The following is a 288,358-nucleotide window of genomic DNA, read 5'->3' as shown; positions in this document are numbered from 1 at the left end:
TCTAATGTCTTGATGTTGCAAATACTTCTGTACATGTGGTTCCTTACTTCACTTTCATGAATACGTTTATGCAGCTTTGGGTGCTGAAGTTAAAAACTGACTGAAATAGGAGTCTGAATAATACTTGGACTTACACATGTAGGAAGCATCTTCCAGGAAATCTTAATTCACTGTCCTGTAGAAATCCAAAGGCTTTAGTGCCAATAAACTCTATCCTCAAAATAAAATCAAACTTAAAAAATTTCTTAGTCATACAATATGCTTGCTTTCTTCAGTATATAAGAAATTCTATATATTAATATCTTGCAACCTTTTCCTTACAGAAAAGAAGTTATTTAATCTAGAAAAAATGTTAATTGTTTCTACAATACAAGTTGCTGTGTTTTAATTATTCTACTAGATGAGACAAATGTGTTCGACACATGTGCTAAGCAAAGCTTTGGATAGTGCATTCATGCATAGAAAATGAACATATCCCTTGAGAACAAATGCATCATTCTGCCCCATTCCTGTTACAAGGAAAAGGAATAGATTTTTGCTGTGGCCTAATTAACAGAAACAGCAGCAGCAGTTACAGCATTTTAACATTTCAGCACCTGCTAAGCTGGGAGAAACTGGTTAGAAAGAGTACATTGCTTCTTAAGATTTAAGGAGTAGACACAGACAACAAAAAGATGAAGAACCCGATACAAAGTCTGAATGACCACTGAATTCATCAGGTTTAGATCAGGCATAAGGAGAAGTGCATCAGCAGCGTTAAATCTGTAAGTGATGTTTGCTGGCACACCACGCGGAAATGCACACTTTGCTTCAGATATTCAGAAAAACATTTCAGTATCACATTACACTCTACTTTTCTTCTCACAACTGTAATAAACAAATTATTCAATTTAATGAGTACGAGTTAGGGTGAAAATATCTGCCTATTTGTTTTGACTGGAAATGTTTCCAGAATAAATTAATGCCACATGATATTATCAGTGTAGAGCATTAAAAACATCTTTTAAGAATTGCATTTGCAAGCTCATGTTTGCATACAAGTTAGAATGGAAAAGTGCTCATGCAAAGGCAGACTTTGTAACAATGTTCAAACACTTTTGAAATCCTATATTTAGGAGTTAGATACAACATGCAGAAAGGAAACTGTCGATTACAGCTTGGGTATCTTTAGTAAATGTAATCTTTCTGATTTCTCCTGTAGCAGAACAGCTCCCAGGTGAAGTGTAACTCACATTTTCATGCGGAATTTTAATACTGACCTTATGAAAAATTTCAGAAAAACAGAAGAGATACACAGAGTATAAAATTAGGCAGCTATTAATAATTAATTATTAATAGTTATTAAGCAGGGCTTCCAAGACCACATTTTAGAGTTTGGCATTTGAACCAGCCTCTTGCCTTTATAATATACAGTTTATGGTTTATAGCAGATTCCTGTATTCATTTCTGCATCTAAGAAAAACAGCTTTATCTTAAAAGATGTTTCACAATGTCTGTTTTCTTCCCCTAAAATAAACAGGTTCTTTCTTCATAAGTTCTTAGTCTTTAATCATCTATAAGTGCTAATGAAATATTTTACAGACTAACACTTGTGGAACTGTTTAACTTGCAAACAAAACTTCTGTATATTTTTCAAAGTGCTAATAGTGCTTATATATTTTGCAAATAAAATATTTTTGAAAAGAAAACAAAATACTGCAGGAAGTTAGGCTATGTGTGTTAAGACTGCATACAATGCACTTCTGGAGAATCAACCTGAGGTTCATCTTTGAGTGACAGAAATCAATTATTCTTTCCTATGTTCTTCTTTTGCTTGAGACCCTTTAACTGCAGGAAAGTAAACAAAAAGATACACATGTCATACTCTGTAACCACCATGGCCACAGAAATAAGTGCATATATATTTCCTGGCAGAGTTCAAGGCCAGGCTGAATGTGGCCTTGTACAACCTTGTCTAGTGGGAGGTGTCATTGCCCTCAGTGGGCATGGAACTGGATGATGTTAAGGTCCATTCCAACCCAAACCATTCTATGATGATTCTATGATTCATAGCTCAGAAAAAGCCATAAGTATGTTTGCAATGACCAGACACTGGAAGAATATATGACTGTCTCAGCCACAGCTAGATTTAAGATCCCTCCACTGTAGTCTTAGACGCAATATAAGCAAAACCCAAGTGCTAGTTCTGTTTCTGTGTAAACTTTTCGCAAACCTAAATTCCATCAATATGAGACGCACTGCAATATCCCCCTATTTCACTAAACCTTAAATTCCCCAGGAGTTCCACCAGGACTGAAATAACATTGCCATTTAAACTAGCTTTATTAAAGGACTATGAAAACTTCCAGAATGAAATGTGCACATTTTGGGTGGCTGCTCAACTCAATATGCAACTTTTAACCAACTCAAACATCTGAAAAGGGTATTTCAGAAGTTCTGCTCATAAAAAAATTTAGCGGAGGGTAGGCAGGTAACCACAGGCGTGTGCATGTTCACTTCTGCACTTTTATGGGCCTTAAGAAAATAAACCAAAACTGCATTGTAGGTTTTTCCAGCTGCTCAGATTTCATAGCTCTCTCCATAGCAGAGCAGGCATTTACAAGAACTCTCTGGAGGAACCGCTGTTCACAGTATCACAGTATGTTAGAGATTGGAAGGGACCTCAAAAGGTCATCTAGTCCAATCCCCCTGCCGGAGCAGGAACACCTAGATAAGGTTACACAGGAACGTGTCCAGGCGGGTTTTGAACGTTTCCAGAGAAGGAGACTCCACAACCTCCATGAGCAGCCTGTTCCAGTGTTCTGTCACCCTCACTGAGAAGAAGTTTCTTCTCAAGTTTAAGTGGAACTCTTGTGTTCCAGTTTGTACCCATTGCCCTTGTCCTATCATTGTTTGCCACTGAGAAGAGCCTGGCTCCATCCTCGTGACACTCCCCCTTTATATATTTATATACACTAATAAGGTCACCCCTCAATCTCCTCTTCTCCAAACTATAGAGACCCAGCTCCCTCAGTCTTTCCTCATAAGGGAGATGCTCCACTCCCTTAATCATCTTAGTTGCCCTGCGCTGGACTCTCTCCAGCAGGTCCCTGTCCTTCTTAAACTGAGGGGCCCAGAACTGGACACAATATTCCAGATGAGGTCTCACCAGGGCAGAGTAGAGGGGAAGGAGGACCTCTCTCGACCTACTAACCACCCCCCTTCTAATACACCCCAGGATGCCATTGGCCTTCTTGGCCACAAGGGCACAGTGTCGGCTCATGGTCACCCTGTCGTCCACCAGGACCCCCAGGTCCCTCTCCCCTACACTGCTCTCTAACAGGTCGTTCCCCAATCTATACTGGAACCTGGGGTTGTTCCTGCCCAGATGCAGGACTCTACACTTTCCCTTGTTATATTTCATCAAGTTATTCCCCGCCCAACTCTCCAGCCTGTCCAGGTCTCACTGGATGGCAGCACAGCCTTCTGGCGTGTCGGCCACTCCTCCCAGCTTAGTGTCATCAGCAAACTTGCTGATAGTACACTCAATTCCCTCATCTAAATCATTGATGAATATATTAAATAATACTGGTCCCAGTACCGACCCTTGAGGCACTCCACTAGATACAGGCCTCCAACTAGACTCCGCCCCATAGACTACAACTCTCTGGCTTCTCTCCTTCAGCCAGTTCACAGTCCACCTCACTACCCGATCATCCAGACCACACTTCCTCAATTTAGCTGCAAGGATGCTGTGGGAGACCGTGTCAAACGCTTTGCTGAAGTCAAGGTAGACCACATCCACCGCTCTACCATCATCCATCCACCGTGTTATTTCCTCATAAAAGGCTACGAGATTGGTCAAGCATGACTTCCCCTTGGTGAAGCCATGTTGACTGCCCCTCATAACCCTCTTATCCTTGATATGCCTTAAGATGGCACCAAGGATAAGGTGTTCCATCACTTTCCCAGGAATGGAGGTGAGGCTAACCGGTCTATAGTTACCCGGGTCCTCCTTCTTGCCCTTTTTGAAGACAGGAGTGACATTTGCTTTCCTCCAGTCCTCAGGCACCTCTCCCATTTCCCAAGACTTGGTAAAGATGATGGAGAGCGGTCTAGCAATGACCTCCGCCAGTTCCCTCAGCACCCGCGGGTGCATCCCATCTGGACCCATGGATTTATGGATGTCCAGATTGCTCAACTGGTCTTTAACCCATTCCTCATCGACTAAGGCAGACCGCTCCGTTGACCTGTCTTCATCTGAGGTCTCAGCGGTACAGGGCTCTTCAGGACTGCCTCCGGCAGAGTAGACAGAGACAAAGAAGGCATTCAGTAACTCTGCCATCTCTGTATCTTCTGTCACCAGGGCACCCGTCCCGTTCATCAGCGGGCCTACATTGCCTCTGGTGTTAGTTTTATCTGCCATGTATTTGAAAAAGCTCTTTCTGCTGTCCTTGACCCCTCTCGCCAGCTTTAATTCCAAGGAGGCCTTAGTCATCCTAGCTGCTTTCCTACATCCTCTAGCAGCAGCCTTATATTCTTCCCAAGTGGCCAGCCCTTCCTTCCATGACCTGTAAACTCTTCTCTTCCACTTCAGCATACCCAGCAATTCCCTATTTCTAATTTATAGCCACAGAATTCTGCTTTGGTTCTCATGTCCTGTAAAACACTAGAAGAGCTAGAACACATGCAGGTGAAGAAAACTGAACTCTTTTCTTCCAGGATAACTTCCATATTTTATATGAAGAGCTCATTACTTAAAAATAGATAGATAGACAGATAGATAGATAGATAGATAGATAGATAATAAGTAAGTTAGGGAATACACCTTTACTTGTCAGATTGACTCTCTCAGGGAACACTACCATCACTTCCCTAGATTTTGGATCCTAATTCTGCAGCTGATCTGCTCAGACTGGAAGAGTTCTGGTAACGGATCCTAGTCACATGCTCACTTTTGGTCACATCCTGCAAGACACCATGGGTCACCCTGCCAGTGTGCCTTTTGCTAAAGAAAGAAACTCAATGGAGACTGAAGACATTCAGTGGCTTGGGCAAGAGTGTTTAATTTGCACATTTTTATGCAGCAGAACCAGCTGGGAATGTCACCTTATGTCTGTACAGACAGTACTTCCCTACATCCAAGAGCAGTGACACCCAGTCTTTCTGGAGCTATTTGTTGTTTTCTCTCTGTGTGTTGCACCCTGAGAGCATTGTAATCTTTCCAGTGGCCTCCTGTGAGGAGAGGCTGGGACTGACACGGGAGTGCAAGCACATCCCTATTCAACTCTAGAGAAGTAAATCCCAAGGCAGAGCTACAGAGGCACAGCCCACACCTGGGCTGCCTAATTAATCAGTTCCATCACAACGAACCTTGGCTATGCATCACTCCCACTGATAGATTACTCCTGCATTAAACAGTTCACCCACCAGGTGCCTCCATTTAGTATTTCAATGAGCCGGAAACATGAAGCTCCCAAGCCGTGTTTTCTTTGACTTAATGGAAGGTATCATGAGCAAAATATGAACTGGTTGCTCTTGAATGTTGCAGGACTTGAAAGCAAGCTCTCAGACAGGTCACAAATACACATTAGGCAGAGCATACTGCATCCACACAACAAATATAGATAGTAACACAGTTCCCTCTGAAAATACGCTTCAGGATCATTCTGTATTGACAGTTCAACTGGAGTAATTTCATTTGCTTGCTGGAAAGATTGAGGTAGAGATACACTCAGGTGATAAAACGAAGCAAATTTCTAAGGAAACTGTAACAAGAACTTGTTTGTTCTTCTTCCCTTTCCTGTTAATGGATGCCTTCTCTCATTGTATGTATCATTGTGCTGATATATTCTTTTCATATACTTCCAAATTCCCTGAATCCATTCTAAGCAAAAGGCACTGGAACTAAGTTTGTCAAAGCAAAGCTCCCCCTTGGAGCCAGCGAAGCTTTGACATTATTCTAGGATGTGCCAAGTGCACTCATGTACTCAGAGCTCATTCTTGGATACTCTTCTCTCTAGGGAACAACTATACATCAAACAAATGCTTTGTAAAAAGCTTTACTCATGGTTCCATGGCAGATTTCATTTTTAATATCTGTAAGGCACAACTTCTAAAGTAAGATTTCATGTACCAATAGATTTTACTAATTTCTAGAAGCATTGTTATGGTCTTGAATGATTTCTTAACCAGAAATGAGTGCACAAAATCACCAACAGAAAAACATGCTGTTACACATGAATTCACCTTTGCCCTCTGAGAGGGTTTTGTTGGTGTAGTCCAACCTGCCATGCTATGGGAGTCTCAGTGAAAAATGTCAGATGGAATAGAAACAGAATAACAATTCTAGAACTATTTTTAAGTCAGAGGCTGCCTCTTTTACTTGCATCAGAATAAAGCCCCTGTAAAGCTATTCAAGCTAATGAACATTTCAGTGTGATACCAGAGTACAATCAGAGTATTAGCAAATATCTGTATAAATTCTTACATTTGAAGGTAAAAATTAAATTTAAAAAGATAATTTTTTCAGGAAATCCTTTTACTGATTTTACTAAAGAAAATGTCAATATATACACAGGGTTCCACTTGTTTCGCCTTTTCTAAGTAAAATCTGAACTACCTGTGTCCAGATACGGAGTTTTTCTCTAAAGTACTTACCACATCTTAAACCTGAACTGAGCATTGCAGTTGCTTGTTAATGAAGGTAATATAAAACAACTACGCAGTGTGGCAAAACTAAGCAACAATGTAAAAACTAGAATATCCCCACTAACCTCTCCAAACTGTTTGGATTTATATATAATGTATATCAGTATTAAGCAAGTAACAGCCACAGGCCCCAAGTAGTTTGGAGATCTCACCATGCTGATTATTGTATGAACATAAGCAGAAAATATCCATTGCCTCAAAACTACTACAGTCAAGAAAATAGCAATGCAGGAAACCTGTAGAAGAAGGATGCTGAACCTGAGGGCAACTAATTGGAACACAAGATTGTCAAAGCCATTGTCTGAGAACCAGCTAGAAGCAATAAAGATCTAGGGGGTTTTATTCCATTAAACAAGTGGACAACAGATACAAGTGAATCACTTGCAGGCTGCCTACTTAAGCACTCTTACTAAGCATGGATATCATAGTAAAGATGGATCTTGAGACAGAAACAAAAGGAGGCTAGGATAATGGTTGTATCTAATGACTTAGTTGTAAAGGCACAAAACCTAATAAAGCACAAGTTAATAAGCTCTCGCTATTAGACATCTTAACATAACAGAAAGGAATGATGCTGACAGGATTTCTATAACCAGACTGTATAAATAACATTGGTTGGGAGGGAGAGCTGTGGACACAACTGTGCATTAAATATTAAGTGCTTGCATCACCTGAGCTAAAGGAACCATCGCAGCAATAAGAAAATTGCTGCATACCCTTAGTGTCCATGGTTAGGCTATTAGAAGGGGAAAGAAAAAGCAATAAACAAGGAATTCAGTTCAAAAATACCTAAAGTGTCTGTGCTCTGTGGCCATTCCTATGATGCTCAGGTTCTGCATATCTTTCCCAGCATATCAGGGGTTCTGAGCAGAGGCTACCACTCCTGAATCATCCTTTCTGACAGGTAAGAGTTGTGTGAGAGGAAATATACTTACCATTACAAAGACAATGACCTGAATTTTCCCAAGACTTCTGTTTTTACAGAATATGGTAATGAAAATCTTTGTCTAACTAGTCACACTTCACTATCTTTTCTGTAACATGAGTGAGTAGCCAACAATGGAAAATTGCTTTGGGGGGATAGTTGCAGTCTTTCTCCAATGCAAATTTTTTTTCTAGGAGAAGGAGACTGTTTTACTGTTTAAAAAAAAAAGGAGAAAAAAGGTTGCTGGCAAAAGCAGAGCTTTATAGTGTATGTTTAAGCAAGACACTGGTCTGATATCAGGGTTTTTGCATAGTAATTAATAAGAGCGCTTGCTGTATTATTTTAACTTCTGCATTCGATGATACATTTTATGTTCCTGAGATTCAAAATATTGTGTGAGTCACCTTCATAAATATACAGGATAATGCCTAATGACTTTTATCACATTGCAAAGAACTTTTTTTCCTCTCTCTCCAGAGGCAAGCTTTAATAAGTCACAAGAGGTTATGAGTCACTCAAGTTTGAGTTAGGACACTGATTTAAGCCTAGCCCAGAAGACATCTTAAGTGCAGATCCTAGTCCCAGTGAGGTAATATATGTATACGCATATATATAAACAAAACAAAACAATGAAAAACAAAACAAACAAGACAAGGAGGAGAAGAAAAGAAGTAGAAGAAAAAGAAAAGGATGAAGAAAAAACACTTTGGGAAATTTCTCATTTCAAAACTGTTCTTAAGACAATTACTATGGCTTAGAAAATAAACTGGCAAAAAAATGTTTGCATAGCCACATAGCCACCATTGCTGGAGAATTAGAAAAATAGGAAACAACACTTGTTAAAAGCAAGCTGATTTCCAGGGAAGGACAAAATTCTCCACCACATCTTGTCACTAGGAGCTCTTCACTGACATCTCCCCATCCAGAACTTCCTCTCTCCCTCCTGACCTTCTTCCTCTCCCCCTCCTCATCTCCTCTTCCTTGCTCCTCACCCGCCAGTGATGGCAGATGGCTGATAGGAGCTGGGATAGGCTTCAAGGATTAGGTGTATTATGGAGGAAAGGTACTCCAGGATGAGCTGCTGGAGTCAGGGAGATTATCCAAGGTTTCTGTCATTGCTGGGCAGCAGTACGGCTACCACAGCTACCCTCGCGCCTCCTGGGATCCTTGATGGGAAACGCTCACGAAAGCATCTCACTGCAAACGAGCCTGATGAAGACAGAAAACAGAGTAAACATAGCAGCAAGAAGTGATCACTCCATCTTTCCTCATCATGCATCTCAAAGATTCACATATACCTGGTGTGACAGTTGCCTGCACCTTGCAGAGCCCCACAGCCAAGAGGAAGGGGGAGGGAGGACAAAGAGGAATAAATAATGATATATCCACTATAACAAGGCAGTGGTGTGGTAATCTGTCAAGAAATATATAATCCTGATAATAGGGAGAAAACAAGGCCTGATCTTATTTAGTACAAGGTTGGAGTTAACACATTCTGCTACGTGGGAAATAAGCCAGCTCCTTTCTGCATGAGCAGAGGTGTCCCTCCATCTGCATAATAGCTGTGCACAGCTTGGGAGCACTTGATCTTCCAGACCCCCCTCTTCTCCTCAGCTGGGTTGCTATCATCCTCTGTTATTATCTTCATATTTCCCTTGGTTATGATCAGCATGTTACCTTTGCCTTTATGTCGACAATCTACCTGGCAATTTTCTCCTCTCCAGCTGGCTTCCCTGCTTTCTGAGTAAGAAAACTAATGTTCTTTGCTCCAAAGTGAATGTCCTATTCATTATTCTCAACATACTGTGACACAGCAATACTGAATATCAAAAGACTCCAGTAAATTCTCATCTATTTCTCAGTCATATAGAAGAATTAATTAAACAGCACAAATAGCAACCTATCTTTTATGAGCCCTACTGAATTTAAGTTTTAATATGCTTATATTTCACAATTGCCCAAACCGCCAATGTGGATGAACATGTGAGTAAACACAGTTTAATACTGCATATTATGATCTGCCAGAGAGTGCTTCCACTGTACCATGTTCTTGATGGTAACCAGCTTAAATCACTTTTCATAGACAAACAGGATGGAGTAAAATGCATTTAGTGAAAGGAATTACTGGAAAGAAGCTCCTTACTGGTATGGCTATCAGCTCTCGCATAGAATCATAGAATGGTTTGGGTTGGAAAGGACCTTAAAGATCATCTAGTTCCCACTCCCCTGCCACTAGACCAGGTTGACTCCAAGCACCATCCAATCTGGACTTGAAGACTGCCAGGGATGGGGCAGCCACAGCTTCTCTGGGCACCCTGTGCCACTGCTAAACACCCTGACAGGGAAGAATTTCTTTCTGTTACCTGATCTAAATTTACCCTCTTTCGGTTTAAAGCCATTCCCATTGTCCTGTCACTAGCCCCTGTACACAGCCCTTGTAAAAAGCCCATCTCCACACTTCTTGTAGACTCCCTTTAAGCACTGCAAGCTGCTCTAAGGTCTCCCCAGAGCCTTCTCTTCTCTAGGCTGAACAAGCCCAGCTCTCTCAGCCTCTCTTCATAGGAGAGGTGCTCCAATCCTCTAATCATCTTTGTGGCTCTCTTCTGGACTTGCTCTAACAGGTCCACATCTGTCCATATGGAAAAACATTTATATCCATATGACTCACAAACTATTAGGGAAACGAACTCTTACTATGGGCTTTTCACTGACCCATCCTATACCCTGTGAGTTAGAGCTGCTTTGATGTCACAGTCTGAATACCCTCTTTTCCCCAGAGTGGCTCTGGAAACTGTAGTCAGCAGCATCTCAAAATGCTTAAGAGAAGCAACAAAAATAATAGGCCTGGTCCAGAAGAAGTTACCAAGTACATCATGATGACCATCATGCTGAGATACACACTAATAAGCTGGTCTTCTGGTCTTTCAGCTAAGTAAAGATTAAATATCCTCTTGATCTTTAAAATTTACCATCACCACAGTCTTTCATCTTTCTTTATAAATCTGTAGACCTCAGCAAAGACACAGAAACAGTAGCCAGCATTTCTTGTGATTAGAAATGTAAAGTTCTGAAAACTTTAGCTAAGAGGACATCATGCTACCCTGAAGTGAGAACCTGTGAAAATCAAGCTACAAAAAACTTGGATCAAAATCCAAATATGAAATATCCACTTAAAACTACTAAGTAAATCTCACAAGGAAACTGGTTATTAAGCCAGTGTTACTTAGGTTGTTTCTTCATTTAAAAAATACAAAAATGATAACAATTTAAATGAAAATGTTGTCAATTTCCATTTGAAAAGACTATATAAGGAGGGCTTAATGGCTTTGGTTTGTTAAAGTCATTTTGTACTCATGATTAATTAAATGCACAAGGACTTCCACTGAGATTCAGGATGTTCTAAATAATATAATCATAACTTGTATAAGCAATTACTGTAAAATAAAACTGGATTATCCAATATGTCCTTTCTGGCTTTGGTATTCATAATTTTAAATCCCATTTAATTAAATCCTCAGAGTACTATATTCAACATAAAGCCAACCATGACCTTCTTTATAAATGTAGTAGCCATAGTGAGTTAGGAATGAATTTTGGTTCCACAACTGGGTGAGTCATTCATCAGGAATTTTTCTGGGCTGTCATCATATTTAAACAATATTATGAGCCAGTTCCTCAGCTGGTGTAAACAGGCTATTGCAAATCGACTGTAATGGCACTAGAGCTTAATACCACTGCTCTTTATTTCTAAGCAACAGAAAGCAGAAGAAAGTGCACACGCATTTTTTTAGCTCACTAATGAGGATGAGGTTTATTCTAAGAAAGAGGTAACACATCTTCCCCCACCTCCTTTTGTTTTTTCTTCTACTGATTCTGAGGAGAATTAACTTCATTGTGGGTTTGGGGTTTGGATTTTTTGTTGTTGTTGCTAATTAGTGTTGTGCTTTCCAGAACAGCATCAAGTCCAAGTGAGAACTTGTTATCTAAAGGGCAAGACAATAAACATATCAAACTGGGGAGTGATTTTTTTCTATGATGTTAGCTATCTACCCACACATGCTATAATAGTCTTTCCCTTTTTCTGACTTTTTCTGCCTATTTTTAACCAAGCTGAACTATCTTTTCTGAACAGTGAAGACCTGCAAGTATGTTGTTTTCTTAATGTTTGACTTTGTGCACTTATATGTAGTTTTCACACCTATAAAACACAGATTTTCTCAAAAAATAAGTAGTCAGGTCTTAAGTGCAAACACATATACGCACACATGCTTAATACCCAGTCAGACACAGTCTCCATCTCAAGCTCCCAAGACTCGATATCACATTACATGAGTTGCACCATTTGTGAATAAATATACTGAGGGTTGGATCAACCTGGTAACGTGCAATTTCAGTAAAGAGACAGATGTGTCTATCATACAACTCATAGGCCAGATCACCGTGGGCGTGAATTTAATCACATTTTTCCAAGTGACACTGATGGACTTTCAAAGGTGTCTAAAATACACTGCATTTAGTATAGGGTATTGCATATCTAGTCATATATTCATCTAGTATTGCACACTAGATAAATAGATTGAACTTAACCTATGGTACACTAACCTGAATCAAAAAAAAAAAATGTAGGCAGTACCAAGTAATGATGGGAGCATGTCAAAAGTCTGATTATGGATATCTCATTACATATTTTTCTTTGCCATTGCCCCTTAAAAGATGCATACAGAAGTTTAAATAATAACTTAAGGCCCTGACACAAAAAAAACCATGGCAGAATTCCATGAAAAGTTATTAATATTTTTTATGCATGTGCAGTTTTCATGTGAGGGTAAAGTATGTAATGGAATCACTGTTAAGGACAGGTCAGAGAGTCCTGACCTCAGCACTGAGCAGGTAAACAAAGTATTTATTACCATGCAGCTGACATTGCATTCAGAGTTTCCACCTATTTATGGACAGGATCTTCAAATAGAATTTTTGCTAACCAAAAACTATCAACTATTTAAGATTTAAGACATTTTTATTCACAAGGCTACTTGTTTCTTTCTTTCTGTACAACGGTCTCATTAAATACCCTTAGTCTTTATCATCCTATTAGGAAATTTTATTGTCTAAAGAATATGATCCCAGAATACATTCTGCCACATATTGCTTCTGTTACATCAGCAAATAAGAATACCTTTTCCTGCTTGTTTTAAAAAACTAACCCACAAAAATCTCATTCTTTACTCTCTTTTGGGAGTGGAATAATAGACCTAGGGAAAATTGAAGCAAATTCTTATCTACCTCATTGGACTCAGTGGAAATGCACGTTGTAACTATGAAATTTCAAATACAAGACAGAAATCCACAAGGAGGAAAAAAAAAAACAAACAACATCATACTAAAAAATATAAGATTCTGTAACAGATGTGGTTTTATTATTTTCATATTCAGACCTTTATGTTAATTTAAGTACTCTGCACGCACATCATGTGATCAGCTCATAGGGTCAGCTGTTTGTTTCATTAAATTAGATCCTATTTTCATGCTCAGCACATTGATGAGGAGATGAACAAAGCACATATCACTGATTTCTAATTCTTGATTTCCTGTGGGGAGTTGTCCAGAAGTATTAAATCAAGAGCCACTGAACCAGCTTATTTCTAATTGTTATTCTTAAATAGACTTTGTCACTTTCCTTCTCACTTTCTCAGGCTTTCTTAGTTCTCCTTCTCCATCAACACCATTTCCATGTTCATTAGCAAACAAATCTGTGTATACAAACATATAAATATATGTATTAATTTTTTTTTTTAGAGTGACACCAGGGAGCTTTGGATGATGTCCTAAATATATCAATGTAGTATATATGTGTGTGTGTTTTGCACTCTAAATTTTCTTTCTTATGTTTACACATTGACAGTATGGACATTACAAATGATCTGTTTGACTACCAAGAAGAGGATGCTATAGATTTTGCAGGACATGAGATTTTTTCTCGTCTTTTTCCTATGTCTCCATTAAGCCTTCCCTGAGTAATAATTTCCTCTTCTTGGAAAAACAAAGCTAAGCAAACCAAAACAAATATGGACCAAACCTCAAGAACCCTACTTTACCATTTGAAGGTCATAAAATATCACAGATACATAGACACCTGATCACATAAGTCCTTGATGTACCAGTAATTTAAGTGGAATCTTCTTTCTTTACATTAGTGTTTGATTCACTGGCTATTTTTCAAAATAAATTAGAAGGGAAAAACTTTTCTATCATCCTGATGTGTTTTAGCTACTGTAAGCATCAGCTGCGTAACTCTCTTCAAACAGAATATCTCCGATCCTTCTTCAGGGATAGCCTTAGATAGATACTTGAACACAGCTCTCATAAAACACTTTAATGGTAAGTCAGTGGGATTTTCTTTTTCAACATGCCCCTTCTCCTGGTTGCTTCTAAGTGAATCACTAGATAAAATGTTTGTTCATTTTATGTACTTATTATTCTTAAAATAACCCCTTTATGTGGATAGTGCACTTTGTCTCAAATAAATCTACTAGCAGGATGTAGCTCCATGCACAAAAATATTACAGTGATGACATTCCAAAATTTTAGCTGCAAATTGCTATCCCTATTGTCGTCCATAGTTTTAGTCTTTCAGCTGACAATATCTGGGTAAATTATGAGGGGAAAATATATATCATTCATCAAGAAATTTGTTGCAAATATATCCTTCCCCTGAAGATTTTCCAACTACTCTAGGAATAAATAAATAAATGGATAGACAAATAAATAAATAAATAGACAAACAAATAAAAATAGCTATAATTTCTTCCATTGCTTTGACTTAGGAAACAAAACAAATCTCCTAACTACGATGTCAGTAGTAAAGCTAGCAATAGATTCCCTTCTACCTGTGTCTCAACCCCCATTCTTTTAACTTCAAGACTATTCTTGAAGTCTTTAATAATTAATGTTGCAATAATTCACTTGTATAAATTCACACTGTAGCTCTTACCACAAGCTACCATGTATGTGTAAAGAACATAGACACATAAGCACTTTTTAGGAAGGACAGGGGACCAGAGATTAATAATAACCTCTGATAAACAAATATAAATATTAACAATATTATGAATCAGGCACGTTTTCCACAATAGCATTTAGGTTAGATAATGTAATTTATTTTAAGATGGCCATGCATATGCCAGTCTGTCAAAAGTACATGCCCACTATGGTAAATCTGACAAAGACAGAACAAGGAACAAAATAAGATTACAATGTTCATGTTTTCAGATACTTGTACATTTATAAAGATATTCTAGGCCATGTATATTCAGAGGTTTTTATTTCTAGTTGGTTGATTGTAGTGATGAGAAAAAGGAGTCTAAATATGCAAAACTCAAAAAAAAAAAATAGTTGCAATGAACTTTCACATTCGTGATCTCACAGCTCATAATAACTGCCTACGTACAGTCACAAGTGCTCAGGGTTTACCAGGAGCCAAACAGGCAGATGGATAATTCTTTGTATATGTGTCTACACAGTTCTACTCTTGCTGCATACCACTGATCATCCCCTCTCCATCTGCAGACTGTCTTTTCAACTGCACGTGTATCCTTTTTTAAGTCCATAGCAAGCTTTTATAAACACAAGAACAGAAGCTTAGGATGAAATAAAAAGATGATCTGTATCTCTGTATGCTCTTGACCCAGCTTCAATGGGCATGAACTGGATATATATATATGTTGTCATATTAGATAATTCATTAATTCATGCTTAAGTCCCAGCTCCTACACCCACCCCAGTGCCTACGTTTTGGCATGCATTGAAATTTATCTTTGGAATGTGACAATTGGTATCCTGATAAGGAAACTCAGTTGAAAGGGAACATATGAATGTAAGAATATCCTTATTAGGTCAGACCAACTGGGGTCTGTCTACTCAGTAACCTGATTCTAACAATGGGCACACATCTAGAGGATATGATAAAAATGAAAAGGGTAACAATATATACGTTTCATTATCATTCTGGATCCTCCAGCTATTTTAATTTCAGAGATTTGCTGAGCCAGATGAAGAGCTGTTGTGTTCAGTAAACCTTGATAGATTTCTCCTGAATAAACTTGTCCAGTGTCCCCCTGAGCACATGGAAATTTTTAGCATCCAAAATAGTCTTCATCAAGAACTTGCTCATGTATCCTGTCCTGTAAATCAGCTATCATCTCTCCCTTGTCTTAAAAAAAAACCCAACAGGTGGGTTTGGTGAGCTTCATTTGATTCTTTCTTGTCCTTCAACTGGAAAAGACTGCAAACACTTTAATCTCCACACCCTGTCTTCATATCACTCACTTTTCTTTTAAATTTCTAGCACATCCTTCCCCCATGTCATCATTTTTCCAAACAGAAGACTCCTAGCTTACACAGGCTTACTTGTATGAAACCTGTTACAGAACTTCGATCACTCTTGCCACCTGTCATTGGACTTTCTCCAGTTCTGCTTCATGCATTAGAGATGAGAGGCTCAGATCTGCATAGAATATTCTAGGTTATGGCTGAACCCATGACTTTACATTGTGGAAAAGTGATCTCTGTTTTGCTCTCTATTGCTCTTAATAATTCCTAATGTTTGCTTTATGATGGCAACTGAGCACCAGCTGACATTTCAGTGGAAATCTCTTTCTCAAGAAAAATCTTGCTCCGGAGTGGCAACTGTTATCTCAGTGCACTTCATTTGTATATAAACGTAGGATTGTCTTTTCTTCTCGTCATTTTTCATTTAGTTTTCTATGCTGAATTTCATCTGCCTTTTTTTGTTTTGTCTTTTCACTTGTCTCATACAAACCTCCTGCAATTTTTGGGGGTCAGATCTCATGCTACCTGAATAATTTAATATCACCTAACATTTTTACACCACTGCTCACTCTGTTATGCAGGTTACTGATAACCATATTAAGCAGAACAATCACCTACACATATCCCTGTGGAATTCTATTGCTGACCTCCCTTCACCTGGAAAATTGACTATTTACTCCCACTCTCTGTTGCTTGTCTTATAACCAATTATTTATCCAAGTTATGAACTTTTTATCTCTTACACATGGTTGCTTAATATCTAAATCCAAATAGATTATATCAGTCAGATCAGCTTTATCCATATGCCTGCTGACCCATTCGAAGATCTCCAATACATTTTCAAGACAGTAGTTCCCTTTGGAAAAGGCATGCTGACTTTTCCAAGGTAAAGTACATCTATACACACGCACACCAATTCCATTCTTTATAACAGTTTCTCCTAATTTGCTCACTGTAGACTCCAAGTTTACAGGTCAGCAACTCTGCAAATGTTTTGTTTTTTTAACTGGTGCTATGTTTACCATCACCCACCCTTCAGTAAAGCAGTTTTAAAATTAAAGTTTAGATATCAGTGTTAGCAATTCAGCTACTTCATCTCTGGGTTACTTTGGAAACTCTAAATCATAGAATCATAGAACAGTTAGGGTTGGAAAAGACCTTAAGATCAAGTTCCAACCCCCCTGCCATGGGCAGGGACACCTCGCTCTAAACCATATTACCCAAGGCCTCGTCCAACCTGGCCTTGAACACTGCCAGGGATGGAGCATTCACAACCTCCCTGGACAACCTATTCCAGTGCCTCACCACCCTAACAGGAAAGAATTTCCTCCTTATATCCAATCTAAACTTCCCCTGTTTAAGTTTTAACCCATTACCCCTTGTCCTATCACTACAGTCCTAAATGAAGAGTCCACCCCCAGCATCCCTATATGTCCCCTTCAGATACTGGAAGGCTGCTATGAGGTCTCCACGCAGCATTCTCTTCTCCAGGCTGAACAGCCCCAACGTTCTCAGCCTGTCTTTACACAGGAGGTGGTCCAGTCCCCTGATCATTCTTGAGGCCCTCCTCTGGACGTGTTCCAACAGTTCCATGTCCTTTTTATGTTGAGGACACCAGAACTGCACACAATACTCCAGGTGAGGTCTCACGAGAGCAGAATAAAGGGGCAGGATCACCTCCTTTGACCTGCTGGTCACACTCCTTTTGATGCAGCCCAGTATACGGTTGGCTTTCTGGGCTGCAAGTGCACACTGCTGGCTCATGTTCATTATCTCATCGACCAGCACCCCCAAATCCTTCTCCGCAGGGCTGCTCTGAATCTCTTTTCTGCCCAGCCTGTAGCTGTGTCTGGGATTGCTCCGACATAGGTGTAGGACCTTGCACTTGGCATGGTTAAACCCATCAGCCCACCTCACAAGCGTGTCAAGGTCCCTCTGGATGGCATTCCTTCCCTCCAGTGTATCAACCGAACCACACAGCTTGGTGTCTTTGGCAAACTTGCTGAGGGTGCACTCAATCCCACTGTCCATGTCAGCGATGTAGATGTTAAACAAGACTGGTCCCAACACCGATCCCTGAGGGACACCACTCGTTACTGGTCTCCAGCCACACACTGAGCCATTGACCACAACTCTTTGTGTGCGGCCATCCAGCCAGTTCTTTATCCACTGAGTGGTCCATTCATCAAATTGATGTCTCTCCAATTTAGAGACAAGAATGTCGTGTGGGACAGTGTAGAACGCTTTACACAAGTCCAGGTAGATGACATCAACTGCTTTACCGCTATCCATCAGTTCTGTAGCCCCACCATAGAAGGCCACCAAATTGGCCGGGCAGGATTTCCCCTTAGTGAAGCCATGCTGGCTGTCACCAAGCACCTTGTTGATTTTCATGTTTCTTAGCATGCCTTCCAGGAGAATCTGTTCCAAGGTTTTGCCAGGCACAGAAGTGATACTGACTGGTCTGTAATTCCCCGGGTCATCCATTTTCCCCTTCTTGAAAATGGGGGTTATATTTCCCTTTTTCCAGTTGTCGGGAACTTCACCTGACTGCCACGATTTTTCAAATATGATGGCCAGTGGCTTAGCAACTTCATTCGCCAACTCCTTCAGGACCCGCAGATGGGTTTCATCAGGACCCATGGACTTGTGCACGTTCAGGTTTTTAAGATGGTCTCGAACCAATTCCTCTCCTACAGTGGGCGCAAAGTGTTCATTCTCACAGTCCGTGCGTCTGCCTTCCAAGACATGGGTGGTGCGGTCAGAGCCTTTGCTAGAGAAGACCGAGGTAAAGAAGTCATTCAGAACCTCAGCCTTCTCCAAATCCTGTGTAGCTAGTTCACCCGAGAGCTTCCTAAGGGGGCCTACGTTCTCCCTAATCTGTCTTTTATTTGCTACGTACCTGTAGAATCCCTTCCTGTTATCCTTAATATCCCTAGCCAAGTTTAATTCTAACTGAGCCTTAGCTTTCCTAATCTGGTCTCTAGCTTCTCGGTCAATAACCCCGTACTCTTCCCAGGCTGCCTGTCCTTGCTTCCACTTTCTATAAAACTCTTTTTTCATTTGAATTTTCCTCAGGAGCTCCTTATCCATCTAAGGAGGTCTCCTGGCCCTCCTGCTGCACTTCCTTCTAGTTGGGATGCAACACTCTGAGCTTGTAGCCGGTGATCCTTGAAGACCAACCAAGAGTCTTGAGCCCCCCTGCCCTCTAGGGCTATATCCCATGGAACCTCACTAATGAGGTTCCTGAAGAGGCCAAAGTCTGCTCTTTTGAAGTCTAGGGCAGTGAGCTTGCTGCACGCTCTTCTCACTGTCCTGAGGATCTCAAATTCAACCATCTCATGATCGCTGCATCCAAGGCTGCCCTGCAGTGCCACATTTCCAACGAGCCCTTCCTGTTGCTGAGCACAAGGTCAAGCATGGCACCTCTCCTTGTGGGTTCCTCTATTACTTGCAGAAGGAAGTTGTCTTCCACACAATCGAGGAACCTCCTGGATTGCTTGTGCCGGGCCGTACCGTCCCTCCAACAGATGTCAGGGTGGTTGAAGTCATCCATGAGAACGAGGGCCTGCGAGCATGAGGCTTTTCCTATCTGCCTATGGAGTGCTTCATCCGCAGATTCCTCTTGATCAGGTGGTCTATAACGGATCCCCACAGTAATGTCTCCCATCACTGTTTTCCCTTTAACCCTGACCCACAAACTCTCTGTTATCTGCTCACCTGTCCCCAGACAGAGTTCCATACTCTCCAGCCTATCCCTAACATAAAGGGCAACCTCCCTCCTTGCCTGCCAGGCCTGTCTTTTCTAAAGAGTCTGTAACCTTCCATTCCAACACTCCAGTCATAGGAGCCATCCCACCATGTTTCTGTGATGCCTATAATGTCATACCCCCGTAGACGAGCACACATCTCTAATTCCTCTTGTTTGTTCCCCATGCTACGAGCATTTGCATAGAGGCATCTGAGCCAAGCTCCAAATGAAGCCGGCTCATTGCCTGGAGCAGCCAGAATATCTCTGCATTGGTCCCAGCATTTATTATAGGTGCTGGCAACTGACTGGGAGTGTTGGGATGGAATGATGCCCCCCTCCCCCAACACATCTAGTTTAAAGCCTCCTTAACCAGTCTGGCAAGCCTCCTAGTGAAACTGCCCTTCCCCTTCTTTACCGGACCAGCTCCACCAGCCCCAACTAGACCTGGCCTACAAACTTGGGTCCCATGTTCAAGAAACCCAAACCCCTGACTGTGACACCACCCTTTTAACCATTTATTAACCTGGCTAATCCTCCTGGGTTTTTTTTAATTCCTCCCCTGTATCCTGTAGAATAGATGAGAAGACAATCTGAGCTCCAGAGCCCCTAACCACCTCTCCCAGGGCTCTGTAGTCCTTCTTTATGTTCCCCAGGCTACTCCTATCTATGTCCCTAGCACCCACATGTATCACCAGAAGTGGGTAATAGTCTGTGCGGCTTACTAGAGCCAGCAGCCTCTCTGCCACACCCCTGATCCGTGCCCCTGGTAGGGAACACACCTCCCTTGAGACCGGGTCAGGCCGACAGACGAGTGCTTCTGTCCCTTTCAAAGTAGAATCCCCTACTACTACGACCCGCCGCTTTTTCCTGGCGGCACCAGTAGAAATCTTCTTTACCAGTGCATCAGCCGGCTGTTTCTGGCAGAAGTGTGTTTCCTCATGAGCCCCCTGCAGGACAGCAAAGTGGCTCTGCGTGAGGGCAACAGGTTCAGGAGGAAGTCCTTTGCTTTTAATTGTCCTTTTCCTCCTTTTTTTGTTGTTTTTTTTCTTGTCACCAATTCCCAGCTTTGAGAGCTAACAACCTCCTTCTTTCCTCCATGAGCTGAGCTACAGGGGAAGCTTGAGGACTCTGCACAGTTTGGTCAGGGAGCGAGCATTCCTGTTTTCTCTCAGGTACCCTGACATCTTGTAGTCTGATAATAGCTTCCCGCAGCTCAGCCCCTGCTGCAGGAGAGCCTCCACCAAGGAGCACCCAGTGCAGCCCTGCCCATTGCGCACCTTTCCCTCACCAGAGCAGTGCAGGCACTCTACACCCCGAGCTCTGCACTGCAGCCTCCCCTCTCAACGGCTCTGAGTGCCTACGGTGGCCACCGCTGGGGCAGCCAGAGCAGAGCTCCCAGAGTGGGTCCTGGTCATACGGCAAGTGCTCACCATCCCGCTCGCCTGCCCGCACAAACTGCCTCGCAGCGCTCCTGGTCGCTCGCGCTCCCTGGGGCAGGTTTTTAACCAATCAGGGCTGGCGCCGTTCCTCCTGGCTCCGCCCCCTGTGAGTCCCTGCTCAAATCAGCGGAGCTGCCGGCTCCTGGGCGAGTCCTGTCGAGGACTTGAGGCTCCCTCGGTGGCTCCTGTCGCTCTGAGTTGAGGCTCCTGGATGCTGATCTCCCCACCTCCGGTGTTCAAGGCATCCTCTCTCGAGCTGCTCACCTCAGCAACTGACCCAAAAAAATGGGTCAATGTGTCAATAAATCAACATTCCTTGCTCCTAGCAGGCTGTTGCTCTTCATTTTGACAGTTAATTCCATAACCTCTGCTACAATCACTCATGTCTTAATTATACCCTCTGGAAAGTCCTCTGCAAAGAGTAGAGAGAATGGAGAATTTTGCATGCCAATATAAAAGTCAGAGAAATTGATTCCATCTGAGAAGATGGAGATATTACAATTCAGTAGTCTTCTAAAAGGCCAAAAACTCAAGGGTGCTTAATTTCCCTTTTTAGGTAGAAAGCTGTTTGGTTTTGCTTTCAGTTCAGATACTTTCTGGTGATATAACAATCTCTCTATCCAATTAAGATATCTACATATGATTAGCCTAGTGTGGCTAACATATTTTCCATTAGAGATTTTTTTGGCATTTCAAGCCTAAGAGATGATCTTTTTGCTCGTCTTCACCTTGTGTAGTTACCAGATATATAAGCAGTTATGTCTAGAATAGAAACATTCCTTTTTTTGTGCCATACGATACTTAGAGCTTGCATTTAACATTCCCTCAGCCTTTAAAATAGGTTATCTTAAAATATTGCTGCTAAATTCTGCTTGTTACCCTTACATGCAGTGGGACATAGTACATCCTTATGCAAGCAACAAGTAACTCTGGAAAATGAAACATATCAGGAAAATAATAAATAAATGATGACTTTGTGATATATGCCAACACTGAAAATATGGAGAGATAACTGTATGCACATGCAGCCTACAGAAGTAACTTTTAACCTTTCTGTAGCATCTACTTGTACATTCTGACATGAAAGGGTGTTATCCAATGTTACATTTGCAGTGGGCTAAGTGCTCAGCCAGTCAGCTATTACACCTCAGCTGAATATCTTTAGTCCCCCAGTTGCAGTAACCCAATTATATTTATATCCTTTGAAATAGGAAAAGTGCTGTTTTGATGAGAATATCGTTCATATATAACTGTTTCTACTCCAAGCTCTAATATATAGAAAATGAGCAAAGTCTTGTTCTCCTACAGCCAGACTGCTTTGTCAGCAGATGTTCTGGGAAGTGGAATATGGACAATGTATGGCACAAGCCTATGTGTTGTTATAGCAGTCATTATCTTTCTTGTTACTGCATAGTTTTATGCGTTCTGCATTCTCCTCTCATTATAATATTTATCCTATTCAACTACAAACTCATTAGGCTCTGTCAATATGACAAGCTGTCTATTTTGCATATCTTAGCTATCTGGATATTTGCTAATAATCATCTTTTCCTATTTCACATCCGTAAGTCAGCAGAAGTAATATATGACTTCAGCCATCTTGTATGCCACAGTAATTTGGCCATTGGCAATGTGTGACAGTCTGCATTTTGATCATCTGGATGAATAAATATTTTTCTATATGCTGGTATTCTATTTTCAGTTAAACCACATCAAATTAAAACTGTGTCTCATTTTTAATAACAAACTCATAAATTCTTGTTCCTTATATTTTAATGAATTTCACAAAATTGAATTGCAAGTCGCAGATCTGTTCTCATAAGTTATTATAGGCTTACCTCCTCTACTATAATAACTAGATGTTAGAAGAAATGATGTGGATGCTTTTCTTGTAAGAGAACTTCAAAGGATTTCTTTGGCTTGTCACAGTGTACACACAAATTATAAATACCCAATATATTATTCTTCAGTATTTTCTATCTTGCTGAGAAACACGTTTGACCTTTTATTTTGAGATGTGATAATATGGCTGCATACCTTGGTCTGTGACTGCATCTTTAGGAGCCACTGCAGCGAAGAAGGGTTATAGAAGAAATGTTCCCCAATTTCAACAGATTCATTAAAGTACAAACCAAAATATATTTTGTAGAAGATATCTGAAATTACCACCTATAGATTTTAATAGAAAACAAATAACGTTGGATATTTATTGGGGATTGTCTCCTATAAACCTTGCACCTCAGTTCATGAAAATAGGGAAATAGCTGCTGGGTTAAAGCAAAACTATGAAAAAAAGGATCGTAATTGGTCCTAAACTGCAATTTAGTTATTAAATAAGAGTACAGCTTCAGTAATAGAATTAAAAACATTTAGGTAAAATGCCTAATTAACTTGAGAAAAGTCATTTAGTTTGGTTTATAATCAAATGACAATCATTCTTTTCAGCACTTAAAGATTATTTTTAGTTTAAATTATTTTGCTTAAGCACCATTCCAATTACTGAGTCTAAATTGTTAATTAGCTAATTTAACCTTGGTTACATTGCTGTATTGTTCTTTTTTTATTAAATATGAGCAATGTCTTATGGTTGGTGATAGTTACAACTGATTTATTACTGTATTTGTTCAGAGGTTTTCATACAAATATAAAACAGTGAGAGGATTTCATGTATGTCAGTAACTTTTCAGTGATGTAAATGGATCAAGAAAGTTTTGTAACCTGTAGAGGTGGGTTGGTCTTTGGGTCTTCTATATCAGACAAGAGATTTTTAAGTTTACTTTTAGGAAATAATTTGCTTATTTTATGTTATAATGTCTCAAGAAGATATTTTATGGGAATTTTTACTGAAGCAGCCACAGGGTCTAGATATTAATTATAGAACTAGGAATATTTTGTGATGTTTTGCTAGAAATTAATGATGTCCAAAGTAACCCTAGCAAGAATGTTGCATTTCCTGCTTTAGGAGCACTTGATTACTGAGATATGACAGCGCAACTCACTAAGACCCACCACTGCCCAAAAAAATGATGATTACCAAACTTAATGAGAGAGCTTGATACTCAAGTTTGTTCTTCCCTAAGGTCTGAACGTGCTGCCAAGAGCCCCGAAGTGTACAGGAATCCAATTTATACTCCCAAATTAGTACAGAAGATCTCTGAACAACTGTAACTGTCTTCTGTGTTTTTCCCTGATAACTTGGGTCATTCAATTTAGGAACAGCAATGACTAAACAGTCTGGCATGTTCACCTGGTAAGGTTTTCTTGGAGATACCAAGCTGAGCTCATGTGCAACAACAGAAGAGATATGTTTGTCTTCAAAGAGCAATTCAGGGGGTCTGAAATCTTGAATCTCTTTCTTCCATGAAGGTTACATGGAAACTGGACACATCTAGCAGGTCAGTTGATAATTTCTCTTTCCAGAAAAATTTCTGGAGCTACATATCAACAGGCATTGACTATCCTAACTGTCTGTGGACCTTAGAAAGCTGAATTCCAGTGGGACTTTGACATATATGCCACATTTGTGGCTGCAGATTAATCACTTCTGCTCATCAAATATTCCAGACAGTGAGTCTTTACATAAGGACTGGTTCACCAGGATGTTTATGATGGTTTTGGTTATTTTGGCCACAGTGGTGATGCTGTCCATGATCTACATAGCAGTGTCACAAGAATGAAAAATCCAGCAACAAAACAGCTAATTCAGTAATCTCCTTAACTTTATGATGGTCAGATTCCTATAACATTTCAGGAAATGTGACAGTTACTGTTAGAAACCCTTATGATGACTTCTGCTCTGATTCTGCACTGTAACCAGAATACAACTCTTTTTGCCTGTTTGGACCCATACAGCTAGCCAGCAACCTGGGTTGTCATAGACAGGTTCAGGATCCTCAGTCAGATTAGGATTCAGATTCATCCTTAACATGTCACCCAACCACATCAACAAAAGACATGGTTACGTTTGTTTCAGCCAAGAAAACACATTATTTTTTTCCCTTAATAATGTTGTCAAACCATGGTACTTCAGTAGGGTGATGCCTATGCAGAAACTAGAGATACAAAGATTTACTTTCTATTTTGTAAATATAATAAAAACCAAGGCCAGAATGAAAAAGACATTTAGCATGCAACATGAAACATTTTAGCAGCTCTTCAGCCAGTCAATATTCCTACCCTACATGTTTTCTTTTATATCCTGTGTGTACTAATGACAGATTAACAAGCCACATAGGTAGAAGTGGGAGTTTGAAAGCCAATTAGATGCTGTGAATTTTCCCAAATGTGTCAAAATAAGAGAAGTGACTGTGCTAAGTAACTCAGTGCTGATATACTGGAGAAAATGAGTGATTAATAAAATCCAGTGCTTTTCTTTGCCTCTTTGAGGCATGGTGATGTGGCTGCTCCATGCTGTGAAACACAGAAGTATGTGTACAACACAGGCAAGACTACATATATCTTCCAAATCAGTATTTTATTTTACTCAGAGAACCCAGTTCTCTGAGTAACAATGAATATTGGTTCATATATCATTCTAATATGAGTGCCAGAGTTTGTTCTCATTAGCTTCTGCTAGAACAATGCTTTGAAGACACAGATGGAACCTGGATGGATGGCTTTTCTCAATAATTATCATTTGTCTGTATAAAACCGTAGAAAATTGAGAATAAGTGTCCAAGTAGGATACTTCCTGCTGAGCATCACAAGTCCCTGATTCTCTAGTAACCAGTCCTGGAGGGAAACTATGTGAATCAAATGCTTTGGCTTTATGTTTGACCTACAGCCTTCCTGTCTTACTGACAGTAATACTGAGGAGGTAGAAAAGGAAAGATGTGGAGGCAAATACTATTTGCCAGCCCATTTCAAAGCTAATGTCAATTTTAGTTTTGGCCTGAATTGTGAAACTGAAACTGCCAAGAACTTTGGAGAGAAGATACAGGAAAATAAGACTTTCCTTAAATTTTGCAGAACGGTATTTTTAGGACTGCCTTTAAAACCAACCAACCAAACATCTTTCTTCAAGCCAAATAATTTTGTACAAGTGTTATACTGATCTTTATTGTTATATCTGTGCAGTACAGGTGGGTGTCTTTGTCAGTGTTTCTGTGACTTGGATGGGGAGTGGTTTCCATTCAGTGATAACAGTGCTGTAGAGAACCTGTTACAGTTCACTTCTCCAAAACTAACACAGAAGTGAAAATTTCCTATTGATCTCTATAGTACTGGAAGCTCCCACGACACTGTCTTTCTAAAAGACAGACAAAAAGGGACTTGAAAGACAGAAAAGTCAGACCACTCACTTTCCATATAAAGGTGACTGAATAACCCATTATCCAGACAGTACAAATATGTGTTCTATTTAGCCATGGTTCATGCTTTAAAGCAGCTCAAATGCTTGTAGATTCAGAAAGCATTTAGCAAGTTTGGGGAACTATGTAAACAGCAACGCGAACTTCGCTTCAGTCTTAACACATCAGGGGGTGGAAATGTTCCAAAGGTAGCCTTGAACCTCAGCAGGGTGGATTGGAGGAGGAGTGAAGAGCTCCCACACTGCAATTTTAATTAGTATGAAATCAAAGTTGTACATCAGACATGGGATTTTTCTCTCTAAATCAAAAGGACAGCAGCAAAGCAGTCAGCTTTGCACTAGACAAGGAAAGGACCTTCCCTGAGGAACACATGAACTAAGAATGCATTTCAAAAATAACCATGACAGCAGCAGAAGAAAACCCATCTGTGAGCTTGCAGCTTTCTCCTGTATTGCCTTTGTGAAAGCTGAAAAGGAAACATACAGAATATATCCAACGTTGTGTCAATACAGTTTGCATGTTGGTACCATTGTCATTGGATGCAATGCTGAGAGTTTGCTGACCTGCCATAAGGAGAAAAAAGGGACTTTTTTATAATGACTATTAACTTTTTAACCAGAGGAAGTGTCCTCACTTATGATCTCATTTAACTGAGACACTGTGTTAAAGTTCTTAGATCAGAAACTTGACTTTGCCACTATTTGGAAAAATCAAAAATATAGATCTGCCCTTATGGAGACAAATCCTAATAAAGCAAGCAATAGATTTATGTGCCATGGCTAATATGTCTTTATGTTAGGAAGCACAGAGGAATATAAAGATCCTAAAAAACAACAGTAATTATGAGCTTAAAACTAATAAAAGGAATTATAAGTGGAGCCAACTGCTGCAGATGCCACAGACATTTATCTACAAAGCTTTGCTGGCCATCATTCACTTTCTGAACCTTACAAAACAAACAAAAAGGAGTATTCTTGATTGTCAGTGGTCCCAATGATGAAGAAATTTCACTTATTGACAGGAAATCATAATTCCATTCATATGGACCCCTCCCTGATAAACTTATTTTTGAATGCAAATTTTGTTGTTTTCACTTTGACTTTTTTTTCCAACTTACACCAATCGCATTGACATTTCTGTGATCAATTCAGTGATGTCTGCTGTTGGCTTTACCATTGGGAAAATGGTGCAATCTCTCGTGAGAAACCTTCAAACAGGTAGGGATTGAAAAAAGAAAAAAAGCAATGTTTTCAGTTTGAAAGACATTACATAGGTGTTTTCTGTAGACTGGAAAACTCTTTAGCCAGAGTGCCCAGCTTAGATGCTGTCATACCCCGCACACAAAGAGTTGTCGTCAATGGCTCAATGTCCATCTGGAGACCAGTAACGAGTGGTGTCCCTTAGGGATCTGTGTGGGGACCGGTCATGTTCAACATCTTTGTCGCTGACATGGACAGTGGGATTGAGTGCACCCTCAGCAAGTTTGCCGATGACACCAAGCTGTGTGGTTCGGTTGATACGCTGGAGGGAAGGAATGCCATCCAGAGGGATCTTGACACGCTTGTGAAGTGGGCTCATGTCAACCTCATGAAGTTTAACCCTGCCAAGTGCAAGGTCCTACACCTGAGTTGGAGCAATCCCAGACACAGCTACAGGTTGGGCAGAGAAGAGATTCAGAGCAGCCCTGTGGAGAAGGACTTGGGGGTGCTGGTCGATGAGAAAATGAACATGAGCCAGCTTCAGTACGCGCTCGCAGCCCAGAAAGCCAACAGATCCTGGGCTGCATCCAGAGGAGCGTGACCAGCAGGTCAAAGGAGGTGATCCTGCCCCTCTACTCTGCTCTTGTGAGACCTCACCTGGAGTATTGTGTGCAGTTCTGGTGTCCTCAACATAAAAAGGACATGGAACTGTTGGAACACGTCCAGAGGAGGGCCTCAAGAATGATCAGGGGACTGAAGCACCTCCCATATGAAGATTGGCTGAGAAAGTTGGGGCTGTTCAGCCTGGAGAAGAGAAGGCTGCATGGAGACCTCATAGCAGCCTTCTAGTGTCTGAAGGGGGCCTATAGGGATGCTGGGGAGGGACTCTTCATTAGGGACTGTAGTGATAGGACAAGGGGTAATGGGTTAAAACTTAAACAGGGGAAGTTTAGATTGGATATAAGGAGGAAATTCTTTCCTGTTAGGGTGGTGAGGCACTGGAATAGGTTGCCCAGGGAGGTTGTAAATGCTCCATCCCTGGCAGTGTTCAAGGCCAGGTTGGAAGAGGCCTTGGGTGATATGGTTTAGTGTGAGGTGTCCCTGCCCATGGCAGGGGGGTTGGAACTTGATGATCTTAAAGTCCTTTCCAACCCTAACTGTTCTATGATTCTATGAAGGAGCATTTCCAGTAATAGCAGAAGCGCTATACTGGTAGGACAGGTATGCCATTATGCTTTTACGGACACCTGTCCTTACATAAATGTCTGACAAGATGATTAAAGCATGGCTGCCCAGAAGGAAGCATCGTAAATCTTACTTACTCAGAAGTGTACAAAGTAATTGCCATCCAGTAATGACTATAAAATTTAGAAAATATGTTACGTTTTTGAGCCTCAGGCTGAGTTTACTTATTCATTGTCTGAGAGTGAATCTGAAGAAGTCTCCAACATTGATACAGACACTTTAAATATTTTGCTAGAGGCTAATTTTTAAATAACTGGCTGCTAATCACTAGCATCAAAGTGTGGAGCTCTGCATCACCTTTGGTATTTACTTACTGCCATAAATAAAACCTATCATACGATGTGACAGTATCTTCAGTGCTGAGTAGCTCTTGACTGCTTTTTGAGTGAAGGCAAAGGACAGTTTTTAAATCTGATTAGAAATTCTGTGTGAAAGGACAGTAGCAAATGTTGTATGCAGACTGCCCAAGTCCCAGTGGTTAACGGTTGTCTTCTCTCACTCTGCTGAACATGCTAAAAGGTTATCCCTCTCCGGCCTGAGCCCTTCGCAACATGTGGCATTTCTCTTAAGGAAAAAAGAGGTGTATATACTATTTCTGGCACCATCCTCCCTACTCCAAATGCCTCTTCCCTTCTCTTATCACTTCATCTCACTTCCTCTCTAGGATTTTTTTATTCACCCTGCTTCTGTTTCACTTTACTTTTGTTGTAAGCTACTTTCGCTTGGAAGACTGTGTTTGACTTCTCTGCTCTGTCAACTGTTTCTGGTAAAGCAAAAATAAATCAATGAGAAGTTAGGGTCAAACAAAACAAAACAAACAATCCATAGGCAGTCCTTCAGCATGTCTGAGAAACAGGAATGACTCCACAGTTTCAATAACCAACAAGCTGTTAGATCTGCAGTATTCCTGGGATAGGTAGCCAGTGTAACAGGGAATTTCCATTCCTGATCTTGGTCATTCAACCCCTTTTGTGTCCTTCCTACCTGGGGCAGTGGAAAGCTCAACCTAGGTAAGGTTGTGAGGCAAACCACACTTGGCGTTCTTTTTAACTTTTCTTCTTTCGGCAATTCAGAATTCTGTCTACCAGACTTTGACTCTACATCTTTAGTTCACTCAATTCTGCCTTGCAGCACGGGGATGCAAAGAAGCGTGTCACCCAGTTGACTCCTACCCCACATTAGCATATCATCTCCTAGTTGCAAGTAAATAGTATTATTTTAGTAAACCTAAAAAAAATAAACCCAAACACCACACTAGTCAGACTGTAGTAGTTGGAATAAAGCCCAAGCCTGGACTGTAAAAGCTAGGGTACCCTGGCAAAAAAATAAATTGTTGGCAGATGTTTGAAGTTCAGGCCCTCAAAACACCACCACTGATTTATTCATCAGCAAAATGCAAGACAAGAATGCAATTAGATATCTTCATTGCATCACAGAGCCAGACTAAACCCTCCATGGGAAGGGGTTTAAGACTTCCTATATTTTATTTTGAATTCAAGCAATGTATCAGATTAATATAATCAATTAACTAAATATTCCAAGGATTTCCAACACCTTTATTTACTTGCTATATGGATATCTCATAATCTTAAACGTATTTTCCAACCAGTACCACTGTGACATAGCAAGGTATTATTAATTCCATTTCACAGATGGGAAAGTGAGGCTCAGACTGCTGAGATGGTGCTTGGCTGTGCACTGACATTCACCCATGGCAAGATCCATGGATAATTAGTACACATGGCCTATAAAAGTGTCATGAAACTTCCAAGGTTCAAAATCACATCTCTGCCAGACTCAGAACACCAGCTCAGACAGAGCTAACCTAGCACTTCTGTGGGGAATTGCTTTGTATGGGTTTAGTGGCATTGCACAAATTGCACAAAAATAGAAAACTGACCTTGGGCTCTGGAAATGAGGGAGCCAATATCCTCAGTGTGGACCATCCTTCCTTTTTAGGTGTTAAATAATGTCAAGGGCATGTAACAAAAGGCAGGCACTCTGGAGCTGATATTTGGTCTCATCAATACTAAGGACTAACAGGAATGATACAGCACGAGTATGTTAGAGAAATACTATTTCCTTTATAGGAATACCATAAAAAATTAAATAGAATTTCTCAGCTGACCCTTGCTCTAAGCAATCCCAAGTCATTTATACTAGTGAGAATGAAAAAATCCAGAGCATAATAAGAGCATTTTATATCCACTTTACACAAGCATAACTAACGACACAAGTCATGAGAAGGCAAATTAGAACCCCTCTGTGTGTTACATTATTTTCTATATTTGAATGCTAATGGCTTTCACATTTAGTCAGTTCACAATGAGCCGGCACATATAATACCCCGAAATGTAGTTTGCCCTACATAGTCACTTATATTCCAAGTAAAATGGGCTGTAGATTTTTGTCAGTGAAATTTGGGCCACATTATTTTATTGATTTTCCAGCAGACAGTCTAGTGAAATCGATGGGCAACTCTGCTTAGTAATCAATGAGACTATCTGGCCATTAGCTGGTATTAGAAGAGAGATGCAAACATCTGATAAGGCATAGCTAATAGCATGCACATCTCGTTACAGCTGTGCAGATCAAACCACAAAAGTGATGGCAACCTTACCATTTCATGGAAACTCTGCTAACAGAAAGTATGGCCAGAAAAAATGTTGCTATCATATCATCTCTCAAACAAGACAAACCTTTAGAAAGCAATTTGCCCATGTTTTCTGTAAAGAGTAAGGGTCATTAAACAGTCACACCTAAACATGCAACATTTGAGATTAGCAGTTGCTGTTGAAAATATTGCCTGTTTCTGTCAGCAACTGTGGGTGAAACCTTGAACCTTTTAAGCCCCAGTTCTCGGCAACTTAATTTTGTGCACTTTCTGCTTTCAATTAATACTAGAAATATAGCTAAGAAAGTTCAGTAACCTTAAGAACAGACTTAAGGTGATTCACCAAATGGACTTTGAAGTCACACCTTGCAGAGTCAAAAGTATGTGTTTTCAGGACTTGTGATATTTTTAGCCATGCTGCTTCCCTTGATCTGGGCTTAGTGTTGAAATGTTCAGACATTGTTTGATCAAGCTAAGGAAAAAGTGCACATGTGCGCTTCAGTGACTTCAAGTAGAATTCAACTTGGAGGACAGAGAATTCCTGCACATTTCAGACATAATACTTCATAAGGCAAGACTCTACAAGCAGCAGACATAATGCTTCATAAGGCAAGACTCTACAAGGAGCTGTCTAAAGCATTTAGACACCTGCTGGAACTGAAGTAAGATGTTTAAAACTATCTCAGCTGTCATTATTTTATATTGCACTAATTTCTGCATGGTTATGGTTGGGCATCACTATGACACTGGTATAAAAATAGCTGTTGTTTTTGACAGAATTTTAGTTAATGCTTTTGAGTTTTCTTGATTTGTTAATGCTATTTAATTACAGTGCTAACAGCTTTGGATGACTGTAGTCTCACCAGAACATTAAAATCGTGGGCCCAGCCCAATGAAGCCAAATGATGAGCTAATTCCAGGACTTTACAGGGTGGGAAAGCTTTAGGACCTACCATTTCTACCCCCCAAAATTCAGTAGTATATTTAACAAAACTGAAAACCCTGCTGATATCTTTATTTTTGTCCTTGGCCATGACTGACCCATTATCAAATACTGGCAGCTCCAAGAACTATTTTGAAACCTCAGGTAGAATTCACAAATGAAATCCATCCTAGTCAGCACACCGCAAGAAACATCAGTGACTCAAATCCCATCTTGTACAAGAGAACAAAATGACAACAACATGACTTTTGTACTCAGAAAAGAAGCAGTTTGAGCAAGCCAGGCCTTTCAGGGAGCACAGGAAAAAATCCTGGGTTTATCTGACTTCCATCCTCTTGAAGAGTGCCACGAGCAGCGGTACTGAGGTGTGCTGCTCTGAATTTTGCTTTTTACCCATAAATATGTACTCACCGGAAGAGGGGTTCCAATCTGGGCCTCCAAGGTAACAGCCCTCACATCCTCATTCTCTGTCCCAATGAATAATTATTTTCCTAATAAAGATTATATTATGCAAAATGGAAAAGCTTCTCTGAAATGAAGAATTTGATCTCCATTTGATCTAAAGTGAAAAACATAAAAAGTGTAATAGAGGTTTGTGTCCCAGAAGCTGCAGAGGGGTTGTGAACACCAGGGGCCAGGGATCTGGGGCCAGGTGCGTAGACTGGGTGCCTAAGGTCATTTCCTGAGGAATCCTTGTCGTCTTCATATATATATATATATATACACATATATATATATATATATATATATATATATATATATAAAATTCCATCCTGATCAGCAGAAGAGAAGGACCAGCATCAAACCATCCATGATAGTCATGTTTGGGGGGGGTGCTGGTAAGGTAGTGTGTGCAGCATGTGAGCATGTCCATTGGGAATAAAAGCTCAGCCTCTCTGCTGACTGGAACAAGACACATTGAGCCATAGCAACCTCCTGTACCATCAGAGTACAAGGTTCACATACGTATGACAATCTGATTTCTTGTTTGCTCTCCATCTTGCCTTGAAAGCCTGAATAGTTTCCCCTAACCCCTCCTCCTCCTTTTCCCAGGCTATAAAGCTTTACATTCCTTTCAATCTCTGTTCTTCTGCAATGTACACCAGTTGTGTCTCTAGAAGTGAGGATCCAAAAGATCCACTTCATGGATATACCACAGGCTACAGTGTGCTGGTATTATTGGATTATCTTTATTGAGATCATCATACTCCTGGCTGAGCCCTTCAACAGCCCTTTCTGGAAGTGACGCAACTGCAAATAAGCTGCTGTAAAGCCACAAAACCAGGTACCATACCCTTTAAAACAATTTATGTTTCCAGGTTTGTCACAGTGACCACAAAATATGATGCAACTCTAGGCTACTAATCATGAATCTGTATAGCACATCTGATTTATTTGAATCTATGGTGTAAAATAAGCACAGCATAACTGCAAATTAGGTGAAAAAACAGAGACAATATCTTAGCTGGTAGAATTTAATTTAATTCCATATATATAGCCATGGTAATTTACAGCATCTCAGATCTGACCCACCGACAACTTTGTATTTACAACTGCATTTGTCACAATCAACTCATGATCTGTTAGTTGTACAGTGTCACTCACCAGGCTATTTAGCATTTGCTTGAAAAAGAAGAGGGCTGAAAGCAACATTATGCTCATGCAGTTTGCCATTCTGCACAGTAACAGGAAGCAGTATGACTTTTCCTCAAAATTTGGTTTACTGAATTTGAACTTAATCGCATATCTTTAAGACTTACTTAGACTTTATTTGAAAAACAAAAGAAGTCAAGCACTGAAGAATTTATGAAATTATGATGAGTTTATGAAATAGACAATTTCTGTCAAAGTTTAACTTTCACCTCCATTAAAAATACATAACTTTTTATGGTCATATAACTATGTTTAACATGTATCCTTTTCCCCAAATGAGTAAACATCACTTGATATAGCTGAATAAATGGCATATATGTTCTGCTCATTAACTGTATTGTGCATGTTAGAGACCAGCTAATGAATTTGTCTGAGAACTGTGTCTGTTCAAGAAAATATCCCATCAATTCTCTGCATAAAAGACCAATGGAGGAGTTTCATTAGTCTCTTTAACTGCTTTTTAATTAGCAATCACAGTGCTTTCCTATGATTTTTCAAAAGCTAATACACAAATGCAACAAAATGTTTTTAAAAGAGAATAACAGTGCTTTAGATAGAATATCCCTTGTGCTATGAATCAGATCCTGAGAAATAATAGCCAACTGGCTTTTTTATGCTTGTTTTCTACAGGAGAGATGACGACTGTGGTAGTCAATCCAAGGAGACCGAACCAGTACAGAACTCTGTTGGGTCTTTCTCTCGGTCTCCTTTTTCATGCTGGTCCTTTTTTTTACATCCTTTTTGAGTCTCTGTCAGACTACCACAGACAACGATTAATGTATATTATGTGCTTTTTCACTAAGGAGGCTTAAAATGCCTGTTACAGAATTGCAAAGCCAATCTGCTGTACAGGAAGGGTAAGGGAATATAACTTTAACAGTGACTCAGTTAGCCCTTCTTTGAATTAGTGTGCTCATGAGAGCTGAAAATTAACACAGACACATGTGCAGAGCCTTCTTTGAACATCTGAGCAAGCTTGGCAACTGATAATTGTAGCCTCTGAAACACAGGGTAGATGCCCTTTACATAACTGTCCTCAAGACAGACAGAACAAAATGTAGCTTGAGGGTTTTCCTCTGGGAATGAAGAAAACATCTCAACACTTCTTTCTTGGGAGGAAAAAGAAAAAAAAAAATCAAACCAAAACAAAAAACAGGCAAGTCCAGCCTAAATCTTTTCTAATTCAGTTTTATGAAAGGTTAGAGAAGTTTGGAAATTAATAATACAAAGAAAAAAATTGCCACACTACTGAATTTCAGGGATATTTTCCCTTATTTCAGTTAAGAGTTTTGAACAATCTGGTGCTTTATTTTCCCTCTACCCAAAAAACATTCATGGTTTCTTAGCAAACAATGTATTAATCATTTTCAAACAAGAACAGATAATTCATCTACTGCTAAACTGGAGTTACCACGAGAATACAGTTTTAGGAAATCTAGGAAATCTAGTGGTCAAGATGTCCCTGCCTGTGACAGGGTGTTAGAACTAGATGATCTTTAAAGTCCCTTCCTACCCAAACCATTTTGTGATTCTGTGACTCCGTGAATGTATTTGTCCACAGGCCAGACACGAAGGCTTTAAGTACATAAATAAAACCATCACACTTTAACCATCTTAATCCAAAATTCACATTTAGAAAAACAAAATAGCTGGTACTCCTTGTCTTCATGATATAGAAGGAGACTAAACTGACAGCTTTAATTTTACTCTATTATTTCCTTAGTGCCTTCATGTTTATCTTCAGTACATGACCAGGGCTGTACTGTGAACACCCAGAGAAGAAGGTTCCATTCAGACCTACCTAGTTAAAATCTAGGTGAAACAACAACATCAGACCTAGTAAGCTGCTTTGGATGACCATCACATGCACTAAATCGGACATCTTTATTATTAAAGCAACAGTAGCAGGCCATGAGAATGCAATGAGCCACAGTATTTAACAGCCAAAAATACACACCGTTGAGGAGAAGTGCAGTCAATGGCATAACCTGGAATAACAAGTAGCATGGATGAAATTGCTGTGGTCCAGGAGGGGAAGACAGTGTTGCCATTTGGACACAGGTCATATTTTGTTACTTTTCAACAGGTTGACAGGACAGGGTCTGGCCTGTTTAGTTTATTACAATTGTTGTAAGTAAAATACTAAAGGAAATACAATTATAACAGCCAGAGCTACCTTCACTCAAATCTTAACAAGGTAAATCAGTGGTACCAACAATCTGTATTAGGTATTGGACATAAGTGACTATAGAATACTATCTATCTTCAGTTTAAGTGCATATAATGCATATAATTTGCATTCTTCAAGAAGCCTTAACTACCATATGGCTTCAGTGTGACACCTTCCATCCCTCCTGCTGGAATGCAACCTACAGACTAACAAAAAACTAAAATCCATAGGAACAGAATGGAAACAAGGAAATTAAAAAAAAAGAAAGAAAGAAAAACCCCAACTCTGTACAGATGGTATAATGTAGTCTTTAGGTCAACTGGAGAGTCCTGAACTCTGCTAACCTATCCCATCACTGTTTATACATTTTATATTAGGCAGTCATTGGATGAAAGTAAAAATAATTCTGAGAGCAGGATTCTGGAATTCAGGCTTCCTGTCACCTTCTTGATGAATATCTTAGCAACTAGGCTGGTTTATTTTTAAAATGACTCCAATCCCTAACTTAGCTGGAGTAGAATACTTTGCGTACAATGCACTCCTGAAATGTTCTCTTGGCCAAACAACAGAAATCAGTCTTTAGTCATTAATGAAATTACTCATGTCATATCATGAGGTATTAATTACGTCAATTCATTTATCAGTCTCTCTCTCAGGAAAGTAAGTAAAATCTAGGTTTCTCTTGTGGTCTTACACATTCTTTAGATCACAGATGCTATAATAAGTAGGGTACCAAACTGTTCTAATGATGGGGATTGTTGTAACAAGTTGCTGAAGTGAAAGGCTGCTAGCCAGTTTAGTTGTGGAAGAAGGAGAAAAAAATACCATTACGGAAAAATAAAAAAGATTCAAAACATTGCCAATTTTATGCTGAAGAAAAACTTGCCTGTTCATTGTGTGCCCATTAAGATGATGGCATCAGCTACATGCATTTTTGTGTACGCTTTTCATCCTGTTTAAGTATGCTCCTCGGTAAGTCCTTACATTCAAGCTAAGATGAAAAGGTTTTACAGCCTCTACCTGCCAAATGACAATTGCAAAAGATGTTCTGATACAGAGTGGCCTCTTTCACCTACCCCTTCTCTGCAGTTCACTTAAGAAATTATTTTCTCCCTTCTCCTCCCCACAATGCCCTTCTTTTAATATCTTTCCTTTTATTTTCTGTAATGTTCCTCCTTTGTTCATCTGCAGTGGTTCTGAATGCTAATGAGTTCACTTCTGATTTATCATTTTGTGAGGTCAGTTTGTGGGGAGACTGGAGCAGACATTGTGTTTTGAATCTCAGATTAATTAAAGAAGTCTTGAACAAGGACTCAAGGTCAGCTATTGGGGTAATAGGAAAAAAGAAAATTCAGATTAAAAAAATTTTAACAAGCAAATGCCATTAGGATGAAGATTGTGTTGAAAATGCTGCAGACAGTTCAGAGAACCTATAACTTTGGGAGAATAATTTCAGTGTTAATTAGTGCTTGCAAGGTACACATAGATCGGGGTTATAGGGGAGTCATGCAAGTACATACGAGAAAATGCTTCCACAGATACTGCCTAAATGCAGTATCACAAGGACAATCAATTCTCTGAATGAAATATTTTACTTTTTTCTTTATTTAAAAATAATAAAAGATATTTTCAATTGATGGATATATCCTTTAGTAATACAGCTTCTCCTTTTCTTTAATTTGGATTTTAACAGTCTGACCTTCTCTTCTATACAAATATCGTACTTTGAATTTTGTCCCAGACTCTTTCAGTCTCAGTATTGATCATGTATCTTCAATGTATTCACTTAGCATGAAAAATAAACTAAAATTATTTTCAGGACTGCTTTTAGGGTATGTAAATGCTTTATATATGTTGAAAATGATGAGCTAAACTCTAACTACTTACTCCAGAAAAAAATCATTTCTTCTGACCCAAAAGAGGCTTATTTTCTTATATTCATGGTCATATCACCATGACCTGATAAAAAGTTAGCTTTCATCACAGTCAATTAATAATAGCCTATGAACTCATAATCATATGAAGTATAGGTGTTAAGGCTGCATGGAGACCTCATAGCAGCCTTCCGGTACCTGAAGGGGGTCTGTAAGGATGCTGGGGAGGGACTCTTCATTAGGGACTGTAGTGACAGGACAAGGGGTAAAGGGTTAAAACTTAAACGGGGGAAGTTAAAATTGGATATAAGGAGGAAGTTCTTTACTGTTAGGGTGGTGAGGGTGGTGAGGCACTGGAATGGGTTGCCCAAAGAAGCTGTGAATGCTCCATCCCTGGTGGTGATCAAGGCCAGGTTGGACAGAGCCTTGGGTGACATGGTCTACTGTGAGGTGTCCTTGACCATGGCAGGGGGGGTTGGAACTAGATGATCTTAAGGTCCTTTCCAATCTTAACTATTCTATGATTCTATGATTCTATAATGCCTAAAGAATCCTAAGCTTTAGCATAGAAATAGTATTTCCATAGAAATAGTATTAGCCTAAGAGTTGCTTATGTGTAAATGTGGACCTTTCTGCATGCACAGGGGAATCTCTGTGCCTAGGCCAATCTGGCTGGCAAGAAAAGAAAGCACCTGCTTTTGTTCCCTTCTTAGTTCTGGGGTTTATGCTTACTTAACACACAAATGTTCCTGATTCACATGTTCCTTTATGTAGAACATAACATTACAGGACAAACCTGTTCATGGTTTCCTCCCATCACATTCTCACAAGATGGAATGCCCCCCAGATTATATTTTTGCTAAATATTTTGCTATATTTAAAATAGTGATATTTACTAGTTCCTGCTGCATGGTAATTTTGTTATACACTTTGTTTTATTAGGACAGGAAATAACTTCAGAAGTACATCAGAAGACACCAATGTAGCTGCTATCTAATACTGACTTTTCAGTTCTCATACATAAATTTAGGTCCTTAGTCCTTGTCATGGTTTAAGCCCAGCCATAAATCAGAACCATGCAGTCTCACTCTCACTCCCGGGGGGGGGCCCCCCCCAAGCTCCTGGAGGGATAGGGAGGAGAATCAAAAGAATGTAACTCCCATGGACTGAGATAAGAACAGTCCAGTAACTAAGGTATAACACAAACCCCTGCTGCTACCACCAATAGTAATAGTGATAAGGGAAATAACAAGGGAAGAGAATACAACTGCTCACCAACAGCCAACCAATACTCCACCTGACCAAGCAGTGCTCTAGCCCTTCCGGGTAACTCCCCCCCAGTTTTACATCCTAGGCATGACGTGCTGTAGTATGGAATACCCCTTTGGCTAGTTTGGGTCAGCTGTCCTGTCTCTGCTTCCTCCTGGCTTCTCCTCCTCCCTGGCAGAGCATGAAACTCACAAAGTCCTTGGTCAGACTAAACATTACTTAGCAACAACTAAAAACATCAGCGTTATCAGTGCTGTTCCCAGGCTGAAAGTCAAAACCACAGCACTGCACCAGCTACTAAGGAGAAAAAATGACTGCTACTGCTGAACCCAGGACAGTCCCAAACTCTTAAATATTTATCTTCTCAGTAAAGACAAAGAACAGAAATAGGTGTCTTCTGAGGCCTCCAGAGGGAGATCCTATTCATGTAAGTCAGACACCTTGCGTATTCTAGATCCATCACTGGAAGTATTTGTACCTTAACTCCTAAATATCTTTTTAAATGTTCTATTTCTGTATTAACTACTTATTTGAAAGAGTGCTCCATTAGAGACATAAAATGTAGGCACAAATTAAATGTCCAGTTTTGATGGATTTGTGTCCCTGTATCTGCATGAATAATCTGAAAGCCAAAGTGCCCACAGATGTTCTGTTAGCATAACCAGAGTGATTCCAGAACTTTCAGGTTAATCAAATATTGATGTGTAATTAGCAAGCACACTGATTTGGATGTTAATTTCAGAAATGGCATCAATCAGCAAATCCAACCATCTAATCAATATGCATTTTTCTGAAACCCTGCTCATTTGTACTTTATCCTCAAATTCTAATAGAGTGATAACAAATCTTTTGCGGATATAAAGCCTATAAATACATTTAATCTGAAGGTTATACCAGAATATGTTGAATTTTTATTGTCTTTCAGAGTGAAAATATTTCCCTGTGCAGAATGCCAGTTTACTCTTGAATTGGTTAGAAATGCCTTGGCATTACTGCCAGTAACACCAGCTTTATGATGACAATAGAGCAGTTTTAAGCCTCCCTTCTTGATAAAGCTTTTCATATTCAGGGTGAGGTTTAGAGGTTTTTTTAATATTACATTTTATTAATGCTTTATAGCACACAGTATTATATCACCAACAAAAGGAATAGAAAGTCAACATGGGATACATGGCGTGTACAATGTAAGCAATATAGCACAGGGGTTGTGCTATAGTGTACATATCCAGAAGTAGCTTTAAGAAATCCTGTAGCTAAAAAAGGCAGTCTTCAAGTTACACAGTTGCCTCTTTTGGCCTTATTCACATCTATTTTGTGTGTTTAAGTTGGGTGTGAAGTGTGTAGGAAATTTTAGGCATTTAATGAAGTAGTATGCACCCACCTTCTTCTGCAGCCAGTGGAGAAAGGTTTTAGATACATATTGCCATTAGATCAACTCAATCTTTCCCTAGGATTACTCAAAAATGAGGAAACTCATGTTTCTATTTTGCCTTTATAGAGATTGATCTCTTCAGAGAAAGAGTTATGCTGGTGGATATTGGTATTTATGTTGAATAGTTCCCCCTTGGTCCTAATCCTATGGCAAATTTAGGACTCGAATCTTTTTAATGTATCTGGGAATGAATGAAGAGAATATAAAGAACCTTCCTAAACCATATCTGATAGCATGGAGTCCATGGAGAATCAGAGCAGCTACAAGTCCTCCTCCTTTTCCTTTCTTCAAAGAGAAGACAGGGTTGGCATTCTGTGCCAGGCAGGGGGATATGATTCCCCCAAAGCAGAACTAGGTGTCCAGCCATGAAGCAATAAATCCAGTAATCAACAAATCCATTTATCAAGCAGAGATCATACTGAGCACAAGTGCAGCTGTTTCACAATCTGTGTGTATGCAACCCTCTTGCCTACAATCAAGGAAACCAAAGTACCAAACACAAGACACACAAAGCACCATTACATAGTGAAGAGAAAACCAGGTAATTTCAAATATTCAAATAAAAATAAAACAAAGAATGGCTCCAACTGAACAGCCAAGTCTTATGAATAGGAATTTGTGATTTCTGCATGCAGCAGCCAATGGCTTCACAACACCCTTATTTCTGAGTCGCAACAGCAGTCATTTCAAATTTGCTCCTGCCAGCTGAAATTGCTCACACTACTGGGGATTGCTGCAGTCTTTCACTTGATTTTATTGAATCTTATTGTTACTTCAAATTTGCAAGTCTTCACCACGTTCTCTCAGACTGTGAGATACAAACCCGGTCTTGGGAAACAGATAATCAGACACCTCACTTGGCTCCAAATCTCATTGGACTAAGAGAAAAGTGAAGAATTTAAGTTCAGTCCGACCTGAAAGTTGGGAGGGATGGAGAGGAATAAAGAGCAATCTTCTCAAAAGAAACAAACAAATTGAAAACCACAATTTTATCGTTACACATTTCCTTTGGATTTAAAAAGTTTTGCTATGACTTTAAAAAAAAAAAAAAAAAAAAAGAAATAAAAGAGATGGCCAGGAATCATCCTATTTTATTGAAAAGGACAGTAAAGAAATTCACTGCAGAATTGCAGGTTCAGTTCCTTTGAATGAGATTGAAATCCACTGCCTCTGTAACTGCGCAAGTATTCAGAGCAGAGTGGGAAGCTCCAGCTGCAGCAATATCAATTGGCAAAGGGAATGGAACCCCAAAAAGTCTTTTTCTCATGTTTGTAGTAAAAGACAAAGTCATTGGGTCATTACCTTTTGCTCGTTGTCAGTGAGTATTTTTTATTTTTATACTAAGGAGTACTTCAGAGAGACCTGTTTTGCTCTGCTGCACAGCCTGATGAAGGGAGGATTCTGTCTCAGAATTTCATAGGGATTTTCTATCATCTACTTTGCTCAAACCAAGTTTTCCAAGTGCAGGAACAGTGCTCTAACTACCAGGCAAGAGGTAGAGCTGTCACATCTCTTTAATGAGTATTCAAAATGTTGTGTTCAGCGCTTCCAGACAAATAAACGGTCATGGAATGTCATTATAATAATGTCATGAATGTATTTACATGTCAATGCATATATTCAGATGGTGTCTATCCTATGGAAAAAAAGGCACTAACCCACAGTTGCTGCCACTTGGCTGTAAGGACTTTTGCATTAACTGTTACCTTTTTTCTCATCGATATGCTAATCACCTAGTTTAGAGCACTGAGCATCGCGCCGAGCAGTGAAAGGAATACGATTCTGCTAGGTGGCATGTTTTTAGCCTTATCTATCAGCTTAATAAAGCCCCTCTTTGTGTATAGCTATGATGACTGAAAAATATTAAAAGTCTCTGTCTGGATCCTGGCATTTCATTCTTCTGATTACTATGGGGAGTTGGGGGGGGGGCAGCTTAACATGAATGATAGGTAAATACAATTGAGTAGCTGCTAAAACTTGTACCAAATGCTTCTTCACAAGTACAGAATGTTCCCAAGCAAAACCAAGAAGGAAGCTGCTCATACACTGCGCTAGTAGGATACACAACAGGATAACAAGTCGCAACTCAGCTCAGTTCCCTTCATTGCTGTTTTCCAGCATCAACCATACAATATAACTAAGAAAAAAAGCCCTTTCTGGCATGTCTGCATGTCATGCTTTGGGGGGTTCTTAGCAACCCAAAGACCTCAGTTCACAGCTGCTGCTTTTGTTTTTTTTTCAGTTTTCATTTTTATTCATTTCCAGGGCTTTACAAGACTCATACATTTTTTTTTTCAGCAGCTGAACTACTGTAAATGTTATGAAGAGTTTAATAACAGAGGCTGCTAGGAAAATATAAAGCATTCTCTCAGAAAATACCAAGTGTCATATATTACAGACTGCCAGTGTTATCATCTTTAACATAGATCAAGTGCTAAGGATGACAAAAGCTGGACTCATTGGACCTTCCTGAATATGCTGCACTGTGATAGAATGACAGATTATTCTCTGACATTAAATAGCAAGAAAGAAATCAAAAATATCTCACATGAGGTCATATTCTGAATTTTCTTTTTTTGGTGTGTGTGATTTTGCTCTATCAAATTCACAACTATAGTTTGAAAGAAGGAAGAGAAGAAATAAGAATTAAGAAAGGAAGCTTGAACAGTGATATCTGAGGTTTCGATTTCTTTTTAAGTAACCCATTTTCTCCAAAGATCAAAATGAGAGTGTTCACTTATTTCTCCCTTTCTAGATGCAGTACTCTAAGCAGACCGCTGATGCTGAGGGCATATCAATAGTTTATGGTAAATAGCACTGAAGTATCAAGGAACTTAGGCTCAAACCTTTGACTCCTGAATCACTTGCACTTCTGTTTATACTTTCTTTCATATTTCATTCTTTAAAACATTCATTTCCCCCATCCTGATTTTAAAGACATTCAGTGCTGTTTCCTTGAGTTCTTTTGGAGATCCAATTATCCTGAGATGCACGTAAATTGCACTAAAATCAGTGGACCTCTCCACTGTCTTTGAACTGTAAGCTTTTATACTTGTGGATGGTGAAACATAATTGTTAACTAATAGCCCATAGTTATGTTTTGGGTTTATCAGCTGTTTAGCACTGTCATTAAGGAAGCTTGTTCTTTTAGGAAATAGTCCCAGTAGAGGACCATTAAGCCTCTTTCCCTAAGCAGAGTATCAGTAGTTTATTGCATTTCACATCTGTCATGGTTTAAACCCAGCCAGCCACACAGTTTCTACTCTCCCCGCCACTTTCTTCCCTCCCCCACCCCCTCCCTACTCCCAGAGGGATGGGGAGGAGAATCAAAAGAATGTAATTCCCCCAGGTTGAGATAAGAACAGTCCAGTAACTAAGGTATAACACAAACCAATGCTTCTACCACCAATAATAATAATGACAAGGGAAATAACAAGGGAAGAGGCTATGATACCACCCACCGAAACAAGCCCAATCCAGAAGAGCGGGAGTGCCCTTCTGGATAACTCCCAGTTACCTCCCCGGGCATGACGTGCTGTGGTATGGAATACCTCTTTGGCTAGTTTGGGTCAGGTGTCCTGTCTCTGCTTCCTCCCCAGCTTCCCCTCCTCCCTGGCAGAGCATGAAACTCACAAAGTCCTTGGTCAGAATAAACATTACTTAGCAACAACTAAAAACATCAGTGTAATCAGCTCTGTTTCCAGGCTGAAAGTCAAAACACAACGCTGCCCCAGCTACTAAGAAGGAGAAAAAATTGACTGCTACTGCTAAGCAAAGGACAACATCCTATATGCATAGATTCATACCAACAAAATTGTTTATGCAGCTACTGCACTGAGTTCATTGAACACTGACCATAAAGATATTTTCCAGGGAATCCAGCAGAAAGTTACACACTATCAACGTTTTGGCTGGGCTGAAAAAGAAATAAGAAAAAAGAAATAAAGGCTTCAATCTGAAGAAGAAAACCTAAGAACTCCAGGGTTTTGGTGCAAAAGTGCATTCTGATGCATTGACCTTTTAAAACTCTGCTGCTTTACACAATCCTATATCCACTTCATCTTAAAAACCACTGTTCAAATTGAAAAAGTATTGGAAATTACAGCTGAGAGGGTGAAGAAGGAGGCATTCAGCATTTTTAAACATACATATTAATCATAAGTCAAGAAAAGGTCTGAGAATTGGTGGCTGCTCAAGGAAGATGATGAGACAGGGAGTAGTGTCTGTTTTCTAAATATCTGCTTCATGAAAGCTCAGAAGAACTACTCATACTGCAAATGTACAGCTGGCATGTGGAAAAAAGAAGATAAATGGGTATTTTTCTACACTAACACTGAGTAAGCCCACTCATTCTTCTGACACAGTGGGAGAGTGAGAAACACTCAGAAGCAGGGTGGACGCGTAAATTTGAACTTGTATTAAAACAGAAGTAATCATTAAATTTTCCTTATGTTGCCTAATTAACACAATATAAAAGCAAAAAAAAAAAAAAATCAAATGGACCTGACAATGCTTTGAAGTATCTTATTATTCACAGTGATTAGTTTATGGCTATTTATTTCTCGTGTACTAATTTAGACTAGGGATGCACTGATGAGGCTGCTTTATTTCTTCATTTTCCATATATTAGTGTTGAAGGGGCAATGCTACAGCTGTGTGCGATTCTGAGCAGCTTAGTTGGATGAATAAAGTTGGTCATGTTGAAAGGCAAACCCAGTTCTGCATCTCTTCCTTAACGTGCATATCTCATTAGTCAGAAAGAATTATTCAGAATCAATTAATTGGTGGAATTTTCCTTATATGGACTGTTTATGCTAATTTATCACAATACACAGATGCTATAATTCAGACAACAAAGGACTGGTTCCAGGCCAAGGAATGTATGTAGCATACAGGTGAGAACACGGCAAAAGATTTAGTTATAATATAGTTATTAAATACAAGATTTATTATTTATTAAACATAAGTAATAACTATTATTTCTTAAACATAAATAATAATTATTATTTCTTATTCTTTCAGTAAAGAAAGGGTTTCTTAAGTGTAAAAATTACTTCTGAATAAATTAGAGAGACAGATTTGAAGTATTTACAAATTGAGGAGCTTGCACAAAGCTGGGAGCAGGAAAAATATATCCTTTATAATTCTAAGAGCAAAAAGATTGTTTCTGGTGGTTTTATCTACAGATTTCAATCACCTTTTCCCTAGGATTCCTAGGATTTTTTCAGGCATTCAACATGGTGCAGGAGAATCAAAAGCTGAGGACTTATACTTGGCTTTGCTGACTGTCCCTGAGCACATCTCTTCACTCTCCCGCCCTGCTTCCCACCATGCTTTTCTTGCCAAGGCTGTAAGCTGTCTGGGAGAACAGCAAACTCATGACCTCTCCACAGTGTCTAGCACGTTCACATTGGGGTACTTGTACACAACTAGAATACAAATAATAATGTAACTTTCTCCTCAGCCAGGAGGTTCTTATCATGAGGCATTATATTAAAAAACACTGAAAGCCTTCGCCAGAAGTTCCTTCACATCATTTTTTCTTATTCCTGAATTAAACCAGATGTGAGTAATAGATTTCATTTTAAGTTATTAAATAGAAATGTTATTTGTGCAGTATTTCATGAGCATGTATTACCAGTAAGTGAAATAGTGAAGCTAAATATGTAGGGAGAAGGGGTGTTTATAGAAGAAATACAACTGTACTGGTTGTCCAGCTGCAGTAGGAAATGAAATTTCGTCTATCATCTGCACAAAAGGAGGCAAAACCTACCTACCACTATATTCCCCTGAAAGCATGAGTCACAGACCTATTCAGATCAAAATATGGATGTCAGATGGTTAGCCCTCAGGCTGTCTGGCAATCTGCTTGCTGCTCAGAAAGAGGTAACAGCTGCTTTGTATAAGACTAATAAGTATGATAGAAAAGCCCACACTGCCATGCACAGCTGCACACCTGAAGAAAATAAGCAGGGCAGGATGTATCTGAACCTCAGGAAACAAGTAAATCCTGGTAGTGGGCCTAGAAGCAAGGAAGCCGGGTATCCTCATTTATGGAGAATTCAAGGAAGATTCAGTTCTTTTGTTCATTTTAGTAAGGCTAGGTTTTTTATTTATTTAGATTTAAACCCTTTTGAAAATGTAATTCTTTAATACTGTTTTACACTGTCTGCATTATATTTATGTTGTTATATGGGGGGTTTAAAAATGAGTTAATGGGATTCAGTTGCTGTCTTTGATAATCTCACTCTGTTCTGTAGGCAGCTGGTTCTGGGGCACTGTGTAAAGAGGGCCATGGAGCAGAAATCCACCAAGATACTGCAGGAACATCAGCATCAAAAACCTTCAGCTACTGGAAGTGAAAGGTCAGAAGATGGACCAAAAGTTCCTTATTACTCTAGAAAGCAGACTTCATGGTTTTGTTTTGAAGTACTGAAAATGAAAGGGTTTGGTGCAGTTTTCTTCCTTGAAAAACAAAAGGCGGAGGGAGGTGAGAGGGGGTGCAGATAATTGCAGTTACTAAATCAATCCCAAACAGTATCTGTGGATGTACAGATGAGTGGACCAGGAGTAAACACAACCTGTGGTATATATGTTGGATTGTTTTCAAAGAAAACCACAACTGTGGGATCACTAAGAAGGTTTCAAAACTGTGCACTGATCTTACAAAACTTTTAACTGCATTAAAACATGATTGAAAGAAAAAAACAAGTAGATCTGAGATTGGAAATAAACAAAAGCAAGCTTTGATTTATTTTTGAATTCAAAAAGCTTTTCATTATGACACTTTTATAACAGGAGAAGGTTTAAAACCAAAATGTTTCACTCCCTGACAAATGTAATGTTTCATTTAAGCTAAAGTGGCTTTTTTTTTTTTTAGAAAACTCTTGATTCCCCAAGAAGCTAAAGTGAGTCTTGGCTTGGCCTCAAAAGGTGCTTTGTTTTTACAATGTTCAAAACTTTCAGGGAAAAAAGAATCCTTTATTCACACAGTTGTAGTGAGACAGAGGGGGAGAAGTGGGTAGCTGATGAGAGGAAATGTACTGAAGTCTTTCCCAAGAGATGGTGCAGCTGATGTTCTTCAAGGTCTATTATGCTGTAGCTGTTTCCTTTGTCCTTCCTTGCAAAACAAAGAAGTATCCTCCTTTCACTTCTTTTTGCTCACCCTGCACACAACCTAAACATGAAGAAGTGATAACAGACCCTTGTAAACTAAGCGCTAGATATCTTAGGCCAACCTTGACAGAAGCCTTCAGATGTATCTAGCTAACAGCTTTAACAAGATACTCATGATTGTAGGAAGTTTGTAATTCAACAGTCTGAAGTAAAATGAAGAAATATCAGACCCTCATTAAAAAGGTTAGTTATTTCTCACTCATTTAGAAACCCAGATATAAAGAGTGCATCTGGCACAACAGTACCTCTGCTTAGGTGCTAGTAAGACACCCAAAGAAGCTTTCTTGATTTGAGGAAAACTTTGTGAATAGAGATCAGGTCCAAAATATAAGACTCAAGGCCAGATGCAAAGATTTAACTTGTCATTTTATTTTCCATAACTTTACTTGATTTCTATAATTGGTGTCAGCTCTCTCAGTAAAATTTCAATCAGCATGAAGAGTGGTTTCACACCTGGGATGACATATCTAGAAATAAAAGTTTTAACATTCAAGTAGTCTACTGCAGGCTTCCCCTTTGACCTCTGGGGAGTTGAAACTCTCCCTTCAGCTTCTAGCCTTTAAGGCAGACACAGTATTGTATTTTCCACCTTGCCTGCCTGGGTTTGGAAGTTGCTTGTAGCAGACAGTATTACAGAAAGTTTCACATCATCTGCTCCAGAGGGTTCCTCAACTGCCCCTAAAAAATTTAACAGCGAATGCCTTGTTCAGGCCCAAACCAGGGCTTAAGCAACTTGAAAACGTGTAGGTCTGAGTGTTTAAATAAAAGCAAACCTTTAAATCTTGACAGTTCACCCACATCTGACAGAATATATAGAAATGTTTAAAACAATTTTCCAGATTCAGGTTATAAAAAGATATTCAGTGTAATTGTGTCAAAATCTCATAGAAATAAGGGAGTGTCTTAAATGTCAAAAAGTATTTAAATGCTAATGAATGTCTGATTCATATATAAATGAACAAGATAATTTAGGAAATAAAAATGACCTCCTTCCTCCATGACCTATTGATTATATGCCTGTAACACCTCAGAGAATAGGATACCACCCACTTCTTCAATGAGGCTTTTTCCTTAGTATGGATATTCCGAGATATCTTTCAACTGTCAACACATGTGTTTCAAATATGCAAGAGCTATGATGGCTGAAGTGCAAGCTTGTTATCTATTCAGGTAATGAACAGAGATGTAACTGCAGTCATTATATTAAATTCTGGAAGAAATTCAGCATTAGCATCCAAGTGATATGACACATGCTTCTTTTATAAAAAGCTTTCAACACCCATCTAAATTAGTTAATGAGGAAGAGAAAAAAAAAATCTGACAAATGATAGCAACAGTATAAAAGTAAAAAACATGTCATCCTGGATTTAAAATACATGTAAAATATTATTTGCATTAATACTTCTTTTAGGAACTTTCATGTTTATAAGTATCCTGGTTATCATTCCTAAGTAAAGGTCTTTTCCACCCAATTCCCTGTCTGGGAGAACAAGAAGAATGGGGAACTCTCCTGTAGGTTTTATGGCAGAAATTTCTGCTGGTGTTTTATGGAAGATTAATCCAGACGTTTTTTCCAAAAGCATTAACAAAAATAATGCTACAAATACTACAAGTTCCAGTCTCCAAAATACCATCTATTTGTGAAAATTCCTTTCCTTTGAATCATGAGAAAAGCTTGAGTATACATATTTTTCAATGATAAAGGTATTTTCTCAAGGCAAATTTAGTGTGTGCAGGCTTTTCAGTTGTTGTTGTTTAAGCCCAGCCGGTAACTCAGAACCATGCAGTCACTCGCTCACTCCTCCCCTTCTTCCTTCACCCACTCCTAGAGGGATGGGGAGAAGAATCAAAAGAATGTAACTCCCATGGGTCGAGATAAGAGCAGTCCAGTAACTAAGGTATAACACAAACCACTGCTGCTACCACCAATAATAATAATGATAAGGGAAATAACAAGGGAAGAGAATACAATTGCTCACCACCCACCGACCAATACCCAGACAGACCCAAGCAGCGACCTAGCCCTTCTGGGTATCTGCCCCCAGTTTATATACTGGGCATGATGTGCTGTGGTATGGAATTCCCCTTTGGCTAGTTTGGGTCAGGTGTCCTGTCTCTGCTTCCTCCCAGCTTCCCCTCCTCCCTGGCAGAGCACGAGACTCTGAAAGTCCTTGGTCAGAGTAAGCATTACTGAGCAACAACTAAAAACATCGGTGTTATCAAAGCTGTTCCCAGGCTAAAGTAAAAAACACAGCACTGCACCAGCTACTAAAAAGGAGAAAAACAACCACTACAGCTGATCCCAGAACACCAGTCCAACTTTATCTGGCTCCCAGACCACACTACTTGTGACTTGCTTTGGAGGGACAAAGCACTGCTCTGCAGAGCCTCCAGTTTTCCAACAGTTTGGTTTTACTGATGAAGACCTGAGGCCCAGATCCACACTGGAGCATTACCATCTTGCAAGCTCGCAGACATGTGTTTCTGTGCAGTAGAATGTGCAGCACAAATAGCATTTTCTCAGATACTGTTGAGAAATGCTCTTCTGACAAGAGCTGGGGGGAGGTTGCTGTCAGTGATCTCAGTAGCACAGACATCGATGGCTTCCCCCTTCTCTTCCAGAGATATGTACTGTCTGGGCTCTGAAGTTACATTCTTTCATCTCACAGAAAAGCCAGCATTTCCCACTCTTGCAAGTAGATAACCTAAACATTATAAAATCAGAAAGGTTAAACACACTGATTCTAACAACTTAAACATTTGAATAACCACTTACATAGGAGTAGTTATATTATGCTCAGAAGTTTACCGAGTCACGCTTACAGTCAGCTATAATGATAAGGTAAATGCACAAAGCACAGGATCACAGGCCATGACTGAAAGAATGGGTTCCCATCTTTTTTTATTTGAGGATTATAAAGCTATCCGATCTTTTATTCCCCTAAAATATTTATGTTGGTTATTGCCACATTTTTTGAGGTATCAAAGCTTCCAGTCCATATGAAATTTATGCTAAAGAGGATCTGAATAATAATAATAAAAAAAGAATATATAACTCTCAAGTATTACAGCTTCAGATAGGTCAAACAGATATCTGCACTGAACTTATAAACATCTTCAGACATTACATGCACATTAAAAATTCTAATTTTTCAATATCTTCTTTTCAACACGTGCAAAATTAAACCATTTGAAACAGGGTTCCCTTTCCAAGCTTAATTGCATGCTGTGAAATAAAAATAAAGCTGAAATTTTACTATTTTATTGCTGGGGTTTGAAATGTTTCATTTACAGTCATTTTTGGTAATAAAAATATTTTTATTTAAGTTGGGTGAAATCAAAATATTTCCCCATGTTTTTCAGCTCAGCTGGTGGATCAAAACTAAATTATCTAAACCACTTCATGATTAAATATGGGATTTGCCTGGTAAACTTTTCTATGCAGACAAAACAGAGGCAGGTGTTGCAGTTGCTCAATTAATCCTCGAAGCTTTGATTCCTCTCTGTTCTGAGGGTACAGTTTTCAACATCAAGGTATGAATATATACATTCTGACGAAGCCTGCAGTCTGGTGTACAAAAAGGCAGCTTGTTTAATGCTAGGTCAGTGAAGGAAAGCGACTCATCAAGAATACTGCAGTTCTGATGGCTACTGCAGAGCATTCAGAATTCCCAGGTAACATAATAAAGAGCCAAATTTATCAATACAAATCAAATTCTTCAGAAATATGCGACCAGGCAAAACCACATGTCCTCACCCTTCCCACAGGAACATCAGGAAATAAATGGCTTTCTATGGCTTTCATCTCTGATGTGTTGTTCTGCTAAAGGGTAGGATTTATGGGATTATGAAAACAAACATTGGCCAAATGCTTTCCTGTGTCCCCCAGAAGTGAATTAATGAATTAAGAGCATCCTTTTCTCTAGAGCCAAGATCTTGATTTTCAGCATTCTATTCTGCAAACTGGAGTGAAAGCAAAATACAAAAGAGAAGTGAAGATCATCAGTTATGAATTTCCATCCCACAAAAACACATTTTGACCATTGGATCAGACAGCTGGCTTACGATTCCTAATGTATTAGAATGACATAGTACATCATATACAGGAAGTACAGCAGCAGATATCAGTGAGAAGTTGCTTTTCAACATCAAGTATAATACAGATCTGCTTAGATGTTTTCTTCCTGTCACATATTCTGCAATCTATCTATTCAAATAACCTCTGAAATTATACAGCAGTTACATTTAGCAGTCAGAACTAGGAGAGAAAAGTTTTAGAAATGGGGACTGTTTGACAGATTAGTTTTTTTCACCCTCCTTATTTCCTCTGTCGTTCTGTGGTATTTTAAAAGATTGATCCTCTAAAACAAAAGCCTCTCCTTGTGCAAAAGAAGCTGTATTTACGAATGATAAGAAATACAAAGAAATTGCCTTCTTATTGCTGAAAAACAAACATCTGAATCTTCAGCAATAATTAATCCATGGAAGTGCATAGACCACAAAAGATCATTATCATCAAATCTAAAGTGAGTGAACATATGGTGGTAGGATAAATCAACACCGAAGTAGTATAAATAACAACAGCAAGTCATTAGGTAAATAGGGAGGAAAGGAAGATAACATTGCATGAAATAACTCGTGACAGAATAGCATTTGTGAAGAGAGTTTAATGATGTTTCTCTTTTCTGTGGGGCAACTGAGGGTAACATATGATGCCAGTGATGCGGATGTAATTTGGGCGCATTTTTCTCACTAAGTAAAATGACCTTCAAAGGTGAGGAGATCACAAAAGTCAAATGCTGTCCTTTAGAATTAGACTAGAGTTATAGTGCTGCGCATGAAGTTCAGGACTATCTAAGGCATGGAGAAGGTTAATGTGCCCCCTCTACATTTTCATCCCATCACCCTCCCCTCCCTGTATTCAAGCAAATGGCCCACAGGACTGCAGAGAAGGAGGCGGCTTGTTAAACCACTGCTGCATTCACTCAGGACATCTAAGACTATAAAGTCATAATAGCATGCTGTAGACTGATTATAATTGACAGATCTGCCCTAACACAAGTGCAATGTTTCAGGATTCTGAAGACATCGAATTCAGGGGAATTCAGGAGCTGGTCAATACATTGCTGAAGTATAGGATGACATTACAGTGGAAGGAACCTGAAGTATTAGAATATATCAAACACTTCGCATAGTAACTCTCCTGAATTTTAATTTGGCACATGGTCAACTATGACTGCCAGCTCTGAGAGGGAGGAGGGGAAGGGATTGGTATCAGTAGAAAGGGTGCTGCATAGAACTGTTTCTTTGGAGACAGAAATAGCATGAAGCTGATGGAAGCAGCTCCAGGGAGAAATGACATTCCTCAGTAAAATCTAACAGAAATAGCCTGTACAGTACTTTCACCATGTCACAGAGTGAATGGTGACAGTGCACAGAGGGTATTTCTATGCAGAAAATTACTGAGAAGCAGTAGAATCAAGAGACAGGTTACAAGATCAACCTGACAAAGTGAGCAATTATGCATTCATGAAACAGAGGACAGAATTTTTCTGCACCCTGTCATCAGCTCTCATGGCTAAGGGTGATGGATATGACCTTACACAGGCTGATCACAACAGGCCATGCTGGGTCAGGACCTATTGTGTTTCTTCCTTCAGTGCAGGTGATGGAGTTCATTCCAAATGTAGCTGAGGCATTAAACAAATACAACATAGTATGTGTTAAAATGACATTATTAAGGTACAAAGGTTACGGAGTCAAGCACTGAAAAGCTACCTCTGCAACCTTACTTCAGTCCCCATTGTGTGTTTTCTCCATCTTCCCAGGACTCTCCCTCATACTTCTACACCAAATATGTGCCTCATAGAAAATTATGTTCATGTCACTATGACAGTGACACAAGAGCTTGTAGACAATATTGCATATGCAGTATGGAAGATCTCACATAGAAACTATCTGTTCACCATGTACTTTACCTTCATGGTTTAATCTGTGGTCCTAGGATGTATTTGCTGGACAATATGTGAACTGTTCAGACTTAATCCCTGTCTTTTTGACTCAGACTACTGTAACATCAATGTAGATGTCTCAGTGAGGCACCCATATCTGGAGTATATGCTCTCTCTGGAGATATTAACTCTTGCTGTATGGAGACAGAAGTAGTGACTTGCTATTGGCCTCTGAACCCGGAGGGTCTCTTCTGTAAAGAGATAAATAAACACATAGGGAAAGAAATGTCTAAATTCCAGTTAAAATAATCTGAAATCCACTAAGAGGGTAAGTCATTCTACTAGCAAGAACCAACTGAAATGATTACAGGTATCCCACCTTCTCTGTCAAACTTTTGTTGTTTTTTTCCCCTGGACTAGCACCAGTATAAAAGTTGCCATATATTTGCTGATGTCAAGAAACTCCACTAAAAGCCAGTAAACAAGACAGAAGTTACTCTAGTGATAACTTAATTGCATCCTCTGGGAAAGACACTGTTATCAGGTCAGGTTTTCTCCAGTTACAGCACTAAAAAATTTCTGTTATTAAACCTTTCCTAACACCATCAGTGTTTCAACAGGAAATCTGTTAACAAAACCTACAGGTACTGATGAAAATTCACACAATCAGCATTGTTGCAGCATTTGGCTGGCTTTATATCTAGAGTTTTATACCAGTTGCATTTATCGGACATTCTTGGGCCAAGTGTCTTGCCTGGAAACAATTTCCCAAGGGTGACCTGTGGCCAGCTGGACCTGCTCAGCTCTAACATCAGGGCACATTTTGTGTTTGGTAACCAAAACAGCCTTGTTTAGCCCACGAATCCCCATAAACCTTGGCTGAGAATAACCTACAGCAGAAATATTTAATTAGAATAATTTTGTAACAAACCCAAAACCTAGTATCACAGCAAAACTCAAAAGCCGAAAGAGGTGACATGTTAATAGCTATGTATCAAAACTTCTTTGTTAACAGATCTTACTGAGCATCTACTTAAATGACCTTTTCTTCTGATTTTTACCAGTAAGATATCATCAGGCTGGAAAAGCAGAGCTTAGAAACTTTGACCCTAGGACCTTAACCTTCATTCAGACGGGCTTTTGACTTCCTCCAGTGTAACTAAAGTCTCCAGGAATTAGGCATGTATATTTTAGGACCATGAAAACAAATAAATAACATTTTTAAGCCCACAAAGTTCAACAAGGCCAAATGAAAGGTCCTGCATTTGGGTCAGGGCAATCCCAAGAGTAATACATGCTGGGGGGATGACTGGATCAAGAGCAGAACTGAAGAGAAGGACCTCGGGATACTGTTGGATGAAAAATTGGGCATGACCTGGCAATATGCACTTGCAGCCCAGAAACACAACTGTACGCTGGGCTGCATCACAAGAAGCATCACCAGCAGGTCAAGGGAGGTGATTTTTCCCCTCTACTCCACTCTTGTGAGACCCCACTTGGAATACTGCATTCAGCCCTGGGGTTGCCTTGGAGCAAGTCCAGAGGAGAGCCACAGAAATCATCAGAAGAATGGAGCACCTCTTCTATGAAAACAGGCTGAGAGAGCTGGGATTTTTTGGCCTGAAGAAGAGAAAACCCTGGGAAAACCCTATTGCAAACTTCCAATAAATAAAGCAGGTTTCTAAGAAAGACAGCAAAAAAATTTACCAGGGCCTGTAATGATGGCTTTAAACTGAAAGAGGGTAGATTTAGATTGGACATAAAGAAGAAATTCCATACTGCAATGAGGGTGGTAAGACATTGGAACAGGTTGCTCAGAGAAGCTGTGGATGCCCCACCCTTGCAAGTGTTCAAGGTCAGATTGGACAGGGCTTTAGGCAACCTCAACCTGATCTAGTGAAAGATGCCCCTGCCTCAGGAGGGGAGGTTAGACTAAATAAGCTTTAAATGTCCCTTCCAACCCAAATTTTTCCATGATTCTTAACAATATATTTCTCAGAACACAGAAATTCTACCTCTGTAAATATAGGTTTCTGTGGCGTTCATAATGACTTTTTCCTTACAGCTATCGACCTTTGTCTATTCTACTGTACTTAGAAACATCTGTTATTTATTCCAGTTTTTATTATGATTCACTATTTATGGGCTAGCACCTATCAGCTTTACATGGTGACCATTAGGGTGAGCGTTGCAAAAACATGAACAAATGCAAAACAGCCAGCTTTAACATTTTATATATTATATCTAAGTAGAAGAAATAGGAAAGAGTTCCAATGCATTTTTAATGAAACAAATAGCATTTAATAACTAAATTTTTTCACAGAGTCCCTGTGAAATAATACAAAAGGATTTTGCTGTCATTGCATTGTATTATCCTACGATTGCTAGGCATCATAAAAAACTACAATAAAAAATAACATTTCAAATACAAGAGAATTTTTTTTTCTATTCTAAAGTTAAGATATAACAGCATACAAAAGAAGCTCCAAAGCTGATGAATTTTGTATAGGATTTCCACAAAATAAAATGCCTTTTGTTTGTGAGACAGTGCATATCCATGATTATTTCTCTCCAATTTTTACCTTATATTATTCTTTATTTTTGCCTTAGGTAAGTGACTTCACCTGTCAAAAAGGAAAAAAAATTCAACACAGAAGCACATAAGTAGGAAAAAAAAAGAAAAGAGAAAGTACTGGGGAAAACAAAGCATTAGCCACCCATCTGCCTTTGTGGCAGTGCAGCTGCGTGCAATAGCTTTAAACAGAAGGAGTAGATTTAGATTAGATATTAGAAAGAAATTCTTTACTGTGAGGGTGGCAAGATGCTGAAACAGATTGTCCACAGAAGATGGGGCTGCCCCATCCCTGGCAGTGCTCAAGGCCACACTGGATGGAGATTGAACCAGTATGCTCTAGTGGAAGGTGTCCCTGCCTGTGGGTTGGAACTGGATGATTCTGAAGGTCCTCTCCAACCCAAACCATTCCCTGATTTGGCAGAATTATGGATTATATTGAAAGGCACAGAGGCACCCACCTATCAGCCTGACCCGGTCTCAAGGGAGGTGCGCTGCCTACAAGGGGCTCAGATCAGGAATGTTGCAGAGGGGCTGCCTGCTCTAGTAAGTTCCACTGACTATTACCCACTTCTAGTGATTCATGTGGGGGCTAGTGATATAGACAGCAGTAGCCCAGAGAACATAAGGACTACAGAGCCCTGGAAGAGGTGGTTAGGGGCTCTGGAGCTCAGACTGTCTTTTCATCAGTCCTCCAGGATAAAAGGGAGGACCTTAAAGAGGCTAGGAGGATTGGCCAGGTTAAGAAATGTTTAGAAGGGTAGTGCGATAGTCAGGGGGTTCAGGATCTAGAATATGTGACTGAATTTAGGAAGCCAGGTCTATGGGGGGCTGGTGGAGCTGTCTTTGGGAAGAAGCTTGCCAGGTTATTCAAGAAAGCTTTAAACTAGATGTGCTGGGGGATGGGGGCATTACTCCATCCCAACACTCCCAGTTAGTTCCCAACACCTATAATAAATGCTTGGAGCAATGCAGAGCTATCTCAGCCACTCCAGCCAATGAGCCAGCTTCATCTGGAGCTCTGTTCAGATGCCTCTATACAAAAAAGTATGCAGAACAAAAAAGAGGAATTAAAGATGTGTGCATGTCTACAGGGGTATGACATAATAGGTATCACAGAAACAAGTTGGGATGGCTCCTATGACTGGAGTGTTGGAATGGAAGGTTACAGGCTCTTTAGAAAAGACAGGCCCGGCAGACAGGGAGGGGGAGTTGCTGTTTATTTCAATGATTGGCTGGAAAGTATGGAACTCTGTCTGGGGACAGGTGAGCAGATAACAGAGAGCTTGTGGGTCGGGGTTAAAGGGAGAACAGCGATGGGAGACATTACTGTTGGGATCTGTTACAGACCACCTGATCAAGAGGAACGTGAGGATGAAGCACTCTACAGACAGATAGGAAAAGCCTCACCCTCCCAGGCCCCTGTTCTCATGGGGGACTTCAACCACCCTGTTATCTGTTGGCGGGACAATACAGCCCGGCACAAGCAATCCAGGAGGTTCCTCGATTGTGTGGAAGGCAACTTCCTTCTGGAAGTAATAGAGGAGCCGACAAGGAGAAGTGCCATGCTTGACCTCGTGCTCACCAACAGGGAGGGACTTCTTTGCCTCAGTCTTCACTGGCAAAGGCTCTGACTGCACCACCCAAGACTTGGAAGGCAGACACAGGGACTGTGAGAATGAAGACCTTGGGCCCACTGTAGGAGAGGATCTGATTTGAGACCGTCTTAAGAACCTGAACATACACAAGTCTATGGGACCTGATGAAATCCATCTGCAGGTCCCGAAGGAGCCGGCGAATGAAGTTGCTAAGCCACTGTTCATCATATTTGAAAAATCATGGCAACGACTGGAAAAAGGGAAATATAACCCCCATTTTCAAGAAGGGGAAAATGGATGACCCAGGGAATTACAGACCAGTCAGTTTCACCTCTGTGCCTGGCAAAATCTTGGAACAGATTCTCCTGGAAGGCATGCTAAGGCACATTAAAAACAACACAAGGTGCTTGGTGACAGCCAGCATGGCTTCACTAAGGGGAAATCACAGAATCATAGCATAGTTAGGGTTGGAAAGGACCTTAAGATCACCAAGTTTGCCGATGACACCAAGCTGTGTGGTTCGGTTGATACGCTGGAGGGAAGGAATGCCATCCAGAGGGACCTTGACATGCTTGTGAGGTGGGCTGATGCCAGCCTTATGAAGTTGAACCATACCAAGTGCAAGGTCCTACACCTGGGTCGGAGCAATCCCAGGCACAGCTACAGGCTGGGCAGAGAAGAGATTCAGAGCAGCCCTGCGCAGAAGGACTTGGGGCTGTTGGTCGATGAGAAACATGAGCCGGCTTCCGTGCGTGCTCGCAGCCCAGAAAGCCAACCATATCCTGGGCTGCATCAAAAGCAGCGTGACCAGCAGGTCGAAGGAGGTGATCCTGCCTTGTACTCTGCTCTCGTGAGACCTCACTTAAGTATTGTGTGCAGTTCTGGTGTTCTCAACATAAAAAGGACATGGATCTGTTGGAACAAGTCCAGAGGAGGGCCATGAGGATGATCAGGGGACTGGAACACCTCCCATATGAAGATCGGCTGACAAAGTTGAGGCTGTTCAGCCTGGAGAAGAGAAGGCTGCGTGGAGACCTCATAGCAGCCTTCCAGTATCTGAAGGGGGCTTGTAAGGATGCTGGGGAGGGCCTCTTCATTAGGGACTGTAGTGACAGGTCAAGGGTTAATGAGTTGAAACTTAAATAGGGGAAGTTTATATTGGTCATAAGGAGGAAGTTCTTTACTGTGAGGGTGGTGAGGAACTGGAATGGGCTGCCCAGGGAAGTTGTGAATGCTCCATCCCTGGCAGTGTTCAAGGCCAGTGTGGACAGAGCCCTGGATGACATGGCTTAGTGTGAGGTGTCCCTGCCCATGGCAGGGGGGTGGAAGTAGATGATCTTAAGGTCCTTTCCAACCCTAACTGTTCTATGATTCTATGATATATTTCAATAGTTCTTGGTCTACTTTCTTCCTTTGGCCTTGAATTTGGCAAGTAATGTACTTATAATTCCTAAATTTCTCCTTGATTCCTTCAAAATGAGCAAATGGCTACATTCTGGAGGATGGGATGTGCAATGCAGGAACACAGGTATGTTGATGTGCAGTGCAGCATTTGAAGTCCTTTTCCACTCACCCAGTGATGACCTTTCTGCGACCTTCTGCGACCCTGCCAACAGCTGTAGCATGGCCAATGTACAGATTTCACCCAGTTTTATAGTGCCCTGCCCTGAAGACTTTCTATGATATGAATGTTACAGCCTGAACAATAACACACCTCTTATTGGGGTGAAAACCTGTATTAACAGTTTTCTGAAAGCATGATGGTAATTTGAAGTTAATTCTGTATTTTGTTTTTTTTTGGGGGTTGGTTTTGTTTTTTGGTTTGGTTTGGTTTGGTTTGGTTGTTTCAGGGGGGGTTTTGTTTCCTTTTTCTGTTCATTTTTTTTATTTCTGTTGACTTCAAGATCTTGAGTTTATTGGGTTTGTTCTTCCACTTAATGAAGGCTAAAAGTAGCCTCATTTCTAATTCTACCATACATCACCATGAATCAGGGAAAGAGCTGAGTGAATAATGAATTTAGGAGATTCACTGACTGACAGAGAAACAATTAGATGAGGCCAAATTGAAAAATGCCCAAGCTATGTGGTCAAATTAAAATGGTTTTTTTGTTCCATATAAATAAAAATATTTCATTTAATTTTGTACTTACATAAGTTTTGTGCTAAATTGTTTGAATTTTATTTCAGCTGTTGTAAAAATAGAGCATGGTGTGGAGTATTGAAATTAGATGTTACACATATTGAGAAATATTTTTTTTCCAGCAAAAAATTCCAAAGCACTTAGCAAATTCAATCCAATTGTGATAACTGCTTCAGTACTGCATTTGCATTTTTTTTATCAGTGTTAACATTTTAGGTGTAAAATCAAACTGCTGTTAGCTGGCTCCAACTTACCACTTCATTGATGCAGAACATTTTGAAGGACTGGGATGTCATGCTTACCTGGAACAAAACCAGATATGAAAACTGTTTCTGAAGGAAAATGTCTAAATCTCTGTTGCTCTCCTGAGGACCTTGCTCTGACAACAGCTAAACTATAAACAGTTTATAACTCATGATGATGTGTTCACAGTAAGCATGCAATTCCTCTCTGACCATCTAATCCCTCTGAAGCAAAGATAATTGGTCATCCTTATCTGGACTTGCATGCATTCACATATTAGCTTTAAAATGAGCTAGAGATTGGATATGATATTTCTAAGTTTAACATTGACTTCAAGCTGAAAGAATGCTTGTTTATAGCTGAATCTTAGAAACCTCTGCTTACATAGCCAGGAGCTGACTTAGTATTCAAGTACACCAAACAACTGTCTTGTCCCAAAATAGTATTAATGGTAATTTTTCTATTTGAAAGTCAAATGTTTTAAATGGTTTGCTAAAAGAAATCAGGATAGAAGAACTAAACAACTAACGTATTTTGTGCTGTGCATGGAATGTCCTGTCAAGAGTTAGTAAAAAACTTCCTCAAAAGTAAGCAGCCCTATTTCCCTGGTTTTTCTCCACTCCTGAAAAATGTATTTATTTGGGAAAGTGATACGCAAAAGCAAAAAAGCACAGAAAATACTGAGAGCAAACGAGTTTAGTTGTTCTGTGCTTGATCTAAAGGGGGCAGAGGACTTCTGGGTTTTGTTCAGTGCTTATTGGCTGACAAACTTAAAGCCAAGATGACTAATGATAGTATTAGATGGAATAAGTCTCTAATCTAATAATTAAGACAATTGTCTAACCAACATTTTACCTCAACATTTCACTTTTTATCTTTTACATCTACTCTTTAGCCAATTTAAAATTCTATTTTAAAATAGTTATGTCATCTTTTTCCTTAACCTAATTGCATAATGCCTCTGCTTCTTTCCTTTATGAAAGAAGTGAAACTTCTGATTCTTGTTTTAATTTCAGGTTATTTTTTGGCAATTCTTATTTTATTCTAAAGCTTTTTGTCCTCAGGAACACAGCATTTTCTGAGCATGTTTTCCTACCTCCTAGCATCCTCATTTCATACAGCAGTATCAGCAAGAAATTAATTCTATTATCTCCAGTTAGCGGGAACCTTCAAGCCACAGGATGACCTGGTGTTAATTTTTTTCATCTTCACTCACTCAGAGAGATATAAACAGAAGAAAACTTTGGTGCTTGGGAAGGTGGACCATTGGACACTTAGTGTACACAAGGCTTCAACTGTATTTCTAGATCTGTTCTCCTCTCTGCATTGTAATTTCCACAGAATATGGTGTAAATTTAAAGCCTTCGTTCCCCATATCCAGGACATCCCTTGCATAATTCAGCTCAAACATACTTAAAGACCAATTAAATACCTGGAATGAAGGCCAAGGGCTGCAAGTTCATTTCTTAGACACAGCAACATGCTTACTAGAATTATGAGGGAAAGATACCACCTCATATCTCCTCACGCAAATTCTTCTTTCCCAAACTTCCACAAAAGTCCACTTTCTTCCTATCAGTCCTGTCTCCCAAATTTGGCCTCTCTTTAATTATCCCACTCTTCTTGCCACATACTTTCCATTTACTTTACCTTGTTTAAACTCTTGCAAGGTCTTTCATCCGCTAAGAAGCCACTTTGCTTCCACATCAAAATTTCATGTTGCCTGAAGCACTGAAAAGCCTGAGGCTGGGCCATTCTCCTCACCTTCTGACCACAGAGTAAGATGTGCTTGCCTTTCTAGTGCAGAATTAAATGGATTTAAAAAAAAGGATTGAAAAAAAAAAGAAGAAAAATTAATTGTTAGATAAAGCAAAGACCTTAATACCCAATGTTTTCAGACAGAAGGTTCAATGTCTGAAATAATGAGCTAGCATTTGTGTTTTAAATGCACTTAATATTTTGCTATCACCAATTTACTGCTGTTGGTTGCTTCCATAGTTTTGTCGCCAACATGTGCCAGGATTCACTTTGCAAAGTTATAGTAATGTGCCTTTACCCATCTTCCAGTACTCTGCTCATCAATGCTAATACCATATTCTAGCTGATTTTGATTTGTGAGCTAAAATGATCTATAACAAGGGATATTAACCTGTAAAGCTGCTTTACTGGAAGTAGCCTTCAACTGAATAAACTTACAATAACTTTAATTTCTCTTGAACTTCTTTAATAGTAGAGTTATAAAAAAAATTGTTTTAAAAGTACTTCTATTTTTTTTTTCCTGCTAAGCATCTTTCACCAAATGAATTTATATTAGAAAACCAGAAAAAAACCCCACAGCATGGACAGATGATACTGTTACAATTGTAGGGTATTGTTATTGTAGTCTTGAATTTTTCACTGTTCCTATTATAGCTTTGGTATTTGGGGGTCACAGTTGAGTTACTATAGATTGTATTGGAATGAAACTATAATTCAAAAATTTCTGGGTGTGCAAGAGTTTTAAAAAGCAATTTTTGAAGTGCTAGGGAAAGAAAATTGTTGGGTTTCTTTGACTGATTGTACATATTCTTCTTCCATTCTTTTTGCTTGCATTGAAAAAGAAACAGAGTTTTTCCAAAATGCAAAATGTTCTTTGTGAAGATGTCTACATTTCTGGGTATTTTGTGGGTATTTTGTTTGAGGCACTGGAGATTTTTCCAGTTTGAGGAAAAAAATAGCTACCAAGCAGATGCACTAGCTATTTCAAAATACTCTTTCTCTCGCTACATCAACAGAAAACTGTACTGTTGATTGCCACTGCTTAATATTGTCTCCCACACACTTAGAAAGCCATGATTTCTAGAGTGAAATATCCAAGACAGTTCACTGAAATGAGGCTTGGCATCCAGATTGCTAGCCTGGCTGCAATCACCCCTTGAGTTATAGAGCTAGTAAATCACATATCAAAACACAGGAACACATCAATTAATGTTCTACTGGAAACAAATCAAGGACTAAGCCTACAGTGTGACATTCTGCCAGTTTTATTTTTAATAGATGTGGGGGAAAAGCTGAAATGTTTGGTCACAGCCTTTATTTACCCAATCTGTCTTAAATACTATTGCATAATGCTATCACAATATTAATATGCAAATTGCCAGTCAAATAAAAGACATGCTTTCCTCATTGATTTTCAGCAAAGCTTCTGTTACAAAGAAAAATACTTAGTACTTATATTCTCTTTTCATCTTCAAAACTCTGTTAGTATGCTTTAAGTAATCCTTTTCCTTTCATTTTTCTCACTCTGCATGAGATTTTATGTCTACTTTACCGTGTACTCTCAAGGTTATGTCCTTCTCTCAGTGTTTACCTAAGACTATTCCTGCTTTCAGAAGTGATCTCCCTCTCATCTCTTTTTACACCTAGAAAGCAGACCTTGGGAGACTGGACAGAAGGAAAGTCTAGACAATGGCATGAATAAGCTTCCAAGGTCAAAAAGAAACAAAGGAACTCTATTTCCAGGGAACAATGAACAGTGGTCCCACCTACCACTGCTGCTGCTTTTCCTTCGCAGGTGCCTTGGTCTAGTTTAGCAGTCTCTGGGAAGCTGGTGACTTCTCTACAGTGCATCATCATCAAGACATGGTTTAGCTGCCTCAAGGGTAGAGTGCATGCGCACCCAATCCAAGGTAGCAGATGAGAAAATAACAGTAGCCTCTCCTGGAGAGCAGCATTTTCTCCTCAAAGAGGATGTTTGCTGCGAAGTGTTGTGTAGGAGGCAGAACATGCTTAGGTCCTACAGGAATTTCCCAGCTTACTGGGAAAACATTTATCTGTTATAAAAGGAAAACTCTTGGTTCAGATTTATCTTCTTAATAGAGCCCCCTTTTTTTTAACAGATTCTATTTTTATAGTCTAACTATATTAATATACCCTGGATTATTATTACTTACCCTGTGTTAGGTAGGTGTCTTGATGGCAATTTCAAGTACCAGACTATTAATACATACAACCAGTTGAGGTGCTGTATACCCTTCTGAAGATCAGCCACAAACTGGGCACCACTTATGACCTACTTAGACTCTGAAACCAGGATCTCAGCAGTGCACAGGACAAATGCTGAGGGGTGACAGTTTTAAACTAAAAGAGGGGAGATTCAGGCTGGACGTGAGGAAAAAATTCTTTACAATGAGGGTGGTAAAACACTGGAACAGGTTGCCCAGTTGGTGGGCAACCTGTTCCCACCCAGAGAGGTGGCAGATGCACCTTCCTTGGAGACATTCAAGACCAGGCTGGATGTATTTCTGGGCAACCTGATCTGGTTGAAGATGTCCCCACTCATTGCAGGGGAGTTGGATTAGATGACCATTGAAGGTCCCTTCCAACCCAAACTATTCTTTGATTCTATGTTTCTAAATATTAAACTATCCATATCTCCAGTTACCAGGATGTTCTACCTAGATGTTTCCAGAATGCTTCTTAACCAACAGCAAGTGTCTAAGAGAGAATTTAGTCTGAAGACAGAATTTAGACATGACTCAAAGGTAATAACAGGTACCCAGTGAGTTAGGTGACACACTGCGCTCTTGCTCTTAAAAATGTGCAGGGTAGTGGATGTAAAAAGCTGTATTTCAGTTTGAGGAGACATACCATGTGGTTAATTTTTAATTCACATGAGATATTAAATTTATGATTAAATCTTCATTTTTTCAAGCAATAGAGATTTATGTTTTTTAACCTTTAAGTTCTAAACCAGCACCGCTGGCAGTGCATTTATATCTAGTAGACCTGTGATGTTGGAGACACACACGGCTCCATGTTTACTTTTCCTGCATGCACTCTGACTCCAGTGATCTTTCCAGATTGTACCGAAAAGTTCAAACTAGAACTAAATTTAAAAGGATCAAGTGAGAGCAGATTGTTACTTTAACTGACTGTTTAAGTAGCTTCCCATCTTCTGAAAATGTTAATGTTCCTGTGTGTCAGTACTTGGCGTGCATCTTGCGCTGCTTAAGGTTTGAGGATTTATTTATTTATTCCCAGATTGCCTTTGTCTTCCTTTTAGAAAAAAACCCAAACCAAACAACACACAAAAAATCCCAAACAAAACAACTACTCAACTGACATCCCCTCACACCTTCTTTAAATTCTCATAGTTGCCATGGAAACAGCTATTAAACTGGGAGTGGTGGTAATTAATAACATCTGCAAGTGCAATATGAAGTCTACAACATAATTAATCCCTGCATTTGGAGTGGATTGTACAGAGCTGCCCTTTTTGCTTTGCATGCAACTGCAGACTGTGCAGAGCAGATAATAACAAGGGGGTTTAACATTACCATACCGATATGTTACGGCTTGTGAAACAGTTGGATGATAGCAGGGTATTAACCCATATGAACAAATGACATCAATATTACATAGTTCAATGGACTATGATTCTGGAAAGAATTAGACAGATATTATGGGCAAATGCAAAAACTGTACTTAACACTTTCAAACAACATGGAAATACTCGCTGCTAAAATGATAGCAGAAGCTTAAAATGTAACTTTTAAATCCATTTCTTCATTTGAATTTTAGAGACAAGGGCTGATCAGATACGCAATTTTACCTATAGCTGCTTTTATCTTTTGACTTTTCAGTTTAAAAGCTGAACTGGAATTTTTTAAGAAGTGCCAATTAAAGATTTTTAATAAATCATGAAAGATATGAGAGAACCTATTTTTCCTTAGGCTTTATCAGAGGAGGAATATTATAAATATTTATTTGTTATTTTATTATTTCTTAAGGGCACTTCGCATAAAACTTTCCACTAGCTTCTCTCATTAGAAACGATGGGTATACAAAAGATTCTAATTTACCTTAAACCGTTTTTGCAGTTGGTGTAAAATGTGTAGCAGACACTGTATCACCAGATTGAGGTATATTGCATTACATAGGAGAGAGTTTTGCCTTCACTCTGAGCACAAGCAGTGGGGTTTATGTTTCTAAACCAGAATCTACATGATCTCCATTATCTGAGCTAATGATCTCTGCTTAGGGGCAAGGCATATTAGATGGGCACAATCCCAGATATTGGGGCTTCTGATACACCACAGCATGGTCACTGCAAAGCCATGCCACTCTGCAGTGTGACATAACTTGCTGCAAATGCCTCTTCTTTTCACTATTACAAGTCTTAATTTGCCGTGTTTTAAAACTAAGTGTGCATGTGCACATCTGTATGTGTAGATCAAACCTCTGTTAGTGTTCTCCTTCCCCTTTTTCCTGTTAACCTTCCTACTTACCTTCATCTCTTCCTTTTCAACAGTTTTGCTTCCCCTTACTATCTCATCTTGCTATTTTTTCCTCCACATTTTCCTGTTTTCTTGTTTCCTATTACTTTTCCCCACTTAACCCTTTCCTTTTTAAAATTTTATCTTCCTTTTGTGAGACATAAATTGAATGTTTTATTTTCACATGCATACCCTTCCTTCGTGATTTGTACTTTCCTTTTCTTGACACTAACTTTTATTAACTTTCATTCTTACCTTTTTTTCATCTCCTCCCTGTCCCGTATTCCTTCTAATTTATTTTTCCATTCACTAATAGTAAAGCAGATCAAACAGGATACTGATACCATTTCAACCACTTATTTTAGGATGGGGTGCATCCTTCTGTGGAGGCGCTGATATATGCCCATCCACTACAAATGGAGGCAGCATCACTAGCTTTCCCTAGCTCTTAAACCTAAAAGCATCAGGAGGTTGATGATCCAATACTGAATGCAAATGCCACTTCGTAAAAGGTGTTTGGAGGTAATTCTCTGACAAATACCCTGTCTCACGCATGCACAATACCTCCTCTGAAGACAGCAATGCTCATGTACTTTTAGGCTATCATTCTCAGCTGGGAGCACAGGTCACTTAAACAACAGTCACTTAATTAAAAGCACAGTACTTGTTATTGGATAAGACAAAAGAAACCTTTTTTCCTTGTATGTAGTCCTTATGTATCTCACCAAGTGCAGAATGGGAACAGTAATAACCATGTTCCCAAAAGAAAGGAGTCGGACACAACTTGCCTAGGAACCCTTAGCTCACCCTGGTGAACTTCCAAAAAGCAGCATCTGTGGCTGGCCAGCATGGCCGCACCCATTCTTTTGCAGAAGTATTGCTAGTTAAAATCTCAGCAATAACTCCTGGGTGCAGCTTTATTACCACCTGGTTAATTAGGTTAGGTGGGTTAAGCAAGTATGAGATATTGAGGTGGCTTCATTCTGTTTGGCTGAAAGTGGCTTGCTGGGATTATTCTGATTGCCATCTGAGAAACCAGCTGTCCTCTCCTTCCAGTGGGACGATGTACCCTTCTTTACTCCTATGAAGCTGAAAATACCACATTTCAGGAGAGTAATATTCTTACATTTAGAAAAGCTTCTGTGTGAGGATGAGTCTCACAGGGTGAAAATGTGGGGGACAAATGTCTGATTTAGGAGGTGAAAGAAGAAATACACATATATTTTTGGTTTCAGCAAGAGCTGTATCTGCCTGTCCATGGAAGGGATGGAACAAACTAATTTAAAACAGATTAGGGGCTGGGTGGAAGATAAACAAGGTTGTACTAAAGAATTGTATCACTTAATCACACCCTTACAGAAAACATGTATGTTATTTGTAGAAGACTGTTTTTAGAAGTTGTATTTTTTTTACAAGATCAGAATATATCATGCTTTAACATTTATAATTGAGGGTTTCCTCCAGCAAGATTACTGACATTTATGGTTTTCTGTAAATAGTGTCACAACATCAATATGAGATTTAAAACAAGCACTTCTACATTACACTGCGAAACACAGCACAGTGTTTCTTGAAGGAAAAAAAACAACTTCATTCTCCTGTGAAACTCAGAACTGAAATAATAATATTAGAATGAACATAGAGCCCTTCAGAACGAAACTACTATCTCCGCATAGGGCTAGACCCTGCACAGATGTACCAGTATCGGTGATAATTGACTAAACTTTGCATTATGTTTCCTCCTTAAATGGGTGTTATGGTTTAACCCCAGCTGTCAACGAAAGCCTCATACATCTGCTTCCTTGCCCCCACCTGGTGGGATGGGGGAGAGAATCAGAAGATTAAAAGTGAGAAAACTCGTGGGTTGAGGCAAAGGCAGTTTAATAGATAAAGCAAAAGCCATGCACACAAGCAAAGCAAAACAAGGAATTGATTCACTACTTCCCATTGGCAGGCAGGTATTCAGCCATCTCCGGGAAAGCAGGACTCCATCGCACGTTAGTGGCTACAAGGGAAGACAAATGCTATCACTTTGAATGTCCCCCACTTCCTTCTTCTTCCCTGTCTTTATATGCTGAGCATGACATCCTATGGTGTGGAATATCTCTTGGGTCAGTTGGGGTCAGCTGTCCCAGCTGTGTCTCCTCCTAACTCCTTGAGCACCTGCAGCCTGCTTGCTGGTGGGATGATGTGAGAAGCAGAAAAGACATTGACTCTGTGTAAGCACTGCTCATAGTTAGCACAAATTCAAAATGCAGCCCCATCCTAGCTACTGAGAAGAAAATAAACTCTACCCCAGCCTAAACCAGCACAATGGATGCAGTTTCATGTTTTCTTTTAAGGCATTTTTCTTTGGTATTCACAGAGAGAATACTTACTGTGCTGGGCTTCAAGTTTCAATGTTAAACTATCCTAAAATTATTGTTGGTTTAACAGCAGCATAAAAAAAATAACTAAACAGAAAAAAATGTCAGTATGAAAATGCATACACCTCTGCTCTCGTGACTAGAATTAGGATGAATGTTTTCCTCAAATCTTACAATTACAAGAAAACAAAACCCCACAACAATTATATCAGGGAAAGTTTTGCTACTAGATTCAACATGGCTTCTCAAATGTAAATAAAAACAAGGGTGAGAACAAAACTGTGTTGACTACCTTGCTGCTGGATGTAGCTGACAAAGTTTTTACAATATAAAAAGATATCTGATTCAAATATGTAAACCAGTTCAGCTCACTTGCAATGGGATGGATCCTGCATTTCCATCTGGTGCAGACTTCAAGAGGTTGGGTTTTTTTTCCCTGAAATTAGAAATTGAGATCAGGCTGCCTGCACTCTCTAGTCAGTCTTGCACAAGCAAACAGAATGAGAATTACTCAGTCAGATTGCTCCTTCCTGCCCTGTGTAACATACAGACATAAAGCAGTTACCACATGCCAGGAAGAAAATGGTATTTTGGGATTCCTGTAGCATTGATTATCATAGAATTACAGAGTCATTTAGGTTGGAAAAGACTTTTAAGATCATCGGATCCAACCACTAACCCAGCACTGAAAAGTCCAGCACTAAATCATGCTCCCAAGCACCACATCTACACGTCTTTTAAACACCTCCAGGGATGGTGACTCAACCGCTTCCCTGGGCAGCCTGTTCCAGTGATTGACAACCCTCGCGGTGAAGAAATTTTTCCTACTATACAACCTAAACCCCCACTGATACAACTTGAGACTGTTTTCCCTTGTCCTGTCGCTTGTTAGCTGGGAGAAGAAGCCAGCCCCCACATTACTACAACCTCCTTTCAGGTAGCTGTATAGAGCCATAAGGTCTCCCCTCAGCCTCCTTTTTTCCAGGCTGAACAACCCCAGTTACCACAGCTGCTCCTCATAAGACCTGTGTTTCAGATCCTTTACCATCTTCATTGCTCTTCTCTGGACATGCAATAAGACCCTGCCATACTTTTTACAGGATTTCAGCAAGCACATTTTGGCTGAACCAAAGGATATCTCAGATTCCATCTAGCAAACAACTTCACACCCCCAGGACAAAGGTGAAGCATACCCAGCACAGGGCAGATTAGGGTCAGTGAGAATCACAGCCACTACAGATTTACTGATTATAACCCAAAAAACCAAGACCTTTAAAACATTCAGTCATTGTATGCTATCTCTTCACAGAAGTGCTGCAATCACTGTATACATTAAATTTAAAGCTGCTACTGTTTTCTTTTAATGCTGATTGCTGAAGAATGAATTTGTATACAAGCATAAAATCAGACCAATAAAACTTTTAATCTGGTTCTAACCTAATATATTTGGAGTTTTTAAAAAATGGTTACGGCAGAAGGCCCCACTTTTTTGTCTCTTATGCTGGATTTGCAACAGGGCAAATAATTTATAAAAAAATGTAAATAATATATCCATAAACTGAAATTAAAGAGAAAAGCTTGATCATTAATTAATACTTGTTACTGATGTACTGAAATGAAAAGAAGCCTTTGATGCAAAATATATTTCTGCAACAGGAATTTTTATTTCTGATGTATGGACCACCATGGTCAATTGAAAGATTACCAGTAATTTCAGTAGAATCGCAAAATGGAATGGAATGGAATAGAATAGAATCATTTAGGTTTGAAAAGACCTTTAAGATCACCTAGTCCAATCGTAAGCCTAACTTTGCCGAGCCCACCAAGTAGTTGCAAAGCAAACTTTTTGTAAAGCCCCTCTCATTATACCAGTCACTGCCATTCCTGTGCTCCTTCACAGAAAGGTCTCGGTCAGATAGGACAGGCAGTAAGTTTAGAATGAGGTGAAGTAAGAATGAAGAAAGATTTACCTTCGTGGTTTGTCATTCGAGTCTATATTATAAGGTGCTTAAAAAAGACTTGTCAGCTGTAATAGATCTTTAGGAACCTTAACACAGATAAATTATAAGATTATCTGCAGTGCAACATTACTGTGAAGTACACACCATGTATTTAACACACTGTCTGCAATATGACTCCATAGGGAAAGAGTATGATCATCAAATGCAAAGGAATTGACATCGCTTAGGAGATTTTAATGCCTTTTTAAAATTTCATGAAGAAACTACATTTGTGGGGTTGGGTAGTTTGTTTTTTTTTCCCTGGTTTAGGGGGAATGAAGAAATATCAAGAAACTGAATTCTGTTACTATCATGTTTTAAGTCAATCAAACACTTAAAGCTAGTGGGAGCTCATTTGAGCATAATTACTCATATTGATACAGGTTTGTACATGAGGTCAACATTTCTAAGCATTCTGCATCTTTACTAAATACCTGGCATTAAAATGCATTTTTAAGCCATACACAATTAGGTGAAACATAAGTGCGAGTAATTAGTAAATAACACATGACTCCCGGAGTAACTCCTGTATTGTTTTCTTCCCTGTGCTTCAGGTTTCCTAAGTTTCAGATTCAAAAAAAGGCAAAAATTCAAAACCCAGCTTCAAGCCTCACTTAATTTTGAAGGAAAACTGTTATTTGAGTACAGCTTTTTTCAAAACTGGGCTCCAGTCCAAGTTTGCTTGTAAATCTTGTAAAGCTTGCAGGCTGAACGTGAGTTGTGTATCACAGATCTGAGTCTTCTGATGAGTGCCACATAGGGGAGCCCCTGCTGAGCTCCATTTTCAAGCCTTGGCTGGTCCTTAAGACCTCAACCAGCTTGTTTGGAGCTAACCTGTGTATTTCTTCTCCATGCTGGAGTCACACATAGAGAACTTTTTTTTCCTTAATCCCTGAGTTTCAGTGAGCTTCACAGGCATTCAGTTGCATTCACTAAGTAGCATTCACTACATGGTAGTACAGGACTACTTTGCAGATAGTTTCTTTATACAATTGTAAACAGCACGATAGATTTGATACTTCAAATATTGCCCTATTAAAACTGAGACAAAGGGAAAACAGCATTATTTTCTCTAGCATACTTTTCATATTTCAGCTGTTGTTACAGTGTATTAGTACTGATACAACAGTCACAGTCTGGACCTTACAGTACTAGGTGGGGTGCCAATCCACCCTGGCATTGCATCGTTGCATCGCTAGCCATGTGTTATTGCTGTTGCAATCATTAGTAGTAAAAATTATTGCCCTTAGGAGCAATATAAAGGATGGATGCAGCATCAGAAATGTAGGCTTACAGAAGAGTACACTAATGATGAAAGAAACATCACTGTATAACACTATATTTTTCTATTTGTTAGTTTATGTTATGTTTTGATCTCTTTGTTTTCTGGATGTTATACTGAAACAGTACGTCTGGGGAAGAGTGGTTTTGATTGTTCCCACCTACTGAAGCTGTTTTCCATTGGGTTTTGCACAGTCATTTGAACATTTTCTTGTGCATCCTTTTCTGCCTGCCCACTTCCACAGGAGAGCACCTTTTCCTAAGCCCACAGTTTGGTGAGCAATGTCTGGGCTCTAGAAGAAGCACAGCTGGGAACTGAACACTACCACCTCCCTGCTGAGCAGAGATGACTTGGGTGAATGCTGGATTCTTCAGGTAAGGAAGCAGCCAGACAAAGTATTTCCACCCTTCATTCTGAGAGGATATTGTCAGACTGTTAATCCATCCCTGGGCTGTAGGTGTTTTGGGGCACAACTAACAGAACATCTAGTCTGTGGAATTTATCAGAGTTCAGGCATGAACTTCTGCTGATCTTCAGAGTCCTAGCAAGGACCAAAACCAGTGGGGTTTGTTTTTGAATATTCATGTTCATAATCAAATTGATACTGGACAGTGATACCCTTAAACATTATGGGTCCCCAAGAGCAAGTACATGCCTTAAATTACACTTTAAGAAGTAAATCTCTCATGGCCTTGTACAACCTGAATGACTCCATATTTCCAGCCTCTTTGTGCATTTCTCCAGACATTTACTCCACTCCCTAGTGTTTTCTCTCCACCCTATATCTCTTTGCTATACATCATGTGTGAAGCAGGACTTCTGTCTCCCATAACCCATGACTATCCAGTTACCCACTGTACCCTCTCCTCCCCCTCTATTCTGCCTTGGTTAGGCTGCATCTGGAATATTGCATCCAGTTCTGGGCCCCTCAGTTCAAGGACAGGGAACTGCTTGAAAGAGTCCAGCGCAGAGCCACAAAGATGATTAAGGGAGTGGAACACCTCCCTTATAAGGAGAGGCTGAAGGAGTTGGGTCTCTTCAGCTTGGAGGAGACTGAGGGGTGACCTCATCAGTGTTTGCAAATATGTAACGGGTGGGTGTCAGGATGATGGAGCTAGGCTTTTTTCAGTGATATCCAGTGATAGGACAAGGGGCAATGGGTGTAAACTGGAGCATAGAAGGTTCCACGTTAACATCAGGAAGAACTTCTTTACTGTGAGAGTGACAGAGCACTGGAACAGGTTGCCCGGGGGGGGGTTGTGGAGTCTCCCACATTGGAGATATTCAAGGCCCGCCTGGACAAGTTCCTGTGTGATGTACTCCAGGTTACCCTGCTCTTGCAGGGGGGTTGGACCAGATGATCTCTTGAGGTCCCTTCCAACCCTTGGGATTCTGTGATTCTGTGAAAGCAGAGGTGGTCAGAGGAGCAGTTGTAGAAACATAGAATAGAATCATAGAGTAGTCTGGGTTGGAAGGGACCTTCAATGGCCATCCAGTCCAACCCCCCTGCAGTAAGCCGGGATATCGTTAACTAGATCAGGTTGCCCAGAATCACATCCAGGCTGCCGTTGTTTGTCTCCAGGGATGCTGCATCCACCACCTCTCTGGGCAACTTGTGCTGGTGTTACCACCCTCACTGTAAAGAATTTCTTCCTCATACCCAACCTGAATCTCCCCTATTTTAGTTTAAAACAATTACCCCTTGTCTTATCACAACAGGTCCTGATAAAATGTCTCTCCCATCTCTCTTACAGGTCCCTTTGAAAAGCTGCAATAAGGTCTCCACAGAGTCTTCTCACTTACAGGCTGTACAATGCCAGCTCTCAGCCCTTCCTCATAGGAGAGGAACTCCATCCCCCCTCTGATAATTCTTGTGGCCCTCCTCTGGCCCGTCTCCAACAGGTCCATGTCTTCCCTGTGCTGAGGACCCCAGAGCTGGATGCAGTACTCCAGGTGGGTCTCATGAGAGCAGAGTAGAGGGGGAGAATCACCTTCTTGGAGGTGCTGGCGATGCTCCTTTGGATGCAGCCCAAGATATGGTTGTCTTAGTACCTGAAGTGTTGCACTTGCTGTGGCCAAACCATAAAGCCTATGAAGACCTACAAAAGCGGGGCTGTGGATAGCCTTCAGCCTGTTTGATTTTGCAGGCAGCAGTATCATTTTAGAAATTGCTATTTTGGACTTGCATTCAAACCCTTAATCCTACATACCTATAGGTAGGTGGATAGGTGAAGACAACTGGGAGCTCTTCCCACTAGCTCCAAACTGCCAGCTCCAATCCAGAAACAATGTAGATGAGTGACTGCATGCTGTACAGATTGCAACTGAAATATCACGCTGGCTTTGAGCCGGAGCAATGTGAACACTCCATTGTTCATTTGTGGATATCAGCTTTGGTCCTTTTGCCACCTTTAAAATAGAGATGAGCACTTTTTTGGTTTATAGAAATTGTTGCGAGTTAATGTATTCAAGATGATGTGATCCTTAAATACAAAGGATGTGAAAAACCAGGAATACTGGGTCAGCTTTTTCATTTTCACCTGTTGGACTAATTAAATATATTAGAATATCATTATAATTACATAATTATATGTAATTAAATAAATAAAAATGTACAAGCATATGAAAAGAAAGCAAGCCAAACGAAAATAGCAACCCATTTATACTATATCTAAGAAACACAGAATTGTCACTGAACTTTTGACTGCTTTAGTGAATAAGCTAAGAGATCTTTCCCGGGATTACTTTCCCCATTATAGTTGCCACAGAGACTGGTGAACACGGGTAAAGTAACGGACGAGACGGAATTTGTCCTCTCAGGGGAACCTGAAATTACTGTCTATGTTAAGAGGAGCGGCTGGGCCGGGGTGAAGCCTGCGGACTCCCCGCCGTGGCCGCAGGGACCCGCTTACCACGAGCGGCGCCGGGAACGGGACGCGGCGAAGGACAGCTCTGGTCCGCGGGGCGGCTCCGCGCCGGGCTCGCCCCTGCGCGCTGGGGAGCGCTGCTACAGTCAGCGGCGAACGAGCTATATCTATCTATGCATGTGTTTGAAAGCGCAGCCCCGGCTGGTGGCACACGGGCTGTGTGAGGCTGTGCTTAAATGGGAGGAGGAGGAGGGAGGGCGAAGAATTAAAACAAGGCACGAAGCGGGTTTAAAAATAGCGTCCGGGCGGCGGGAGGTGAGGCACGCAGCCCGCGGCGGGCGGAGCAGGGCGGGCGCGGCTCCCGCGGGGGCCCTGCCCGGCCCGGGAGTTCCTCGGCTGCCTTGTAAGGAGCGCGGCAGCGACAGCGCCCGGCGCCCTCCCCTGCTCCCCGCCCCGACGCTCCGCAGCTGCCGGCAGGGAAAGAAGGACCCGGGAGCAGATCTGCCCGTCTCCAACTCTCTCCTTCTTTCCTCTTCTTTCAGGAGCCCCCACCCCGCTTTGCCTCTCTCTCCTCCTCCTCCTGCTCTGCAATCAGGGGAATAAATCAGGGAAGGACACACATGCACACAGAGTGAGCGGGGATCTGTTACAAAAGTAGCGCTGATGGCGGCGGATTAGATGAAGCTGGAGCTGCTGCTGGAGTAGCAGAGAGTAGAGTATCTCTCCGTCTCTCTCTTCTTCCCCTCTCCACCCACAGATCTCCATCGTTTCTCCTCCTCCTTCCCACCCTCGGCCGTGATCCCGCTTCTCCACACATCTCTGGGCTGCGCCTCCTGCGAAGGGGGCGGGTGGGGGGAGCGGAGGAGGCTTTAAAAAACAACAGCCCCCCCCCCACCCGCCACCACCACACCACACACGATAATTGAATTTATTCTTATTGCCGTCTCGCCGACTTTGGGGAAGGGGGATCGATCTTCGATCAGGAAGATGGCTGCTGGCTGGCTGCTGGTTTTTAGCCTGACACTTTTCCAGTCCTTGGTGATGAACCACTCTTCGGAGGGACCTTTCCCCTCTGCCACCACGTAAGTCCCAAGGGGTGCAGGACGGGGGTACTGGCGGGAGGCAGGGCCGGGGCTGCGCCGAGAGGAGCGCGGCCCCGGCCACAATACAAAGGGAAATAAATAAAGTCAGTCTGGGCGGTGAGGCAGAACTGCAGGATTTCGGCTGTTTTCAGTCGGGGAAGAGTCACGGTAGTTGGGGGTGCCGGGAGGAGGGGAGCGTGCCCCGGTCACAGCCGACGGTGGGACTTGTGACATGAAGGCTTCGCCTTGGAGCCCCGAACCCGAGCACATCCCGGTGCTAAATACAGCCGGCAGCTCTGCCGCGCTGAGAGGAAAGTTTCGAGTTACACAGAGCCCGCCCCCTCCTCCCACAACGGTTATTTCAGCCTGGCTGGAGTTCTGGCACTATTGAAAAAATATTTAAAATCTGAAACTTTCAAGATTATATGAAAATCCGCTCAAAAAGCAGGTTTTCTGGCTTGTGAATCAGGCAGAGGTGAAGGCTCGGAGTTGAGAGCCGGTGCCTCGGCTCCCCCATGCCTGGCCGCGGTCCAGCGCACCCGGGAGGGTGTTGGCAGCCGCGGGGTATGTTTTGTGCCCGGGGCTGTGGGGGGTGCGGGATGGTGCCCACGCCTGTGCCACACCGAAGAGGTTCAGCATCCTTAAAGCAACACGGCAGAAGAACCGCTTTCCTGAGGGCTGGCCTTGCAAATCGTTACTTCTCAAAACCCGCCGTTACGGGAGCTGAGGGATGCTTTCGGTGCGAGCTGCTTTGTGTTTTGCATGGCCGTGAGATAGAGATCTTTAAACCACTGCATGCTTAGCAGAATGGAAGTGCTTTCCAGATCACATAATGAAAGCGTGCAAAAAGAGAAAGTCAGGAAAAAGCTTCCATCATACTGGAGATTCGCCTACAGATCGGGGGGAAAAAAGATCCACAGCAAAACACTGTGGATAGGGTTTCCTTCCCTTTTCTTTTTTACCTTATTATTTTTATATTATTTTTTGTTGTTTGGAAGCACTTACCTTAGTCCCTGAATCCGGGTTAAAGCCACCACTAGGTAACTTTTAAGTGGGTGTCTCACTTTAATGCATTTTACATAAGAAAAACAGTGCTAATGGTAGCCTTCCCTATTGTTTAACGCTGGGTAGAATTTATTGCCCTCGTTCACGCGGTGCAGAAGGATGAGTTTACAGCAATTACCAGCAATGCATTTTCACCAATTAGTACTGCTGGTAGGTTGTTATAATTGGATTCAGTTCTGAGTATCGGTGCCATTATGAGAGACTCAAAGGGATACTCGCACTGTTAGGTGAAAGAAAGGAATACAAAGATTAGTATAAAATAACCACTTAATGTCTTCTAAGTTAAATAAATATAGCCTTTCATTGGAGGGAAAACTGTCTTTTAAAATACTCTATAAAGATGTGTCACATAGAACCAAGAGTGGCAAAATGTGTAAGTCAGTGCTCTTCTTGTGTTCGAGCTCCTCTATTTACTGTTTCTTAATGAGCTGATAAGTTATCGTACACAAGTAATTAAAAATTATCTTCTAAATAGATTTTTCTAGTTTTGAAGGAGAAAGACATAGGGAACCTAGTGAGATTAAAAGAATACTGTATAAAAAGGGTATTGTATCATTTCAGATAGAAATCTAGATCACTTTTTAACATAACATTATGTGATATTTCTTTAAAATTGTTTTTGTCCTCCTCTCTATGTTTGCTGATTTCGTTCAGAATTTACCTTCACTGCCAGTCATGATAACAGAAATTGTCAACAGGGAAATATATAACTTTAATTATAACTATACCTATGATTAAGTAATTCAGAATATGATATTAGTCCGCAGCATTTCCATGTTCTACACAATTCACTTGCTGTTGGCTTTCTTTTTTCTCATTATCCCATTGAAACACTGTAGAAACAATCTATAGCACCTGTGCATCCTTCACAGTAATGTTTCCCCTTTGAAATTAAATCAAAGAGCAAAGATGCTTTAGTTCATTTAGAAGACAGCACAACAGGTTGATGCAGGGAGAGCTGCTCTGCAAACAGTAGTGATGTAACAGGTGAAAGGGAAAACATTTTGGGTTTCTTTATTAAGACTTGACAGCGGTGTTTTTCCCACTGTAGATTACAAATGGGGAAGAACAAGAAGTGACGCAAATGCCATTAATATGAAAGATTTAATATTTTATGGATATTAAAAATAGGAAAAAACACAGGAGAAGAATATAAAGGAAAAAAGGGACATTAATAATTAAAAAACCAAAGGTTTGCTGTTATTATGTTCATAGCTACCTGCTCTCTCTCCATTATTTTCAGTCTCCTTTCCTATTAGCTAAAAAGTTGGTCTGAGGAAGCAGCATTTCCCAGCTGTTGTCTGAACAATGTGCGTAATCTGGACTGTATAGTTCATGATTTCATTAACAGCTCATTATTATACAGTCTCTTTCCCTTCAGTCATCTGTTCCTTCTGCATCCATATATAGTTTAACATGTGCTTTTACTAAAGCATTCAGAAGTCCTGATCATCAGTAGTATGCAAGTATGAAACATTCTTAGCAGAAAAAAAATGATGAAAGTTTAAGCAATGCCTGTTTGATAGAATCCCAGTCACTTGATTAATTTTCCTTCTCTGACAAGGCAAAAAGGCTCTGATATATTTACCCAGGAACCCAAGAGAATTTAAAGGGAAGGGTTGTGCTGGATGAAATGGGAGCCTTAATTTTTCATTGTGAATCTGAGCAGGTGGCATAATTGCATTTGTTGCTTCCTGTGTTGGAGTATTTCACTGCAAATATTGAAGGCTTTTTTTTTTTTTTAAATGAACTATTAAGTATAGCAGTAATTATGTTTTGATCTTTAGCTATGAGGCTTAGCTACCAGTTGGTACATATTTGGTTTCATTAAAGCATATCATTTTCATTGTATCATGTATTAGGGACGTATTATATGTTGGTACAGGATATCATGCTCTTACTTTTAATGTAGCAACTCCAAGGACTTCAATTATATATGCAGCACAGTAGATATTTTGCACTTATATGAGAATATTGTATATAGTACTCCTGTCACTATAACCACACTACTGCTAACACAGTACACTAAGCGCTTCCTTCTCTGTAGCCATATATGTCTTTATTATTTACATCTACACAGGCTTGAGGAAAAAAGATACTATTCAGTAAATGCAGTTTGTTTTGTGATAAAGGTTGCACGGAACTCACTTTATTTCTATTCTTTTATCTATACTGCATCAAACAGGTAGTCTTGAGTTTAAAAATATGTTGTAATTCTAAAGTATGATTTTGACACAGTATGTCTTGCTAGTTATGATTTTTACTGATAGCAATATATGATATAAAGATACATCTGCTGCTTTCTGATGATAAACATGTGTGTGCTGATGAAAAAAGAAGCAGCAAACAACAAAGCAAAGCACATATTTTAATTTGGATAAACCTACAGATGAAGCCTTTCAATACCAGTGGGACTGTTGCTGTAATTGCATCATTCTGGATATAGCTTAATGTCTTTTTTTCTTTTCTCTAATTTCCCTCCCCCACTCTTCTATCCTTTTGTCCTTTTTTTTTCCCCCTCAGTCACCTGTTCTGTATGTAAATATTAAACTATACATTATATTCAAGCCAGATCTGTTACTAAAATAAATGGTGTAAAATGTCTGCAGATAAAAATAATATACAAAAGATAAAAATAATATACATATAAAAACATATATATATATGTATGCAGGCAGGAAATTTTTAGAGGAGACGCTGTGTATTCTCATTTTTCATTTGCATGAATCATTCTTACTGTTTTGGTGTCATTAGGACAGCTCAGGGAAGTCTGTATGAGTCATGTGAATTAGAGCTTGCACAACTGGGACATTCGTATTTTTGGTTTCCGCACATGGAATGAACAAGTGTAGATCTTGCTGAGAAGTAGCTGGGTTTGGTACACAATATCACTCTATATAGATTCAGTGACCAAATATAGATGGGGGATACGTATGATGTGTTCTGTTCATCTATTTCTATTGTTAGACTTGGGGATTTTGACACATGTACATGCAATCTCATTTTTAGCACAAAGTCTGTGAAAGAAAAATGCCAATTTTAGTGTGGATGTTCATTAGAAAATGATGTTAATTTGAAAATTGTATTTAAATTAAATAAATATATTTAGAAATCAGTATTAGGAAAAAAAAATAATATCAGAAGTCTATCATCTCCATATGAATTGGAAAGAAAGCCAAAGATGTAATTTACTTAGAATCAGGGAAGTGCAGTATCACCTCTTAGTGTTTTCTCAGCAGCACATGTCTGGATGCTGAGCTTTATGCAAGATCAGTAAACCCACCGGTATTTTAAAAAGCATCTCTCCAATCCATTCTTCTAGTAGAAACATACTTAAAGATAAGTGTGAAGCAGCTTGTTGATTGGTGTTGGTTTCTTTTCGTGTCTCTGTACGTGTGGTGGTGATAAACTCAAATTTGTGGTTCCACAAAGCATTTTTCTGTTTCGCATAGTTTATCATGTAAATTGTGAATGTGATATTTTTTTCTTATTTCCTTCTCAGAAATTTATGCCGGGGCTTCAAAATTAGCAAAACCTATAGATTTACATTTTATTAAGTGTGAAAATTCAGCTTAGAATTTCAAAGTAGATACTGATCATAAGAGATGAAATTTCACTGAAATAAATAAGCATTGTAGAGGTTCTTGCCATCTTTCATTTTGCAGTGATGCTATTTTCAGAACTGCATTGCTCATACCCTGCAAAATGATTTTATCCAAGAATTCAGCTGCTAGAAAGAGAGCTGGAGCTTGGCAGCACATTAGTCTGAAATGTATTCATTGTTAAATAGAAGGCCTGTTGTACAGATCTTAAAAATATTTATCTAGCAGAGCATTTTAAATTGATGGAAGCATGGTCAAATTATTATTACTTTAATCTTTAGTAACAAAGAAACAAATCAGACTGCAGTCGCCTGCTGATAATTGTGATCTGACATGCTCATGCCTTTATTCTTTCTTCTGTGAGAACCCTTTACCCAAGGTAGTGTAATCTTCTGGACCAATGTTTGACTTAAGCCCCCGCGAGATAGGGGTTACGGTTTAGGATTGTTTTAGTAGTTTAAGAAAGAAATTATTTATTCACATTATTGTTGACCATATTTGAAACAGAATTGAGCCTCATACTGTTTTGTACTTCTTTGCAGTGCATGCAGTATATGAGCTTTTGATCCCTGTATGCTTGGGATGCATGTTGTTTAGAGCACTTACCAAGACCTTAGTGACAACAATGGACACTATGGACAGCAGAAAATGTTGTTTTCTAGTGCCTTGTTAAAATATCTTCTTTAACAGAAGAAAAGATTTGCCAGAACACAACACTGGAATCAAACTTTTGGACCATAGCTGTGATTTGGGAAAACCAGATGCCGTACTTTATCATGTCTTCTACAAATGCCTAATCAGACTACTTGATAGAAAGAATGACAGCTTAGTGTCCTTGGTGTCCTGGTAAAACATATTTAGCGCCTTGAAAGTACACAGAACTTAAGAAGTACAAACTAATAACTGCATTTCTGCACCCTCTTTTGGACAGCACCTTTGTGTTGTGTCTTAGATCACTCTTAGCTCATTCTTGCATCAGCGTTTTCATACCATCTGCAGCTGCTGCAAGACAGGTATCAATGAATAGTTACATGATTTGAATTTGAAATTGCAGCTCTGCTTTATTTCTCTTCTTGCATCTATTAAATAGCCTGATCCCACTTAATTTTTCTCAAACATGTATTGGGCAGTGCTTTGTTCTGCAGCATCGGACCAAGAGCTGGATTTTGTATCATTTATGTCAATCAGTCCTTACTACATCAAATTTGTCATTGCTACTACAAAGTGTTGTGATTCTTCTTTCCCTCCTGATTCCCAATAATAAAAGAGAACTGGAATCACTATTATTTGTAGAATGTGATTTCTGTGTCAAGCAGTAAGTATTGTGTAATGCATACAGTAGCAATGCAGGAGTGGCTCACGCTTAGGGTGCAAATCACTCTCAAATGCATTTATACTTCAATAATGGGTTGGATATTTGCAATTTAGGGCCAGGCTGTGCTGCTTCTACCCTGAAATTAAAAAGTCCTGTTCATGTTCTCTGAAAAAGAATATTCAGGAAAGGGTGAAGATTTTAAAAATATGCCTCAGCACTTTTTAATAGCTAAAAATTAATGGCATATGCCTGAAGCTGCTCAGCTCAAGAGGGATTTGTCTTTTCCTCCTCTAGTACTTTCCAAACTCTTTTTTGACCTACTCTACTTCTAAGCAAACTCAAGTGTTTCACACCTTCCTTCCTCCCAGACTTAATAAGTTTTCAGGGTGAAATGTAAAATAGACTCCCTCTTTCACAAGCACACTGTGATGAGAATATGGCTCCCCATTTGGTAATGTTACACTACTGATGTTAGGGAAAGGACCGTGGGTTTTTGCTTCTGTCCCTCCTTACAACACTTTTATCTGTGCACCAGCAGCAAATCGATGACAAAGAGCTGAATTTCTATTCCTTGTATAATCTTTGCTATTTATTTACTAAGATTCTAACAAGTTTCCGAAAAAGATTGACATTATTTTGCATCAACAAATCAGCAAGCTTTTGCAGTTAATTACAGTAATTCAAAATCAGACTTTTTTTAATCTGAAGTAGGCCTGAAATACCCATGGAATCGGAATGTGAAGTATGATTCTATGATTCTATGATAATATTGTTGACTGTTATAAAATAATGTTTTATTGGATTTTCACCCTCTTTTTAAATTATATTCTCGCTCCCTCTCTTTTCAGAGTCAGTCAGGACAAGAACTGTAGTCTGACTTTGTAGCAGATCTTCTATGTAGTGACTTAAGCATTTTTCATTTTTGAAATCTCCTGTTTCTCTAGAGCCTTGAATCTTAAGCCAGGGATGCAGAGAGAAGGGAATTTCTTTAAAGAGCATGTCTTGTAGATCATATGGGCTGAGAATAATTTTTGGTACAGCAATTATCTTTAACATAGACATATATATTGGAGCAGTGGTCCTTTTTTCAGCCCTCAGTTGAAGTCTACGAGCAAAGACTTTGAAATTTATCCATTATAGTAAGTTCTGATTCACTTCTGGTCTGATTTGCAAAGTAAATGAGAAAGCAAAGGAGTTGCTGAGTGCACAGTCTAGTTTTTGTAACAGTTGGATAACAAATTGCATTACTTTTATTTAAAGGAGAAAAATTAAACTCAGTTCATCAAAACAATTTTCTAGCCCAAGTGCTCCTGCTTCCCTTCTGCAGCTCCCCACTAGACTGGTCCAAAACCTTAAAATGTTTCCCTGCAAGATAATCTCTCTCTCCCATATCTTTACCAGGATTTTTATTGTATTTTGCTAAGCACAGACTAAACCTTTTAAGTAGGCATAAAGATAGAGCTATTCAAGTTCTCTGGGTAAGGGTGTCAGGACTAAAGCCTACATTAAGGCATGGTATTTTTCTCAATCGTCCCTTTAAATACTGTGCTGCTTTTTTTTTTTTTTTGTGCACTAAGGTTGTCTTAAACAAACCAGTGAAAAGGAAATTTTCTTTGCTCCTGCATAGAGTAGAAATTTGTCACACCATTCTTGATGGGAGGAAACTGATTCACAGCAAAATGTTTTGAGTCTGAGCTAGAAGAATTGTATTTGTCAGTACTGCAGGAAGGAGGAGAGTAATGAAAAACAGATGACTAGATGTATGAATTACAAAGTTAGGGGTTTTTACTATTCCTTCCCCTGTTCTTATGGATGAATATTTTGGTCCTGCATATGTATATCCAATATCCCATTAGACTAATCAACATGCAGAGAGATAAGTTCACCAGTCAATTAAGAGGGAGGTTTTGATTTGATACTCTGATGTGGACTGGTAGGAAAAATGGTTCGTTTTGCATATTGCTGAAAGAACTCTCCTGGTTCCCCAGTGTGAATTTGAATATCTGGTACAGATCTTGTGGATCCTAAATATAGCCCTACACTTGGAGGGAATACACTTTACTTGGGGAGTGCTCTACCCTATGAGATATGTTGATATCCTGTTTTGTCAGTTTAATCCAGAAGTATGGTGGCTTCTCACACAGACATTAATGCATATGTTGCCTTTTTGGAGTATATGGCTGATTTCTTTTAGTATGTTGAATTAGAATAAAATGTAATACATAGTATACTATTCTTCAGTAAGTATTTAGAATAATTCCTGCAGAGGTTATTGAATGTCCATATTTCCCGTTAGCTTCATATGCAATTTTATTCTTTTTATATATGGATGTAATAAGTTTACTAGATTTTATTTCAAAGACAGGTTAAAGTGGAGGGACACACTTGTAGGTGAGAGAAGATGGAAATTGAGTGGAGTGAGCAATGAGCTTTCTTGCAGCATCATCTTCTGTGTAAAGTTACCCTTAGGATGGTTAGCTCTGTGTGTATTTCCTAATGCAGCTAAGTATTTCTTGACCTGAGACTTTTCTCATAAGTTAATTCAGTGGCACTTGAAAGAAAGAAAGAAAGAAAAAAGAAAAAGAATACAAATAAAATAAATAATGGGCTTTTTTAAATTTACTTTTATTTAATCAGAAATATTCTGATTTTGTTTAGTATGATGTCCCTTGTGAATTGTGTGTATCTTGTCTGAGTTCATTATTGTTATATGTCTTTCTATTATTATCTGCTTCCCTTTATCTGCCTTACGTTATTTCTTAAGTTTGGAACCTTACATTTCCACACTATTTTCTGTCAGTAAAGTAGGAAACTGCAGTATTTTACCATTTAGTCAGGCAAGGGTTTATTGTCAAGATTAATTTGTTAGCTAATGCCTCTAAAGCCGTCTGTAGTTGATAAGTGTTGTTAAGCTGTTAATCCTTGTTTATTAAGATGTGCCTTTGCTTTATTCCCCCTTTACCTCAGAAACTTGCATGACCAAACCTTTCCTGGATGGGTAATGTGTCTGGTTTACCTGGTTCTCAAAGGTTTGGGTTTTTTTCAGTAGAATCTCTGTAGAAAAGGTGCCATCATATCTGCTTCTTTTGGTAACTTGAGATCTGGGGAGCTAGAAGTTAATCCCCACGAGCTGTACTTCTTGGATGTACACAGATTGAAAAACATAAGCTTGACAACATTTTTAGAAACTAACAGGAGTCAGCAAAAATCTGCAGACAGTATTACGAACAGAAGCCAGCGTATCTGACTCATGCCAATGCTGCACACCAGTTGCACGCCTTCACCACACTGCAAATGGTTGTTCTCAATGACTGGAATCAGTTGGAGCTGTAGATGCCCAATTTATCTGAAATTTGTACTGTATTTGTACTTTTTAATTAAAACGGAGACAATAGGTGGGTACAATACTAGTCAAGGGTTTATGTCACTTGAGTGGTTTTCATTAACCTGACCTATTCGCTTTTTTCGCAACCCTGGCTACAGCTCATTTTGTTCCTTCTGTTCCCATTGACACCCCAATTGTCATCTTGCTTCAATAAATGTGTTGTATATTGTAAGGTGTCCTGTTTCCGTAAGAAAAATGATCATAGAAGTACATAATTAATGCTATTTAGGTGGTTTGGCATCAACTTATTTCCAGTTTTGGACTAGTAGCATGCTTAAGATGATTAGTAGCAATCACTGATTACCTGAGAGTCACTGAGATTTTAAGCAGAAGTAACATAGTTTTCCTTGCAATTATTTTGACTTGCCACAGACAGTAACAATGAAGCATAGCCCTTACAGTTTGGGTTTTTTTGTTATTTAGCAAGGTACTTTTCTTGCCTTAGCATCTTCTTGGGTTAGATTTTTATTTGTTGTGAATTATTTAGATTATGTGGGTAGAGATATAACCTGGAAGAGGATCACTAATATGTACAGGACCATGTCTTAAGGAGATCTGCTGTACTGCACACGTGGGGAATAGCTATGTTGTAACTGAAAGCAGAACCTGGTTTTTATAGTCACTTTTTGACTGTTTAGAAATACACAAAGGATTAATTGGTTTGTTGCATGACTATGTCTCAGGATGTACGCTAAATGTCTTTGGAAATGATTAGGTACCCAATTTCATCCTTCTTTGCACCAGTGTCATTTCAGCAAAATGAGTATCGGTCCTGTATCATTTAAATCCTGAGTGCAAGGATGAATCCACATGAAATAATTTCTGATTAAACACAAGCAGGTTCTATCATAATGGAATGAGTCATCACTGCCAAGGCCTGATTGTAAAAATTATATAAAATAAAATGGAAGACATGATTGTATTAGGCTGTACAAAGGGGAATAGTAAGATATCACAAAGAAACCATGCATGATACCAGATGTCTTCCCTTTAAATGATAAGCTCTAATGCCACTTCATTGTCTGTGTCCCACTGAGCAAGTACCCATGTAAAAAAGAACCACTTAATGTGCAGGAAGGCACTGAAAAATGAGGAACAAACCCAATTTTCTACAGGTATGGGATTGTAGGGAAGAAACAGTTTTCTTTTCAAAATACTGCAACATTTGATAATGCACAAGATAACTGTAACTGGCTTTTGCAGATTTACTTTTTTGTGTTTTCTTTTCTCTTTCTTTTTTTTTTTTTTTTCCTTAAATAATTAGTTGTAGAGTTCAATGCTACAATTTGGAATTGTAGGAATGATAAAGTCATTTATTTCAACCCCTCATTACGCACAACCGAATAATTCATTCATCTGGTATGGAATCTTGATTTTTCAGGTAATTAAGTTTAAAACCAGCAAGAAATTTGCAGACAAACTTTATTATTATTATTTTTTTTCCCTTTCCAATGAAGCTGGGTTTACTCTAAACATTATGTTAGTTCGCTATGTGGACATGAGGTGACATTCTGATAAGATAGCTGCTTTGGTATCAGAGAAGTACTCAGCCAGTATCTTTAATCATCTGTGATGTAAATGTTCCTAGTATTCTTCCACTCTACAAAATTAGGATTAAAGCACCCATCACTTCCTTGTGTGAATGGTGAGAGGTAAGATTAACAAATGGATGTAAAGAATATTGTAGGGGATGCGTAGAACAACACTTTGCTTGCAGATATTTTGCTGATAGTGATTTTTCCTTTCATAAATCCATTTACTTATAGAATAAAACACTTCTTTGGCCTGCTAGGTAGTTTTGAGTTATTTTTGTAGATATTCTTGCTTCTACAAACACTTTATGTATTCAGTAGTGATGCTTTCAGTTTCGCAAGCACAACGTTCTTGTCACAAATATTTGTGATAACATAGTTTGTTCCACATGTCTACTTACCTGGGGCTTTATTTCTTTTTAGTGAATAGTATCTTACAATTGTCCCATTACTCTTCACGGGAATAATCTCTTTATGGAATAAAGTACTGATCAGTCTTTAAAACAACCCTAAGTTAAAAGTAAGTTATCCAATTGTAAAGCTAAACAATTGAAAACTAGAAAATGCAAGATATTAAAATTGCCTTATGGCCTTAAATTATTTTCCTTATCCATCTTCATTGTGATCTTGTCTTCAGTTACAAAAATCAGCCATTATTTTTTTCTCCTGGAAATGTGTTTCATTGAAGAGACAAAATAGATACACAAGGCCAGAATTATGCTTACTTGTACTTACATATTAAAATGTAGGTGAATTCTTGTTTTGGTTATTTGGCTTTACAGCTTTTATGATTTTGACTTAATAAGAGGGGTTTTCTATAATTACTCAAAATGTAAGACTAACATGACAGGTGGAGATTGTAGATAACTTTGGTAAAACTGCAAAGGACGTACCTTGTCTCTGGCAATGAAAACTTACTAATAACTTCCACTACATGGGGAGATTGCAGAAGCATCTGACTCTAGGAATCATAAGTAAGGTATTAGCTAAAAGTTACTCTTTGAACCCAAAAGCTATGGCAAAGATACCTTCCGAAAGTACATGTTTTTGAGATATGTTTGGATGTTTCCTATTGCTTGGATATCGTTTCACTGCGGAAAGAGAAATCGCTGGCTGATCTTTTGGTTTTTGTGATGTATGACTTTAGTAAATGGTGCAGCCCTTCACTGTGCAGGGGTTATTTCCTAGCTGGGATTTTTCATTAAAATTATCAAACAGGAAGTGTAAGTGGTATACCACAGAAAAACCGACATTCTAGTTAGCTATATAACTAGGAACTCATGCTTCTTGTGTGTCTAGGTCTTTATTTAATCATGTGATTTTAGGAGCAGTCATATTCTAATGGGAAAGATTTTACCAATACCTGAAATTTTACATTACTGGTGTATCAGATCCAAATGTCATATAGTGACACTTAATGACATGTATTTGGATAGAACTTATTCAAGACTTTTTAATAGCCTAATAGATAACCTGCAAACTGGGGATCATCTGCAAGATGACTCATTCAAAAGCTGCTTAAAATAAAGTAGTTCTTCATGACTTAAGGAAACATCCCTAAAAATCTGCAAAGTAATAAAATAAACCTTTTTTTTCTTTTTAATTTTCAGTACCGTGAGGGTATTCAAGGTCCTTAAGCAAATACATGATAGGCAAACATAGACTGTGTGAGATGCACAGCTTTGTGAAATTCTTGTTCTAATTCAACAGTAATACAGATTGATTCCAGTTTGTGGTTTGTTACTATATGATTTAACAGGGACACACACCCTCCATGCAACATTTCTTTCACGTGGGAAAATTGGATAATGAGCTAATGAAGGTTTTCTTGGCTGCTAATGCTGTCCATTTTCAGAGTGGAGCAATTACACAATCTTTTTCACACTCGGTGTCTATCTAAATAAAATCAATGCAAAAATAAGGGCTATTTACAGTGAAGTATTGTTATTTTACATTGTATGTGTAGTTCTCTGAGAGTCTGAAATGATGCTGAAATGACACAGTAAAAAAGAATCTCAGAAGCTTTAAAACCAGTAGTTTAATGCCCACCTGATTTTTCTCTAAACTGAAGTAATTCACCACTATTTGTCTGCCTCCATACAAATGTAATACCTTATCACTGCTATGCTTAGTTTTTAGGAGAAATGCTCATCCTATGCATCTCAAAACTAGACATGGTCTGAATTCGCATGGTTTCAGTTTTAAGTTAGGGCTTGATTAAAGATTTCAAGCTATTTATTTACAAAAATAAAAGAGGATTTTGAAGGTCTGGTTTTGTCTGCTCTTACCCAGTTTTCTCTTTGATCTGTGAATTCTTCTAAAGGCCATAGAGAATTGCTTGGACAGTGCTTTCAAAATGTAATACTTTGTGTCAGTGCTGATTTTTGCTATCTGCTCTTCTGCTTTTTTTTTTTTTTTTTTTGCTTTCTGTTATTCCTGCTTTTATTCTGCTATCCAAGCAGAGTAAAAGTCTGAATACAAATTGCAATTAGAATTATGGTAAAGATGAATGCCTGTTTAGGCTATCAGCTGCTTCACAGACTTTAACCTACAAATTAAGGTAAGGAAAATTCAGATTAAATATGCACAATGCCTTGATAGTCCAATCAAGCAGCTTGTGGATTCATCCTCAAAAATGTTTTGTGGTGCTTATGAACTGTTAAACTTCTGAATTTGTGTTGAAGAGAAATCTGAAGGAGCAAAAGCTGTCTCCTCTGTTATTTGGGAGCTGGATAGTACTTTTCCCATCGCTTATTTTCTTTCCGGCTCTTACATTATTAAAAAAGAAAAAAACCAACCCAAATCAAAACCCAAAACATAAAAGCTTTCAATTTCTGAGTTAACGTAAAAGGTAGAAGTACGGAATGGTGTCATAATGATTCTCAGTATAACACTTCTGCTTTCGACTTTGACTTCCAGATTTTGCGATCAAGTACTGCATTAGCTAGTTCATCTGAAGGAATTATCTCTAAATGGCTCTGATACAACATGTTCCCTGGAAACATTCAAGGTCAGGTTGTACCGAGCTCTGAGCAACCTGATCTAGTTGAAGATGTCCCTGCTCAATGCAGAGGGGTCAGACAAGATGACCTTTAAAGCTTCCTTCCAACTCCAGCTACACTGTGATTATAAGATTCTCTATTTCTTACTTGATTTTTGAAAACTTCTTTCAGTAGAAGTTTTGTGGGTACTTTTAAAGGCTTCTCTATATGACATCTTTGCCAACCCATTCCAAAAATGTACTGTGATGATGAGTTATGTCCACTTTTGTCTTAGGTCACATATTTTAATGAAATTAAGCTTAGCCTTTGTATGTATCATGGGACAAAATAATGCTAAAACTGCATGGAAACAATCTGTTGTCCCCAATTTTTGTGTGGTGATAGAAGAATTTTAAAGTCTTATGAAATCATGTACGGAAAGGAATCAATCACATCATTTGTTATCTCTGATACATTCCTGCATATAATTTCTAATATGGCTGAATTTATTGTATACAATTAAATTTAACATGTGAATGATGCCGTCTCTCAGACCAGGTCACTGAGTGTTTCTCTTTAAGCACCTCAAACATCAGCTGTACATGCATTGTATATGTGTGTTTCTATTCTTACTAGCACAGTACTTAGGAGCTGCAGTCAAGAAACAAACCCTGTGTTATTATGGATTCTGTATAACAGAAGCTTATGAGGCAGAGGTATTTACACAGAAAGTTTGGTGTGGAAACAGCATCCCTACTAATAATAAAGCAATATAGTTTATGTCTCCCAGGGGATTTCTCTGGTAATACCTGTAGGGGAACAAATAATGTATACTAATGTGTGTACACCTCTAACATGATGCAAGGCAGCCAGATCACTTTCTATATTTTTCTTCTCCCGTATGTTCATTGCTTTTATCAATGTAAACAGACATACCTGCAATGCAGGCAGACAACAAATGGTTTTATGGTTCAGTACCCAAGAGAATGGCATAACCTCTGCCATAGGTGACACTGTTAGTGATAGATACGACAGAAAAACAGTTTTCTCAATACTTATTAAAAGGTTCTTAGTCTTTTGTAAATGGATATTGCTACCCTCTATGACTGCATGAAACCTCATAGATCTCTTTTAACATTCTTATCCTCCAGCTGCTTTTGCATGTGAGTATTTCTGGACATTCCAGTTTAGTACAAATAGCAAACAAAATATTTATAGGACTGGGCACAGATAGTTTATTATAGGAATTGTGGCATTAATGTATTTACGATACATCTAGTATGGTCCCTTTCTGTCCTCAGACTCTGATCATTTGAAGAGACTTAAATTTCTGTACCTGAGCTTCAGTGAGTTTTTAACAGATGTTCAGGCTGTCATCTTTGTATGAATATACTGGAGTTGCATTGGTTTTGATGGGAGTAGCCTGTGATATGTTTGAACTGTTGGTACACGCTTTGCCTTATTTCTGTGTGCTAGCATTGTTATTGATACTATACAGCGGCATTGTACTCCCTCATTACCATGGGGTATGGTAATAACCAGTAGGATATTCTGTAACTGCAGAATTACAAATGACTGAATATTAATCTACACAGCATCCAAAGAAAAAAGCACTAAGCTCTTCAAAAATATAAACTATACTTCAAAAGTAAATTCATAAACTGCTAGTAACTGTGTGACGTTAGGCGTATTGCATGGTGATCTTTGCCTTAGCTAGCCAGTTTGAACTGTGGAAATCATAGTGTCTTGCTCTGGATCTGATTTCCATCAAATATTGAATCATTTAATCCTTTGTCATTTAATCTATGGAGGAAATGCATAGATTTAGGTTTCAAAATTTATGCTGACATCAGTAAAACTCTACAGTATTCTTAGAGGGTAAAAGTTATTTCTGTGACATGAAGATACGCAGAACTACTGTATGCATGTGTTGATCATATATGGATTTCCTCTGTGTGCCTTTAGTTCTTTATTGAGCTGAATGTAAATTCATTATCTTCCATATTCATTCGCCTCTTCTCTCTGTATAATTGAAGTTAATTTCGACATAAGCTTTAGTTATATAAACTCAGCAGATGAGCTAAGTATAACTACTTACTAGTGGTTAAAACTAGTAGTGGTAGGCAAATAGGGTTACTTTTAAGAAGATTCAGAGGTCTTTGTGAAGTTGCTGTCTGTGCTGTGTGCTGTCCAAATGAAAGCATCTGATATTTATAAGTATTTAACATCTTTCATCAGGACATTTTTTCTCATCTGAACATTTTCTCTCACCCAAACATGGACATCATTAATTTTTAACAAATAAGTATGCATTTCATCTGCTATTGATTGGGGAAAAAATGACCTTTTTTGTTTGCTTTCTGAGAAACTAATAGTTACTGAAACTTAAATAAAGATTGGCCAGTAATAGGTATCTTTTGTGGAACGCTGGGGAATATTTAAAGGCCATTTGGTTTCCTTTTCTGAAGAAGAATGCAGGGAATCTGGTGGTGAATCAGATATTGTTTAAAGGTTACTTGGATTGTTATGATATGAGTCAGGGAAGGCGGATTGAAATTCATCTTCTTTGTTTAGGAATTGCCATGTGGCATTTAGAAAGGGGTATGTGTGTAAATTTAAATAGCATAATGTTCCCTACTTCCCCAGCAGAGCTATTTCTTTATCCCTTATCTGTATAAACCCCAACATTTCTGCTTACTGGGAGATCAGAATTTGAAAGGAGTGGTGCACCTCAGGTGAAGGAAGGCAGCATCCGTGTACTGGAAGCAAGCTCCTGTTACAGCTGGGTGCCCTTCCATTTGAAACACAGTGTTGTTATGCTATATAAAACAAAGAAGGGAATCTGAAGCCTTTACAATAGGATTGTTTTATTAATTGCTTGCACAGTGTTATTTAAAGAAACCTACATGATTTTCCTTTTGTTATGTTCACATATGTATCTACAAATCATCCGCACAGAAAGAAGTGCTGTCAGATTAGCAAACGGAGAGCAGCCTGCATTCAGGCAGGTGCCAATCAAAGCCAGAAAACCCACTTCCAGTGACATTGTTGAGCACAGGGATGAATATTCACTGGACTTCACTTTAGAATGAAAATGCTGCCTCAAAGGCCTTGTGCTTTCAGCCGAGGAGCGGCAGGGAAAGGGATCCACCTGAGGAGCACAGGTTTGACACAGTTGGACCAGATCCAGCTTTGAATATCGCTGAGGCTTCCTGCGGGAAGCCAGAGTCGCTGATAACTAATGAGGTCCATACCGTGTTTGGAGTGCTCGCTGACAGCATGTCACAAAGCAGAGGGATAATATAAATAATAAGATTTTTGCTCTGTTTTCTTTATCGTTCTTTGTGACTTTTATTTTTAGCTCCTTGCTACAAGAGATGGGTCTCTGGATCGCTTGCTCTAGTGCACACACTTTCTTTTTTACTGCCTGTCTCTCTCTGTCTCTTGACAGGTGTAAAGGAGGATCCTAAATATAGAAGCCACCCATCATTTGGTTCCAGCAATCAGCAAGCACTGATTTAGCATTTCTGTTAACCAGCTAAGCTCCAGAAGGGTGTTTCTTTGTTGAATTACAACCGTTCTTTAAAATTATTAGCAAATCAGGTTATCTGTAGCTTGCAGAATACCGTAAGCAAGAATGTCTCCGGAATGACAGTTGTCAGGAATGGCTTTTGTAGTGGAAAGGAGAGAAAAATGCTTTTTAAAGAGCTCCCATATTTTAGCAGTTTAGTTAACGCTGCAATACCTCATTGGGGAAAACACTGACACTAGGTATATGTACAGTCTCTGTTTTTTAGATGCAGGAACACACTTTCAGACATAAATAACTGTACACTTCCCTATGACTTTTTCCTCAAGAGAAAAGGCTTAACTGCAAGTGTACTGATTAGCTAGGGTTTGCCTTGCTACACACAGAAATTAGGCATGTGGTGAGAAATGGAGTTGTCCTGGTACTGCTTGTTTGTAGTGCTCAATAAAAGTAATTTTAACAGAGAGCAGTTTATCTCATTATGTACCTTTATTTACGCTTCTGTGGAGGTCAGGACAGGACTTATTCTTAAACATTAATTGGCCAAATATAATGTAGTACTATTGCAAAAAGTGCTAGTTGGAATATTTGGAAAAAAACAAGAGCTGTATCACTACATTAAAGACAGCTTACACATTTTCTGTTAAGCTGTAGGCGGGCGTCTCAAATTCTTTCTCTTCCTTGTTGTCAGTTGCCATTAATATTCATGGAAATTTTTTACAGTCTACAGAAAAGAGCAGGAGATCCTAAAATACAGTATTAAGTTATGAGAAGTGAGTTGCTTGTGATGAAGAACCTGTTTGATACTGGTTTGCTTTGATTTTTATGTTTTATGATTGTAATACACTTCTAGGATATTAAACACTGTGTTAAACAGAAGAACACAAGTGGAGTTGGTGCCTTTATGTGGCTTAGAAAGGCAGTAGTACTTTTCTCATGGTAGTTGTAGTGGTTACATGTGGTCTGTCTGGTTGTGAAAATTTCTGTAGCAAAATATAGCATGGGTTTGTTATGCTTATGTAAGGGTTTATTTCTGGTAACTTGTTGTCCCTATACTAAGCCATGAGAAACAACCTGTTCCCCTATTTCTTTTTTCACTGCTTTATAAATTGGTGTCATCTATTGCAAGCTGCTGCCCAAGGTCTGGGATGTCTGCTTTGGAGGTTGATGGAGGGTGATCCAGACCCTCAGAAAGAAGTCAGGGGGCTGCTAGGTAACATAGTAGGACTAGCCTTGAGAAAAGTAAAAGGTTTACGGCAGACCTTTCCAAGAAAAGGCTGTTTTCTCAGGTTTGGGACAAGAAATACTGGGCTAGATCTAACTTTTTTGACACAGGTGGCCTCAGACTTTTTATGTGAAAATCCAGAATACATCTATTGCACCTTCTAGGTGGAAGCTACTTTACATTTCACATATCAGAACTTAAACCCACTGAAGCCCAGCAGTTCTGATTAAGGGCTTGAGGTTTTGGTCTGAAGAGAAACTGAGTATTTATTCTTCAGTGTGAACTTGTGATCTGATGGTGAATTATGAAGGGAGCAAACCAAAATTGCTATAAGCTCATAGTGAGCTGCTTGAGCATAGCTTTAGCTGCAACCAATGGCTACTATGGTAGGTAAACATATTTTTTCTGAGGTAGGAGACACCAGGTTGGAAGGCATAACTGCTTGTTTAAAAATGCTTGTGTATTTAGTAATTAATCTATTACCTTCTCAGCTCTCCAAACTTATTTTTTGCTGTAGCACTGTTTTTTTTCTAGCTGGCTAGAGACCTGACTAGATTCTGTCTGCCTTTGGCATATCATTTGCTGAATACAGGGGGAAGAGCATTTCTGCTGAATTTATTTCACCAGCTGTATGTTAGACAGAAGAGGTGGCAGTCTCCTCTCAGGAGCATTGTCCTTTAGTCACAACATATGGGAAGGATGCTGTCTATGTGCTTCTTGTTCTGCCTTTGTCCAAGACAGAATCCATGTACTCTGCTTTCACGTTTGTATTTTCATAGTCTAGATTCTAAATAGAATAAAATCTTGGGTCAGATGATTTTTCCGTCAACTTCCACAGATGCTAAATGAGGCCCATGTCAGGATTATATGAAAATATTTCAAATTTTATATCTTAAATCATAAAGTTACATGAAGCCAAAAATTGTGTTTGTTCAGGAAAATTCACACTAAAGTTCATAGTAAAACTGCTCTTAGCAAAAGATAAGAAAAAATGCATTTGGATTGTGAGGGTCAGGAAACTTCATTCTTAATAAAAACCTTTTCTTGTCTATATGCCTAACTGTCGATCTTTTGATCCATCTATCTATGTATTTACTGGGATGAAGTTGGGGATAAGAAATAGTGCGTGTAACTGGATTAAGGATGTAAGAAGGTTACTAAAAGGATGTAAGGGTGCCTTGTAAGCAGAATGACTAAGATTGTTACTAAAAATAGACCCACTGGTCATGTTACGTGCTTGGTAGCATTGTGCTTGAAGTCCAAATATATGGAACAAAAAGAATTATTAGGAATCTGTGGTATTAGATAAGAGTGGTTTGCAGTGCTGCTGGTGATACAAATTTATGTTTGTACAAATAAAGGGAGTAGGAACTCTAGAAACAGAGTTCATAATCTCTTATGCTGAAGTAGTTTGTGAAGTGGTCCTTCTGTGTGCACACGTTTTGGGTACAAGGTAGATATACTCTCCCCTCTCTGTGATAGTCATTAGAGCAAGAGCAGTCAGGTTGGATGAAGCACTCAGGCACTTTCAGCCAGCAGTTACAGGGAGGAGGTACAAATCTTGGAAAAAGCAGTCAGTTATGATTTTCCCACAGAGAGAAGGAGCCCTTCACTGTTTTCAAAACAGACTTGTGACTAACAGCTAGCTGTATAAATAGTGTAGATCTTGTATCTTACGGGATATAACAGAAGTATCTTCTCAAGTAGCACAGTAGTCCCTTAAGCAAACAAAATGTTTACTTTTTAAAGGGCTGGGTAGTTTTTAAAATGTTTTCTTCACTTTCGTTTAACAGCACTTATATTACCAGAATTTGCATTTAAGCTATTTCAAACCTTGTGGGGGACATAAAGTATCTTATTTCTTACAGTGAAAATAATATATGTCCTCATTTTTTAAATTCTAGTCCCTGCCTTTAAAGGTAATGGTGAACAAAATCCTCTTAGAATCATAGAACCTTAGAATAGTTAGGGTGGGAAAGGACCTTAAGATCATCAAGTTCCAACCCCCCTGCCATGGGCAGGGACACCTTGCTCTAAACCATATCACCCAAGGCCTCGTCCAGCCTGGCCTTGAACACTGCCAGGGATGGAGCATTCACAACCTCCTTGGGCAACCCATTGCAGTGCCTCACCACCCTAACAGGAAAGAATTTCCTCCTTATGACCAATATAAACTTCCCCTGTTTAAGTTTTAACTCATTACCCCTTGTCCTATCACTACAGTCCCTAATGAAGAGTCCATCCCCAGCATCCCTATATGACCCCTTCAGATACTGGAAGGCTGCTATGAGGTCTCCACGCAGCCTCCTCTTCTCCAGGCTGAACAGCCCCAACTTTCTCAGCCGATTTTCGTATGGGAGGTGCTTCAGTCCCCTGATCATCCTTGTGGCCTCCTATGGACTTGTTCCAACAGATCCACGTCCTTTTTATGTTGAGGACACCAGAACTGCACACAATACTCCAAGTGAGGTCTCATGAGAGCAGAGTAGAGGGGCAGGATCACTTCCTTCGACCTGCTGGTCAAGGTCCTTTTGATGCTGCCCAGGATACAGTTGGCTTTCTGGGCTGCAAGCGCACACTGAAGCTCATGTTCATTTTCTCATTGATCAGCACCCCCAAGTCCTTCTCCGCAGGACTGCTCTGAATCTCTTCTCTGCCCAACCTGTAGCTGTGCCTGGGATTGCTCTGACTCAGGTGTAAGACCTTCCACTTGGCATGGTTAAACTTCATGAGGTTGGCATGAGCCCACCTCACAAGTGTATCAAGGTCCCTCTGGATGGCATTCCTTCCCTCCAGCATATCAACCGAACCACACAGCTTGGTGTCATCGGCAGACTTGCTGAGGGCTCACTCAATCCCACTGTCCATGTCAGCGACGAAGATGTTAAACAAGACCGGTCCCAACACCGATCCCCGAGGGACACCACTCGTTACTGGTCTCCAGCTGGACATTGAGCCATTGACCACAACTCTTCGTGTGCGGCCATCCAGCCAGTTCTTTATGCACCGAGTGGTCCATTCATCAAATTGATGTCTCTCCAATTTAGAGACAAGAGTGTCGTGTGGGACAGTGTTGAATGCTTTGCACAAGTCCAGGTAGATGACATCAACTGCTTTACTGCTGTCCATCAGTTCTGTAGCCCCATCATAAAAGGCCACCAAATGGGTCAAGCAGGATTTCCCCTTAGTGAAGCCATGCTGGCTGTCACCAAGCACCTTGTTGATTTTCATGTGCCTTAGCATGCCTTCCAGGAGAATCTGCTCCAAGATTTTGCCAGGCACAGAGGTGAGACTGACTGGTCTGTAATTGCCCGGGTCATCCATTTTCCCCTTCTTGAAAATGGGGGTTATATTTCCCTTTTTCCAGTCATCGGGAACTTCACCTGACTGCCATGATTTTTCAAATATGATGGCCAGCGGCTTAGCAACTTCATTCGCCAGCTCCTTCAGGACCTGCGGATGGATTTCATCAGGACCCATGGACTTGTGCACGTTCAGATTTTTAAGATGGTCTCGAACCAATTCCTCTCCTACAGTGGGCCCAAGGTCTTCATTCTCACAGTCCCTGCGTCTGCCTTCCAAGACTTGGGTGGTGCGGTCAGAGCCTTTGCTAGAGAAGACCGAGGCAAAGAAGTCATTCAGAACCTCAGCCTTCTCCAAATCCTGTGTAGCTAGTTCACCTGAGAGCTTCCTGAGGGGGCCTACATTCTCCCTAATCTGTTTTTTATTTGCTGTGTACCTGTAGAATCCCTTCCTGTTATCCTTAATATCCCTAGCCGAGTTTAATTCTAACTGGGCCTTAGGTTTCCTAACCTTGTCCCTAGCTTCCCCGACAACATTCTTGTACTCTTCCCAGGCCACCTGTCCTTGCTTCCACTTTCTATAAAACTCTTTTTTTCATTTGAATTTTCCTCAGCAGCTCCTTATCCATCCAAAGAGGTCTCCTGGCCCTCCTGCCGCACTTCCTTCTAGTTGGGATGCAACACTCTGAGCTTGTAGCCGGTGATCCTTGAAGACCAGCCAAGAGTCTTGAGCCCCCCTGCCCTCTAGGGCTATATCCCATGGAACCTTACTAAGCAGGCTCCTGAAGAGGCCAGAGTCTGCGCTTCTGAAGTCTAGGGCAGTGAGCTTGCTGCACGCTCTTCTCACTGTCCTGAGGATCTCAAATTCAACCATCTCATGATCGCTGCATCCAAGGCTGCCCTGTAGTGCCACATTTCCACCAAGCCCTTCCTGTTGGTGAGCACAAGGTCAAGCATGGCACCTCTCCTTGTCGGCTCCTCTATTGCTTGCAGAAGGAAGTTGTCTTCCACACAATCAAGGAACCTCCTGGATTGCTTGTGCCAGGCTATACCATCATTCCAACAGATGTCAGGGTGGTTGAAGTCACCCATGAGAATGAGGGCCTGTGAGCGTGAGGCTTTTCCTATCTGCCTATGGAGTGCTTCATCCGCAGATTCCTCTTGATCAGGTGGTCTATTACAGATCCCCACAGTAATGTCTCCCATCACTGTTTTCCCTTTAACCCTGACCCACAAACTCTCTGTTATCTGCTCACCTGTCCCCAGACAGAGTTCCATACTCTCCAGCCTATCCCTAACATAAAGGGCAACCTCCCTCCTCACCTGCCAGGCCTGTCTTTTCTAAAGAGTCTATAACCTTCCATTCCAACACTCCAGTCATAGGAGCCATCCCACCATGTTTCTGTGATGCCTATAATGTCATACCCCCGTAGATGAGCACACATCTCTAATTACTCGTTTGTTCTCCATGCTACGGGCATTTGTATAGAGGCATCTGAGCCGAGCTCCAAATGAAGCCGGCTCATTGGCTGGAGCAGCTGGAATATCTCTGCATTGCTCCAAGCATTTATTATAGGTGCTGGCAACTGACTGAGCGTGTTGGGATGGAATGATGCCCCCCTCCCCCAACACATCTAGTTTAAAGCCTCCTTGACCAGTCTGGCAAGCCTTCTACCAAAACTGCTGCTCTTCGGACCAGCTCCACCAGCCCCCGCTAGATCTGGCCTACAAACTTGGGTCCCATGACTGTGACACCTCTTATGAGGCAGCATTCCCATACTCTTAGTGCAGTGTGGTTTGGGTTTGCATCCTGTGAAATGGGATTCTTCATGGCAAGAGTTAAATGGAAGAGGCCAAATCCAGTGCTGTCAAAGTAAAAGGTTTAGAAAACAGATGGGCAGGATGGCAGCTTTTAGAAGCAAGGAAGAGCTGTGATCCTCATGTCTGAGTGCAAACCTACGCCATGGCAATTACGTAGTATCATCTTTTCTGTCATTTCTGGCTTAGGATTTACAGGATCTCAGAACCTGTAGGTCGGACATATGCCTGCCACTTTTCTTTTTCCTTTTCCCTTTCCCTTTCCTCCCTATCTCCAAGTTTAGTTAGAACATTCAGCTTAATCCCATGACAATGATGTATGCTTGCACAGGATTTTTCAATGGTCACACCATGGTCAGAGGGCAGGATCTACCCAAGTGTCAGTTGTTGTGGCAAAGAGTGGCTCCAGCTATGCCATCCTGTCCCCGGGTGTTGGATTGTAGGTACAGATTTAACAGCTATACAGGACAGAAGATGGCAGTGGTATGGAAGGTATTGGTTGCAAAAGGCTTAGCAGGTCTGGTTAGAGGTTCATAGCTTGCTCCCATGAGCCTATATTTATATAGGCCATGAATCTCGAATGTAAGCTATGCTCTTCCTAGCAAAACCTTTCAAGAAAGGAAGGTTCGTTTGTCACTAGTAATGTAGGCATGAGTTGTAATTGACACCTGCTTGCTCCTGTCCTGAGGAGGCTCATGCGCATAGTATATGATGCTAGGAAAATTACTGATGTAGAGGGATTTAGATTAGGTATTAGGAAGAAATCCTTTATGGTGAGGGTGGTGAGGCACTGGCACAGGTTGCTCAGAGAAGCTGTGGCTGGCCTATCCCTGGCAAGTGTTCAAGGCAAGGTTGGACGGTGCTTTAAACCATTAAACCATTGATAGCTTTTGTGTTTATTGCTTGGCCTGCAAACTTCCCTGACCACAGTCATCCCATTTCTAGTTCAAGAATTAATCCGTTGGTGGCCAAAGCACAAGAGTAGCAAACCTTCAAGCAGCATGATCTTCTTAAGGGAAAAGTACATGTGCCAGAGCTGTGGCTCTGCTAAGTTCTTAGTGGGGCACTTCACAGAGAGGTTCCCACCTGTGTTTTGTCCAAAAACTTATGTTTTGTTTGCATGCCTTATAGCTGTAGGGATGGGATGGGGTGAATTAAAAGGATGCTTGCTTGAGGAGTGTGGCTACCTGGCAGTATAATTGCAAAACCCCGTTTTGCAGTTAGTCTGTGTAATTAGAGGTCTGTAAGATCTTAGGAATTAACTGCGTGCAAATTGATCTTGGATTATTTAGTTAAAGAATCTAATCTACATTTGTGAAATCGCTAAGAACCTAATGGTAGAAATATAAGCAACTTCCTTTTTTCACTATATATATGCTTTTTTCACATTAAGAAGTCAGATTCCTAACATTAATCACACAGCAGCATAAATGCTGCTTCTTATGTATGTCATTTGTGGAAGATGTGTTCATGTGTATGTCCTTACGTTGCAGCAGTTTCAGTATTCCTCCCAGTCTTACAGCTCGTATAAGGACTGCCTGGAACAGCAGCCCTTGCAATCCAGAGTGGTGCAGCTCTCAAAGGACAGCTGAAAAAGGGTGGCAAGACAGCACAGCTTTGTGTTAACTGCACTTCATGTGTTAGCTTTTGGTGTTGCACATTCAGCTTTTTAAAGAGGTGTCAGAGATTTTCCTATTCCTGGTTCCAGCAAGAGCCCCAGAGAGGATGTCTTCTGGAGCTGTGTTGATACCGGGTGGCTTAGGGTGACGTGCCAAAACATAGCACTTTATATAAACAGTCACCACGTTTTTAATGGTTTTCATCAGGAGACATTTACTGCTTGTCAGAGCGTCAGCCTGATGACTGGAAGTACTGAAACACGTTGGAGAACAGCAGTGTGGGCAGGACTTGTGCTAACTTCTTCAGTTAGCAGTTTCCATCCATGTTTTCTAGCATTGGTAAGAGTAGGAAGTATTAATTTCAGGGTTACAGCCCTACTGCAGTTCTTGAGTCTTTCAAGAACAATGTGTCAGTCCTGGACATGATGCAAGTGTTAGTAGTGTTGCTGGAGATCAACCCCTCTGCAGCTGTAAGAAGCATCTGCAGACATGGCTACCTTTAAGGGATGGCTGGAGGCATTCCAGTGTACTTGCTGTATGTCACTAGCTGTCTTTCCCTTTCTTTGCCTTCTTTTTAATGTGCTCTGTCACCTCTTATAGATGCGATCTAACTCCATCCATCCAGACGGTGATTCTGCTGCTGCAGTAGGCTGCCTTCTCCTGCACAAGGGGTGTAAACTGGTGGAGGCGTGAGATGGGACAAACCTTGGCTGTGTCCTCAGTGCATTTGCTGTTCAACTTAGCCAGTAAAGGAAGCTGGCAGATACGATTCATGCCTGAACTAGCATGTGATGTACGAACTTGAATTTCTCAGCTACTGCTCTCACCCAGTTCTGACATCGGGCATCATGACAAAAAGCCAATGTGGTTCTTTGTGCTGTCAGAATATATTTCTTCCCTCTTATTGGAAGGAAAGGGTAATGGCAACAGCCTAAGTCTGCAGAGATCAAAGAACCGAGTGCTTCCTCTGGAACCTTAGACTGGCACTTGGTTTCCTTGAGTCTTTCTTCTGAAATGCAAGGAGTTGTCACCTTTGATGACACAGAGATGCTAAATTAATTTCAGATCACAATGCACTGAGATTTTAAAGTAGTAGGCACTGTTTAAATATGTTTCATAGACTACTCTCTGTATATGTAAGATATTCTCTCCAATTCCATTATAACCGACATTTAAAGAGTTCACTGCAATGTATATATGACACATGCTTTCCTTTGTAATCAGGAAAATCAGTTGCTCTAGCAGAAACAGTGTATTTCAGGTGTTACTGAACACAGAGATTCTCATACAAGCTGCCACATTTGCTCTGAAACCTCTCTTTGTCTTGCAGCAACTGAAAAGATAAAACATCTTTTCTCCACCGATAAATACAAGCGAGAAGCAGCACTCTGCTCCATTTACACTGGGAGACAGTTGATCATAAAACTAGTGTTCTGGTACCTGGTTCTGGATTTATTCACTCTCATCTTGTCATCTTCTTCAGGCATGGAGTGGTCCTGGCAATTATTCTTGGACTGTGCTACTGCTTGCTTAAAGCATGACAGTCTTTTATGGATCAAGACTGATAGGTGCCTATGAAGTCCATCTGACGCAATGTGGAGGCTAAACTTTTACAAAATCTATTAAATATAATGAGATCAGTGGCAAACTAAGAGAGCAGCTCATCTGATCTGCTTGCAGTTTGAGCCTGGATCTAGTAATTAATTTACATATAAAAAGATTTCTTTTGAAAGTAAAATCCCATGCAAAAGAGGAACTTTAGCAGGCTAAAATCCTACCTCACTGTGAGGCAGCTCAATAGACTAAATGAAGACTTAATGTATGATTCTATGATTAACCATTATACAGTAGCATTCAGGGTTTTTTTCATATAGAAGAGTTTCTGGTTTTTTTTTTATATGAATGTGTTGCTATGGTAGGGATTTTTATAAAAATCATGTTTCTTGAATGATTGAACCATAAATGCAACTCAATTTTGGTTTTGTTTTATGCGCACTTTGTTTTTCTGGATTTGTAAATTTATCCTAAGGGGCACATCATCACACCAATTTTAATACTCAGTAAGACTATAAAAATGGTTGAGATTACAGTTGCACATATCTGAGACCTGAGTATCTCAAAAAACTATACAGAAAAAATTAGAAGTAACAGGAAAAAGGGAAGAAGTAGGGAAAGGGGATAAGCAGTACATTGTCACCACAGTGGAGGCCTACAAAATGATTCAGATTGGAAAATGTCAAACTAATGGGAAAGGAGGATAAAAAAAAAAACAAGAGTATAGGGCCTACAACAGCAAAACTTAGAAAAGACTTGTTCAACAGCATTCTGCAGAACTAAATGCAAATTCCAACACTTTTGATTTTACTGTTGTAAGGTATATCTTTAAGACTATGGGTTAATGGAAAACATGACTATTTAGTTTTCAAAAGCCAAAATCCATGTCCCCAGTCTCAGAACATTTGAACTTCATTATCCCGTAGAAGTTGTTGAACTGTCACCTTTGCATATCCCCAAGGAAGCATAACTAAGCATTAGTCAGTCAGACTTAACACAGTCTATAAATGTGCAGGTCCAGACAGTGTATATTTTAGAGCTCTAAAGGGATAGCCCCTGAATCTGTGAAAAATATTGTCATGGTTTAACCCCAGCTGGCAGCTCAGCCTCACACATCTTCTGGGATGGGGGAGAGAAGCAGAAGTGTAAAACTGAGAAAATTCATGGGTTGAGATGGAGACTGTGTAACAGGTGAAGCAAAAGCCATGCAGAGCAAAGCAAAACAAGGAATTTGTTGACCACTTCCCATAGTCAGGCAGGAGTTCAGCCATCCCCAGGACAGCAGGGCTTCATCGCTTGTAACAGTTTCTTGGAAGACAAAAGCCATCACTCTGAATGTCTCCCCCCCTTTCTTCTTCTTCACCAGCTTTATATGCTGAGCATGACTTCCTATGGTGTGGAATATCTCTGTGATCAGTTGGGGTCAGCTGTCCCGCCTGTGTCCTCTCCCAGCTCCTTGTGTACTCCTAGCCTACTCACTGGTGGGATGAGGAGCAGAAAAGGCCTTGGCTTTGTGTAGGCACTGCTCAGCAGTAGCTAAAACATCCCCGTGTTATCAATGTTTCCAGTCCAAATTTGAAACACAACCCCCTACCAGCTACTATGAAGAAAATTAACTCTACCTCAGCTTAAATGAGCTCAATTATGTATTATAAATCCTGTGTGTCAGAAGAAATATTTGGTGTTTGAAGGGAAGGGAAAAAAGAAAAAAAGAAGAAAAAATGTAGAGTTGAGACTGACCTAGGGAAATACCAAGCAATTACTCTGTTCTGGAAAGATATGTACACAGTGTCAGGAGTTATTACAGGATAAGTATTACAGGATATTTTAAATGGCATTATGGAATTAACCAGAAATACTGTTAAACAAATATTTGTCATTAAATCTAGTAATTTTTAGCAAAAGAAAGTTGTAGAGGGAATTGATATGAAGATGCATAATAGAAGTCTAAAATCATCCATTTAAATGGCATTAAGATGCTGAGAAGATTCAGAAAATAGCAAGTGAACAGACCTGACCTTGCTGCACAGTGTCTTGGAAAGTCTAGGAAAAGATTTGTGCAATGTTTTCATTGTTAATTCGTTTAAAAAGTCATTTTGAGGGCAGAAGATAAAAGAGTGTATAAAAATGTTTTGAGAGGAGAGCTATTTAGAAACTGTTGGGAGGCAAAAGAAGGGCAGAAGAGTAGCCATGTTACAGGAAACAACACTCAGAAAGAAAAAAGTGTCATATGTGTAGGTAGTTGGGGTCTGGCGGTTGGAAGATGTCGCGCTGTACGGAAAGATAAGACCCCCCTCTGAGTAGCCAATAGGGCCTAGCCTAGGTCGTAAGCAGACGGACGTGACGTTGTAAACCCAGGCTATATAACACCGTGTTACTCGCCAATAAACGCCATTTGCCATCCACCACATTGGTGTCCGTGAGCTGATGGACCGAGCGGCCTGGGATTGGTCACTGTGCCGTTCCTGAACCAGGTCGCCATGCCAACAAAGGCAACACGTATGGAAAGAAATATGTATATGAGCACCTGCACATTTTCAAAAGTGGCTCTATGATTGTATATTTGAGGTTAGATTTTCCTAACTGTTCAGCAAGTTTGGAAAATCTACTTTGCCTGTTACAAATATGCAAGGGATTGGTCAATTTGAACAGACTTAAAATGAGTTAATAAATAGAATGTATCCAAAGCATGGGCTTTTGAACTGGCCTGTGATCAATTATGCTGTTTAAGTGATGCCAGGCATAGCCCTGGTGCAAGGTAGCTCCCGCACAGTGCCCAAGCTTACTTCTGAGCTCAGTAAACTGAAGTAAACTTCTGCTCTCTATGAGCATGCTGGAAGTAGTCATCGCATTTGGAAGTGGTCCGTGCTTGGGGAAGAGCAAGAGAGCTGAGGTACATGGATGCAGTCTGTGTTAACAGTTCTGTCTGAGCCAGACCATGATCCCTTGCCTGTTTTGTTTAGGAGTAGAGCTGTATCCCTACTCCTTGCTCTCAGAAGATAGTTTAGACCCTTAGGCTGTTAGGAAGCATCACTGTTTCATAGCTGTAGGGGTGTCGTTGCGGTTTAATAACAAACACCCGCAAATATAGATTTTTCTTCTCTGGCCACAGCAGTCTGCAGAGGGCAAAATGCTGGGGGTTTGACTCTACTTTTATTTGAACTGTGCTCAGGGAAAACTTGAATTCAAAAGAGTATTTGCAGAAGGGAGGAAAAACTAAAATGTGAAACTCTGTTACTTTATCTGTATTGAAACAAAACATTACAGCTGGCCTTTGCACCTCTACTAGTTTGTTCTGCTGGAAAGAGTTTCTATTTCTCTTTAGTCCATGATGATAACTGCTGTCATGCACATTTTAAAGTTTCCGCTTGTTTTCTCCGTTGCTGTGTATTTTATTGACAGAGGGTCTCTCTGTAAACATTTTAATGGCCAGTGTTCCTTTTTCCTCTTTAGGTTTGTTTTTAACCTTCTCATTTGCTCTAATTCATCAGCAAAGGTGGCAGCAATTAGTCTGGTGATATGCTGAGAGGTTTGCCTGGTACGTGGAGCAATACTACTCTGCTGTTTTCTTAAAGTGTCTTATTCACCTGTATTATCTTTGTGTTTGTATTTTGTAAGTGATTTGTGAAATGGGACACTGGCCACAATACAGAGATGGCATAGCTGCATGCAAAGGATAGCAGCATGGCTTATGGTCCATGAGTGTGACTTTGTCACAAACCAACAATAAAGATAACAGTAACACACTTAGTGTGCAGAGGACTGTTTTCTCCTTGGGACATGTTTTCCATGTGAGTTTAGCAGGATCAGAATAGGTGAAGATTTGTGCTGCATATATTTCATAACTGAGACTATACTATCATCACAACTACCCTGTAATGGGATGAAATTCATTTGTGATGTATTTATGGTGTGATGGTGAAATGTGGTGAAGTAGACTCTTTGCAGGATATATATGCCCTGGAGTTCCTAATCATATGACCTTACTTTTCTCCTTTCCTGGAAAAATGATAACTTAAAACACAAGTACCAGCAGGCTATTAAGACCTGTGTCAGGTAGACCATAGATTACATGATCACCTATTTTGACCTTCTGGTTAATGGACACCTCACACAGTAATTTCTGCAGTCAGCACAAGACCTCTCCTCCAGCTCTGGGATTACATATCATTAGAGAATTTCCTGACAAGTTGAAGGACATTATTCAGTAAAGACTCAGACTCAAAGGATGCAGAGAGTGGTGATTAGCTACATGGAGCAGGCATTCAGTTTCCATTCATTCTTTCATTCTCTTTAAATAAGAACAGTTTTAAGGCCAGCCTAGCCTTGAAGAGGCTAAAAGAGGCCAATGATCTTTCCTGATTGCTCTTCAGGCTGTCCTGAGCCTGAGCACCACAATGCCGCTATTTATCCCCTCTTTTATTTCTGTCTATATTTCATTAGCAGGTTTCCTTTTGTCTATTGCTCAGTTTTACAGAAGCTTCTTGTGTATCTCATACTTCCTTTTCAGAAAGATTATACAAGTTTGCAGTGTCCTGGGATTCAGAAATGCCTGGCTTGTGTGTCTTAACTTTGACCATAGGATTCTATAGAAGGGATGCATTAAATCTGTAAACCACAAAGTTTTATGTGTTTTCCCTAAGAAATAAAAGTGGCGGTGTTCAAGGCCAGGTTGGACAGAACCTTGGGTGGTATGGTTTAGTGTGAGGTGTCCCTGCCCATGGCAGGGGGGGTTGGAACTAGATAATCTTAAGGTGCTTTCTAACCCTAACTATTCTATAATTCTATGATTCTGTGATTAGAGGTCATAGTAAAGAATGAAACCTTTCCCACCAGAAAGAGAATAACATCCATGACATGATGTGGAATTATAGAGTGTCTATAAGGAGAAGCAATATGTCTTTTATTTTCTGGTAATTAAATCACCATTTTTGTGGCAGTGAGCACAATAGTTAAACTGTTGTGTAATGATATATTGAGAAATATGTTTTGTTGTTCAGAGAATTTGGGTAAGAATTTAGTTATCTGTCTAGAACTTACCAACCATCCCTCCCAATTCAGTTTCCAGCTTTCTTTCCATAGTGAAGAAAAAAAGGAAAAAAATAAACCGTCTGAGTCCAAGCTGACATTCAAGGGTGAATAGATACCTATTTAAAATGATAAATAGGAAAAGTCCACTTTTATCAAACTTCTCAAAAATATTAAAATGCTCTTAAAATGGATGTGTTTTACTTCACATTGTGTATAGTAGACCATAACTGGAGTAAGACTGTAAAGGAATGAACAGAAACTTTTAAAACAAAGTCTAAGATTTGAAAAATTATTTTTTTTTAATGTTAATTAAAGCTAAGACATTTTATTTTTCATAATTCTTCATGAACTTTAATGAATATTATTTGTACATGGAATAAATTTTTAAACCAAACTTACTGTCAAAAATGTCTGTATGCAAAGGTTTTAAAGAAATTAGTGTCCAGCTGTTGCATGAAAACAGAGAAGTTTACGACTCCCTATATGCAGTAGACAGCACATTTCTCTTCTGAATGTGATGAGGATAGAAGATTTCACTGTGTCATATGGCTTGGAGGTATATTCTTCCTGGGAAACACAACCCATAGTCCTTGTGCTTGATTCCACCCAGCAGTAGTGACAACTGGGAGGTATGTGTTTACTCCATCAGTCCCACACCAGAATGGATGTCACTGACCTTGGGGTGCATAGCATAATTTTGTCAATAGACTAAGGAGTGGACAGTGTTGTAATATGAATGTTCCTTTGCCTCTAGAAATAATTTCTCGGGCCACATGTTGCGGGCAATATTAGACAGACACTATGTCACTCTTCACCCATGAAAAAGCTGCTTGTTTCTGAGCTGGTAGAACTACAAACCTTGGAATTGATGCCAGAAAGCTAAAACTAAACTAGTAGAGGGTGATGTTCACACTTACACTCCCATGCCATGTGAAAGATTGACCCAGGTTCTGGAGAGAAAAGAAAAATCACAATATTCTTCCAAGTTTTCTCATTCCTTCCCAGTAATATTTCAGTCTTGGGGCTCTGTATTGCCGAGAGAGTTGACCACATGACATGAAGTCAGCATATGTACCAGGCAATTTGCTTGAAGTTCAGCTTCTTAAATGCAATCTTTAAAGAAGTTTCACACCTCTGCCTCAGCATCAAGATTCTCTAAATGTTCTCTGCTGCTCTCTGTAGCTTAAATATCAGCAGGTACAGTGTAAGCAGCACATGGTGAGATTCCACTGGAGTAATTCGTTAGCAGAGTGGTTCTCTTGCTTTGAGGTGCAGGTTTCTGGCAGGATACTTGCCTTTTTCCTTTTTTTTTTAGTTCTTTTTGTACTCCAACATCAGGAATGGATAAAATACCTCACTAAACCAGGCATTACCTTTCAAGATTGCTAATGCTCATCAGAATTAACAAAGTGGTAATCCTGAAGGCCAAACTGTTCTCAGCTAACCTTTTGCAAGCATTAGCACTTGGGTTTTGATTGTGTTTGTTTTCTTTTTGTTCCTGATTGCTTCACATCTGCCTCTTCACTGATGTTCTGTAAGTTTGATTCTTTTTGTCTTGTTAGATGTCCAAAATCTTAGGCTGAGTGGCTGAAATGATGTGAGATGATTGTATTGCAAGAGCCATATAGGTATTCACCTGTAAGGATATGGTCTGTCAGCATGGATTGCAGCTCACATGCTTGACACGTGGCAATTCTGTTTTGCACCCGACGTGTGAAAAGCTGATGGAAATGTGAGAGTTTTGCATATAATTGTGGTGTTCCTTAAGCTGTGCCTATACATGCGAACAAATTCAAGCTCACTCTGCTTGACTGATGAACTATCTGGCAGAATGCACCTGGCCATGTCAGAAGCAGTGGTGTGCTGGCTAATAGGCTTTGTGTAATAGGCTAATAGGCTGTAACAGCCTGCCTATAAGGCAGTGCTAACACAGGTTTTAGGGTGGCAGTGGCTCTTCTTCACCCAGCTGGAAGCAGGAGCAAAACACAGAATTTCCCAAGAATATTCACACTTTTACTGATGGTTTGTTGCTGCAGAGATGAACTTTGTGTTCCCTGTTTTTGTAACCGGACAGTGTGGTCCATCGGTTCCCATGTGTTATTGTACAAGAAATAATTTACAACAGAATTCAGCACTTGGTGCTGTAGTACGTTGCACAACACGAGAACAGCATCCTTCCAACTCAACAGGCTGCTTTTCACTACCAGTGTGTCCCATGTTCATACAAGCCTCCTTCCTAAGCTTGCCTCCCATTTATTTCTTCTGTTTATCTTGAAATTGTGTACTACTCAGGCCTCTTTCATATAAGTAGCCAAGCTTCCTATGCCACACCTTCTCTGCTTCATTATCTGAACTGGATAAACTTGGAAGATGTCAGTCTTTTTATTAGTACTTTGCTGACATTGAGGTTAAGTTCTTCATGCTCTCAAGAGCTTCACATGAAAATGTGCTGTCGGGGTCTCCTTGCTACTAGAGGTGGGAGATGCTGATAATATTTAAAGCCCCTGCACTGATTTAAAGGATCCTTCTGGCTATGGAATGCAGTTTTTATTTTCAGGAGGCAAATTATGAAAATCATAATAAATTAAAGATTTTAGGTTCTTTCCTATCCATTAGCTATAATACTAATGGAACCTATTCTGGCTTTTTGGAGCTCATTTTAATTTCTGATATAGATACAAATTTTATAATAGCATGTTAGAGATTGCCTTTGTGCTATTTTTTTTATGGCACAGGTAATTTTGTGTTTGCTTCAACATCTTTTTGTGGCTAGTTCTTTTTAAAGTGTATTAGAGTTCTTCCCTTTTCCCCATTAAGCTGGTGTATCACAGCTTAAAGCATGCTCCAGGATGACATTGTGCTAATCAAAATGCTCTGTATTCATATAAGAAAACACAGACTGAAACAGTAGCAAAAATCTATTCTTTTATCTGCATTGAAGCTCTCTAATGCTTGTTGCATACTTTCTCTTTGCACTGGATTCCTAATTGTGTATGGGATGACTAAGAAGTACACAGTGGTAAACTGATGAGTAAATACACTCAGTGTACACAAGAGGAGTAGAAATGTGGCCATTTTTAATAGCTTATGCAGGGAAGCTGGTGCTGTCGTACTTGCTCTTCTTTGCTCTATTAACTGTAGGCTGAATCAGTAGGTCTGTAATCAGTTCCATATGGGATAGTGCAAGATAATTTTTCTTGTCACCAGTTATGATTTTCATTAAGGTGCAGAAGATTTTTTATGAAGAAGAGTTTGTGGGATTAAGGGCTAAATTAAGGACAGGGAAATATTAAAATTTATTTTGAATATTGCAATAAAAAATCAGATCTTTATTCTCTAGTAAAGTGATATATCAGAAGTTATGTATTCCTTCCTTCCTCACGTCCTTGTTCATGCAGGCTTGTTTACAGCAGTGGTTAGACGCCCATTACAAAGAAATAAAGACATCAATTTGCTAAATACCTTTTAATATGAGAGTAAAGAAAAACCTCTCTATTAAAAGTAGTTAAGAAAGTGAGAAATAGTGCAGCTATAGCCATTAACTACTCATATTTATTTCTAAGCAATTTCCAGAATAGCTATGATTTTTAACTGTATAAATGTTACATTTTTTTCTGTTACTGCTAAAATGCATTTGGAATTAATTGAGATATTCATGAATCATTGCAAAATACTTCTGTTTAAAGTTATATTTGTGTGTACATACAGATTATTTACATATACACACATAGGCACATGCGTACACATTTAAAGAACTAGGTGAACTGCTTAAAACTGCTGGGACTTTGTTGTAGAGGTGGCTGGGATTCAGTTGTTCACCTTGGCTAAAGTCAGTTCTTTGACTCGGATCAGTCTGTGGTCTCGTTTGTGCAGGAATTCCTGGCCCACACAAGGAATTAATGGCCCACGTGCTCTGTGTATGCACACAGGCACAGCCCTGGTGTAAATGTACATCAGAACTCTGGGAACTGGCTTGAAACTCACCCCGTATCTCATTCATACCACAAGCCCTATTGCTCTTGCAGGGCTTCTCAGCAGTGGTGAGGCTGCAATTGGATTGCAACACCTATTTTAGGCCGCTCAGTTCAAGGAGGATGTTGAGAATGGAATCTAAGGATAACATTTTCCATGCATACAGTCCAGTAATTTATCTGTCTATATAGAAACCTCCATAAATGAGCTTTTCCTTTTAGATTGATAATGAAAATTATGAGTTGTAAAATAGTTTCTATAGTGCTTGATGTATTGACAAAATAGACAATGCACCCTCACCCTCAGCTATCATCACTGCACAGCAATTCTGACACTTGAGACAAACCTTTCTAATCTTTCATGTTCTTACCAGTAGTTGAATACATTTTGATTTACTTATGATCTGATGAAATGATTGCAGTGAAGACTGTGAGAAAGGGAATAGAAATATTACCACAAAAGCTACTAAGTTTATCTGTAGATTCTGCTGTGTTCAGCATTTTAGGAGCGTACACATTAGATTCATGCTGCAGAGTGATCTTGGTGCACGCAGATTTTATTCCAGGCAAAAATTAATTGGAGGTTGCTTCAAGAGGACAGCTAACACTGTCTAACTGCTTACAGGCGTTCAGTCTACAGGACCAAGCTATAATGGAGTCCCAAGTAAAATGCCCCAGGCACACCTTGTTTGGGCATTTGGTCATCAGCATGACTGCTTTGCTTCCTAGATTTGTTCCTGATGTGCCACAGTGTTTGCTAATATGAACATAGCTTCAGTTTCAGTAATGTTATTCAGGACATTTTATAACTCCACCGTTTTTCTTTGGAAATTCCTGACATTACTGATATCAGTGAGCATTTTGAAAGTGATGAAAACCCCCTTTCATAGCCTTTCCTTCCTCCATCCATCTACTTTGTATTTCTTTGAAATTGTTATGATTTGAAGAGATTTATGGTTTTATAGCAGACACTTGCTGTTTGTAGACAAGCAGGCCCACAATAAAGAAGGAAAAAAGCAAGTCCCCTGAAGTCTTTTCTTTCATTACTTCATTATTCCATTCCCCTGTCCATTCTTAAAGTATCAATTTTTCATTGTGGTACTGAAACTGGAGCTCATCAAATTCCCCCAAAGAATTTCAAGTAGAAGCTGCAATTACTGTTGTTCAGGTGTTTCCAGCCTGCCATGCTTCATGTTTACGAATGCCATTACTTTGTGCTGTAAAGTGTTCATTTTGGTACAAGGAATTCTGGCTGTTTAGTGCTGACATCCAAAAAGCATGGCAAACTCTTTAGGTATGTGCTGTAATTTTCCTCAAGCTGCTTCCTTATTAAGTGATGCAATTTTAATGTGTTTGTGTCATGAGGCAGAGTGGCTTTTTACTTAAAGTAATTGATTATATGGAGTCATGGAAGTAATCATGATCGTGAAGATGGTAGCTAACCAATAAAAGTAGACAGACAAATCAAATATTACAGAATATTTTATAGCTGCTCAGCTTCTTTTGAAACAGCTATGTAAAAAAAAATACAGTACAGACAACACAGAACAACTTCTTGAAATACCTACTGGTAACTCCTTTTTTTCCTGTTCAGCTGAGCTACACTGAATTCAGTGAAAAGAATCTTATTATTGAAGCCCTTAAACAGTGAAATTATCTGCAGTAAGAGTTTTATGGGATTGATAGAATTTGACTGAAAGGTGCCTGTCATAGCTTTGGTTGTTTTTTTTTTCTTTGCTTAAGGCTAAAGGAACACAAGTCTGAAAATTACGAAGTCTACTATATGCATGTCTCTGAAGTGGTGGGAGCTGCAGTGTATGGCTGATAAAGCAGTTAAACGATCAAGTAGGCTGTGCATAGTCACAGAAATGACTGTCAAAGGACTGACAGAAGTCTGCACAAAAACCGTCTGTAGCAGAAGACGTGCAAACCAAGAACCATTCAAATAGGCATTTTAATGCATTGCGCACATAGAACATGTAACTGGATTTTGAGAGTGTGTTTAGCATATGGCTAAAACAATGAGCTAAGTGGTATGTATATGATAGAAGATGAGAAACACTGGAAGAATGCATCAGCTAATGCATGAGGAACTTACTAAAGGTGTATTAAGAGCCATGCTTTAGATTCTTTGGATTAAAACTACAAGGCACCTGAGCTCAGCACTTTGCCAATTGTTAAGCTTGCTGGCATGTTGCCTAAAAATAGCTGTGTGTGAGAAATACGGTGCTTAATTTTATGGCTTTGCAAGGTGAGTAATATTTCTCTAGAGGAGGTGTGAGTAGACACAGTTCTGGAGGAATCAGTTGTTACCAGTGCAGGAGACCTTTAGGTCTGGATTGCCTAAATATGAGATGACACCTGGGGAAACTGGAAAGCTTGTTGTCCCTGGCTGGTTGTCCACTGCTTTTAGGAGATGCAAGCTGGGAAAGGAGCAAGTAGCATCTCAATCCATTATCGAGTAGCTTTAGAAAGAAATAGTAGCTTATCATTTAACTGTAGATGCATGCAAAGCTGTTCATTCACTTTTCTTCTGAATGTTTAAATGCCTTGTTTAACACCAGTTTTTCACAACGGAAAAGTTGTAGGACTTGGTTTCTGTGTTGCCATGTCACTCTTACTCTGTAAACTGCTAAAACCAATTGTCTTACACCAGCATAAAAGTAGCACAAAGTAATGTAGAATGAAATACCTAATTTACTGCATCGAGTGCTGGGGATTTGAGTGGATGTGGAGAGGTACAACTGCACTGCATGTTTTTGCTTGCTGCTTGTCTCTGAAGGGGGTTAGATGTTTGCAGGACAAGGCTATTTGTGCCTACATTTTCCTCCTAAGAATTCTAGCGAACCCATGACAAAGATGATGATTATTTCCATGGTTGTGCCATGATTTGCTTTATGATTTGTCAGGTCCCTTGTAATTCGTTTAGGTTTTCAGGAAATTTCAATTTGGAGCATGTAGCATTGACAAAAGGCCAATAACCATAACAAAGAGGGTGGTCCCTATACTTGTCCAGATGACTGATAACAAAGAAAAGGTCAGCTTCACATTTCATAGTTCACTTACTTTTCTTCTTGTGGGAACAAAATCAAGCTGCCCACTTTCCCTCCCCAAGATGACTATCAATGGACTGTGTGAAAGATGATGTGATTCTTGTGCTGACACACTTTTTGGATTGGCATTTGAAAGAAAATGGTGAAAGTTGAAAGCAGAAATTCAAAAGTCAATGCAGTAAATGTGCTCTTGCTAAGGGATATATGATTCTGGGTGGAGTAAGAGACAATTTCAGAGTATCCTCTCAGAAGTGCAGAAGAGAGGACACTGCAATCTTATCATGACAGTGAATAGCAACAGTTTACTAGTCCAGAACAGGCTACTTGATTATTTTGCATGTAGCTGTTGTCAAAGTATGGTAATCGAGCTGCCAATGCCCTGCTTGTGTAGGAAAGCTGATAGCTATCAGATGCTTTTACACTGCATTTTGATGCACTTTTTCAATATCTTGTTATGCTGTATACTATAAAAACAGAGTGTGTATGAGTGAAACCTGTGTATCGTGATATTAAATTTTATATACATAGATCTTTAATATCAGCTAACAGTACATAGTTAGGATGTAGACATCCAAATCTGAAACCATTTTTCACAATTTCATTGCTTCTGTGAGTAAATCTATTACTCTCTTTTTCTTTTGCTTTTTCATGGCATGACACTTCATTGTTTTGCTTCCGTTTTTGTTTTATCTTACCTGTATTGTGCATGCATTAATGTCTGATACTAGTGCTGGTATTGTACTGGAAATGAGAATCTAGTGTTTCATGATTATTACTTATCATAAACCACGGTTTAGAACTGTCTGATTTTCTGTTTGCAATACGAAAGTAATTTATTCAGGGACACAGGAGATTGTGTATAAGAGTTTTATACACAATTAGGTGTTTAACTGGAGATGTCAGCATTTTTCTCCCCAAATGCTCTTCTGTGAAAGTACTCTCCTCTTTCTCTTGGAGGATATATAGTAGCTTACATAAATCAAAGTATTAAATTGATTAAATATTAAACACAAATTCTACACTTCCATTAAAGTGATCTGTTACCTTTGTAAGACCAAAAGCTATCTCATCCTTATCTAAAATATCATCAGTTGTACTGCAGGCAGCAGATCTCACATACCGCTGCTCTCTCTTGTTTTAAATTAAAAGAGATTATGTTTCAACAACATGCTTATTGGGCATATATGGATCAAATTTTGATTGTCCTACTTTGTTGTGTGCTACAGACCTTTTAAACATCAGTTTATCTCAGAATGCTTTCCAGATATCCTTCAGCAGTCATGATTGCTAGTAGAAAAAAGGACATGCTAATTGTGCAAATGGGGATGTTCAGATGTCTTTTTCTTTCTTTATTTACCTTCTTCTATACCCACACAGATCAGGTGTTTGTAGATGTAGTACTCTACAGCATGGGTACAAGTTTTAACTTTCAAGCATAGCCACACAATGTTTTCAATAACGAGTCACGCATTTATTTGATCAGTATATGTTCTTTATGAAGGACAACATGGGATATACTGTTTTCTTACCCTCCAAAAGAAAATTCTTTCAGATTGTAATTTAAAAACACTCTACAATTAAAGGTAGATAAAAATGTAAGAGATGAATGCTGAAAATGGTTTCTTTTAACTTTCCTCGGTCCATTTAGCTTCTGCAGTATCTTCCCATGTAATTCAAACATGGAACAAAATCAGCACTTTTATGCTTCCAGTCAGCTTATACTCAGATACACCTTCATTTCCCTGCTCTTAAATGAAAGATTTATCCTAACTTAGTTACATGGTTATAAAGGAACAGTTGCCGAACCTATGACTTAAACCACTTTCAGTCAGTGTGATCATTTCTCATCTAGGCACAAGTCCCCTCAAGTATATAAGTATTAAATTTATACCTATAGGGATAGCTATTAAAATATAATATACTTAATATATAAGTAATATTAATATACTAAACATTAAATATATTATTAAAATATAATATGCTTTAATATTAAATATTAAACACATTAATATATTAAACCTTTCAGCAAATGCTTAAATATCTTTCAAGGTTACTAAATTTTGTAAGAACTGTTCTTTTAGGATGAAATCCTCACTCTACTGAAGTTGATGTGAGGATTTCCACTGTCTCCATTGAGATTTCACTCCTGCTGCCTCAAGCCCTATTTGTGTGAGATCATAAAATTCATAACCAGATATATTCTTCTAGATTCAGTGATCCTTAACAGACATGCACTGTTTTGGCCATTCCTTCTCTTCAACACCTCCTGTCATGTCTATGTCACATATTGGACAATGCATCACCTTTATCTTCTAGGCATGTCAGTGCATTTCTGGGCATAACTGTGATTATTAAATAATCTAACCTGGTTCAGGTGTAGAATTAACATCTTCAGTAAGGGAGTCGGTTCACATTTCTGCACCATAAGATCTTAAAAATGGACTTACATGTGAAAAAATACTATATTTTCATCTGAAAACCTGCAGCTTAAAAATTGTTCATATTGTCAGAGCTACAGAAGTAATAACTTTTCACAACCACTGTGAAGTAAATAATGTTAATGGTATTTAAACGTATAATGGAAAGTAAAGCAGAAAGGTGAAATTATTTAACCAAAGTCACATAAAACATTAGTGTCAGGTGCTAGTAGCACCTAAGTCCGTGAGATTTCGCCTCTGGCTGAATACATCATATTTTCCTTTAAGCTATTTTCCTCCTTTTTATAATTCTATATATGACCTATAGCTATGCTTAAAATGTATTTGACTGACTGTCTTAGTGAGTATGTATTTAAATCAACATTCAAATAATAATTTCCTTCCAATTATATAAAAATAAAGATAAAAAAAGAAGATATTTTTTCTAGTGTAACCCTGGCAGGTGACACATTTGAGAAGAACTAGAAGTGGTTTGGGCTTATCAATGATGACTTCTTCCAAAAGGTGCTTAATTAGGATGTCTCACACTTTTCTGAGTATGAAAATCTAATTGCCACCTTCTAGCTCAAAGAACACAATCAAGAAGCATTATCCCGTCTCAAAACTGCCTCTTAATCATGTCACTTCCATATGTGGTGTCACTTCATTATTTTTTTTTCAGTCTTGTATGCTTTTTTTCGCTAAAGGAAATATATTGAACCTAACAGCAAATTTAGCACCATCCTAAAAGTGTGTTTTCTTTTATTGCAGCTAGGGCTACTTACTGAAAACCAGAATCAAATGCTGAATAGCAAAAGGACATACAAAAAGGCTAAAACTTAATTATAAAAAAGAGCAAGTAAATGGACATGTCAAAAGTGTCACAATACAAATAGAGCTTGAAGTGAAACATGGCAGTACTTTGCTGGACCAGGTATTTGATGCAGCTACGGGGCAGTTGACCGGAGCTGACCTGAGTTGCACTTAAAACCTCACAGATCCTGCTTGCAGGAAGAATATCTCACATAGACCTCTTCAATGGCATGTTAAGTGGCAGAGATGATTTTCAGAAATCAGTCTGAATCTTAAATTAAGAGACCTGAGCTAAAACCAGAAGGGCTCTGTCAGATTCTTAAAGGTTTAGAACATTTTTGAACTCTACGGAATGTTCCTGTAGGGTATGATGGAATTGTGTTTGGGCTTTATGCTTAAGGAATACTGGAAAACAGATTCTTCTGGCCTCTTCCCTGTCACATAAAACACGAAGAGATGAGAAGTCAGACACTTTGTGCTCTCTCGTCAATAGCATTGAAATGTTGAACCTCTACTACCAGAGCTAGAAAGTGACTCTTAGTGCTAAAAACATCTTTCTTCTGGACTGAAATAGTTCTTTCTGGATTGAAAATACACCTTCATCTTCCTGTTGCATCCCACAGTGACATTTGATTCATCATACGTTAATATTCCCCTAACTTACAATAACACTTATTGCCTTGAATAGAAGCTTCAGGCAAGTAAGCCCCAATCTTAAAGCCTGATTAAGTTAAGTTACAGCTAAGTTTAATCCTATAGTGAACTCTTCACCTGTGTCCTGTGGTTGGGTTGCTTTAGCAAACGTGCACCTAGGGTGTAGGAATTGAGAACTGAGAAAACCGCCTACAGTGCACCAACGTGAAGACCCAGAAAAGAAGCAACAGCAGGGATCCCTTCCCCCATGGTAACTTATGATAATCTCATTATTTGGAGGTCTGGTGCGTGAAACCAGACAGCTTGACATTCCTTGACAGCTGAACAGTTCAATCATTCAGTTGTGTTAGGTTCAGGAGGAGATGAGGCATAAGGAAAATTAACTTTATTTAATAAATTAAAATTGTAAGCTTCATTTTCAAGTTGTTTTTTTTTTTTTTTAATTATTATTAGTCACTTGCAAGGCCAGGCTTTTATGACGAGTTTTCCAATAACTTCCTCTAAACTTTAGATCTTGGATTTAGGTGTGTTGTTCTTATCTGTTTCATCTCATCTTCATCTTCCCCAGAAAAACAAAACAAACCAAAGCAAACTTCAGATGTATAACCCAGGCAATATCCTGTGGGGAAAAATAAAACCCAAACTAGCAAAACCACAAAACTTGGAACTTATTAAAATCTCAAGTTTATCAAGATCATACCGTAATTTTGAGGGATCTGGCTTTTTCTTAAATAAAAAATAATTTTCTCTGGATCTGGAAATATTAGCAGGCACAGCCAGATGTATGATGATGGCATAAATCATCACACAAATTATACACCAAAAAGAAAACCATGCTTATCCAAGCTGATTGTCTCCTATCCTGGAACAACTGGCCGGAGAGATGAGGGGACAGTAGTGGGTGGATGTTGTCTACTCAAACTTCAGCAAGGCTTTCAGTGCTGTCTCCCATGACATCCTCATAGGCAATCTCAGGGAGTGTTGGCTGGACGAATGGACAGTGAGGTGGACTGAGAACTGGCTGGATTCAGAGGGTTGTGCTCAGTGACAGAGTCTAGCTCTATAACTTTAAGCAGCACTTCCCGAGGGGTCAGTCCTGTTGCCAGTGTGGTTCAACTTACTCATCAGTGACTTCAATGAAGGGACAGAGTGCCTCTTCAGCAAATTTGCTAATGGTACAGAATGGGAAAGAGTGGCTGGTACCCCAGAGTGCTGTGGTCATTCAGAATGATCTAGGCAGAGAGGAACCTCATGAAGTTAAAGGCAAATGCAGGGTCCTGTCTCTGGGGAGGAATAACCCCTAAACCAGGACAGGCTGAAGACTGACCTGCTGGAAAGTAGCTCTGCAGAGAATGACCTGAGGGTCAATAAGTTGTCCATGAGCCAGCAGTGTGTCCCTGTGGCCAAGAAGGCCAATGGTATCCTGTGGTGCATTAGGAAGAGCATCGCCAGCAGGTCAAAGGAGGTGATCCTTCTTCTCTACTCAGCCCTGGTGAGGCCTCCCCTGGAGAACTGTGTCCAGTTCTGGGGTCCCCAGGACAAGAGATCCATGGAGCTCCTGCATCAAGGCCATTGAAAGGCTACTAAAGGTTAAAGATCTGGAGCATCTCTCATATGAAGAAAAGCTGAGGGAGCTGTGTCTGTTCAGCCTAGAGAAGAGAAGGCTCTGGGGTGGTCTGGTCAATGTGAATCTGAAGGGATGGTGTCAAGAGGATAGGACCTCTTTGTTTCTGGTACCAGGCAGTATGACAAAAGTATGGCAAAACCTAAAACACAGGAAGTTCCACTTGAACATGAGGAAGAACTTTACTGTGAGGGTGACTGGGCAGTGGAACAGGTTTCCCAGAGATGTTGTGGAATCTCCTGCCCTGGAGATATTCAAGAGCAATCTGGACACAATCCTGTGTAATGTGCTCTAGGTGTCAAAAATAAAAAGAAAAATATCAAAATATGCTTATGAAGAAGAAAATTGTACAGATTGGGACTTAGTGAATGACTGGCAAAGGTATGGCTCTGCTGTTCCAGAGCTCCCTTTATGGTGAACATAAGAACACAGTTGTACTAAGGTTTTCGCCTTCCCTCCCATCTGGGAAATGTTGCATATTCAGAGCTGTTGAGACATTTAGTGTATCCTTGGAATCTGGTATGTTGTCACAGCAAAATTGTATTACAGTCATGACAATGAAGAGAAATGCAGAAACTGCACCTAGTTTAAAAGGCTCCTTCATCTTCCTCTAATGGTATCGACAGCCGTTTCACCGAGCAGTTTGGAAACTGCCTGGGGTAGCGTTTTATAAATAGAATAATTTTTTTTAAAAAAGATTAAATGCTGTCATTCACAGATTTATCAAAATTAAACAATCTTTTAGTTTGTGCTTTTGCAGTATAAGAGTTGTCCCTTCATTCCCACATTCCCTTCTGGCCAGCTATTCCTGTCTTCTACATGCTGACACCCATCCAGTCCTAAATAAATAAATGAATGACCCTACAGAGTTGACATTTTCTCTGCTTGTAAGGCTCTTCCCTATTTCCCTCTTCTCTGTTTCCTGAATGCTTCATATCTGTGCCTTTGAAATAACCTTTACTTACTTCTGATAGCCCAGGTTGGAACAAAGACATCTCTTTACTTGTTTCAGTGCAGATCATAGCATAGGGAGAGGCAGCCTGAGGTGGAGAGTGGTTTGTGTGTTCTTTGTGTGATCATATCCAAATTACTGTTGTTTCTATTTGAAAAACCTTTTATTTTTATTTAAAAAGGAAATCAGTCCTTTCCTAGATCAATATCAGTGAACCTGTGATTATTCATTAAACTGTTGGTAGTGCACTGTCTTCAGAACAGCTATCACCACTGCTCTAGGTTAACACTTTTCTTAATTAAATATAATTTATGACTCTGTAACTTAAAACCCCAGTACTTTATAGTGGGAAATGGAAACCGAGAACAAGGTGCTGAAGAAGGCACTCTTGTGCTTTATCTATTTTGCATAACAGAGAAGGGCATTACTTTAGTAATTGACTTTTTTATTTTGCTCACTGTAATGACTGCTAGAGATACTGGTTTAATCAACTAGCCATGCAAGTGCAATGATTGTGAATCAGATCTTTGTGAAGCAAACAAATGCTCCATAGTAAATTGCCGAGGGATATCGGCTACCCTGCTCTGTTTTTACTCAAATAGATTGTCTTTTATGCAGCTGCCTCATAAAAAGCCTTCATTATGTATGGACCTTTAATCAAAATGTCACTAGATCCTGTGTTCTGGTATGCTTCATTTGAAACACATCTAATGCTTTTATTTATTAAATTGTCTGGTGTTGACTCCAGCCACCATTAACCCTAGTAAGCAAAGATGGATGAGAGAGTGACAAAAGGCTTGTGTCAGAGCTGAGATCATTTGTGCGTGTGTGATGTCTTGATATATTTGTACATCTCTCTTGGGGACCATAAGGCAATTAAGTTCACCCATTTCTAACACGGCCCTTTCTGTGCACTCTGATTTGATAGGAGAATGGGTAATTCCTGGTAATGACTACAACAACAATTACAGTGCATTGTATTGATGCTTAATTAGAGAATGTATTGAAATTGGGGAAGGGGGCAAGTGAAAGAAAGGATGATTTGCTCCCAAGTAAATGTCAGGACTCTTCCTTAATACCCTGTCTTTTTAATGTGCATTGAATGCACTGACAAACACTGTGGCCTCCCGACCTTAGAGCATTTACCCCAGCCTGAGAAAGGAGAGTGAAGCCTCTTTGAGAAGACATTGTTTTAAAGCTGAATTACATTTAATGTGATTCCTGTTCAGCTTTACTGTGAACTGACCCTTACAGGCCTTTGGCCCTGTGTGCGCAGTTGGAAACCATTTCTGTGCCTGAGCTTTCTGAATCAAACACTTGCAGTCTCATCAGACTGGCTTTCAGAAGTGAAGCCCAAATGTCATGAGCACATACTCTTATTTTTCTAAGGTTTATGTAAGTAGTTTATGAGCTATCTATAAGACTTATTTTTCTTTTAGCGAATGAGACTGAGACTTTGGTATCACTCCAATAATGACATTTAGCACTATCCTTCAATCTCCAATTTCAGCAGGTTTAAGAAAAATACTATATATCACTATTGGAGGATTACAGCAGACCTGCATAAAACCTGCACAGCTATTCATGGCTGAACTGGCCTGTGAAGCCTGACACTAGCCATTTCAAAGAGTTAATTTTGTAAAGTGGAAGACTGCAATATGGTTTTAGTTGCTGCTGGTTCTTTATAGGGTAATTGCATTCATGTTTTTTCTGGTAGTTTACAGTATGGTAGCACTTCTGATGCACAACTGGTCTGTCTAACATCTTGAAGAAACTTAGTCATGATTTTAATATATCTAAGGTCCACCTACACCAACCTGTGTAGACACTCTCCTGACCCTGTGATCTCATGTCCCAACCTTCCTTAGGCTAGCTCATGGACTCAGACCTCATGGAGTAACGGATAGTTTTCAAAGCTGTTTTCAAGACAGCACAGTGTGTGTGGCATCAGACTGATAACTTCTTGAACAGGAAGAAAAGAATGCATTGTTTATTTTCTCATATACTATTATCCTTTTCAAATAGCATTAATACGAGTTTGCATCCCAGGAACCACCACGGGCCAGCTGCACCTTTAGCAAAAACTCAGTGCAATTCAGTGTGACTTTGTGAAATGGAAAGAACTTAAAGGCAGCATGCCTTTGCTAATTTTGATGTTAATTTCTGTAGAAACTTAATGTTCTGTGCCAGTCTTTTGTTTGTATGATAATCTCTGCTTTGCATCTTCTGCGTCTTTTCGCATGCTATTTTATGTTTTTTTTTAAATGGCAGCACTGAATGCAGATAGTGCCGAGCTTTCAGAAGATGAAATCTATTTAGGTCTTTCAAAAAAAAAGTCTCTTCATTGCTATAAATCTATTACTCTACATGCCGCTGCAGTGGCACGTTAGGGAGGTGACAGCTTTGCACATTGGAAGTCAGGTTTTGAATGGAAGTATATATTTGCAAGTGAAGCAGCTGATTAATTTGGATGTGCATCTTTCAAGTAATAGTGTTTGGAGTACACTGTATGACAGAAACTTTTAAAGTAAGTAATAATTTGAAAAACTACGAGAACAAGAGTAGCATTACATTGATGGAGTATTGTTTGAGTCAGGGTTTTTTTTCCTTAGACTACGGAGCTTTATCAGAAGGTGGCATTCTGCTTGCTGGTATAATTGGTGATTTATTTATGAATCCTTGTCATTATTAAACAAGAAGGAGCAACATCACAGAAAACTGCAGTTGAAAGGAGGGTATGGAATTTGAAACTTGGGACTGAACAAACAGCTCACAGTTGTGTTAAAAATCCCTACACTTTTTTGCCAATCCTTATTGCTGTTTTTAGTCTTAAATGATCATAGAATATTTTCAAAATTAGTTTATATTAAATGACCATTATAAATAACATACATTATTATTATTATTATTACCATTTTATATGGAGATATAGGGGAGATTCTCCCTATACGATCATGCCCTATCTTCCAAGCATGCATAAACACCTGCTGATCTTGAAGCATCCCTCTATTTTTACATCCAGTTTTACACTTAGGCAAGTGACAAACCCAGAAAAGGTAGACCTGCTGTACAGGATCAGAGTGCAGACTCCCTGTTCAGCTATGTACTTAAATTATCTGACTAGTGCCACTTGCATAACTGAAATTACTCACCTGCTCATGTACCTTGCTGCAGCAAAGCTTCTGGCACAGGGTACTTCTATGGCTTGCTGGTGTTAGTGTCAGTCCTGTGTGATGGAATTCTGCTGCTACAGCCAAAACCCACATCAGACAATCAGATAAATATAGAGAAGTGAGCAGCTCAGCTCCCTGCTGATGCAATGTCGTTGCCTCAGTTGCACTTACCTAATATATTCTATGAGAGTTGAAGTACCTTAATACTCGTTATTCTCACTAAAAAAAAATAGTAAGATAAAAGCCCCTCTGATTTTTAATACAGGTGCTGCTTTAGACCCCAAAAGGCAGTGAGATGCACTGATTTAGGAACTTCTGCCTGTGTTGCTAAACTTGAGGGAAGTTTTTCTGAAAGCTTATCTTGGCATTTCTGTTAAATATATACATTCAGTGCTACATAACATAAACCAAAAAAGGTTACTCTGTACGTGTTAAATGTTAGATAAAGTAAAAAAAAAAAAAGAAAACCTATGTTTATCTATGTATTTTATATTTATATACTTTATATATTTCATATTACTTTTGTAATATTTTTCTTTTCAGTCTAAGGTCTGATCCTGTATTTCTTTGTCAGGCTGAAGCAGGCTTTGAATTCAGTGTGATCATACCATCTCATGGTACAGACATATTATGCTGCTTTGTTGTGTAGACATTAGGTAGTCTCCATTTTCACACAGTTACACCTAGATATTGTGGTTCCTTTATGTATATTATGAAAGAAGGTAAGTGACTTAATGCAAGAGGAGATCAAACTAATTTCATGTTTTAAGGACAAAAATGTATGTTTCTTACCGTGGTGGCCTGTAGAGTTTATTCAGTATGGAAAGTACACAAGTGCAGTCCATATACATAGCTCCTGAATTCTAGATGCATGAAAATAGGATACTGCAGTGGTAATAGCATAAAGATCATATGAAATGAAATTTCCAGAGCTGAATTGGTGCACATGGATGTGGATGAATATGCATGAATTTTTTTTTTTCTTTAATCTCTTCTTTACTGGTATTCAATACGTCATTATTTTAATTTCCTAATAGGGTTTTTCTTTTTTTTTTTCCTCAGGATAAAATATAATGCTTATTACTTTGGAAAAAAAGTAATTTGAATATAAATTCTCACTAAAGTGTGAGTGTGATATCTTAAACACAACTGATAAAATCAATTTGTGCCTGAAATGCCTTTGCAAAATTGTGCAGTTAAGCACTTGGTAAAGTTCCATTACACTGAGATTTATTTCTCAATTATTTTTTTAAGACATGCTTTTTTATCCTCTAAAGGCATTATACCATTAACAGGCTTATTATATAATACAAAACCATCAAAAAATAACAGCATTTACATATTACTTTCACAGGGACCATCTAATCCAGGTTCTGTTGCCACAGTACTGGAATAACTGCAGTGATATATGTGAGATTCAGTTTCAATCTCTTTTTCACCAAACACTGTATGATTTTAGTGAAGCATCTGTGTTTGTACTAGAGTAATGAACTTAGTCCAGATTGCATTTGAATACTAGTTAACCAGAGGTAAAGCAAAGAGAAGGTGAGATGCATCTTAGTTGCTATTAGGGGGAACTACAGGGAGGGCAAATACACTCAGGTCTCTCCGGTGGCTGCTTCTCCATGAGATCCGTATGTTAGACCACTACAATTTAAACCAAAATGATTGTGTTCCATCTAGTACAGATTAGAAACAAATTAAGGATTCTTCATTTTGAATTTATATTTCTCAGCCACAGAAATTGTAACTAGACTTACAGTGTTTGATTGTTTTTCCAATGCCAAGCAATAAATGGTGCTAGATGTATATCTGATTGTAAGAGCCTTTAATTGAATGCATCTGAGGACTACAGACAGTCATTTGCGCTGAAAACTTGTCTTCTCTGTTAAACTGTTTTAGTACTAGAATCTTTAAAAATTAAAGCATAATATTTTTTAAGGAGTTCTTTTTGTGCCTTGTAATTTTGCAGCTGATTCTGTGTCAGGCTTACATTAAAAATTGAGCTTAAATTATTAAATGATATTTTGTGCAACAGTAATTTCCATTAGAGGCTATTTTTCATGTTATTTGCTATGAAGCTTTAAACTCTAAAAGAATACTTTTGGCACAGTGAAGGGAAATATTTGTGTAGCAGGAGCTGTAATTATGAACATGTGTGGCTAAGCACCTGTCAGCCGCTTGCTTTATACTGAACAAGCTTGCAAAATAGCATGTCCATGCCCTCATCCTAGCTATTTAAAGTGAACACCATATTTGAGGAATTACTTGGTCTGGATGCTTCAGAGAATCTACCACCCATCTGTTACAGTGGAAAGTGCAGTTACAGCTGGAGAAGTGAACTGAACAGAACCATGAGGAGAGGGCATTTCAATGGGAGTGAGCAGCAGTGAGTGGGTCCAGTCTCTGAGTCAGAGGGTGCTGTTCCCAGATCAATCCTTGAAGCCTTCTGACGGAGCAATTTAGTCAAGATTTTGTTGGAAGGTGAGAGCATAGCAGCCATTCGGGCTGTGCTCAAAGGTCGCATAAAAGATAGTTAGTTGGGCCTAGAAGTTCCTGGGTGAAGATGGAGAAAAGTTTCCCCAAACACTGAGCAGCTCATAGTGCCATCCACAGTTGCCTATTTCCACCCTTGAACCTGCCACTAGGACTTGGTATTAAGTAGAAAATGTTAGAACATAGGCGGTCATTGGGGTGTGATAGTTCTGCCCTTCGTCATGAGACATTGACTTGCCACTGACTTTGTCCTGGAAGTTAGCGGTGGAACTTAAATCTCCTGAGCTGCTGATGGAATGAGGCAATTTCTCCTCCTTCTGTCTGTCCTAGTGCTGCATCACTGCGTTCCTAGTTCCCATTTATGTGTGGTACACAGGGATTCCTTGAAAGAAGAGTTGGCAGAGCAGTCTAATGAGTGCTCGTATGTGCTTGTTGTGTGAAGGCTACGACAGAGAAGCCACATGTTTATACAGAGAGAGTTTGGAAAAAAATTGAGACATTGTAATAGGTTCTGTGACTACAGAGAAGCCACATGTTTATACAGAGAGAGTGTGGAAAAAAATTGAGACATTGTAAATAGGTTCTGTGACTGGATGGCTTAAACAGGTGAAATAAGAACTTAAAAATCCCAACTCTAAATGTTAAAGTGTCTGCTACTAAAAACTAGGTGTGTCCTGAAGAGTTTTTAATCTACATTAAGCCTTTCTACAGAATGACAGACATGACGCAGAAATTGTCTTACTCCACAAATGTTTCAGTTTGACTGTAACTATTCCAAGCAAGGATTTTGCAGTTTGAAAAGAGGAAAGAGCAAGAGGGTCCATCTGTCCTTGGCTACTGGGGCTGTCTTACATCTGGAAAGTCCTTGACCAGCAGCTGGTCACATTTGAGCAGATAGGACGGTCAAAGAGGGCAAACAAATGAAGTTCTGTTTTACCTTCTTGCCACAGAGGAAAAAATCTTTGCCTAAGGTGCAAATGATGCATTTTGTACATTCATTTGCACGCACAGGGATAGCATAACTGCCCTATTTTCCTCTCTCAGAGCAACAGCTAAATGTCATGAGTTCATCTGTGCTTTGCTTTTATTACACAAAAGTTATTCCAAACATTTATGCAAAATTATGTGATATATTTTTCAACAGCTGGCGGTGGGTATACAAGCATGTATCATTTTGCATTGGAATAAAGTGGGATCTCCCAACACTTGCAGCACACAGCTCTTTTCACTTTAATTTCTGAATCCTTAACTTCCTTGCAAATTGCTGTTTACTATATGTAGTATTTGTGCTATAGCTGTAAGCTGTAATACCTTCACAGAGTCCATTAGCTAATTTTCAGACAAAAGAACTGAAGGGCTGTACACCGCCTTGAGGTGTTCTTTAACTGCAGAAGTTAAAGAATAGAGTGAGCATGTCTCTAAATGATGAATTTATGTCATCTCCTCCACTCTGTGGACTGTAATTGGGCTGTTAGAAGCCCTATAGTAAGACCTGGAAAATTCACAAATTCTTATATGGACTACTTTACCTTAATTTGGTATCACATCTTAATTGTATATTTGATATATATTTTTTTTGCTATGAAGTGAGATTTGATAACCCTGAGATTTTAATAATCCTTGCATCAGTGTCCCAATATCCAACACTTTTATTTCCCTGAACTAGAATCAGTGGGAATTTAGCACACTGTGACAATTTGTTCAGCATTGCACAAAAGCTGCCTTTATTACTTATTCCAAAATCTAGTTCATTATATATCCATCCATGCACATAACTGAAACAAGGGTATTGTCAGATAAATAGGTCATCAACATATACAGTGCTATTAAAATTCAGTAGTTTTGCAGTAGGACGTATAAATGCAGGAACATGGGTAATTTCTGTGTAGAAGGTTAGCAATTCCACTGTAACATAACTTCTTCTTTCATATGTCTTCTATAAATTACAATACCACTTTCTGTTTGCCCTTTAGTGTTGCATAAGAAAGGTAAAGAATGGTTGAGAATCCTGCTTTTATGATGATTTTGTAGCCTTTCCCCCTCCTTCACAGGGAGCAAATCTACTAAAAATCATCTGATCTTGAAAGTGACGGTTTTCCTGAGCAAGAAAGCAGAGTGAGATTAGCTTGAAAAAACATAGCAAGGGTTGCTTTCTCTCCATTTCTGCATCTAATCTCATTTATCTTAATTTTTCAGACACCGCTTTTCTACTGAATTAGGAGTGGTCTAAAAAGCTATGGCATACACTTACATGAACCTACTTTCCTTGAAGTTAGCAGAAAAATATTGCATCAGTTTCAGGCAGGCTGTCCAGTATCTGGGTTTCGTGGCTTCTTTCACCCATGTAATTGAGCAGTGGTCTGTCTGGTCTGCCAGTATAATTTGGTATACATATTTAACATAAAAACAGGTTTTAATGAAGTTAAAACAAAGATTTCTTAGTCTAGCACATGCTATATCAAGTTCTACGTGGAGTGTGACTAAGGATGTACCTGTGAAAATCCTCTGATATTAGGTGATATAATTGTCTTACTTAAAAGAGAAAAAAACGGGGAAAAAGAAAACTAATAAAAGTAACTAATTAAATAAAATTGCTTTCTATGCTGTCAAAATTGCTATTGTGCTGAGTTGGCAAATACTCTAATGTGGATGGATGGCTTTGTAGTGTTCTGGCTGTTTCTTCATCAGTCTCATCACAACCCAGCCAACAGCAGCAGGGTTGTAACTTCTAATTCCCCAGTAAATGACCCATGTCTCTCTGTCTTTAATCAGACAGTCCCCCTTCATCATTCACATCACTTAGATGTTGCAAGTGCACACCCCTTTTGTTTAGTCATTGCTTGATATGGGGAAAACCTGTGTGTGAGATAACAGGTTTAAAACCAATTGTACTGCAAAATGTAATCACCTTTCAGTGGAACATCCATTGCAACATTCATGCCTAACTAAAATACAAAGAAACTCTGCTTTTGTACAGGCTTTCTGTTGGTGCCCTTTACAGGAAGAAATGACTGCTGCTTCTTTAAGTCATGGGAGCTCACGTTTGCAGTGACAGCTTTCCAATCGTTAAATAAACTCTGACCATGAGCAGCTGTCAGGCAGATATTGCACTTCAGGCTTCAGCTAAAAGGAGCACCAGACAAGCATTTCAGTGCCTAAAGGCTCTTGTTTCATTTTTCTGAAGACACAGGGTATTTTTTAAAAATACAAGGAAATAGTATGATTACTTTGCATTGGACAATCTGTCACATTTTCCCATGAAAGTTATAGGACGTGATTGTGTCCATTTTTGAAAAAGATTGTCTATGAGGAGCATGAAATATGCCAAATGTATGCTTTTGTGTGGTGAAATCTGGGATGCAGGAATACTGATAATACTTAAAAAATGTCAGTGATGTTATTTAAGTTCTTGTAGGGAAGGTTAGAGCAATTATACTGAACTGCCTCAGTTCTAGAATACCATTTTTTATCCTTTGTACTTTGGATAGTAATCTAGAAAAGCCCTTCCAAAGTTACCGCTTTTTGTTATGTTGGACCCTGCTGTACTAGGTATTGTAGAGGCAAGTAAAAAAAGGACAGTTTCACCTAGAGGTGTAATAGGCTAAGATGGATACACAGCAAAAATATCTTTTAAGGTAAATATAGAGTCAGTACTGGAAGAAGTTTCATTATTTGATTTCAAGTTACAACTGGGGAGGGAATTGCCATTAAATTAGATTGAAGATAGATTTCTCCATCTCTCCTGTGAAGATAGGCTGAGAGTTGGGGCTGTTCAGGCTTGAAGAGAAGGCTCTGGGGAAAATTTCCAGTGCCTGAAGGGTGACTACAGGAAGGCTGAAGAGGGACTTTTTATGAGGTCTTGTAGTGACAGGACAAGGGGAAATTGATTTAAACTGAAGAGGGTAGATTTAGATTAGATATAACAGAGAAATTCTGTACTGTGAGGGTGGTGAAGCACTGTCACAAGTTGTCCTGAGAAGCTGTGGCTGCCCCATCCCTGGCAGTGTTCAAGGCCAGATTGGACAGAGCTTTGAGCAATCTGGTCTAATGGAAGGTATCTCTGCCTGTGGCAGGGGGATGAAACTGGATGAGATTTAATATCCTTTCCAACCCAAACTATAAACTGGATTCTACGATTCCAGTTTAGAAACTGATATCATCTACTCTGACTTGCCTAAAAGTCAGCCCAGCTATGCTGGAAAACCTGGACTGGGAATCAAAGTTTTTCTGGAAGCAATGTAGGAGGGAGGTGGTTCAGCTCACCTGGCTGAGGACAGAATGGGTCAGATGCTTCCATGGGCAGCAGAAGCCTAGCTCATTTGCAAATTAATACATAAAAAGAAAACAAAAAGAAAACAAAAACAAATCTAGGTGACTAACTTCAAAAGGCAAGGTGTGGGCTAATTGTGTGGAGGCAGGAATCCTAGAAAATGTACAAGAAAGATTTGTTGAAAAATCAAGAATATTTTTGCACATTAAAAAGGAAAATGATCTATATTTCATTTATATGTGATATTAGGAATAAGTAATTCAAAATTTAATGGTAACTTCTTCTGCAGTTTCGAGTTTAACTAACTAATACATGTTCTCACCATTCCAGTTTCGTTCTAGGACAGAGATTAATACATCCAGCAAAAACACAAAGCAGTTGGAAATGGAAAAAGTCAATTTAAAAATCAATCCTCCCTGATTTTTTCTATTGACTCCTCTTAGAAATAACACTCAGAATTTTTATGACTGAAATGGATCATTTAAAAATCTCCATGTGTTCAATTATTTATTTTATGCTTTTGAAAACACTTTTGGATAATGGGTTTCACTTTTTCACCTTTCATATATCTCTTTCTTTCATGCAGAAAAATAGAAACCAATGAAAAATGGAAGATGATAGCAGTTTGCTTTTTTTCATACCTGTGCTTATGAGTTGGTACTGTTCTCATAGATACACATGACGGTTTTATAGCGGAAGTAAACATAATGCACCATAAGAGGCAATTTTTAACAGACTGATTTCTGTACAGAACTAAACACTTGTATAACAAGAGGGCTTTGTGGAGATTTAAGCAAGGAAGTTGGGGTATTTTTTTCATCAGATTTTGGAAACCAAAGTATAGTAGTGAAGGTTTTGGAGCATTAAAACTATGATGGAATCAACTGTAATAGTAAATGAAATTGTAATTGGTCCCTAAATCCCAACGTACATCGCTTTCATGTGGCCATGTTAGAGATGTAGGATGTGAATGAGCAAAGAAATAGGTGGTAAGAGTACTCTTGGTGATACTGTGCAAAAGGAGAAAGGAAATATAGACCATGGCTCTTGATCTGTTGCACTTACTAGGCTCTGTTGAACCTCTGTGGAAAAGCATGACCACTAACCTGAAAGGGGCCTACTTGCTATTTGGCATGGAGATAGGTATCAAAGTGACTCTAATGGTGTGGCAAGCATTCACCAAAGAATGGCAAAATAGCATGAAGACTGGTCAAATAACACAAAAGGTAAGACGTGTTAAAAAATTCAGGAAAGGGCTGCTCAGTTATAGTGGATAAAAGGAGCCTTTAGACACCTATTCAAATACTGTGCCTGTCTGGAGGTCTTTCTGTTATGCTTTGTTTTGTAAGCATGTTAAGCTCTGACGCAGGGAGTTCTAGTGGGGCATTGGAGGACAAAGTCATGAAGTCTCCAGTCTTTTTGCTCATTCTGCTACCACTGTTGACTCTCAGGATTTGTCAAGAGAGTGGGGGATATATTCAGTTCAGTGGTAGATCCATTCTAAGGTAAACCCTCTTTTCATGCCATGATATGGGGTGGGGGGAGGGAGGGGGAGGGTACCTGGATGGCATATCAGTATGATTTCCATTGAAAACACTTGATTGAACCCTTCTTCTGATACACACTCATATATTTTCCCATTAAAAGGCTATGTTGCTAGTGAAGAGGTTTACTCTTACTAATATTTTAGCATTTTATTAGTAATCAGATATGAGATGATTGAATTCTTAACAACTGTTGCAGTAGCCATCTGTCCTTGTTAGTTGCCAAAGGGTTTGTCTCAATAAGCATTTTTTTACATTCCATGCTACATGTTTGGGTTTTTTTTCTACAACTTTGCAATTTTCTGCACACCCTTTTTCCTCATGGAGAATCTGGGGAATATTTTATACAGTGGAACTCCTCCTGTCTAGACTTAAGAGCTGTATTGTTTAGAAGCTTTGATTTTACAGTCTTTTAAAAGAGTTTTTCAAAGCTTAGACCAAATTAGAAAAAAAGCAAAAGCTCTGCAAGCTAAAGAAAAGGGTTCATGGAAATCTAGATAGTCACAAAAGACGTGATGAGGTCTCCTTTTGCATTATTGATTTGGCATACGTGGTTGTTGAGTCAATATAGGGCTTCTTTCCAAAATTTTGAAATCATAACTTAGCATTCTGCCATCTGGACTAGCAGTCAGTCTTGACTGAGTGTACTGAGAATAACACTCAATGAACTAGAACTTGAACTAGAACTAGATTAATTACAATTGCTCAGTGATGAGTGAGAGCAGTGAAATGACTTCAGTTTAAAACTTTTTCATTACTTTTCTAAATTCATGTTTTTTTAACATGTAATTTTTGTATGTCTGAAACACCTGGAATCTAGTGAGGAAATAATGGAAGTGCTGCAGGGACATCTCATTATCGAAAGATTTTGAAGGAAAAAATAATGATACAGTAGAAAATAAAGGATATAATATAATAGATGAGAGTGACAAGCCAGGCCACGGCTGGAGGGAGGCTGAAAACAGTAGTATTACGGGCACAAGCTATGGTTAATGAGAGGGCATGGTTACGATTTGCTAGTTCAATTTCTGCTGCAGAGTTTTTTTGAAGGCTTCAGACACTTTGAGCTAAACTTTGAAAAAGTTCCTCTTTACTGTGTCAGAGTATTCTGCTTGTGGGAAATAGGACTCAAACAGGAATCATGAGAGACAGCATATTTATTGGGGAGAGACCCCTTATCAATCGAGAAAAGGGATTTGTTTTGAATCTAGCACTTTTGTAAAACTCAGTACCTTCCTGTCTAGGTATTTGCCATTCTAATCTGTGAAGATGTTAGTTTGGGCTGTCAGAAGGTTCTTCATATTAGATGTCACAGGCCTAAATCTTTTGTGTTGGGCAGTGTAATCACTTTCTTCTAAAATGTAGTCTATGGGGCGGAGTCTAGTTGGAGGCCTGTATCTAGTGGAGTGCCTCAAGGGTCGGTACTGGGACCAGTATTATTTAATATATTCATTAACGATTTAGATGAGGGAATTGAGTGTACTATCAGCAAGTTTGCTGATGACACTAAGCTGGGAGGGGTGGCCGACACGCCAGAAGGCTGTGCTGCCATCCAGAGGGACCTGGACAGGCTGGAGAGCTGGGCGGGGAATAACTTGATGAAATATAACAAGGGAAAGTGTAGAGTCCTGCATCTGGGCAGGAACAACCCCAGGTTCCAGTATAGGCTGGGGAACGACCTGTTAGAGAGCAGTGTAGGGGAGAGGGACCTGGGGGTCCTGGTGGACGACAGGGTGACCATGAGCCGACACTGTGCCCTTGTGGCCAAGAAGGCCAATGGCATCCTGGGGTGTATTAGAAGGGGGGTGGTTAGTAGGTCGAGAGAGGTCCTCCTTCCCCTCTACTCTGCCCTGGTGAGACCTCATCTGGAATATTGTGTCCAGTTCTGGGGCCCTCAGTTTAAAAAGGACAGGGACCTGCTGGAGAGAGTCCAGCGCAGGGCAACTAAGATGATTAAGGGAGTGGAGCATCTCCCTTATGAGGAAAGACTGAGGGAGCTGGGTCTCTACAGTTTGGAGAAGAGGAGATTGAGGGGTGACCTTATTAGTGTATATAAATATATAAAGGGGGAGTGTCACGAGGATGGAGCCAGGCTCTTCTCAGTGGCAAACAATGGAAGGACAAGGGGTAATGGATACAAATTGGAGCACAAGAGGTTCCACTTAAACCTGAGAAGAAACTTCTTCTCAGTGAGGGTGACGGAACACTGGAACAGGCTGCCCAGGGAGGTTGTGGAATCTCCTTCTTTGGAGACATTCAAGACCCGCCTGGACACGTTCCTGTGTAACCTTATCTAGGTGTTCCTGCTCCGGCAGGGGGATTGGACTAGATGATCTTTTGAGGTCCCTTCCAATCTCTAACCTACTGTGATACTGTGATACTGTGATACTGTGAAAATACGAGGAAGGATCCTTTAATGAAGTCTCTTTTTCCTGTCTTTCCTACTTTCATGATTAGTTTAAGCAGTCATTCCTTGCTTATCAGATTAAGGCAAGGATATACAAGGTTATAAGAAATGGCAAGGATAAACATATGTATTCGCACTAGGTTTCAAATCAGAGAGCTGCGATAATGACGGGTGATGCGATAAATGCGCTAGAGACCAGATGTTCTGGCTAGGCAAGAGACACAACCTTCTTCTGAGAATGGACTGCACTAGAATAAACTCATGCCATGGTTCCTTTCTTGCTACAGAATGTGACATGGCACAAAAACATGAAACCTGTATTGGATCCAACCCTTTTCCAAAGAGTCAGGTTTACTGGGCACAGCAGCAAATCACTGCCTGTTCTCTGGTGAAAAACAGTAACCACAAACATGTGCGTTGCCAAAACACCTCGTGCCATGTATGCTGGCTGCTACCTGTGCCCTCCACTCCTTCCTTGAAGGGTCTGGAGAGGGGCTATAAACCAGAAGATTTATTCTGATGTACCAGCCTGTTCCCAGTTGCTGTTTTTCTCTATACTATCTGTTGGGAGGGGCACTGCAGGTCGTTTAGGAAAGGCATTGTTGGGAGTGAGCTGCAAGTCAGGCATGTTACCCTGGCAGGAAACAAACGAGCTCTGTCCAGTGATCCTTGCTACAGCTACTAATAGGTACAATGATATGTTTGATTTACAGCTGGCTTAGTGTGGTGGCCACCACAGAATATTGTACGGAATAATCAGGTCATCAAGGCTGGATAGGGGCTGTATTAAAAAAAGAAATAAGGTACATTAGGCTCCATCACATTTGGAAGCAGACCTTGGTACTTGTCAACAAGAGGCAGCTACATTGTAATACTTGATGGTTAAGACAATGTCTGGCCTGGAGAGCACCAGGCAAGCTCCAGCTGATGAGAAGTAAAATAAACAAAAAAGGGAGGGGCTTAGATTTGAGTGAGCTAAACAGAACATCACCCAGGTGTAGCTTGAATATTTTGATTAATTCCAAGCTTATTCTTTGTTAACAAAGTCAAGCCCTGTCCATTCTGTATTCAATTTTATCAACATATTCTGATTTTTTACCTTTTTCTTGTGCTATAATCATATGCAAGTTCCATTTGCCAGTGATCTGATTGGATGTCTTTCTTTTCTTTTTGGATTCTATAGGATAAAATCATGGGTAGATAAGATGCAAGAAGATCTCGTAACATTAGCACGAACTGCAAGCGGAGTGGACCAGCTTGCTGCGGTAAGAAGATGCCTCTTCAGCTGCAATAACTAGGATGTGAAGTGAATGTTATCCATCATCTAGACACTACAATAATTTCATCCAATGTAGTAAAATGATTTTGGGGAGTCAAACTGCAGTGTTTACTGAGAGAGAGATGAATAACACTGACATCTCTCAATTCACTCAATGTTGCAGGATTTGCTCATTGCTAATATTTAACCAGCTTACCATTGTTGCTACCCTTCCACCTGAAGCAAGTGCTTTTATGTGATATATTTGTCAAATACGGTATCCAGGAAGCAACCATTCACTCCAGTGGAAAATTCTTCTCTCTGTTAACAAGGGAGACTATTTTTCTGACACATATTTCCTGAAATGAGGCACTTGTTGTTTAAAAGGGATGTAAATGAGAATGAAAACTACTTTTATTCAGCTGTTCAAATTTAAACCGAAGTGTGTTTTAGGGAAGATTTTACAGTACTTCTGTCATTAAAAAACCCTTTTATGCTATATTCCATTCATAGAAGGTAAAAACACACCTGCATGTATATGAGGAACATAGAGCATAATACTGCTGAGGTTTTCTCATGTAATCTTTTACTGTTACTCCTCCCCTTACAGTCCTTTTTATCTCTGTATTCTTTTCCTGCTATTTTCCAGTCTGTTATTTCTTGCTTATATATCCCAATCTCTTGCCCTTTATTCTTCATTCAGTTTTCATCTCCTTTTTCCCCCACTGCTTAGACCGTAAGGGTGAGAGATCACAGCAAGCCTGAGCTTCAGCTGCAGAGGAGGTGTGACATTCTCTAGGAGTGATGTTGCTGGTTTGGAATACTCCTGTGTGTGGATTTAGCTGATAAGATCTCTGCAGTGGCCTGCTGGTACTTTTCAGGCTAAAATTCACTAAACACAATGGGATTAAAAGTGTATCTTTAAATACATGTATTGAATTTTGATCGACAGTGCAGGGGCGAATAGGTTATTTCAAAGGGAGACGAGTTGGTATTTCTAACTCTAGCAAAACAGTGAGTTAATGTCTCAGCCATTTTGCCTGGCATTTCCGTGCAAACACCACACAGTAAAATAGATAAAGAAAAGCCAAGATATTGATGCTGTCACTTTTTTTTTTTTTCCCTCAGGAAAATGGTAGTTTATGTAGTTAATGTTCAGCAAATTTACAAGCAGCTAACAGAGTCTTAGAATGAGAACTGCTGGGCAAACATAATAATATGTAGTGCTACCAGCATTACTTAAAGTATGCCACAGTGACATTTTACAGTGAAAAGAAATCCCATTAGTCTGGAAATACTGTATGTGTGTTTCTTTTTGAAAGCCAAAATTTACAACACACTCAGAAGATATGTTATCTTGGAGGGTATCCACGCTGTGGTCAATATGGGCTTGTAATCCTAGGATTAAAAGAACAAAAGGGAATGTTTCCGTGTAAAATATCACTTTATATCAAAGCCATTTATTTGACCTAAATTGTATGATGTCTTTTCTCTAGCCACAAGGTTTTAATTAGCTCTCTTGGCTGCAAGGAGAATGCAAAGCCCTGCAAGGTGTGAGTCATGCAGTCTCTCCTTCTCTCCTCTTGTTTACAAGCTATTGTCACTTCCTCATTTTTAAATTGCATGCCACCTTTTCTGCTTGCTGCTTATTGGTCTGATCTCTTCTGAAACAAAATGCAATCTTGGAAAATTGGAGACTACAAGACATTAAAAACAGCATGCCTTCATGCTTGTCACTTTTATTCACAGAACTTGCTTCCAGTTGCTCGAGCTTTAAAAAGACTCAATTATCAGCTTTTCTTTCTGACTTGCTACTAATTCGAACTTTTTGGACCAGGTCTGTAGTCTTCATGTTTTTGGAAAACTTAAAAGAATAAATATATTTGTTTGTTTTTTTCTGACTCTTATCCTTCCAAAAGTAGAATTATTAATACAAAAAGGAGCAGAGTGATCCTATTATAAAATAGTAGACGTGATTGGAACTAGATGATCTTAACATCCTTTCCAACCCTAACTATTCTACGATTCTATAATTCTGTGATTTTCTGTGAACAGCTGTAGTACACAAAAACGTAGGGTTGGAAAGCTGTACTTTGGTCAGACAGATATTTGATAGGAGTAATGTCTTTCCTCTAGGGAAAATCAATTTTAATTTGGCCAAGTGATGAGGTTAAAGCTCATATCAAGGACATGCAACAGATTATAACCATTTCGCAGCCTGGTCACCCTCTCCCTGGACTCAGGGAAGGAAGTCTGAATCAGTTCTGAATCAATGGGGCTTGAATTACAATCTGTGTGTGCTTCATACAATTGAGTCTTCTGTGAGGACATCTAAAGTGACCAAGATGGCTCTCAAAGTAGCACAATTACTGTGTTGTCAGCTGGAGAGAATTAGTATGCACACTAACTAAGTGCGAGTGCACACTGAAGCCGGCTCATGTTAAGTTTCCCATCCACCAGCACCCCCAAGTCCTTCTCTGCACGGCTTTGCCCAACCTGTAGCTGTGCCTGGGATTGCTCTGTCCCAGGTGTAGGACCTTGCACTTGGCATGGTTCAACTTCGCAAAGTTGGCATCAGCCCACCTCAAAGGCGTGTCAAGGTCCCTCTGGATGGCATTCCTTCCATCCAGCGTATCAACCGAACCACACAGCTTGGTGTCATTGGCAAACTTGCTGAGGGCGCACTCAATCCCACTGTCCATGTCACTGACAAAGATGTTGAACAAGACCGGTCCCAACACCGATCCCTGAGGGACACCACTTGTTACTGTTCTTCAGCTGGACATTGAGCCATTGATCACAACTCTTTGAGTGAGGCCATCCAGCCAGTTCCTTATCCACCGAGTTCATCAAATTGATATCTCTCCAATTTAGAGACACTGTGCAGGACAGTGTTGAATGCTTTGCACAAGTCCAGGTAGATGACATCAACTGCTTTACCGCTGTCCATCAGTTCTGTAGCCCCATCATAGAAGGCCACCAAATTGGTCAGGCAGGATTTCCCCTTAGTGAAGCCATGCTGGCTGTCACCAAGCACCTTGTTGTTTTTCATGTGCCTTAGCATGCCTTCCAGGAGAATCTGCTCTTAAGTGTTAAGAGACACTTCACCCACCTTTTCTCTTATTAGCAATTATGACAGCAATGTAATGCCTGTAGTAAACAAGATTGAGAAAGAAAGCTTGGATCCCGTTAAATTAGGAGTTCTACATTGAGGCTACACTTATCCAGGGCCTTAATTAAGCAAACTAGTATAACTGCAGTGGAAAGAACAGACAAAATGGCTGAGTGTAGGAGATGGATAGGCAGGAGAGAGCTGAGGTTTATTATGGTGCACAGAGGAAACATGATCTTTGATTTATAGTTGTGCATACAGAGAGAATCATGATCCAACCAAGAACTGAGCTCAGCTTTTCATTTTTTTCCATTCAGAGCTTTAAATCCAGATCATTATTCTTCTGAATTTTTTATGGTAAATTGCTACTTTGATGGTATGATTCAACATGAATACTAGTAACATCTAAATGTAAGTTCTGTTATCAGTAAGATCAATTGCATTTAGAGTGTAGTTCTTCCTTGTGTTCTTCAAGCCTAATTTAAGCTATCTGGGAACGGTCTCAAAGTAGTCTTCCAAAAATAGTATTAAAGTTAATTTTTAAATACTGCTTTTTTTGGGACATTGTTAGGAGTTTAGGCGAGATCTGGGAGAACACCAACTTGGATTTAATACCAATGTAATATCCTCATTACAGTAATGCAAAGATTGCTTCAACAAGGCAGGATGTCAGGATTCGAGATGCCAAAATACTCAGCTGGTTGAAAACTGGGAAAGCTCCACTGGCTTCGCTGGATTACATTGATTTACATTTGCTAAGAAAAATGCCTAACAACATTTAATTAGCAATTCAAGCAGGTTAAAAGTACTTTGAAACCACTCCCTGCCCCATTTTTATGCAAGAAACAAGAGCCTTGAACTTATCGCTGCTGTAGTTGCCCAGCTGAAAAAGTTACTGTTTGATAATATAATTTAACAGATTTCTTTTTTCCCCTAGAAGAGCAAAGGGAGTGTTTATAAGAAGGTGGTGTATATACAACAACTTGAGACTTGAAAGCAGGAAAAGAGGATAAACAGGAAAATCTTTGTTAAATAGATACCACAGGTCCAATGTTCTCCTTTAAATGTCTCTCGATAAAGACATGGATTAGTATATGCCCTTTAATTTTATGAGTACCATAGTTTAAAATAAAATCGCCCACAAAACTGTCATGTAATTGTCCTTTCAACTTAAAAAGGTTCATACAGCTTTACCTGAACTCTCTGTGCAGTCAGGCATTATGAAGCTGCTTTGTCATAAATGATACGTGATTTCTATCTAGCAAATACACTTTTAGAATAATACAAAAAATAGAAAGCAGCTTAATAGATGTTTAAAATCCATGTAGTAAAATAAATATTGAAGACTTATCTGATCTCACCACCTTCATTTATCAGTTGGCATTTTGTCTTAGCAAGGGCAAGAAAGTGTACAAAGTTCAAAGTCGCATTCTCTACCTACAGTTACCTCAGCATGCAGAAAAAAATAGGTGAAGAGCTAACTGAACTACAGAGGTAAGTAAATATATAGTCCCATTTTGACAGAAGTATGTTCAGCTTCCATTTTTACATAGACCTTTCGTAGCAGAGACCCATGTCTACGTTAATTGACAGCTCTTTTAATCTAATAAACTACAGCAACCCTGCTTCTGATTTCCAGCTCCTAAAATACCTCTAGGGACAGGAGAGAGGAGGGAGGGATCCCTGTCGTACCCAGAAATGAAAACCTCAGAGTAGGACGCATGCCTTACAGCAGTGCTTGTCTGTTCCAAACTGACTGAAGAGACTACTCTTTTACATAAACACTGTATTAAAAACGTGGGTCTGTGTTAAGAGCTTTGACATGACAAACACACTGGAGCTTCACTATGACTGTTACGGGAAAAAGATGCCATCTTGTACAGTATAACCTTTTCAAGCAATAGCATAATTGACCGAAACAGCAGATAGAGGCAGTTCTAAGGGAATCTAGTCTCTGAATCTGTTTGCTTTCTGATATATTGCTGCAAAGGCAATCCATGCATGATGTTCATAAGGCATGCTGTTATGACAGTCCCAGGAGCTGCAGAGTGAGCCCTTGTAGACTGACTTGCCCTTTAAATGATATTCATACTGAGATAAAAATACTTCTTCTTCCTCCAAAATGAGAGCTACATTCAGATATTTGATCTGTGGTGATGAGTTCCATTCACAGAATGAATCCACCAGCAACTGTTTGAAGTTTGTTATTTATTTTGTCTCTTGAATGGTGTTTTATAATAATGAGCTTTTCCTTGCTGAATGCCCAGCCGAGGCTCTGCCTGAGCACATTTCATCCATTGCTCAGGGTGAGGTCTGTGTGAATGATGCACAGATGGTGCGAGTCTGCTGAAGCACTCAGACTGGCAGCAGATTCCTAGTCCATGCTTTTAGCTTTTCAGGTCTTGGATCAGTCCCTAGAGTTTAACTGAGGTGAGTGACTTGTAAGAGACACTGGTCTCTGATTTCAACTGCCCTGGAGCAGGGATGTTCAGGAAAGTTTCCTTCTGCCATAGGAATTATACACTATGATGATTTTCTGTTGGACTCATTAGAGGTTTTAGCTAGTTAGTGTTATGTTCTAAAGGCTCTACAGATAGAGACATACTGCTAACTTATTACCCATAGAAGATGAAACATGCAGCTTGCCTTGTGCTCTTCCTTAACAGTAATAAAGGTCGGTGCAAGGGGAGGCTTCAGTAGCATACTTAAACATGTACAGTTTGTATCTGGGTGAGTCTTCCCCACTATCATAAGTCATCTGAATTTCCTGTTTCCGAAAGCAGTTTGACAGACAAGTTAAAAAGTACACATTTTCATTATTACTGTTTTCTATGATTGGCTTATTTATGTGTATCTTTCTTTAAAGTCATAAAGTTAATGGGATAAATTAGCAAAGGCTTTATATAAATTTGGAATTATTACAGAAAAGAAGCTGATCCATAGAATTGCAACTTTTATTTATTTTTACCAGCTTTTTATATATATACCTATATATACTATATTTATCATCTTGGATTCAGCTTGAATATTATTCAGCTTGAATATGCTTCAGCCAAAGGCAAAGAGTTTTGTACCTCGTGCAGTTCTCTCATGAACTACCAGATGGACCTGAGGGATATATGGCCACATTCCAGAATATACTACATACACCCTGGTTAAGGCTGAAGTAATTGAGAGTTTTATGAGTAAGAAAAATATAATGAAGAAATAAGAGAATTTCATTTTTTTCTTATTTTCAAGATGGCTTTATTTTAATAGTAACAACCCAACTAGGTATTTTTGGTTTACACTTCTTTGGAGGTCTTGTCTATGGACTACATAAATCTGAGTTTCATTTGAATGTTCTGATTGATAGAGATTCTGATCAGCTTGTCACTGTTTTGACCCTGAGTTTTAAGACACTTCTGACTTCTGGCCTATGAAATGTTAATATATTCCTGTGCAGTCTCCATCCTTTTTCACCCCAGAAAATGGGAAACACAGCTAATACCACAACACTTAGATGACTGCAAAGCTGTTCAATGTGTGCCCTGGTTGTACTTTCCAGTGCTCTGAGAAAGGAAAACAAGTACTTAAATGACTCAAATATGGGAATTAAGGAAACTTTTGTGTTCAGTCAATAAATTGTGCCGCCCAGTGAGGTTCACTATGACTGATCTCAAAAGTCAGAAAAAATTCATATCCTTTCTTTTCTCCTTTTGTCTCTTTTTGTTGTTCTCAATGGAACAGAAGACTATCCGCTTTTTAAAAAACATAGAATCAGAGAATAGTTAGGGTTGGAAAGGACCTTAAGATCATCAAGTTCCAACCCCCCTGCCATGGGCAGGGACACCTTGCTCTAAACCATATCACCCAAGGCCTTGTCCAACTTGGCCTTGAACACTGCCAGGGATGGAGCATTCACAACCTCCCTTGGCAACCCACCCCAGTGCCTCACCACCCTAACGGTAAAGAACTTCCTGCTTATATCCAATCAAAACTTCCCCTGTTTAAGTTTTAACCCATTACCCCTTGTCCTATCACTACAGCCCCTACTGAAGAGTCCATCCCCAGCATCCGTATATGCCCCCTTCAGATACTGGAAGGCTGCTATGAGGTCTCCACGCAGCCTTCTCTTCTCCAGGCTGAACAGCCCCAACTTTCTCAGCCTATCTTCGTATGGGAGGTGCTCCAGTCCCCTGATCATTCTTGTGGCCCTCGTCTGTACTTGTTCCAACAGATCCATGTCCTTTTTATGTTGAGGACACCAGAACTGCACACAATACTCCAAGTGAGGTCTCACGAGAGCAGAGTAGAGGGGCAGGATCACCTCCTTTGACCTGCTGGTCACACTCCTTTTGATGCAGCCCAGGATACTGTTGCCTTTCTGGGCTGCAAGCGCACACTGCCGGCTCATGTTCATTTTCTCATAAAATACAAATTATTTTTTTACCTCTCTAAAACAAAATCCTAAATTTTTTAAATGCCCTCCGTAATGTGCAATAAAATAGTTTATCATAAAGTCTGGCCGAATAGGCTGTATATGAAACCAGTGATCTGAAACACTTGGATTTTTTCTAAGATTAACTTGACGCTGTTTACACTAGTGTCTGCCTCATCCCTAAGGCAAGGACACTAGTTTGCTGTCTCAGTTGGGTGTGGCAAAGGGAATTGAGGTCAAGATTACCTTTAAAATGGAACTATGAAGGGTTGGTACAGGAAAACACAGACATTTCAAGTGTTCATTGAGAGGCTGGAGTCCGTTTACCAGAATTTAAATAATGGATGAGGTAGGTTATACTGGTTAGAAATTCCCAGAATACAGTAGCCATCTTATAATAATGCAGTATTTATAAAGGTATGTGCCATTTGGGATATGCCACTGCCAGTGTTATGTTCTGTGTGCAACCGAACACCCAAGCTGCAGGCATTTAAAGTAGAATCCTCCAAACTGAATTCTTTTGAGTTTTCACATTCTAACCAATGCTTAGATGTCAGGAAAATGAATGAAATAACTTTTAAAAATGAAGAGTGGAAAATTTGAAGACATATCTGCAAGTTCTGTTTGTAATCCAAATGGAAATTAAGAGACTGTCAGACACAAGCAGCCTCATTTATTGTTTGCAGATGCTACCCTCCCTCTGCTCCCTTAGCAATAAACTGGCATTTTGAAGAGCTCCTTCTTCCAGAAAGCGAAATCTGCTCTAAATGACAAAGAATAGGTGGCTGCATTAACAAAGCTTGCTAAGTCTCAAGGGAAGGGATGGCCTAATATTACCATAGTTTTAATTACTATTTGATGATGTGGATAATCTTTAAACAAGGCACTGTGTTTCATTCATTTATAACTGTCCATTGGCTTTAACACTAATAAAGTCTGTCCTATGGGTGCTTAAGTTGAGATGGTTTTCGTCAAAGCTGAGAGCACCAAAACAAAACCTGAACATTATAGCTAATAGGTTTCGAAGTCCTGTGGTTAGTGAAACAACCAAAAAGACTCTGCTAGTTCCCTGCAACTTAAATTACCTTTGGGGAGAGTCAGTAGGTGTTAAATTGCATTAAGAGCAGCTGAAGCAGGACAACATTTCCTATGAATAAGTGGGTTTGAAAAATTACATAAGTGCCCATCTCAAAATATGCCAGAAATGCATAAGAAATGTGAAACTTTTTCTTCTATTGTTCTTCTGTTACAAGAAAGATTCACTTGTACATTCTGTACTCATCATGTGTTGAGATTTTCAGATTCTCATCTCTCAGCCAAAAGCCTGAGCTAAAACTGCTCTGTAAGCAAGAAATGATGTAGTCTTGTTCAGTACTATATTGCTATCATTATGAAACAAAATTGAATGCTTTAAAATACAATTTTCTTACCATAGGGGGTTTTTAGATCTGGTTTTGATGTTTACACCATATCAGAGGTACAAAGCTGATTTCATTTTTTTTTCAGGTTTCAATACAAAGTGACAATTAGAAAAATTGCTTCTTAATTTTAAAGTCCTCTGGACTACTTTGTTAATTATCACCAGTCAAAAGTGTCTGATGGTTCCACCCCACAAAGTATCCCTGATTATCTGCTTTACTTTGAGTAGTCACCTGAGTGAGCCAAATTTCTGGCGGTACTTATGTTAACTGAGGTATAAGTGTTCCCAGCATCTTGCAGAATTCAGCCTGAATCATAGAATCAACTAGATTGGAAGAGACCTTTAAGAATCAAGTCCAACCATTACCCCAAGACAGCCAAGTCCACCACTAAACCGTGTCACTGAGGGCCTCATCTACTCAGTTTTTGAGCACTCCCATTCCACACTTCCCTGGGCAGCATGTTCCAATGTCTGACAACTCTCTCTTTGAAGAAATTTTCCCTAATATCCAGTCTAAACATCCCCTGTCACAGCTTGAGGCTGTTGCCTCTTGTTATTTGGGAGAAGAGACTGACCCCCACCTCACTGCAACCTCCTTTCAGGTAGCTGTAGAGAGCAATAAGGTCCCCCTTGAGCCTCCCCTTCTCCAGACTAAACAACCTCAGTTCCCGCAGCTGCTCCTCACAAGAGGTCTTTTTACCAGCTCCGTTGCCCTTCTCTGTCTCCTCTCAGCACCTCAATGGCTTTCTTGTAGTGGTGGGCCCAGAACTGAACACAGGATTCAAGCTGTAGCCTCAGCAGTCCCCAGTCCAGGGGGATGATCACTACCTTGGTCCTGCTGGCCACACTATTGCTGATACAGGCCACAATGTCATTGGCCCTTTTGGCTGCCTGGGCCTGAGTATGTTACTTGAGAATGAGCTAGCTCTGATAATTTTTTCCTAATGTGCACATTACTACTATGACATGTCATGGTTTTCGACATATCAGCTGCCCTGTCACTTGTCATCCCAGACCTTTACAGCAGTCGGTGATCAGATGAGTGATTCTGAAAAACAACAGCTACAGTAAACTACTGGGGTGTTTTTTTCCTTTGTGTTGTTGCTATGAATTTCAAGAATGAAGGCATCTGTGAGTTGCAAGGGAGCAGCTGTAATCTTATTTATACATTATATGTAACAGAGAGCAAGACATATTTAAAATACTCAGACTGAGTTCTTTGAAGAGACAGAATGCTCCTTGGGAAGGAGCATTTTTCAATGTTTTCCACAATAGATGGCTTGTGATTCAAAGAAAAGAAATGTCTTGTGAGGAAAGAGAAATCTATGGCATGTATTAGAAATAGAAAGAACTAGTATAATTTTGGAAATAAGATATGGTAGAAAGAAGATAAAATTAGCTGCCTCTGGGCAGATTATATATTTTTCTATGACTACTAAAAATTTGAGTTCAAGGAAAATATCTACAGTAATAAAGAAGTTAACAATGATAATCACTCACATGGATTGGAGTGATTATTTCTGTTTTCTGACTTTTCCTGCTCCCAAGATCTCTTCATATATTTGGCTGTCTGTCAGATGGCTCCCCTTTTCTTACATCAGTGAGATCCAACATCCATCCAAGAAGCAGGACTGGAGAAAAGATTTAGCATACATCTGAGCGGTTCATCCAGGAGATAGGCTAGCTATGGCATAGAGTCAAGGTTGATTGAAGGTGTAGGGCTGAAGACAGGCATACATATTCCATAGCCAAGGACTGGACTGAAATGGAGCCTATGAGCAACAGTGCAGGTGAAGGTTCCCACTGAGGCAGGTTGTGGTCATTGAGACCTATTAATGCCCTGTGGTGGTAGAAAGCAAGAGACTTTTTGGAAGGACTAGGTGAAATTTGCCATGGGAAGCCACAGATCCAAAGCACAGATGATCTATTACTTTCAGGAACTTTTTCTGAGTGTAATAAGGACCATTTAAATAACATTTTACTGTTACAGGGGGCCTCAATCCCAATGATGGCCACAGTGTAGCAAGAGCCATATAACAAAGGTGCATCTTCCGTTCTTTCCCAATTTGTACAGAAGTGTTTGATTTTCCCTCACGAGTCTTATATAAAACAAGAGAATGTCTCTTTGTGAGAGATTTATAAACATGTCCTTGAAGACTGAATGGAGAGGGCCATGTTCTGCTGAGGAACTGTCAGATTTTCTAATCTTCACCACAGTCAACTATTGTCCTTCTTGTGTTGTTTCACCCTAATGCGACTCTCTATCATATTCTCTCCCCTAACACCTTGCAGTTCTTTATACCGGAATACATATTCAGCATTGAGAAAGCAATTTTATTACATTCCTCCCTGAATCAAGCAGTACAAGGCTATTGACTTCAGAGAAAAATTGAAGTGTTTTTTTTTCTTTGACCTTACAGATTTTAGTTAGTCATGTAATGAGGCTTTATTCTGTGAGAAACTCTATGGTTTTGCTGACAACTGGGAGGGCTTTTCACAAAACATGTGTGATTAAAGTACTAAAAAATATTGTAGCTGTAAAAGCCAACAGAGCTTGTATTCACTTGGTCAAAGCAATTTAATAAAATGCACTAAAATTAGCTCTTCTTAACAAGCCACAGAGCCTGCCAAATTGCATTTTGAAAGACGAATGAGCACACCTTTGCTGATAAGACCCTTTGTGTCTGTTTGAGATGAGCTTCTGCTAATTGTGTTTGACTTCTAGGTGGGAGGCTTGGAGAAGTAAAAGTTTGTCACAGGGTGCCAAATCCTGAGGCGTGTATCATTTCCCCATGTGGAGCTGTGCTGAAGTGCTGCAGTGCTACAGCTGAATGGAAGGGAAGCAGGCAACAACTAAATCATGTACACACCTCTTCAATAAATAGTGAATAATTCTTAAGCTATTCCTTGGTAGTTGAGGCAGGTCTCACACTTCAGGAAAGTAAAGAATTGTTGCAATTCTGAATTATTTCTGATGTCTTTTGTTTAGGAGCTTGTGGGATAAATCTGTCACCAGCAGCAGAAGCAGGGGAGGTAGGTGCTCTGAGCCCTGCCACGGAGTAAAGCAAGGAGGAGGAGAAAAAGAGTCACTAACTCAAATCTAGATGGGATCTTGTGCACAGCAGGACCAACAGTGCCTGTTAGAAAGATCTTAAGTATTAATAGAACTCCTTTCTCTTGTGGTGGTGATCTCCTTGTTGAATGATTCAGGTTTTTGAACTATTCTGATAACTTGTGCTGGAGAAGAAAAATTGAAATGTGTGTTTTTTTCTTACAAATACACCCACTAGACCATGCTCTGGTAGTCTGCAGCTTTCAAACCATTCAAGCTTGTAGGTATGGGACCAACGTCCTTATAGGAATGGGGTATGTGAAAAGGTTGAGTGTTTTTAGATTGGGGTTTAGGGGTTCATGTGTTTGCTATAAGGATGGGTTAGATAAGGATGAAAGTACAAACTTTCTGTTCAGGTTCTTAGTTCCTTACCAGCATTGCTTACTCTTAACTGTTCTGTAGTGAAACATTAAGTCCAATAAATTATTTGTACTGGGTTTCTGGTTGGTCGGGTGGAAAATCACGGTTGTGTGGATACAGTGTGCCATCACCTTAACTTCTGGTGAGGCAGTGAGGTAACAGCCTGTTAGAAATCTTACTTAACTAAGTGCTTAAACATTTCTAAATATCTACAGCACTTGTCCTTATGTAGCTGGCCAGTGCAATCTCCATGTCATCCCTTTCACCCATCGCTTCAAACCTTCATGAGCACATACTTGACTGTGCCCCTACTGTATATTTTCTTAGCTTGTGGCTTTCTAAGTGTTTATTACTAGAGTAAACAATTTAATTACAATGAAATGGATTTTTTTCTCCAAATTTTAACATGTTTTTCCTTAGTTAAAACTTTCAAAGGAAACATGTTTGTATTGACATTTTCATTGCTTTCACCATTGAGTAGCAATTGAAAAGCAACTGCATGAATAGATCTGCAAAAACGAAACCAGAAAAACATTGAACAAAGGAAATATTTTCAGAAATAAAATAAAAGTATGCTTTAAAGTTCTTATTAAAAGCATTCTTCTTAAAGCATAAACTTAATAATAAGAATAAACTTGTTATTTAAAAACTTTTGTGAAAGTTATTTTACATTCTTCTAACCTATTTATAGAATCTTGTGACCATTCTTCTATAAACCTAATAACTTTTGATGCAGGTGCACTTCACACAGTCACAAATGAAGTTTAAAGAATTTGGTACTCACTTCTCTTCAAATTATAAGACGCAAACACCTTGTAACACCCACATTCCAGTGTCTGTTCCTTATGTGATCAGGGTGAATATTTGCTTTTGACGGGATAACCTGAGAGTTTTGCTAGTTTTGAGGCTCCTCTGAAATTTCCATTCTTGATTCAAGAAACCATGGACCTATAAAACTGATTTCTATTCTTGCTCTGCCTGTAGGACTGTAAGGCTTTTCTGGTAGCTGCAGTCGATTATACCAAATTATACTCCAAATTATACTGAAGATAAACATTTTATGGAGCAATTTTGAAAATAGAGCACCTAAAAAATATCCAAACTGTAACCTGAGTAGTGGTTTTCTGCTCATGATGAACTGATTTTTTTTAAGTAATTGCTGCTATATAAAATATTTATTCCAATTACTCAGTTACTGATGGGAAGGAAAGATGGTACTTCTGAAGGAAAAAATCCAAACCCCAGCATCATCGTTGTGAAATTCAAAAGTGCTGAAATCCTATGACAGCATATGAGATGTGCCCAATAAAAATTTCCAGCTATGACTGTAGTTGTCAGAAACTTGACTGTGATAAATACCCATCAGCTACAAGCACTGGAAGCATATTTTGGTGAGTTTCTTTAAGGTCTCCACAGTTTTAAGCCAAGAAACCTGGCAAGGCTGGTAAACTCTGTCTGGTCTGTAGTTTCTTGGTTCTTGTGTTGGATGGCAGCCAGTGCATTAGTGCTGGACCCGTTCCTGCTTGTGCCTGGAATTACTCCCCAGGAGACAACATGGCCCCCATCAGGCAGCGCTGTGGAGAGGCAAAGTACTTGAGTAAACTCAGGCCATCTATTGGTTGCATTGGTTAGTTTTCCCCATTTACCTATCAAGCCATAAGTTTTTTTTCTTTCCCTGCCCCCTCCCCAGAAAGTGTGGTTTTGCGTTATCCAGTTCTAGTGATAGGCAAGTGGATTTCTTGCTACTTTTTTCTTCATTACTTCTTGTGGTTGTGTGCATTTCATTGTAGTGGCTTTGTTTAATAAATCAAATTATATCCCTTATATACATGTTCCACTTTGGAAACAGTTAATCTTATCTTACCAGACATAACCTTTACTCATGATAGAGGAGTAACATGATTATAGTTCTTTTCCCCCTTCTTTCACCCCATCTTTTCCCCTCCTTTGACTTCCCTATTTCCCCTTTTTTCTTCTTTCGCCTTTTTGTCTCCTTTCTTGGTTTTGTCTTTTTCTTCTTCTTCTTCACTATCATGTGAAATAATAAATAAGGTTCTAAACTCGTTACATTAGGATAACTTAAATGATTTACTTCGAACTTTTTTTTGTTGTTGTTCAACATTCAATGAAGAATTCAATCCAGCAGTAACTATTTGATTTCAGTCATTTCAGAGGATCTCCATTTTACTTTTCTCTCAGCATGATATGGGAATCAGATTCGTTGAGCATCTAGCAGCTGAACTATCCATCACTAGACACAGTCAGTTTTGAAGATGTATTAAATGATTTTTAGTGGCACCTCCTACCTCTCAAACAAAAAGGTGAAGTATTTCTTTAATCCAAGACACCTTTCTGAAGCTCGGCAGTAAAAACAGAGGACATCATGATGCCTGTCCTGTCAAGTCACTTTGCTGATTTTGAATGTCTGTTGCCATTTTGATTTATTTCCATTTTTCCCTCTTGCAGATTTATCTGAAAAACAGAGATTTGTATACTGTGGAAGCCAACAACCCTCGTCAGCTTGTGGAACTTGCAGCCAGAGACATTGAAAAGCTTCTGAGCAACAGATCTAAAGCCTTGGTGGTGAGTACTAATGGACTGAATTTTCTATTTAGCATTTTAAAAAAATCATTATTTATTATTGAAACATGAGTTTATTGTTATTTTTGCTGCCTACACACTTACGGGCAATGTCAGCCTGATGTGTATAGGATATGACATGTAGAAAGATGGCTTGTGACTTCATGGTAGAAAATGAACTCATTAGTTCATTGGCATAGGGCAGATGCTCATAATACTGATGGGTAGATTAGGAACCACAGCCAAGTAACAAATCAAGTTATAAATAGATTGGAAAATATTCCTCTAAGTGACGCACATTAATGTTTATGACTTGAAGATCACTGTACTCTACAGTCAGCAGTGATGTTGGGGAAACAAGAAGTAGAGCTTTTTAAAATGTGATGTAAAAATAATGGTATCTTTGAAGTCATGATTGTTCCTTTTGGTACTATTCTATATAGTGTGTATGTACACTAACTATATTTGTTGATATTTGGTCTGTGTTATTCAGTCTTTCCTGATGGCAGCAACTTACCCTTCTTCAACAAATGTAACCATATGTGAATCAGATTAATTTCCATACCTATTCTGTGTCTGACTTGCTAATTTTATTTGTGTTTCAATCATGTTTCATATCAGCAAATTTAATCTTGAACTATTAGTGGGAAGACCGTGCTGCATTGTAACCTCACAATTCTTCATGCTTTAAATAAGAAGTCGCTATTTCTTGAAAGTGCTTTTGCCAGCAGTCCCTTTCTCTTCTATCCTGTAAGACACCAAACCTGGGTAACAGATTTTTATGATTCCTACTCACATCACTCTGGCTCGTATAAGAGTTTAGAGTGCTTTCCAGAAGATGCTGAACAAACATGCATAGGGGGTTGTGGATGAATTCATAAACATGCTTTTTACAGACTAAAACTACTAGACATAGGTTTAAAGGGTGGAACAGCAAACTGGGATTCCCTGAGCAATACATATCCACATAGACTTGCAGATGAGTTTGGATGTGTCATTTAAAGTTAAAGAGAGAAGAAAGAGGGATTAATTCACCTAACTGTAGACATCTACTCAGCTGGTAGTCCTAAGCTCCTTTTTTGTGCAGTGGAATAAAACAGACATTTCTCAGTCAGGATTGACCTGACATGATCTGAATAAGACTTTAAAATGAAATGAACTCCAGCCCAGAAGTACTCACTTCTCGCTTTCTCTTTTAGAGGAGCCTCAGTGTAAATGTCTGGTATAAAGTTGGAGATGAGTCCCACCCAAGCAGTCCTCTTACCAGTACAGTTTCATGCAGCTGAAAAAGCAGTCTGAGAGTGAAACTGCTGTTTGCAAGCTGTCTTCAGGACTAGCCTTCTTGTAGGCAGTGGGATTTTGTTTTGCCTGCTATGAATGAATAGGTACCACAGGACGTACCCATTCTCCTGCCTTTTTATTCTTAAGAGGAGTTCACTTTTTCAGTTCCCATAGCTTCCCTAACATGAAGTGTACATCAGGGTTACCTAGGCCAAAGCTTCTCTGCTTCACTCAAGTGCAAAATAGGTATGATTTTTTGTTTTCCTGTTTTAATGCAGTGGGCATCTGTTTATGTAATACTCTGTGGACTTGGTATTATTATTGCAAAATATTATAAGTCATTTGCAGAGCTTTGTGAATGTACCAATTTTTCCACTATTTTCACATCAAGCCATGTAAGTCTGATGTTTTTAAATTACCACAGCCAAACCTTATACTTTCTTGTGACTCAAGATTAATGTAAGGGTTTGTGTGTGTCTGTGGTGGTTTGATCTTAAAGCTGCAAGAAAATTAAGTATCTCATGCTTTAGAAGAGATTCCAGAACAGTTTTTCTGTCAGTATGGAAGAAGAGTCCCTGCCTCCCTTCAGGCAAGCCCACAGTCTTCTGTTGAAAACAGTAATACGATGCAGTTCCCTGATGTAAAAGAAGATTCAGTTGGGGGAAGGGTGTTCCATAAGTCCAGTTGCTTCTAATGGCTCAGATATTTATACTGGCTTTTCTATTTGTAGTTATCCTGGATTTATATCAGAGTTTTCAGTGACTTCTGATTTTAAACTTTCCTCTGGATTATTTTTATACACAGTAGACATTCACTTATTATGTCCTGCATCTGAACTGTTACTTTCTTCTAGAAGAACTTCTTCACCTTCCATATGTATTTCTCTTTCTTCTGTTTTTTAAAGACTATCCTTATGCTGGCATTTTGTAAACTTTATGTAGTGAAGCTGAATTATTTCTCTAAAGTTTAAATCTTCTTAAATCTGCTAGGTCACATTTTCTTTGAAATTAAGAGTGGAGTTGAGTGGAACTGCTACTAATGATTACACAAAAGATTTTACTGTTGGGGCCAGTATGACTCAAAGTGTTAATTAAGACCTGACCTGAAAAGAATATGATGCAAGAGGATGATACATCCTCCAGTGATGCCACGAGGAAGGTGCCTGTGAATGACTTCAACAGTGTCATTGTTCAGAGACTAGCATACCCGAGGCATGCCGTGATTTTCTGTAGGCTTGCTTCACAAATAATCTTTGGGGAAGGTTATGATAAGCAAATATTAGTGATGAGTTTTCTAATAATAAGCGGTCTTCCCTTGAGCTGCAAGAGCACCTTTGAGAGAGAAATAACTCTTGCATTCCAAATTATTTGTGTTTTCAGGCAACTTTGTGCTATAAAACTCTCTAGCTGTGACTTAAAGGTAAAATTAATTAATGGAAACATGGGAAAGTTTTGTGGTTTCATTTCTAGTTTATATGAGAAAAGTTTATAGCAAAAATCTGGACAAAGATGACTTATCCTGCTCCAAGGAAAAAAGTATTTTTATTTTTGTCATGTGTATGAATTTATGTTTGGGAGTAGCTTAAAAATGGTGGTTGAAATGGGTACCTACCTGGGGAAGGAGAAAAGGCAAAGGCATAATCTGAACTTTCCTAGATAGCTGTTACTTGAAAATGTTAGCAAGAGGAGAAAAAAATTAAGACAAAAAGAAAATGGAGAATTTTCCAACAAAGCGTAATGGAGGAAGAGAATGGTATGAGTAGTAAGGAGGAAGACAGACAATAGCCTTATAGTTAAGGATGTCAAAGGCTATCTTGCAGTACAGCCTAATGGTCAAATAGTAAACATTTCTTTAGTGGTTTACTGTTGTTTATCATTGCCTATCTGCCTGGCCTAACCCTATGGAACACTATTTTGATATTATAGAATTTCCATATGCATATGGTATGCATGTTGTCCTTTGATTTGATGATCTTTCTGGGTCCCTTCCAACTTGAGATGTTCTATGATTCTACGGTATTATAGGCAAGTTAATATTCTGTCTCTGTGTATCTATCTTGTTAAAAGGTAGTGCACAGACTAGCTGTGCTACCATTGCAACCTGCATTTCCAAGCGTGTAAATGGAAAATGGGTGGAGATTTCATTGAAAATTTATCTTGTAATAACTACAGGCAAAACTCACGAAGATTCTTGGATATTTTTCATGTACACAATCTTTCCAAGGATACCAACGAATATATGCCTAGCCCATTAAGCAGTCTTGCAGCTAAATTGTTAATTTTCACTAGAGTTATCCTCTATTTTAAAATCCCTATCCCATTCATCAGTGCAATAACTTTCTGGGGCAATGTAGATCATGCTAATAGATCATAATCTTTCAGTTCAGATGGAAACTAAAGAATAAACCCACACATACTTTTCTTTATACAAAAGACAAGAATACTTGTATCTGGGGGTTACTAATATTATTTCATGAGTATCATCAGAAATACTAAACAGAGTACCTAGCCTTCCAATATATTTATAAAATATGGTTCGAGGAGTTGCAAATATTTTCTCATTGGCTAGATAAAAATAAATTCTTTTAAACATATTAATATGTGAGATGGACTCATATTTTATTACACATGTAAAATACTGTATTAAGATTTGCACAGATCATAATTTTTGTTGCCACACTATAAAATTTAAAATTGTGAATTCTGTTTTTAGGAAGGCATATTTTAAAAATTCAGTGCTTTGCAAAGTGCTTTTCTGGGGTTTTGTTTTCTGTTCATGCATTGTGTTGTGAGGTAAATGAAGTATGACATCTGAAGCAATATTCTATCCAGTGCTGACCACCAAATCTAAGGTGCAGCTTCACTCTTGTGTGATCTCGGGGGTGCAGCCCTTGGCTTTCCTCTGCCCATCTGAGCAGCCCATTATTTGTTAAGTATAGGGGAGCATCCTGAATCTTCTATGGCAGGAAAATCTGCTGGTACATTTGAATTGAAGAGAGTAAGGAAGTGTGGATCTCTTAGGTAACAGGGAATTAAAATTAAGAGAAAAAATGAATAAACACCTACTAACAGTCTTTGCAAACACAGACAGCAGAAAATGTTAGAAACAGGATTAAAACATCATATTTCTTGCTCAGATAAGATTCCTTTCTGCATTTGTAACTTATTTAACTGTTGGCAACATGTTTGTGTAATAATTTGAGATGAATCCTACTTGTCCTCATATTCAAAATTAAGATGCATGCATATTCCTCTGCAAATCTTCTTTTCCACTGTGAAATAACTCTTTCTGGAAAGCCTCAGTGTCAGTATCTTCTTGTCAACACTATGGTGTACGCTAACAGTTCATTTATTAATAAACTCTTCTTCCATTACTGCCCATATTCTAATGCAACAGAACAATAATTTGTGTAAAGCAAAGTCTACTAAACTATATTTCACTAGAGAATGGGAGGCATTCATATTTGCACTGACAAATTCCTGCTTAATATTGCTTTATTTTGCTGTGGGATCATTTGTTTTCTCTTTTACTGGTTAAACTCTTATGTTAAGGTCATTCAATGGAAGGTACTAGTCAATAAACTTGTCTTCTTGGGCTGCATGTAGACAAAGATGAGTTCCATATGGATTTGCACCTTATTGTCTAGATTTCTTCAGCCTTGTCAGCCAAAGGCATCATATCTTCAGTCTTTATACCTTGGTTTCTTCTGAAAACTGAGGAAACTGAGTTTCCATGGAAACTGAGGCACAGATTGTGTGCTAGGAGACAGGTTCCCTCTCCATGCTGTTGGGTAATGTCCAATATGCACAACTGTGTCTGTGACTGTGGAGCTTAGAATGTTTATCTGCTGGTTTAGATGCAATTTCAACACAGCTGTGCAAGTGTGTCCAGATCTCTTAGTATTTCCCTGCTTGCCTTCAGTGTCTCACAATATAACTAGGAAGATTAAAAAAGCATGTGATATAATGTATTTTGAGACTCCTGACCTGAGACACTGTAAACTTTAAATAGGGTTGGGAACTCTTCTGCAGCCTGAAAGATCTACAAAACTAAAATAACTTTTGTAAGTGTGCTTCATACTCTTGCTTTTTGGAAGGGATCCAGAACTCTAGCTTGAATTTTGTTTGAATGTCTAAAAGTAACTGAACATCCTCAAATACAATCTGGGACACCCACCTTCTGGTCTGCTAATCGTAAATTGCCAATACTAGTATGGTACTGTAAAACTTGGAGCTGATCACTCTGTGAGGACTTGGGCCAGGTCTGTGAGGTGAAAATACCTGTGTATATATACGGAAAAGCATCTAGATCCAGATACACTTGCACAGGTGTGTTGAAATTGCATCTAAACTATGTTCCAGTGTGTAGACTGGAAGTGTGTATTTTTCAAGTTATCTTCTAATCTAAAAACTAAATAGACAAAACGTCTGACCAGGGAGAAGTATGTGCAACTCCGTTATTTTCCTTCCGATTTAAATCCTCTGACCATAGGGCTAAAGTCCTCCAATCCATACTATAATCTGTGCAAAAGTCATAGAATCATAGAATAGTTAGGGTTGGAAAGGACCTTAAGATCATCTAGTTCCAAATCCCCTGCCATGGGCAGGGACACCTCACACTAAACCATGCCACCCAAGGCTCAGTCAAACCCAGCCTTGAACATCGCTAGGGATGGAGCATTCACAACTTCCTTGGGCAACCCATTCCACTGCCACCACCCTTATGGTAAAGAACTTCCTCCTTATATCCTATTTAAACTTCCCCCGTTTACATTTTAACCCATTACCCCTTGTCCTGTGACTACAGTCCCTAATGAAGAGTCCCTCCACAGCATCCTTACAGGCCCCTTTCAGATACTGGAAGGCTGCTATGAGGTCTCCACACAGCCTTCTCTTCTCCAGGCTGAACAGCCCCAACTTTCTCAGCCTGTCTTCATACAGGAGGTGCTTCAGTCCCCTGATCATCCTCGTGGCCCTCCTCTGGACTTCTTCCAACAGTTCCATGTCCTTCTTATGTTGAGGACACCTGAACTGCACACAGTACTCCAAGTGAGGTCTCACGAGAGCAGAGCAGAGGGGCAGGATCACCTCCTTTGACCAGATGGTTACGCTCCCTTTGATGCAGCCCAGGATATGTTTGGCTTTCTGGGCTGTCAGTGCACACTGAAGCTGGCTCGTGTTCATTTTCTCATCGAGCAGCACCCCCAGGGCTGCTCTGAATCTCTTCTCTGCCCAGCCTGTAGCTGTGCCTGGGATTGCTCCAACCCAGGTGTAGGACCTTGCACTTGGCATGGTTAAACTTAGCACGGTTAAAGCCCACCTCACAAGCGTGTCGAGGTCCCTCTGGATGGCATTCCTTCCCTCCAGTGTATCAACCGAACCACACGGCTTGGTGTCATCAGCAAACTTGCTGAGGGCGCACTCGATCCCACTGTCCATGTCCCTGACAAAAATGTTGAAGAAGACTCGTCCCAACACTGATCCCTGAGGGACACCACTCGTTACTGGTCTCCAGATGAACACTGAGCCAATGACCACAACTCTTTGAGTGCGGCCATCCAGCCAGTTCTTTATCCACCGAGGGGTCCATCCATCAAATTGATGTCTCTCCAATTTAAAGACAAGGATGTCGTTTGGGAGAGTGTCAAAAGCTTTACACAAGTCCAGGTAGATGACATCAACTGCTTTACTGCTGTCCATCAGTTCTGTAGCCCCATGATAAAAGGCCACCAAATTGGTCAGGCAGGATTTCCCCTTAGTGAAGCCATGCTGGCTGTCACCAAGCACCTTGCTGTTTTTCGTGTGCCTTAGCATGCCTTCCAGGAGAATCTGTTCCAAGATTTTGCCAGGCACAGAGGTGAGACTGACTGGTCTGTAATTGCCTGGATCATCCATTTTCCCCTTCTTGAAAATGGGGGTTATATTTTCCTTTTTCCAGTCGTTGGGAACTTCACCTGACTGCTATGATTTTTCAAATATGATGGCCAGCAGCTTAGCAACTTCATTCGCCAGCTCCTTCAGGACCCGTGGATGGATTTCATCAGGTCCCATGGACTTGTGCACGTTCAGGTTTTTAAGATGATCTCGAACCAGATCCTCTCCTAGAGTGGGCCCAGGGTCTTCATTCTCACAGTCCCTGCGTCTGCCTTCCAAGACTTGGGTGGTGCGGTCACAGCCTTTGCCAGTGAAGACTGAGGCAAAGAAGTCATTCAGAACCTCAGCCTTCTTCAAATCCAGGGTAGCCAGTTCTCCTAATAGCTTTCAGAGAGGGCCCTTGTTGTCCCTAGTCTGTCTGTTATTTGCAATGTAACTGTGAATCCCTTCCTGTTATCTTTCACATCCCTAGCCAAGTTTAATTTTAACTGGGCCTTAGCTTTCCTAACCTGGTCCCTAGCTTCACGGACAATATCCCTGTATTCACCCTTGGCTTCGTGCCCTTGCTTCCACCAGTCACATAGTAACAGTTGCCCTCCACCTTCATTATCATCCCTTCAAATATGTTAAATCCATTTATTCTCATTCTCAGGCTGTGAGAGCCAAAGTCCTTGTCTGAAAATTAGGCCATTTTCCAGAGCTGTAATTTAGATCCTCTTTAAGTTGAGGGAGATCTGTGACTCTGACTTCCCTTATTATTTTAATGATGACAGAGTAAACTCTGTGACTTTGTTATTAGAAGCCACTGATGAACTAGGCCTTGAGTTGGTGGAGTCACCTGATGTTTCCTATTACTTTCTTATGCACAGCTGTGATATCTCACAGAATAAAGAGAGAAAGGGAGAGGTCTCATTTTAATACTGAGTTGTGGTGGTGTCAGAAGGTTGATCAAGATAAAATGTCTTCCCCTTGCTCTCTTTCCTACCAGTGGACTTTTTGTGCTGGGTTGTTCACCAGAATAATTTCATGTCTGGTTTCTAAGAAGTTACAAGGTGGGGAAGAGCAAATTAGCTTGAGTAAATTACTTATAAAACAGGTGAAGTGACATTTTGTCTGTGGTTGTTTCTGTACCACGTACACGGGTTTTATGTTATTTTTCACTCTAACATGTTATTTATACCCTTGGAATTGCTACGCTGTGGATGCTTCTTCTCTTTATTGTTTCAGTGTATTTTATTCTTTTATTTTAACTTTTCACTTAAAACTGGAGGTGGCTTTTCGGCTGTAGGAAAAGATATTTAATGAAAAGATCACACAAAGTGTGTACCAGCATCACAAACCAATCAGCTTTAGTTGTGCCAATATCCTACTAGAAAAAATATTGAAAATATAGAAAAATTACAAATAAAATGAACTTTTCTCTGTATAAGGACTGTAAGATCATGCATACCATATGTTTTACATGACATTGGTTCTTTAAGTCTTTCCCATTATTTATGTGGTAGAATTTTACAGACTTAGGGCACTAGGGCTATTTATATGTTTACTTTTTATATCCCCATCAATTCTCCACATACTGAGTAACTCACTGGGGTGGAAAATTCCTAAATTTTATTACTGGATGCTTTCTGTGAGTATTCAGAATAGACACTGTCAGCTACTTTCAGCAGTGTTAGGTTTAGATTTCAGTCCACAACTAGGGCTGGTCCAAATAGCAGAAATAGCTACTTCAGATATGGCAGGAACTTTGCAGGTGAGTTTAAGACTGATAATGCACTCAGTGCTTTTAAAACTACCTTCACTGGAAATTTGCACACTAGCACTAGTTTTAGATATGCTTTTTTAGACTATAATACTGAGCCAATTAGCAACTGTGAACTTTCCTTAAGTCTCCAGATGCAAATGTAGCCTGTTTTTAAAGTTGTAGCTGCTGAAGCAAGTGTGTTTTGGAATGACAGCTAGCAAGATGTGACACTTGTGAAGACAAACTTTAGTCAACTAGTCCATTTCAGAGGTTTGAATCTGGTTTTATTTGTTTTTCCTAGAGTCTTATTTTATTAACTGAAAGCTAGGTTGTATAGATGCAACATTATGCATCAGAGGATGGAGTCACCTAACTCACATACCTTGCAAGGCATCATAGAAGTATGAAAAATAAATCGGAGTGCTTGCAATGAAAGCTCTTACAAATATTGACTGTTCCATGTTTTAACAGTTTCTTTGATTTGCCTTCTGCAGATGTGGTATTAGTGTTGACAGATAAAAAGAGGTTCATCCTTCCCACTTACCATACCCTTACAGGTAGCCGTGTGTCATCATTTTGATTTTTGTGGACCTGAACTGTATGTGGTGCTGAAACAGCATTTAGTACGCTAGCTTAGAGAGACACCTGCTGAATCTCTGTCCTGCTAGCACAGCCTATTGCAGTTAGAGCTTGTCAGTGTGCCTGGGATGATGAAAGCGAAAAAGACCTTGTGGCAAATAATGCTATTGGATGATCAGCTTCACAATTTAACTATTTTATCTCCTTACACAGTAGGTTGTCGCTGATAGCTTTCTTGCGTTCCCATTTGATATGGAGAAAAATAAGGAGCAGTGATAGCTGCAGCAGTTCGTTCCCCTTCAGTCCCCTGTATATATTCATTTGAGCAAATTCCATTACAAAATAAACCACCGTGGCTAATTTCCCAGAGGTTGTGTTGTTGTTTTTTAAGCTCTCTGGGGGAATTCTTCATGTGCTTGTTACAAGCAAGTTTCTTTGTCTAGGTTTATGGATACTGAAATCTCCTTTGTGAATTATGTTCTTCAGGTGCAAAGCCTCATTAAAGCATTACCAAGCTGGAGGGGCAGGGGTGATGTACCAGGTGTGGAAAGTGAAATCTTGTTCTAGATAACTCTTTTGGTTTCTTTTGGTTATAAAGTTACTTTCTTTGCAGCTTCAGAAGCTCAGATTTAAAAAGAAAACAATGCAACTCAAACTGCTGCTTTTGCTTTTCTTGGATTCTTCCCAGTTTTTGTCTTCAGGGCTTTGCTGCCCTTCTTAGCTGAGGCTTACCCTCAGGCAGCTTCTTCTCCTGCAGATATTTTTGTATCTGTTTCTGCCTGATAGGCAAAGAGAACCATTTTGTTACTTATTTCTTGGACTGATGACTTCAGATCATCTGCCCAAGAAGCGCATTGATGAATTTACTGCTTTACAACTCTTTTCCACTGTGGCTAGTCAGAAATTTTGTAGAAGATTGGTCTTTCAGTGACAAAAAATATGACTTTTTCAAAATAACAGTATTTTGTCCTAGGAGTTGAATTTGCTCCAATTTATTTCTTTAATGGAAGTTTGCCTGTCTAAACAGACTGAAGAAAAATACACGAGTTCTTGAGGATTGCCGATGTTGGCTTCTATACTCTACTGCTGTTTGGCCAACCCTCCCAAGACTCCTGACCTTTCCTTCAGTTCCTAAGTTTGCTTTTTCAACCACAACAAAATTGTATTTTAAAACTTTTAAATTCTCTGTGAAATGAAAACTTCACCTGTTTGCTGAAAGCTCTATTAAATATTACTGAGAAGAACCAAATGTAAATCGTGATCTCAGTGGTCCGAACTCGCACACACAAGTTATACAAAAACTGTTTCATAGTAGCTGTGTATTAATTTTGGGACTCTTTCAAGCATCTTATTTTGTCTTCCAGTACCTTTTTTTTTAAAAGCATTGTTACCTGACTATATGCATGATACCAGTATTTGTCTTAGTGGAATGCTTTGTACCCTTTGTTTCTCTTTTTCTGCATTCCCCCTATTCAATTTCAATTTAGACTGTCGCTACAGCATCACAGTAACTCATCTTAAATTGTTCACCCTTTTCACCTTTATAAATACTGTTTAAGCTGCCTGTGTCCAAGACACAGTCACTGTTTTATGTAAATGCTATGAAATCTCTAAATTCCTGGTCCTATTTCAAATGATAAAATATCTGATGATAACAATTCTTTTGAATTACATTTCCTGCAAGAATTTTAGAGAGTTTTAATAAGTTCTCAAAACATTTGAGTTGTAATTTAGTTCAATTTGCGTTTTCGAAGGCAGAATTAAAGCACAAGTGCAGTGAAAGATAGGTAATAACAGAACTGTTCCTAGTTGTCAAGGACTTTTGGGTCTCCAGGCTTACCATTTCACTGCTTTGTGCTTATGCAGTGTTCCCTTTCATAACTGGTGTGTGATGCTGGAAATAGAGCTTCTGGGGCAAGGCAGAGATTTTATGAGGGACCTACCATGTCTTGGGTGCCTGCATCATGTTCCATCTCTTCTTTTAGAAAATGACTGGGGATAGGATAGGGTAGGATATGGTAGGATGGAGAACATTCATCTTTCAGCACATGATTTCCCTCTTCTCTGACTTCAGACATAATTCTTTGGCAGGCCTAAGATCAGAAGATCATGACAGAGTGCTCGGGTGCTGCAACTATGTGTGTAGTGGTAGGTATTCAGATATGTAATTCTTAACAAGAAAAATCAACAGTAAATCATTAGCAGCCAGACAAAATACAGTAAATAAAAAAATAAAATAACTTCAGATTAAATAAATGTTATCCAAATCCAAAAGGTTTTAATTACTTTTGGTGAATGTTTTATGTTGGAAGATAAATGTAGTTAAATCTCTTCTTCCCTAATGAGAAATTAAAATACTTTGCTACAGTGAAACTGTTCATTTTTTCCACGTGTTTGTTCTACCCTTTTTTTTTTTGGTCACATTTTCAGTAAGATTAAGCTAAAGGCAATAATTGTTACTGTGGAGCCAGAAGAAGATTAAATTTAAAGATGCCGGTTTGGACTGATGAAATACATACATGCATCAGACTTTCAGCTTCAGTAGAACTCTTGCTGCAATAAGGACCTGTTGAATTGCAGATTAGACATCACAATCTGATTTTTAAACCCCTTTTAGAGTCGTGTTCTATGATCAAGTAAAAGACAAAACCCTACATTTGGGTTGGTTGCTGGTCATGTAATTTGCTAAATTAAAACTCAGCAATGAGTAGTTGAATGGTCTTTTATATTAGTCAGTCTTCCTAATTTTTTTTTCTGTTTCTGGAAAGGATTCTGTAAAGGTAGCCATCTACCACATGTCCATAATGCTTATTATGTAGCTGCAGTATCCTTAGATGCACTGTAGCACTTGATAACAGTATGGGTTCAGTCGTGTAACAAATTGTTTCCTGGAATAGTTGAGTTTTTCCTCCAGCATTTTGGTAGCTCAGTTTGAGCCAGTATTTCAGGCATGCAGCTAATTGGGACCCTCGGGAAAGAACACAGGTAAATCTGGGGTTCTTCCAAGTAAGCTTTAAAGGAATCGGATCAGCAGGGTTTGAGTCCCTGGAAACAGCTTGCTGCAGAGCTAGTTAAGAAGAAATACTGAATTTCTGTCTTCATGAATGTATGAAGCAGATTCACGTGTTGTGTTCACCTGGCAGTTTTCTTTTGTAGGTTTTTCTCCCTTACCAGTTTAAGGTGTCCACCTGCCACCTTTATCGCATCTTTTGGGCTTTCCAGTGGAATTTCCATATTAAAACATGCCTTAAGAGAGCTCCTGTCAGCTTTCTTTGCAACACTGACTTTGATGTACTTGTTAGTACAAAAGGCAAAATTCCCCAGGAGCCCATCAATTTCCTTGTGCCATTAGTCTCTGTGGAAAAGTTTCGAAAGCAGGATATGCTGAAGGAAAGCAGTGGGATAAACTGTTTTGTGCTGTTTCCTGAAGGTCTAAATTGCAATTTCTAACTTTCTGTGATCCAACTGTAAAATTGCTGATAAACAAATGTAAGCTTCACCTTCAAAAAAGCTCTATTAATCAGTAGAGGCTAAGGTACTTCACATGTTTTTATGTTAATCCTTTTGCTTGAATAAAAAGATTCTCTTTGATGGGAAAGCTTCAAGAAGTAAGGGGATGACACATTTTATGATGTGTCAATGTGATGAAGATATGGTTTCTTCAAAGTCCCAAGGTCAGTCCAGGAACATTTTTCGTTCCCTTTTATACAGCTGATTAGCAGATAGAAATTGATGCTCTTCAAATAAAGTCCTAAAGGGCTCACATTTGTTATGCATTTGAATTTGATTTATAAACTCACGTGGAGGTGGAAGTTGTCCTCAGTGGTCTGTCTACAAACATGTTTGCATGTTTGTTCCCGGTGTTCAGAGGGGTTTTTGATGATCTAGCTCCAAACACTGAAGTCTCCAAAGTATGCCTGATTTTAACATCAGGACTTGACTGTCGTGGTGGAATCAGAAACACGGAGTCACCTGGGTCCATACTGCACCTATGCATACAGACATGAGACAAGCACAGCTGGAAGACAGATATGGATGTGCTAAGACCAGGCTGTCTTACACAGATACAACTGAAGCCATTTGGGTAAATGTTGCAAGATGACACCTTAAGTTCTTCAGGATCAGACTGAAATCTTCTACTTAGGACTGCGCTACAGAGATGCTGTGGTTGAGGTTTTACTTCTTTTTGTGTGTTTGATTTAGGGTTTTTTTTGGTAAGTTTTCATTTCTAATATGTTTGGAAGAAGATTCTGCAACTCAAATGGCTGTCTAGGAAATTAGGGATTTGAGATCAAATTTATCTTCAAAGAAAGTTTGTGTTTATCTCTCACCCTCCAAAGGAGTGTTCTGATCACTTAATTACAAGCTAGACTGAACAGAAATACACCAATTCTTCCTTGGTTATTCCTCCATCATATCAGTGCTGAGCCATTGTGTGAGGAACAAAGGATTCACAGAACCAGGCGGGCGGATGAAACAGAAGGGCTTGCATTTTGAGTTTTTATAGTATTTATCTAGAGGAGAATAAGCTCTTTTCCCGTTGTATTTGTCTCAATTTAAACATCATTGTAACCTTCTTTATATTGCAAGACATCTCAAAAATATATGGCAGTTAGAATGTGTGCTAGGCACTGCACCTCTGAATTAAGCACTGTAGATGAGTATTTAGAGCATAAGTAGATGCTGTTGCGATTCTGCTAATGCCCCAAAGTCAGCCATAGGGGAAGCCTTTGCTCTGTTTCTCTGAATCTTTGATGCCATCAAAGTTAGTCAATAAGGTTTTTTCTAATTAGTGTTTTTTTTTTTTTTTCTACATTCTCCTTAGTCTTGTTCTAGGCTCTTAATTTTTACTTTTTAAAAAATACTATTTCATTTTTGGCCTTCATAAGTTATATTTTTGGTACCATTCAGGCTTTATTTACAGAATTCTCCTAATATTTCCCAGAAACAAAACCAGTTGGTTTGTTCTTTCAGGCTGATGGACGTGATATTTGTCAAACAGAATCAGTTGAAGGTGTAGAGCACCAGTTCCTAAGGGAGGGGATGAATCCACAAATATGTTTCAACAGTATTCATTGAATTGTGACTGCCAGAGAAGTTCACTTTTATTTAATATTAACTTTCTAAATAGTTAAACCCCATTATTATGGATTTGGAAGTGGTCCACAAATACAAATTGTTTAGAAGCCACTGTTACAGAGGAGTACAGAATCTAACACATTCAGAGTGTGGTGATACTTTGTTTAGCCATGAAAAAATACAGCTTTTGTATAACAGTAGTTTACTGGACTGTGCCTCCCCCAAAAAAAACCCCACTTTGAATTCCTAGTGGGCTTTGGGGTGTTCTGGTTGGTTTGTTTGGCTTCTATTTGGTTTAGTTTGTTTTTTTATTACTCATTTCTTGCAAGCTGAAAGAACTGCATTGTGTGAGCTCTTAACACCTTCCCTGTGCTTAGTTAACAGTAACATCATGAATCTATTTCAAGTTTTTCATCTTTTAATAGCAAGAGAAGTTCTGTCAGTCTTAAGGTTCAAGACACTCTGGGACAAAGATTGGCTTTTTTATATAGAATTGTTTGGGGACTTAATGTATTTTCAGTTCACTATTTCTTATTAAAACCTCAATCACCCACCACTTGATTGTAATTAAAACTGCCCTGAGGCAATAAATTTTGTTCTATGCAAATATGACAGGTATAATTATGGAAAATCTGATTGTTCGTATATTGCTGCTTTTCATGTGGTGTTAAAATAAATGATGAAATAAAAAAAAATAATTAAGAATTCTTTTTCCCTTTTAAATAGAACAATCCAGAACAACAGAAGTTTGTACTTTTTCTTGAACCCAGGTCTGTAATGCACTCTCCTGACTCCATGAATCCTGTAATTGTCTCCAGACCAAAGACAGGAAGGTTTTTGAATTGCATCCTATTGAATTAGTACAGGGGGAAATATTCCTTTGTGGTGGTGGACTTAGGGGAGGCAACAAAAAGAAGAATGAATGGAGGTGAGTTCCATCCTAGAGTAACATTGTCAGTACAGTATTCAGTGGGCCATGGGAGGATGGGACATTTCTTCCATTAGTGTCTTAATTACATCTAGGTCTGACTTTACTAAGGAGCATATGTATTTCTCTATATGTTGCTAAAAACCTTGAAACTCATTGGTGGTTATGTTTCAAGACCTTCCTCAAATGTTTCTGTGGTGTGACCTGTTACAGATCTCAGCATGTTGCACCTTGATTGAGAAGGGTCTTTAATCCCCCCCACCAAGAAGCTAGCAGGGAACACTTGCAAAAACCCAAAAGGTCACAAAGATGCTTTAGTTCTTGCCCTCTTGTACAGAACAACCTTACAAAATCCCTCAGTTTCAGTTTTTTGCTTGCATGCTGGCTATAGCTGGATTTTCTCTCCTTTGCTTTTTATGTTGTCTCCAAGTTGGTTTATGTTACAGCAGCAGTGACTCACTGATGCTCAGCACAGTGTAAGGTATTAAACAGACAGCCTCTGCTGCTGTATTCAGTGGCTATTCCCTAAGTACCTTGTCTGAGTCAGAGCAGAGTGGAGCAGTGATTTTGTTTTTGCTGGATGTGTTTGGGTGGATAGTGCAGGGGTGGGCAGCTGCAATGCTCCTGTTGCTGAGCAGGCAGTGAGCAATCCCCTTGACGTTTGCTCTGGGTTTTCTTCTTGTTTTTTCCCTCTCTCTATTGTACTTTTTTTAAGGGTTTACATGTATTCTGGAGTTGTCAGGATGTGTTTATGTTTAACCATGTCTTTAAAAAAATGAATGGGAATGAACAGTAAATGCTAGAAGATCATGTTTACGTGTTCCCAAGGTGATAAAAACAGATTGAGTCGAAATCCTAGGGGTGAGTATTTCCAGGTAGGTTTCAAACAGAATCAACCTTTAGTGACACAGAAGATCCTGATGTGCGTAAACCTCGCAGGCCCACCAGGCACTTCCTCAGTGTTTCCAAACCATGTTATCTTCCACAGCATTAATGACATGCCAAACTTCACACCGTTTTATCTGAGGAGGCCACCCCTCCTGGCCCCCCAGCTATCCTCTTTTTAGCTTTTTTCCCTCAAATCTGTTATACATTGCAATAGCTATATGCCAGGAGAAGTAATAACTGAAGAGCACCTTAAGGACATTCCTTTAATGAGCAATGGAGGGGAATGGAAGTCAAAGAACTAGTCCATGGCATTTTGCAACTCTAGGGAGAGTATTTCATCTCATGACACGTTTCATGGGCTTCAACTCCCTGTAAAAAAATGGTAGCATATTTAAATGCGGTTCTGTCTTCTTATGTGTACTAAAATGTCTAAAACATTATGTATAAATGTGTGTGTGTAATGAAAATACATTGTAGTAACTTCAAATTTATGGCTATAATCTGAAAATGTTTTCATTAAGAATATATTTCTATTCTTTCTCTCCACAAGTAGACATCCCACGGTGTAATTTTACCTTCATTTATTTTTTTTCCATGCCTTCAGATTTTTCTGTGTATTATTTTCTCTGTGCCCTGTGTATTACAACCTCAACTCCTAATCTTCAATATACATCTTATTTTCAGATCATAATTTTGTAAATCCAGGTCTTGCTACTCATCTTTGCATTTGCTAAGAATATGCTAAAGAGGTGACTACAGAGGATGAAAATGAGGAAAAATTAATGTTGCAAAGTACTAACTGTTGAGGTAACATAACTACAGTCATACGCAATTGTAGTTGGGAGAATGGAGCATAGGTTCTGCTTTAAGGTGCTTTAACTTTCTGATTTCATGGTTTTAACCTTCCAGTGAATCATGTTACGCTTTTAAGTTTTCTAATACTTCGTAAAAGAGTTTTCTGTGTATGCAATAGATTCACATAAGATACATATTTGCATAGATAATCATTGCTGTATTGTAGGCAAAGCCTATAGCTTCAGGCTTGGTCCTGATTTTGTGCAGAATTAAGCATGGATTTAATATTAAGCATGCAATAGTTTAATGACATATTTTTTCTTGAATCAAAAAGTCTATAGTATGACTTGAAATTAAAAATACGGAAAATATTGTAATAGTGAATATAATAATAAGCAATATTGAAGTATTAATAGAATTATATTCAAGTGGAACAGAGAAACAATATCTCATCTGGTTCATCCTAGACTTCGAACTTCCACAAATTTCCCACTGAAGTTAAATGGGCACAATATTCCTAACTGTGTATGTCTCCCTTCAACTTGTGTATCTCCTGCTTCAGAGTACTTTGTGTATATTCACCTTGTTTAGCTGCAGTTAGGAAGTTTAGGTTAAGCTACTGCCCATTTCATGTAGGAGACCCCGTTGGTCTTAGTGTTAAGGATTTGGTATTTTCCAGTGCAGTGATTTTGAAAGCAGGTGGGAATGTTTTTTATATAACTATTAGTGCTAAATTCTAAGTTAGTGCTATTCAAAATTGCCTCTCCTATTTTTGCAAAATTCCACTCTCAGGATAAGGGTGGAGTAGGGATACAACACATTGTCCTTGCTGCAGTCAGGCTTTCTACAGTGATGTTAAGAGTTTTTATGGGATAGAACTAATGCTACTTCGGTCTTGTCAGATTGTCTGGACCTAAACTGAGCTAGTGGCTCAGAATTGAGTATACACACACATATATAAATATATCTCTCTATATATTTGTGTGTGTGTATACATACATGTATATATACATACATGTATACACACACACACACATATACCCATATCACAACACAATGCTTGTGCTGTGCTTGTATTTTCTTCTTTTCTTTTTTTTCTTTTTTCCCTCTTATTTTTTCTTAATATTTCTTTTTATTCTGGATAGTCTCACTAACTATTAGTAAATTTTTGGTTATGCTGTTTAAACAAAATACTTCTGTTAAGATATCTTCATTGTGGTCTCAGCTGCAACCACAGCTGCGTCAGCTATTGGCCATGGATTAGAATTGGTAGGAAGGACATGAAGTGGGAACAAGATGTGCTTTTGCAGGATGCTTGACTACATGCTCTGATTTATTATTTAGCTGTGAGCTGTGTTCTGTTCAGCAGGGGAGCTTTTCTTCCTGCAGTGCCATCGAGATCTGTGTGTCAAGTTACCCTTGTGTAGTGACTTGGACATTGTTCTTACTCCAATGCTACTACTGTGTGCTTTCAACAGAATGTATTTTCACAGTGGTTTCAATGCCTAGAAAAGACTATTTTGCACTTGTTTCTATACCATCTGATATCAGCATGTCTACACAAACATTATACTGCTAACTGTTTCTTCACTGACAACCATTTGTCAGCTTGGAAACTAAAGAATTTCATTATATAGAATTAAATGAATGGTAAGAAATAGCTGCATAATTAGAAGCTCTCTTACCACATCAGAATAAAACCCTACCTTTTCAAATTGCATCGAATCTCAGCAAAGGTTTTTGGTATCTTTTTGATGGGTTTGAGCAACAATCAGCCAAGTCAATGGGGAAGGTGATAAATGTTGATGTAACCAAGTTTTCATTTGGTTCTTGTAAGGAGGGTGTTTGGATGGAGTGATGTTTTATATCGCCATGTATTAGAATGGTTTCTGCATCTAGGAAAGCCTCCTATGTTATGAATTGAAAACTTTAATAATAACCTAGCTAACTTTGTAAATCAATGTAAAGGAAAATACAGCTGTCTAAAAAAAGTAGTCATAGAAATACAAAGTGTAAAAAGTACTGAAGTTAGACTTTTTTGTTCTGCAGTCGAAGCTGTTGCAATATTTACTCTTTATAATATTGGAATAGAAGTCTAGACTGATATTTTTCCAATCTGCAGTTGTAATGGCCACAAAAAATGAGCACTACAGTAAAAGCTACTGGGAAACATTTGTGATCAGCAAATAAAATCCATAGGCAGAGGGTTGGCAATTGCTTAGAAATTTTCTGTAGCTGCTTTCTCATCCCCAACAGCAGTGCTATGAGGAGGTATTTCCCAGCTGCTCCCAGCATATTAAAGGTAGGAGACTCAGGTAACCTGAGAAAGATTACAGATGCTTTTTCACAGGTTTTCTAAATGAAGACTGATATGCCAACTGTGTCAGTACTTGTGTTCCCTCTGAACCATTGCTGTGTCATGGAATCTGAGTGAACTGGGTGTCAGATATATATTGCCTCCGCAATACATTTCAGAGCTGCATCCAAGAAAGTATAAATCCCTGACACAAGATATCCCAGCAACAGGTTCATTTTTACAGCATTCCCAATGAGCTATCTTTGAGATCACTTTGATTGTACTATCTCTTAAATGCGTGAGTACAAAATGAAAAAAAAAAACCAAACAAAAAACCCATGGTGTGTCATTTATTTTGCTTAAATTAAGCTTTATAAGAGAAAGGTGCCTATTCTAAGCTAGGGCTGTATGCTTCCTCTGGAAAAAATAGGCACTACTGGAGTAGAGTGGAGGCTTCATTTCACTCTCAGTACCTTCAGTGCTATTTCCTCTTCTGCAGCAGAGAAGAACATATGATCCTTTAAAATTTCTTTACAATTTAGCTCCTTGTTGTTCATCTACCTTGGGGATTGTTACTTGTTTAATGCTTGCAACCTTTTCTGCATCACTTTCAAGCCCTTATTCTCTTTCAAAAGTTCAAGCCCCGATGTTCAAGAATAACTGATAATTCTTTCATGTATTTGACAGATTTTCCAAACTGATAAGCATTTAAAACTGGAACATATAGAAATAGAAGGCTTCAGTCTGACCTGCAAAGTACAGCCTTAGTTTTCATTAGTATCTTGGTAGGTAGTGGGTGTCATTTTTATCTGTGTAACTTCCCTAGGCTCAAGAGGTTTTCCAGAATTAGACTTTTCCCTATCAATTGAAAATCAAAACTGTAGAATCCTGTCCATTGGATGTCAATTTTGCCACTGGTAGAACCTAAGGAAGCATTCTTCTATGTCCTTTCTTGTTGACTAACAAAGATGGTGCCAATTGCAATGTATATGTTGGTTCAACTTGAATGTGCTACTTACATGTAAGTCTAGCTCAAGACGCTTTTATGATGAGATCTTTGGACTTCCCGGGAGTTTTTACGTATTTATTTATAGCAAAACAACCATTTGAGGTGAATTTAGGAAACATCTTCCCTTTAAGTTGCCAAAGTGTTGAAAAATGATGAAGAATGAGGAAGCTGATTTCACAGGATAGGATTTTATTCTGCAATCCCCTGAGCATCATTTTTCAGGGGATCTTTATGTAAGAGGGTTCACCTGTTGAGGCTGAAAAGAAGGGCCAAAAACCGTTTACTGGGATGTATATATATACTTAGATTTGCAAGACATTACAGAATGGGTTTTTTAAAGCACAAAAGAAAATTAGGCTCCTAATGCCCCCATTTTCAGTTGGAGGATGGCATCCAAGCACTTCTTACACTTGTGTATATATCACCAGATGTTTATCTTCAGAATCATAAAACTTTGAAATCCAATCCAAGCTGCCTCTGAGTAAGCAGTTCCGGTCCCAAAGCATGGAGAATTTATTCCTATATTGGAAATATTGCAATTGCATTTTAATTAAGGGCATGGAGCCATTGGATGTATCGTAAACCACTGGTACTACCTGTGGCATGTCTTATCATTTCAGAGGCAGAGTTAGCTCCTGCTGAGGATTTTGATTTTCAGTCCCTCTCCAATGTTGACTTGTTTCACTGTGTGGGCAGTGCAGGAAACATATTGAACAGATGTTTTGGTCTGAAAAGACAGCAGACAACCAGACAACAGAAATGCACATGCAAACACAAGCAGGGAGTGTTCAGCAGGGATTCAGCTGTTTGAATTGCAAAGGATGAAAACATCCAAGGGGCAGCCACAGCAACAACTACATCATGTTTAAGAAAGGAAAAAAAATAAGTGAATTCTGTCTGGATCTGCCTCCACCATGGGAACTTAGCTAACCACAAATCAAGCTCTGTAAATATGCCATGGACCAGCTATCTACAGCAGAGGTTAAGAAAATGGGAGAAGGTTGCACTTCTGTATACTGATTGATTTGCACCTCAGACCCTGGGGGGTTGCTCTGTGGCCATATTCTGGAAGCTGAAATAATGCATCCATGCTAATTGTGAGTGTCCTCGAATGAAGGAAGTATTTTAGTAAAAAAAAAAAAACAAAAAACACTGTTTAAAGAACATCCTTAATAAGTAGCTTAATGAGGTGTAAGTTGGCTGACATTTTGATGTTGATGCCCTTCTCTCTGTTAGCCAGGCTGCAATTGTTGGAGGTGCTGTGCTGTGCTGCGACACCAGTAGATTGGTCAGACTGCCTAAAGTTAGTTTAAGGTGCATCATGTCATCCTTCTTCTTTGCAGGGAGGGGAGATTGGATTGATCTCCATGTTCAAAACCAGAGCAAATCAAGTATTTCCAGCTGATTTTTCCCCTGTTGTGTTTCTCTCTGTTTTTCTTTCTTTTTCTCCTCTGTTTTGTTTTATTTTGGGGGTGAGTTGTTTTTTTTCTCCTCTGGTGCCTCTGAAAACACACAACAGCATGAGAACTGTATTTTTGTCCTACACCATTTGTATTTTTCAGATTGCTCAAAATAATTTTACAGAGTGGATATAGGGAGAAATGAAGTTAATACTGTCATTTGGATGTTTCTTGTTATTTTAAGGAATAGAGAGGACAAATGTTATATTACCATAAATGGGGACATGGGTTATTTTTTTCTGTGTCTAAGCTTATAAAATCATAGAATCATAGAATAGTTAGGGTTAGAAAGGACCTTAAGATCATTGAGTTCCAACCCCCCTGCCATGGGCAGGGACACCTTGCTCTAAACCGTATCACCCAAGGACTCGTCAAACCTGGTCTTGAACACTGCCAGGGATGGAGCATTCACAAGCTCCTTGGGCAACCCATTCCAGTGCCTCACCACCCTAACAGGAAAGAATTTCCTCCTTGCATTGTGGAGGAGAAACAATCCTTTTCACCCCTGTAAAAACGACATCAAATGATACCTGTGATATCTGAATGCCCTGAATACCACAGAGAGCTAATCGATTAAAAGAAATCCAAGTTGTTATCACCACAGCAATGCATGTTCGCTTTTCACAATGTTATATGAAAATGAAAACCTTGTATGTTGCTCAATTCAAGCAAGATCTGGGTTCTGAAGAAAAAACAGAACAGGCCTTTATAACACCCACAGAGACCTTCAGGTAATTTGTTTACCTTCTGTTCATGGGAGTCAAGGAGCAGCATTATCATTAAAAGGATGAAGTGCATTCAGACAATTGGAACACCAGTAAGATGCTAATTAAAGAAATTGCAGAAAAATACCATGCTGTGTCCTTTAGTTCTACAGAGGAATTTAACCTGTGGTGTTTTTTATGAAAATAAAAGGGATTTATTTTGTTAACATCAGAGCTTAGTAAATAGACTCCCATGGCAGAATGACAGAGCACTGCATCCTTACACAGCAGTGGTTTAATATATCAATGTCAATTTAAATATAATTAAAATTGGTCTCAAGGGTCTGCAAACTGCTGTAAAGGGACATGAGAAACACAAAAGAGAAGCCAGAAACATGGGCTGAAAACAAAGAAGAACCAGCACAAGGAGATAAACAGTAGAGGTGGATTTGGGTAGAAGCAACAGTTAATTGGTGTTCAAGGAGAGAAAGATGAGATTTGAAATAGACAAGATCAATCAAAAAAGATGAAGAACAAGAAAACACAGCAGAAACTGATTGTTTTTCCATGTTCATAGTCCTCTTGATCCTTGTGTTCTTTTATAATTGATCAGTAAATGATTCTTTATTAACTTTTCATTACAGGTATAAATATTTTGTGATTAGTTTTGGGATCTAGAGCTTGGAAAGAAAGCAAGACTCATGGCTGTGTCCATAAATCTTAACAAGATGAGCTTCAGACGGGTGAGAGCAGACTAGAAAGCAATTTCTGTTATGGTAGGGGAAAGAAGACTTAGTGACGGTTTACCTGCAGATGAGCAACCAAGGGATTCATGAAGCTTGCAGAACAGAAGGTGTAAGTGGCAGCAATGAACAGCTGAAAACCTGGTCTCAACAAACTGGCACCCTAGTAAACTATGCTTTGCACATCAGAAAGACGGGGGCACATAACATGCTGATTGACTTGACTGATGCAGGCTTCATGGTGAAGGATGGCAGGATCAGGAAAAGACATATTTTCTATAGGCATAGAGTAGATAGTCTCTGTATTAGTGTTTCTCAATTAGAAAATGAGGAAGAAAGTCAGTTTTATACCCTGTAGGTTATGGAATTTTTATATATTTATAGATTCATAGAATCATAGAATAGTTAGGGTTGGAAAGGACCTTAAGATCATCAAGTTCCAACCCCCCTGCCGTGGGCAGGGACACCTCACCTCACCATTAGTTCGTAAGATGAAACACTAAATCTAACCGAATATATTCCAAATACAGACCAAAACCTAAATCTGACATGAAAAGAGGCAAAATAAGTGGCATGACAGGACTTAATCGGTAGAACAGTAAATCCCATTGACTTTAAAGTGCATGAGCCTTTAGCACATGAATTAGTTTTTAACCCCTTTAATAACAGGCATCAGACAGCATGATCTTTCAGTAAACATATTTTGAAGATGAAGCATATTTTGAAGAGGTAAGAACTGGTAAGAACTAGTAGGAATGGGAAGTTCAATTTGCCTTCTGCTAGCGGGACCTTGATAAACTCCTCTCCACTACAGCTTATATAAAAGCTGTGGTAACAGAGACTAAAATATTGCTTTAAATCCTGTCTTGGCTTATCTGGATTTTTGTGACTTACTAAAAGCTAGTAACTCATTCAAAGCTGAGCAAGTAACCACTAGAAAAAGCAATAAAATATTAAACAGTCTCTTATTGATTTCTGAAGCAAGGATTGGTGCTATAAGGCTTCAGTTCTTACAGATAAATGCTACTGTGATTTGGTATTTCATAACAGTGGTCATAATGGTCTCAAGGGAGACCATATTGTGGGGAAACATAATTACTCTGGCTCATTTCTTGCATTCACTTCTTTTGTTTTCTGATTTCAGGAAACAAAAGGTCTGGCTTGGTTCAGAGCTGAAGTTAGAAATTACTTAAAAATTAAAAATATAGAAATACAGAATTATGTTAAAAGTATTATGGAGACACAAACCACTTAAAGTTGTCAGTGAAAATTCCAGTGAGTCTCATGTCCAAGCTAACTTTAGTATTCACAAAATTGGCTTCAGAAATGTTGGTTTTCTAGAATTCTGTGAAAGAAGACATTACTTCATGTGTCAGGATGAACTACTTGTGCTTGCAAATCAGTGGAACTTCTATAACTAGAATTAAATTACTTCACTGAAAAGTGAGGCTATTCAGTAGATATGAACATGAACGTGTTCTATATATCCTGGTTTAATGCCCATTTAATGCCCACATAATGGGATTTGTGCTTCATTCATTTCCTTATGATTAGTTGATTAACCCTTCTTGCTGGAGTACAGGTTTTAGAGTATATGTGCCAATGCAGAGACTAGGACTGTTTGATGGCACTTTATTGTGAAGAAACTGGTTCTGTGATACAGATACCTGCATGCAATAGGGACTGTAGTGTTAGGACAAGGGGTAATGAGTTAAAACTTAAACAGGGGAAATTTAGATTGAATATAAGGAGGAAATTCTTCCCTGTTAGGGTGGTGAGGCACTGGAATCGGTTGCCCAAGGAAGTTGTGAATGCTCCATCCCTGACAGTATTCAAGGCCAGGTTGGACAGAGCCTTGGGTGAGACGGTTTAGTGTGAGGTGTCCCTGCCCATGGCAGGGGAGTTGGAACTAGATGATCTTAAGGTCCTTTCCAACCCTAACTGTTCTATGATTCTATGTGAGCTAGAAGTCTATGCAAGCTTTGGCAAGCAGTGGATAGAAATAGCCCTTCTTAGAGCACATTCATCTAGTCTTGTTTGCCTACCTACCTTGGTCAGATGAATCTTACCTTCCCTGTTTGTCTGCTGCTCCCTTTATCCCCTCTCTCCTTTAACAGACCGTAAATTAGAAAGATTAATGGGACACTACTACAGCCCCAAGGTTTAGGAACTAAGGCTAGTTTCTGCTGCTTTTCTTTGTGTACACACAGGGGATGTTATAGGAACAGTACAGATGAGCCATCAAGTAAAGTCTAAGTGTCTTTCTATATTACAACTCTGCATGAGGGTTTATGGGGACTTAAAATGATTATCAGGCCCGGAAAAGTCTTGCCAGTTTAGAGAGAAGGATGTTGTGGGGGTCTGTGTCAAAGCCTTACAGAAGTCCAGGCAGATGGCATAGATACATCTGTATTATCACATAGTTATAGTTGAACAAAGAAGTAAAGAAGGCAACTGCTGGAAAAGCTTTTGTTTGTTTGTTTCCAATGAAGATATAAAAATGAAGCCTTTTTCTTATAGTTAGTAGAGATCCTAGAGCACATTTTAATGATGTCACGACACTTCAGTGACTCAATGTAGTCAACTAAGACGAATTCCACTTTAGCAATTTGGACTGTTCTTACTTTTCAAATAATTCCTGCAGTTCTGAATGAAAAATAGTATCTTTTACCTCCTCTTATTCTACCCTAAATAATGCTGTCATAGCGTATCATGGTACAGTTGCATGTTCTAACCATTTTCTGCTGCAGGAAGCAGCTGTATTTCAGTAGTCTATGAAACATTTTTTGTTTTGTTTTCAAAGGGAAGGACCTATAAGCCTGATGTGATTTATTTCCCATTGTAAGATAGAGAATGTTGTATGCTCCTGGAATTAATATTTCAATTGTCTATTAATAAAGAAGATCATGATAAATATTAACCACCCTTTATAGACTACTACCCCTCATCTGCAGTTCCCACTGCTGATCATAAGAGCAGTCCAGGAGGCCCAGAGCAATAAAGGTTCCTACAGCTTTATGAGAAAATTACCAGACCTGCCCTGGACATTTAGCTGTATATTAAAGGAGTGAATAAAGTAGAACTGATTAAATAAGTGAAAAGCTTGTACAGAGCCTGAGTCACAGAAGGACATTAAACTGGTGTACTGTGCAAACGTTGCTGAATGCTGTGTCTTGATGTGATTCAATGCTGATGAGGTATTCCCCTAGCTGTCACTTTGTGCCACTGAGAGTCTTTGGCCTTTCATCAGTTAAACAGACTAAAGTGTCGCCTTTGGAAGATAATTACAGGTTCTCAGAGAAAATGACAGAGTTGAACCCTGCTGGATGGTACTTGTCTCACTTGAGAGAGCATAAAAAGCGCACACAGGCCATGGGTTCTCTGCAGAAGGACCCCTTCCTGGGATAATGGTACAGCTTCACGTAGGAACGATGGATCTGGATAGGAAGCTGATGGGGGAAATGCTGCTTTATCTTATGTGACTGGCTATGCTAACCTTTCCAGAAGAGCAGCAGAGTTGATAAAGGAAATGTTGAGTACAGGCAGCCTGTGCCCACTCCTTTTGGCAGGGGGCAACTTTGTGTTCCAAGTAACTTGATCAAAAGGGGATTTGTTGACTTGGATGCATTCTGGGAAGTATCCAAAAGTATCATGTTCTCCAGTACTCTTTCAGAAAAAGCCACTGTGAGACATACAAGTCTCTTGCAGGAGGTCCTTTGTAAATTCTCATGTTTAATTAATGTTGTTGGGTTTACATAGCCACTTAATTGGCATTACCATTGAGAGATGATTGCTTGGTGGCTAGAACAGTGTGTAGTGCTTGTGTCTGAGTATGTGCCTTTGTTGAAGCCTGATTTGTTATTGTTTACATGATCCCACTGTATAGGGATATGGTTACTGAGGCAAATCTTTAGCTGATGAATACCAGGATAAGGTCAGATAAAATTAATGAATCTTTGCTGACTTGACCCATAAATTACAGGGAGTATTAGGGTTCATGCACAGAGGACTTACTATTTTCAAAGTTGCATTAAGGTCTTTCTGTATTATTATCTCCTTAGAAACTGGATCCTTAATTTGGAAAAGCTGCAAGTATTCTGTATTTTAAGAGGAAATTTATTTTTAAGTGTGATTCTCTGATTAGGTACTTCTTACTGTTTCTGACTTGAGGACATAGAGTAGTGCTGAAAACCTATAAACCTGTTCCTGCCACAAATGCAGAAAGGTAGAGAAACTGTCAAGCTCCAAGTGCATAGCTTTCATTCTGCAAAATTCTCTTTGGGGTTGCGCATTTGTCTGCAGATTAATACATATCAATCATTTACCATCTCTGTTTGCTTTCAGAAAGCATACATGAATATAATATGAAAGAAGAATGAATCAGTAAAGAAATTGCAAATACAATGATTACATTTTTTCAACTAATCTGTTAAAATGCAGGAGGAACAAGCAATAAAAAACAACAGAAAACCTCACAAAATAAGAAGCTGATAAATGGAATAAAAAGAATCGTTGCCAAGATGAGCTGGTTGCATATTTCTGGTATGAATGCTGGTGAAAGACTTTTTGCTTCTGGAGAGACAGATGAGAAGTTCCCTTTGCGAAATACATCAGATGGCAGCAAAATCACAAGCAATCTGATTAGTTCGACGAGTTGTCAATTTTCACAGACACTCTTCAGGCAGGGAGCACTGATGGGTTTTGTGTATGGAACACAGATGTTCTCTTTACAGTCTCTAAGTGAGATAATAAAAGTTCCCTGTCTTGCCAACCTGTGTTGGAGCAACCCCAAAAAGAGATAATAATGTGCTGCCGGTGCCACTGCTTTTGGTTCTTTTGTACCAAGGGTGGCTAAGACAGGAGAAAAGGGAATCTAAAAATAACAGATGCAAAGGCCTTTGTGCCATGTAATTGTGTTTGTGCTACAGAAGCCTTTTGCTTCTCTTTATGTGTTTTAATATTACCTATCTTGCTTATTATGATGAAGGAAGTGTGATAAGAGTGTTCATTATGGAAAGATATACAGTAAGGCATATCAGGAGAAGACTGGGCAGTAAAAACAATCTGTACTCTGCTCTTTTCTTAAATTGTTTAGCAAGGTTTTTCAACCAACGAGACATTAGATCATCCTGAAATAATGAAAAGTGCTTATGATGAAAGCAGAGGAAGGAAGAGAAAAGGCAGCATTTAGAGCTGGACAGTGCTAATTGGTTTGAATTGACAATGAAGCATTTATATGCAGAAAAGAGTTAATGCCATTTTAGATCCATACCTAATGTCAGCTCAACTCAAGCCTTTCAGCTAATTACCTTAGAATATTTTTGGCTGAATTCATATCTGATCCTCCAGCGTTAGGATCTGTTTCTGTGGATTGGGTTGGAGCCAAAACTACAGTTAATCCATGGTCCTGAGTATCATTTGGATGCATGCTGCAGCTCACAAGAGCAGCTGTTAAGCAAGATGTATGCCTCAAGTCTGGAAAACTTGTGTGTAAATATGTGGTTATATACACTTAGTGCTGTTTGGGGAAAAAAATGTTAAGATTAAATGAGTTCTTAAACTAGCAGAAAGTTTACCATTTCTTAATTTAGAGTTAATGAAGAAATCTCAAACAGGAAAACTGGTACTAGCCAAAGCTTGTTGTCAAAGAAGAGGAAGAGGAATATGCATCAAATCCTTACTCCACGTGATGTGGGAACACTGAAAAATCCTGTCAGGATTAAAGAATCAAAATAAATTGAAAATCAGTGGACACATGAGAGATCATCTGATGTCATTTCAGACCTTTGCGTCTCTTATCTCTCTTGTAGCTTTGATAGATTTTAGGCCACAACTTCAGCTCAAGGACACAGGAGGTAGAAAAGACAATGAAGACAGAGTTGCAGACATAATGTTCTGCTACTGGAATTCCTATGAGGTTGGAGGAATCCAACCAAAAGCAAAATGAAAGCCAAATTTATAGGTTTTATTTCAACACAGCAGGACAATGAAAAACAGATTGAAGGAGTTTTCCAGCACTGTATTGTCAAAGATCTTCATAACATGTTAGTAGAGAGCACTGTGCCTCTGAGAAGAGCAGGGGCATTTCTGAGGACATTCTGGATAATTTTTTCCATAATACTTAAATCTTGTCTGTCAAAAGCAATTTGAGAAGCTTAAGTTTGTTGAAGTGCTGTGTGACTTTAGGCTCCATAATGTAAAAAAGTGGTGCAGAGTTTCTGCAAACCTCAGTCTGTGTTGAAGTCTATTTAATAAGATTGCACTAAAATGCTGCTTTTTTGCCATATTGACTAAGTCAACCTTCTTTTAGAATTAAAAAAAGATCAGTCCTCTATGTAGATTTAGATAGATCATGCACTCCAAAATGTTTATTGCTGAGTTAAATTGAGCTGTCTCATATGCAAAGCATCGAGTGGGAAAGATTAGAACCTGTGGCCATTCTTACAGGATTGTTTTTAATATTCAAAATAAATTATTTCTGTTTTATTAACTTGTTTAGAAATTCTGACTGATCAGTTAGGAGTTTAGGAAGAAGTCATCTAGCAGCCAGCACTTGCTCCTAAGTGATTCTGCAGCAGTGTCTGTTGCTTCATGTTACCAACAAAAGTACTGTTTTTCAGTATCAAGTTTTGACACATTAACTCTGTGCTGGTTTCTTCTGGTTTTATGTTTGTTTGCCCTGATCTGTTTTGAAAGCAATTAATTCATTGATCATGACCACAGTAGCATGTAACATGAACAAACCAATCCTGTCTGCGAGCATTAACTTCCATCTGTGGCGTCTTGTATGATGAGCAGTCTCTTAAACTAGTCACTCCTCTGGAAATCACAGTTGTCACTCTCCAAGCTACCTACTTTACTTCACACAAATACTTGCTCATAGCAGATTAGTGAAACTTGGGAATCCTGAACTCTTCTTAAGGGCTCTGTAAGAAAATGTGCTCTTTTAGGTAGAAAGTCTTTTGCCTAATTACTGCCAAATGTAATTGCCACTTACCTTCCTGCTCTGCTTGGCCTTATCTTTTTTTCTCTCCCCCATAACTTGACTCCTCATTATATTCCTGTTTCCCAGCATAGGAAGTCATGTCTTTCTCTTTTATGCTGCTTATCCTAGCCTGTCTTTATAATCAGGAGGAACCTCCAGAGGTTTCAATCCATCTGCCTCCATCAGCAGTTCCAAATCTTCCATCTGTCTTCTTATCTTTTACCTTTTTTTCCTCTCCTCTGTTCCCCTAATTTTTGACTTAGACTTTTCTATCCTTTCTGCCCACACAATCTCAATCTTTCCTCCCTTGGTACCTTTGCCCCTTCAGTCCTCCTTTTTTCTCTGTGCCACTCCCAGGTGGCAGGACAAGAGTGAGAACCTTACATGTTCCTCTAAATGCTGCTGTTAAATACAGAACTCATTGGCTCTTCTTCCTAAGGCTGAATAATGTATAATTAAATATTTCTGCCATATGCCAAGGACAGCTATGTTGCAATGACTATCAAATCCAGAAATGTTGGTAGGAAGGGAACTCTGGATTTCATCTAATCCAGGCTCCTGCTGAAAGTGGGACTGTTGCCAACGGTACAACCAGGTCAGCCACAGCTTTACCTACCCAAGAACTGAAAATGTCCAAGGATGGAGGGCGAATAGCTTCTTTGAGTCACCTGATTCCCAACTGCACTGTTCACTTAGCAAGCATCTTTCTCCTAATATATAACTTGAATGCTCTGGGCCTGTGACCATCCTCTTTTGAACACCTTCTAGTTTCTCAACATCCCCTGTTGAATTCAGAAGAGTGCAGGTGGACATTACTTCAGAGGCAGCCCCACCATGGCTGAGCAGAGGAGAGTAAAAACTTCCTCTGATCTACTGGCCCCTTGCTCCTGGTGCAGCTGACGGCAGTCTGCCTTCTTTGCGATGAGATCCAAGTGTTAGCTCATTTTTAGTGTCTCCTCTGCCCCCAGTTCTTTTCTGCAGGGGACTCGTAGCTGGTGAGTTCTCCTGTGGTGCTGCTGCATAGGATTATCCCATCCTAGGCACAGACCTTTGACCTTGTCCTTGTTGATCCAGAGGATATCTCTTTTGATTAAATTTTGAAGTTTCTCGGAGTCTCTTTGGGTTGAGGTTTTGGCATTCACACTGCCTAATTTAGTATCACCTTTTAAATGTGCTGAGGATGTACTCTGTATCGTCCAGGTTGTCAATGAAGATACTGAACAACACTGGCCTCACTATTGACCCCTCATGCTCTGCTTGTTACCAGCCACCAATTAGATAGCAAGTCATTGATTACTGCCTTTCAGCCTGGCAGTCCCTCTCTTTCCTACCCTGCAATACAGTACAGCCCTGATTCTTCACTCTGCTGTTCTGAATTTTGGGAAGGAAAAAGTTAAAAGTCCCTGTGGAAAGAGTGAGAAAAGTCCTAAGAAGTTTTGAGGAGAAGTTGGGAGAAACAGGAATCAAAGTCCTAAATCTTGTCTTCTAACTGCTAATAAGGAAATCAATGAATAGACACTTCCCTCCCTCTCCCCCCCACGAGGTTGTAACCACACGTTTTAAATTTTATTTTTATTGATAGTAGAGACATTTTTAAGGTAACATCTGCTTCATTTCCACAGCTGATCAAGATGTTATTAGCAGAAAGCACTGCAAAACTCTTTGTTTGATAGTTGTTGCTTTTTGATGGAATATTTAAGTAATTAAATACCTCAAAAGGGCACTGCCTTAGATTGCATTTCAAAAGATATATGGGAATTCATAGAGAAAAACAAACCTATGGATTGTTTGGCCTCCTTCATTCATGGACATTCACTTACAGTTACTGGTTATATATAGTGCTCTTGGTTATGTCACTGAGCCAAAGAGCAACCATCGCAAAAAAAAAAAAAAAGACTCTCTTCTTCTCATGTCCCTGCAAAAGCAGACATTAAATGAGTAGCAATTTCTCTATCCTGCACTCAAATAATTCTCCACTTTTGATTTCAGTACTTACCTTTTAGATTGCAGAATCTCTCTTCTGTGCTTTCATTAAAAAAATAAATGTATTTTTCTTGTTCACAGCACCCCTTTTTTTCTTGTAATTAACAAATCTTTTCATCCTTGACTCTGTTTCTGAGCTGTGTTGTGTCTTGTGTAATGCTTTTTAAGTCCTTTAATAAAGTTGAGTCATTCAGGATTCCACATTCCTCAGGCATAATGGGATTTTGCTGCTCTGCCAGGCTGCTTGTGCTGGAGAGCACATTAGGACAAATCCTGTGGTTTTTCTGTTGCTGTCACAAAGGGTTGTGTGGGAACAGAGTTATTCCACTTCAAGTACTGGTCTGTGATCACGCATAGTCATGATCTGACAACCTTCCATGGGGAAGATGAGCTGTATACTTTGGAACCACTACATTTCTAGGACCTCATTGCAGATGATAATGATAACTCACACTTATAATAAAGCTTCAATAGTACAGTAGAATGGGATTCTCTTGCTAATGCAGTGTCAATCAATTTTGCTAAGCTTCAGTGCTTGTTTACTCTTCCAGTTGTAAGTTAATACCCAGCAGACTTTGTTAGTTGAATTATTGATAAAGCGTTTTGTTCCATGTAAGGATGCAAACTTGGTTTTCAATCGCAAAGGTAAGAGAATGCCCAGTGCTCATTTCCAAGATGTTGTTGTGAATATATATGTTGGAACTTAATCACAAAATACAATTGCTTTTACTTCAGCTTTACAAAATATGATTAATGAATGAGATCATTAAATATTAAGGTAACAGGGAAGCTCTTATTTTGCACCTAACTCAAAAGCCTTTCTGTCCATGGTGTGTGAGAGTTAGCCAGGCTGCAGCAGGAGCAAATACAACCTTCAAAACAAAGCATATAGTATCTCACAAACTCTAATTTGTAAACTCAACCAATAGTCCCTTTTTCTTTGAGTACAGAATTGAATTTGTCATCTCTTCCAAGCAATAAATGAGGATAAATTCTGTGTTTTATTTCATATGTAAAGGAAAAAACTTAGAGGTTCTGAGTCTAAATGGGACCTTTACTATGGTGTGGTTCCAGTCCACCTTACAACAGAAGCTTTAGGGTATCCCTTAACATTTCTCAGATGATGCGCGCAGCCAGAGGCCGAGGATATCCTGTGGAATATGCCCCGGCTGCAGGCTATGCTGCAGAATTATGCAGAAAGAATAAACATGAGATTCAATCTAGAGCCTCTGGAATTGAATTAAAGTGAATGAGAAATGAAGAAAGTGAATTTGTTGTTGCAGTTAATTCATTTGTAATTACTACAGATATTTTACAGGAAATAGATCTAGTGAAATCATTTTCAAACTTGACACTTTTTTTGTATGACTTCTGTGTTTTCTTAGGAATATGCACATTTATCATTCACAGTCTTAATGGGGATTATGTGAGTTCATGACAATAAAGTCTTGTGAAGTGTTTGTTTGCTAAAGGATGAGGAAAAGGGTGGTAACAGTTATAGAAATAGGTAAAAATTACATTATTTTTCTAAAATACACTGAGATCCTTAATCCTGCAGGTTCACTCAGGGATCTGTTCATGCTGGTTCTTTCAGTCACATTCTCTTCTGGTGAGTATCATGGCAAGGGCAAGGCTTTGTCTATCAGGACTGTGTCCTTTAAAGTGCTGCAGCCAGTGCCTGAGGTAACAACGCCTGATGCAGGAGACAGCAGAAGGAGGGGTTTTGCTGGGGGAATTAACGTTACAGGCTGTTGTGAGTAAAGTGACTGTGCTGCCCTGTGAAAATGTGTGAGAGCAGAAAGCGGGAGACAGTTTTATGAGGCTCCTGGTCACTGTATGAGATCTGAGATGTCAGAAAATATGAAGGCTGTCCTAGCAGGCAAAGGCAGGCAGCCATGAGCTCTGGTACTCTGGTTTGTAGGCTGAGCTGTTTAGACACCAATTAGATAATGGAGGAAAAAGAAACTTATTTTTCTCCTGATGCCTGGTGAACTTGTCAGAAACCGTTTTCGGAAGGGCTCTGAATGCGATGGCACAGTACTCACCAGATGTGGCATGTGGTTGTGGATTTCATATGGAGTCATTAATTTATTTGCTTGTTTTAAAAGATGTGTTTACACTTCTACATCTATTTTCTTGTCTTAGGCACATGGGAAATTGTAGGGATTATTTCCTTCCTGAGAAACAATCATAGCTTCTTAGTGAGTACACATAGGTTTTCATTATTCTTCAGTTTGCATGTTCATTTAAAAGCAGAATTGACTTGCCTATGATTTCTCAGACATCCCTGTGTCAACACAGACTATTCCTACAACTTGTATTGGAACTTTCCAGAATTCATGGGCAGGAACCTGTGTCTTTGCAGAGGCAAAACCCCTCTGAAGTGTGAGTCCTGGAAGAACATCAACTGTGGGTATGAACCCCTTCTCTCTGAGGCTTGTAGCTCAGAAACCACGCTGCATCTATCACAGAACTCCTTTCTTATTCGTTAATCTAATTAGTTCTTACACATTTCACTGTCCTCATAATTATCTTGCCACTGTAGATATAATATTCCTTATTGAATGGGGAATGAAATTTTGGACCTCTTTGTATCGTGGTTGTGTCACCGTCTGCTCCTGTAGCCACTATCTTTTCAGAAGGGCCAAGAAAAAGTAACCACTTATAGATGTTTCAAGAATGTTTTTGGTTTATATTTTGTTTTATTTTACATTAAAAAATTGTTACAACAGTTTCAAATTCAGCTGCTTATATCTGCTTTCTCTCTGATGTATTTTATCTTTCTTCCAGTTTTCAATGTGATTTTTTAGCAAAATGTGTTTTTTAAAATACATGTTTTGAGTCAAACATTCCAGGTAAATATTCCTTTAAAATGTGTGTAAAAATTGAACTGAGCACAAGGTAAGGTCTTATTTATAATTTTACCCTTTAGATCTTTTTAAGCCAGGAAGCTTCAATGCAGAGCTTTCACAGTAGCCAAGTGCTTTTTTGGCAGATGATTTCTGGGCTTGTTGTTCTCAGTGTGACTCTTCAGTGGGTACATACTGCTGGGAGGTTGAGGAGATTATCTCAGGAAGGCGTATTCTCACTAGTGGGAGGAATACTCTTTGCTAGGCTCACATTTTATAGGGATTATTGCCTTACAAGACTCCCCAGATAAATAATAACAACAGCAATGCTAGTAGTAGTAGTAGTAGTAATAATAATAATGCCATGTTGACCATGCCTACTTTTAATTCTCTCTAAATGGAAGTTAAGCATAATGTAGCTTACACACTTTAAGAGATACCTGGGGTCAAGTTTCCTTAGGGTGCCTGTATAAACAAACTCTTGATCTGTCTTTATGGTTTTGGTTTCACCTTATCTCCAAAAGTGAATGGGATTTTTTGGGGAGAGAGAGGACTTGATTCAGAGACATTCCTCTGGGTTATGGACTCTCCCACACCATCTGAAAAGTGAAAAAAAATAAAGCTTTTGCCATTTAAAGCTGATGTTTTCTGAACAGATGGTGAGATTTCAGCCCTGGGTAATCTAGACCCATGTGGAAAATCAAATTCAAATGCCAGATCTGAAGCCTGCTATGAAAGCTCACATACACAAAGGAAGACATGCAGAAGTTCACTGTATTCTCTTTATACAGCTTTAAGCAGTATGGCAGTCTTTAGCCTTCTTATATTTTAAGTAATGAGAGGAACTTGTTCAGGAAGAAGAATCTTCCAGCCACCTGGTATTATGTTCTGGTTTAACCATTAAACTTTGTACCAAGGGCTTCCAGAGTGCAAAGTTTATGTTTACTTGCACAGTAATAAAGGATTGATGTTTGTATTGAACTTCAGAATGGATATACTGCACCAGCTATCAGTACCCCAGAGAGTTTATCTGATGGACATTTCTTAAAATGAAAAATTAATTATTCTGTCAGGCCAAATCTAACCTTTGCATTAAAATACATAATGTGTTCTCCTGCAAGAGTGGGTGTTTTTTAGGTGATTTTTGTTGGTTTTGTGGGGGTGGTTTTGAAGGGGGAGTGTTTTTTTCTTAAGAGAAATTGAAGGACTGAAGATTTTAAGTTTATACAGAACACAACTGTTACTTCACTATTCAGAATAGATCCCCATGTTCCTGATAAAACCAGTCTTGGGTACAAGATATTGTACAATAAAAACAATAGCAGTAAAATGAACTGCTTCCAGTGTCATTCAGTTCTGCCTGAAATTTAGAATTAGAATCATAGAATGGTTAGGGTTGGAAAGCAACTTAAGATCATGTAGTTCCAACCCCCCTGCCATGGCCAGGGACACCTCACACTAAACCATCTCACCCAAGGCTTCGTCCAACCTGGCCTTGAACACTGCCAGAGGAGGAGCATTCACAACTTCCCTTGGCAACCCATTCCAGTGCCTCACCACCCTAACAGGAAAGACTTTCCTCCTTATATCCAATCTAAACTTCCCCTGTTTAAGTTTTAACCCGTTACCCCTTGTGCTATCACTGCAGTCCCTAATGTATAGTCCCTCCACAGCATCCCTATAGGCCCCCTTCAGATACTGGAAGGCTACTATGAGGTCTCCACGCAGCCTTCTCTTCTCCAGGCTCAACAGCCCTGACTTTCTCAGCCTATCTTCATATGGGAGGTGCTCCAGTCCCCTGATCATCCTCGTGGCCCTCCTCTGGACTTGTTCCAACAGTTTTATGTCCTTTTTATGTTGAGGACACCAGAACTGCACACAATACTCCAGGTGAGGTCTCACGAGAGCAGACTAAAGGGGCAGGATCACCTCCTTCAGCCTGCTGGTCACACTCCTTTTGATGCAGCCCAGAATATGGTTGGCTTTCTGGGCTGCAAGCGCACACTGAAGCCAGCTCATGTTCATTTTCTCATCAACCAGCACCCCCAAGTCCTTCTCCAGAGGGTTGCTCTGAGTCTTTTCTCTGCTCAACCTGTAGCTGTGCCTGGGATCGCTCCAGCCCAGGTGTAGGACCTTGCACTTCTCATGGTTAAACTTCATGAGGTTGGCATCAGCCTAGTTCACAAGCCTCTTATATCATCCCCCCGTAGACGTGCACACATTCCTAATTCCTCTTGTTTGTTCCCTATGCTACGCGCATTTGTATAGAGGCATCTGAGCCGAGCTCCAAATGAAGCCAGCTCATTGGCTGGAGTGGCTGGAATATCTCTACATTGCTCCGAGCATTTATTGTAAGTGCTGGCAACTGACTGGGAGTGCTGCTGTGGAATGATGCCCGCCTGCCCCAACACATGTAGTTTAAAGCCTCCTTGACCAATCTGGCAAGCCTCCTACAAAAACTGCGCTCAGACAAGCTCCACCAGCCCCCACTAGACCTGGCCTGCAAACTTGGGTCTCGTGTTCAAGACACCCAGACCCCTGACTATGACACCACCCTTTTAACCATTTATTAACTAGGTTAATCCTCATAGCTTTTTTTAGGTCCTCCCCTGTATCCTGGTGAATTGACGAAAAGACAGTCTGATCTCCAGAGCCCCTAGCCACCTCTCCCAGGGCTCTGTAGTCCTTCTTTATGCTCCCCAATCCACTACTATCTATATCTCTAGCACCCACATGTATCCCTAGAAGTGGGTAATAGTCTGTGGGACTTACTAGAGCAGGCAGCCTCTCTGCCACATCCCTCATTCGAGCCCCTGGTAGGCAACACACCTCCCTTGAGACCAGGTCAGGCAGACAGATGAGTGCTTCTGTCCCTTTCAAAGTAGAGTCCCCTACTGCTACAACCCATCGCTTTTTCTTGGCAGCACCAGCAGAGATCTTCTTTACCATAGCATCAGCCGGCTGTTTCTGACACAAGTGTGTTTCCTCATGAGGCCCCTGCAGGACAGCAAAGCGGTTCTGCGTGGGGACAACAGATTTAGGAGGAAGCACCTTGCTTTTAATTGTCCTTTTCCTCCTCTTTTTGTTGGTTTTATTTGTCACTAATTCCCATCTTCCCTGGTTAACTGCCTCCTTCTTTCCTCCACAAGCTAGAGGGGACGCTTGAGGCCCCTGCACAGTTTGGGCCTGGAGCAAGCACTCCTGCTTCCTCTCAGCTCCCCTGACACCTTGCAGCCTATTAACAACGTCCCGCAGCTCAGCCCCTGCTGCAAGAGGACCTCCACCAGGGTGCACCGAGTGCAGCCCTGCCCATTGTGCACCTTTCCCTCACCAGAGCAGTGCAGGCACTCTCTACACTCCGAGCTCTGCACTGCAGCCTCCTCTCATCGACTCTGTCTGGGTGCCTACGCCAACCACCGCTGGGGCAGCCAGAGCAGAGCTCCCAGATCGGGCCCCAGTTATAGGACGAGTGCTCACCATCCTACTTGCCTGCCTGTGCAAATTGCCTTATCGCACTCCTGGTCGCTCGCGCTCCCTGGGGCAGGTTTTTAACCACTCAGGGATGGTGCCCTTCCTCCTGCCTCCACCCCCAGTGAGTCAGCTGCTTGCGTCAGCTGAGCTGCCAGCTCCTGGGCAGGTCCTGTCGAGGACTTGAGGCTCCCTCAGTGGCTCTCGCCACTCTGAGTTGAGGCTCCTGGACGCTGAGCTTCTCCCACTCCAATGTTGAAGGTGTCCTCTCTCCAGATGTCTTTTTGTAAGGAAGGGTAGAGTTTTTTCCAAGTCTTAAGACAAGGTGAGATTTGTACAAACTCTGAATCACATGCATTCATTGATTTGAGGCATCACCAGTGCACAAAACACTCAAAATACTAACTGAGGTTGTGGGAAAGTACTCATATAGTTATTCTTCAAGAATACAGCCATTGAACACTTTGGCATAGTTAGTATGTGTCTCTGTAAAGAACTAAGCTTAGGAGGAGCAGTCTGATGCAGGTGGTATTTATAACTGTTATAAGCTTTAACATAGTTTAAGGAATGATAAAATAAGTATTTGTTATTTTAAAACCTTTTTCTGTTAGCTTTCACTAGGGCCCTGTGCTTGGAAAGAACCAAATGTGCTTTATGCAAATTTATGCTTAAGAACAGTCCTAATGAAGTGTATGTGAAAATGGAATAATGTAAAAAGGAAAACATTAAAGCACATAGTATACATGGAGTTTTGTTGGATGTGAACCTGTGTGTGCAAATGGAACAATGGCCCAATATTTAGAGCTTTAGTCCCAGTCATGGGGAATGTTGGTTGAAGATTTTGCTTTGCTGCAGATTTCTTGTATGGTTTCAATATAATTATATGTATATGTCCTGGGTATAATTAATTTCAATATAATAATATATTTAAATATAGTTATTTTTAATATAAAATTGTCCAAGTAGATGGTTTTCTAAATTAGTCATATCTGCCTTCCTCTTCAAATATTTAAGAGACAAAGATGGAAGTGCCCTCCCTTTCTATAGAGTGAGAATGGATATTTAGTTCAAAGACACCTAGTATTTAAGCAGGTAAAGTTAGATACCTCACTTCTGGTATCTTCTGCTCAATTCAATATAAGTATCCTGGAAGTGTAGACAAATGAAATCTTAGAACATATCCTCTCTGTCATGTTCCTTATTTTTCAGAAGTGTTCATAGGTGGGGTGCTAGGATGACCAGTATGGTACATATGTGACCCCAGTACACTGAGCTGTTTCTGGCTTCCTTCTCCCTAATGTCATGGGGTGTATCAGTAATCTTGGAAGAGGAAATACTTTTCTGTGTTACTTTGCAAGGATTTGATGAAGATCACTTCATTCAATGTTCAGTCAAGGTGGCCACACCTCGCCTGGGTGCAGGCAGATGACATGGCTGCCTTTAGCTTATGTCCCCCATTCCCTTCCCACAGACCTAAGAGTCTACAGGTGATGAAAAGGCAACATGCATGTAAGCCTTGCCCCAGGGTAGGTTGGAATATATGTCTACATCAAAGCATTTGGAAATGTTCCTTGTCAGCAACTATATCACAGGATTTGGCAAGACTAAAGATGATCTAGTAGTGTATTTTCCTCACTTTTATAAACTAGTGCAGTATTTGGATGTAAAACAAGAGAAGTCACGATACGTAGTCTCGGATTAGCTTCGTAAATCAAATGCACTGCATTTTGCAATGCAGGCAGTTCCCATACCCTTCTGATTAACCCATAGAATTGTAGCAGTTTATAATTTTCTTCCATAAAATGCCATTGATGCAGCTTTGACACAATGAGCTTTGGCCTGTGTAGCAGCATGGGCTGAATTCTCTAGCCTGAAATCTAAAATTAGAAATGTGGAAGCCCACAAGCTCTTTATATGGTATCAGCATATAATAGTGTTTCAGGAAGGAATCAAGGCAAACCAAGTAGCTGCCATTCAGAATAAATCCCAGGGATTTTGGGCAAAAGCCACAGTGAGCTTGGATTGCTCATTATTTTTGTAAGGAACTTTTAGAAAGAAATGCATTAATATGCACATTATAAATCCAACCCCACAGGTCACAGAGAGTTTGCAATTTGCAAGTGCTTTAGGAATAGTTGTGAGAGATTGGAGAGGAGGAAGGGTAGGAAGTGTCAGTAGGAGAAATAGTGCTGTAGTGCTAATGAGCAGATGCTCTGCTGTGTATTGAGAGACCTTCTTGCAATTAAAAAATAGTTGCAGGTAGGAGGACATCATTCAGCTGTCTGTGTGCTGTCACTTGTACCTTGACCAGCTTTTGGTATGTCACATGCATTTTGATAAAAGCAAAATAGGGAAAAAAATGTGTCTGTAGCTGGTGGTTGATTTAGCAGTAATGTTCTTTGCAGTAGAAAAAAGACCTGGGTGCAAAGAGAGTTGCAGAACTCCTGTGCTCGTAGAAACCAATTGTCATTCATCTGATGGTAGCTAATGGTTTCCTCCTGAAGTTCTGGCTCCTCTGTGTGTAGGGAAACATTAGTGTTCTCTGGAGGAGGGCAGAAGGGCAGTTTCTGTCTCATCTCTTCAGGCAATGAGTCACAGGGGAAAACAGAGTAGCCAATATTGGATTTCCAAGCCCTTAGCAAGGAGTTCAAAGACGAGAAATAAGGAGCAAGAATCAAAAGTGTAAGTTCTTCTGTGGCTTTCTTGCTCCACTCCATTGTGGGCAGGGCAATGTGCAAGGGCACAGGGCTGGTCCCATTAGCAGAAGAGGGGTCAGCATGGTCAAGTCATCCAGAGCAAGGGCACATCTCGGTCATGTGTGTACCTTCTGGAATGGGAAAGTGGGTAGAAAATAAACAGATTCCAAAATTATTGTTTTCATCTCTTTGTATGTAATACTGTCATATTTACTAGAGAAACACTTCCAGGTGTTAGAAGGAGGTGCATCTTGCATGGGCAGAATAGTTCAGTGAGAGTCACTCAGTTGCTGCAAGCATTGCTTGATCCAACATATGCTCTTTTCCTCTACCTTCCTTTATTTGTCTCCAGGTTAGGGGGCTTATAGCATAATTAGAAATTGAATTATTTATGAGGAATCATTAAAATGTGCAGCTTGCAGATTAATCAAAGACAGGAGACATGATATGAAACTGCCTTTTCCTCTGCTGCTTTTGCTTATAATGACTGCAGGGAAGCCTAGATAAAGCATCCTGAGCACTGGAACAAAAAAATGAATGCTCTGTGATATTACCTGTGTGTGTGCAAATACCCGTGTGAGTATTGGGGGGAAATCAAAATTACAGCTGGGAGATTAACCAGCAGAAGGGTATTCTGAGGAGACAAGGGGTAGGTCATGACTCATTATGCAGCTTTGGAAATCAGAAAATGTAATTTCTCTGCCAACTGGAAGAGTTTATGAGCCTAATGAAATTTAAAATCAGTGGGAGCTCATTTAATAGCAACAAGGCATATAGTATTCTACTACTATTATGAGGAGTCTGTCTCAAAATAGTGTAGGGGGCCTTTATTTATATGCTGCTGCGATACTAAGGATGTATTTCTAAGTAGGTAATCTCTAGCCCTCTAATAAATGACATTCAAGTCAAAGGAAGTTAAACCTTGTAACTGCCAGCTATTTTTGTCTTAATGAAACTTACTTATCTCAAGTAAGAGAAAAACACATCCATGCAACTGAAATCGTCTCTTTAACACTGGCTTCTTGTTTATTCTCAGGTGCAGTTTGGGCACTGATATTAGTCCCTTCAAAGTTTGGTCTTTGTGAGAAATCGTGTTTTTTTGCTGTGATCACTGGTGAAGCCAGGTCACCTGAATTAGCAATGCTAGCAGTTCCTACATATTATTAGAGGTGCTTGTGGCATTAATCATAGATTTCCTGGATTTGGGTGTATGGTGAAGGGATGGAAAGGGAGCAAGGATGAACTTCTTTCTCCTAATTTTTGGTATAAATATTTTTCCATATACCTTATTTTTAAGTGCATCTTCATGCTCTAAGCCTAATAAAAGATGGGTCATTAGTATAATGATCAGCACAAATATGCTTATGAAAGGGCATATGGAGGAGCTGGGGTCTTTTACAGAAGGTACTTGTATTGGGATGTCACGTATTCAGTTTGGTTATCCTGGCAAGTAACAGCAAGCCATCCCCTATGGAAAGAAGTGGTACACAACTGCTAGCTCAGGTTTGGAGTCACCATGACAATGGAGTATGTGTGATATCATCTTGAAGATGCATTAATTCAATGCATTGCTTCAGTGCTTGTAATCCAGGTTTCCTGCATTTCTCTTTAAATGTGTATGCTGACCAGAAGGTAAAGAGCCCCAGTCTTATTTTTTCATCAGTTTTTAAATTCCTCATTGATCCATGATTGATACAACCTAAATCCCTCTATTTCGTTGCTATTCTCTGTCTATTCTGGATGCATTTCTGTTGTTACATTGACAGATGTACATGAACATACAGGAAGAAACCCCAACACACTTTAAGCCCATGCTATCTGAGAGGTAGTATTATTTTGTACAATAAGAATACAGATGCATCATCCTATTAATATAAATTGTTTCAATTCAAGCTTAGTAGGAACAAGTAAAATAATTTCTGATTGTCTTCACTTGTTTGCTCACAGTTTACAGTGGATGCTTCCATGGCAATTAATGGTTTAGTCTGTATTAATGAATAATTGCCATAGCAAACACCAAAAAGGTCACTTCCTGCTCAGACGGTGTACTTGTCTGTTTCCACCAGTGAGATGTTCAGTAAGTATTCACAAGCTCTTACTATTTCTAGCTAATCAACATTTACAACAAAGGCTTGTGCTTTGGATTGTTTTTGATTTTGGGTGTCCCACACGCAACAGCGTTAAACAAAACTGATATTCAAAAAGAGTTGAGCAGCCCCATTGACAGCCTGATGCCTGCCCAAGGTTCTGTGAATAACCACTTTAAAATGCAATACTAAAAATGATAACTTGAGCCTCTTCCATTTACATGTTAACCAGTATTAACAGCAGCTCAATAGCATCATCTCTTAGGGTCACTTACATGCATTAAAGTATTTAATATCTCCATGTTGAATATCTCCACAGCATTTAATATTTCCAGAATACTCATGCATAGGCCTAATGCATCCATTTTTCTACTTTTCTTTAAGAATGATAAAGTTGCCTCCTTAGGATCAATTCTGCCACATTACTGGGATTTTTTTGCAACCGTGTGGCTTTGATATAGTTTCATACAGTTTTGTTATATATGTTTACCTTCCTTAATTATAACTTTTGCAGACAATTTGCATATTAAATTCCCAGTTTTAACTTGGTATATCATTTTGTTACTGTGTTATGAACATAGCACTATGAATATAATATTATTTCTATTTGTAAAATTGTTGTGCCAGGTTACAAGTAGGCATGATGTTGATTTTGCACCTTTTTTGATGGGCAGGATATTGGTATTGCACCTTTCTTGATATTTTTTCCCCAGCTTTTACAATTATTTTCTTGATATGTTATATTTTATGGTACCTTTTAAAGAAAAATAGTATAGGGAATAAACGCAGTTCATGTAAAGGAACACAGACCATGTTCATTCCTTCATACTAGCCTGGCGCATGAGAGGTGACACAGGGCTTAAAAAAGTGTTTGCTATAAAGTTTCTAGAGTTTTTTTTTTATTTAATATTTTTCCAAATTATTCCCTTTTTACATAATTCTTTATCCTTAAACAACTCTTTTTTTCGGCATGTTTTTTCTTTATTAGTGATATTTTCCTTAATCATCAAAGGAGACAACCTCAATATACAGAATGCAATAAATAATTCAAATTCAGGACAGACTTTAGAAATGGTGGGTTTCACTGGGGGAGGTTTTGATTGTTTCTTTTTCAAATAACAGCATCAACCTGCACTTCCATACTTTTACAGTGCACTATATAAAAACAGTACAGAAAGATGGCCACTGTTTCTAGTGTAATAATGGTAACACATAAAAAGAAGTTGTTACATAAGGGAAAGGTACAATTTAAAAATAAGGAAAAAAGTCCAAGGAAAAACAATAGGATATTCTAAGAATTGATTGGTAATTTTGGGAACATTGTTAAAGGTGTTTAGTTTTTTGAACAACATATCTCTATAGAGCATTTACTTTTTTTTTTTTCTATTTGAGTACCCTTCTGGTTTTGTTACTGAGCTGTATAAATGAAGCAACTCTTCCAAACTAATAATCCTTCAAATATGGCATACTTGCTTGTATGCAAAGTAATAAAATTATAGATATTAAAAAGGGCCTTCTAGTTTTTATCTGCTCATGAGATAGTTCGTACTTTCCAGGCTTTGCCTTTTTTTTATATGTTTATTTACAGAACCATGCCAATAACAAGCAGATGACTAGTAGTGGATATTAGAAAGGATACTTAGTGCTGCTTAATAAGATTCAGTGCTAGGAGTCCCCAGGAAGAACCCCAGCAATGTGAGTTACAATCCCCTTTCATGATTTGGGATATAGCCTACAACATCTTTTGCCATCTCTCCTCCTAGTTATGTGATGATTTTCCATGTGAGAAGAAACAAGCTGCCTCCTTGCCCTGTGATTCATGCTCAGAATAATTTTATTTTTTTTTTTTGTGTAGGAAGCTTAGGTCTTTACAAATGAAAAGGCACTAGGTGAATATTAAGTATGAGGACTGCTGCATAAATTGAAAGGCTTGAACATCTGTGGTACTTTCTCCTGTATTTCTGGTCTAGCAAGTTGCATATAACTCATGAATTCTTGTCCTCCTTATGAATAATGCCAACATTTATGTGTTGTACACTTATATTTTTAAATTATTCCTGCAGTCTGTCAAATCCAGTTAGGTACATCCCACATTTGCTTTTATTTATCTACAAAGTGCAGTCTCCTTCTTCATTACAGTTGGGCTGCCAGCATGGATGGAAACCATCGTGAGACATACGTGAATTTAAATGGCAACAGAATGACTGGCACTAGGTATGTGTTTTTAGTGTCAAGGCTATAGCAAAGTATATCATTAGTTGTTAAACATAGTCTGCTGTCGGCTCAGTGCCAGTGTGCTGTCTTATGTGCAGTGCCAAACCTTGCTGAGAACCTAGCATGTTCTATAGTTCAGTTGCGTATTTTCTCAGTTGTAACTGCAGAAGCGAGAAACCAAATGTAGTGACACAAAATAACTTCTGAACCATGTGAATGCTGGATTCTACTGTGACATGGAAACCAGTCTTTGGGCCTGGAAAGTTCCTGCTGTTCATGTTCCTTTGGGCCTCGTTTGTCCTTACTCACCCGTTCTAAGTGAGTAAATGGGAGTGAAATCATCCCTGAGTATCCTTCTTGGATCCTTGCTGGTTGTGAATGACTGGTGGCTTCTTGCCAGTTACTTCCCACAGTCACAGCAGAAATAGGAATACAGAAATATAGGCAGGGCAATGGGGAAAGTTATACCTCAGTTTAGTATCTCTTTGTGTGGGGTTTTTCCTACCACCTGATTAGATAGGAAAGTCTCTTGTTACATTCCTTTGTACTGCTTTTCCACCTTGCTTCTCCATCCTTCTCTGGTAAGGGTGCAGGTGAAGGAAGATCACTGAGTGCTCTTCACAGATTTGCTGCAAAGGATGGGTAATCAGATGCAAAGAAAGGCCATTTCACAAAAAGTTTTGCATAGTTTGGTCCTGCATTGGCAAGTGTTAAGGAGTAAGACTAAATGATGAGTCATTTAATATTGATTTTGAAAAAGTCAGTATAAAATTATTCTGCCTCAATAATTTTGTAAGGGAAGTTATTAAAATCATAAAGTAATTTAATTTAAAAGCAGGGATTCAGAAAGTGCTGGAGATAATAATGTAAGCAGTACTTTTAGCAGAAATTGGCTTACTAATATACTATTTTCTCTATCTGGTTTTCCATATTCTGTGTAATTAAACATTTTTTATATACTGTCACTCTTTTGTGTGCTCTGTATTAAGTTTAATAAAACAAGACTATAGAAGTGAGCTAAAGTTTTTATTTAAATGCATTTTATGATTCTGTTGCATTGTCAAATAGTGTAGTCATGAGGTGAGACAGAAGGCTGGTATATAGTAGGAAGGAACGACAGAATTTTGTCTGCAAAAGCAAGGATTTAACTAGACATAGATATCAGTAAGTGAAAGAAAAAAATATTTTTATCTGATGGTGTAGCTTAGTCATTTGGATCTCTGCAGGAAAATATTAAAGAAATCAAGAAAATGTAAGTGATCTGGTATAAGCATAAAGTATATTTTCCAGGTTGCAAACAGGCAACAACCAGCAATTAATTAGAACTATTTTACAGAACTACAGATGTTAAATTGTTTGATAGTTTGTTTTGCTTTATTTTGTTTTATTTCTTATTTTTTTTTGCTAAGATTCTTCCATGATCTTTACTGCTAGACTGTTTTAAAAGGTAGAAAAGGTGGAAATGACCTTAAAATAGATTACTGAGAAAGTCTGAAAGACTGGTTCAGCTCTGCTGTTCTAAAAAAGACTTCAGTGTTTCACTGAAAGAAAAAAACTACAAGAACTGAAAGGCCCGATTTAGAATTTAACCACAGAGGGATAATTTCACATTGGAGAAACACATCTAAAAAAGTATTAACAGCAAGAGCTCCACTAGAACTAGTGGTGCCTCCTCTTGAAACAGCTTTTGAAATTCACCAGTGAAAGATGACTGGCTACATTTTAGACTATTTAAAAGTATTATGGGGTCTCTGAGGTCTGGCATATTAATTCTTTCACTTGTATTAAGCATAAAGACAGTAACTGTAAAGGGAGCTTAAATGTTAGGGTTTTGTTTAGCTTTTGAAAGCACAACACTAGTAGAAATATTTGTATAGAACCTATTAAACTAGGAAGTCAAACTTTACCCTTCTCACTACATCTTTTGATTTAAGCCCTGAAGTCTGCAGTTCAAATGCTGCAGCAGCCTGCAGAAATTAAAGGAACTGCAGATGGGCTTGGATAGTTTCATCCCTAAGCAGTGACTTGCAGAGTAGATAAACAACAAAAAAGGGATCCCACCTTGCAACTGGACCCAGCCACACATAGGAAAGTCAATAATTGTTCAGATTTAACTACAGCAGTTTTAACTGTACTGTCCAGTTTTACCTTTGAGACTAAATAGCTTCCAACCAATTAAATTTAAAGAAAGAATTATGTGGACACACTCCAAGTTCAAGGAACAATTGACAGCCAGAAGTGACCTATCTGAAAGTAATTAGTGCTCTTGTTCTGCCTCACAGTACATACGTGTCCATGGACAGAAATGTTGCCACTAATTGGCAGTTAATGTGACTAGGAAATATGAGGCTCGGTATATAGGGACCAATCCTGCAGTCATTAACAGAGAGGACAACAATTCTTAAATATACTAGAAATTAGATAGAAAAGTCAACTAAAGAGAAATCTGTATCTCTGTACTATCTCCCAAGCAGTTGGCTATGGATCTGATGGGGTAGAATCATAGAATATTTAGGGTTGGAAAGGACCTTAAGATCGTTTAGTTCCAACCCCCCTGCCATGGGCAGGGTCACCTCCCACTAAATCATGCCACCCAAGGCTCTGTCCAATCTGGCCTTGAACACCTCCAGGTGAGCTGAGGATTGCTGTGCTACAAACAACCTGTCGAATAACTGACATGCTGGAAATGAGAGACCTGGAACAGTGAACCTATGTGTGAAATTCTTTGGGAATGGGGTTAAAAAACGATTTTACTTTTCTATTTAGCAAAAGAAACCACAAAGTTATTACAAATGGGCTGGACAGTGGCTTTACACTGAGATAGATATCCTTTCATCACACAAGAAATGAGTATCTTTGTGTAACCAGGGACACAGGCAATGTTTTACATTTCATTCCTCATTTTCTTTTTCCCTCTGGCAAAACTATTTAGTTAGTGGTTAAGTGAAACTCTCTGCACTTTAGAACTTCACCTCTTTTAATTGAAACTGAGATACTGTGACTGCTTAGAATTGCATCTGGTTCTTCTACCTTCAAATCTATCCTGTATTTCATTTTGTATTGAGTAAGTGTTCCCCCTTGTAATTTTTTTCTGTGAAAGCTCCACTTACAGCACTGCCAAGCTTTGTGCTTTCCCATGTGGGAAATGGACAAAATGCTTTTCTTGAAGGAAGGAAAAGAAAAAAGAGGACTATTTTAATGTCTTTTATTCTCTGGACCCTAGTGGTTTTTGGTATTTGTCCTAGGGACGTTTCTTAGAATCATAGAAGAAGCAAAGTGAAAAGCAGAAGTGGGCAGAAGTGAGGAGAAAGATTATGAATCACAAAAATACTCTAATCACTAAATCACTAAAATACTCTGATCACTAAAATACTCTGAAAGAATGATAATTTAAAGATATTTCCAAACCCACAGGCATTGCTGTATTGTACATCAAATGGATGTTTGAGCAGTATGTACAAGCAAAAAAGTTATCTTGCCCCTCAGATGAGCTCCCTTTTGTTAGACTTCAGGATCATGTTCATTCTTCACTCCTTCTTTGGGCTCAATCTAAACTACATATTCGTTCTACAAACTGAAAAGACTTGGGTAAAAAGGGTGGAGAATACCTTCATTCTCATTCTCATCTCTAACAGTGAGCAGGCAACTGTCTAGGGCACTCTCCAGGCAGGGAGTTTTTTAGTAAGATTGATGGCAGTAACAGTAGTATACTTAATTTAGTGGCATGTCAGATACTGTTGTGTAAAGTGTTAGTGCCAAAATTAATTACAACTGGCTTTACACATATTCACGCCACTGTGACATGAGTACATGCCTACAAACAAAGGCTAATGATAAAACGTAATGGGCCTGAGTAATCACTTGCATTCACTGGTGCAAGTTTTTAAGGTTCATTGAAAATATCCTTTGCTTACAACAGGAGTAAATTTTTCCAGGTATGTTAAACGGCAGAGAGGGGTCTAATGGAGTATCACAGGGGAGATTTTAAGTTTGGCCTGGATTAACAACATCGTTAATGATCTGGAAGAACATGGCAGTCAGCATGTTCATTAAATTTTCATGTGATACAAAGGTTGGTTTCAAATACCATTGAAAGTACAAAACCACAGAGGAGCAGAGAGAATCTTGACAGAACAAAACCAATAAAGAGAAGAAAAGAAGAAGAAAGAGGAAAAAAGTGAAAAAAGAAAAGAGAAAAAAGAGAAAGAACAAAAAGAAAAAAAATAGAAAAAAGATTCAGGTCAGCAAAATGTAGGTTGATAAATTATTAATATTCTGAATTACAGTGTAGGAAGGAGAAGTCTGGGTAATATCCACAGAAACAATTCTCATATAATTAATAATAATAATTTAAAAAAGCAGGTTAAAAAAACATGTTTATTAGTGGGATCATACCACTGATACATTTCTTTAAACAGGGACACCCATTATATAGACTTCTAGGCATGTCAAAATACTGAGAGATTGGAAAGAAATCAAAAGAGTACCTACAAATACACCAATAACATTAAGAGAGAAGGGGTTGATTTCAGAGCAGAGTTTTAAAATAATCTATACAAAGTACTGGAGGTAAAATGGGTTTTCAGGGAGGAATTAGGATATGGGGAATATTGCAGTGCATGTATGAGAATGGCAGATGTGTGTTCAGGGTAGTGCCATGTTCTGTGAATGCAGCAAGGGGAATCACAACAGCAAAGATTCAAATTGGGAGCACGGAAATATCTTGGAAGTAAAACCTTTCATCTAGGAAGTAATTTTCCCAAGGGTAGCTGGGATTTAACATTTCTGTGTATTTTATCCTCTCTCTTTCCAAAGCATTGTGAAATAGATAGGCAAGTGCTATTACCCCTCTTTACCTGGTGGGGTAGTAGGATGCTGCTTGACACCACTCCCAAGCTCTCACGGGCTCTTGCTGCTGGTAGGCACTATATCTGCTCTCAGTTCCCTCCAGGAGAGGACAGCCAAAGTGCCTCAAGCTGTAAAGAGATGAGAGCAAAGGATCCAGATAATTAATTGTGACATAAATTTTCTCTCTTTTTTTTTTTTTTAATATGAAGTCTCAAAGTAAGATTTTTTGTATTTATTGCATTAGCCTCAAATTATAAGTGCTGTATTTCTTCATATTCTTTTCCAGCATTGAGAATATGGTGACTTTATTATATTTTACCCTGAATGAGGCAGTATCTTAAAGTACTAGAGGTGTTAAAAGCCTGCTTTGCCTGAAGTATTCCCTGGTAGAGTCTAGTTTTAATCTTCCTTTTGAATAATCACTTCTATTGGCAAGGAGAAGGAAAATACTTATTTTTTTCTGTTTAATCATGTTGAAATTAGAAATAAATGCTTCAGAAAACCACCGGTTTCTTTTTTTTTTTCACAGAGTAATTTCAGGATGATAGATATTTTTGCAAAAAATATTTCTTCATTATCTTCTGTTTGGTGACGGTCTCATCAGCTGCTGTAGTGAATTTAGTGAGTCTTTTTAATTTGTCTGCTTGTTTCAGTTTAATTAATTTACTTATATATGGGAAGGATTGATGTAAGTTAAAGATTAAATCCCTGCTTCAGATAGCTGGAATAAATTGGCAGATCAAACCAGCATCTATTACTATCTTCTAGGTTTTTAAAATAAAATTCCTTTTTTTTTTTTTTTGTTATCATAGGATCCTTAAAGTCTATGAACTGTTTTTTCCAACCTCTCTAAGCTGTAATTACTGTATGAGGAATGAGAACTCTGGAGACCTTTATTTGTAAGTGCTCAACATTTGAGCCTCAGCAATGTGCAGTAACAGCAGAAGGATCATTTCTGTAATTGATTCACTGTTCTTATCAAAAAAAGTTAACTTCAACACAATAGTGGAAATAATCATAGGACTCTAAATATCAGTGACTAAAGAATCTCTGTGGAAGAACACACCAGCTTTTTATTGAACACCTCTGGAGATCAGCTTTAAGTCTTTTTTCTTTTTTTTTTTTTTTTTTTTTTTTGCCAGCCATCTTGGGTTTCATAATTAAGCCAATTGACTTAATCACTTTATGCTACTGAAAAATGGTGTATTCCTTTTTCCATCCTTTCTGAGCCAGTAAGCTCTTCATAGTATGCAGTGTCATTTACCATGTGTTTGTTCCAGTTTAGACTGAAAGTGTTTGGAGGTTTCCAGATGATACTGTAATATCGGTAACAGACAAAAGCCATATTTATTGTCAGCAGGATCCTTCCATCTGAAACTCCAAAACACAAGACACAGAAGGGTTATGTTTGGAGTTCTTCATTTCTTTATAACCCAAATGAAAAATAACTAGTAAAAGATACAAATGGTGTGATTAAGACAATGATATCAAAACAGAAGAGCTGAAAATTCTGGCACCACAGATGTGGGGGGAGAGCAAGGTGCATGGCAAATCCTCAGCAATAACAGCCATGCTGCAAAGGTTGCTAGGCAGAATTTCGGAGCCAGATTTTGGGAAAGCCGCCCAGGAGACTCCCACCTGCACGTAAGAATTCATTCACACTGCATGCTCCAAGATTTCAGGAATTAAATCCATCCTGTGTACAGGCTTAGCGAATGCACATTTTGTGCCTATTCTGTCCCCCCATAGCTTCTACTTGTGTCTCAGTTGCCAAAGGTGCCTTAGGCTATGGATTTAATTTCTTTCCTTCTTGACACATGATTCTCAACTTTTTGGCAGCTCACTGACTTAGCTTGAACAGCTTTGTAGGATGAATCCAGGTCTTCAAAATATTGGCAACAGAAATTAAGCTATCAATGTTAATAAATCAAAATAGCTGCTGTGTGATTGAGAGAAGAAAACAATATACTCCTCTAATAACAAAGCAATTAAAAACTAATTAACGAATAAACTAAAGGGATGAATAACAATATCTTGAATATCTTGAACATAACTTGCATCCATATGTTTTAAGGAACCCCAAGAATAAACTAAGAAAGCATCTAGTCTAGTGGTGGGTGGTATTGGAAGAGCACGAATGTATTTTCATGATTCATAGAAGTGAACAATATGACTTGGCAAATCTGATATCAGTTCACCAGTCATCCAGAATGGAGATCATGGTCCTGTATTCAGTTGCTGAAAGTGCACAAGAAGCAGATCAGTAGGTTGAAGGAGTTGATTGGTGCCCTGCCTTACATCTGCAGGGCACCAGTCCTGCAATTTAAGGATTTTAATTTAAAGATTTTACTTCAGTCTGGGTTTAGTGTGGTCCTTTGGAGTCAATATGGCCCAGTATAAATGTGTTCCTCCAGGAAAAAAAGGAGATAAAGTGAACTGGAGAGAAGGAGCTGTGTTCAGAAAACCATTGTCTCCACAAAGGTTATAATGGTCAAGCAGTTCGACACAGTTTCCAGTTTGGTACAATATACAAGACTGGTATATATACCACAAGAAACTTGTGAAATTCAGTCAACATATGGACTAATGTATGGGAAACTTTTACACTGTATGTTAAGTGATGATTTATGCACTCTCAAGTACCTGAGTGTGGAAGGTGTGGAAGATAATTAGGAATGCAGAAAACAGTGAATAAATGGGAAAAAACTTCTACATTTAGGAGGTTAAGGGTGACCCTACACATACTTCTGCTTCCCAGCTTCTGATATGCTTTCTCCTCCTTACCAGCCTTAACATATGGGGAGGCTCTCCTCCATTTCTCATCTTGATGCTGGCAAACTGCCATTCCTGGGCACTGGAAATGTACATAGATGTGTCAGCCCAGGAAGAGGGAATGCTGCAGCATTGCCTTTCCTGCTAAAACAGGCTGTGTGCTGCTGGGACATAGCTCTGTCCCTGGCTTTTCCCCAGCCTCTTGCTTTAACTTTTTGGCCATGCCAGCTCTGAGACAGCACTGACCTTATGTCTCTGCATTCAGGTGTGTGCTCCCTTCTCTCCTCACTCACTCCCCTTCACCTTTGCTCCACTTCAGGTGTTCCCTTCTGGCTTCAAACTCTGTAGTAATGGAAAGGGTTATTATCAATACTGCTAGTCTGTACAAAGTGCTTTGCTTTTGTTTCTATGAGGCGCCCCTTTATCAGCAGTTCTGAATGCAAGTGCCTTGCTGTAACTGCAGACACACAAAGCATTTCAGCACAGAAACTGCTTGAGGTCAGCTCTGAAGTGAATCTAACTTGACAATGAACTATTTAAAATAGTCTATCAGTTACTCCATATGCCTGCTGTGAAGTGATAGCGATGTCAAATGCAGGCACATGGAGAAAAATACATTTATGAAAAGTTTTATTGAGTCTATCGGAAAAGGAAAGCCTGTACAGCAATAATAAATAAGCATAAAAAAGGCATATATTCCAAACAAATCACATTTTGGTATGTTGATAATGTAACTAGCTTGTGCTTCAGGATTAATGCATTAATTTTATACTGAAATAGCAGTCAAAGTTTTCAGTCTAAATTCAGGCCATTTGGAAATATCTTTTCTGTCTTTTCAATTTGTATTAATTTGACTTTTTTCTTTATAATAAAATAATTTGAGCTCTGGAAAGGTAATATTCCTGCAAGTAGATACGTGATCACACTTCATCACACCTATTCTAGCAAGCAAAACTTAATGTTTGAATAATAGAGCTTTCATAGATCCATAACAGGTACAATCAGAAGTGGCATGGAGTGGGCATTAAAATTCTCTGCAATGGAAATTTCTATTTACACCATTTGTGAACATAAATCTCAGAAGACTTTCATTTTGCCAGGATAATAGAGTATTTAAAGAAAACTGTTCCTTCAGACAGGAAATATGTGTTGCCTCCTAGCTCTGTGGTGGTTGCTTATGTAGTTATGCTTTTCATGGTGATTAGTGCTATTACATGTTGAAAAAATACAGCTGTTGCAGGCTCTGTAAAGCTACATCAGAGCAAAATGGGTTACACATTGCAGGCACAATTCTTTCATGAGAATAAGAGGTTTTAATCTGCAAATGCAGCATAATAGTATTCCCAGGTCAATTTCTGCTTTGCTCACTAAGGCAAATGGTGTAAATTAGTTTAAATAGGCGGTGGAATTGAAGTGACAAGAGTAATTTATGCTATCTGAGGTTCTGTTAACTCCTTTAAAAGATGAGACACACTGTTAAAGTCCTTGCAGACTGGTCTAATTGGGCAGGCTTGAAGGATGCTCAGTACATTTCTCTGGGTCCTGCAGCTCACTTTGTAGAGCCTGTGGGCAGAGTCCTGCAGGATGGCTCAGTTGTCAGCTGCCTTCCGTCACAGACTCTGTAGCTCTTTCACACAGGGTTCAGACTGGTTTTGTTTCTATCACTGTATTATTAAATACTGAATGTACTCTTTGCACTCACAAGTATCTTCAGTGCCCAGAAGTGTGTGATCAATGTGAGATAAAACAGTATCTACCTCAAATCCTTTTTATAGATAACGTTTACTGGTTCTGAAACATACACAATTTGCACAGACTGCTGCTGATCCATAAGCAAATTATAGTCTCAAAATATTAGTCTCAAATGTGTGATACGAGAATGCCAAAAATATCAAGTTTATGTCATTTTACATATGACCCCCACTGTTAAATCACATGTTTTAGAGCAATGTAATTTTTTCTATTGCAGAATTCTTAGCTGGGGAAAAAAGCATGGGCAAGGAAATGAACAAACCCCAATTTGTTCTTTTTATTCTTGAAAGAGGAGCTGCAATGTGTCGCTTGAGCAATCTTTCCTCAAGTGCCTTTCCCAGTAAATTACAGTTTCTCTTGCACGCCACATGCATCATTAAACATTCCGTGCATCTCTCAGTGTTTCTATATCCTTTCACTGAGAAAGCCAGTAATAAGATTAATCTTTGTCACTAACAATCACTTGTATAGCTATGAGGAAGGAACATTTTATATATAAATGCACAATGGAAGTCAAAGGTTAAGCTGAGGTCTACCAAATTAAGGGCATCTATCAGTATATTCAGTTTTCTCATACCTCTTCATATATTCCTTCATATATTTCTGTGATGCTGTCATATTCAGGCATTTAAATGATAATCCAGAGATCCAGATGATTGGTAGTTAGCCATCTGTGCTTGATATAAACAGTAATAGCAAAGAGAAAACCAGACCTGGAAATATGGCTATATATTCACTACAGAGCTTTGGGATGACTTTCTTTTCACACCCTTAACAACATCTTTGAGGAATCAATGCTTTCTCTTCCATTCAGGCATCTAAGCTACCCCTAACTTTTAACTAGAACTGTTGAGTTAGGAACTAGCTGGCTGGGCTTGCCTGAGATCGTCAGGATACAATTGATCCTATAAACAAATATGCAGTTGTTGCACAGTTGTACCTGTGGAAGAGGATTTAGTGTTCCTGGTTTGTGAAAACACATGCTGGAGGAGTCTCCTGCAACTCCTATGGAGACCTTCTGCTTGCAACTGTGATCTTTTGCGCTGCTGAATTCCAGTCCTATGACCTCTGTGAATTCTGTATTGGTGGCATCCCATACTGCTTGCAAAATGCAAGATGGTGTAAAAAGGCATCTGCTGTTCAGGGTTCAGGGTGTATTCTGGATTAATTTTTCTTATATTGTATTTACTTCTTTGAAGTATCAGTGCAGAACTAGTGGGTACATATGAACAACACGAGATCACTCATATGTTAACAATTAACTATTTTACTTCATCACATGTTTCTAGGCATTATAGAAGAAATAGATCTTGGCCAGACAAAGAAGTAGAGAGCATTTTATAGTGACCTAGATAAACAAGGTATGTCCGGGAAATGCTTATAAGCATTTTAACTCTCTGATCTCTTTCTGCTTGACTGATTTATCATTTAATGCAGCACATTGCTATGCAGGTATCCTTCCTTTTCATGATCCTGCATTCCACCTAATAAACCCTACCCTTCAGCAGGGCTTGTTAACACAAGCAGCCTGTAGCACTACTAGCTGTTAGTGTTTTCAGTTCTTTCCTTAGCTTGGGCATGGCTGTTAGCAGGCAGATCTATTCTGAGTTTGAGTCATGTCCTTTGAATGAAAGTCCCACAGCCCAGAAAAATGGGAAAATAAAACCAGCTTGCAACCTGGTGTCAGGGCTCCAGGTGCCAGAGATGCAATTTCAGCCCTCCTGATAAGCCAAGGTGCTAAAACAGTGAGAGGTGATGTGCTCAGCTGTTAGGGCTGAGCAGAGAGGATCCCTCCAGTTCTGAAGTTTATGCTGCATTTTGGGAATCCTTCAGGGTGAGAAAAATGTGATAAAATACCATGTGTAAAAACAAGAATGTGGGGTTAATTCTCCCTTTGTTTCAAGCCTCCAAGTTAGTCAGTTTATAAGGAAATTTGGGTAAAACAGGCGAGAATTCACAGTCATTTACTAGAATAAATATTTGAGAATATAGGTATGTCTACATCTTTTCCTTCTACTATGTAAGTATTTAGTTCAGCATCTACAGCCAAAAAGTACCACGAAAGGGAGTTTTCTGGATTTATTTCAGAAAAAAAAGAAACCTAAGTAATTTTTGTCCATTTTTAGAATCATCGAATCATAGAATAGTTAGGGTTGGAAAAATTTTGCTAAAAATAGCTTTATAGGGAAAGGTGTCTTTCACGTAAAACAAAATGATAGGTCATTTTCTACAGAGATGCAAGGTGTAAGTTTTCTCTTATGCTAAGAAAAATTGGAGCTTTGTCTCATGTTCTGCATAACTGCTTAACTCCTACTACCAAGAGATGCTGTGTGTTCAGAAGAAGTGGAAAGGATGCTACTGCACCTCGCCCCAGGCCTGAGCTTTTAGGCATGTGTTAGGCATCCTCTGAGAATGGATATGGGTCAGAGTATTTGGGTGGACAATGAGGAATTATTTAGTGCCTGGATTTTACTTGTGTTTCTGTGTAAAGTAAGTGCCAAGCTACTTACTATTGTCAAGAGCAAGGTATTTCCTAGTATGTCCAGAAGCTGAGGATTCATTTCAGTCTTTTTCTGGGTACTCCCCTCTTCTGTGACTGCATTTACTGTTCTTTTAAATTTGACTAATGGTATCTACGTCATGAAGGATTTCCAAGTCCAAAGTAATTAAGTCTGAAAAGCATGTTGAGACATTCAGATAGAAAGCACTGTCTAACTGCGCTGGTATAATTATACACTGCATAACTGATCCAAGTACCAAAGAAAAGTGGAACATGAAAGAACAGCTAAATTTATCCCAGAAAATGGGTTCAGCAGTTCAGCATTCATATTTAGATCAGTAGAGCAGCCTTACTGCTGTTAAAAGCCACATAATCAGCTAATTTTGGCTGATGTACTATCGGTTCTTGTGAAGTGCCTCTTTATGTGTGTTGATTTAGTTATTAAGAGAAGTTTTATTGTACAAGTAACATATGGTTTTGTTTTAAAATGTTCTCTGGATAAAACATTTACTTCTTGATTTCAATTCTTAAATATTTTTCTTCCATTAAACTTACCTTACCTTTTATGTTTTGGAAGCCATGCACAGATCATAGCATTCATGAAGTGTTTTTAGGATATGGGGATGAACAATTTTGCACAAATATGGCATACTGCAAATGAAAACTGTTTGAAAACTAAAGAATATTTAAAATCCGCCTGGTGGTGTGCAAAGTTGGTGATTGGGCTACAGGTACAGTATGTAATCCCCTACTCTTTTCGCCACCCAGGTATAAAACAAATGACAGAGTAATCTGCCAGTAATGTAATCTGCTTTGTAAACCAGCTAATGCATTTTGCTTCCCAAATTCTGATAGCATTGCTTGTGCAAATTGAGATTTTATAGCTTACACTCATGCAGTCAAAATTAATTGTGTTAGCTAATAGAAGTGTTGCTTTATGTTTTTTCTGATGCCACCATAGTAAGAAATCCAGTAGCTTTTTTAACAGAGTTTTTTCTAAAGCACAGCAGCCCTTTTAGTAAAAGAGATAGTTGTATCTGTTTAGTAAAAGATATCTGTTGTATCTGGAATTTATCCTAATGTTGCAGGTGTACAGCAGCATTGTGCACATTGAAGCAATGCTGTACAGAACTTTTGACTTGAAAAGAGAACTATGAAAGCAAGCATCTAGGCTAGTCCCCATGAACACATTCAAGACAGTTTTCTGTTAATGTTAACTGAGGAGGACGGCATGCTGTGGAGATGGTAGTTTGTACCTGGCCTGGTGACTTAAAGTATGAGTATCATGACCTTGTAACTCTTCTTCACAGTAGAAGCAAGCAGAAGGTGCTGATGTCAGCTGATGGCTCTGTGTCTTACTGAGCCCTGAGTGAAAGTCTAAAGAGCTTTTCTAGGCTGCACTGAGGGACAGTACATCAGACAACCAAAAGTGCCTGGTCTGGGCAAGAAGTGAAATAGTGCACCCAAACTCTGCTGTCCAGGGTGCTGTCCTGTTGTAGGCTTATGCAAAGGGGTAAAAATCATCCCAATGTGCAACATTAAACTAATTCTCAGCTGCTGCTTAAAATTCTCAGCTGCTGCAAAAAATGTCATTTGTTGCAGTGGTTATTAAAAATACTATATATTAAGAACAGTAAGAATATAATTTGTTGTATAATATGTTAATTATGTTCAGAATTCCTACTATGACCTTGAATCCCAGTGGGACTTGTGGGTTTTTGGGTGATGTGGTTGTTGAGTTTTAAGTGCTAAAATACAGGCTGCAGTTATGGCTTGGTAATGAATGGGATGACTGGTTCAGTTTTACTTTATTACTGATTTATGTTTGTTGTATGACAGATAAACCAGAAAAGTGCTACTGCTCATTCAGACTGCAGAAGTTAGATCCTTTTTTTTTCCTACCAGATGCAGAGAAAACAGATACAAATGTTGGAGAACTTACTTACAAAAAAAATTATTTCAAATAAAATCTATACTGAAACTCTGGCAGTAATAAAGCCTCCTAGAAAAGAGGAAAAAATCACAAAAGAGTAATAAAATTGAAAATAAAATTATCTTAGGATTTTTAAATTGCTACTGTTACTTCTTAATAGAATGGGTAAAGGATTTTAGCTTCTTTTTCTTAAAAAAGAATTAATTCTAAATTATATTAGATTATTATAATCTCATTCATATCATAAATTACGTTATTCCAAATCGTAACTCAGTGCATAAAACTGAAAATTACATTTTACTTTTCAAGATAAAGGCATTATAGTCAAATTGTTCTTCTTGGGTGAAAAGTCCTAAATGGCACTATTTCTCAGAGCAATTTTTAATGACCATATTTCAATTAGAGCACAGTGGTAAGCATAATTACTATGCATTTTCAAAAATCAAAGCAACTATTGGGCTGGACTTGACTGCTTACAGTTTGCCTGTGTGTATATGTGATACTTTGCTGATGTTACTATTGGGATGTGCTTGTTTATTTCTTTATTAGAGATTTTCTTAGCAAAACCTCACTATTTCTGTGTCTCATGGCCCTGCCCTTTCAGGAGGGCTCAACTGGCTGACCTGCCGTGGCAGCAGGAAGCTTTGCAGACCTGCTGAAATACCCTGCACCAAAGGTCTTGGTTTACCTTTAGACACTGATGAAGGTAGAAATCTGCGGTTGTGGAACATCAGCAGACTTTATGATTCATTCAGGTTGCTGCAGGGGGGGATAAGACAGCAATGGAGGGTTGGAATGCAGCAGAGGTGAGTGTGGGATAGGGTGACCATGTGGCATCCAGATCTGGCTCTTGACTGGTTCTGGTTTATAGAATCATAGAATCAACCAAGTTGGAAAAGACCTTTAAGATCATTGAGGCCAACTGTTACCTCAGGACTATGAAGCCCACCACTAAGCCATGTCACAAAGGGCAGAATGATCTCTCCTCATGGCTGCCTCTCATGATCTCCGGTGACAGCCATCCCTCATCTGCCCTCTCGTAGTGGTCCAGACAATATAGCTGCCACCCCTACCCCTTATGGCCACCCCCCACCTCCCATCAAGATCTCCCCTCATGGCCATCCCGTATGGCCCATGGCTGCCCCTGCTCTCACTTCACAATCTCCCCTCACAACTTCCCCACCACTCCCTTCATGATCTTCCCTTATGGCCACCCCTGCTCTTCCCTTGATCTCCCCTCACCTGACCACTCCACCTCTCCCCTCATTATCTTCCCTTATGGCTGCATCCGCTCTCCCCTCATAATCTCCCCTAATCCCTCATGGCCACCCCTCCTGTCTCCTCATGACTTCCCCTCATGGCTGCCTCTCCTGTCCCCTCACGATCCCTGTTCTTGACTGCCCCACCTCTCCCCTCATGATCTTCCCTCATGGGTGCCCCTTCTTCTCCCTCACAGTCTTCTCTCATGATCTCCCCTCATGGCTGTCCCCCCACAATCTCCCCTCACCCCTCATGACTGTCTCTTTTGTCCACTTGCGATCTCCCCTTGTTAGCGTAGGAACTGACACATAACCACCGGAATGGTTATATGAGGTGCTTTATTGCAGCGCTGGGAAACCAGGGGCACGCGCCCAAATCTGGCTTCAGTCTTGTCACCTAGCATTCCCAATTTATACAGTATCCAACACGGATTACATCATCAATCACACGTATGCCCTACATCAGTCCATTGCGACATCAGCCTCTTCTGCGCTTGCGCAGCCCCCTCTGGTGGTCGTCCTGATGAAGTAAGGAGTCTTCCTCAGATGAAGTAAGTAGTCTTCCTCGGATGAAGTAAGAAGTCTTCCTCAGCTTGTCCTTTTCACTTTCTGTTCTTTGGACGTGTTCCCACCATTATGTGGAGGTCAGCTGCCCTCCTATTTCCCCTTGACTGCCTTTTGGTATACCTAGGTTCTACTTGGATAGATTCTTACAATATACTTTTCTAATTTATCACTTATACCCTTCACCATACAGGTGTGTTACTTCCTGCTACCAAAACTACCATTGTATCATTCGTTATAGAATAACCCTGGTATGAAACTACAAAGTTTCGACAGAACCATTCTACTGATTTATGGATTTCTTAAGTAATCATTTCTACCAGTTTTACATATATAACTACTCTATCTTTTCAAAATTTTCACTCTTTTCCAACATTTCCCCCCTTTGAAAATACTTCACTCAACTTAAGTCAAGTATTTTCATTTCCTTAGGTAGCTGTTTCCTGATATGTGGGAGGAGAGGGGGGCTTTGGATATTCTTTAATTACTGTCCCTATAATTCGATGAGTCCATGCATTGCTCCGGGCTGTTTCCTTTTGAATACAAAAATACATCAGATATAACATTAAAAACATGATCATCATTGCAACTACAGTTTGAACGGATCCATCCAGTAAGGTGAAGGCCTAAACTATCAAAGAGTGCTCCAATCCAATTTTGTTCAATATATTTTCTTTCTCCTTCCGCTTCTTGTTCCACTTTGGTCAGCTGGGAAATGTCATACTCTATGTCTGTAGTTACATTAGGAATATGAACACAACAATGATCTATTCTGTCTTTCAGATATTCACAAACACCATGTTCCTTAAGCAATAACAGGTCTAATGCCATTCTGTTCTGCAGGGTCATCTTAGTTGTGGCTTGCAATTGCAGATTTAAATCCCTAAACCCCTTCTTCGTTACCCTGGCTAATCTTTTTGTTTGGCCAATTAGTCTGTCAATCATTTCTCTATTTCGATATGCTGCTATTTGTGCAAATAAAGATTCAAAAACCCACCCTATCTTAACCCCTGCAGAGGGCTCCTGCCACGTATCATCGTCATTATTATCATTATTATCATTGTCATTATCATCATCATCATCATCTACATTTCTTTTTGTTCGAATTTGCAGGGTTTCTAACTTGTTTTTGACTGGTGACTTTTTCCAAATTGGACAAAGAGTTGGTAATCCCAGGGTGATTTTTTTATTTTTATTTTTTTTTTTTTTTTAACTGGGCCTTCTATGGATAGGTGAGTAGTCCAGGTTCCATTACTTGCTGCCCAGACAAAATGTCCTATACTACGCACCGTAGAATATTTACAATCCTCATTGCTAATAGGGACCTGTATTCCTTTTTCTTCAATTTTTAGTCCCCAGCATGCACATCCTGCCATTAAAGCAGTTTTAATTGGAGGTATTGTAATTTCCTCAGGGTCCGTATCACAATCTAAAACTTTAGTACAATTCCATCAAGGAACGTCTTTAATAACATTCTGACTAACTCTATTTATAGATAGCAAATCATCAGTGTCTATATTCTCTGCTACGTTTTGCTTTCCTGTCCATTTAAGGCACCAAGATGTATTTCCGATATATTGAAATTTCTGCAAAATGCTCATTGACCAGATTGTGTCCCAGTTCTGTTTTAAACCATTTTATTTTTCTTTCTTTGCAAAGTCTGTATTGAGTTTGGTTGTGTACACAATTGCCAATTATTGTTCCTTTACATTCATACATGGTGTGATAGACTAATATTTGAGAGGTTACTCCCCTTCGCCTAGTTGTGGTAATGCATTCATTACAGTCGTCGCTTTTATCAGCCGCGACATTTGCCTATATGGGCCCAAACAGAACCATCGCCAAAAGAGGTCCGGTCAGGATCATAGTGCTCAGCGGTCACAGCCCCAGGGGTTGCAGCCCTTGGCAGACCCTTCCAGCTGCAGCACTGATTCCCTCCGGTCTTGCCCTCTCTGGCAGGTCAGATGTATATTTCTCATCAGCTATTATGACAATAATATTTGATCCACAACAACTGTTCCAACGAGGTTATAGTTTCACACCGAATGCAAAAGAACTCTAATTGATTTCTCATTTATTACCCTCAGATCCCATACTAATCTATATTCACCATTTTCAAAAATAATCACTGCATCCAATTTGGCCAATAAGTCCCATCCTAAAAGGGAATGGGGCATTCAGGTACATATAGAAATTTGTGTGTTAATTCCTTTTCCTCTAAGTCGCAGATCCAGGGGCTGCAAGAATGGTCATATTTCTTCCTTCCCTGTGGCTCCCACAATTATTGTAGTTCTTTCCCCTAATCTTCCATGTAAATCATTTAAAACTGAATAGGTAGCCCCTGTGTCTATTAAAAGTTTTACTTCTTCCTCTCCTAATTGTATTTTTACAAGGGGCTCTTCACTTCTCGCCCTGTCTAGTCAGCTTTGGTTATCAAACTCTCCTAGCACCATCACCTTAGCTGCATCAGATCCCATAAAAGAATTCCCTGGAGACATAAATTGTCCTCCCCTAAACGGACATTCATTTTTCCAGTGTCCTTCCTGTTAGCAGTTTGCACACTGATTATATCCTATTCCTCTTGCATTTGTTTCTACATTTGGATTATAGAATCCTCTTCCTCGTCCCCGCATACTTCCTCTCCCCCTTCCCCTCCGATTAGAAAAACTTTGTTCTCTCCCCTGGATTGCTGCCAACAAATTCTGCTGCTGATTGTTTTCAGGTAAATAAATCTCCAGGTGAGAAGGGTACTTTAATGCACACCGGTCCTTCTGTTCCAACTCCCTGTCTTAAAGGCACAAGCACTCCTCTGGACGTCTGAGTCTGCTCTTTTTATTTCCCCTCTGGCGAGTTCTATGCAAGACTGGGGTAATGGGGAGGCTTGCTTTCTGATCTCTTTTACACTCGCAACTATCCAGACTCTCGAGATCACTATCATTCATCTTCTCCCCCCCCTTTCTTCATTTAATGCTGGCGGGGCTGACGGAGCGACTGCCAAATTCAAACTTTCAATATCCCTCCGGTGTTGTAAGCTATTGTCTAAAACAAGGTACTTCATACCTTTTCTCAGTAACACATTCCTTACACTGTTCATTAACATTTACCTTTACACCCATTATTTCACAAGATTTTTGCCACTCACCATTATTTCTTAAAGAAAAGAATTATATATAACACCTTGTCCCGTTTTCTTTCCTGTTATAACATCAACTGCAGTATAGTATTATACTGTTAAGTTCCATTTTTCAGGCCATTTCTCCTGATCCCCCAGTTCATACTGTGTCCACCATACATTACAATAATTAATTAATTTGCTTTTCAGCATACTCTGCCCAAATCCACCCTCCTTCCAATGGCTTAAAATACAGCCTAAGGGAGAGGACTTGGGAACCGACAGCATTTTTTTTTTTCTTTTTCTCTTTTTCCTTTTTTTCTTTCCTCTTTTTCTTTTTTTTCTTTTTCTTTTTCCTTTTGTTTTTCCTTTTTTTTTTCCTCTTTTTCCTCTTTTTTCTTTTTCTTTTTTTTCTCTTTTTTCTTTTTCTCTTTTTCTCTTTTTTTTTTCTCTACACCACACACACCACACACTCGCCACTAAGTTACAACATTTAGACAGACAGATGCTGATCCCGCAGCACAAATACCAATACCAATACCAATACCAATACCACTTCTGCCGAACCTGCAGAGCTTTCGCTACTGTCTAACGGACGGCGCCTAGGCTTTTACCCCGGGAGCTCCCTAGCCCCAACCAAGCGCAGCTTTCGCCGCGTCTAACAGGCAGGCTTTACCAAATCAGACTTCGCGAGGCCAGATGCAGCTTTCACCGCATCTCTCTGGTAGACTTTTTGAAGCCAAAGTTTCACCAAACCAAGCAGGCTTCGCCTACAGCCAAGCTTATCAGAAGTCTGTACCCTTACACTTTACCAAAATTCGGTACCATAATTACCAAACCATACGAAAATTCGGTACCTTAATTACCATACCATACAAAAATTCGGTACCATAATTACCAAACCATACGAAAATTTAATACCGTAATTACCAAACCATACTTTACAAAATCGGCACTGTGACCGAACCAGAAAAAAGAAAAAGCACCTTTCCTTACCATATCAGAGGTCCGTCGTGAGCAGCAGAGGTCGGTCGCGGTCGATGGCTCCCCGAGAATCTCTCGGTGCCGGCTGGAGCAGGACCGAAACGCGATCCGCCTCGGCAGTGCCCGCGACGTCCCATCTGGGTCGCCAAAATGTTAGCGTAGGAACTGACACATAACCACCGGAATGGTTATATGAGGTGCTTTATTGCAGCGCTGGGAAACCAGGGGCACGCGCCCAAATCTGGCTTCAGTCCTGTCACCTAGCATTCCCAATTTATACAGTATCCAACACGGATTACATCATCAATCACACGTATGCCCTACATCAGTCCATTGCGACATCAGCCTCTTCTGCGCTTGCGCAGCCCCCTCTGGTGGTCGTCCTGATGAAGTAAGGAGTCTTCCTCGGATGAAGTAAGAAGTCTTCCTCAGCTTGTCCTTTTCACTTTCTGTTCTTTGGACGTGTTCCCACCATTATGTGGAGGTCAGCTGCCCTCCTATTTCCCCTTGACTGCCTTTTGGTATACCTAGGTTCTACTTGGATAGATTCTTACAATATACTTTTCTAATTTATCACTTATACCCTTCACCATATACAGGTGTGTTACTTTCTGCTACCAAAACTACCATTGTATCATTCGTTATAGAATAACCCTGGTATGAAACTACAAAGTTTCGACAGAACCATTCTACTGATTTATGGATTTCTTAAGTAATCATTTCTACCAGTTTTACATATATAACTACTCTATCTTTTCAAAATTTTCACTCTTTTCCAACACCCTCATCCCTCATGGCTGCCTCTCCTGTCCCCTCACGATCTCCCCATACTCCTCATGTTATTATTGTTGTTGTTGTTGTTTTCATAGAATCAAAGACTGGTTTGGGTTGGACCCTTAAAGCTCATCCAGTCCCAACCCCTGCCATGGGCAGGGACACCTTCCACTAGAGCAGGTTGCTCCAAGCCCCATCCAACCTGGCCTTGAAAACTGCCAGGGATGGGGCAGCCACAACTTCTCTGGGCACCTTGTGCCAGTGCCTCACCACCCTCACAGGGAAGAATTTCTGCCTACGGGCTCATCTCAATCTCCCCTGGTTTTGTTTAAACCCATTACCCTATGTCCTGTCACTACAGTCCCTAATGAAGAGTCCCTCTCTGGCATCTTTGTAGGCCCCCTTCAAATACTGGAAGGCGGCCATTATTACGACTAATACTACTATTACCCCGGTGTTTTGGGAGTTCTTTTCGGCCTGCAGCTGATGTTTCCAGCGCCAGCCCCGCGGGGTCCAGCAGCAGCGCCTTCAGGCCTGCAGCGCCGGGCGGCTTTTGAGGGAGGGCAGGGCCCGGCCCCTGGGCGGCCGGCAGGTGGCGCTGTAGGAGCGCGGCCGGCGACCCAGTCCCATGCTTCTTTCGCCCTCCTTCCGCGCTCCGTCCGCGCTGCTTCCGAGTCCGATGCCCCCCCAGTCCCCCCTTGAAAACGCTTTCAAAGCCTGCTGCACCTGTGTCCACCTCTTGGTCAGCGCTTGCTTTGTTTGCCGTGAGTTCATTCCCGGTGTAAACGAGATAGGTACACAAATATCAGTTCAGCATTTTTTTGGCCTTAAAGGTAGAAATCTGTGAGAGTCGCTCGGAAAGAATGAGGTATAAATCACTGTGCGTGCTCGGGATCTAGCTGGCCTCCAAGTAAACCATGGCTGTTGATTGCTGCGTGTTGTCGTGCTGTTGATGCAGGCACTGCACAAACAGAAAGCTGAAATGAAGATGTTTGCCGTGATTGCATAGAGATAAATGGTAGAAGATGACGCACAAGGGATGAATAAGCCAGTGTCATTGAGGATTTTGGGAAGTTGTCTCGGGATACTGCCAAAGCCTGGCTTTTGTCAGGCTCTCGGCGTTTTTCCTTTGTTTTACTGTGAAGAAGGGAGTTTGAGTCTGATTTTAGCCACTGACTGAATAGAGCTGATTGTCAGTCGCCCACAAAAAGATTTTAGTCTGGATGTGTTACAGGTTTATAATAAACACACGAGGCTGTGAATCATCATCATCAGCTAGTGAATGGTATGGAACAAAAGGCTATGGATAATGTAACCTGGAGACAAAATGTGGAGAGGACTAAATATTTTTTTAAAAAAAGGACCGTAGTCAAAGGCCTACAAAACTGTGATAAGAATCCTCCAGGAAAATGACAAGGTTCTGCTAAACTTGATGTAGTAGAGATCAAAGCAATGGGTGGAGAACTAGGAAAGAATGGCTTTGGAGAAACTGAGAAAAAAAGTATTCCCAGGAGAATCTTTGTGCTGGAAGTGGCGCATTAGATAAAGTCTGAAGATGGATTCTTGAGATTGGTTAGTAAAAGTTATTTAGAAGAATTAATGATATTATTGTAAGCATATTTCCAGGAGCAAATCAGATTTCAGCTGGCTGGTCGTCTCATTAACGGACTGTACTTAACTCATGTGATATGTTTTCTTTTTATGTTCAAGACTGAGTGTTCGGAGCCTCTAGTGCATCCTCCGGCAGCCCACATGATAAATGTGGCAAGGTTAGGCAAGGAGATATTTATTCATAAGTGTCAGAGACAGTCAGGAAACTAGAGAATTCTTAGGATGTTATCACCAGTCACTGACCCTGAAAAGATTGACATATGATAACGCTGTGAGACAGCCAGGTTGGGAGTTACTCTGGTTTGAGGTCATGCCTCTCTGCTGGTGAGAGATGACTCCTACTCTAACTTTGTCCTCCAGAGAGAGTCATTTCTTCTTCTGTGCTTTGATTTTATTCTTTAGGAATAGGTACCTGTTTCAAGGTGTGAGCCTGTCTAGGAAAGAAGTTTCTGAGAACAGTATTTTGATTTAAAAGTCTTCTATGGAGAAAAGATTATGAAGAATTAACTTTCCAGAAACTATAATTCTGTTTTATTTGCTTGCAACTTGAAAATAGGGACAATATAATACCCATATAATATCCTTGCATCTGAAGAATGTGCTGGGCATGTGTCCCAAAACAATTGTTACCATTTAATAAATCACCATGATATATTAAATTCTGGATTTCATCTACATATTTGTGGTCCACACGCATTTCAATATGTGTGAGCTCCTCTGGAAATAATTTCTTTTCTGGTTCATATAATAAGAAGTGTTTAGCCTTCCTTGTGAATCCTCCCTCAACTTGCTGTCTACATTCTCCAGATAAGTATAAAATCATGGACTCAGTGTCTCTCTTCCTTAGGAAACTGAAGAGCTAGGAGTGAAAGGTTTTTTATTTTAATGAATTAGAAACATTTCACTAATAGTGTCTTCTAAAACATGTTTTAAACAGGAAATCACCCAAATAATTTAAACAGATTTTACTTTGATTTATTTTTATCATTAATATAGTGTAAATTTAATATAAGAAACTGGACTCAGTCTTCTGCTGATGAATCAGTGATTGGTCTTGTAAAGAAATAATATGCAGAGTAACAAGTGGCAGGAAGGATAAAATCAGCATCTGTTATCTGTTAGATAATCTCATGATTTATAAAAACAAACAGTTAAGACTTCAATAGAAGTTTATGAAAACACAATTAACAGAGACACATTTTGGTTTGAGGCAAATTTCTATTTTAGGAAGTGTTATTGATAACATACTGTGTATGAACCTGATAGACCACAGCAGCCTCTCTGTTGATGGGAAATAATGTATGTAATCAAGATGAGCCTTGGCGGAGTGCTTTAAACCACAAGAAAATTGGAGTCCTAAAAGAGGAGCTAACAGACAGAATGTTATCCAAAGGCCACCAGGAGTATGATACAGAATATTGCGCATGCTGAGAATTAACAGAAAATACACATAGGTTGGCTGAAATACAAACTATTATCTTGTATGTATATTTACATTTCCTTCCCAGTGGGCAGTGCTGTGTCTCTAAGGTGGCTGAGGACAGTGCAGTTCTCAAGCAACCGTAAGTTTGCCACAGGCGTCTAGCTGGTAAAGAGACAGTTTAAGCCATTGCCATTGGAAATTACAGTGGATTTTCCTATATTCCATTTTCTTGGAGAGCAGCATTGCTGCAATGTAGCCTCAGATCATTGACTCTTCACTTTTCCATGCTGCATCCTTTTTGAGTTTCACGAGTCCGTAGCTCCTGGAGAAAAGCTTCTCTGCATACTTGCTACTGTGGCAGGGCACTTGCAACTAGATGATGTTTAACGTCCCTTCCAACCCAAGCCATTTTACAATTACATGATTTTGTGTATCTAAGAACTGGTGTGAAAGGTCTCGTATCAGAAAGCAGCAGGAATCTACATTTTATTTCAAATACTGGGCTCGGGAAGAGGCTAACAGGTTGCTGATTGGAGTAATCAAATTTGTAAAAAGTAGGGAATCAATTTTTCAGAATAATACTGATACATAAATTTCAGGATTTCATTTGTCCCAAAATAAACATCATAGAGTAGCATAGCATCGTGTTTCCACTATAGCTTTGTAATTTCTTTTCAGAACCTCTCATAAAATACCTCACAAAAGCAAGGGGAAGCCAAAAGAAAGACCAAAGCTGCAATTTAAGTGTTAACTGAGGCTAATGGGGAGGGTCTAACAGCCTTTTGTTGTCCTAAATTCACCCTACTGGTTTTGACTTTAAATTCATCTTACTTGATCTGTGTCAAAAATCCTCAGCCAATAAAGCAGGAGGCATTGATTGTTTTGCTGTTACTCATATTTTTATCATTTTTTCCTTGCATTAGTCATGAGGCTTGTGGCAATGATTTACAAATATTCAGGTCAGAATATATTTCTTTTTTTGTATATGTTATATATTGTAGAAAATGAGGGAAGGGGACATGATACGGGTCAGTATTTTGCCCACTCCCACCTGGGTGCCCAGAAGGTACAACTAATTCATTTGAAAAGGAGCAGAGAGAAGTTCTGTTGTCCGTTGTATGACCGAATTTTCCCATGTATTTCTCTCTAAACGCTTCAGACATGGGACTTGTTTTTCCTTTTTATGCATGGGAAAGGTTTTGAGGCCACGAAGGCAACTTACTTTTTTGGCATATGCAATTTTATTTCAGAATCAGTTTATTACTTTCTATCCTGCTAAAGGTGGGTACCCAGAATATGCTTGTTTGCTTCTCTCACTCTGTACAAGAAAGACATCCTGGTACAGCCTCTGAGCCTGTCCCTCAGTAGCCTCTCTCAAAGGGTCAAAAGTAGATATATAGGAGAGGGTATAAAAGAAGGACAGGCATTGTGGTTCTTAGTCAAAATGCTCTCTTCACCTCCAGCAGTTTGCAATCCAGGATTTTCCCCAGTCACAGATGGTTTTAATTGCATTAATAACACTTGGTAGATTTTCTTCCCATGAATATTTCTGGTCTGTCCTAAACAGATGTAAACTTTTAGCTCTGTCAGTAATCTGTGACAGATTCTGAAGCCTGTCTGGTGTGTGAAGAAGCATCTCATTCCCTTTGTCTTGAAGCATCCCCCATTTAAACTTGCAGTGGAAGAGCCAGAGGTCAAACAACCTCTGGTCATCCTCTCTGTGCCAATCATATTATTATAGGCTGCTGTGTGTTAATCAGTGGTCTTTTTCAAGTTGATAGTAATACACACTTGTCATGGTTTAAACACAGCCAGCCAGCTTGTGCACTCACCCCCAGTGAGTGGTGCTGGGCTGGAAGCAGTTGAGGCCCATGTCCCCCCCCTCCCTGGGGGCTCCCCCCCTTCCCCACTCCCGGAGGGATGGGGAGGAGAATCGAAAGAATGCAACTCCCACGGGCTGAGAAGAGAACAGTCCAGCAACGAACGTACAACACAGATCACCACTGCTACCACCACCAACAATGATAAGAGGTAATAGCAAGGGAAAAGAGTACAGTACCACCTGCCAAACACCGAGTCCAACCCAGCAGACCCCCTGTCCTTTGGGGTAACTCTCCCAGTTACATCCAGGGCACGATGTGCTGTGGTATGGAACACCTTTTTGGTCAGTTTGGGTCAGGTGTCCTGTCTCTGCTTCCTCCCGGCTTCCCTCCTCCCTGGCAGAGCATGAGGCCCACAAAGTCCTTGGCCAAACCAAAACATCATTGTTATCAGCTCTGTTCCCAGGCCGAAAGTCAAAACACAGCACTGCACCAGCTACCAAGAAAGAGAAAAATGACTGCTACTGCTAAACCCAGGACAGCACTATATTTATATTTATAACAACATAGAATCCTAGAATAGTTACGGTTGGAAAGGACCTTTAGATCATGTAGTTCCAACCCCCCTGCCATGGCCAGAACACCTCACACTAAACCATCTCACCCAAGGCTTCGTCCAACCTGGCCTTGAACACCGGCCAGGAATAGAGTATTCACAACCTCCCTGGGCAACCCATTCCAGTGCCGGACCACCCTAACATGAAAGAATTTCCTCCTTACATCCAATCTAAACTTCCCCTGTTTAAGTTTTAACCCGTTACGCCTTGTCCTGTCACTACAGTCCCTAATGAAGAGTCCCTCCCCAGCATCCCTATAGGCCCCCTTCAGATACTGGAAGGCTGCTGTGAGGTCTCCACGCAGCCTTCTCTTCTCCAGGCTGAACAGCCCCAACTTTCTCAGCCTGGGAGGTGCTGCAGTCCCCTGATAATCCTCGTGGCCCTCCTCTGGACTTGTTCCAACAGTTCCATATCCTTTTTGTGTTGAGGACACCAGAACTGCACACAATACTCCAGGTGAGGGCAGGATCACCTTCTTCGACCTGCTGGTCATGCTCCTTTTGATGCAGCCCAGGATATGGTTGGCTTTCTGGGCTGCAGGCTCACACTGCCGGCTCATGTTCATTTTCTCATCGACCAACACCCCCAAGTCCTTCTCCACAGGCTGCTCTTCTCTGCTTCTTCTCTGCCCAACCTGTAGCTGTGCCTGGGATTGCTCCGACTCAGTTGTAGGACCTTGCACTTGGCATGGTTAAACTTCATGAAGTTGGCATCAGCCCAGCTCACAAGCATGTCGAGCTCCCTCTGGATGACATTCCTTCCCTCCAGCGTATCAACCGAACCACATGGGTTGGTGTCATCGTCAAGCTTGCTGAGGGTGCACTCAATCCCATTGTCCACGTCAGCAACAAAGATGTTGAACAAGACCGGTCCCAACACAAATCCCTGAGGGACACCACTCATTACTGGTCTCCAGCTGGACATCTCTGAAATTATCTTCTGTGCTGTGGCAGCTTACAATTGTTGACTTGGACTTTCCTTTGTTTCTGTGCGTAAGCATAGTTGACATGCTAAAGCTCACTACAGTGTCATGTGATGTCCAGTTTCAGTGTGAAACCAGGCTTGTGTGTCTTTATGACATCTGTTGTGTTTTGTCTGTAAGAGATTGTAAATCAACTTAAAATTAAATTAAAATTAAATCATAGCATGAGCTATGCAATCTGTCTTAAATATAAACATAAGGTGTTTCAATAATAAATATCTATTATAATTAGATCTGGGCAATGCTCAGGTGCGTTAATGAAAGTGGGTTTCTGGGGAAATGGGGAGATACGAAAATGAGACTTATTAAACAAGCCAAGTCCCCAGACAGCATCTCACTTAGCATGACCACTAATTCATGGACTGAGAAATAATTTACAGTCAGGGATTCTTCATCTGTTGTAAAGTGATGCTCCTCTGTTTGACCATGAATTTGGACAATATTACTAGTAGTGATAAACTCCAAAAGTGCACAAGTGAGAAAAAAAAATATCTAGTATAAATTTTGGATGAAAGGCAACTGAAACTAAATGCAGTGATGCAGTGTTTCTAAAGCTAATCTCTGGAATAAATAGTGGGGATGAGGAATGCAGTTAAAGCTTGTACACCTCAGATGACACCACGACCACGTGAAGAGTGAAACCTCGCTAGAGTTCTGTATTAGGCTTCAGTACACAGTCTGATGTATAGAGCAAAAGCTTTAACATTCCACCGATTTCTCTGCAGTTTTATCAATAGATGCAATATGGTCTTGTTCTTGTTTAAAACCTTATTTTAGCACAACCTTCCGAAAGGTTGTACTGAGCCTGCACAGTAGAACCAGTGCTAAAAGTTCAGCAAGTATTGATGCTAACAGCGTGCCTAATTAAGATTGAATACTCATGTTGATCACAACAATACATCCCACAAGATAAGATTTATTTGTTTCGGGATTATTTTCCATTTTTAGATGTGGCAGACCAAAGATAGAAAAGCAGTAGTAGAATAGTGATATCCCCAAGCACGCCTCTGGAAGTTGCAATAAGCCTGAGTTTAGTATTCTCTCCCTTCTGTGGAGCTGTTGATGATGTTGTAATCTAAGGTTGATCCTAATACTCTCAGGGAGTTGGTTTGTTGCATGCAGTACTCTTCTCTGCTCCTTGGAAGCAAAGGAAGTTTGCAGTGAAAATTGAGAAGCTGTTACTATCAGCAAAAAGCACAGTATAAGCATTACAGAGCAACTAAGGAACATTTAATCACCTGGCAATTCTAAGCTTTGCATTATTTTAAAGGAGGATGGAGAAATTAATTTAATTGGTGCAATCTTTCATTTAGAGTTAAGATTAATAGGCAATTTCTTCTCACTGTAAATGTATGTTATTTACTAGGTTTGTGTTTCCACTGTTTTCCTTATATCATCTGATCTTACTGAGGAGGAACTAAATTGATTCTATCTACTTAGCTCAGATTTCTCTGTCAAATTTATTAGAAAGTATATATTATTAGAATTATAAAAGACTGAAGAGTGGGCAGGCTAATTAAAAACCCACTTTATGTTTTTTGTTTAATCGGTAACAGATAATTAGATAAATTTCTTATGTGCCTTGGTTGTAAAAGTAGCACCATAGAAAATCTTGTATTTCATAAAGAAGGTGAATGAGCAACGTATCCTGTTATGACAGCCTGTGAAGTGCATCAAATGCTGGAGGAAGTTTATTAACAAATTAGGAAAAAAATGGAATTTTTAATGTGATAATAAAAGAATATAAAAGAATAGCTTAGAAACAAAGTGTGAATAAGAAGTGTTAGATTTTTCATGAACGTGAGCATATTCCTTTTCATTTTTAATTGTTGCGGATAAGTAATGTGTCTGGTTTTATCACAGCTGAATAAAAATCCTGTGGTGATGGGGAATTTTATTTATAATGGGTACTTTGCTTCCTAAGCCACAGTATCAATATATGCATGGTTCTGTTTGCATAATGTTTTATGAGTGTCTGATTAAGCCTTTATTAAGCCTATTTCATGAGGCTTAATACATCTGCAGTGTTGGTTATACTTCTGAATTTAGGCTATTGTTGCAGCTATCCTCATTTGTCACCAGATTCATTTCACTTGATAAGTAATGTTGGCAAACAAATACATGTATTTTTAAACTGTGTAACTTGATACTAAATGACTCAAAAAATCAACTTAAGACAGAAGTTAATACTTCATCATCATAAATATAGAATCATAGAATAGTTAGGGTTGGAAAGGAACTTAAGATCATCTAGTTCCAACTGCCCTGCCATGGCCAGAACATCTCACACTAAACCATCTCACCCAAGGCTCTGTCCAATCCGGCCTTCAACACCACCAGGGATGGAGCATTCACAGCTTCCTTGGGCAACCCATTCCAGTGCCTCACCACCCTTATGGTAAAGCACTTCTTCCTTATATCCAGTCTAAACTTTCCCTGTTTATGTTTTAACCCATTATGCCTTGTCCTGTCACTACAGTCCCTAATGAAGAGTCCCTCCCCAGCATCCCTATAGGCCCCCTTCAGATACTGGAAGGCTGCTATGAGGTCTTCACGCAGCCTTCTCTTCTCCAGGCTGAACAGCCCCAACTTTCTCAGCCTCAGGGTGGTGTTCCAGTCCCCTGATAATCCTTGTGGCCCTCCTCTGGACTTGTTCCAACAGTTCCATGTGCTTTTTATGTTGAGGACACCAGAACTGCACACAATACTCCAAGTGAGGTCTCACAAGAGAGACCTCATATATATAATATATATAATGCGTAATACATACATAATATAGCTCATCATAAAAAAATAGTGTAACTTATTAAACATGACCCTCGTTCATGTTATGGAAACCTGTCAGGTATTAGTCTGTCTTCTTAGAAATGAAATTTAAATCTGATCAACATGAAGTTCAAAATAAGAAAAAAAAAAAGTAAAAAGGTTTGTGGGTTTTTTTTTTTGTTTGTTTGTCTTTTTTTCTTCTCTGTTTTCCTGTAGGAGGCTGTCTTAGGACTTCTCCCTGAAATAGTCATATAGTCACTGTTTCTTATACTTTCATAATCACTGCATAAACATGACTGAACCCCAATCTTTCTTTTTAATGGGAAAACTGAAGTGCTAGGAGCTTACATGGTGTGATAAAGTTCACAGGCAGAATTGGTGTTAGTTTTAATTCCTAGGATGGTGTATTTTTGTTGTTAAAAGAGATGCCTTAGGAAAATGAGGTATGGCAATTTTGTGCGTTTGTTAAAGTCAAGGTTATTAAGAGCATATTACACTAAGTATCTCTTAACACAAGTGTCAATCTTAGAACATTTCTTAGTGTTATAGAGGAATACTGAAAATGAATATTCTGAGTCCCAACGAGGATAACTGTTCTATATTAAAAAAAGGCTTTTCAATTCATAAAATGCTTTGCTAGCTACGTAATTAAAACCTCCAATCTCTTAACTACGTGTTTTGTACAAGGTGACTTTTAATCTTATTCCAGTTTTCTTTGGATGGGAATAAGTCAGCATTAAAGTCTCATTTTGACCTCTAGGTCCATATAAGTTGAATAGTCAAAATGCTCAGAAAACTCTAAAACTGATTCTTGAGCAGTAGCTTCGCAGCAACTGCTTCAGTTACAGTGATAACCTGACCACAGACTAAAGGCTCCAGTTTATACCTTTGGGAAAACTGGCTGTTCAGATAGAAGCTTTTCATTATGTTCTTGTCTTGTACTGATGGAAAACCAAAAGTAAACGAGACAGTAAAATTACAGTAGCAGAGGTACTCTACATTACAGTGACTGCATGGTTACAGATGCTTACTCCAGTCTTCCTTCCTTGATCACATAGCCTAAAGGCTGAACAATATAATCCTTAGTAGTAGATTTATTATAGAGCAGGATTTGAAACAAGGGAGCCTGCATTTCTGCTATCAGTAGGTCCTGTAGGTGGATCGTTCACATTACATTTGTTTTAAGGCATAAAGATACAAAACAGGAGGAAAAGTTTATCTGACTTACCTCTTCACCAATTTATCCATTTTCTAGGTTTGTGACCTGGATGTTTTTAAAATGAAAGGAATATGTAGAACTCACCTGTGGAACACAGCATCTTCCTTAGCTACAGAATATTACCATTTTCTCTGCCACCCACTATTACTGGGAAACAATTATCCAAAATAATAAACATGAAATTTGCTCTTACAGCAACAGTTCTGTTTTCTTTTTCTGAAGCTGTCATGTGCCAGTGAAACTAGCTCTATCCATGAAAAAGGAAAACATGCATGGGGAAGCTATATGGTGAATAAAACAGGTTTATGCCGAAATCTGCTTCATCACCATGCTTCTTAAGTTCTAGAACAATGTCATTAATTATCTTGGCTAATTTCCTCCCCTAGTATCTCAATTTAGTACTTTGTGCATCATAAACCATGCCATTTGTTTCTGTAGTACTTACACACTCTCTAGTTTAATTTCACGTTCATAATCATTTTCCTCTGTATTGCCAAGGTTTGGATTTGAGTAGCTGACTAATTAAAATATTGGTGTGTCAAGCCATCTGCATGCAAACCATTTTTTTTTCTTTTGCTCCTGCTCCCCCTGTCTTTGTCTAGTTCATATGAAAAATATGGAAATGTGGAAGTCAACAGAGTATTGAACATGTGAGATTTTAGTGTCAGTTGTTGCTCTTGAAAATGAGGTACTAGATGCTCATAGACAAATTAGAAGCTATTGCTGCCAGGCCTTGGTAGGCCACGCTGTAGAATTAGCTATGGAACACTTCTGTGATGGGAAGAAAAGATACTCCTATGTAAGATTCAAACGGGAGTACTGGAGGATAATGGAATTGCCCTTATCTGAAATAAATGTTATTGAATAAAATTGCCATTGCAATAAAACTGGAAGTTAAGTTTCTTTTTCTGAAGATGAATCATTTTTGTTTAGCCACGAGGTGAAGAGTTTGTTGTAAAAATCCGATGATTTTGTCTCTACCAAGTAAATGCTTAAAAACTCTTATTGATTTTATATAAACGAGATATGGATTTGAAAATGGTTTGTAAAATTTACTGTAGCTTTCTTTACACATGTACTTTTCCTCTATGTTTCTAACTCTTTTTGTTAACATCACTCTTTGCTGAAAAAGGAATGTTCAAAACAAAAAGTATGAAAATCTGAAAATGTTTTGCCTTGTTTTTCATTGCTTTGCATTGCTTCTATTTCAGAGTGTGAGGCACTTGTGATCTACCTGAAGTCACTGAGGAAGGAATTCTTGGCTCTGATGTTACAAAGGCTTCAGTGTTTATGTAAACCTGACAAATATTACTATTTTATATATCCCAGAGAGAATACCTCATTGGTTTTATATGACAAGTAGTTAAGACAGAAATTCTGCATCTGACACATGGAGAGAAAGCAGTACCTTCACCTATTAAGTATTTTTCAACTTTGATCATACTCAAAAACTTTAGATATTTAAAGTTGTATTAGTCGTATATGCCTTTGGCTTTCTTAGGAACACAAATAACTTCGGGTGAAAGGGAACTCGTAGGGCTATTTGGTTTGCTCTTCCCCTAACCCAGAGGTTATGAATATGAAATACAGATATGGATAAATGAAAAATTAACTTCCCCCCCCCCCCCCCCAGTTTATTACCCTGTTTGAACATTGTTCTGTTATTCAGACCCTTAGTCCAACACCAGGGGATAATGAAGGAAGGTGCTAATCTTGTAAAACTTAGACAAATTCATGTCTTTGTTCTACAGTTTGATAGGAGATGCACGTGAGGCAATGCCTTGTTGAAAACGGAGGAGTTATAAATAATTTATAACTTTTCTGTGCATTTCTGCCTGTTTACTTGCTATCCCCTTGTCCTTTGTTATTGCCGTATCAAATTAGAAAATCTGGTATGGAATATTCTGATCCAAGTATAATTACAAAGCTCAGCCAAAGTATATTAAGGTTTCTTTCAACTTTATGAAGATGTTTTTGTTTAAAAAAATTACTTACTATTCCCTATTGTTTGGAGAACTGCTGCCTGAAGATCTACAATTACTAGCAATTAAGAAAATCAACAAAGCTTTGAACTCGAATTTGTTTTCCCTATTTTATTAACAGTTGCTGTTCTGATTGTGATATAATGAGACATATTATGGATGATTGAATTTTGAAACACAAAATGATTAAATAATGAGATCATGTTTTAATAACTTTTAGAGTTACTAGGGAAATATCATTGCTTAAATAATGCATCAGAGCATCAACTTCAAGGGCAGTGTTGTGAAGTACACACTTTGAAGTCAGTATAGAAAGAAAAAGGTTATTATCTTTTATAATGTATTTGTTATTTCACCCCAATCCTTATGTAGACATACATGTTTAAAACTAACTACTATTAACATAAAAATAGCATCTAACATTTTCATGCATTAGTGTGCCTGCACTATGTTTAATTCATTAACAACCAGTTTGTTTTCTTCTTCGGTATCAGCATCTCCATGTCTAAGGACAAATAAAAAATCAGAGTGGAAGAAATTAAGGTTATATTAAAGATGTGATTGAATCTTGGTACATTCTAGGTTGAAGTCCAGTTTACACGTGGCACTGCTTCAGTGGGACAGAAAGAAGTCTTCTGAAGGGAATAATCAGATTATGCCTGTTGCTTGCTTTCGTTTATTAGTTCATCTGCAATAGTTCACAATAAAAGTGCCTGACTTACCTGTTTGGCATGGCACTTGTAATTTTCTATGCCTATCTCAGTGAATTCACTAGAGTAAAAAAAGCTTCCATTGCTAATGAAGACATAAAGAATATTTATAGATAAAATTATATTAAGTATATGTAATGTATATAAATAAAAAAGCTATATTTTTTCCCCAAGAATTTAATTCAATATTACTGAAGAATAAGGGAAATTTTGGCAATTTATTGTATCAGATGTATCAGATGTGATAACCAACACAAGAGAATTCTACATGTAAAACAGATCCGAATGGTTAGTCGTCAGTATGATAAAAACCCGTACATTAAATGCTGGAACTGAACTGAAGTATTAGTTCTACACATCCCCTATCTAATCGATCTGGTAAGAGACTTTTGGAACTGTGATCATTTAATTATAGTATGCGTAAGGTCCCAAGAGGGGCAAAGTTGCATTTAATGGGCAGCCTCAGTTGTGCTGTTTCACCATTTTTGCACTCCTAGCTTTGCGATAGTTTTTTATGTATTATAGAGAAAGGTAGAGGCACATACACACACATACCTGGTTACAGTTGTGAGGTATTTGCCTCAAGGTGCAGTCTGCGTTGTTTACTAGCTAACTGTTGTTCTTGGTTATGTTTACATGGAGAATCTACTTTTCATTTTAAATTTCTAACTCTGGATGCTCTTTGGCTTTGTATAACTTCTTGAAATGTATTTTAACAAGCTTTAGATTTCTGTCTTTGGCTTTAAGTAAGTTTAGGGTTATGATTCATAGAAGTTAAGCAAACCCAATTTATCTGTTGAGTAGGGTCACTGAATTACTAAATATATGCATAAATACATGTATTTCAGTGTGTGAGTGGGTTAGAAACTGGCAAGTAGGAGAACTCGCTTTGTGAATGATAGTGTAAGTTACAGAATGCTCCTTGTGCCTCTTAATTGCCTAAGTGACATTTTCTGTGCACGAGCATATTGTGTAGCTGGTTGGTAATAATATCTTTTTGAGTATTAAAGTAATGGAATTAAATGGAATTTGCAAACACCTCCTATCTAAGGAACCTCTTTCAAGTTGGTGTGGGTTGACCCTGGCTGTATATCAGATAACCATCAAAACTGCTCAGTCACTCTCCTTGTCAGCTGGACAAGTGAGAGGAATATAACACAAGGCTCACAGGTTGCAATAAGGGTGAGGAAAGATTACTGACCAGTGTCATGGGCAAAACTGACTTGACTTGGGGAAATTAGTTTAATGTAAAGCCAATCAGATATGAATAGGGTAATGATAAATAAAATCAAATCTTAGAACACCTTCCCCCTCCCTTCTTCCCGGGCTCAAATTCTCTGCCTCTTTTCACAAGCGGCACAGGGGCCATGGAATGGGAGGTGTGGTCAGACCATCACAGATTGTCTCTGCTGCTCCTTCCTCCTCAGGGGAGGATTCCTCACGCTCTTGCCCTACTCCAGCTTGAGGTCACTCCCACATGAGACAGTCCTTCATGAACTTCTCCAATGTGAGTCTTTCTCATGGGCTGCAGTTCTCCACAAACTGCTCCAGCTTGGGTCCCCTGTGCAGCCCTTCTGGAGCAGGCTGCTCCAGCATGGGTCCCCTGTGAGGTCACAAGTCCTGCACCAAACCTGCTCCAGCCTGGAATCCTCTCTCCATGGGGCCACAGCTCCTGCCAGGATCCTGCTGCAGTGCAGGCTTCCCATGGGGTCCCAGCCTCCTTCAGGCATCTCCCTGCTCTGGCGTGCAGTCATCCCCGGGCTGCAGGTGAGTATCTGCTCCTACATGGACCTCTATGAGCTGCAGGAGCACAGCTGCCTCACGATGGGCTGCACCACAGGCTGCAGGGGAATCTCTGCTCCGGTGCCTGGAGCACCTTCTCCCTCCTTCTGCACTGACCTTGGGGTCTGCAGAGCTGTTTCTCTGACATATTCTTGCTCCTCTCTCCCAGCTGCAGTTGTGCAGCAGTTTTTTTCCCCTTCTTAACTATGTTATCCCAGAGGTGCTACCCCCATCGCTAATGGGCTCATTTTTGGCAGTGGTGGGCTGGTCTTGGAGCCATCTGGCATTGGCTCTTTAGGACATAGGTGAAGCTTCAAGCAGCTTCTCACAGAAGGCACCCTTGGGCTCCCACCCTTTCCCCAAACCTTGCCATGCAAACCCAAACCAGCAGAAAATAAGCAGATATGAGTTAAGGAGTGTAAGTAGAAGATAAATTTCTATGTGAGCATGTGACTGGTTAGTATTTTGTGTTAGTTGAGATATTCCTTTAGGCCTCAGTACAGTTTTGAATGTTTCGTGTTAGTCCAGAAAACTAAGGTTATTTAAGGGTATGACTACTGCTAATCACATCAACAGAGCTAGTCATATTAGAAAATTAAATATGACATAAGGTTTTTTTCCCAGCAGGACCCAGAGGAGTGAGCTTTGGGCAAGTGATGTTAGTTGAGGCCAATACATAACAGTGTCTGTCTCCCCATCCTCATAGGATTCTTGCGTTTTGCAAACACATTCAATAGAATGCAATGCTAATGCAACCAGAAAGCTTTTAATTTCTGCTGTGTCTACTAGGAATTCTGAATGTTTCAGTTGAACATCTTTGGTGTGGAAGCAGGTCTCACTTTGAGCATCTCTCCCCGTGAGCCTGCTCAGCTGATCCAAAAGAGAAAAAGCAGTATCCTTCCTCTCTGAATGTTTCATCTCTCCACGTCTTGTCAAAGAAGGTTAATGCAGAAAGGCAAGAATACCCAGAAGAGTGGAAGTGGTTAAATTGGAGTGCTTCTGGAGTTTGTTATGCTGAAGAATGTGGAAAGGAGATTTTGTAAGGTATTTAATTTAGGAATGGCAAGGCTTGCTCTGGGGACTGAAAAAGGTTAAGAGATTCAACCTTCCTCCAGTTTATTTTTTTTCACATTTCCTTTCCAATGCCTTCTTGAAAATGCTCACTTTTTTAGCAACCATATTTTCTGCAAGGCAATGTAAATCTGATTGTGATTCTAGGTCCACGAGTGTAAATCAATGGGTCCAAAGAAGGTGATAGTTTCAGCAGTGCAGAACCCAAGCAGGCAAAGCCTGACTCTTAATTTTATGCATACAGGGCAAGACCTGCAGATGATACCCAATGGTTCAGCTCTATTGACTTCAGTGAATGTCAAGAGTCCATAAACTCCTAAGTGAAATCAATGGAGCCGTAGTAGGTTATACACAGGGGATTTCACTCAGTGAGTTTGAATGTACTCAATAGCCTTTTACTGCTGAATGTTTAAACTTCCAGTGTGAATTTGTTATCAGATTTCTGCTTCATATATTTTTCTATAACACTTACAAATGAAGATGCAGTGTGGTTATTGCAGAGAAAGGTTTTATTTTCTGGTGCGTGCTAAATGGTGTGTGAACATTGGATCTGCAGTTGTATATTTCTTCAGATACTTGTGGTCATTTCATTGATTGAAATCATATCTAGAATAATTACATTCTGTTTATTTACATTCTATATTTCTGATGGTATTGATTGGCAAATAAATCATTGACTTTTGCCCCAGATATAAAATTAGTAAATACTGAAAATGGTCAATATTTATTTGCAAACTTCCTCCTCCACTCCTTCATTTGGTCACTCAATTTGTTAAAACTGCTGCTGCTTTTTATTCTGCAGTGTTGAAGTCTATCTATCTATCTATCTATCATCCATCCATCCATCCATCCATCCATCCATCCATCCATCCATCCATCCTTTCAACCTTCCTGAGCTTTCTCTTTTTACCTCAGTACTTCAGTGTTTACTGCTGAAACTTTGTTCTTACTTTCTGTTGGCCTGTTGAGCTCCCTTGCTGTCGTTCACTTTTGTTCTCTGTAACAGAAGTGCTTCTGTCAGTTTGAGGTCCAAGGAAGTATAAAATCCTCTCCTCAGCTGCTCATAGTTCTGATGACATTTTCTTGTCATATCAGGAATAGGGGGGTAAAGGTCTATCATGACCTCTTGGTCTCTTTGAATGTGACCATCTGCAGAGCTTAGCTAGTGCAACAGCAAAAGAATACTATGTTGTGAAGGAATGTCAGGAAATTAGTTTCTTGGTGGAGCAAGAAAAGAGGGCTTGAGCCTAAGAATGGAACTATTCACAGGATAATGAACTTAAGCAATTTAAGTACAGTAGAATGTATTCTTATCGGACCATTGATACTTCTTTCAAAAATGTTGTTAGCTTAGAGGGAACAAAGAATGAAAGATTTACAAAGTACCTCCAATCAGAATATTTCTTTACAGATTTGTGTTTGTCATTCTTAAAACTTGACAGCTCCTTTAAGACATTTTATACCAACACTTTGTGAGAGTAACTTGGGAAATTTTGCATGACAGTTTAAGATGGGACATTTGGAGCTAAATGAAACCAGAGCATTTCTATAAATCTGTCTGACACTTCTGATATTGATTTGATTGTAACTGGTAGTTATATGATTCTTTTCTGCTTTTGAAATACTAAAGGAGATCTTTATACTTTCTGTAAAAATATAGGTAATGCATTTGTCAACATAAACTCACTTTATGTTTTACATTTTACTCTATGTTCCAATAGGGAATTGCATGAATTCCCTAGAAGATTAAAACATTACGATAACCACTCTAGCAGTGTACCCAAAACAGTTTTCTAAATTCAGAGTAGGGCATGATGCCTATTGAAAGTTTTTACAATTTCCCATAAGAAATAAGCATGAGTGTGTTATGAGTCCATAATAGTATTAATTCAGAAACTTAAGAAGCAATAATGACTAAATGTGGACTGTGGATTACTCTGTTACAAATAAGCCTTTTGTTTGAATCCACCAGATTGGTTTCACTAGCAATGGGGCAAGGTTAAGCGTATCATCACCTCCATTTTAATTGCAACCAAAATTTGCATTGATATTTTTCATTCATATGAAGAAAAAACTTGTAAAATACTATTTGAAATATTTAAAATACTTAAAGATGAAGGGGTATGATCAGAAATAAAGCTGCTTCATGGTACAAAGCTACACAGGAAGCAGCTTCATAGGCATCTGTTATCCTCTTGTTTCGTTGAAGCTCTCTGTGACACAATGAATTCCACATAGAAACATCTTAAGAGCAAGAAAAGCTGAACATATTTGTGGAAAAAAATGGGAGTGATGCTAACAAAGTCTGAGGGAAGTCAGATTTTGATTGCTCAACATGCCATAAGACATGACTGACAAGGTTAATGCTAAACCCGATGAAACTCCTGTTCATGATGATGAAATCTGTACATCTCCAGATTTTTTAATCTTGTACCTAGTGCTCAGGGTACAGGCAAAAGTTACATCTTTTTTGCCTAAAAGACAAAAGCTGACTTATTCAGACCCCACCCCCCCCCCGAAACCTAGTTAAATTGATAGCAAGAATAAGAATAAATTAAATTAATCCATACATTAAAGACTAACCCCTATATCAAGAGATGCTATCAGGAAAATAGTGCTAGCTATGTTGCCTCTCACATTATTTTTATATTTTGAGTGGAAGAGGTAAGTCAATGACCAAAATACTGAGCCTTTAAATTCACCTATGCATTAGGATGTTGTCAGTTACAAAGAAAAAGTGAAAGCATGAATATTTCATATCTCTTTGGCATTCAATCTGTTTTGCATAAGTGGCAGCTGGAGGTTCAAAACAGAGCATTATTGCTCCACCACTGTCACCGTAGTTTAGCAGGTAAATAATGCATGAACTAAGAAGAGTTGACAAGGCAGGCAGTAATGATATATTGGTTCCAGTCTGTCTCCTCAAAAAGCACCTAGGAATGATTTTATTTTATATGGCTGTTTACAGGATATTCATATATATGGTCTGTAATTAACCTAAAGAATTAACAGCTGAAGCATGTAGAAGGAAAGTAGCTTAGCAAAGTTTCAAAAGAATCCTAATGATAGCATATATGCAACAACACTTGAGAACCTTCCAGCTTAAAACTGTGACAAGTGTTAATATGCACTCTTTGGGCTGCCAGATCCTGGCTTTATCTCTAGGAAAAAAAAGTTCCCTCATATTTAACCCAAAATTACTCGGTTCATTCTAGTTGCAGTCCTAAAGATCACACTGTAGTGTTAATATTCTTATACTTTGATTTTTTTAAAGAAATTGATTTTTTTTTTTTTTTGTTTAAATCCTGGAGGCATTGTTAAGAGCATTGTCTAAGCAGAGAACATCCAGGTAGGTGTGTTATACTACCAGCAGGGCTGGTAGTCTGTGTTATCAGCATTTTTTGCATAATGTGACATCTGATTAAAATGCTGACAGACACGAACTAATAACACCATGTTTGTACAGCACCTAGCACAATAAACTGCAGTAAGAATGTACAGTCCTTATATACAGAAAAGAGGATAATGGCCAATATACAGTGGCCTTTGAGCAATTTGGGGTCAGAAACTCTTAAGACATGCTCATGTTCATGCTGCTTGTAAAAAGTATTAAGATCTTTTTGTGACTTAATTAAAGAAAGCCACACAAACATCCTACCCCTTTTCATTGCTTACAGGCTGCTTAACCCATAAAGGTTAATTTGTTGTGCTAGTGCTTTGTTCCCTGTTTTGTTTCTGAGATCACTCTCTGTAGTGAGATCTGCATACATTAACTAGCCCAACACATTTTGTGTTATCTGGCATTTCTTTAATTGCTGGTCAGGCATCACTTTTTAATATTGCAGCCAAGCAAAAATGTATTTGTTCCAGTAGCATTTTTAACACGAGCCTGTAATATCTGAGCTTCCCCAGAGAGCCCTTCCAGCCAGGGCTCACCAATAAAATGCAGCCGCTTCATTGCAGCCTGAGGTATTGACAGATGCTCCGAACTGGATGCGTATTATGTGGTACCTGCTGTGAATAGAAAATCACCAAGGACTGACGGGGCATTCTTTAGGCACAAATAAGCTGTGCCGATTTTCTTCACATCTCATAATGGCAGATTGTGATGAGATTTTCCCCCATCTATCTCAGTGGTTTTAAACACTTTTTTTCCTTGAGATGTGAAAGATACAGCAATAACTTACCAGGATTATGGTATTAAGCACGTGCAGTGCAAGTAATTCGTTAAATTGACAGTAATTTCCAGCTAAAGAAGAAAATCATACCCTTAAGCAAAGGAAACAGAAGTGGCAATAGTGCCAGGAGAAATGCAGCAGGGCCAAACAAGATGTGAGCAGCACAACAGAATGGATTAAACCATTCATGGGTGTAGCAAATACTGTATGCATTAGTCAGAATAAAATAAAACAGTAGACTATATCACAGTCAGTGGGCATGTGGAATTGTTCTTTATGATTAGAAAGCTTCACTGTTGAATATACAGGGGACTGGAGATGCAGTATGTGCTATGGGCTCTGTAAATACATATAGAGGTAAACATACCTCCTCCTCAAAAGAACTCATACTACAGAACTTAGTGTTGTGCCTCATCCTCATCTCAAGGCAATAATTGCTAAGACTAATTGCTAAGAAGCAATAGGATTATGCTTACATGTGTGCTCTAAACACTATTGACTGGAGAGTAAGAAGCATAAATTTCTGTTGAATAGGGACAGATTAAAAAGAAAATAAAAAGCCCAGAAAATTTCAGTCATGGAGAATTTGGCAAGGGAGCTTTGGACTGCAGAACAAAATTCAAAGGTTGTTGGAGCATGTCAGTGTCCCCACACCATCACTGCATGCAACCCTGGGAAGATGGTACCACTCAGACTGTTCTGCATTGGAATTCAGAGCATTGCTAAGGCTGGGGAAAATTACTTCTTCTCTCCCCTACTCCAATCTATTTTACCATCTTTTTTTTTTTTTTTTTTTTAATGTATTATCCAAGTTAGAAAGTGTCTGATTTCTGTTACATTCCCTATTACTGAGAAAAACCTTCTTCCTGTGAAAGTTCAGGTCCTTAGACTGGCCTGGCAGAACTTGCTTCCCCTCAGTTGTAGGAGTTAATGTCACTGCCTGTGTCAAATACCTGATGGCTGTGTTGGCGAAGTCTGAAAGTCATCTGCAGCTGCTTTTTACTGTTACGGGTATATGATACCATTTTTGAGACACTGATTTATTATCCAGCCTAATGGCTATTTATTTCCAGTAGGATTTGCAGTTTACTGCCAGAAGTTATGGAATCAATATGTTCCAACAGAATAAACAGGTTAAAATTAGGCTCAGATATATATTCAGTTAAAAACTGAGCATGAGCTGACAGAGGGTAAAATTAGGTTAGACATTAGGAAGAAATTCTTCCTTGTGAGGGTGATGAGGAGCTGGCACAGGGTGCACAGAGAAGCTGTGGCAGCTCTACCCCTGGAAGTATTCAAGGCCAGGTTGGACGGGGCTTTGATCAATCTGCTCAAGTGGAAGGTGTCCCTGCCTGGGGCAGGGAGTTGGTACTAGATGGTGTTTAAGGTTTCTTCCAAACCAAACTATTCAGTGATTCTATTATTTTATGATTCTTCTGAATATTGGGAAGACAGAACTTGTTCAGTTCTGTAGTATGAATTGATTCTGGGTTGTATGTAGAAGCCTTCAGAAACTGATGTGTTTGAGGCACTGTGATAATTATGATGATGATGATGATTTTCCTGAACTATTTGTTCTATGATATATACATTATGAAGAAGATTGAGTCTAGGATAATACAGGCTCCACACAGTACCTGCTAATTCAGTAGACTATAGCTATATAATGTCTTGTTTTTAGTAAATCAACCATCGGCTTGCGATATACTCTTGAAAAAAATATTTTCTGACATCCAGATCAGATCATATAAATACCATTAGATGAATAAACAATGACAGAATAAGAATAGACCATGATAAAGAGCCCAAATATGTTAAAACAAAGATTGGTACATAAAGGGAACATAATGATGGTGGTGTTGTTACATTTGAGTACCTTTCTATGTGCACAGCACTGGTTTACCAGATGGACTTTAAAATTAAATCTTTTAGTGAAAAAAGAACTTGAGGAAGTGAAACAGTAGAAAATGCTAAGTGAGAGATTATATTACTGATAAATACAGCAGTATATATGGTGATGATTGGTAGTAATTTATTTGCCCTTCCAAAGAAAGATGAACTTAGCTTCTCTCAACTGGAATTGTTGCAGGCACTCATAGATTACAGTTAACTCAGTTTTGGGGTTTTTTCTTCTTTCTCAGGAGATTATTCTGGATTTTTTTTTTGTTTGGGGTTTGTTTTTTTCTTTTTTCCTTAGAAATAATTACAGGCCACTCAGAGATCCATGCATCTGAATAGGATGAATATTTTCAGCAGCGCTTTTTGCGTGAATATGGAAAACTAGCTGTACTTTTATTGCTGTTTGCATAAAATATGCATCTGTTGGGTTCCTGTTTTCACAGTATGAAATATGGATTGGAATTTGCAATTTCTTCATTTATTTTGTAGAGGGTTTTTTTCTTTCAATAAGGTGTTTTAGTGTAATGATTTAGAATGTGAATCCTGTCATGAGTAGTTATAGAGTAAGTTTCCTTTAGGGGAAGCATTTGCTTCTGTTACTGCCGTGCTGACAGTTTTCTTATGACTTGAGAGTAAAAGACTTGCAATTCTCATGAGGGGGGTGTGGGGTGGTGTTGGAAGGTTAAGGGGGGAAATGAGGTGTTGAATCTCTTTCTTGACATCATGATATTATCCCCTCTCCCAGAAAAAAAATTTCAGTCTACTTAATTTTCAAAATCTTACATAAATTTAAGCCTTGGAACATGGAAAAGAGAATCCTTTAAGGAAGCAGTAGGGGAAAGTAGTTGCCTTTTGAAATACCAAGATGTTCAGGTGCATCAGGAGAGCAGTTTCTCCCCCAGCTCTATTTCTGACCTGAATTTCTTATTGAACTACAAGAAACAAGTGCAAGGTCCTACACCTGGGTCGAAGCAATCCCAGGAACAGCTACAGGTTGGGCAGAGAAGAGTTTCAGAGCAGCCCTGAGGAGAAGGACTTGGGGTGCTGGTCGATGAGAAAATGAACATGAGCCGGCAGTGTGCACTCGCTGCCCAGAAAGCCAACCATATCCTGGGCTGCATCAAAAGGAGTGTGACCAGCAGGTCGAAGGAGGTGATCCTGCCCCTCTACTCTGTTCTTGTGAGACCTCACTTAGAGTACTGTGTGCAGTTCTGGTGTCCTCAACATAAAAAGCACATGGAACTGTTGGAACAAGTCCAGAGGAGGGCCACGAGGATGATCAGGGGACTAGAGCACCTCCCATATGAAGACAGGATGTGAAAGTTGGGGCTGTTCAGCCTGGAGAAGAGAAGGCTTTGTGGAGATCTCATAGCAGCCTTCCAGTGTCTGAAGGGGGCCTATAAGGATGCTGGGGAGGGACTTTTCATTAAGGACTGTAGTGACAGGACAAGGGGTAACGGTTTCAAACTTAAACAGGGGAAGTTTAGATTGGATATAAGGAGGAAGATATTTTCCATAAGGGTGGTGAGGCACTGGAATGGGTTGTCCAGGGAGGGTTGTGAATGCTCCATCCCTGGCAGTGTTCAAGGCCAGGTTGGACAGAGCCTTGGGTGACATGGTTTAGTGTGAGGTTTCCCAACCCATGTCAGGGGGGGTAGAAGTAGATGATCTTGAGGTCCTTTTCCTTATGATTGTAAACCTACCTGTAAGACAAGAACAAGAACTGCATTCATTTTCCTACACAAAAAAAAGGCATATCAGGCAAAAAAGATTAGCTAGCTGTCATAACCAGGAAGTTCCAGCTAATCCTGTACAGAAAATCCAGTTGTATACCTTTAAAAGGTACTATAATTACTGTTATTGCTTAGTATTTTATTAATCCATCAATATATATCAATGTATAATCATTTACTGTATCACATAAAGGAGCAATTATATTAACTTTGAAGAGTTACAACCACAGAATAAAATTTGCCAGAAAGGTTTCCTCATTCCCATTTAAAAGTCATTTCTTTGAAAGAAATGAGCTTGTTAAAAGGTGTGTAATCTTTAAATGCTACAGTGCCTGTTTCCCTGTGGTGTGTAGTTGGAGGCAAAGTACGAAGAAAAGTACTCACATATCCAAAGACCATGAGGACTATTCGTTATGATTATGAAATCAAATGATCACATTATCGAAACTAAATTATGAAAATCAAATTCTACAGAATTTGCAAGGAATTTTTGCATAAAATTCATATTGGTATAAACTACAGAGGCATGACGATTCTTGCAATGTAGACATGGTCACAGACATACTCTGAAAACCTCTGTCTTTGGAAACTTCCCATTTTCCTTCTGATTATTCATTTTCTCATATTTCAAACTTATTTTAATTTCATTGAAAGGTTAAGAACATGTTGGCATTATTGAAACTTATTAGTAAATCTTCTGAAATCTGTATTTTTTCTTTCTCCAGTAGTAGTTTTTTGATAGCTTATGTAATTAATTTGTCTGTTTACAGAGTCCACAATCGAAGAATGTTAATTCAATAAAATAGGGTATTTTGAGAATGAGGGTAAGAGGGAGATGATTTCTTAAAACACTGTTATGGAAGATGCCATAGAAGGTACATACACAATAAGTATCAAGTTTGTTTTCCTTGATGTTTTCTCCTTAATGTGAATTTTAACAAATTAGGAATGTTTATACAAATGCAAATTCTTTCATTTTCAATCTCTGTTAAAAATTTCACAGAGGAAGTCGTGCCATGAGAAGCTGAGATTAGAGATCAGGAAATACAATTTTAAGAGGAAAGATGGTCAACAGTGGAACAGTTTGTCCAGACATACTTTGGAATCAAATGATTACATTATCATTGGATGAATAAAAAAGACCAAACTAGATATAACACTGGGCCACCTGATCTAACTTTGAAGTTGACCCTGCTTTGAGTGGGCACTGGAATAAATGGCCAGCAGAAGTCCCTCTCAAATAAAATTGTTTTACGATTCCTGAAATCAGTTTGAAACTGACTGAATGTAACATGACTCTGCTTATCAAAAAGATTGTTATATTCAAACAAACCAAATAGCATTTTCAGAAGAAATTCTTCTAAATTTGAAAAGGGAACCATTCTCTATTGTGAAGGAAAAGATGTCAGAACACAAACAGGACTAAGAAAATAAATGTCATCACAAGAGCCCTTTGCCTTCCAGAGTAGAGCACAAGACAGAATGTTTGCAACTTCCATAGATGGCAATTAAATAAAAGAAGGAGGAAGGATATAGTCTGTAGATCCCATTAACTGGGAATACATGATGTGTTGACAATAAATCAATAGTTATATTAGACCTTTAAAAACAGCAAAGGAAATGGTCAGTGGATGACTCATTTTAGTGAAAGAAAGTGACAAATGGTCTCATCTTGATGACTAATATAAATGTTTTTGAGAAAGCAAAGTTTGATGGCACAGATCAATATTATCTCTTAGACTCATGAAGCAGAAAATATAGAATCAAATTTAAACCTGAATCTCTCAAAATATAGAAAATTCACAGAAGATTAAAAACCATAGTAATTCTGTCCTACAGCTATAAACTTAAAAAGTTCAAACCAACCCTGAAACTCACTACCAGAATTCATGTTCTTACTCATTCTAGCTCCGTAGCAGCAATCTTTATCATCTGATATTCGTCTCTTTCAAGAGCAAAACTAGGGATCTACACATGAAATTTAGATGGGATTTAAGTAAACGCTGTTCATTCTTGAAGAGTGGTGTATGTACTCATGTTTCTAGGTTTATATCTAGAATTATTATTGACACTGGAATAGATTCAGTTATAGATATCTAACTTCACTGTAGTGAGCCATTCTACTCAAAGTTGGACATATTTGTGCAGTTGAAATGCTGTCTAGACACCAATGACTGCACTGATTATGTCTCTACTAACATTGGAAGAGCATAAATACCTGAGGTATCTTAGCCTGAAGCTACATTATAAAATCACAAAACAGTTGAGGTTGTAGGTCACCTGGTCCAATCCCTCTGCTCAAGCAGGGCCATCTGGATCAGCCACCAGTCCTGAAAGTTAAATACTGTCCTTCCAGTTGAATGATGTCATATTCTGAAAATTCCACCATTTCAAAGCAGTGAAAGACTTAAAGTAGGAAATTCAAACATTTCAGCAGGTTAAGAATGGCAAAGTTTCCCAATGATTTTCTGTAGCCATTTACAGCACGTGAAGAAGATGAACTTGTAAGTGTTGTAAACACTTATTGTAAACTAGGACAAAGAGTTTGCTCGAGAGATGAGGTAGTCTTGGACTCTTCAGATTGCAAAAAGAACTGAGGTGGTTGTGGAGGTCATTGTGGACTGAAATAAATAATTTCACAAATAACATGGTCAATATGACTTTATTCTTTTGTTTAAGTATTAAGAACAAGGAAGTGACAAAAGAAATTATGTTGGCTTTGTTCAAAACAAACAAAACTTCGGTATTTCTTCAGAACACAGATTGCAGGTGTTGTGAATGTCAAAATATAAAAAAGCTGTTCCATCAAAAACTATTAAATGCTGTGATGGAGATTCTAGGTTGGGAGATTCACTCTTCTCAGAGACAGGCTACTAGGTTACACCAACTTTTGCTTAGGCAGTACAGACCTGCATAATTTCCATTAACTAATAGTTCTTCATTATTTAGTTACGAATGCAACTAATCTGTGCTTAAAAAACAGGGTAAGAGTATTATTACAAAGATATTTACAGGAGAAATGTAAAGATGACCTATGAACATAGTAAATCTACTTAGGATTCATGTGGGTAAATAAAGAAGAAAAGGAGCCCTACTTTCCTGATTGGGGACAGGAGGTGGCAGGATGACTATGAGAATAGCAGATGTAATTCTTTCTGAATATGAATTTTTCAACTATAAAGTATTTAAACATGCCATAATTGATGGAACTCAGGTGCTTGTGTCATAATGCCTCAAAAGTGTAACCTGGACAATAAAAAGAGCTTTAAAGATTCTGAAGTTAAATGTGACAAAATCAGAAGTGTATATTTGTTGCATATTTCTCTTTTTCAATCTCAATTAACTGTATCTAAGTAGCAATTCCGAATAACTCTACTGTTACTATTCTATGGTGAAGCATGACTAAGTACTGACCATTATTTTCATAATATAAATCTATTTTTGGCTACCTCTGCCAGAAATTTTAATCATGTTTTTCTGAGCTTTTCACCTACAGTAGAATCAGACTGTGTTTTTTTATCATGTTGAAACAAAACCTGTTTAGTCATTTCCAGGAACAAATGTGGAAAACAGGACAAGTCTGCAGTAGCATTTAATACTGTACTGAGGAAAGTGAGTTATGGGTGATAGTACATTTTTCAGTTAATTTTTTTCTGCTTGACTACCTATATACATCTTGTATTTTTTCCTAAACATCTAATTTTTCTCAGTATAAGAGGAAAAATATAATTATAGTCTTTTCCTTATTATTTTAGTAGTTGATTTAACAACCTAAATATTAATGTTACCCTAGCACTGCTATTTGTGAGCAGTGAATGTTTTGAGTGGAAGCTCTGTAACTGTGGTATGTCTTTACATTGGCTAAATTAACAAAAAGTAGGCATGGGAACGGAGAGAAAGTGATGTCTAGAAGTACCTCTAATGATTTCCAGTGTCTGAGAGGCAGTAATTTCATACTTTTATAGCTAGTCCAGAGTCATCTGTGTGATATGTGTACTGGGGTTGCAGAATCTTAACAGCAACTTGCTTCACTGTACAGTTTATTTCCCTGCTGTGATGTAAAATGCTATTTACTAATACAGATATGACAAGAAAGAGGTAGATATCTTGATAAATATAAACATTTTGGGGGAGGTATGTTATCCACAAAATAATAGCCATATAAACAAAAAAAAAATCTGTTCTTTGGTCACCACAGTGTGATTTTAATTATAAACAGTAAGAATTCAATAAGAAAACTGAAAAGACCCAATAACAATTTACTTTTTTCAGTAGGGCAAAGCTTTACTGGTTTTTTCATGATCTCTGAAAACTAGGGTTTTGCTAGCTCAGTCAAAGGAGGAAACTTGGAATCTTAAATTAATCCCAGGGAGAAAATGATGACAAGATATAATTTATATAAATGCCTTTCTGAGCCTGAATGTGGTGTTTAATTACTTCTGAATACTCAGGATGAGTTACAGTTTTTATGTCTTAGATTGAGAATTATGAGTGGTTGAAAAGTTGAAAACTGTGTCTGTCTGCAAAAAATAATCTAGTTCTTCAGTGCCGGGGCTATGCTACAGGCTGAACTAGAAGGGACTGAAAGCTGTAGAGACTACTGAAAGGGATCTTCAGGCAAGAAGCAGCTTGAAGAGGCAGGCTTTGATATAAGACTGATACATAGGAATATTTGAAGGCAAAATAGCTGCAGAAGTCAGAGCTGGGACCTATTTTATCAGCTTTGATTGATAGTGAATTATGTTTAATTTTCGGTAGCTTGGAAAACAGGAGTAACACATGGACACACCGGGGTTCATCTACTCACACAAGAGTAGGAAAACCAAAGCATTTTGAGACTATACTTCAAGATTAGACTAGCTCAGACTAGACTGGACTAGACAGCACTATGCACTAACACAAGTCTATTTGTCGTACTCATTTGCTATATCCGAAATGTGTAATTAATAACAAAGATTAGATTAGTGAAATATGTGAGTGGATGAAGCGGGATGACAGGGAAAGAACAACAGATGTATCCCTCAAACACTTGTACATCTTATTTGCAATTTTTTCTTTATTCCTGTCTTGTTGGTCAAATAACAAAGAACAGCTTTTTTATTGGACGAAAATACCTGAAAGGGAGAAGGAAGGCACTGAAGGGAAACAGTTGTGCATATTGCAGTTAGAAGTGGAATAACATGAATTGTTTTCCTCTTTTGTGAAATGTTATTTTTACTGGATCACCAAGAATTCTGTAGCCTTATTTGAACTCAGGCAAGATTTTCATTTAACTTTTTGATTGTTTTGGCAGATGCTATCTCTATTTGCTTAGTCTTCTCGTAAGTGATAGTTTAAGGTCAATAGTATTCGTAGATTTATAGGTTTGTGGTAGTAAAATAAACAGTAAATCAAAGCATATGTAATGTAAATTCACTTTGACTGGAGATGCTGTTTGTTATTGAACCATAGTTCTCTATGTATGCTGGGAGTAGAAAAAAAACAAAATAAAGCACATTATCACTAAGAAAATAAAACCCCACACTTGCCTTATTAATCCATAACTGGAACATTTACAGGATATTTCTCTTTGACTTGGAGCTGTAACAGAAGTGCACTGGCACACAGTGTGGATGTGTTCATTAGCTCCAACATTTTTCCTTTGAGCTGTTAGGCACAAGGAAACAAAAGCCAATCTGTTTGTTTGCTCTTTCATATTCATGTACTTTCTCCTTTTTAATGGTTTGACTGACAGCCTGGGTATACATTGTCCAATGTCTTCGCATCAAGCCTGTGACCTCAATTTACCTATCATTCACTTCCATCATGTCAGCTGAGCCTTTTGTGGGTCTCCATTATTCACACACTACATTGTGTTATGATGAACTACCCTCTTGGGAATTTTAGGACATCTTAATCCCAGTCTGACAGACCTCTCTGTGATAAATAATCGACAAGTTCCCATGCTAAATGCAAGTACTTCAGAGGATGTAGATTTTTGACAGCTTTTACTGAATAAAAAGAAGCAAAAGAGCATGCCTTCAGCATTGTTGAGCAGCTTCCATCTCTCATTTGCATTTTCATTGGATGCTTTTCTACCAAGATATTGTATGCAGCAGGGGATGGAGATTCATTATGATTTTTATCCTTAGTTGCTTTCTGATAAACAAAATATTTAATTAAAAATCAATTATGGTGAATTTATTGTAATTTAATCTCACATTAAATCTGGCCTCTTTCTCCATTCATGCATGCTAAGAAAACAGAACTTTGTCATGAGCAAAACCAATATCATTTGAAAACATATTCCCAGGGACAGCCACGTGTGTCTGTGTGCTGCCTGGCATTTAAAGCAAGGCTAATTCCTAGTGCTCATCAAGCTATGCAGGGGTGGAGAATAAGGAAGATGGACTCTTTGCTTGCTTTCACCGACAGCTTAGGCCTGGCCAGAATTGCGGTGTACAGTGAGCTGACAACTTGCTGCCAATTATTTTCTTCTGGAAGGGACTGGAATAAGCCGAGTCAAGGCCTCATTCGCTATGTCTGTACTTTGCCAAGCAACATTAGTGGTGTGATAAAATGTAGTCCTGGTGATATTTCCACTTTTCACACTTTGGTGGAGACTGCCAGGTGTTTTAGCACTTGGTATGACCCTGAGACTGATTACTGAGACCTGAAAGGAAGCACAGATCCACCCCTGTGGGTCTCTGGGTTATACCTCAGAGGATTTAGCTGCAGCATTACTTCCATTTGTTGTTTCCGGAAAACAGAACAGCATGCTTCATGCTCACTGGAGTTCCTGAGTTCCCTTCAGCAGACAGCAAGCTCTATGTCAGCACAAGCTTAGTCTAGAAAATCACAGCCTTTGGAAAGGCAAAAGTATCAAAACTACTTTGAGAATACATAAAAGAGAAAATTTCCTTTTTCCTTCATTTTTTTTTCTTCCTTTTTTCTCCAGTGTTCCAGTATGTCAGATAGCTGGAGGAGAAAAGAAAAAGAATAAAATTAATCACATATTCCGTAGTAATCACAGCTCCTTCATATCGTCCTTTTCAGTCTATTGGAAGTAAATGACACTGTTTCAAGCCAGAGCGTGACCTTACAGTATTCTTAGCCACATGTGAAAGAATTAAACTTTTAGACACCCATGTTCTTTGTATGGAAACTGGTGAAGAATGTCTCTTCTTGTTTCATATAAACTAGGGTGAATGGAAGTTCATCTTTATTTCCTTAGTACATGCCAGGGGGAAGAAAACACTGCTTTTAACTGTGTTACTCTGAAGTGTGTGATACAGGAACCCATGTAAAATACATTATATTGCTTAACATGACCAAGACAGAGCAGGTTTCAGATGTAGGTGAGACTGTCAGATGCATACCTCCCTCTTTTTCTCTCTGATGGATCTGACAGAAAATTACCTTTTACAGTTGGCCCTTTTGCTGAGGTTTGAAGATTTATAGTCTGATTTCTTATTTTCTTTGAACTGGAAGATAAGTTTGACCATAGAGAAATTAGTCTTAAATGTGTACTTAATTTCCCTTTCTTTCTTTCTCCCTTTTCTAAAAGAAAACCTCCCTTTGCCTTTTTTTTTCAAATGCGCCCTCTCCCTCCCTATTCCTTTGCTTTAATGCGTATTTGGACCAATAATGCTACTACGGATATGAAGAACTGTTATTTGACAACACTTTCACCACTTCAGTCAAAGTTCTTCATTCAGATAAATGGCTGTTTCTAAAGTAAAAACCAAAACCAAACCATACCATACCAAAACCGCCCAAAACAACCACCCCCCAGCCCCAAGAAAATAACCCCACCAACCAATCAAATAAAAACCAAACAGAGATCCCACAAAAAATTCACAAAAAAGTTCCTGAGCTATTTGATTTATAGTTGAATTACTACTGTGTTGATACTTAATTGTAAATGTGTACAGACTCCCTAAAATAGGTCTAAAGTAAGTACTATGACAATAATTCTCTCAATGTTTGCTAATAGCTGTAAAGCTATATTCCATTGTTTTAAAGTACATTAAAATTTCACTTAAAATCCTAGCTACTAAGTTGGCAGTTATGTATTTCTATTAAATAAATTAGCAGAAATATAAGAAAAATAAGGCTATTGAAGTCTGAATTCTGTAATGCTGAGGGCTAAGGTTTGATATTACATTGCATTATTTCTTGCATAAGTTGCATTATCCCATTTTAGCTGAGGATGCTGTCAAACCTTGCAGGAGAAGCGAATTCTCATCTTCTAAACTGTCAGCCACTGCTTTAATTAAGCTACAAAGCAATTCCTCTCTAAATAAAAAATGGTAGGTGCCTCTTCTCACATTTGAGATCTAAGTCTTAAATTGACAATATAAAGTCAAGGTGTTGCCAGGTTCTTTGTGATTTGGCTTTATAGGTTAGACAATTGCAGGCACCAATTTATGCCTGTATGTGTGAGAGTAAGAGTCAGAGAACAGTTCAGGTAGTAGATAATTTTATCTATTTAAAGATAAAAGGGAGCTTTGTCTGCAGAACACTCTTGCTAAGGAGGAAGCTAAGTAAGAATAGTGTTATTTGGAATAATATTACTTAAACATTTCTTTAGTTCTTTGAAATAATATTTACAGTTTTATTTTATCAGAAACGGTGATTTATTTTTCGTATTTCAAAGAGACATTTTCATTAATAGATTTTATTATTGAAAAAATCCTTCCCAATGACATCTGCCAGCAAAGCCTGACCTTGATAATACCTTGTAAGGTGGCATTTGAGTGCGTAAGTTGTAATTAGAGAAAGATTAATAATCATGATGACATTTATTTTAATTTGTAATTACGGAAAATCATGTTGCATGGTTAAGAATACCACACTGAGGTTTTATTCACTTAATTACAATAGCATTAAAAATACTGCAAACCCTTATTAGTAGCAAAAAATCAAAGCAACTGAAACCCAGGGGCTTCTTTGTCAACACTTTTTAGTCTGGGAAAAGATCCTACAAAAACTCATTGTCTCTCCAAAATATATTAAAAAAAAAAGATGCCCAGACATCTTCAAAACAGAAAAGAAAGTCTTAAGAAAAGAGGCATTTGCAGTATGTTTGGGTTTCAAATTTTAGCTTTTAAGTAGCTTGTATGTTTTTCCAACTAAATTATTTAGAGATTGTTTTATATTCCATACCAATTTAAATGGAGAGGGAACTTAAACAGGGCATATATAATGAGATTTAAATAACTGAAGAAGATAAATTCAGTTCAGTCTGTGCTATTAGCTAGCTTACACTTCAAGATGTTCTCTAATATTGTATTTGAACATTTAGTCTTTAGGGATTCCTGTTCTGTTCCGGTATCCAAAGAGTTCAGCTGCATAAAAAGTTTGCTGTGTATCACTACATTCCAATTCTGCAGTGATTACTGTGGTGCCCGCACAGAAATGGGTCCCCTGACTGCTAACAAGACTGAGCACATGTGCTGTAGTAAGAAATAACAGGTTTCTTTCCAGTACAGCACAGTTTGGTTAACATACACTAGTAAGGAGTATTTTTAATATGCGTAAAAGTACTCACTTGTTTTCAAGGCAACCGTAATACTAGGTTTCATAAAGCTGTTTAAGTACCAAATCTGGGTACTTCAGAGAGCTGTTAAGCATTCAGAGCCAGATGTATTGCCATAAATATATTGTCTGAGATGGAAATAGCATTGTGTACACATGAACACATATGGTTTATTGAGTCGTTGTGACAAACATTAAAAACTTACATGATGAGGGATGATAGAGTTCTAAATGCAGAATAAGAAATTACAGTTGACAAGGGAGTAAAAATGAATAATAATAATGCAGATGAGATTGTACTGAAATGTCCATACACCTTGTATTGTACAGTAAGTTCTAGATGATATGGACTTATCTCTAGAAGAGTAATATAGTCTTCTGTACTTAAGGTCAGTAGAATTACTCTGTTTGATTATCTGTTCCTCATTTTCTGGCCATAAGCCGGGCTGCTTTGTCTGAGGCAAGAGAGAAGACAGTGTTGGAGGCCTTATAATGCAGAGCAGTTAATTTTGATCATAATTATATCAACAGAGGAATAGTTCTGCAGGGTATATGAGTATATTTGGACCGGAATTAAATTGTCCATAGATGCAGTATAGACCTCTAGGGGCAAGTGTGGCAAGGCTATCTTACTCTGCAGCTTCCTAGATTTACCTTCCATCCATCTCCAGACATCTACCTAGGTTTTGCATCAGTAACATAATCTGTTTAGGACTCGTGGTATCATCTAATCAGTGCTATTTCCATAAATTAAAATACAAACCAAAACAAACAAAGTAAGAACAAAACCACAACCAACAACAGAACAACAGCAAGAAAACCCAAGCAAACCTAAATCTGTTTAATAAGCTACTTCTGACTGAGCAAATTTTTGTACAATGTTGTAGATTCCACTTAAAACAAACCTGACAACTTGATAGCTTAAAAATAAGAAAGAAGTGCATTTTTTTGACATTGTCAAATGCGCTATGCCTAGAAACAGCATCTCTGAAAAATAAACATTTCAAGTATTATTAGCAAATATAACCTCCTATTCTAAATTGGAACATGTTTTCTATCTCAGACCTTTGACTGGATTTATACTAAGATGGGGAAGGTAATAATAAAATACGTATTGAAGATTCAAGTATATACTGATGATTCAGCTCTTAAACCATTGCAAATGTTATTGCTCAAGAAAAACATAAACAATTCTTATGTAAAACCAAGTGCATAAATATCTGTTCATTGTAAATTCCTTTCTGATCGCACATGAAATACATAAGACAGAAGAGATGTCCTTCCACTGAAATGAGCATAATTATTGTGAAACTGCTATGTCAGCCTGGGAAAAAGGTTCACTTTAACTAGACTTTCATTTTATTTAATTGCTGTGAAGAAAAATCCTGATTTGGAAATATTCACTATTCTAGATTGTTTGGAAGTGTTAGGAAGCCTTTGCTTGCTAATGTGGCACAGTATTGCCCACAGTGGGAGGAAAGTTGTTTCTTTCCTTTACTTTTATACTTAAACAAATGACTGAACTAACTTTGCTCATGTTTGACAAAAATATATGTGGGAAGAATTGATGCAAATCATAGAATAGGAAAGGAAGGCCTTAATAATAAATCTATGTGCAACACTAAGACCCCATTTTCTCATCTTTTTCATGCAATGTCTTTTAACTGATATTGTTCAAAGTGTAAAGGAGTTTATAAATCCAGGTTTTAGAAGGCTTTGGGGATTTTTCTCAGCATGTGAGAAGTCAGAAAGTTTGTTGTAACTATAAGAAAGCATTATACCATTTTGACAAACTTAGCTATAATGGCTGCAGTCAGCTCACTTTAGAATAATACAATCACCACTCTAGATGTGTGTATATACATATATCTATAGATCTATATATTTAAATATGCATATATGGTAACAGTAGGCTACACACTGCACAAAATTACCAAGAAAATAACAAAAGAGGACAGCTAATTATTCCGGGAATAAAGAGATAAAGTGTCTTATTTCTTACGCCATCATCACATATCTCTCTGTGCCTGATAATATTTCCAGTTCCAAAGGGAAATTGTAGTTTTATTTTTTTAAAGAGAAGCCAGATGGCAAGTTATTGCCATGTTTTGCTTTAAGATCTACTTGTACCATGACATTCTTGACATGTCCATTTACTTTCTCTTTCTTATAATTATGTTTTAGCCTTTTTGTATTTCCTTTTTCTGTTCACCATTTGATTCTGGTTGTGATTTTCAGTAAGTAGCTGTAGCTGGAATCAAAGAAAACACACTTTTAGGATGGTGCTAAATTTGCTGTTATAGTTCAATATATTTCCTTTATAGAAAAGAAGCATACAAGACTGAAAACCAAAAAAGAAGTAACATCAGGTGTGGAAGTGACATAGGGAAGAGGCAGTTTTGAGATGGGATAATGCTTCTTGGTTGTTTTCTTTGAGCTAGAAGGTGGCAATTAGATTTTCATACCCAGAAAAGTGTGAGACATTCTAATTAAGCACCTTTTGGAAGAAGTCATCATGGATAAACCCAAACCGCTTGTAGTATTTCTCAAATGTGTCACCTGCCGGGGTTACAACAGAAAAAAAATCTACATTTTTATTTTTATTATATATATATGCATATAAAAATTGAAAGGAAGTTATCATTTGAATGTTGATTCAGATATGTACATCACACATTAAGGTAATCAAATACATTTTAAACATAGCTATAGGTCATATATGGAATTACAGAATGTATTCATCCAGAGCCTAAATCTTATGGACTTAAGTGTTACTAGCACCTGACAATAACGTTTTTTGTGACTTTGGTTAAATTATTTCACCTTTCTGGTTCACTTTCCTTTATGTGTTTAAATACCATTAACATTATTTACTTCACAGCGGCTGTGATAAGTTAATTACATCTGTAGCCCTGACAATATGAACCATTAGTTTTTAAGCTGTAGGTTTTAAGATGAAAAAATATATTTTTTCACATGTAAGTGGGGTTTTAAGATCTTATGGTGCAGAAATTTGAACCGACTCTCTTACTGAAGATGTTAGTAGTAACTTGAACCAGGTTAGATTTTCTTTATAATCACAGTTATGCCCAGAAATGCACTGATGTGCCTAGAAGATGAAGGTGATGCATTGTCCAATATGTGACATAGACACGACAGGAGGTGTTGAAGAGAAGGAATGGCCAAAACAGTGCATGTCTGTTAAGGATCACTGAACCTAGAAGAATATCTCTGTTTATGAATTTTATGATCATGTCACACACATAGGGCTTGAGGCAGCAGGATTGAAATCACAATGAAAAGAATAGAAATCCTCACATCAACTTCAGCAGAGTGAGGATTTCAGAGAACAGTTCTTACGGAGCTCAGTGACCTTGAGAGATATTTAAGCATTTGCTGAAATGTTTAATATATGAACATGGATCTTTTAATAGCTATCCCGATGGCTATATAATTAATAATTATAACCCTTTGGTGGACCTGTGTCTGCATGAGAAATGATCACAATGACTAAAAGTGTTTTATGTCATATGTTCAGCAACCATTGCTTTAGAACCGTGCTTCTATATTAGGGTAAAACTTGCATTTGAGAGAAGAGAAATTAAGGTGTGTCTGCATATACACAGACTGGAAAATACTACAGAAGCTAAATGGACTGAGGAAAGGTAAAAGACACCAGTTTTAACATTCAGCTGTTAACATTTTTCTCTACCTTTAATTGCAGAGTGTTTTTACATTACAATCTGAAAGGGTTTTCTGTTGGAGGATAAGAAAATAGTATATACTATAGTATGTATAGGGAAGGTTTGGAGTGCAACACCTCTTCTAAAAGATATTTGAGAAAGTTTAGAAGCAGCATGTCATTACGCTCTATTTAATAAAAGAGAAAATAAGGAGCTCTGGGTATCTTGTTACAGCAATGCAAAGCCAGGTATAGGAGCAGTTGAGGCTTTGGTGTGTTTCCCGCATGGCTGTCTTGACTGACATGTTATCTCTGGGAAAATAAAAGACATTTTCAGGGTTTACCAGTAGAAGGTCATTTTCCTTTGCACTCATTTTTCTCCAGGACTCATAGTTAAACTCTTTTTATTTCTTTTGACTAGAATTACTTCCATTAGGGAAATGTTGCCTGAAAATAACATTCAGTATTAATGTTTCATTTGTTCTGTTGTTGCCAACAGTAACATGTTTCCTTGGCTCTCACCCACTGACTGCTGATGAGATCAATTTGATTATTCAGCAGCTATAGCCTACCACCTGCTCCATTTTTTTTAACTTGACATGCAAAGCTGTTAATACACTGCCTTGCTATGTTAAAGTCACAGTTGTTATTCAGCTGTGGGTTTGGGATTTTTTTATATGTATGTATATATATGTGTGTGTGTATATATGTATATATATATTTATGGAGAGGATTCATTTGTTAACAGACTTTAATCAGTCAAATTCAGATTTATTCTATTTCCTACATCTGAGGACCAAAAAGAAGAAGCTGATTTTTATTGTTTTTTTTTTAATTTTGATTTCACATTACAGTTCTACCATTCAAGCTCTGAATTTTAATTATGAATGAAGTTGAATGTTTCCTGGGTCCGTGTCTGGAAATGTTATTTTAGTGCAGATTTCAGTGTTATCTCAATTTTATTATAAATCATTAACTACTTTGGACTTTATTGGGCTGGTTAAGGTTATGAATGTGTATTAATGAAATCAAAAGATTTAGTCCCGTTCCTGCAGAGGAAGATATCATAATGTTCTCTGTTCACTCTTGTTATATCTTGAAAGTCTGGATTTTTCTCTTTATATAAATACCTGCGCAATTATGAGGGAGTTTAAAGGTGTCTCTGATGATGTGGCCAAAGGGACCTTTGACTATCATTTCAGCAGAGACAAAATTGACAGGTTTCTGATCGTCTTTTGGGATTGTAACAGCATTATATCTGTCTTTTGTAGCACACAAAGTGTGAGTAAATCCAGAACTGACTACATATCTTTCAGTGTAGAGTTTCGTACCTAGTTATAGTAGTTATACCTAGTTATAGTGAATACATATAGTTATAACTATGTACAGTGAATTGCATTAACTAGCAGATGATTTTAATATCATAATGATGATAATAAATATACAAATAATGATAATTTAAACAAAAAATACCGCAAACAGTAATCTGAGTATTTATATATTCAATATATATCAAATGTTATCAATTTATGTAAAATGTATATTGATATAACTTAATATATTTTTATTGAACTCATATAAAGCTATAACATTCTGTAAAATTTATTGTTCAGTTTGACTATGCAATGAGGCAAAATAGAGCTGCTGTTGGGTCCCCTATTTTTTTAAAGGTAACTGACTCTTAATAAGGAGGTATTTACTTGATTTGTTCTTTTTCCTACATTTCCTTTTTAAATAAGTCACTTGTGTGCATATTTCAGTTGTTTGTTCATATCTGGATCCTAGTCTGATTTTTATGGAATTGCTGACATGTATAATTTTTAAGCAGTGAAGGTTTGTATTTTGTTGGGTTTTTTTTCTTTTTTAACTTGATACTTAATGAGTAGATATTAAAGGAGCTGTGAAACAAGCTGAGCTGCATCTAAGTTAAAGTTGGGTTTTTTCTTGTAAGTTAGAGGAAAATTACATTGTTTAGAACACTTATTTTTGAGCAGGTTAGTTTTGATATTTCTGAAATAAGTGTGTGTAGTCCTGATTTCACCCTGGGTTGCTGAAAACTACACATACACTACAGCTGAAAATCGGTGACAAGGCATCGCCTGCTCAATATACGTGTCATCTTCCAGTCATGCCTGTGAAATTCCTAGCTCATCTGTGAATCTTAAAAGAGTTTCCTAAGGCAGACAGTGAACTGGAGCTGATGGTGTAATGGAGCAATTGGTAGCTTCAGTCTAATGTTTTCTGCGTGTGTCCTTCACTTTGAGCTTGTTTGAAAATATAACACTAATGTGACTTGCATTTAAGGCATATGAATTACTAGAGTGAAAATGTAATAAGCTCTAAGGGTTTGAAACCTCTGCAAATGAGAAGGATAAATTACATGTTAAAAGTAGTCTTCTGCTGTTTCTATACACCACTCTAGCAAAATTTCATTGATGGATGTCAATGCATTTGACAGACCATTTCTTGCTCTGCTTTTATGATAGTTTTTCTTCATGACTTTATTATCTACAGTTCTCTCTATCTTACTCTTGTCTACTGAAACATTTCTTGGCAATATCAACCTGTCGTAATACTGCCCAGCTTCTCAATTCCAACAATTGCAAGCATCCTAGACATATATTCAGATTTGAGAACTGAACCTTCTTCCTCCCTCCTTCTACCCATAAATGGGGAAAGTGTAGAATTTAACAAAATGCTGCTTCTTTACCTTCTCCTGAAAATTTCCAGCATTCCTTGTTGCTTTTTAATAATAGTTGAACAGAATTATTTTGTACACTCATTCTGCAGTGTATTAAGTTTGTAGGGCATTCCACACAAAACATATTTCATACCTCATGGACTGGATTCAGTGCTCCACTCATAGAAGACGATTTTGTGCACCCTCTGCTTGTCATCATAGCTCTATTTGATTTGTCTTATTCTCTGTTACTCAGAAAGCCGCCCTCAGGCAATGGTTTTGCACCTGCAGTTCATTTATATGATAATTTGTCAGATAATTTGATACCATTAGCTAAATTCTTAAATCCACACAATAAGAAAAAAAAAAACAGGAGAAAGAGCTCTTTCTAATTCATGTTTTAGAGAAGAGCTTCTTTTATTTAGTGGAGAAGTGTTACTGTGCCAAATAGTCTTTTGGCTTTATCCTTTCTGACTTACTTGAAAGTTTTGTCAGAGATAGATCCTCTTATGACACAACATTTTAGATGTGAAAAGCCACATATGTGATCTATTAATTTAGGGTCTTCTTGTTCCAGTTTTCCCTATGAAAATCAATATGATTACTCATGTTAGAAAGCATTAACTTCACCTGGAATACTGTAATCTCAAGAAGTTCAGTTCAGATTTTGCTTCCCATTGATCTTTTCTAACCAGTGTCTTCCCACATGACATCCTTGTCTCTAAATTGGAGAGATATCAATTTGATAGGTGGACCATTCAGTGGATAAAGAACTGGCTGGATGGCCACATGCAGAGAGTTGCGGTCAATGCTAAATGTCCAGCTGGAGACCAGTAGTGAGTGGTGTCCCTCAGCAATCAGTGATGGGACCAGTTCTGTTCAACGTCTTTGTCGGTGACATGGACAGTGGGATTGAGTGAGCCCTCAGCAAGTTTGCTGATGACACCAAGCTGTGTGGTTCAGTTGATACACTGGAGGGAAGGAATGCCATCCAGAGGGACCTCGACACACTTGTGAGGTGGGCCGATGCCAACCTTATGAAGTTTAACCATGACAAGTGCAAGGTCCTTCACCTGGGTCAGAGCAATCCCAGGCACAGCTACAGGCTGGGCAGAGAAGAGATTCAGAGTAGCCCTGGGGGTGCTGGTTGATGAGAAAATGATCACGAGCCAGCTTCAGTGTGCACTTACAGCCCAGAAAGCCAAACATATCCTGGGCTGCATCAAAAGGATCGTGACCAGCAGGTCAAAGGAGGTGATCCTGTCCCTCTGCTCTGCTCTTTTGTGATGGTTAGTGTGAGATGTCCCTGCCCATGGCTCTAACTAGATGATCTTAAGGTCTTTTCCAACCTTAATAACTATATTCTATTCTGTTCTATTCTATTCTATTCTGTGGTTATTTTAGATCTGCTTTGGAATTGGAAAACCACTAGAAGGGTAAAATTCTTCTCTGTGGAGAATTAGCCTGACTCTTCCTTCACTCATTTAATGAAACAATGGGAACAAAGGTTATCATGAATCATAAAGAGTGATTATGATTATAGCTGTTAACAGAGAAAAACCTTTAAAGCTCTGTCTTTTAAATACGTGGAAAGTGATAGGAATTCTTTTTCATTTCTTTATAATATACTGTCCTGGGTTCAGCATTAGAAGTCATTTTTCTCCTTCTTAGTAGCTGGTGCAGTGCTGTATTTTTGACTTTCAGCCTGGGAACAACGCTGATAATACCGATGTTTTTAGTTGTTGCTCAGTAATGTTTACTCTGACCAAGGACTTTCTGAGTCTCATGCTCTGCCAGGGAGGAGGGGAAGCCGGGAGGAAGCAGAGACAGGACACCTGACCCAAACTGACCAAAGAGGTATTCCATACCACAGCATGTCATGCCCAGGATTTAAAACTGGGGTCAGTTACCCGGAAGGGCTAGAGCAGAGCTCGGTCGGGCTGAGTATCGATCGGCAGGTGGTGAGCGGTTGTATTCTCTTCCCTTGTTATTTCCTTTATCATTATTATTATTCGTGGTAGCAGCAGTGATTTGTGTTACACCTTAGTTACTGGACTGTTCTTATCTCAACCCATGGGAGTTACATTCTTTTGATTCTCCTCCCCATCCCTCCGGGAATGGTGGGGAGGAAGAGGGGGGAGTGAGCAAGCGACTACGTGGTTCTGAGTTACTGACTTGACTTAAACCACGACACAAACATGACAGCCTTGTGTTGGAAATGAGGTCATCTTCTTAAAAAAAAAGGATGAAGTCTGAAATAAAATCACTGTTCATGTGAATAAAGCAGAAATGGCTTGAAATGTGTTAAACAAACACAGAAAATATGAATTTTTCTGTTTATTTTTTAACTTAAGTTGCATTTTGTAATTTACAGCTGAATTAGGAAAAAAAAAACCCAAATCTATCCATTTATATTATTGGTAATGGTTAGGAGTGTAAAACAATCTTTGAGGTGTTATTTTGAATTGTGGTCCAGAGTACAATAACATCAGCTTTTTTTTGTTTTTAAAAAGCCGATTTCTGATTGTCTTAGATTGTGTGTAATTTTAGGCCAGTAATCTGTAGGAAGAGTGTTTTCATAAATTTCACAGTGTCAGTAGGCCTCTAACATACTCTTTTTCATTATGACTCCTCTCCTTCCTCATATGACAAGAGTGAAACTGGCTCCAAAGAGTAACTGGGGAATATATCACATGAGGCCTATGTTGCATACAGGAGAGCAATTATAAGCACACTTTTTGTTTGGTACTTTATATGCTTCAGATTTCCTCATTAACAGGCTTCAGATCAGATTGCCATCATGTGGCACAGCAGATGCTGGAGTAGGAGACAGGCTGTAACACTGCAGTGTCAATACATGAAATAAAACCACACTGCAGATCTTAGAATCATCGAATATCTGAAGTTGGAAGGGATCCATAAGGATCACTAAGTCCAGCTTCCTGCTCCTTGCAGGACCACATGCGTACCATATGCATATGGAAATTCCGTAATATTGAAATAGTCTGTGTTCAGTAGGGTTAGGGATAAGCACAAACCAAAACCCTACTGTTGGTTACCATCCTTTAAAATCTGTGTAAGTATTAAAATTCTGGTTACATTTATACTGAGGATGGTAGTATTTACATAATGGAATACAGCAATGCATAGGAAACAATTTCTTATTTGAGGTAGGGAAATATGACTTCTCTTGTAAACTCATGTGCTACAGTGTTAGTGATCAGAATACTTGTAAAGGAAAATAAAAAATTGCTTACAGAAGTGCAAATGCATTTCTTTTCTTTAAAATTTTGTTGGTCTGTATTAAAGCTGTAGTGAAATCACAGTACCAGTCTTCTATTGTCACCATAGACATGTTATCCCACTCTTTCAAAATCTTTTCCTCATATTTCTCTCCCATATTTTATGTGCAATTCATAATAATCTACAGAAGAACAATATTTATATTGCAGATACATATATGAAAACTGTTTTCAAAGCTACTTTTATGATATTCTTTGTGGCTTTTACACTGTTCAGGCAAGAACAGGACTGACTGTTTGGTTTGTATTTTAAAATCAGGACTTGAAGATCATTGTATGTGTCTACATTGTGGTATTTAAACTTGATATTGATATGTTCTCCCTGGGTATTTGTCTTCCTAAAATAACTTAAAAAAAATCCATGGCTTTGGTATTTTAGAAAGCTTTGTAAGGGTATTGATGTCTAATAACTCTAAGCTTACACATTCTATAACAGCTTGATATATCAAGGGGTACTGAAATATTATTTTCAAGATAAAATACTTAGAGTGAAAAGCACAAAAAGAAGATTTATTTCATTGTACTGAATATAATTGTAATTGTGCCATCAGCTGACAGAATTCTGTGCTGGTTAGGAGGAGATAAAGATACAACATGCACAAAAATGAAGGTTGAAAGATGAATAGGCCTTCTAGGGTGCTGATCTTCACAGGTCAGATGAAGATTCTTCAGGTCTCTTTCTTGCAGTCTGTGCTACATCAGCGGCCATTGTTCCAGATGACCTGGAACCTGGGGCAAGACCTTCAAAATGGACAGTTTTTAGGTTGACAGGCAGCTGGGCTTTGGGGTTTTTAGCTATTATTTATTTATTCATTCATTCATTCATTCATTCATTTATTTATTTATTTTTATTTTGTTTATTTATTATGTGAGTGTGTGATCTCTTTTGTAATCCCTTTAAAAATTAAAGAAACATTCATAGGCTGATGGACTAAATAACACTTGCATTTTATCCATCTTCCCCCTTAACTGTTTTGCTTTAAAGCTGACTATTCTCATTGAATGGTTTAAGGAAATCTAGTGGAAGGTAACTCTTGACATCGTTCAAAATTTGGTTAAAAGTACTTGTGGGCACCCTGCACACTATTGAGAAAGCAGCAAGGGAGAGAGCAGTTCTTACCCATTTAAAAAAGTTGTGTTGTTTTGTTTTTTAAAAAGAGGTAGAAATAATTTTTGAATCTAGGAACATTTATTAAGCAGATGCTTGTTTAATCATGGTGTATTCAAGCATTTTTAATCTGATATGCTACTGTGTCAGCCACAGTGCCTGAACCTGTGGTTTGAATCACATCAGCTCCTGTGATCTCTTACTTACAAGAGGCATCTCACAACTGTCGGGCATCCTTGAAAAGCATAAGAATAGATGCACCTTGTTAGCTTTTGCGGTCCTCTTTTCCTGGTCATGGTTTCTCAATTCAAAGTAATCTGAATTTCATTGCCTTCATCTGAGAATCCTTGCTCTCCAGCCGACTGCAGGGCTTTTTAAAAATACCTTTGAATCACAGAATCATAGAATGGTTAGGGTTGGAAAGGACCTTAAGATCATCTAGTTCCAAGTGCCTCACCACCCTCACAGTAAAGAACTTCCTTCTTATATCCAATCTAAACTTTCCCTGTTTAAGTTTTAACCCGTTACCCCTTGTCCTATCACTACAGTCCCTAGCGAAGAGTCCCTCCTCAGCGTTCTTATAGGCCCCCTTCAGATACTGGAAGGCTGCTATGAGGTCTCCATGCAGCAGCCTTCCAGTATCTGAAGGGGGCCTATAAGGATGAAGTAAGTACCTTGAAGTAAGTGAAGTACTTACCTTGAAGTAAGCCAGAATGTTTATGTTACGTGTTAGCTTTCTTCTTTCTCCACTTAAGGTGATGTTAAATAGAGCTTGATACCAGGACTGAAAACATCTCTTAGCTTTCATCTTCACAGCACAAATACAGAAACATGGAGTAAAAAGTTATTAAAACCTAATATGGGGAAATACTGGTTTGCATGTTTGTTTTAGAACCATTTATGCTCATATTCTTACATATACAAATATGAATCTCAACATTTTAGTATTAGCTAGAGAAACCTGTAGGGAACTGCCGTGGGACACAGTGTTAGAGAGATGCTACCTGATTAAACCCTCGTTGTAATGACAGGGAGAATGGGATGAGTCAGGTGTCAGCTTGCTGTTGTGGTGCTCCTCTGTTGACGTTCTCCAGAGACTCTTCCATCAAAACAGGGAAGGCAAGACCTGACATTTGCATCTCTCAGATGTAGGCAGGCATGATTTCTTTGAGAGAAAAAAACTGGTCTCTCCTTGTGTCACCAAAGAGGGCACAAGCATCTTGAGTGTGCTTCATGATCTAGGTGGTTTTGACCCCAGTCTGACGTAGAGGTGGGAGGCCGAGGTGAGGTTCTGACAGCACCATCTCTGCCATTCCAGCTTCTGTGAACTTTCTGGTCTACTCCTGTTAGTTGTTAGCAAGAGCTGACAGTTGACTCAACTGAAAATGTGACTTAGACCAATTCATTTTGTGTAGGAGTTGCTCTGAATGTTAAGAGGATCATAAGGCTCACTGTGCACTTATTGTTACACAGTAAAGCATTTTTATCCCTAGCTATCTGGTGGATATTATCAGGCTATTTCTGTTGGAAAGTGACCATGACTCCCCAGAAACACTTGCTAATTCTTTTGTTGGGTTATAGAATAGCTTAGTAATAAAACCAAGTAAGTCACTAAAAAATTAGGAGATGCCTTGAGTCTGCATGAACTGCATTCATACCAGGTAGCTACTTCTGCAGAGGGAGATGGATACTTTTTGGATAGGTGCTTGCTTCCAGGGCTCTGGCATGGGGAATGCTGTGAGCAGTTCAGTTGGAGAACATGCAGGACATGGCAACTTCTGCATGCAGAAATTAAGTAAACTTCTCACAAGTGTGGACAAACAGCTTTTTGAAAAGACATGTCACCAGCCCAATGGATGTCTCTGTACAAGAGATTGATTTGAAAGAGCATAATTGGATCATTCTTGTGCACTGTGCTTTGCCTACCATGGGGCTGAGGACAAACTGGATTTCAATTATTTAAATAGGAAAAATGCCTTCTAAGAGGATGCCTGTTGCTCTCCAACAAAAAATAACATTTTTGAAATAAGATGGTGCATCTTTACTCAAAAATATATAATTTCAAAGTGAATTAAAAAAAAAACATAGATTTATAGAAATTATATATGGAAAAAAAAAACACCCAAAAAGAAAATTTTGCTAAGTGAAGAATCAATACATACTAAAATTTACGCCCTTTCTCTCTTTCGTCTCCAGCGCCTCGCTAAAGAAGCAGAAAAGTACCAAGCATCACATCAGTGGAGGGATGAGTTTGGGGTAAGTTTGAGTTTTTCAGCTTTTAACCTTCTTGTATTTTTCTTTTTTGAAATGTTAAATATAGCCTTACAAACATGCTGCTTATATATACTCGCCACAGAAGGAGTCATTGACTATGAATGGAGATTTGGTTTTAAACAGAATCAAAGTCTGGGTGTCTAGAGACTAAAGTGAGCTTTTAAATTCAGAAGGTCATAGGGGAGTTTTGTGGTTTAAACAGCTTCACAGAGAGAGGGACGTAGATCTGAGGTATATAGAAGACATCTGTTTTTGACATACAAGGATTGATTACAAGGACATGAGTAATGGTTAATATCAGTTAAAAGCACTGAAACACAGAATCATAGAAAAGATTTTTACAAGTTGTTTTTTATTTATATGGTAGAAAAAATAGGAAAAAAGCTTAATACAGAAGGATTTGGTTATCTACAGGACTATATGACTATATTGGGAATCAGAGGCTATTTTTTTAGAATCCATCTTTATACGTTAATAACTGCATCTCTATGATATTCTAGTACTGCTAAAAGAGGCCCTAAGCCAGTAAAACACTGAACTATCTTCTTCAGTCATTTCAGACTTTACTGAGGAAAAATGACACGACTGTAAAATGTCCAGCATTCTTTATTACTGAGCATCCCAAATTAATATTGTGATGCATAATTATAAGCCTGTTAATTTTAGACTACAGTTCCCTGATATGTCAGAGTCATTTATTATGTCTTCATTACCTGTATCTTCAGAAAATATAAACAGGTGGTGCTTTTTACATGATACTGCTACAAACCTAGGTTGTGTTTGCACATCCACTAGAATCATAGTGGTGCACAGTTAAATGCACAATAGTTTTGTATAACATTGTTGTGGTTTAACCCTAGCTGGCAGCTGAGCCCTACACAGCTCACTCCCCCCCACCCCCCGGTGGGATGGAGAGAGAACTGGAAGAGTAAAAGCGGGAAGACTTAACGGGTTGAGATAAAAACAGTTTAAGAGGTAAAGCGAAAGCTGAACACAGGCAAAGCAAAATAAAGAAGTCATTCACCACTTCCCATGGGCAGACAGTTGTCAAGCCATCTACAGGAGAGCAGGGCTCCATCACATGTAATGGTTACTTGGGAAGAGAAACACCACCGTCCTTTACTTCTTCTTCCCCAGCTTTATATTCTGAGCATGGCACCATATGGTGTGGAATATCCCTGGGGTTAGTTGGGGTTAGCTGCCCTGGCTGTGTGCCCTCCCAGTTCCTTGTGCACCCCCAAACTCCTTACTGGTGGCTGGTGTGAGGAGCAGGAAAATCCTTGACTCTGTGTAAGCACTGCTCAGCAATAGCTTAAACATCCCTGTGTTATTAGCACTGCTTCTAGTACAGATACAAAACACAGCCCCATACCAGCTGCTATGAAGAAAATAAAATCTATCCCAGTGTCGTGGTTTAACCCACAGCCAGACAGCTTGTTACCCACTCCCCCCCTTCTTGCCCTCCCCCTACTCCTGGGGGAACGGAGAGGAGAATCAAAAAGAAATGCAACTCCCACGGGTTGAGATAAGAACAGTTTAGTAACTAAGGTATAACACAAATCACTACTGCTACCACCAATAATAGTAATGATAAAGGAAATAACAAGGGAAGAGAATACAACACCCCATCACCAGGTGACCGATAACTTGCCCCCCCCAGCCCGACCAAGCACCGACCCATACCTCCTCCAACCCTGCAGTCCACCCGCCCTTCCGGCTAACTCCCAGTTACATCCTGGGCATGACGTGCTGTGGTATGGAATACCTCTTTGGTCAGTTTGGGTCAGGTGTCCTGTCTCTGCTTCCTCCCGGCTCCCCTCCTCCCTGGCAGAGCATGAGGCCCACAAAGTCCTTGGCCAAACCAAAACATCATTGTTTTTCAGCTCTGTTCCCAGCTGAAAGTCAAAACACAGCCCTGCACCAGCTACCAAGAAAGAGAAAAATGACTGCCACTGCTAAACCCAGGACATTATCCACCCCTTATTCCATACCATTCACGTCATGCTCAGATCCCACATTTTCAATATACCATCACTCTTATCTAAGTGCACTCTCATCGTAGTGCATGGACCAGTCCCTATAAAGCTGCTGAGTCCATCTGGTCCATGATGCCAGGCTCCATCTCTTGTAACAGTCTTTCAGAGCAGGAGAGGCTGTGTGCGTGTTCACACACATGAATAACCTGGGCAATAGTGTCCATTGTTAGGTCCACCCCTTGATCATGAGTCCATCTCTATGTTGCATCTCTGCTCTGTTGGCCTAAAGAGTCATGGTCCCATCAGGTTCAAAATAATTCGTTGTCCTTCCATTTCCAATGTTTCCAAAGCACTGGAGGGGCCCAGTGGACTAGATACTTGCCCATACTGTCCCACACGCCCTGCCACTCATGGCTGTCCAGCCTTGGGGAAAACCTCTTGGTCCTCCCATATTGTTGTCTAACCCCAGAAAGACCCAAACCCGACTCTGCTTAAATTTTGGGATCAGACACAATGGTGGTGGGTAAAACACACTCTGCATGTGTGCCAACATAGTGAACACCATCACAATCAGCAGGCAGGTCCCAAGGGTACCCAAAGGCCATCCAAAACCTGCAGAACTCTCAAACGATGCTCTGTACCACCACTTGTCACTGGGGCTGGTGTAGCTGCTGTGCTTGCCGGCTCTCCCACCACCAGCTTCCTTTTCCTGAGTCCAGCTCTTCCTCTCTGCCTTGCTGGGAAATGCTGCGGGGTCTCCTGCTCCTCCTGGGGCCGGCGGGCGGCTTCCGGGAATGCTCTCGCCGTCGCGGGCTGGCTCGCCCGGGGCTCGGCTCGGCAGCCCCTCCTCCGCTCCTCGACCGCCCCGACCCCTCCACCGGCAGCCGTCCCGCGGCCTCCGGCCCGCTCCCCTTGGTCCCGGGGCCGCTCTCCCGGGCCGCTTCAGCAGCCGCCGGCTCCCGGGGCCGCCCCCCTCGGCTCCCCCGCCTCACGCAGCGGAGGCGAGGGCGAGGGCCAGGACGGTGAGGAGCAGCCGGACGGCCAGGGACCAGTCCACGGCCAGTCCATCCCCCTGCTGCTGGAGCCCGCCCGTATTACAAGCATTCAAAAGTACAAACCCCAGCAAGAGCCACCACGAATGTCCTTTCTGATTCAGTGTTTCTCAGACACTTGGACATCTGAAAACAGACAAAAAAACCCCAAACAAACCAAACACCTGAAGTGAGGCCAAATAATTCAGACAAGAGCAACTCAATTTAGATGAGTGTAAAGAGTGTTTAGACATGGCCTGAATGCTTTTAAGTGTGCTCTCAGTATAGGCACAGGTTATAATACATGGTAAAAGAGCACATATTCCATAGGGGTGCAATAATGAGAATGCTACAGTAACCTTTACTGCTGATATGTCTCTGTTTTGAATAGAAAACAAAACCTGCAAGTTTGATGGACACAATGCAGAACAGCGTGAATACACTCAGATGCTCTTTTTAATCATTTTGCTGTTTACTGAGCACACTGGCATCACATCAACACCGTCTCAGCTTTTGTTTTTCTTTTTGCCTTTTACTTGCAGTAGAAGTTAGTCATACCAGAGAGGCTTCTGGTCTTAACAGAATTCATTGCCATGGAGTGATCTCAAAGTGATTTTGAAATGTGATTTTATATTAATGTTGTGGCTTGGGCAAAGACTATGGTCAGAATTAAAAAAAAAAAAAAAGAAAAAAGCTGTTGGATTTATAATAAAGTAACCGCAAACCGAGCTTGTGCTTTACTGACTTAAATTTGGATGGAAACAGTGCACACTATGTAATAGCCTTGACATTAGGTTATGCAATTAAATTTCAAATAAATGTATTAAGCCTCTTATAATTTAATTTGTTCCTTTTTTGCCAGAAGTAATCTTTCTTCCATTCTGGCCTACTTTTTAGCAAATGCCTGTTCAAATTAGTTTGCACACAGATCTTTGTGATAAACTTAATTTTCACTGGAAGATTCATACTCCTAATAGTTGTGATGGAAAATAGAAGATGTACCATAAAACTTTCTGTGGATGAGGGTTTGTGAAGTACTTCTGATAGTAATTTACACATTATGATACACATTATGAATGATGTACATCATACTGTACGAGGTTTACTTCTTGTCCAGTATTTAGTTTGGGGTGATAAAAGCCCTTCTAGCAGCATTGCACGAGTCACTGCAGACAGAAACTCTTTGGGACAGTTTATTTCTGCTTCTAATGAGCTCACAATCAGCAATGTCCTTGATAGTCAGATTGCAGTCAAATATTAAGATAGAGTCTTAAGGAGAAAGTATCACCAACATTACCTCTGGGGAAGTATATATGGGCTTCCTTCAGTGGAATAAATCCAAAAGAGGAAGGGAAAAGAGGGCTGGTCATAATACCAAGGTCTCTACAGAGCTACAAGGGATGTGTCAATCAAAAGATTGCTAGAATGCCTATTCTAACACCTTATTCAAAATATGATTTTCATCAAAAGAAGCATGTAAACATTAAAGATTGTTAAAGGTTTTATTTGTAGGTTAATCCCACAATATAATAAAAATTCAGTATCCTTGGATATGGTCTTCTGAAATTATCTAGTACAGGGAAAAAAATCTAAGATCCAGATTTGGTCCCACAGCCTCATTTTTCTTATTTCAGCTAATAATTTCATGTAAAGATTGTCAGAATTTTCTAAAGGAGAGAATTTATTTGCTTTTATATATAAAAAAAAAAAAAAAAAAGGTGGGACTAAACCACCGGTAGAAACACAAGTCCACATCTAATAAAATCCACTCATCATTGGTCTTCCCTTTACATCAAGCCATTGACAATTTGAGTGCGACCATCAAACCTATTCCTTATCTATTGAATGGTCCACTTGGCAGATCCATGTATCTCCATTTTAGAGGCAAGGGTGTTGTTCATGATAGTACCAAATGCTGTGCACAGGTCCAGGTAGCTGATATCAGTCACTCTTCCCTTCTCCACTAATGCTGTAACCCTGTGGTAGAAAGCCAACAATTGTGCCAGGTGCCATTTGCCGTTAGTGAAGCCATGCTGACTGTCTCAAAATCATCTCCCTGTTCTCAGTATGGCTTGGCATAGTTTCCCGGAGGATCTGCCCCATGATCTTGCCAGGATCAATAGTTAAAAAAAAACAAACCAAAGTTTTGAAATTTATTGAATTTTTTTTTCCTGAAATTATATTCATGTTTACCAAAACTTAAAATAGCCATGAACATAAAAATATCAGCTTGATATTAATTTGAACCTAGGAAGCCGTGACCCAGCAATTCACTGAACAGAGAATATTTGGTGTTAGATAAAGTATTCATATTCCTATTTTGGTCCCGCTGCATAGCTTTCTAAATACACAGATTGACACTGGGGCCTACATGTGTTCTTTTAATTAATATGTGAACGTTTGTCAGGTGCATATTGAATGTCTTGAGAGCAGAAATGAAAATGTAAAATGAGTTAATAACCTGTATCTTATGTATTTACCATTAGCTTTTAGCTAATGGGCAGAAATAAAGATCATAATGGAGGTTGTTATTTTGCGTTGATAATTAAATAACAAAATAATTTTGACAATTAATAAGTATTTTACTAAAATGTACAAAATTAGTCAAAGGAATAGATATTAAGAATAATGGAGTACCGAATGTCTTCCGAGTAAAGAAAGGGAAAAAAAATCATTAATATTGGATTATGACGTGTTGTTCCCAGATTAAGCACAAAGTAATTAAGATATCTGAACTATAGTTTACATCTACAGCCTAAAATAAAACTTGCCTGTTAGAAAGCTATTGAGTTTTTGGAGAATATTTGTGAAGTTTTTGAAGGCAAATCCAAAGCGCTTAGCATCAGGCAAATAAAGAAATGCCATTCTCTGCTAGCCCAGATCCCTAGCTGCATGTTCATTTAGAGAAAGAAAATGTACATAAATGTTTTCAGATTAATGCAGTTACAAAACAGAGGTACAAACCAGTATTTCTAAATGAAACAGCCATGTCAGATTGAATTTTCTTGTATGCTGCAGAGTGAATGAGTGGTGGTTTTGACACTTGTGATGGTCCAATTATTTTTCTGGCATAGAGTTGCATGAAAAAACGTGAATTGGAAGAAGGGGGAGAGGATTCTTTATGAAATAATTGCTGTTATTCCCCAAATGGATTTTCAGCAGTTACATTTGATACCACATTTGATTGCCTTGCAATGGTTGGTTAACTAAAGCAATTTTGTTTCCAGTTGTGTTGCAATATTAATTGTACTTACACATGTATAAACATAAGGAATATCTCATTTGTATTTTAACAAGGAATGTTTTGTGGATGGCCTATTAGCATCCACTTACTTATATGAAGAGTGAAACCCAGACTAGTAGGAATTGTTTATCAAATTAAAATGCCACATGAAAAAAACTTTCAATGTGCCTTATCTTTTAACCGTAATGTCATATTATATTCTTCTGTGCAAGTGATGGTTTTCTGAGTCCATGGTATTTCAGGGACAGTATTTGCTATGCTGGATAATGTGTAAGCTGGTATTTATGTACCAACTGCACTTAAAAGTAAAGCCAAAAGGTTATGGAAATACTGCTTTGAAAATATGAGTAATTTTTTTTTTTTTTTTCTCTGTTAGAAATAGTGGCTGCAGAAAACTGTAGTGAAAAGTAGCTCAGCAAAGAACTGGAAAATAAAAAGGATAACTGAGATAAAAGAAGTCTCGCATCACAAGAGTTGATCCAAGAGGTGACCTGCGAGATCAGAGCAGTAGTTGGCATCACTCTGTGCTTGCTGTGTCTTGCAGATTGAAGATTTTCAGGACTGTTTGTAATCTTTTGTGAATGTTAAAACACTAAAACATTGCATCTAAAAAGCCTCAACTGGAAAATAAACAAACAAAAACACCAAGCTTTCAGCTTTAGTACTTTAATTACTGACTTCTAAAGAGGCAGTTTAGTAAACATAGGTTGCCTTTTGAAAGAGGGAAAAGATCTGTGTAAAAAAACAAGTTAGAATACTTTTTCTCTCAAATCATAAGAGACAGGATACAGCTCTCCTATGGCTTGTTCCTCTGATAGTGCTTTTGTGTGCAAAGAGCATCTGTGGGAAATGCTGTTGTTTTGATCTGCCTCTGGACCTGGGGTACAGCGAACCAGTCCCTACAGGTGCAAAGTAGGCGTGGGATCCTTTCTTGTAAAGTCATATGTACACTATAGTTCTGTGGAAGTTTAACAACACTAAACATGAGCAAAGTGTCAAAGCTGCCTGTATCTTCACACAATGCTCTGATTCAAAATCCAGTGAAATAAATCTTGCATTGACTTTGATTCATTTTGAATAAGGCCTTACACTTCTAAAGCCTTTATGATTTGATAAAAAAATATGCTGAATGATTGATTTAAATTGATAGGAAGATGGTGACTGATTTAGGGAGGTCATGGAAGGAAGGGCTGGCCACTTGGGAAGAATATAAGGCTGCTGCTAGAGGATGTAGGAAAGCTGCTAGGATGTCTAAGGCCTCCTTGGAATTAAAGCTAGTGAGAGGGGTCAAGGACAGCAGAAAGAGCTTTTTCAAATACATGGCAGATAAAACTAACACCAGAGGCAATGTAGGCCCGCTGATGAACGGGACGGGTGCCCTGGTGACAGAAGATACAGAGATGGCAGAGTTACTGAATGCCTTCTTTGTCTCTGTCTACTCTGCCGGAGGCAGTCCTGAAGAGCCCTGTACCGCTGAGACCTCAGATGAAGTCAGGTCAACGGAGCAGTTTGCCTTAGTCGATGAGGAATGGGTTAAAGACCAGTTGAGCAATCTGGACATCCATAAATCCATGGGTCCAGATGGGATGCACCCACGGGTGCTGAGGGAACTGGCGGAGGTCATTGCTAGGCCACTCTTCATCATCTTTACTAAGTCTTGGGAAACGGGAGAGGTGCCTGAGGACTGGAGGAAAGCAAATGTCACTCCTGTCTTCAAAAAGGGCAAGAAGGAGGACCCACGTAACTATAGAGCAGTCAGCCTCACCTCCATTCCTGGGATAGTGATGGAACACCTTATCCTTGGTGCCATCTTAAGGCATATCAAGGATAAGAGGGTTATGAGGAGCAGTCAACATGGCTTCACCAATCTCGTAGCCTTTTATGAGGAAATAACACGGTGGATGGATGATGGCAGAGCGGTGGATGTGGTCTACCTTGACTTCAGCAAAGTGTTTGACACAGTCTCCCACAGCATCCTTGTGGCTAAATTGAGGAAGTGTGGTCTGGATGATCGGGTAGTGAGGTGGACTGTGAACTGGCTGAAGGAGAGAAGCCAGAGAGTTGTAGTCTATGGGGCGGAGTCTAGTTGGAGGCCTGTACCTAGTGGAGTGCCTCAAGGGTCGGTACTGGGACCAGTATTATTTAATATATTCATCAACGATTTAGATGAGGGAATTGAGTGTACCAGCAGCAAGTTTGCTGATGGCACTAAGCTGGGACGGGTGGCCGACACGCCAGAAGGCTGTGCTGCCACTCAGCGAGACCTGGACAGGCTGGAGAGTTGGGCAGGGAGTAACTTGATGAAATATAACAAGGGAAAGTGTAGAGTCCTGCATCTGGGCAGGAACAACCCCAGGTTCCAGTATAGGTTGGGGAATGACCTCTTAGAGAGCAGTGTAGGGGAGAGGGACCTGGGGGTCCTAGTGGACGACAGGGTGACCATGAGCCAGCACTGTGCCCTTGTGGCCAAGAAGGCCAATGGCATCCTGGGGTGTATTAGAAGGGGGATGGTTAGTAGGTCGAGAGAGGTCCTCCTTCCCCTCTACTCTGCCCTGGTGAGACCTCATCTGGAATATTGTGGCCAGTTCTGGGCCCCTCAGTTTAAGAAGGACAGGGACCTGCTGGAGAGAGTCCAGCGCAGGGCAACTAAGATGATTAAGGGAATAGAGCATCTCCCTTATGAAGAAAGATTGAGGGAGCTGGGTCTCTATAGTTTGGAGAAGAGGAGATTGAGGGGTGACCTTATTAGTGTATATAAATATATAAAGGGGGAGTGTCACGAGGATGGAGCCAGGCTCTTCTCAGTGGCAGACAATGATAGGACAAGGGGCAATGGGTACAAACTGGAACACAAGAGTTCCACTTAAACTTGAGAAGAAACTTCTTCTCAGTGAGGGTGACAGGACACTGGAACAGGCTGCCCAGGGAGGTTGTGGAATCTCCTTCTCTGGAGACATTCAAAACCCGCCTGGACACGTTCCTGTGTAACCTTATCTAGGTGTTCCTGCTCCGGCAGGGGGATTGGACTGGATGATCTTTTGAAGTCCCTTCCAATCTCTAACATACTGTGATACTGTGATAATATTCTCTGAAAGGCTGTGTGCCGCTTCCCTTTCTGTGACATATAGGTTTCATTTGTGTATAAATTAAATGTACCTAATCTCATTGAAAGGGATAAAATCACATTTTTTTCTGTCAGTGATTGCACTTTGACACCTTTCTACTGAGGGGACAAAGCTCTGTGTGTGCACTGGAAGTGGTAGGAAGCAAGGTGCAGCAGAAATAAAAGTGAATGTCATTAAATAAAATTGAGTGATTTTAAGGGTTGGTAGCATTTATTTGGTGCTTATCAAATCGCATGCACCTTTTTGATTCATAAAAATGCCCTGTGAACATTGCAGGAACAGGCAGTTCTGTAAGTTTTTCAACAGTGCTTTCTCAAAATAAGACAGGAGATGCAGCATTTGCAACATTCAAAACACTCTCACTGTACTTTCCTAGGATCTCTGTAATTAGGAAGAAGAGATTTGTCTTAAAGTAGAAATTCACTATGAATATGCCACTTCCTAGACTCTCTCAGGTGAGTTTTTGAGTCTAGAAATCATTGACTTCCTCTAAATTCTGGGTTACTGTAGGAGAGATCTTCCATGCTTTTATTCCATTATAAAAGATCTAAGGTAATTCTTCATAAGGATAACCCCAGTATCAATGTTAGTGTGATTACTCATTTGAACACAGCTGTACTCGTAATACTGTATTTATTTATTTATTTATTTATATATATACATATATGTTTACACCTTAGCAATTTTAAACCAATTAGGAAGCTGATAAGGAAGGTGGCAAATGGTAGCTTTACATTTGGAATCAAGATTATCTATAAGCAGGGATTTTAAATGTGTAACTATAGAGGAGCTATCTTTTCTGAAACATATTTCAGTCTTTGGATTTGGTTATTTATTGTCTCTTAATATCCTCGCATTCTTTATAGGAGTGTAACTTTATAATCTAAATCACTCCAAGATTCTCATCTGGGAAGTGAAGTGCTTCCTTGGTAGTGATCTTGCCAAAAAAGCTCTTAAAGTGAAGAAACACCTTCAATCATTGTTGAATCTTTCAAGCTTTCCATTTTATCTGAAAAATCAAAATGTTAAAAGACATCTAATACCCTTTTTACTTACTGACAAGGCAACTAATTTAAAAAATGTGCAGCTTTTGAAAAAGGGGTGCAGGGAAGGAGCTGAGAAAGAAAAAAAGAAAGAAGGTGTGATTTCTCATCATTAAGACACCATACATACGCATTATCACCTTCTTTTTAAATGAGTCTTTAATGTGCTTTCTGAACAAACATCTTATTAAGAGCAAGATGTACTATTCTACTCAATTTATTAACACCCTGCAGGTTCTTTACTTTACAACAGAGAAAAATGATGTCTTCAGAAAAGCTTTCTGCTGGTTGTATGTTTTCTAAGAGTTCATTGACCTTGCAACACAGATGAAGTTAACTGGTTTTTTTGATTTTACCTTTCCCCTTCAAATTCAGTTGGTAATGTAAATTTGAGATAAGTAATTTTTAGCATTGCTTTACTACCTTAGGTAAATCAGTAAAATCAATTAGAAATGGACTTCAAGGATGCTGTTTATTTTGTCTGTAAGCTTTTTTAGGGAATGCTTTCAGGTCAAAAATAACAGCATCTTTCTCCTAGATTAACCCTTGCCAGTATTATGAGGTTCTAAATCGTTCACTCTGTTGCCAGCATCTCCTAGACAAACTCATTTCCTCCATTGTCCATGACATTCATGTTATCCTGGCCCTTTCTTGCACTAACCCGAGGAAATGTGCCGATGTTTTTTAAGAAGGAGTATTAACCTACTTAACTCTGCTGGTCCTAATTAATAATAGAAGAGATAAGGTCTTTTTTTTTTTTAATTAAAAGAAAAAAAACCCAACCCTGATATAAATGAAGATGCACAAAAAATTAATGGAGTAAGACAGTAACATTCAAATATAGCTTTTCATAATGGAGGCAGCCTTCTAAAAGATTGAGAAATTCAGACGATATCACAAAACTCTGATTCTTACTTCAGAGAAGAATGCAATTTGTCATAACAAACCTTAGAGATTTAATTTTGTTTACTAAAGCAAATTAGACCCATTCCTGTCAGAAAGGGTAAATACTGGGAATATATAGACATGGGTTTAGGCCTGAACATATTATTAAATATTAAAAATAGAGCTTTTCTGAAATTCTGAGATAAGTGGCTTGGATTTATGAAGGTGGAGATATTTGTGTTTTTCTTCATTCTGTTTCCTTCCTATTCTTTTCAAATGGCAAAACCACAGGAGTCAGGTAGGCCTTGGTTGCTTTCCTTGTTCTTTTGCTACATGATTCCTGTAAGGTACTAGATGAGAATCCGGGTTGTTTTTATCACAATTCATCATCTTTAGAAAAAGAAAAAGGAGCTAACATGAGAGCTGGAAGATTTATGTATTTAAAAGTTTGTAGGCCTCAGAGATGTCATGAAATGCCAAGCCAAAAAAAAATCCCAAAACAAAACAGGAAACAAAGGCTTAAGAAAATGAAAATATGTCATTTTTGAAACATTATGTACTTATAGTACACTACCAAGAGGTGATGTTTTAAGAACAGTGGCTTGTGCAGCAGTTGAAAACAGAAAGTGTTTTATGTCTGTACTATTTTGTGGTTTAAATGCAATAGGAATTTTAATAAGAGTTTCACTCTGCAAGGACTTTAAAAGGCTCTGGGAGTGCTAAACAATCCTATTAATAAGAGCTTCATTTTGCTCAGGGGATTTGGGAATTCTTGTCCTTCCATCCCTGAAGTATAGTACAATTCTCATTAGAATTTAAACAAAAGATGAAACTATCTCTTTTATGTCCTGAAAATGACATGTGATTCAAGCAGCAGCAGATATCCTGTAGGCTGGCCACAGAGCAAGAGATGTGCAGAGAAACTCTTCTGCATCACGCAAAAAGAACATTAAAAACTTCTACCTGGTTTGCCCAGAAATATGGACTGTTAAATGTTTGCTTATTTGTCTCCAGTTAATTTTTGAAAAATCTGTGAGCAAATCAGAACTCTGTAAATGAATATATAAACAACTCAGTCTCATTGGAAGGACCTTAGGATTTAGCAAGTCTTGAGAGCTCTAAGCCATCCCTGTGACTGCCTTTAATTTATGTGTTTATGGAAAGTGCTATCATTGCATTTCCATTTTCCCATTTGGTAGTCCCAAATTGTACTGCACTGAAGCACTGTGTATTGTAACTGTCTTGAAAATACAAAGAATAAATATGAATATGACTATGCTAATCCAGAACAGATCTTTGCTTTTAAAAATTGATTAATAATCTCTGATGAATAATTAATTCAGGTAGGATTCTCTTGTTAGTCCTTTGGGCATATCCACTTCTCAGGAGAGGAACTTGTTTTGCATTTCTTAAGAGTTACACATGAGAACAGTAAAACTAGGGATCTCGGCTCTCTTGATATTTTTCTTTGCTTGCAAAAAATTCTGGTGTTTTCTCCGGGTAAAACTTTTAAGGCTTTGTGCGTTTGTGTTTTTTTTTTCCCACTTAAAAAGTGAAGGAAATCTTCCAGCAAAAGTTTTCTAGACTGAATGATCCTCTCATAGCCAAGTTTAATTTTACCTAATTTTCTATGGGTATAGTAATTTAAATGACTTCTAGACTTAAAGCATTCTATGGTACTCCTTGAAGAAGCACCTAGTCTTACCATAGCACTTTTTCGTCTTTCAGATAGAACATTTGAGTTTTATTTTACTAGTATGTGAAGGTATTTTGTGCTAGGCTTGTGTATTACTGGAGGGAAAAGGTGGTTTTGTTTCTTTTGGTGAGGGATACCAGCAGAAGAAGACACAAACTGGATTAACAATTAAGCTTTTAAAAAATATTACCAATATATGTGTTCATCCCAGGTGATGGTTATTACCATTTCTTCTTCTGCCTGCTGATTTGGAAAGAGATTATTTTTCTTATCATAGGTAAGCGGAGGACATAGGAGATGTAATTCCAAACAATTACAGTCTCTCTTTTGGTCTTCCTCTTCCTTTCCTCGCTTCCAATGCGATCCTGCCTCAAAGCTGTCTTTCAGCTGGATACCATTCGTAAAGTTTGGTATTGGGGAAAACATAAGTAAGCCTTAGCACAGCATATGAACAAAACAACACTCTTTACTGCTGTCTTCTGGATAAAACATTTATAAAACAGATCTGTAAAGATTTGCTGATACTAACATTGATACATATGTTTTTCAGCTAATTTAAGTTATATTTTGAGATTCTGCATTCGAGGTAGAGAGCTACTGTTTAAATATACAAATGGTAGAAAGCAAAACTGTGGCTAATGCAGGAGATGAGATCACAGAGAGCCTGGTACTTGCCTAAAGCCACAGCTCACTTGGAACTTTCTAACTACCTGCAAATTATAGGGTAGGGAGCAAAAGGCAGAGAGTCAGCAGTGCCAGCCTGATGCCTAGGAAAGGCTTTGGTAGGTGAAGTGACCCTACAAGAGTAGTAGCAATACCAAATCTGTGTGTTTCTCTGTGCTTAACCCATTTTTGTTAGTGAATATTTCATGCACAAGAGAAGATGGAATCTTACTTCTGGCTCACTTACACATTTCTCAAATAAGTAAGCCCAAGATTGGAGCTGGACTACATTTCTAAAGCTTACATCTATATGTCTATACTGTCGAATTAAAGGAATATATGGACCTGACTGTTGGACCAAGTGGTATAGGCTGTTAGTGTTCAAAGCAGCCTTGGTCTTATAACTTCTCTTGGTGATATCTAGGAGGCTTTAAGTAATACCTGTATGTTTGCATACTTTTCTGCTCATGTTTCTGACATAATGTGAAGAAAGTGGTTCAGCTTAGAAAACTATATTTTCAAGGCATAAAACTAGGGAGTTCACATGCTTCAGGTGCTACACCAGTTACATCAGGGAATGCAAGAGTATTTGAGAGTATAAAACCTGCTGAGATAACATTGGAGGCATGTAGAAAGAGATACAGGGTACAACCTTCATAGGCTTGACTGCACAGTTGTTTACGAATGCTTCCTGGATGTTGCTTAGGTACGCTGGGGACAGCTGTACCAAACACAGTGTGGATGAGCAGCAGTCTCTGTTCAGGACTGATCTGTGTTTTGTTTTGAAATTTTAAGTATTTTAAGCAGCCAACATGGTTTTATGAGGGGGAAGTCATGTTTGACCAACCTTATAGCCTTCTATGAGGAAGTGACTAGGTGGAGGGATGATGGTAGAGCAGTAGATGTGGTTTTTCTTGATTTCAGTAAGGCATTTGATACTGTCTCCCACAGCATTCTCATAGATAAGCTAAGGAAGTGTGGGTTTGACGATCAGGTAGTGAAGTGGATCAAGAACTGGTTGGAAGGAAGAAGGCAGAGAGTTGTGGTCAGTGGTGCAGAATCTAGCTGGAGGTCTGGGACTAGTGGAGTGCCTCAGGGGTCGGTGCTGGGACCAGTGCTGTTTAATATTTTCATCAACGACCTGGACGAGGGAACCGAGTGTATTCTCAGCAAGTTCGCTGATGACACTAAACTGGGAGGAATGGCTGACACAGCAGAAGGCTGTGCTGCCATTCAGCGAGACCTGGACAGGCTGGAGAGTTGGGCGGGGAGAAATCTGATGAAATTCAACAAGGGCAAGTGTAGAGTCCTGCATCTGGGGAAGAACAACCCCATGTACCAGTACAGGCTGGGGACTGACCTGCTGGAAAGTAGTGAAGGGGAAAGGGACCTGTGGGTCCTGGTGGATAAGAGGATGAACATGAGCCAGCAATGTGCCCTTGTGGCCAAGAGGGCAAATGGCATCCTGGGGTGCATTAGAAAGGGTGTGGTTAGTCGGTCAAGAGAGGTTCTCCTCCCCCTCTATTCTGCCTTGGTTAGGCCACATCTGGAATATTGCATCCAGTTCTGGGCCCCTCAGCTCAAGAAGGACAGGGAACTGCTTGAAAGAGTCCAGTGCAGAGCCACAAAGTTGATTAAGGGAGTGGAACACCTCCCTTATGAGGAGAGGCTGAAGGAGCTGGGTGGAGGAGACTGAGGGGTGACCTCATCAGTGTTTACAAATATGTAATGGGTGGGAGTCAGGAAGGGTGGAGCTAGGCTTTTTTCAGTGATATCCAGTGATAGGACAAGGGGCAATGGGTGTAAACTGGAGCATAGAAGGTTCCACGTTAACATCAGGAAGAACTTCTTTACTGTGAGAGTGACAGAGCACTGGAACAGGTTGCCCAGGGGGGTTGTGGAGTCTCCCACATTGGAGATATTCAAGGCCCGCCTGGACAAGTTCCTGTGTGATGTACTCTAGGTTACCCTGCTCTTGCAGGGGGGTTGGACCAGATGATCTCTTGAGGTCCCTTCCAACCCTTGGGATTCTGTGATTCTGTGATTTTTATTCTAGTTCATCTGCAAAATCCCCCTGTTGTCTAACATTAATCTTGTTATTTCAGAGAATATGTTATGAGTGATGGATGAAATGATAGTAAGCAGATATAAGTACTAATACTGTATTCTTTCCTGTTGGGTGGTGAGGCACTGGAATAGGTTGCCCAGGGAGGTTGTGAATGCTCCATCCCTGGCAGTGTTCAAGACCAGGTTGAACGAGGCCTTGGATGACATGGTTTAGTGTGAGGTGTCCCTGCCCATAGCAGGGGGGTTGAAACTTGATGATCTTAAGGTTCTTTCCAACCCTAACTATTCTATGATTCTATGATTATGTATTATGTATATTTTATTGTTACACATATGGCTTTAAACTGAAAGAGGGTAGATTTATATTAGATATTAAGAAGAAATTCTTCCCTGTGAGGGTGGTGAGGTGCTAGAACAGACTGCCCAGAAGAAGCCGTGGCTGCCCCATCCCTGGCAGTGTTCAAGGCCAGGCTGGACAGGGCTTGGAGCAACCTGCTCTAGTGGAGGGTGTCCCTGCCTCTGGCAGGGGGTTGGAACTAGATGAGCTTTATGGTCCCTTCCAACAGAAACCATTCTATGATCTGTGATTATTTACTTAAAATTTGGGTTAGGCTCAGGAGGCCCCCATTTTCAAAGAAGATTTGTTTAAGTATTTTTACCTGTGTTTCATACTATTCAGGAAAAAAGCAAACCCAAGAAAAATATCTAGAAAATTACAGGACTGGGTAGTGGGACAAATATTCATATACTTTACTATTCAAAGAAGAACATGAAGTCTTTTTAAATTGCACAGTTCACTGTCAAGAGATGTACTGGATTCCCTGAAATTAAACAAATACTCATCCAAACACCTTACCCTGCTGTCATATCTGAACCAGCTTATTCGGCGATTTGGGTGTCTGTATTTCTTTGCAGTTTGTGACATAAGCACAAAAAATACATGCGGAATGAAAACCCCTGTTGTGATCCATGGAAGAAAAGACACCTTTTCATTTAGTGCAATTTTTAAAACAGAAAATGAGAAACATAATGCTAAGATGTTGATGCAGCTCTTAAATTTTACTGCTCTTCTGCATGAATTTCAGCATACCGAATGTAGTATAGCTAATAGTTAAGAAGAAAAGTAATTATGTTTTAATTATTTTTGATATGGCCCTTTTCTTGTAGTGAATAACAGGAAAAGTCTTCATCATGTTATGCTAAATGGTAAAATGAATGACATTTTCCAGCTGCTAGCTTGTCTCATGCTACTGAGCTGCTTCTGAAATAAGGTGTACTCACGGAGCATTGCTTTGTTGCAGTGATTGAGTGCAAAACATGCACAAAACGGATGTCAAAGCTGAATAATTAGATTATGATTCCTTCTGTTCTTCATTAATTAGGTGAGCATGGGGTATTTCTTAAAGCCTGGTAACAGCTGTCCACAGCTGCTTTCCTTCTAAGACATCACGTATCTAGCAAAAGCATTTAAAGTAAAATCCTAACAAACTGGGTGAGATTTATCTTTGTAAGTGGTCCATTAAAATAATTAACAGTCAAAATGCCAGACACATTTGTTACGTGTGTGAACCAAAGCTGTCTGAAAAGAAGACATGCCCTGGCATGTTTTGAACTTCATTACCTTTTGGAAATGTACTTCTCGCATTTAGGAGAAAATACAGAGATTTAATTGTTTTGTTTTGTTTTTTTCTCATTTTCACACCGATTGTATAAAATAAGTTATAGCAATTGCTTCTTTGTATGCTATCACTGTATTTTCTTATGGACAGACTTCAAGTGATTGAATAAATTGAATAAAGCTTGAAGAACTGATATAGACAGGGAAAGAAATGAGATGCTCAAAATGTGTTGGAGATCAGGGGGTTAGGCTAGATGGCCTTTGAAGGTCTCTTCCACCCTAAACTATTCTATGATTAATTTCAGAGGTCAGTGTCAGCTATATAAGATGTGATCCAAAGTTTGGATCAGACTTTCATAATTTAGATATGAAAATTATTTTTTCCTGTGCTACACAGTATTGTAATACTAAGGAAGAAAGAGTGTACATTTAATTTCCCTTCAGAAATATAATCTCTTTGCATTTTAGTTTTTACATGTGGAAACAAGAGGAAAGAAGGATGCATAAAACCTTCTGCTGCTGCAATTTAAGGAAAACTGTGCAAAATGTTGGCATTTTTTTTCTATTCCAGTGAGATTCTTAAAGACATTAATGTTGTCTGGGTATTTTTGCTCAGAGTTTAGTTACAGTGATTTGTGTAATATATTCCTTGTCATATACTATTTCTTTGTGAAGAGAAAAATAAATAGAGAAGAAAATCAAATAGAGGAAGAAATTTCTGTTTCTGTGGAACTGTTTCAACCACTGGATATATTCTCAAGGCTCAATATGAATGTATGCAGATATAAAAATTAGTCTACACATTTTCATCTTTCATTTCAAAGCATTTTTTTTAAATCCTACTACATTACTACTTTTTGTAGTAATTGATATTCTATGGAAAATAATGTTTATCAGAATTAAAATTCCAAGTTTTCTATGAAGTTTAAAGAGGAGGGTGAAAGAAATACATTTTTTGGATAATGTTGGGTTTGGTTTTGTTTGGTATAATTTCAGTACAGAAAGTATGTTTACATTCTGTTAACATATATTATAGACATATATATACACATTATATATTTTATTCAGTAACAGTATCATATTCTGAAAGGGTCAAACCAAAAATTCAAATTAATTTGTTTGGAGCCAAGCATAAACTAAAATGATATAGCTCCCTTTTTTTATTTCTTCTTTATTCCTTGCTGAAACAGACATATTAAGAAGCAAATTTTGTATTTGTATTTAAATAGTTTGCCTTCATACTCTTTTAAGATCACATGATGGTTCCTGGACTTCAGAATATTAATCGAACTATCCCTCCACATATTATATTGTCAAATTCAAGAGTAATTACCAGCACTGATAATTCAAAATTCCTGCAGCATTTTGCAAATTCCTACAACTAGTTTTTTTTCCATACTTTTATTTGTTGTTTTAATGTCAGTAACTGTTGTGCATCTCTCAGTGAACTAGGAGCTTAAGTGGTGGGTTTAAAACAGTGTGCAGCCTTTGAATAACAAAGTGCAGAGAAGTTATTCTAGTCTAAAAAATAAACGTTTTTTGTATCTATCTGGCCTGTTGTGTCAATGGATTTCCACTAGCTGCAGTGTAAACTCCATGGCATTGCTTGTGAATAAGTTTGTTAGACTGGATATATTTCATGGTGGAAGTGTGGAACTGGATGGCAGAATAACCTTGATTATAGAATAACAATGTCCATTTTAGTTGCAATAAGCACAAAAAAAATATATATACCTTTAGGAATATACATTTTATATAGTTCATCATAATTTCTTAAATAGAAAACTTGTAATTCTTGTTGTAAAAACTTAAGTTAAAAGTTGTAAAAACTTACAGCCATCAATTTTTTAATACATTAAGAATCCAGAGGGATTAGGATAGGATAAATTTACTCACGTAATACTGACAGTCATGACTTGTGGAGCTGACTTTTGTTTAGTCTATTCTTCATACATTTTACCTTACTGATTATCACCTGAAAACACAAGCGATAACCGAATCAAGGTTTCTCCACTCAGAGTCCTCATCTCCTGTTGTGATCTATCAGCACTTTCAGTATTTGTGGCTCTGCTCAGCACTAATCAAGTTTTATCAGATTCTGATTGACTCCAGGAAAATGAATCAGCATGCAAAAAGTGACAGAAATATAATTTAAAATTGTATTACAGGCTTACCCATTACTTGGTACAAAGTGATTTCCTCAAAGTCTTTTGCAGACTTGTGGGAGTTGGACAACTGGCATGTTTGCTATATTCAGTTATGATAGTGCAAGAGAAGTAGCTTAGTTCATTATATCCTCTCACCTATGTAAGGATGGATTCAGAATGCCGGTTTCTCATGGATCTGGTTTAAGTTAATGTGCAAATTGTTTAACTAGGGTCCTGCACTACACTGGTCCCCGTATTTACAATCTAGGTAATATGCACTCAGTTCTGACTTGTTTTCTTGTTTTTTCATTATTATTATTTCTTTTTATGTTCTTTCATCAACTAGAGAAAGTAATGCTGAATAAATTAAACATTCTTTGCTGCTTTAATTAAACAGATCAGATAGTGTGATAGGGAGGTTAATTAGCTGCTAACAAAATAATTTCATTTTCCCACCTGTAAATCTGCTTTGCAGTCGATTGTATTTTGCCTTAAAAAAGGAGCTGATGGCAGCTGCTTGTACTTTGAGGAAGTTAATGTGATTAGAAGATCAGCAGTTTTCTGAACCTTTTGGAAGACTATATTTGCCAAAATGAAAAGGATTTAAGGCAGGTTTGTCTCTCAGGGTTGTCTGTGGCTGCTTTGCACTTTACTTAAGGTGACTGGAGGAGGAATGCTGAAGTTGGTTCTCTAAACTCTCTATATATACCCATTTCTGTTAAACTTGGATACTGTGGAGGAGTCTTCATTTCATTTTCTTTCCTGTTCATGTGTGACGCAAGTACATAAACTTCTGATGGTTTTTCTTTGTCATTCTTTGAAGAGATGGTAAGGATATTGAGGGAGGTTCAGCTGGTAGGAGAAGGAGAGAACAACTTTTTGAATCATTACCTTCCGTTATCTACCTACCAGGGTAGGCCAAAAGCATATTATAAATCTTTCTTCAACTTCATTGGGAGTGGATATTGATTTTTGGTGTTTATATCCATTGGGACTATAGTAATATGACTTGTGACTTTCTATTCATAAGAAGAAATGTATGTCCATACTGGGCTTGTTCCAGAGCCTGAAATAAAATGGCTTGAAAAAGTCTTCAGAACTTAGTGTGGACTGAAGTGAGTTCTGTGCAAAACTGATGGCATTTGTCTCTGTATTATATTCTTCTTCTTCAAAGAAAAAAAATAAAATTGCAATACAACAATTAAAAAATATTGGTAAATGAGATTAAATCCATTTCAATGCTGTTTCCAAGTGGCTGCAGGACTAGACAATCAAATAATGAAGTCTTAAAATAATGGGGATGATATAAGAGTAGGAGTTTCTCCTGGCTGGCACTTTAGGTAATGGGTATGCATAGGATGGAAATAAGCAAATAATGCGTGGTGTTTCTAAAATTAATTGGTGCTTTTTACTGGAGAGAAATAGATTGCAGACTGCCAGAAAACCAGCAGTCTTTCCCAGTACAAAGCCTGTTTCTCTGCTTCTCCTTTCTCATTAAAGTCTATGGGGGAAATTCAATTTTCAGCAATGTCACATTTCTCCATCTGCTCAATACAGGCAGCTTTAGTCACTTTGATCTGCTGAAAAGTATAAATAAGTATAAAAATCTAATTGCTTTGAAGCTTAAGTTCTGGTGTCCAGTTGTTGTGGAATTGTGGTAGTAACCTTACTAAAGTAACCTCTTCTCTGAAAAATGAATAAAACAATTCTTTATGGAAAGGTTTCATTTATTGTCTAAGACATTCAGGTTTAATTAGAGTACTGTTCTGTACCCTGTTGCTTTTGGTATCTGTTGTGTCAGGGTTTCAGTTGAACAAGAAACTCGGCAGTAAGAGAAGGTAAAAGGTTGCATAGCTAACTGGGGACTGATAGCTTGATAGTCTTAGCTACAGAGAACCTGGTATTAGTATGTTCACTGTTTATTATAAAGAGAAATATACTTTCTAACATTTCTGTTCTCAAGAACAAATTCTTCTGTTTTAATTAGTCTTGGTAAGCTTGAAGGCATTGCCAACTTGAGAGCTGATCATTCCATTTTGTAGGTACATACAAATTCCCATTCAGTGAATGTTATACCAATATGAAGGTGATTCATGAATGTAATAAGAAAAAAAGTCTTCCATTGAAGGAGTGTTGTAGTAGAATTCTGAAAGGCTAAAAGTGTAAAATGATGTGGGTTTGTCATCTGCCCCCATATACAGTCAATATGATGTGCTGAATTGTGGCTGTAGTGTAATAGGTAATGCTTGAATATACTCGCATAATGATCCTTGTGTTTTTAATGTATATTGAAATAGTATCCTTAAGAGAAATTTTCAGTTTTATTAACTAAGCCGATAGTTATTCTGTGATATGTTCAACTACACCATAGAGTAATATCAATGTGGTTTTGCATTATTAAATCCTCAGCCACTAATTCTCCATTCCTGCATGAAATATTGGGCTTTTGATGTTTTCCAATTAAAAAAAAATAACTTCATTGCTTGCCATATTTGATTTGTTTAATCAAAGCTGCACTAAAATATTATATAAAAGAAAAAAAAAACACCCCAAAATAAAAACAATAAAGATTATCCTTACCAGGCAAATTAACAAAATTCCATTGTTATATTACCAGTTATCTGCATGTCCAAAGAAATTGCCTTCTGATCGCAGGCCATTGAGCTGTAGGATGTATTTATGCAAAAATTATTCATTAAGTATGTTGCATTATTACAGAAGAACAGAAAACTCTGCAGATTCTTTTTTAGGTATTTGTTTGTCTGGCATGTATTTCTCATTGCCTTGTGGGCTGTGTTACATTTAACCTGACACATTCAACCATTTTGGTCTTTTTATTCTAGAGCCAAATTGCAGTTAGTACATAAAGTGGATTCTTATCTTTTTCAGGAACTTAAGTTATCCCATGGCAGTTTCTTACAACAATTCTTATGGTGAAAAATGCCTGAGAATTAGGGAGTTTTGTTTGACATGGAAAAGTTTTTCCTATTCTTTACAGTTTCTATGATCAGTTATAGAGATATGAAGACAGAACTACACTTTCTAAAGTATTTTATGCTTCTTTTTGAGGCTGTGCATGCAACCTTAATGCTCTTCACTACCTCTTTTTTTCCTAAGTAGATGTATAATGTAGCACAATATGAACACTGTAACATGTGTGTGGAGAGGAATATTAAACCTCCCCACTTACTGTACCCTGTAAAAAATAGCAGGGTTTTCTCTTGAGCTTTGAACGTGATATAAAAGACTTCTTACTCAGCTTAAGTAATTATAATTTGCACAAGACAAATTAAATCAAATGCGGCCAAAATCAGCATGCAATTGGATATTGTCACAATAGGGAAAGGAACATGAGAAAATGTGCTGCTGTGAAGGTCATGTCATTAAGTGGACCAACTGATGGATGGGCTGTGACAGTGCAACCTTTGCACACGCTCCCTGCATGCAAAGGTAGCTGAGACCTGCCCTGGTCACAGTGCTGGTGAGTTGGCAGAGCCCAGCCTGGGGGAAATGGGATGTTTGCTCTGGCCAGTCTCAGTTATGGACTCTGAGCAGTGGCTGGGCACTGATTTGGGCCGGTTCCACATGGATGCTTTTTTTTTTTTTTTTTTTTTTCTGGCATGTCATATGCGTACATGGCAACGTTTCCCAACAGTCTCTCTTACTGGGGGCTTTATAGACAGGTGTCACAGGATGCCAGTCAAATCAGCCCTTGACATTATCATGCTTTTCCAGCATCTCAGGTGTTCTCCTGTCATTCCCTTATGCACAGCCTGTACTAAGGCTTTTCATACTCACTCCTTGTTTGCACTGCCATGTGTGCCATAACTTGCCACACTCAGCCTTGTGCCCTTGGCCATGGCTCCTTGTACTTGGCTTTTGATCAAGGCAAGGCCATGATGCTCCTGTGAGCTGTAAGTATTCCAAAGCTGTGACAATGATCCTCTAAGTATGTGTAAGTAGCACATACTTGCTCTTACAAGTATTTTCATATTGTGCCTGCCTTAAGCCATCAAAAATACCATGATTTGGTTAAATAACTTACTTCTCAACTGGAGTCCAGTATATATAAGATAAGCATTTACATAGGTTTGGATTTTTTTTTAAATATGAGCTATCTTAATATATTTCTTCACAAAAATTTCAGGTTTGATTTTTTCAGTTTTATCTTCACTGTATGAGTTTCAGCTGGACCGCTCACATTAAATGTATTTTACAAAATATGTCATCAGTCAAAGTGAGGAAACAAATGGATGTTTGCTGTATGGTATGCTCTAATACAGAATTTAGAGTTCAGGATAATGTCATAATTTCTCTAAACAGGGCAGCTGTATAGCTATACTATTCACATGGTCAGGAGGAAGGAAGCAAGGGGAA

General features: G+C 39.0%; 1 protein-coding gene and 3 long non-coding RNA genes across 5 annotated transcripts in view; 2 read left to right on the top strand and 2 right to left on the bottom strand.

The window, feature by feature from the left end:
- The window catches only part of LOC133211652 (uncharacterized), a 12,839-nt gene extending 4,018 nt beyond the window's left edge, over window positions 1-8,821 (bottom strand). The window contains exon 1 of the long non-coding RNA XR_009725252.1: window positions 8,608-8,821. This is a non-coding gene — a long non-coding RNA (uncharacterized LOC133211652). The remainder of the gene's footprint in view (window positions 1-8,607) is intronic.
- Window positions 8,822-46,880: 38,059 nt separating this feature from the next.
- Window positions 46,881-47,693, top strand: LOC133211651 (uncharacterized). Its single transcript, XR_009725251.1, has 2 exons — window positions 46,881-46,935; window positions 47,102-47,693. It is a non-coding gene; the product is annotated as an uncharacterized LOC133211651 (long non-coding RNA).
- Window positions 47,694-75,698: 28,005 nt separating this feature from the next.
- On the top strand, window positions 75,699-264,468 carry LOC133211659 (voltage-dependent calcium channel subunit alpha-2/delta-1-like; the record flags this gene model as incomplete). The annotated part of the gene is made up of 4 exons (XM_061352222.1): window positions 75,699-76,375; window positions 136,891-136,972; window positions 151,856-151,972; window positions 264,409-264,468. Coding segments are annotated over exons 1-4 (354 nt in total), but the record flags the coding sequence as incomplete, so codon positions are not given.
- On the bottom strand, window positions 204,543-212,718 carry LOC133211653 (uncharacterized). Of its 2 annotated transcripts, none has more exons than XR_009725254.1 (5): window positions 212,124-212,718; window positions 209,513-209,674; window positions 207,943-208,100; window positions 207,265-207,420; window positions 204,543-205,592 (listed from the first exon to the last, which is right to left on the bottom strand). It is a non-coding gene; the product is annotated as an uncharacterized LOC133211653 (long non-coding RNA). The 2 variants fall into 2 exon arrangements; XR_009725253.1 differs by lacking the exon at window positions 212,124-212,718 and adding an exon at window positions 211,187-211,257.
- Window positions 264,469-288,358: the final 23,890 nt, after the last annotated feature.

This window comes from Neopsephotus bourkii, unplaced genomic scaffold (genome assembly GCF_033783945.1).
Source record: "Neopsephotus bourkii isolate Nb327-2 ecotype Australia unplaced genomic scaffold, CSIRO-AGI_Nbou_v1 NB_638, whole genome shotgun sequence".
In the NCBI taxonomy this organism is placed as follows: domain Eukaryota; kingdom Metazoa; phylum Chordata; class Aves; order Psittaciformes; family Psittacidae; genus Neopsephotus; species Neopsephotus bourkii.
This window is presented reverse-complemented; position numbering and strand designations above follow the sequence as displayed.